Source organism: Tauraco erythrolophus, chromosome 6, assembly GCF_009769465.1.
Source record: "Tauraco erythrolophus isolate bTauEry1 chromosome 6, bTauEry1.pri, whole genome shotgun sequence".
NCBI classification, from domain to species: Eukaryota; Metazoa; Chordata; class Aves; order Musophagiformes; family Musophagidae; genus Tauraco; species Tauraco erythrolophus.
The window spans coordinates 53,457,275-53,745,632 of NC_141470.1; the positions used below are offsets into that span (position 1 = coordinate 53,457,275).

The window sequence follows — 288,358 nt, forward strand, 5'->3', positions numbered from 1 at the left end:
TCCTTTCAGAAAGAGCTGCCACCATGAGGCGATCTTCCTTTTCAGTGTGAGCTGAGGAGATAATTTCTAAGGGCAGCAGCAGACTAATAGTAACCTCCACTGCTGAATCTCAACAGCTTTGATGTTTCATAACCTACTGTACAATGTTCAGCATAAGGCAAGCTGCTGCTTTTTCTCTGCGGGGGAAAAAAAAAGTGAATAAACCAAGCCACAAAGCTAAAAGTGTGTGTATTTTTAAGGGGAAGGATTCTAATGCATTTACTTAGAGCGTTACATTATTTTAAGTGATCGTTGTGGTCTTGAGTATATTCTTATGTGAAATTTTACATTAAAAATGCACCAACTTTTTTACAGATGTTAAGTAATGCAGCTTTTCCATTACTTAATATAATATGCTGTATACCGCTAACTGAACTACAAAGCATAAACGAACCTTGGAATTACCAGATACTGCCTTTTTTTTTTAAAAAAAAAAAAAAAAAAGAAGAGGAGCTATTTTGCACCTAAAACCACAACACAATGGTAAGTAGTAGCAAGTAAAGGAAAAGTAGACTAGAACCGTGGAAAGTACTACCCAACAGCACCAACGTTTCACAAAAGTACAGAAAACCATTTTTTTCCATGCAATTTGTGCCTGTGTTCATGCTGGGAGTTTCTTTAGAAAATGTGTTTATTAAATTCCCAAGGAATACAGTATAGAGCATGTCCTGGGTGTGACTGGTGTTTGAAAAATTCATGGAGTTATGGAAGTACCATTTACAGCAGCTCCGTAGCTGAACATGACATACTCAGATTTTAAGTAATGTGCTGGAAAAAGCTATTTAACTGCTTTGCTTCTCAGGAAGAATAAATACCCTATTTTTTACCTGCTGGGCATGGAAGGATACCCCCCCCCCCTCCAATTTCAAGAATTTGCAACTAAGTTAACAGAAAATTCATTTTCAGCAGCATAACGCTTTGTTTTGGCTTTGTGTTGGATGTAAGTCACCGTAGTAACAGTAAAGCTGTGGCTGAAGTTGGGTGCCCTCTCACAGCCACTACTTTGGAAAAATACTTATTTGGGGGTTGGGAGGGGGGAAGGTGGGCTAAGGGCTCCTGTGGGAAGAAGATGAAAAGAGAAAAGAAGGGTAATGGTAAAAGCTACTGAATGAATAATTGGAAGAATTACACGAAAAACTTCCCCCCCTGCCCAAAAGGCTGATAATCCTACAGAGGACCCAATCTGAACTACCCCTGCTGCTCCCCTCCTTCGAGCCCACCAGTGCAGCGCTTGTTTCCATGATCTGTAGTTCTCGCCTTCCACCCTCCTCTCCTGCCTCAGCCCCCCGAGGCAGCCGCAGGCGGCAGCAGCTTTGTGACACCGGCAGTTACACGCCGTGACGGGAGCACAGCATTTGTCTCCTGCGGAAGAAGAATTCCTCTTACGAAAATCTGGTAAAGCACGAGATGGTGTCATCCTCCAGTTTAAACCACCTGATACGCTGGATGCACTAGTTCAGCGAGTACAACTGGCTTTCTTTTAAGAATGTAGAATAGTGTGAACCAGACACATCTTGACATCACTGGGACAAGCATGACAATAACTTGGGAGACAGCTTCAAAAAAGAAAGTTTGGGGTTTATTTTTTGTTTTGGTTTGTTTTTTGAAATAAGCTCTCACATGGCATCTGCGCTCAAACTGAGCAAGATCTGCACTAGTAAGGGCAAAACTACTTTGTACCGTGTTCAAGTTACCCCACAAGAAACAACAGAAGCTCAGGCAACTCGTATTTTGGCTTTTGGAAGAGAAATCCAAACACCCCAAGCGACAGGAACATACTGCCTCTCATGGCCCAAACTCCACTGTTCTCTCGTAGGAGGAGAAGCATCAGCCCAGCTATTTGTGCACAGATTCTATGTTTCTTACAAAGAGCTGCTACAGATGAAAGTATAGGTGCCACTTGGACAACTGAACTGGAATGAGTTTAGTTGGTTTTTTTACCTAAAGTTTACCTGAAGTCAATTATTTCCTTATTTTGTAATGGTTTATTATGGGACAGAATCAGGAACTTCACTATGGTATGTACTGATAGGCCTACATTACATTACATTACATTCGCCTTCCCTGGCTTACTCTATCTACGTTTGGAGGCCTAAAGCAAGGAGCCACTGAAGGAAAATTCAGCTCGTGCAAGACTTGACTCGCCCTCTGCCCATACCTGTCTCCATCGCACCTCGAGTCAAACAGAACAAATACCGGCCGTAGCTTTAATGTCTGTCATCTTAAATGCTGTGCGGTCTGGGAATGGAACCAAGAACTGGTGAGTAACATTTCAACAGGAAAGAAATGAAGGAGGCAGTAATTGATACCGATTGGTTATGAAGAGCTTTCTAAAGTACAGCATTTCTTTGGTCTAATATTTTCTGTTTAAAGAGCGCATTTAAGCCCAATTGTACAGGAAGCTACAATATGGATAAATCAGAAGAGGCCTGATAAAACAATCCGTTTGGTTTATGTGGAAATGATGAGTAGCATTTTAAAATGCATCCGTCAACCCTTTTACCTGAGCCCTCAGTATGCCATAACATTTTTATACTCCCAGTGTTTTCTTTGTTACCAACATGTGCACAGGGCAAGAGCTGTTCCCCCCGTTGGCTGCTGTACTTCAGCACTACGTAGCTGTCGCACAGGTACAGGAGTGGAAAGGGCAACAAACAGAAGCAGCTGCATCTTCCCAAAACAGAGCCAACAAAGTTGCCTGCAGCTTTTCCTTGAGCACTTTGCTGCTCTCCTGTCCTTAAACTCCACAACCAGCCACTGAATACTTCCCATTTGAAACCAAATGTTTGCCAGAAAGTGACAGGACTCCCCAGCCACCACCACCCATGTTGGTTCTTTGGTCCTGCCTTTGCCTATTTATGAGTGTTCCTTCCTCTGTTTTCCTTTGTTTTCCTTTCTTTCTCCTTTTCTCTGGCTTTATATTTACTGGTTTCCTGTTACTGCTTCCTCTGCCCTATGTTCCATAATTTAAAAAAGAAGTGGAAATTATGAGAATTGCCTATTGTCACCATGCTCAGACCTTACACTTTTCATCATTGTTTTTACACTAGGAAGAAAAAGAGAACACATGTTCCATGCCTATTTTTTTTACTTTTTTTTTTCCCCCAATGAAAAAGTGAATTGGTTGGATTGCTGGTTTAATAGTTAACAAAAAACCAGACCAAGGCTATGACTGATATGCTGTTGGTAATCTGAGAAAGGGATGGCGAGTGGTTACCCCTTCTAGCATCAAGTAGACAGGAGAAAAAGCCCTATCAAACCCACCTCCTAATTTTTAGTTACAAATTATTTTGGCAAGGAAACTTCTTGTGGCTTTTATGCATATTATACACCTAAAACAATTATTTTTTTTGGTCTGAAATAGACATGCAAGGTTTAAGGCTGAAGTCAAAGTTAACTGAAGAGCAGAAGCTGGAGACAACCAAAGAAACGGGCTCTATCTAACCACACCGCAGGGGTTGGTATAAAGAATGCATAGCAGGCTTTGGCAAGCTCACATATCTATATGCACATGAGCAAAAATCTAATGGAGCTACAAACTTTAGGAAAACAGCAGATTGCAAGGAAGCATAAGAAAATTGTGAGAACAAAAGCGTTTGCAGTGCAATACCGCGGGTGATGTTAAAATCACTGACGTGGCAGTTTATTTCGTGACTCGCAATCTTACCATCCTTTCTGCATTGTCTACGGGATGATTCATTTTGCCCAGAACTCTGACAAAATGACATTTGTCTGTAGCTTATGCTAACAGAATTTAAAGAAATAAGCTTTAAAGATTAAGGCTCGTCACATCCGTGACACCGATAACGAAACAGGGAAACATGTCACCTTGCCCATATAAGAACTATATTTGAAACCAAGACCCTTTAGCTTGTCACACTACTACACCAGGCACAGCAAGTCCAATAAGGGACCCCAGTGCACAGGCCTGGAGTGACATCCACGTGCAGCTGAAGACCTGAGCACTGCTGAATGCCAGCCAGAGAGCAGGCGAGGTGCTGCACAGGCAGACGCGCAGGGCTTGTCGAAAGAAGGGTGCTGTTGGCCTTGGCAAAGTGGCAAGTCAAGCAGCGGGGTTTAGGCAGCAGCTGAGAGAAGTGACCACAGTTTTAATCTAAGCCACCCCTGAACGCTATCAAAGCCCTGCTCTTGGTATTGAAGTCCTTTATTTTGATCTAGCTTCCAGATTCAGGAGATAACTTGGCCGTGATGTGTCTGCTTTCTGATGGTAGAATTCCAGGTCAGTGTTAACCTGACCTGTACGAAGTTCAGAGCTATTCTGAAATGAATCTTGCTACCCTGAAACCGACACTGAGCAAAGTCAGAAGCTACTCTGAATTTGGGCCTTCCTTCAGCTGTCAACAAGTGATACAAGTAGCCTTAATTTTCTGAGATGCTCTTTGGTTTTACACCACCTCTTGCCTTGTCCATCAAAATCAGAAAGTCCTATAACAATGACTGCCTCCTTAAGAATAAAAAAATTAAGATTCCAAATCTAAACAATTAAATACATTTGGCTAATTTGTTCTCCCTGACTTAATCTCAACCGTGTTCCTCAGTTCCTGCACTATAGCAATTTTCAGTTCTAAATGTGTTTATTTTGAATTTTTTTTTGTTCCTAGGAGCTGAATTCTCTTTCTCTCATTCTCTTTTTTTCTAAGCACATTTAAACAGCTTTCAAGGGCACATTTATTTTTTTAAGTGAAATGTTATTTTGCTTGTATTGAATCAGTTCTCTAGTTTATTTATTTTATCACAAAAAATACTGCTAACTTTAAAGATCCCAAAGATGTATGTTTGCTGCTAGCCAGAAAAGAGTTAGAAAGACAAGCTACAGAAAGAAATCATCCACTATGAGTGATTAAATTGTACAAAGAACTTTTGCCTCCTCTTCCTTGTTGCTTTCTCGAGCTTCGGACAGAGCCCTCCTGCCCACGTTTCTTCTCTCTGATGCTTCTGAACAAAAGGCTGCCACTAGTCCCACCACATTCCAGCTTCTTCCCTGACCTATCCCACGGGGTTATGTCACCCTCTGCCTTTTCTGCTGAGCAACCAGTCACGAGCTCCCACTGCCTACCAAAACAGACAGACTGTTCCCATAGACACGTGCTTCAAGCACGGGTGGCAACAATTAGCAAGTTACTACAGTAGCATTTAATGTAAACAGCAAACGAGGCACAGTAACAAGCACCGTCACAGACGAAATGACCAAGAAACCCACAAAGCTGCCATCTTTAACTGCGCTCAGAGTCAGCTGTTCTCTTCAGGAGAGAATCGCAGCTTGTCCTACAAAACGTGCTCCAAAGGAAGAAAACTCCAGCTGAGGCTCTACTCACTCTTCTCCTCAACATTCATGACCATTCCCAGCTGGCTGACCCCATTTTACCTGGCAAACCGCTGAGCAGTTTTCCAGGGAAAATACTATCTACCAATACTGGCTGCAACAGGAGGAACAAGGCTGGTAGCTTTGTTTTTAAAGAGCTCCTCAGCTTCCAGCTCCCATCTCAGCCCTTTACAGCAGCGGTGCGGTCTGGAAGAGAGCGAAGACGCAGGGAGGGCTGGAGGCTCAGGCTCTCGTGCTGCAGCCGCCAGCCTGGCACTGCCCAGGGCAGCCCCGCTGCCATTCGCCCCTCAGCTCCTCGCTGGCACTGCACCGCTGGCGTGGCATTTGAGATTCCTCAGGGCAAAAGCACCAACGGACAAACTATCCGTGGAGAGGCACAGCATTAATGAAGGGGGTGGGAGGAGGGAGGAGAAGAGGACATGACCAGTTACAGAGATCAGAAGAACAAACCTCTTGATGGTCCACATACCTCTTTCATTGGGTGCAGGCCTGCAGAAGATCATGAGTCTGGGAGACACCAAGCTAGGATTTTGAAGGGAAAACTCAGAGAGGCAGAAAAATTTGGACTTTGATCTGGTGTTCTGAGTAGGACAGACTACGAGGGAGCTCTTAACAGCCATCCAACCTGAACCGATAAAAGGCAACTTTAAAATAGAGGCAGGACAAATCTTACTTCAAGTCAAGAAGTCCTGCACAGACGTGTTTAATAAGGGAGAGAATCACAGCTATAGAATAGCATACTGCATCCGAGTTCTCTGGCCTAGAGAAGATTTAAATGCCGGATACTAATCTTCACATAAAACAGGCAGGCAGGCGACAAAGTTAAGAGACAGATCAGGTCTCATCTTGATTCTCATATGCAATTCCCCTGAAGTCAAAAACGTTACCGGCAAGATCTCCCTGTACACTCATGACCAAATCCACGGAGTCTTTTTGCTCCTGTAGAATAGCAGCTGCATGACTGGCAAGACTTTGCTAAGAACCATCACACTGAGAAACCTGATAATTGTTTAGTTTATCAACTTCTTTAAAATAAATACGTGTTATAGCTTGACATAAAATATATCATCTAAGACCATTGGGTAACTAGCTTTGTATAGCACACAACAAGCATTTTGGGGCCTAGGAGAGCACGGAAGTCTGGCTCATTAACTTTTCTCTCCCTTCTCTTCCATACGTAAACCCTCCCATTCCCTCTACAACCACCATGCACACAAGATGCTTACAAGAAGACATCAGGTTTTTTTTTCTCTTTTACTTTTACCTGGCATAAGAGAATGCAAGAGGTGAATAACATCAAAGCCTACCGACTGACCTACAGAAATGCCATTGTTAAAGCAACGCTGACTTACACAGAGAAAAAGAGCTTTATGTTCACAGCAGAATGTCATTATGAGAGTAGTGCTGATAATGAGTTCCCTTCCGTTCCCTTCTATGTTGCATGAAAATTAACTGCACTGATTAAAACCCAGGTTCAGTCTGTAATGAATCTCTATGACATGACTGAGACAAACAGCTACGAAATCTTCCTCACTTGTACCAAAAACACAGCTTTGTTCAGGTTTTCATTATCACTGAAATGTTTTTTCAACTTAAGAGTCTCAGTTATGTTGCAGGATAGAATAAACACACTCATGCTACAGGTGACAGCAGGTCTGTCCATTTAAAGAAGCATATGACTGGACATTTTTTACAATCGGGAGAGACATCTGATTGAGACCTCTCCCAGCTAGTCCTAACTCTGTTAAAAAGTTTGAATGTACAAAACATGACGTTTGGAAAGTTTCTATTCTCTCTGAATCCCCCCTATGACGCTGAGAAAATAAAATCAATTCATATTGCTATGAAATTCTATTTTTGCAACTGGTGACATCCCAAGCTTTATCAATTATTAAGCCTATAAAATCCTCACCCTCGTCCACATTTCCAGCACAGAGGCTAACAGCCCAGTCAAGTAACACAGCAATAATCCCTCTTCCACTGAGAATACTTTTATTCACAAGGCAAAACTTGGAGTTAGACTTTTAGGTTGTGGGCAAGGCACTCGCAAAGTGAGCAAATCTATTTTTGCTCACGGAACTAATTTAATGTTTAAGTGCAACAAAAACACTAAATTAGCCATGAAGATCATGCACATCCAACAGCTTTCACCAGACATGACTGTGACCCAGGCCTCTAAATACAGAATTTAAGTCTTAAGGAATCAGCTGTCTTATTTTCTGCTTCACCAGATGATGTTTCCTTTTGACTAGTCATAGAAATATAATTTCCATTATAATAATTAAACATTTATTAAAATACTATATATTTAAGAGTTAATATATGGTTTCTTTCAGTAATAAAATATGGAATACTCTTTTTTCCTATGATACTCGGATCCCAAAACTTAAAGGAGAAACATTCATGCTGAAAATAGATCAATGTACAGCACTAGGTCAGAAATAACATCTCTTGATTAAAACCCCAGGATCTTACTGTGAAACTGTACATTGATTAACAACTAATTTTTCCCTTTTATCCAAATATTTCACTTTCAACATCTGGCAGTGAGTGAAATACAAACCCGGATTACCCGACACTGAAGCAAACCTAATGGCCTCAGCGTATTTGTTGCAGTCCATCCTTCTGTCAGACTCTAGATGCTTGTCTTTCTGAGACAGATTGCTCAGTGTCTTGGGTCAGCACCGTTTCTTAGGCATGCAGGGCACAGTAGAATGTCACATTGCAATCCTGGGTATTTCATGCCTGGTACTTCATGCAGTGTCCTCTTTGCAAGTCTCCACGTCTCTCTCAATGAGGCATATGCACACATTTCCAAACAAATAAGCTGTGATTTCAAAAAGGTATTAAATATGAGATATAAGAGACTAAAATATTGTTGAAAGAAATGGTTAACACATTTCTCAAAAGAAAAATTTCAGTTAAAAGTATGATGCTCTGAATACAGATGTAAACATATTCTAATGTATTAAATCTTAACTGTTCATATTAACATCTAGGCTATTTATTTTGCTGCAAATATCCATTTCTTCGTGTACAAACAGAAAAGCAAGCATGCAGATAAAAAGACGAAGACTCTGAACTTGAGCTTTATACTGTTATGGACTGTCCATGTCCACTGTTGTGTAGTTTTTGACAACAGTGGAAAGGGTACATACCTGCAGTCATCCCCTCCAGCACTGACCACGTATCTGTCTCCACTTGTAAACCGAATATTTGTTAAGTGGGCAGAGTGACCTAAAAATCGTTTGTGTTTCGCCTGAAAAAAACCCAACAACAATAAAATAAGAGTCTAAATACTCTGTGTCCTCCAAAATCAACCAAGGCATGCATGTTATTGTCTATTTTTTTATTTCATCACATATTTCTATCATTCAGAATGTAATACAGGTTTTCAAAAGTGAAAGATCTCCTGAAGAAGAACTACTTTGAGCTGCAACGCAGATTAAACTGTCACCAAATGGGACAGCACCTGCAAATTGGGAACAATCCTCAAGCCAACATAATAAAATTAAGTATGTCTTGTCACAGGACTAACCTCTAAATTTTGTGTAAAATTCTTAACACTGAAAAAATTATTTTCATTATAAGTGTGTAAGCAGTTTACAATGTGCATTCTCAAACCCTGAAAATTAACAGTGCTAGTGTTAGCAAAAAAATCTGTAAACTCTCCATCCATGGAAATACACAGATGGCACTAAAATTACCAGCTGTCTTCCTCATCTGTCAAACGGAGACTGGAGATGAAGATAAATAAAACTAGAGGGATTTTCAGTACGAAGGCACTATGCTAATGCAGACTGGCAGACAATCTTACCACCCACAAGAGCTTATAGCCAGAGCTATTGCACAAAATGGCAGGAAAACTTTGAGGTAAAAAGCATGCTTATGAGACCATAGAGTTAAAGTTACATAGATGCATTAAAAAAGCTACAAATTCAGAGAAGGAAATATTTCCATCATACATCTTCTAGAGAAACAATACGAGACCATAACATCAACAGTACTTCTTGTTGTAATGATGCAAAAACAAGTCCTTACAAATTTTTCAGGACATGGAAAGTCAAACAGTTTGACCATGCCAAAATCATCGCCTGTTACAAGATTGATTCCCGAGTGAGAGACGCAGGCACAGTTTACATCAGCTTTTTCAGCGTGCCTGGACCAGATTCCAATTACTTCATCCCCTAGAACACTGAAAGAGAAGAGCAAGTGATTCTTTTGAAAACTACAGCCAAAACAACAGAATAAGGAAATAGTAAGCAGCTCTCATATTGCAACTGGTTTTATAAAAATGTGATTTTATTCTTACTCATACACACCTCATATAGATTTTACTCTGTAATTAATTTTTATATCATTCCATAATTGCTTCTGAAATGGATTCATTATATTCAAGGCTAGGTTGGATGAGGCTTTGAGCAACGTGATGTAGTGGAGGGTGTTCCTGCCCATTGCAAGGAGGTTGGAACTAGATGATCTTTGAGGTCCCTTCTAACCCAAACCATTCTATGATTCTATAATGTAATTCCCAAAACAACATGGCCCATGACAACACTAAGAAGCTGAGGTGAAATCAATTGTACTAATATTGTCCAGTGAAGTATATGACAAAAAAAAATTATAAAGGACAATTAAAAATAGAATGTCATAGAATCATAGAATGGTTAGGGTTGGAAGGGACCTCAGAGATCATTTAGTCCCAACCCCCCTGCCATGGGTAGGGAAACCCTCTACTACACCAGGTTGCCCAAAGCCTCATCCAACCTGGCCTTGAACACTTCCAGGGATGGGGCACCTACAACTTCTCTGGGCAACCTGTTCCAGTGCCTCACCACCCTCTGAGTGAAAAATTTCTTCCTTAGATCTAATCTAAATCTGCCCTCTTTCAATTTAAAGCCATTGCCCCTTGTCCTATCACTACACACCCTTGTAAAAAGTCCCTCTCCAGCTTTCCTGTAGGCCCCCTTTAAGTACTGGAAGGCTGCTATAAGATCACCCCGGAGCCTTCTCTTCTCCAGGCTGAACAACCCCAACTCTCTCAGCCTGTCTTCATAGCAGAGGTGCTCCAGCCCTCAGATCATCTTTGTGGCCCTCCTCTGCACTATAGCATAAGCATTAGATAAATAAGTTTCAGCTTTTGGAAGATAAAAATATGTATATTCTCATTATAACTATGTTTTGTTGATTCTGCAACATTTATATATCAATAAAATGAAAAGTTTCCTTGAGTCTAGTAAAGATTCTTCATTATAATCAGGGGGGGAAGAGAAATTGTCCTAAATAGAAAACATAATTATCTTAAGATCCCAAACCAGACATTTATAGAAAACTTCCTTTGTAAAGCCTTGTGAAAAGTTGATTTTTATTCAGCTGTGCTTATAATGTATACGCATATTTCCAAGAATGCACAGAAACAAACACCTCATCATTTGTTAATACCCCAATGATTTGGCATTTTTTCTGTGATTCTTTCCCCCCAAATTAGAGCACAGTACACAATATTCACAAAGGAATTATTTACTTCAGACATACTGAATTGGGTCAGAAAACACAGGTTTCTTTTTCTTGTACCAAAGAGGTGACAAAAACAGATTAACCAAACAGAAAACAAAAAGGTCACAACATTAGTTTTCAGAGCTCTCTGAAAAGCTCTTTGTTTTAGTTGTGTCTTGCAGCAAACAGTCAGGATTATTATGGTTTGAAGTGGTTCATATTTGGAAAATTTTCAAGTATTTATTCTCAGTTTTTGTCTGAGGGTGCTAATCAGAGGACAATAATTGAAAGTAGGCAAAGGAGCCTGAAATAAGGCACAGGAAATCAGATTTGCATAGAATATAAAATAAGTTCTTTAAATGTGAAATAAACATTAAATATGGTATCATTCTTTGTGCAATTTCTAAGTCTATTTTGAACGAAATATAACAACTTTAAGGTATTTAGAAGTACCTTTGTATACCTTTTAATACGCAAATGTTAATAGCAACTTTAATATATAGATACCATTAGTGTAATACTGTAAATAAAACTTGAATTATCACTTGTATTGTCTTTTCATGTTTTCATATGTTTTCATTTTCCCTGTACTCTTATCCTCAAATCACTATTTTTGAAGCACATAGTGCGGTATTCCAAGTAATTTGCACAGTGCAATGAAGAACTACTGAGGCTGATGGAGATACATCAAAGGAAGCTAGAGATGCACAGCAAATAGAAAGGCACACATTAGAGAGATCAGTTTTTATCAGATGCCCTCACTGGTCAAACAGCTCATGTTCTACAGAGGGAATCTGCTATGTACTGTCTTCTCCTGTACTTACCTGATCTGTTGCCAGAGCAGATGGGTGCATTAAAAGAAAGTATCTGACTGAATGAAGGGATGAAATATGCTTTTAAACAGTAAGTGCCTCTCCTGGAAGTAATAAGTGTTTTGACAGGTGTAAATATCAGAATCATTTACCTTGTCCAAGTAGCCCATGTTATTCTGTCAATCACAGCCTGGTCCACAAGCTGTTTTCCTGAAGGCACTTCATAGACTTGCCTTTTGTAAGACCCAGTAGAGACCTTTGAGATGACCACAGAGAATTCAGGATGTATGAACTCATTTGAAAATATGAAAATATAATTCTAAAGGGCTTTGAAAAGCATTTTCTTTTACTCTATAAGTAACCTAGCTATTAATGAAACTTGCTCAATGAGTTGAAAATTCTCGAAACCCTACACAAGCATAAAAAATCCACAGTGATAAATCATACAAAATCTTAAAATGTCTAATTAATAAAAAAATAATTGTAACATCTCACATTCTGCACATATTCATTCTCTACATATCTTGTGTGTGTTAGTATGTCTGTCTGTGTATAAATAAATAAGGCAAAATAAACCCATATCATTAAAACCGACATTTCAGCCTGTAGGTGTTGATTTGATAATGAGAGAAGCTTTTTCCTCCTCTCAGATGTGAACAAAACATAGAAAGCAAAGTATGCCTACTTTATTTTGATTTTAAGAAATGTCCTGAGCCCTGTGGCTGGGAGTTGTAACACCATGATTTTGGTGCTGCTCCACAACGGTGAGCACTGAAACAATGTGTAATGCTACCACTCTGGTCAGAGAGATGAAGAATTCACAGGTCCCTGGGGCTTACAGAATGATAGACTCTTTTAAGATAGACCATCAGCATCACAGAGGTAAAAAGGCAGGTAGACACATTACAGTGATTTTGAAATCTGTTTCTTGTTCCTGCGTATTTCTTGTATTTAATATCCAGGATAACTATTTTCATCGTTGTCATGGCTTGATGGGGGGGGGGGGGAGGTCCGGGTGGCAGAAGCTGCCCATCAGATGGGACTCCCATCCCCCACGGGTCTCTTTTCTTTTTCCTCTTTGATTCTCTCCCTCATCCCTGGGGGTTGGGGAGGGTGAGAGAGGGACTGTATAGGGTTTAGTTGCCGGAGTGGCCTAACCCACGACAATCATCCATTTATCACTACAAGAAAGTAACAGTCTAGTGACAGTAACCTACTACACTCCCACATTTCATCACAGAATTTAGCAGCTGTCAAAGGAGAATACTTGCAGAATATCTGTCACGAGTATGTTTTCCATTCAGTATCTTGAACAATCAATGACTGATACCTGGAGATAAGAGCTATCTGCAGAGAAGTCCATCTGGATCACAAAACTTGGGATATCTTTGCAATAGCTGACTCGATTTAGTGTTGGACCCAAAGTCAGATCATAAAAATCCACTGCATTCTCACTGGAACCGACTGCTAAGTAACGAGAATCTGGGCTAAACCTGAATAAATAACAGGGTTTTATGAACACAGGTTGGCACTTGCAACAGATTCTAAGATTTGAGCACAGATAAATTTGCATTTCAAGTATCCGCTATCCAGAACTAAAGAGGGAGGCAGAGTATTTTGTCTGCTAAGCAAAATAACTTTTGAAACAAAATTTTCATGGAACGTATATGCAGCAGAAGGTGGCAATAATTTTGGTACAGCTGTCACACATAAGTGAACTGGGACCATCTATGGAATAACTCTGTACATTATCTGATCTCATTACCATCTCACCGGTCTAACAACTTTGTGACATACCCCGATGACTTTGACTCTCCAATGCTAAAGTTACAAGGCTACAAACTAGAAAAATGAAATGCTGTAAACGAAGAAAAGCCAGACCTTCTAGATGAAATGTACTGAATAAAAAATGTGAAATCAAACCTTTAATCTGCCCAATGTGTCTTTGCACAGTAGTTTCTTTTATCCTGTTTTCTTTTCTAGTCTCGAAAGCCAGTAGTTTCCTGAGCTGAACAAATTCCTCACAGCCCCTTTTGCGTTACTAGGGAAGTTTCTTTATTTCTCTTATCTCTGTTTATTTCTGTTATTTCTGAGGCATGCCTTGGGACAGCTTTCTGATTCCAGCAACGCCCTAACTCCCAGCAGGGCTCTCCTGCTTTCCTGCAGCAAGGTCTCTGTTTGCTCATATTTCTCTCACTCATCCCACTTTGCTCTCCAGAAGCTTCCCTTAGCTGATCACGATCAATTATCTCACAGAAGGAAAAGTTTTGTCCCCGACTCGGGAACCAGAAAGCAAAATTTTACTTTTGCTAACTCCTTTCTAACAAAAGACAACAAAGAGCAAACTGACAGACAGGCATTTCCATTGTCTCTCACATCCAGTTTTCATAAACTTCTGATCTCATTTTACCTCCTACACATCATCTCATCCTGCTCCTTTTCACACCTTCTCACCTGCCCCCTGATTAGGATGGTCTCTTCCTATTGTCCATTTACTTCCCCATTCACACTTCATTTTAACTAATCCTTGGCATTATCATCTGACACTTGTCCTATGATATTGCCTGTTTTTTGACTGCTATCTCTTATCTTCATGTATCTCCTCCTTCCTTTTTGTTCCTGGTATCAGAGTAATCACACAAACTCCACAATCCACTCACTGATTCTAGCTCTCTGAAATATCATTGCAATGCTCCTCAGAACATAAAATTGTATTTTTAAAACTCAAAATAATACAGATTTCTAGAATACTACAATAGACAAAGGCATTATATTTTCTGACCTGATATCTTGAATTGCTGATCTTCTGTCTCTTTTTTTCCCCCAAATTTTTAGAGACGTCACAAGCAAGATAATAAATTCTCCATTTTTCATGCCAATAGCTACCATATCCCCTTCTGGGCTGTAACAAACAGTACGAGCTGCGTGTCCTAGGCTGACTTTGTTCAGCATCTTCTGTGAAGAAATAAAAACCCAGAAGAGTAAGTGTTTCTGTTTTCAGAAAGTATTTCTGAAAGTACCTTATGCTAACAGTTTGCCACTATCGGATGGATTATTCTCAGAATGCATTAAAAGACGAGTTTCAACACCACCACAAGTCTGGGTTTATTTTTTTTTCCCTGCACAACAACTAATCTCCAACACCTACCTTTTCAGCAATATCCCAGAGTCTTACAGTGCCATCTTCTGCAGCAGAAAGGAAAAAATCTCTGGAAGGATGCGTTGCTAGGCCCCAGATTGGTCCATCCATATGACCATTAATTAGAATGTTACATGCAGCATTTTTCTCTCCAACTTCAATTATTTCGGCATTTCTTGTCCCAACAAGAATTTTCCCCTTGAACAACAGTGAAAGAACGATCTCTGATATAATATATTAACTATTCATGATGAACAGTAATAAGGATATAATCCAAAGCTATAGTTCTGTCAAGGTTTGCTGAAATCAAGTAATCAAATATAATTTATTTTTTTAATTCCTCTATGATTTATTAAAGTACAAAGCTGTACATAAATCATGATGCTAGTTGTTGAGTTATTGCTTGTAAGTCAGATATTTAAAGTGTGAAAAAAAAATAGAAATCCTTAGTCTTTAACAAATATATACAGAATATTATCCTGAGTAAGATCATCTGAAGTAGATTTTTTTTCTGCTGTTAAGTTCTAGACACCTTCTCCCTCAACCTTTAATTTCAAATACTAATTAGAAGAGAAGGAGCAAGCAATTTATCATATATTTAATGCTATAGATCAATCCACAAATTCTAAGTTTTATTTTAAAGACATGATGCTTTCTTTACCTTGCCTCTACAAACAGAGCGAACACAGTCCGTCATTTGTCCTGTCTCTAGTCTGAAGGCACGACATCGTTTCAGCTCTTGATCCCATAGCTTAACTGCTCCTCCTTCCTTTGAACTATGAAGAAATCAGGGACAACTATGAGTATAATGTCTGGCACAAAAAATGACAATTAACTAATCATTCATTTATTTAATCACAATTGTACAAATTACTTGGATTAACAACCTCTGTTCAACTTCAGAAAAACAAGTAATCCACCAAAGACTAGGTAACTTTTTAATGTTTAAAGCTGTATTTCAAACTAAATGTTTTTGCCTTCTCTCAAAAATAATAATGTTGTGATAAATAACATTGCAGCATTTAGTAACATGATAAGGTTATTTGAAGATTACTTTTGATTATAATAGTTCAGACCTTTTCATCTTAAGGAGGGAGAACTAGATAATCTCTTTGGTAATTGTGTATTTGTACTTGGACAAACACTACCTGACTGATGTAATGAAGTACAATTGAAAATTCAATATAACTGATAACCCATTCAGGTAATTTATTTTACACTTGCCTATTATTTTTAACCAAAATAAAGTCATCATAAAATGGTGAAGAAGCTTGCATGTGTGCTTTAGAAAGATGACTTCTCTAGAAGTTAAAATTATGAAGAACTATTTGTACAGCATTTAGATTCTGATTCGTCTCTCTTAACTTCAAGTACTTAAGCAAGGCACCCAGATCAGATTCCTAGCAACTCGAGGCCTTCTCTTATAATCGACAGAAAAAAATAGGGACTTGAAGCTCATGTGGGCTTACCTGTACTTTGGAGGTAGTGGCTACTTCTTTTCCTACCACTGATTCAGGGATCTGAAAGAGACTACTCTTCTAGCTTCGATGTCTCAACTGCCCAGTATTAGATGGGATGAACCCAAACCTTTTTTAAAGATTACATGTGCATGCAGAAAAAAGAAAAAAGAAGACTCACGGCCTTTCTTTGCCTCCTGTAACAATCAAACCGTCTCTTAATGTGGTGTACATTGTGAAAACAGGTCCATTGTGAGCTTTGGCCACAATTCGTATCAATACATGATCTTTCCAAACACAAACATCTCCACTGATAGTACCTGTAAATGTCAAGTTATTCTGAAAAGGGGAAAAATAGACTCATCATCTGATTCTGAGTAAGGCAGGAAGAAAAACATTCAGAAATAAAGATCATCACCATTTGCATTTAGGCTAGATTGCTTTTATTTGATGATGTAGAAGATAAAATTTTGGAAGGGGTAATAAGAACCTATAGGGACAAAACAATGAGCTACTATATTCTTTCTCGAAGTCTGAAACATGCTTTCTTGTAGCTAATAGGCTCTGGGCTGCAAGAAGAAATGCAATGATTTGAGCTTCAGCCATAGGGTTATCTGTGTTTTCAGCCTATCAGGGCTGCAAACTGTGTTAAAAAAAACAGAAAACCAAGAACAGTTTTGACACTTCACACAAACAGGCAGTTTGCACTCTCTTGCTACGTACACTATGCTTGCAGTTATTTTTGTTGTTAGGTGAAGGTACTTGCTGGATTACAGTAACAATTAGTTTATGAAGAAAACAGTTTGACTTAACTCAGAACTAAAAGCTGCCTGTTTACTTCTGCTTCCGATTTTTGAAAGGTAATAAAAATAAATTTAATTACCTCTGAAATTTAAGGGAAATTTATTAGGATAGACTTAAAACCAACGGGAACTGGTTATTGAGAAAAACTATTTTAACTTATGTAAACAACTCTCAAATTCAGTATCGCGCGTAGTATTTCAGACTAACAGTATGCATGTATATATTTGGCAAGAACACTTGCCTTGACTGAGGTTGATTGATGTTCTATATCCTTTTTTTAAGGGGAGTGTCTTAATTAGTGCCCTAATAAATGAGTAAATAAAAGAGGACTAGAAATGAACTTGGGAGCAGATCCACTGTGAAGATGCAGCATAACTGTTGGGCTGCTTCCAAATCCTGTTTAGAAGCATCTCAACTCGCTCCTTCTGAGACAAAATCAAGGAGGAAACTAATCCCAGAACCGCTCCCTGCAGGAAGTATGGAGAACACACCAAATTTGGATTTGGCTTTATTCAGTTTGCCCAGCTTTTTACAAAACTTTTGCAAGCTTTGTATCCTCAACTAACCTCATACCATACTCCAGGACATTCAGCATACAGCCTGATTTTCACACTAAGAATCTGTCCCTCCATAAGAAAGTGCACAGACTAATGCCTGGGCTGTGTGTGTCTAACAGTTATCATTTGGAAAATATCTTTTTGCTTTTTAGGACTCTCTCAAATCGGGGGGTGGGGGAGAGAGAGAGACCACTCTGGAAAAGAGATGGTCTCATGAAAAATGAAACCACAGGCCAGTTACAGTTTGAAAAATCAAAATCAATAGTATAAATTCAGTCTGGACCCAATAGGCAGATCAGCAAGCAGGACAGTAACACACACAATAAAAGAGAAGCACCACATCACAAAAGCGGCTATCTGCCCAGCTGAAGACATGAGTGCTGCTCGTACAGACCAACTCCTGGAATGGCAAAGCTGTGAACTTAGCAACAAGGCCCGCATCTGTCAAAAAAACCCCAAAGCAAACCAAACCAAAACACTACTGCAGTCATTTAACAGTCATAGATATTAACGAATGCCCCAGGACAATGATGCTATTGGATCACGCATGAGTAGTAATGCATACAGATTATAATATAATCACTCCCAGGTGGGCATAAAATTAGCCTCATTTCTCCTGTTTGGTTCCTGCAGTCTAGAGTCAGCTTTGTTTTACCTGGATTAAACACCAAGCAGCATCTTATCAGTCCAAAGCACATACATTTGTCTCTTTTGAAAACACACAAATCCATATGCTTTCTTCTTTTCTGTTCTGTACTGTACTAGTTTTAACTAGCAGATAGGTATTAGAAACGCTAAACTGAGTTTAATAAAACATCTGACATATTCATTAGCAAGTTAGAAAAGTCTCATTGAACTGAATAAAGGCAGAAGAGTTCAAAAATTTTTGTTTGTATGCATTTTTTAATAGTTTGTTAAGGTACCTACCGCTCCAAAAGCTACAGATAGCATTGTTTGCATTCGGGCATCTTCTATGGAGCTCAGCAGCCCTTTTTTACTGAGAAGAGCTCTTCCAGCCAGTGTCCAGAACCTTACGTGTTTTACTCCCACAGAAACAAACTGGGTATCTGAATCTGGCCTGAATTCTGCTACAAATATACGCTGGTTATGACCAGCTCGGCTGGCAATTTTGGCACCTGGCAGAAAGAAAATGGACATTTTGAAGTCGTTGAGAAAAATATACATTTATAGTTTAAAAAAATATAAAAATTATGGAGAATGATGAGTCATCCAAGACCACACAGGCTGGGGAGAAAAGCACAAACTGCTCCTAAATTAAAACTAAATTAAGATGCAGCTAAAAAAAAATAATTTAATAAGACCCAGTAGCAAAGTGTAGCAACTAATGAAGGTGCAATCTACTCAGAATTTTCAATTTCCTCAGGAGTATAAAAGAATCAGGAGCTCAGATCCAAGTAAGTTTCCATCTTCTCTTAAATTCCCATGACTCCTCTGAAAATCCCAAACTCTGGACAAATTACAAAATGCTAATGAATGACTTCTCTGCAAATTTTGTCCCAAGCTAGAAAACCTTTTTTCTTTCTGCAGAAAATGCAGAAACTGACTTTGTTACATACAGTCTTAGATTCAAAGGTAATGCTTTTAAAGACGTGTTAAAGTAAGGTAAGACGTGTTAAAGACGTGTTAAAATCAGACGTTTTGACCCATATGAGGATTGCTTGATCTGGATCCTTAGCTGCTGTGTTGAATCTGTATCAACTCTTAAGCATGAGCACAGGCACTTTCTGACGATAGAGCAGCGAACTGCTGCACGGAATTTTACCACACATCCTTCATACTACCTAAGACTGTAAAAATACACGTTTGACATTGTGTCCAGCTCCACAGGATCTAACAGAGAAGCTGTGAAGGATCACTTTTTAACTCGATAGCTGATCTTTAAACTTCTGAGAGATACTAGCTAATCAACAGAAATCTCCAAAGAAAGAGGAATAAAAAAACCTAAGACTAGAGAATCAGTTTCATAATCTGAGCATGGCTTTGTCAGACAGAAAGGAGATGAGGAAAGGAGCTGACCAAATCACTTTAGCCTAAATCTTGAACTCAGATCAAAGCCAATCTGAAAACACCTAGGAGAGCTTAAGACATCAATTACATAGCTGCATAGAGGAGCTGTGCGGGCATCACATTTATGCAATTTGCAATTTTAGGGGGATAATTTTAGGAGTACAACAATCTAGTCATTAATCAGACTTTAGAGAAAAATAAGAGCAGAGAAGAATAAAAAGTTTTTACAAAGAGCTTTTACCAAGCAGCAAAGAAATGGTTTAAAAATACAAACGAATTAAGACTACAATTTTCTTTAATTATTCTAACTAGAAATCAGTGAACTATCTTCATCTTTACACAGCAGTTTCAGGAGATATATTTAGCAGTTACTAGAATGGGTAAGTATATTTATTTTACCTATTCTTGTGCAGTGCATAGTGCACAGCATTCATTGCAGTAATTTTCAATCTGCTGATATTTTTATGTTACAATCGCTATTGACTCAAGCCAACATACCTCTAACAACATAAACACATTCTACAAAAACAACCACTTTCTCACCTTCCTGCCACTTCCAAATGGTAATGGTATGTTCGGGATCCAGCCCTATGGAGAGCAGCAGTTTGCCAGTGGCACTGAAACTGACTGAGCAAACGCCCTTTGAATGGTAGCACCGCAGCACCGACAGTGTCTGCTTGTTCATTGCATCCCACACATGAATAGAAGGAGCTGTAGCTACACAAATACAAAAACATGTAATCAGTGTGTTTTGAAAATGTCTAATGATTTTTTTTATTGAAGCAGTTAATATTTTTTTAGTAAGACAAATAAAATTGTTCTGGTCAGACAGAAAATAAAAAGAAAGAAAAGAAAGGAGATTTTGGCCTCCCTTTGGAAACCAATTTACGGCAAACAGGATCATTAAGTAGGACTAAGAAGTTGGCCTCATTTCACTACAGGAGATGAAAACTTTGCTTAACCTGTTACTGGACTTCTGAAGCATAGCAGAAGCTCTGAAAGCAAGCTGTCTTCTGTTTTTCTCCTAGTAAAACTTAGCTCAGCGTGCTAACTCAAAAACCTTTATAAATATTGAGTAAATCATCAAGAACACAATTTCTACATGGGGCTTTTGGACAACTGATAGCTACAGAGAAATTAGTTTACAGTGCAAGGCCAAAATCTCCTTTTCCACAAAATGGCCATCTGTCTGAAATGCATGCTCTCATAGGAGAATTTCAGCTGAATAATCAGCTTGCTTACTGATGTGGAAGAAGTAGGCTATTTAATTTAGTTTGCATCGTTTGGACTGCAACCTCCTTGCAGTAAGAACCGTCTTCCCATGCTACTAATGTATGTGATCACTTCTATTATGATGACAGCTAGGTTTTTTTCAAATGCAATGCTTTCTCCAAAGATCCTGCAATCCATATATAGTTTGCAATTTCTGAATAGCATCTAGAGCGTTTCCAGGACAGTAAGATTCTCTCTCAAACATCTTTACTTCTGATCTCTAGTAAATCTGACTGCAGAGTCTGGAGGTTACTGGGTTTTGTCATAGACTCAGATTCACATAAACTAAATTCTATTTCAGCTCCATGCTTTGCATTTCTAATTAGCTAAATTTAGTCCCTCAAAGGCACACATATGATGGGAAACAGTACGCACAGGGACCTAGGTAAAATTTCAGCCACATAAAACTAAGTTTTTAAGCACAATACCACAGCTGTTCCAAAACAGTCTTTAGAACAATCCTCCTAATTTCTTCTGTTTCCCATAGGAATTTCCTCTCATAGCACCAACATGCTGTTATCCTCACCTTTTGAGAGGTACTACAGCATAGTATAGTCATGCCATTAAAACAGAAAGGGCAGGGGATGGCAACAACTAGCATGTCTCAAAATTTTCAGCAAATTCCTTGCTGTCCTTATGAAAAGTTGAGGGAAGGTAAAGCTTTATTATGGCTCTGAACTGTTTTTTCCTCTTCAGCGCTCCCCTTGGTAGTACTCTGTATTACCCTTGACCTGTGCACATCCACTATAACCTTGGCCAAAATTTTTCTTTCAGGTGGCAGACAGAAACTTTCACCTAGATTTCATGAGTAAAACCTGACAAAATCTTTTAGAGCAAGACTTGCAGGACAGAGAAGATAGACTCTTGATTCCTCCTACTTGATGGTGTTATTCTGAAAGTCTCTGTCCTGACATTGCATCCTGCTTGTCCACAAGCAGCTCTCCAGCTGCTCAACATCTGCTCTCATAAGAGAGATTTTCTAAGGTGTCATCTCCATCTCAGAGAAGTTAGATAAAGCTACCATGGACTGGCAGGACAAAAAATATCTTCAGTAAAATGAAGAAAATCTATACCAAGTCATTACGAAACTTAATTTCCAGCCTATTACAAACATTACTGCTTCAAGAACCCCTGCATCACTGTAGACAACAGAAAATCGGAACTAGAAAAGCGGAAGTTGTCAGTAAGAAAGGTGCCAAATAGCCATCGATAAGTTTTAAGTGCAACTATGCAACTTTCTAATGAAGGCAGACAGTAGCTTGGATTCCAGACTAATGGTTCCATAAAGAAGAAAAAGTAAGAGTGCTGGTTTCAAGCAGTGACAACAGAATTTAGTAATATACATAAGCTCAAACTAAAGTTGCAGTAGGAAGAAGGCAAGTGAGAGGGGGAAAGTCTCCAGGCATTATATGCAGGACTAGAGATGTTCTTTCAAATAACCAACCATATCATCACTGCTTCTTTTATACAGTTTAAAAGTGTGGGAAAAGGTACCTATATTCTTCCTCCCATCCTTAGAGCAAGCACAATTTGGCATATTTAAAAGAAGTCAACACACATTAAAAATGCCATTGTATATTTGTTCTTCACAGAACAGGCTTCAGATCCACACGAAGATTATTATACTTTCTAGGTACACATGAACATACATTTATGCATCTCTGAAGATGTGTCACAAGACAATTATGGCTGCTCAACAATGAACTCACTCACACATGATGGTGATGAATTTTTACGATTACAGTTGAAAAAACAACATCTTAATAAAAATTAGCTCAGTCAAGACTGTCAAACTGTCAAAGACCCAAAATGATACAGAAAAAATTAAACTGACATCATAACAGGCATTTTGGATCAGTGGTAATAACTGCATGACAATCATACATAAATGTGAAAGGTGATTGTTTTTTTCACTCAGTCACCTAGGCCTCCTCAATGAAATTTACTTTAGAAACGCATATTTAAAATTATACTCAATTGAGTGTCTGAAATAAATGTTAATTGTCAGCCCCAACATGTCTATAAAACCTGCAGGCGTTCACAGAAACGCTACAGTTGCAGTACGTATTAGAATTCGCTAATCACTGGGCAGCAAGAAGGGAGTATGTTACAGTAAAAGTAGATTTTAAGTGTGTTCTAACATTTTAATTGTTTCTATATTTACAATTTGCTGAGCTGTTTATATTCAATGCTGACAGTAATATGACTGATACAAGGTTTTAATAAACTAAAAATGAATTCACGTCACTTATTGCTCTATAAAGCTGTAGACGGCTACTAGGTAGGCTGACTACACCTGAAGATGTTAAAATTTTATTTCCCTTACCTGACATATCTGCTGAGTCTCCTGTAATGGAAAAGCAGCAGAAAAATAATTAGACCAGAAATAATATAAGTGCTAAAGAAAATATATGCCACATTTAGTGTAATTTCTTAACACACACCTTGATGTCATCTCTTTCCATTGCAGCAGCACCAATACTGCTTTTAGTGTTAAACAATTACTGATAAAAGGCGGTCACATCAGAAATAAAAATTCATAGAGTATCTTTTAATTTCCATTTTGAGTTACAACACAAAAAAACTAGTTTTAGTGTATGTTAGGTCTCTCTCTACCAAACTAAATAAAAACCATATTTTACATGTTGCTGATATTTTAACAAATTAAGTAGAAAAAACCCCCGCTGATTGCTATTCTGCTAAGAAGTAATGTTTCAGTCTGATCTTGACAAGTGGCAAATGCACGCGAAGTTCTTCTATAGAAGCATTAAGAAACCACAATTATAAAGGCTCAGGTACTGGGAAGTATTACAGAGACTCTGCATAACAGCATTGCCATTTAAAAATACCTGAAATAATGTTTCTGCAACTCTTTTGAAGATTTAAATCATGATGGTTTATGTTTGTGCCAGTTATATCAGTAGGAAAAGTAGAAGCAGTTAAGTATGTTCTTTACGGAGTATGTACTCCTTAACATCTGTTCAGAATCTAAAAATAAATGTTGTTTGAAGATGTTTTAATTTCAGATCATTTTTCAGATTTAATTTCCTCTTTAAAAATACGTTTTGTAGTTTAATTGTTAAGTGTCATCTGTTCCTGATCTGTATGCCTTAATCTATATTACAAAACAGTTAAAACTGTTCTACTGCTAGTTAATGTAGAAATTATTATGAAATAAAAAAGCATTAAAGGTCCTGTGTTTCTTCTCGGGTGAGACAAACACTGAAGAAAATCCATGCAAAGAACAAATTTTCACATTTTGCCTACATTCTTCTCCTATATTCTATCATATGGAAAAGCAAACAAGGTCAGAATAAGAAATATGTTGAAAAAGCAAATTCCTGAAGACAATAAAAGGTCTGTAATTCATGCAAATGTTCTTTGCAATCAAACCGTAAGAAAAAATCTGCTGATAATTATTTCCATTTAAATAATTTCCATTAATGATTTCTTTAAATTGATGTGAGGCAAGAAACTCACCAAGAAATGAAGCTATTTTAGCTAAGCAGTTACTACTATTAATGAGTCAATTTTAGTGAGACATGCACTTTAAAATCCAAAGGACAGAGGGAAGCAGGTAATAAATGCTGACAAACTGACCATAGCGAGATGAAACATCTAAAACAAATCTACAGAAGAAAAAAATAAAAGCTATTCTGGCTAAAATAAACTATGGTGTTTTTTTTGTATTCTATGCACTAAGGAAAACAATATGGTTTTGAATCTGCTGAGAAACAACTGAAGCTATGAAAACTGCAATTGGGTTGTAGGACTACAAAAATTTCACTATTCTGCAAAATTTTGAAACAGCAGTATTAGTTCGCCTATGCATATGTACAGTGGTATTTTTTCTTTTTAACCTGGTTCCTTCATAAAGCAATTTTAATGTTACTATGAAACATATATATTTTCACCCTAAATCTAGATTTATCTGTAGGGAAACATTCAGGTTTTGGTTCTGCCTAGAATATTACAGCTATGTATTATCAAAACACCAGTAGATATTATAAATCTGCCTGACGAGATAAAACCTATATAAAGTGACATCTATTTTAAGAATTCTGAGTTTAGGCCATATAGAAATGAAAGACAGATCAATTAAGCTTCTTTGGAAGGGCTGTGACTCTTTGGAAGGCCTAACACAAGCTGATAGTTAAATAAAACCAGTCTAATTTCATGGGGCTTAAGATTTCTAAAAAAATATTTTTGATAACACTCCAAACAAAAGATAAGCTTAATCTTCTTTCAAGCCTCAATGTTTTTTGTTCAACTTTATTAAATTACACTCAAAACATATAAAGAGGACAGGTAACTGAGTAACACTCATACAAACGGAGATAGCAAAATCAAATATTTTTGTGATTTATCATGAACTCACAAGGCCCTAATTGCATGCTCTTATGTTAATTTCTTTTTACAGAAATACAAACATACCTACTTGGCCAGTTGCCACTATGTTGGTAAACTTGGGGTGCTGGTTTACAGTGAGGCACAAAATATCGTCATTGTGTTCCTGGTAAAAAGACTGAGAGCCTAAAAAAAATACATATAAAATAGTTCGACTTTAATTAAAACATTTATACACATATAGACATGGTTAATATTTTAAAATTTTATAATATTTGTAAGAAAACAGCATTATGGTGATGGTGCAGTTCAGAGCTTAAAACCAGGAAACAGAAACTCCTAATTTTTTATCTCAATTTTAACATGTAGCACTCAGTAACTCTGAACCATTCCCTCAGGTTTTCCACATCAAGTTGCTTAAATATCACAGAAACAAACTGCATGTGTTACTCCTTAAGAGGTCTCTTTTATCGAAACTAAATTGGTTACTGAGAATGAACATACGTGATACGGAGGACTGAAATGTAAACCAAACAAGAAATAATTAACTTAGTCTTAGAAAAAACATTAAACAACTATAATTACCCCATTGTTCAGCTGTTTTTGTTTCTGTGATCATTTTAAAAAGCAAATTTCAGAAAGCTAATAGAAAAATAATCAAATCTTTGCTTTCTTCAAAATTCAGTCACCAGAAACATTTCAATATAGTTTGCTTATGCAGCTATTATGAATCATCTCTACAGACTGAATTTTCAGAAACAATTAATAATTTTCCCACATACTTTTATAAGATTTAAAGCATACCAGTTACTTCACAAACTGTAACTCCATGTGTGTGAAGAAACACTTTTCCTCAAGTGGGTTTTCTCCTACCTGTTGCCACATTATACAAGATCCCAATAGATGCAGTATGATATATTACATCAGCACCATCATTCAAATAGTGCACGTTGTTTCTGCAGTCCCTCCCTCGGTACCCAAATACCAGCTCCAAAATGAGGTCCTAAAAAAAGATATTTTCCTCTATTAGATACTCAAGACCTTAAAGCAGTTATGAACTTTACAATCTTTTCCAGGATTTTATTTTTCAAATGTGTCCTTATGTAGTAAAGGCAAAGGAGTTTAATGATGTCTCAAAACAACAGAAACTGAGATCGTGCCTTTCTTGTCAGCCCACATTGCTGCTCATTCTTGTCATACACCGTCACATCATCCTGTCATCTCTGGTGGATGCTGTAGTATATTTCTATGTGTACACACACACGTATAAATACACAGAATGAGATACTCATACACATGCATATAAATAAATAAATTACAGTGAGCAAAAGAGCACAGCTCTTTTGAAGAAACTAAGAAACAAAGAATGACAAACACTGGTCCACAATTTAATTCCAGCTGGCAATTAAGAAAGCTGAATTACAGCCTAAAACTTCTCAAACACTGAGGGCAAAAGGCCATTTATTATGCTACACCAAACATTGTTTCATATAATAGAAAATATTTCAGTTGATATGAAGAACTGTGTTTTTCAAGGTCAGATGAAATTTCCACTTCAGATTAATCAAAAGTGAGTGTATTTATTTGCATTGGCCAGGCAATGAAAAAACAAACAGGTGCCTGAGCTAAAGGCATCATTAATATATTTTTTTTAAATAATTTTGTTTTTTAAAACTGTTGACAATGATGAATTTTAAACAGTTTTAAAATAAATTTTTAAAAAATTGCAGTAAAAGATGTTTAATTTTATTAGCACTAATACACACATTAACAATCCAGTTATCTAAACAGGACATACTGCTTTCTACACACTGCATTTAAAAGGTTTTATTGTTACCAAGAATTAAGTTGTGCTCCATTTCATTGGCAAGAAAAAGTAATATCAGGCTTTTTTAGACTCTCAAAAAAAAATTTCTCTCCCACTTTTTTTGCTATTTACTCACTATTCAATATTTCCATCTTTCATACATTTAAAATGAAACAATCATTTAGTGTGTCCACAAATGTGTCAACTTCTGGAAAAAAAAATTCCTAAAAGGAGAGGAAGAGGAGATCAATGTTCTTCTTACCTCTATAGGTCTCTTTTTTTTCCCAACATTATTTGTCTGAAGCTTCTCCGGCTGTGGCAATGCCCTACTAACTGGTGGTCTGAAATAAAGAACTGTGAATAAGAGAAGGCTGTCCGTCACCCATTCCATACTAACACAGTACCTTCCAACCTGCTACTGCATATGGAAAACTTATAGCACTATCCTGCTTAACTAATATTTGCATTCAACTTTAAAAGAAAGACCTTTGTCAAAGGAAAAAAAAACAAATCATCACCTTTGTTTACATGCTAGGTTTTCCAACAATTCTTTGACAATCCATGAGGTTAATGCAAAAGCTTCTTCTATAATGAACAACCACTGATACAATATTCTTAGCATTTTCCATGCTATATTCTCAAGGTACTTCCATCTTCTCTGTAGCAATTTTTATTGGACAAACTTTAAAGGTTTACCTGATTAATCTAAATTCTTGAGATAGTCATTCCTATTCCCCCATGCTTTCAGAAGGCCCTAGCTTTTCCTGCTTTTCTAATAGTTTGTAAAGAACTCCAGGTACACCTGCCCATTCACTCTTACACCAACAGAATCAAGTTATTGATCAATGCTTAATTGGAAGTAAACTATCACCATGCGAATGCATGAATATGGGCCATAACTTATGTTCCACTGTTCTGAATAGCCTAGATTTAATTAAGAAATCTCAACAGATATGTTTGAGAAATATCTGTAACATATCTTTCAGATTATGCTCAACTGTTCATATAAAAAGAAACATACAAATAAGTTTTATTTATCAAACTTATGCAACTATTTCCAGTCACTCGCAGGAGCATTGGTTATTGATTCTGTACATACAGCATATGTTGTCATGAAAAGAGACCTGTACATTTGACCCTCACCTTATCATTGTGTGCTACTAAAATGGAATCAAATCCAATCAAGTAAAACCACTGAAAGGCATGATCAAAAATGAAAGGCACAGATTCTGTATGGGCAATGAGCTTTCTGAAAGCACTTCACAGTGATACAGAGAGTAAAAACTTGCCCTTATTCATTCAAGTAAAAGAAGAGACAGAGAAAGAGAGAAACTAATACAGGCCAAGTCCAATTAAAATTTGTAGGGGTCGGTGGGGGTAGGGAATTAGACAGCTTCATCAAACATCTGAGGTACATTTACATTAAGATTTTTCTCTTCTCTTGTAAAGAACAACTTTTTTTTTTTTCCAGTATCTTTTTTGAAATGTTCACGCTTACCTCTCAGAATATTAACAAATGAAGCTTTGTTTGGGTTTCAGAGTGTGGAGTGGGTTTTATGTTTGCATAAAAACATAAGTACTGCTTAAAACTGAACAAATTCTAGTGCTTACAATCTCTGAAGTTAAATGGCAAAATAATAACCAGTTCTCTGCCTGTGCAATCATAAGCCTTTGAAGAACGAACAGGGTTAACAAGTTAAATGAATTCCACACAACCATGATTGTATTTATCCTGTTATTTTATGGCTAAGAATTATAGTTATTGAAATACATCTAATGTCTGATTTATGTAACAGGTTAACGATATTAAGAGCTGCTAATCAGCTTTTTCCTATCTATAGTTTATTACTTTAAATTACAACTAAAATTCCTTAATTCTTTTGATACCTCCATAATTGCTGCTTATTTATTAGGTAACTAAGAGCACACTTAAAAATGCAAGTTCCTTAAAAAACACTTACACGAAAGTGGTTCCTTAAAAACCACTTACATAACATTGACTTTAAATCCGTTTTTAAATTAAGAAAACACAACATGTACCTTTCTCTTTTTAAACATCGAAATCAGGAACAACGCTCAAGTGCTGAAAATTGGAAGACTGTACACCAGTGATTCTGTTGGTCCTAACCATTAGTTTCCCCAAGAATCGGGGGGGGGGGGGGGGGGGGGGGGGGGAAGGAACCTACAATAAGTAGCAATGTTCATTAGTTTTCCACCTCTTCTCTCATCCCATGCAGCAGCTATAAAATCAAACAAGTACAGCAGGAAGAGTATTGCAGAAATGTGAGACTGGCATGCTGTTTGTTGTGCATGCTGCTTCTACTGGTATGTTAAGAACCTTAAGAAGTCTTCTGGAGAAAAAGAAATCCAGCTGTCAATGACATATTAAGGACTAAAAAGAAAATCACAGTGCCATCTCACTCAGCTGTGAAGCATCAACACCCGAGATATGATTACCAGCCTGCACCTACACCAGCAGAAAAAAATCCAAACCTTCTTGAGGAATGGAAAGTAGAAAAAGATACAGATACACACCTCTTACAGTTGCAGAGAGCCTTCCTAGCTGAGAGAGAAGCATAATTTCTGATGCTTTTCAGACAGCAAGGAAATCTTTAAATGTAGCTTCCTTTAGACTGCACTGCAGCCAGCACATGGAACAAGAAAGTCAGATTCTAGATCTAGTAATCTTGCATAAATTTCTCTATTACTTTGAAGAGCAGACTAAGAAGCATATCAGTAACTAATGCCACTCTAAAAAAAAAAAAAAGAAAAAAAATTTCTGAAAAGTAGCACAAGAGCGAATGAAGATTTCAGATCAAAGACAGGAGACTACTGTTCATTACCACCAAAAATCTCCACCTGATCTGAAGCAAGAAGTCCAAACTGTAGGAAATTGAGTCTAATTCTCTTAGGACAATTCCCAACAATCTATCCGTAAAAGTATTTTTATGCCCACCTCGATTTAGAGCTTCTAAGAAGAAAAAAGGCATTCCCAGAAATGCAATTATTTAGGAGCAACACAGCACATTTATCAGTTGTCAGAGGCTAGTGCTGTTCAACTGCTGTTGCAAAGAAAAATCAAGAGACTGAAAGAGGACTGCGTGGGTCAGGGGAGATTCAAGGAAATAAAAAGGATACATCTAAATCAGCAGAGGAAATCCCTGTAACTGCATATATGAGGTAAAGAAAATGAAAAGTAGGTTCCTAAGTTTTTACCCTGAAAAGAAAAAAACAAAACCAAACAAAAAACGAACCACCAAACCTAAGCTTTATAGCAGTAGCAACCTCGATGACCATAGGTCATCCAGACAGCTCTGGAGTAGAAGCGAGTGACAACGCTGGTGCTGAGCAGTCGGGCAACATGCAAGGGCTGTAGGGTCCATCACTGGAGGTCAGTCCTGCTTTATAGATGGGGTTAGGGGAAGATTGAGCAAAACTGCCCAATCCGCCTCCTGCTCACTCCAGAATGCTTCCAAATATATTATATTTTTAAATTCTGATTTGTCATGGACAATCCAGCAACAGTCTTATTACTAAAACACAGCATAAAGAGCCCTTCTTCTACTTGTCACCCTCACATTTGACACAGAGCACTCAAGCCTCATTTCTTTCCTTTCCCGCCGCCCTCCCTCTTCATTTATATCCCTGAAAGACAGAGATAAAAAAGCAGAAAAACTAAAGAGATCAGGAGAGCATATCTGAAGTCTCATGGAAACTGTAAAAACTGAAAGGACACGGTTCTAGCACAGGTTTATATTACTGAAACAGAACTGACTGGAAGTGAAGATTTCTCTGCTGCTCGGATCTAGAACATGGCATTTGTGTAACATTTGCTCTGTGCTAATCCCTTCTGATACCACGGGAGAAGAGGTAAAACAATCTCACATACAACTGCTTGGAAAGACCACCTGTACTTAAAGGCTGTACAGATAAACAGGTACAAATACAGGCTGACATCCATCCTTAGGCAATCATTAGAGTACATTTACATTTGTACGTTACCATACAAAACAGTAAAGTGAATGCACACTGGTCAGTAAAACTCGACAATTTATACTCAGCTATATTATCTCACAGGTCACCTAAATAACTTATACAAGCAACCATCTATGAAAGACTAATTCTATATAGATTCAGAGCAGTGGAACTGGAAAGCAAATTACAAGTACGTATGTATTTTTTTCCCAATGAAGTTTCAAGATGCCAACTTGTGATTTAAAAGCAGGAATGTTGAAAGACACTAGAATACATTTTCCAAGTGCTTTTTTTAAAAGTCTGAAAGCTGAAGACGTTTTTCATTTGCTATTTAATGTGCAGGAAAGTGACTAATGGCATATACAACACACAGTGGGCATATACTTGCACGTGTAACTGGCTGCATGCTCAAAAGCTGTGTGCAAAAGATGCGAAGGAGAGCATGAATAACATTTCGGGGTGAATGCACATATGGATGGGGTCAGTTCGAACATGTGGAAGGAGAGTTCCAGCCATCTATCATAGGGGAAATAAATACCTTAATATTGGCACTTTATTTTCAACATGAAAATACAACTGGTATTATGTATTTTAGTATATCTTGTTAAGAGACCATAACAATGGAATACAAGCATTTTGAAGTGCTTTATCAAACAAAGAAATTCCTTTTTCATGGTTTTAGACATAGATTCAGTATTATTGATACTGCTACCCATGTAGTCTTGTATGATGTTGTACTTCACTCTCTATTTTCATTACTGATTCTGAGTTTCTCAAGTTCTTAACAGAACAAGGGATAGTCTTCTGCGGTTAATATAAACTCTCACCAATTCTTTGAGTTCCATGGTAACTTACGACAAAGTCAATTACAAAAACTATTTTTGTTCTAAAAATCCAAGTGTTATTTTGAGCATGACTTCATAGAGCAAACTACAGCTGCTGGTATAAAAGAAAAAGTCCCTTCCTGTGAGGGTCACCATAGCTGCACCTCATAATTTGGGGGACTTGTAGAGAACTTAGGAATTGATTTTACACTAGCCTTCAGCATGAAGTGACTTTTACTGCCCTCTCCAAATTTTGGTGTTGGCAAGCACTAAGTATAGAATTAATTTTAAAAGTAAGGAGGAGTTCTTTCCATTTACTCTTGGTAAGATTTTCAAAGTCACTTGTGAAACTTTAGAGGTCTCGTTTCCATTAAAAGATAATAAAACCTAGTAGTTTTTAAGTAGTACCTCTGGATCACGATTATTTTCATGTGTCCCATGAGTAGTAAGTGACATTTTGTACACGTTAATGCAGATATAGGTAATCTAACACTTAAATAATTTAGCAACATATACATCTTAACATGTCAGGTGAGGTTGTCCCATCAAATGTAAATCAACCCACTTTTGAGCTGGATAGCTGTCCACTAGGGACTGGAGAGAGTGCTGGTCTCTACATTTTAATAAATATTATTGAAAAATACTATTTGTAAAACATAGGCAAGTTTAATGGTCTGCGTAGTTAATTTTATACCAGTAGATGAATACATATCTAGCTTATTGTATGGAACAGGACTACAATGGATACATATAAATTTAAAACTTGTAATACAGCAATATTCTGAAGAGAGATAGGTGCATGGTATAGCACCCAACATGACAGATGGCTTTTTAAGAAAAATGGGAGATGACAGTAAAATATGGACTAGGTAGCAAAATAAAAGCATTACCTGGAACCTCTTTTCAGCAGCAGATGGGAAAGAGAAAAGAATTACTTATACAAGTTTGGCTGAAAGCTAGGTGTCAGTGACTTATTCATAGAATAAATTATTATTGACTCTAGTTTGCTTACTTCCTTTTACAACAAGGGGATTATTCATAACATCATAGATAATATAAATCTATTATTTGTACAGAAAACTCCCATTCACTTAAATGGGAATTATGAACATGTGTTGGCATGAGAACATAATTCTTAGGAATTATTCCTACTGTAAACAGAGAAAGAAAGCAGAAGCAGGCCCAAAAATCTCTGTATATCAAGTGTTTGAAGAGTTGGCAAAAATACTAATAAAAATGCATTCAGTTATACTAAAATAGAACTATCTCAGCTATTCAAAATGTGTGAGGCACTGAGCACTGCTGATATTCAATGTTTTTTCATGATTACTTAATTCAGTTTGTTGACTGAAAGTATTTCAACATCCATTTCACAAATCTGTTGCACTGGATGGGTTTTCTCAGTCACGAATGATGCACACTCCTATACTCTGACTACAAAAAATCATTATTAACCATCAGAATATATGAGCATGTACAGATTATTTCCTAGTATTTGTTGTACTACGCATGGGCACTTTTCATTAGTCTGATTAGCAGGTACACTTCCTTTGTCTCCATTTGACTTCCTTTTAAGAACTACCCAGCAATTTCACTGTAGCAAGGAGGACACTAGTTATCAGTCTTTTTCACTTGTAGTTGAAGCAAAAATAATTTCTCTCTCATCTGTTAGGGAAAACTTCCCAGAAAATTAGGAAAACAGTGTTAACAACTTACAAATGGATTTTTCCCCCCTCTCCCAATGAAAATAATCTGTTTTACTGAATCTCTTATCATTAGTTCCAACTTTAATTTTGCAGCACAAGACTGATGCACTATTTCTTCGTACAGGAAACTGCAAAATCTTTTTTCCCAATAAAATTCAAATGTATCTTGAATAGGTTTTACAGTCAATAATATGCAATTCTTCAAGGAGTACAGAATTCAGATACCTTCAGATATTTTTCAGAGTAAGTGCTATGCATTGCAAATGCGAGTTTCTCAAAGAATGGAGCACAGTTTTCTCCTACAATTTTCCTGAGTCCACTGAACCAAATGTTCATATAGTCAGAGGAAAATTTCATTTGGCAGTTTCAATTCTTTAATCTCCAATTCTACTTTTTCCATCTCATGATGTAAGTATGGAACAAGATTTTCCACATGGATCACATGTTGCGTATCTAATTATTAGCTGGCAAATATTTACATACATGGAGGTACGATCGGATGCTTAATTGGTACAAGGCAGATTTCATAAAGGCTTTTGTGCTGCCTTCCTCACTGAAATATGCAAGACTTATGTGGAGCTGTATTCAATCTATCTAGCAATATGCCTGTGTTTCAGTTATCCTTTTCTTGAGAACTCTGATTTATGCATATTGTTCACATAACTTCTTACGTGGATAAAGTCAGCCTACACAGATCATAACCCAAATATACATCTTCCAACGCTCATCACTGGGCCATGCAATCGCTCCTCTAGACATTTCTTTCCTGGTCACATCTGATTATTTTATTTGCAAAACGAATAGTTTTTTTTCCTTGCATTCAAAACTAGAGATTATTTGGTAAACCTTGATAGATACTTTGGTAATTGGTTTTTTGATTTCCTCAAAGACATGAGTTTTAGCTTAGCTCAGGGAGGTAAAAATAACTATCTCAAACTGGTAAAAGGAGACCATCCCTTTCCATAATGTTGTTCCAGCCTACTGTGAGTGCTCAGAGACACAGTAATACAAATAACTAATGATAATGAAATTATTGCTTGTAAAGAATGAAATCTCCAGAAATTACAGAGTTTTCAATCTCGAGGTTAATGCCCTACACTAAGATACATACCAATGTGCAGAAACTCATTTACAGAAAGGTTAGCTTCAAAAAGCCCTGCTTTATGTCTAAAACTGTTAAAAAATAAGAAGTTCCCTTTAAACTTTTCTGTAACCTAATTTATTCTGCAAACAGAGTGAACAGAGAGAGAGAAGAAGCTGCTATCAGAAAGTCCCTTGCTATAATTTTTTGTTTTGATTTCTGGCTTCTCCCCTCTCCCAAATCACACAATTTTACAGAGCAAAAGGAGAAGATAAAGCTGAAATTTTTAAAAAATAAATTCGCAATTTATGTTATTTACATTCATATCACAAGTCACTAGACTGGCAAGCAGAAAAATCTAATTGCATTATGTTCCTTTATCCAAAACATATGGAAGATGTTTGTATAAAATCTCTGAATTTCTCTTTCAATAGCAATTACAAGGTGATAATTGTGAGGTTCAGATATAGGAAGCCTCATCTCAGTAGCTTCCTCACTCTCTCACCGCCTTGAAAGTATAATTTAGGTTTATTTACTGTCTGTATCAGGTTAAAAAAAAAAAAATCTTCACTTCTGGATCAGTAAAGGACTAGTTTGTAAATAGTTTGTTAGTTCCCTTCCTATTATGAATACACAAGGGACTAAAATATATATTTTTCCATATGTACTTACACACACACACACAATCCTCAAGACCAAAAAAATAAATTAAAAAAAAAAATTGGAAGCAACTTTGCCACAATGGCTAGTTTTGTATTGTATCTGGGAGTGGATGCAGAGCATCTAAAGAATTTTCAAAAGGCATAAAATAACTGGGATCTTCCCATACAAGAGATCTCAGCACACGGACTGAGTAATGGCATGTATCAAGAAAACAGGATAGTGCTGACTATGGAACAAACTCTGTTTCAGAGGGTTTAGTTGCTTGCACATCTTTAGTATGGTAAATTTATGGTGAAAAATTAAACCAGAATTCCTGGTTGTTTAGTTTTGAGATCTTTTGGTACAGCCATTCTCATCTAAGGTACATTAATCACAGCATCGTCCCTTTGACAGTGACAAATAGTGAGCACTTCAGGGCGTATAAGAACAGAATAAGAATAGAGTGGTATTCCCCAGATTCTTCTCACAGCCTCCAGTGATTTGCAGTTCAGGGAGTAGCTAAGCCAGAAATGTTTTCAAAATTGACCATCCATGATGGCTTTTTCTTCTGAGCAATTTACTTAGCACAAAAGTAAAGGATAGAAACAGTTTTCCAATTTATTTTGTGCTGCTGAATATCCATAAAGATATTACACAACCACATTAGACACACAATATACATCTTTTCACATAAAAATGTTATCTATTAATATTATTATTCATAAATTACAAAAAAATTCAAATTACAGACATAAGTGCTCCCTCATAGCCAATGCCATTTTGTGTTTTCAATAGACGTTAAAATAAGTATTCCATTGTCAATGACATATTATGGAAATTTTACTAGTAGAGAATGGCGCCTCATTAGTAGAGGTAGCCTTAAACTACACTGCAAGCAGACCTTCAACTGATTGAATCTGAATGAAATTTTGAGTTCTGGCATCTGTAAGTTTCTCAAAAAATGTTTCTGAACTTTAAGGCTTCAACATATTTCTGTTCAGCATATCAACTTTAACAGCATTAGCATCTCTTATTTTCAAAAAATACTTGTGTGTCTCTTATTTTCTTTCAAATACTGAATTGCTTAGATAATATTGTTTAAAAAAAAAAAAAGGCCCAGAAAAAGTGGGGAAAATATGTCTCTACTGAAGGGAAAAATAAAGACAGTGCTGCCTAGAAGTATGAATTGATGCCACTCACATCTCAAGTTAATGTGCTTGCCATAAAAATGATTTAAGATACAGAAATCCCCACTGCTTCTAGTAAAACTGTGCTGTTGTGAAAGGAAAAACAAATTTTTTTAACTTCTGCTATTGCAAGGATTAAAAAGTAATTTATGAGCAAAATCAGAAAATTGAGGACAGGACACTACCTCTTTTGGACAGCAAAAATAATCTTTTGTTCAGATTCATGTTCTGGGAGTTGCATTTACATTTTGAATTAAAGGTCAATGGAAGAAAATTATTATTGTACACCAAAAGCAGAATCTCATGTTTCATACTTCACAGAGAAGTTATCTACCCACCAAAATGCAGTGTTTTACAGCCTCTTTTGCTTATTCTCCCTTTCTGACCCTAAGGATTCTTTCATTCCTTTCTGTAGAGCTTCAGCAAAAAGAAGTGACACTGTTTTGACTTACTTGGTGATGCGTATTTGTATTTTTGATAGATTAAATGGCCTAAAACTTTGATTTCTTCTGTTATTCTACTACTTACAATATAAAAGGTGAGATCAACTTCACCTTTCTGGTAATATTAGAATCAAAATAGTTTTAGTGAATCAATTTTTGGTACCCAGTTGAGTAATTTCTGATTCTAAATCCAGACCACGATCTCGGACTACAAGTCTTGGCCTCACAGATGTGCTTTTGTGAGACAGGAAGAGGAAACAGATTTCAGGTATGCTTCTTCCTTTAGTGTTCTCCTATTGTTTATCTCATTTAGTACTCTGGATATTTAAAATCATATTCCTTCTATATAGAGAGAACTTCACTACTCAGCAAGAGTTTATGAACTCCACTTCAGCTGTCAGGTACAATAATCTTAAGTGGTAACTAGATTTTTGGTATGGTCTTTAAAGTCTTTATACATAGCCTTAGAGTTCAATTATCTGGTAGTATTTATCTCCATCTTGTCTCATAGAGAATTAAACTCTTTCTACACTCAATAGTAAGAGAGGTTCAGATACTTTCTGATAAGGAATCTCCTTTATACACAAAGTCAAAATTACTTGGAAGATATTCTCAGTAGTACATTCTACACTAGTGTGTGTCTATTGGAATCCTTTTATTCCCAGAATCACAAAGTGTTACTACAAGAAATGTATCTCTTCTAATGCTTGGCAGTCAATATAACAAGCCTACGCATAACACGGTATGCCACAGATGTACTACCCACGCTCTGAGCAGTACACCCAAATACCCTGTAAATGAACAAACACAGAAAAAAAGTCTGTATAAGTTATACACATACTCTGTGTAACTTACACAGAACACTGACTTTACAGATATACATTTTTTTAAAAGCTAAAAAACATAATTAATTGGATAGAGGTTGCTAGTGGTATGACCTAAAATTTAGATGAAGACGGTGGCTTTCTTGATTATGTCAAACTGTCTGCAGAAGGATACACAGAGATTAACACAATTCTATCATCTGTCACCACAGAGATGTGATTTCATTCTGGAAACCGGGCCCAGGTAGGCATGAGAGGGGTTCTCTTTCCTTAACCAGTGTAGGTCCAAGTGTCCTGGCAGTTCAGTCTGTAAGTCTGAAGGGTGGCCTACAGCCTAAGGATCTGCGGTGCTACAAATGTAAAAGTATGTTTTTGAATACGCATATATTCTAAATAGAGTATATGCAAAAACTCATTACCTAATTGTCATGGCTTGATGTGGAGGGGGTGGGGGTTCTGGTGGCAGGAGAGGGGCTTTGCTCCCTGTGACCTCCCTGGTTTCAGACCTGGTCCTAGCCACCAGATCAGACTGCCATCCCCCTCGGGGTTGAGCCAATCAGCGCCTCTGTGAATTGCCCTATTTAAGTCGCGACAAAGGAGCCGCAAAAGGTGCTTTGCCCAGGAGCCAGGAGAGAAGGGAGGAGGGCACTGCCCCTGCTCCCTGGTTCTCAGTCGGGCGGCTGCCTGCGTCGGGCTGGCGCCGCCCATGGAGAATGGCGGCGGCAGAGCCAGCTGGGGAACTCGGGGGCACCCCACTCCCGGGCTGCCCACTGGGCTGAGTTCACCTGGAGAGGACTGAGATCTGAGAGAAACAGCCGCATCGACAGCAGGTCAGTGAGGATGGAGCGGGAGGAGGTGTGCTGGAGCCGAGTTTCCCCTGCGGCTGATGGTGAGATAGCAGGCGGCCCCCCTGCAACCAGGACGGCCTCGGTGGAGCAGAGACCCACTCGCAGCCCATGGAGAGAAGATGCCTGAGCCTGAGGATGGTCGTGTTGGGACGCACGACAAGGCAGAGAGGCATCTGGAGTCTGCGTGACGACCCACGCCGGAGCGAGTGGCTACAGCTCCCTAAGTACCCGAGACTGTGGTAAAGCCCACACTGGGGCAATCTGTGGGGAAGGATTGCTTCCTGTGGGCTGAACTCATGCTGGAGAAGTCTGTGGATTTTTCCTCATGGGTAGGGGATCCACTGGAGCAGGGGAAAAGGGTGTAAGGACTCCTCCTCCTTTAAGAAAGAAGCAGCAGTAACAGCACGGAATGAACTGACCTGCACTCCCCCAGTCCCTGACCCCTGCACTGCTGGGGGGAGGAGGTAGAGCCGGGAGGAAAAGGAAAGGGGGGGGGGGGGGGGGCAGGGAAGGAAGGTGTCGGTTTTAAGATCTGGCTTTGTTTCTTTCTATGCTCTCAAGTAACTTGTTTTGTTCCCCTTTGTCCTTTTAAGTAACCATTAATAAACTGTTTTGCTTTAAGAAATCCCAGTCTGTTTTGCCCGGGACCATGGTTGGTGGGTGCTCCCTCTGTTCTTGTCTCAACCCTCAGTCTCTAAATTTTTTTTTTTTTTTTTTTTTTTTTTCCCCCCTCCTCTCTATTTTCCTGGAGAAGGAGAGACTGTGTGAGTTTTAGTTGCTGGATCAGCCTAAAACCACGACACTAATGCAGACACATAAGCGAGTGACTCTGCATGTCACATGAATGCTACGTGGACACAGCAGCTCAGATCCTTTAGTAGCACCGGTGCATTGGTAAAATGCTGCAGCCAAGTCAACAACGCTTCTCTGGTCCCTGAAGCTTTATTAGCTCCAGCACAGTGGTGCAGACACGGTTGATACTGCTCGTATAGCCACTTCAGGCATCTCTGCAATGTGCTCCTTGCACTTTTATTCCATGTTGGACCTCTACACCAACACTGTGATACGGTCTTACACAAGTCCACACGAAGTTAGGCGAGCTCTCTGATTATAGCTACTGAAGTCAAGCTGTTCCTTAGCCACTCCAAAGTATTGAGGAAAAGAGGATGAGGTTTGATCACCTTCTCTCAAGTACTCTATTTAGCACTACTACTTCTCCAAGCAGCTTAAGTGATTAAAATGTGTTTGATCCTGGAACTTGAGTAAAATGAACTTACCTCACTACCCCCTGCCTTCAGAGAAAGCAAAAGGAAAGGGAAATAAAAATAATGTAAAAGTTAGTATCTATGAGAGCAGACTTACTAAAACATTTACCAAACTTACACAATATTAACTTCAGCAGAACAGAAGTTAAAATGCCTACAGTAACCATAACCTGGTTTTATTTGTCACAAAAACTTTTCTTTGAAGTTTTAGGGCCTCAAACTTTTAAACAACGCAGGCAATGGAATTCTTTAATGAACTTTTGTGCATTCTGAATCAGAAACTAGTTACCATACTACAGAATTAATTTTCCTTAATATTTTATTTGAAACTGAAAAATAAGTAATTAAAAACCTTTAATCACAGCTTTAATTAACAAAAGTAAATATAAATTCAAAATGTTGATACAATGCACATTATTTCTTTTTTATTTCCACATCAAATACATCTATTTAATAAACAGAAAGACCATTGTCATGTAAATGCAAGACAGGGAGCCATGGCTTTACACGTAGGCATCCATTCTGTCATTTAACAACACAACTTCAAAACAAAAGACGACACCAAAACTCACACAAACAATAGTTTGCATTTCTCAACAAGGGCATCACAGATCTGTCAGCTTTGCCGTGGAAAGAGGCACGTGCATTGTAACAGAACTCCTCACATCCCTGCAGGAAGTTTCCAATCTGCTATTTCTCTATATCCTTACACCTAATCATACTGTGTTGTGTTTTCCTCACTTCCCTCTCTTTAATAGCAGCATTCTGAACTGCCACTGTATCGTGGCAGTTTTTTTTTCCCCTCACATACATTGCCCATGTCTATTTTGCTGACAACAAACAACTTTCGGGGTCCTGTGCTCAGCTGCAGATTCCACAACAGATTATGTTCTAGTAGTTATGAATAATTTTCTTATTTCACATCTGCTTTACCTGCTGGTCTTATTCTACTCTCCTCTCCTCCCCACCCTCTTCTCTTCTAAAGCATATGAGAGTGAACAGAGCAATACAACTAACATCGCGATCAACTCGTTTTCCAAGACTCATTAAGAGAAACTGCAGAACCACTGTGGACAGAATTTTTCAAAGAAAGGTGGAAGTTATCTGGAGACAGAAAAATGCAAGGAGCAATTACAGCTGAATTAAAGTAGTTTGTTGGCAAAAAAAACCCCAACAAAACCTGAGAGCTGTTTTCAATAAAACAATTGCACAGGTTCATCCTATAATGCCACCACTAGATAACACTCAGTATTTAAGTTTCAAAAAGAGTATGTTATCAAATACCAGCAAATAACTCAATTATCTCAAGAAACTCTCCAAACATAACAATATACATACATCACTCGTAGTCTTTTGTGCTCTGTGAAAAAGCGATATAGCCTAGTCCTTAGGCAAGACTGAAGTTGTCGGGTTTTTTCCTCCGAAGAAACATCTCCACTCTTTTTATGCATGCTCTTTTAAGTTGTATATATATTTCAGTGTAATTATGTTTTACTATTAATCCTCTTTTCAGATGGCTTGTCTAGAATTCTAATTTAGCAATTACCTTTCATCTAAGGTTGGCTCCTTTTGTTGCAGATGAGGCTTAATTCCAAACATTGGTCTAATGTTTGTTGATAAGGCTTTGATGGTGTAATTAATTTCATTTTCCCTTGTCACATCACTGTCATAACCTAACAAAAATCAGAGTGAACAATATCAAAACAAAAAAAGACACTAGAAAAAAAAAAATCATAATTTGTGTGGGTTTCAGCAATATACTGGACTACATGAACAATTATACCACATATTATTAGTAACATAAATATGCAACAGAAAGAAAGTGGCTGGGAATCATGAACATTGTTCATAAAAGACATTCTAAATAAATTTCTCTAGGATATCTTTGTGAGGAAACAATTAACAAAGATTCAAGAGATATTCAAAGCTGCCCCATTTCTGCTTGGTTGGTCTGAACTCAGGGTAACAGACAAAGGACCTCCCTGCATGACACCTGCTGTTAAGTTCTGGAAGACTTAGCGCCAGGTTGTTCTCAATTTCAGGATACATCCATTAGGATGGAATCTATAGGTCTGCACAGGGTTCCTACACAATGCTTGGCAATAGTCAGGCACATCGAGATGATGTTTTTGTAGTACATATGGCAAAAAAGCTAAATAGTGACAAGGTTGTTACTTAGCCTCCATTATTTTTTCCTAAGAAAAAGACTGCTAATGCTAACTTTATGCATAGTTCTTAACTCTAACTGAAATCAACAGGACTTGATGAATAGAAGTTTTTGTGGAAAAAGATGTCAAGGTCTTTTCTTGTAAAGCTTAAGAGACCTCTCTTTCAGAGTACATTGGAAATACAGAGCTTAAGAGGGCTCTTTGTAAAGCACTAGAGCCTAGGGAACGGTATTGGGCAAAAAACAGGTCACAGGCAGAAGTTGAACAAAAACTCTGAAGATTGTAATTTTTGATTCAGAAAGCTAAAGTTGACTGAGTCTCCCTGTAGGCAATTATATTACTTTGTGGATGTAGTCTTCAACTTTAAGCAGAAAGATAGTGCATAAAAATTCTTCTCCAATGAATATTTCATATGCCTCTAATATTTAAAGTGTCTCTTTGGTCATTCAGCAGATTTCAGTGAAAACGGAAGTTAATTTATTACACAGAGCTATTTGAAGAGTAGCAGCGATAATTTAAAAATGCTTGAACACTGAGGATTTGACAAGGACGAAAAATTGCACTGGGCAGCAGAGAGCACAAGTTTGGGGACTTATGAACACTTGGAATTATAACATGAATAGGAAACATTTAGTATGGCAAAACAACAGAATTTTATTCTACAAAATGTAATTAACACTTCATAACTATTGATAATATGACCTTGCCATAGACTGTTCCATATACGAACATCAGTCTACCTCTGCCTCCTATGCTTTCATGTTATGGAAACACATGCTATAACATCAAGGTATCTATGATCTCACATTAGACAGATTTCAAAATAATTAAATCAGAATCAGTGTGATGAATGCATTTTTCTATATAGATTTTTGGAAGTTACCTATAATTGGCACCTAATATTATTTCATTTAAAAGATGTCAAGAGTCTTTTTATATACTGTGACTCAAAGCAGTAAGTCAAACACTTCATTTACCATTTTCTTCACAACAGTTTATCAGTCCTTTTCCCAAAAAGAAATTATACCTAAAGTTTTTTAAGTGTCTTCACTATTTAAGATTAAAAAAACATATATAAAACTTGATTATTTCTAAATTAGCAGTTTTCCATTAATAAAGTCTTCTTGACATAACATAATCCAGCAAGTCTTATAAATTATTACTGACCTCCATCTTCTTCAGAATCCAGATCAGATTCTTCACTGTCACACTGCCTGCTATCCCGATGTCCTTCCATCTCGTAAGTCCACAGCATTAAAGAGGTGTCTGCTCCTCCAACAGTGACCAATAAACTGTCGTCATAGGTCCAACGGACATTTGTTACATGGGTACTGTGAGCAACGTACCTCTTAAATTTTCCAAACTTTCCCTAAGGGAAAAGAAAAGGCACTGATCAAATTTAACCAGTCTGACAGATAAAACAGAAATGAGTTGCCAGTGCACAACAACATGTTCTTAACTTCTTTACAGTTTATGCTTCAGTTGTTTTGCATTTATATGTATCACGTGATTTGCCAAGTTCCTCTCTATAGCAACTTCATGAAATAACCATATTTCCATATCAAGCATGCAAGAATTCGTTTATAAACAGATTCCAGCAATAAATACTGGATTATTTTTCCTAAAAGAGAAAACAATTTAACAGATTAAGAACAAAATGTACATAGCTTATTTTGAGTCAATACTTGCGCACTGTTACCATCCCTAGCATGTCAAAATGTTCAAAATTGAAGACATATTTACTGATAAATATACATGAAAACTAGAAAGGTTCTAGAAGAACAGTAAAAATATAATGTGCTTCTAGAATGGCTTTTCTATGATGCATGATTAAATAATATTAAAGCTCTTCATCTTAGAGAAAAATGACTGAGGTTGGACAGAATGAAGGTCTATAAAATCACGAGTGACATGAAGGTCAGGAAGAAATGTTCGCTGTCTTCCAAAACAAGAGCTTAAGGGCCTAAAAACGACACTGATAAAAACCACACTGAGAATATTAATGCCTAAGATATTAGACAGTGCCTGTCCCATTCCCATTCTTACAGCTTTTCACACGCATTTGCATGGGAAAATGACAGTGACAAGACACTGCCTGAGATGGCTCTTTACTCTGACCTGGAATGGTAATTCTTACTAACCGGAAATTTGAAACATTGCAAATTGCAGTGTAATATTGAATGCCTTCTTTGATCATAAAGACAAAAGTATAAAAGCACTACTTTGTTCGGAGCAATGAATTTTTCAAGTCTTGAAAAGGCAGTTTTATTAATCTTCTCCATGAACAGTTAAAAATTACTTACTTTAGCAGGGTATCGAAACAGTTTCACAAATCCAAAATCATCTCCTGTGGCTAATACTTTACTATCACTAGTGAGGCATGAAGCAGTTACATCTGTGACTTCACCAATTATTGGCCAGATTCCTTCACAGCAAGAGCCCAAAACACTTGTCCATGATGCCCAGCCAATCTTTTCTACCTACAAAAAGAACCTGTTTGAGACAGAGCATGCTTCCTCCCAGGCAGTTTTCTTCCATGCCTGATTTCAAGAAAAAGTCATTGCATCGAAAGATACATCACATCAAAAAGACAGTATTTTTACATATTAACTACTTATGTTCCGAATAGTCAAATTTCATTCAAGACCTTTAATTTTACCTCTATTAATTTCCAGTTCTAAAACCTCTAGAAGTATTTAAAAAATTTTTACCTTACCTGCCCTTCCAGGCTAGAGAAAACAAATCACATTTTTCAACACTGCCTTTAATCTCATAGAAAAGAAAATATTATTTGAAAATTATCCATTTTCACTCTCTGACCTATGACAATGCTCTGTGTCTGAGAAACCAAGTCAATATTATAGCTACAATATACTACACTTATCTATGTATGTTATGTATGCTATAATGCATTGCTATGTAAAGAAGACACGAGGTCTTCCACAGCAAGGTTAGGGTTAAGTAATCTGCAATAGGTTTTCAAAGGTGTCTAGGTACCAAAAGAGGCAAACAGAAGTCCAGTGAGATTTTCATGAGTGCATAAGTCAGACAAACGTCCATTTCTTAAAAGAAAAGACAAATGTGATAACCTCTATGTATTTTATAATTCTGATTACATTATCTAATTGAACATGCTGCAAAAAAAGGATAAGGGACAGCAAATGCCTAAACAAAAGTCTTTGCAATAGACCAGTTAAAAGTATAGTTTATACATCATCCCCTCTTATGCAGTACAGGCAGTTGTATCATAAGTCTGATGATACTTGTACTCACCAGTACAAGTTGGGGACTGAACTGTTGGGGAGCAGCACAGAGGAAAGGGACCTGGGGGTCCTGGTGGACAGCAGGATGACCATGAGCCAGCAATGTGCCCTTGTGGCCAAGAAGGCCAATGGCATCCTGGGGTGTATTAGAAGGGGTGTGGTTAGTAGGTCGAGAGAGGTTCTCCTCCCCCTCTACTCTGCCCTGGTGAGGCCTCATCTGGAATATTGTGTCCAGTTCTGGGCCCCTCAGTTCAAGAAAGACAAGGAACTGCTTGAGAGAGTCCAGCGCAGGGCCACAAAGACGATTAAGGGAGTGGAGCATCTCCCTTATAAGGAAAGGCTGAGGGAGTTGGGTCTCTTTAGCTTGGAGAAGAGGAGACTGAGAGGGGACCTCATTAATGTTTATAAATATGTAAAGGGTGACTGTCATGAGGATGGAGCCAGGCTCTTCTCAGTGGCATCCAATGATAGGACAAGGGGAAATGGATATAAGCTGGAACATAGGAGGTTCCACTTAAACATGAGGAAGAACTTCTTCCCAGTAAGGGCAACAGAACACTGGAACAGGCTGCCCAGAGAGGTTGTGGAGTCTCCTTCTATGGAGATGTTCAAAACCCGCCTGGATGCGTTCTTGTGCGATCTAATCTAGGTGGTCCTGCTCCGGCAGGGGGACTGGACTAGATGATCCTTTGAGGTCCTTTCCAATCCCTAACATTCTGTGATTCTATGATTCTGTGATTTGCATACAAGTTAAGAAGGCCTTCTATTTCCTCACCTCCAAACTGGGAATTGTCTGTTTCTTCCCACGAGGAGCTTCAAAAAACAACTGCTCTTTAGCACCAGTGTTGACCTGCAAAAGCTTCCCTATAAAACATATTACATATTGTATATTAGCATTAATAGAAGATTCCATTTTACACAAACAAACAAACAAAGTTACTTGAAATTTTTGTTTCTAACAGCATTACACAAATTATTTGTTTCCACTGGAAAAAATTGCATACATAAACAATGGATCTGGAAGTATGGGCTACTGAAGACCTGAGTCCTTTGACCTTTTAAATTCACAGTCCTTCCTCCTCTCTTTGAAAACTGTAATAATGCATCACTTTTCTCTCCTGTTTATGGTTGTCCCCCAGATGGTAGATAAAATTTACTGGGTCTAATTCAGGGCTTGTTTGTGACAACTAGTTGACTAGTATGCATGTACACTTGGGACTGAGAAGCACATAAGCTGTCTGGCCAATGGCTGCTTCCAAGCAGCTGACTTGTGCTTGCCTTTATATTACTTCTTTTCTGAGAGAAATATTTCTTTCCTCTTCCTGTTTTCAAAATTCTCAGAGAAAGTAATCTTACTACACTCTTTCAAATTAAATTGGACTGTTTCAAAAGTGATTATGTAGAGGAATAAGAGCAGGAACTAATAGATTGGACTATTACACTCCATTGGTTTCGTATGAAACAGGACTAAAGTTAATATTTAAATTAATCATTTATTAAGACCAAGGAAGTCAGGAAATCTAGTCCTTCTGCTCTTTTTGACAACAAGGATATATATTCCTGAGCTACATATGCAACTGCATCATGCAGTACATTATTCAAGAAGTAGAAGTCAAACGATAAACACAGAAGATGTAAACAAAACCCCATACAAATCAATATACAGAGACAATATATTTTACTTAAAATTGAACAACTTCTAAATATATAAATAGTAATAAAAATCATGGTTTTATATTTAGTCAGATGCTGTGAGCATATTCATAAACTGAAGAAACAAATCTGTCAACGGCACCATAAATGCATCCTGTAGATATACTGTATTTAGTCTATAATGTAATCAGTCTTCCAGCAGATTTTTAGAATGAATGCTACTTACCTCTCACGTCCCAGTCCATGTGTGTGATATAGCTGGAGGCTCCCTTGCAGATTCCTACTCGTTTACTGCTCATTACATTGTAAATATCTACAAAGTTTTCACAGGATGCCACAGCTAAATACTTCCCAGCTCCTAAAAAACATCAGTAGAAACATAAGTTTTTATCACTAGATAACACTTCAAAAATCGTAGTGCTGTGTCTATTAAACACAAGTACATTGTGGAACTTAGCTATATGCAACTCAGATTTCTTTGGAATGAACTTGCTTATTTCTTCAGAGTCCTCGATAGATTAACATTCATATCGCAACAATCAAAATCAGTATGAAATATACAACCATTACAACATTACATTTACAAATAATAAAAACTATTTGATAAAATTTTATTTTATTTTATTACACTCAGAGTGGTAAGGCTTAGGTAATCAGAAAGTAATGTTGCACAAGAATTGGTATCAGTAATTTGCATCAAATTTCTCCTACAAAATAGCATTTTCCCTGAAGTAGTATTATTAGTTTAGGCCATACAATTGAGTTCCTAAATAAGAGCTGTACTATTTGAAAGAAACTAGACTCACTGGGAATGCTAAACACTATAGGGGGAAAAAGAAGAAAAAAGGAGGACACCAGATCTTTCTGACACATCAGTTTCAAGCATTCTCATTAGCTAACAGTAACCTCAGCGAAGAGCCAAACTTACACACCTCATAAAGTGAAACTCTAGGAATCTAGGAAGGCTGCTGGATGTTCATGACTTAAAACTGTTGCATTCTGGAGGTTACTATGAGCAAACTCATTCCAATAATCTCATCATTAAATGAGAAACATAGGACTTCACACTCAGTATTTTCAAAATGTTAATATTAGTCTTGCTGATTTGTTACATGTAAATACTTCTTTTATCTTTTAAAGGTTATAAAGCTTGTTTGAACAACTTTGATATAAAAATCTTCTTTTTAAATCACTTACCAGGAGAAAATCGGATCTCTGAAATAACATCTTTCCTGTGCTGGAAAGAGACTAGATCCTCCAGGGTATCTGCATTAACTATCAAAAAACTTCCATCATTGAGACCAACGGCTAATGCTTTTCCATCAGGAGAAAAGCAACAACATCTGCCTCCTATGAGGAATACAGAAATGGCATTCAGGTACATTTACAGTGAGTAATCCTTCTTTTAGATTTATTTTTAGAGTAGTAAAGGAAAGTTATTCTTTTAGTGTATAGTCTAATGAAATGTTTTAGATGCTGTCAAGATAATTGCGAAGCTCTACATCTGCGATAGCACACAAATGCTATTGACAAATCAACAAGTACACAACTCCAGAATCTTAGATTACATTTATTTGCATATTGATATATGTTCTACACTAGTAATACAGATTAATCACTATTGTCTATACATATTTAATTTTCTCTCCTTCTTAGTATATAGTGCCAGTTGTTTGTTACCATTTGCTCTGGGAAGGAGAACGCAGCATTATGTGGTCACTACGTCATATAGTCCTTTTAATAAACACGTCAATTTTTGAAAAACAGTTTAATTTCCAATCTAAATTTATTTATAGTCAGCTTATATAGATTTGTTTCCATGCCAGAGTTTTCCATTGGTGTAAATATTTTTCCCTACTATTTGTTCCTCTGAGTAACTTGTAGACAGTAATCCTTTTTTTTGCTGTCTCCACCACAAAGCTTCTCGTTCATTATCCTGTAGCAACTCTTTCTGCATACTCAACTTTCAGCTTCATTTCATTCAGCTGAACACAGATGAGAAGTGTACACCAAAAATACTCTGATCAGTCTCTCGTAAAATACATGAATCCTTCAATATGTCCTGGGAGAAATAACCTCACTATCACATGTAATTGTTATCCTGTGATCAGCTACAACATCCTGAGCCTTCTGCTCCTCAGTTACTCATCAGCTACACAGACATTTTTTCTTACAGTCATTGAGTCTTGTCTTTTTTAATTACCACATTATTTTCTCATTTCCACTACCGCAGTCTGCAGAAGTATCCAGCTCTTTCTGCACAGTACACATGTACTTTTTAAGATCATCAAAGCATCTCAAAATGTGTCTCATCAGCAAATTAACTCATCACAGTCCTTTTCTGCCAAAACTACTCTTAAAAATATTAAGAAATATCAGCTTTAAGACTTGAGCAGACTTCACCAACTTGAAACTTTCTTGTTTGATTTCTGATTGTGCCAACTAATGACTCTTCTTACATTTACTTGATCAATCTAAGGTTTGGATGAAAGTGCTTTACTGAACGCCAAACAGATAAAGCCTATTGTACTCCTTTGTCTAACGAAGCATATAGATAATTAAAAGCCTGTAAGGCCAGTCTGGTCTAATCCTTAAAAAAGTCTCATTACAGGATGTATTTACAACAGATTTTCCATCTGTCAAAATAGAATTTATTTATGTAGTATACGACAAGTAAGAATTTTATGACTGTTCTCTTTCCTTGACATTCCAGATTCTTCTAACTTTTGCAAAGAAGATAAATTCGGCATTACTTCTAAGATTTCTTCCAAAAATTTCTAGATTCAAAGTCCTCCACTGTTCAAAAAAGCTTGTAATACTATAAGCAACATGGCAGATTTATGTAACTTTTATCACAAATTCACTGACTTAAATAGGTTACAGTTGCAAATAATCTTAAGAGAAGTATTACATAGAAATCTTTCATACAGATTCATTAGCTTAAGGGCTACATAACTCGTGAACATAGCATTGATAAAATAATTTGAGCAAAGAAAGGAATTTATTCAGTCTTGCTTTTGAAAGAATTATATTGCTAACAAAATATCAACTGAATTCCGTTAAATATTTTCATATTAAGCATCTTACCCTTCTTCAATTTGCGAACAGCTAACATACAATGGCTAGGAGATAAATCCCATATTCTTAAGGTTTTGTCATCACTTACAGTGGCACAAATAGGTAAATGAGGATGAGTAGCTAGACCCCAAACTTCACCCTCCATGTGACCCTGAAAAAACACAATGAATCAGATGACTTTGTATTTTAAACTGAAATATGAAATAATACATGTAAGGAAGTTTAAAAAAAAAACAGCACAAACAGGCATATCTTTTGAGGATAATAAAGACATATCTGAACAGAAACACAGAACACCTGAAAAAAACCTCGCCTGCTACTTACAGTAAAAGTGCAAATTACAGTAATTAGTACTAGAGAGACTTTTTCCTGAGAAATAACCCTCACACACATCTATGTCACTGGCATAGACAGTGGGGTCAAGTGCACCCTCAGCCAGTTTGCAAACGACAGCAAGCTGCCTGGTGCAGCTGACATGCCTGAGGGGCAGGATGCTATACAGAGGGACCGGGACAAGCTCGAACAGTGGGCCCATGTGAACCTCATGAGGTTCAACAAGGTCAAGTGCAAGGTCCTGCACCTGGGTCAGGGCAATCCCAGTATCAATGCAGGCTCGGGGGTGAAGGGATTGAGAGCAGCCCTGAGGAGAAGGACTTGTCCACCTTTTCATCCACCAGCACCCACATGAGCCGGCAATGTGTGCTTGCAGGTCAGAAAGCCAACCGTATCCTGGGCTGCATCAAAGGAAGCGTGGCCAGAAGGTCGAGGGAGGTGATTCTGCCCCTCTACTCTGCTCTCGTGAGATCTCACTTGGAGTATTGCGTTCAGCTCTGCTGACCTCAGCACAGGAAAGACGTAGACCTGTTGGAGCAGGTCCAAAGGAGGGTAACAAAAACGATCAGAGGGATGGAGCACCCCTGAGTGAGTTGGGGTGGTTCAGCCTGGAGAAGAGAAGGCTGCAGGGAGACCTTATTGTAGCCCTTCAGTATTTGAAGGGGGCCTATAAGAAAGATGGGGACACACTTTTTAGCAAGGCCTGCTGCAACAGGACAAGGGGTAATGGTTTTAAACTAAAAAAGGGTAGATTTAAACTAGATGTAAGGAAGAAATATTTTACAATGAGGGTGGTGAAAGATTGGAACAGGTTGCCAGAGACATGGTAGATGTCCTGTCCCTGGAGGCATTCAGGGTCAGGTTGGACAGGAGCAAACTGATCTAGTTGAAGGTTATCTCTGCTCGCTGCAGGGGAGTTGGGCTAGATGACCTTTAAATGTCCCTTCCCACCCAAACTATTCTATGATCTAGATTTTTTTCTTTACCTTAGGTTCTAATATATTCTTTAAAAAAATCTAGTTCTTTACTTATTGCATTGGCCACTCAGAAGTGTGAATTAAAGATCCACAGATTTTTATTTAAGTATGAAAGAAAATCATAGGATGATATGTTGTAAAAAAATCTGGTTTGTAGTCAGGCTTAAGAAATGCAGTCTTTTTGGTATGGCAAAGAAAACCGGAATGTTTTTTAAATAATTACAAAGAATATCTAAAAATAAACCTCAAGGAAACAATTTGCAAAAACAATAAGAGTAATCAGTATTCAGAAAAAATTAATAGGGAATTTGGTGGAGGATCCACTGTTTCATGTTTTTTTTATTTTTTATTTTTTAAATAGAAATATGATCTTGGCCTGTTTGAAAGGGTGAACTTGTTGAACAAATTAGTACATGAAATTCTGTGATCTGTTTTGCTCATTAAAGAGTCATAATGGTCTAGCCTAGCATTAAAAATCTATAAAGTAACTTGCTAACTTCACTAGTGATTAAAATCCTTGCTATTTCACAACAGTCTTTAGGTTAGAAAATAAAACAGCGTTTATGGTATGGAATATTTGACTGCTATTTAACATGTACCTGAACCAGCAGAGTTATTGGTCCACTTTTATCCACCTCCAATATTTCACCATTCTTTGTGCCCACTAAAATATGACCATGTCCTAAAGATATGGCACGTATAGAAGGATTATCTTCTAAGAGGAGACCTAGAAGGTTAAAGGACAGAAGATTCTCAAGTGTGCCTTATAGAGGATTTTTCACATATATGCACATTACATTCTCATCGTAGAAAAAGATACTTGGTAATAAACAAGTAAAAACACATTCCTCCATGGAAGATCTTATATGTTTGTATTCATTTGGGAATATTTAGTAATTACCCAATTACTAAATCTTTCTTCTCAACCCAGTATCTCTGAAGTTTAATCAGCTTGACTCATTGGAAATCTTAGTGAAAAAAACGTGCACGTGAAATATCAACTGTACTGCTATATCGCTAGCATTCATGGTACCTTCAAATCTAGCTTTTTATTAAACAGATATGAGAATGAGATACTCTGTAGTAGAATGTTTTAGTTAATGCGTGTTTCCATTTATTATTTTTGAAAATCAAAGCACATGCATTAGAACACAGCAAATGCAAATTTTTGAGGTGGGAGTGGGACGAGAAAAGGCTATCCAGAATGTCAAAGAGGTAAAACTGAGAAAAAAAATCAGCACTAAGATCAAGAATAAATGGAAGAAATAGGAATAATAGGAACTAAAATGTTCTTAAATAATTTCAGAAAATTAAGTCCTAAAATGAACTAATACCTTAGAAAACTAACCATAATTCTGAATTCCATTGCTCCTCCAAAACAAAAAAGATTGGACAAGATACATCATGATTAGAATATAATCGGGTTTTTAGTTGCCACTTTAAAAAAATAAATAAATCACCTGGGTGATTAATTCAGGCAGATAAGGAAAATATTATGATCTGCACCCATCAAATGTGCAGACACTACAACTTACCATTCACCTCCCAACAGAAAAATGACTTATTTAGAATCAATAAAGCTTTTAAAAAATAATTTTTAATATTCATTATGTCAAATGCGGATTTCCTTCTATTGGGGAAACCAGTTCCATGGAAAGAGTTTTCTAAAGAAAGTGTTTTAAATAGAATAAAAATAGGATAAAGTCTGTGTTACCTTTAGACCCAGGGGCCAAAGCAGCCCTTTTGATGGCATAGGTTTTGAGACAACGCTCAAAGGTATCGTCCCAGAGAGCTACAACCCCATCCTTTCCTCCAGTGACAAATCCCTGGGTGGGGGGAAAAAAATATTTTTTTAAAAATAAATCACAAGTTATAATCAATTATTATCTTTCCTTAATTTTTCAGTGATTTCTGCCAAACCTGAAAATTGATTATATACAACATTGTATTGCACAGAACTACAGATTGTAGAGATGAAAAGATCAGGAGCAACAAAATTCCTGATTGAATTCCCCTCCTGACCAAGGCAGCACAGCCCATGTACATAGGCTGGATTTAAAAGTTGTAACCAATAAGCTTCTACCACACTAGAAAAACAATCTAACTGAAATTTGAAATGTTTTTCTTGATTAATTTAGCCTCAATATCCCTTTGGCATTTCACCTCATTACTCCAAGTCAAACTTAGTACCACTCACAATTTTATCAGTGCTTAAATTGTTCAAATATATGCATATTTGTGCCATTCTGTCTCCAAATATTATTTACAGCTATTTAATGAAGCAACAGGTATACTTAATACTGAAATCACTAGTACTTTCCTTTGGGAAACTTAGTTCTTGCACTATGAATAACACATGCTTTGTCCAAAGCTACTATACTGAAACTCAAAGGTGGAGTAACTTATCTAACCCAGCAAAACACAAACATACATATAACTTCACACACACAAGTAATCTAACTGGAACACCCATTCAAATTTAACTACATGCCTAAAGGCTTTCTGGAGTCAAAAGAAGTTGAGAATCAGGACAGAGTACTTATTGATCTACAAATTGAATGCTTCTACGAGTAGATGGTAATTACAGCACAAAATAGTAAAAGTATGATCTTCCTCTCTCACAAGCTCACATACTCCATTAAACTTATGGATGCTTAAATCAAAAAGTACTTTTACTTATCGTAAGTTACTATTACTTCTTTAGTAAGAGGTCATGAAAATTACTGAATAAGATGTGTCTGGACCACAAACGTTTGAGAAACAGCATGCTACATAACAAGAATTAGAGACATGAATAAAACACTATTTTGAATCTGGACCTCACAAAGCTCTTCTGTAATGGAAACAAAACCATGGATTCCTGAGTTTGGGAAAGGCCTAACTTCATGGACTTTTTTGTCCAGACATCAAAAAACAATGAACAGTTCATTTACTTTTTCCAATGCGTGCATGCTGAACACAGGACCATCATGTGCTTTGACAGTTTTTATGAGAAACACATCTCTCCAAATACACACATCCCCCGTAGAAGTTCCAGAGAACGCCATCTCTTCAGTCCAGCCATATACTGCACACATCATTGTATCGGTTCTTCCCAATGCACCTATGCAGCCCTTTCTCCCAATTAGTCCTCCACCTGGTTCAAACCAAAAACAAGTCATCAGATCTTTGCTTAGAAATATTTTCCAAAAACTATATAACCTTACCCAGAGCAACAAGTCCTTTTCTTCTGGTTCACCCATGCTCCCCAAAAAATGGAGCCTGAGAAGAGTTTCAACAAAATAAATTTTTTATACCATGTGGCACCTTTCAAGAAAAAAAAACTTACTTTTAACTTACTACTTGAATCTGGATTTGAATATGTACATATACCCACATAAACATCTAAAGAGAAAGTGCAGTTGTAAACTTGCATCTAAACAAAAAATTTAACATCTACCACACAGTTCATAGAAACTCTTAATGAAATTAACTTGAAAGAAAAAAAAGAAAAGTTTAAATCTTGACATCCCATCCTTTTCACAATATGTTTTCAGTGAGAGGAATTCTAATTTTATTTGAGAGGTTTGCTATATTGGCCTCTGGATAATAGAAATGTTACAGCTACATAAATTTTTAAATTCTTTAAAATACTATACCTAAAATAACTTGACAGGCATAACACCTAGTAACCTCTGGCTAGAAACTCAGATTTATATTTTCACAATCCTTAGAGAAACTGCATGTGGTGTGACACAGAAGCCCCTCAGGATCTGACGCTTCATAGTGTTCTCATATTTACAGAGGCAAGGTCTCTGAACCTCTCCATCATCACGTGGCACTGAAGAAAATTTAGTCTGAAGCATAGATTTTGGTGTAATTTCTCACATCAAGTGCACCTGCTCTACTGCAGGTTTCAGAGACCTGGCATTTGCTAAGGAGCACTGATACTCTACTCACACCGCCGCCGCTAAGCTTGTTTCACGGTGACTGCCTTGCCAGTGAGCCACGGCAGTTTCACAAGGACGGGCTGTAGCATTAAAGAAATTTGATTCCTGCTGACTGAGCAATGCCAGAGAGAAAAGAGGCATTTTAAACAATTTAATGTCTTTCTTCAAAATCTCCATCTCCAGGCTTTTATCATAGTTAGGATTTCTTTCTAAAGAATTGAGAGCAATTCGTTCAGTAAATATTCTGACACACTTTGTTCTTTCTATAGATAACAAGCACAATTGTTAAAATAAATAATTTATATAGACTTCAACAGCTTGCTCTCAGGCAATCTTGATTAACTTCTGTTGGAGCCAAAACTGAGAAACCCAGTGTCGTTTTTTTCGTCACAGACTTGTCTCTCCACCATTAATCTTTATCAGGGACTCATGTGAGTCAATAGGCACAAATTCTGCATGAATAATTAGAACATTCTGAGCAGATAAACTAGTGTTCTGCAGCACATATGTCTTTACATACATTTTGATGTTTGAAACTATGAAGTTCACGCTAGTATCAGGGAATGGATTTTTCAGTCTTCAAAATTCTTCAAGCAGATAACACAAGCTGCTTTATCTTGGTTTTTAATTGTCAAGTTCAACAGAGGTATCTAAACAAACAGGTCTCAACTGACACAGGTGTCCTCTTCAAGTACTTTGTCTGAATTTTTGTATGTGGATTTTTGTAACCTTAAATTTATTTATATTTGTGCCTCCTTATTCCAAAAACTCTTCTATGATTTTAGAGCAGCTCTGTAACATTTTCAGATGTGCTACATTACTATTAGATATGAAAACAGACAGCAGGACATCTAGATCCTTTCTACTTGTGTAGCTCTAGCTCCATCACACATCGATCTTAAAAAGAATTCCCACTACTGCCATAATGCCAATTAACATTATTTCTACTAAGGCAAAGCTAACTTAGAGAGAGATATACAGAAAAAACATTTGCCTTTAATCCATTAAACATACTGTAAGAGATGCAACATTTATACTTTAAGGAACAGAAAATGCTGCAATTCTGAAGAGTTTCCTTACCTGCTCTACGCCAGAATTTCATGTGTTTAATTCCAACTGTAATCAATTTATCAGGCATATAAGGATTAATCTTAACAACGAAAATCTTATCTTTGCTTCCCCTGAAATGCAGAGCAAAATATTTAAATCAAAATACAACTATTCATATTTTAAAATAGGTCTTGGTTTGAGGTTCTTTTGCTAACATACGCCTTCTCTATCTTGTTAACATTTACTTCCAAATCATCAACAATAATTTCTTATGAGGTGGAAGAAAGCCAAAGAACTAACATACTGAGTCCAGTTCTATTTTCATTACCACTCAGTTTCCAAAGCAGGTGAGTAATTACGTTACTTCAGAAATCCACTAGGTGGCACACTCTTTACAAAAGAATATGCGTTTGCATTCGGTTTAGGTATACGGCATTTAGGCCTCTTGACAGCTCATAATGAAACTTAAAAGCGTCGAAGTTGTAAATCTTATTTAAAAGTCTTTCGTTTTGAAAATAGAGTGCCATTCTCAACCACTTTTAAATTTATTTTTCCATTTTTCTTGTTAGAATAAAACATATGCTGCTGTATCAATTCTAAAAGGAAATTTCAGTTGTTTCTAAAAACATTAAAACCTGTTGTGTGGTTTAGATTTCTTATCATGCTGCTTTAAAATTAACGCCGTGCTTCAGTCTTATAGTTTGAAAAACAGCTTTCAACTATGTTTGCTATCTACGCAAGGAAAAAGAAATGCTTACTAGTAGATTTTTTTTCTTGAAAATACAGAAGAGCCTCTAATCTGTAATTTTTGCTCCCTGTTCCAGAGCAGCAATAATCTTTTGCCTTCTGTCGTGTTCAGACTACTAAATGAACTAGTAGCAAAAAGCATGAACCAGTTTCCTTCCAAAGTCACACTGTAATCTTCAAAGTATAGACACTGCTCTCAAAATTCTATTCAATTCCTCTGAGTAGGTAGAAGGAAAAACTTTTAAAGTACAATTAAAAAAAAAAAGAATTATGTGAGACTGGTGGGTTCAGAGAGTAGGGGGATTTAAAAAAAAAAGAAAAAGAAAAAAAAAAAATCATGTGAAAGGCAGACAAACGAAAGGCCCAAACTACTATCTTCAGAGAAGCCATGGTAACTGGACTTCAGACAAATAACTGCAAAGGGGGTACTCTTCTTTATCTACATCATTTATTGAGGATTTTCATTCCTCAGTGTATAAGTAACTCAAAGAGTGTTTAAAAAAAAAAAAACAAAACCAAGAGAGTTAACGTCATTGAAGAGGAATAATGTATTTGATGGATAAAATGGAAGTTGATACTTTTTAGATTTTATCCGCAGAGAATAATAAATCCCTTTCAAACCTACCTAGAACAGTATGTAGAGTATACATACTGAATCCAGACAGAGTGGGGAAAAACCCACTCACATTACTGCTCTATTTAAAGTAATAGATCCTTAGAAACAATAAAGTCAAAGGTTTCAAAAACATTAGTCAACATCAGAAATAAGATTCTATCTTCTACATTAAAACTCTGTTTAATAAACGCATATGAGATAATCTTACTTAGTTCAACCTCTTGTTCAAAGCAGAGCTAACGTTAAAGTTAGATCAGGCTGCTCAGGACTCAGAAAGGAAAAGGAAAGAAAGCTGAAGAAAAGAGAACTGAGCAAAATGCCTGCAAACTACTATCTGAAGAAAGATATGACCTCTGATGAAAAAGATCTGAAAAAGCAGAGCATACATCATCATCTCTGGGAGGGCCAACAGAAGCACATGAAGTGAGTTTTAAAGAAATTCTTTCAGAACACATTAAATAAATATAAATAAACTTTGTCCTCTGTGTCTTCTGCATCAGTTGAGCTGTCACTGTAATAATTCTTGTTGACTCTATCAGAGCTTCAGTTTTTTCTTCTAAAGGACGTTTTAAGGCTCTGCTAAATGTTATTGCCAGCATCATTTAAGTGATAGAAACTGCCAATTTATGAGAACTATTATTCTTTAACGAATGTATTTTGCTTACTGTCATTCAAGAGTATGTCTAGGTACAAATTTTAAAACAAAGTTAAATACCTACCTTACTGCTGAAAGCTTTTCTCCTTTCTTCCAATCCCAGAGTACAATAGTGTGATTGTCATCTATTCCAACAGAAGCCAATCGTTTCCCATCCGCTAGAAAAATAAATTTATGATTAAGAGAGTAGATAGATAACATTATGTTGCAATAATAAGAAATCATATCAAAGAATATTATAACTTCACAAATATTATAAGAAAAATGTACAAACAGGTAAATAATCATATGACATATACTTAGAGGCGCATCTGTTGTCTGTTTGCTTTTAAACTTGAGTGGTCAATTGGATGGAGTTCAGGACTTTAAGTTATCCTGTCTAAAAACTGCACGTAGATCCTGACACGTATCCCACATTAACCTCCAAAAAAAGAAGTTATTCGTGCTCACTTGTGATCAATGACTTTCTGACATGTATTCACTTTTGAAATTGCTATGCATCTGTGCCAGAATTTGGGAATGGGATTCAAGTCTTGAAAAAGGAGAACCAAAGAAAGGTAAGAAGCATCAAAGACCCCAAACTACTTATCTTTGTGATCACACATTTTCACTGTGAGGCTAGAGATCCTATCTAGTAAATCCAAACCATTAAAGAATAAATAGAAGCCAGTGGAGAAGAGGAAATGCAACATGGGTACAGGAATTCAATGTATGGGGTGCAAAAATCTCAGAAGATTTAACTGTCAGTCTCTAATTAGTATAAGGTGGAGAGAGAGGCTGAGTTTCTGCCCAGAAGAACTCCATAGCTGGACTTGCTAATGTGATACCCAATTGGTCCGCAGGATTTAATTTAAAAAAAAAAAAAAAAAAGCACACCTGATCAATTTGCTGAAAAATTTGCTTACACAGTTGTAACGCAGACACAAGATCTGTGTGTCTGCCTCACACAATCAAAAGAAATCCCAAAGCGTTCAGCTCAGCTACTAAACAGCACAGAACCTGTTCTTGCATTTCCTGATGTGCCAGACTCCGCAGGAGCTCTTTTTAGTGAGTGATCACTGTAAGACAGCCTCTCGCAATTGACATTGATAACTGGATAGTATTTTGAATACAAAATCCTCAGTATAAAGGAATTCCCAATTGCTCATTAGAACCGATTAGCTTGTATTTCATACAGAAAAGAAAAATGGTAGATAAATAAATAAATAAATAAATACTTATTACCTGAAAAATCAACAGCACAAACACCGTACTGGTGATAGCCCTTTAATACTGAGAGTGGTTTTATTGTTTCTGTATCCCAAATGTGTATTGAGGAATCTCGACCAACCTGAAAGTATATATATTTATAACCTCTTTTCTTCATTTCTCAGTTACTTCATACAGTTGTTTAAAAGTATAATATTGATAATTAATTTTAAAAGTATTTGAAAAAATTTATAGTGATAAATTTTTCCTAGTATTATTTCTCTCTGGCTAGCAGTATACTATTCCTCCTCCTGCTTTACAAATACCCCTCCCCAGCTGGTTCTTTCTCCCCTCCAAAGAACTTAGGTACATGAATCACAATTAACTAGAGTCTTCTTGGGGGCAGAGGGGGAAGCCCTTCATTGATTGCACTGTGGCATATTTATTCCATCAATTCTCTATCAATCATTTCCTATCTAAAAATAAACAGTTATTTTTACTGCTAGTACATAAGATACTCTATGTTTGAGAAATCAAGGTGACTTCTATTTGTTTCTGGTGTTATTACAAGTGCCAACAAGTCAGATTCTAATGCACCGGTATCTGTGGAGTAATCTCCACTAGAATGGCACTAATGCAGGTAACTAGAACTTGACAAGAAATGAAATATAGCTTACTCTTTTCAACTATGTATAAGCATTATTAGTCAATATTTACAAGATTATTTGCTATTCCAAAGGTTTTGCACCTCAGTACACAAAAAAGAGCTGCAAAACCAGAGGAGCACTCTCCTGTGTTTAAGACCGGGGGCAGGACCCAAGAAAAACTAGAATCTGTTTCTGGTTTTGCCACAAACTTAATACGTGATGTTTGCAAAGCTTATTGTAATATCTACTAACAGAAAAATCTGAATCAGTGTTGTATGGGGAATTTGATTACTGCATTACCTAATTTCTGCAGATTATGTAGTATACAACAGTATATAATGTGTATATATAAAAGAGTATATAATTGAGTTTATCGTCAAGCTGATAGCATACGGTATTTTAAAATACAGTAAATCCAAGCATATCTTTATTCATAGTCTCTACTACTCCAAAATTAAATAGAATCAATTCTCATATTTAGGGCTTTAATCTCTAAACTGACCTGCAAATTTATGTTAATCTCAAAACATTTTTTCACAAATTAAGGGCATTATAAGTGTATTTCTAATAAAAATTTCAGTTCACATATTATTATAATATAATAAATTGGAGAAAAACAACAATTATAATAATTATAAAAATAATTTGAAAAACCTGAAACATCAAAACAAACCTTCAAGTCCTGGTGTATAAATGTCTATGGGAAGTGACATTTGTCAAAAAACACGAGTGAAAAAAATTTACCTAAAATTACTCTCTGGTGAAATATAAAATGAATTATTATAAATACTTTAGCAATATTCATAACTGTGTTGCATGTACAAATAGTAAATAGTTTGGCTATAGGTGATAAAAAATATACAATGCAAGAAACTAAAATGCCAGCTGCTAACTTCATGGTATGTATTAAAACATTAATATAGTAACAAAATGGCTAACTTCACAACTACGATACTAAAAAAATATTATTTGAATTGCACATTTCCTCCACTTCTTATCACGAAGAAGCAATATAATGCTGAATAAAAAAAAAAAATCTATTCTGAAATAAAAAAGAGGACCAAAAAAAATATCAACTAAAGACTCTTCCCAGAATGAATATAAAGAACTGGAAAACAGACTTCTGTTGCAGTTTTTTAACATGATCACATCTGCAACAGAAACGCAGTCCTTCACATGAATAAATGTAGACTGGACCTCCTTACTCCAAAACAGGCTTTTCTAAATTCAGTAGTAACAACTTCAGATTCTTATTGCAGATAAACATGCATCCTACCTGGCCTGTTGCCACATAGTCTTTTAAGGGATGAATAGCAAGGCAAAGAATGTCATCATCATGACCTAGATAAAAGCGCTGCGTGTTCTGCTGTCGATTGTACACCACTCCCACTGCTGCAACATGGTATACAATTTCACCCGTCTGAGTGTAAAATAAATTGCTTCGACAGTCGTAACCTCTGTAACTAATAAAAGAAAAAAAGTTTGTTCATCAAAGTCATAACCTTCATACTGAAACTTTGAGATAAAATTATGCAAGACGCATTTAGCACGTGTGAAAACTCAGAGTACTTACCAATTACTCTTTTGGTGTATTAAGATTATTAACATATTTTCCCAAAGGAACATCAATTTATCAATTGCTTTTAGTATTCAGACACCAGTTCTGCGAAGCATTAGTATGAAAGTGGCTGCTATTTAATAGTTACTCTCCACAACTAGTTTAGAAGAGGAAGTAATAGCTAGTAATTTTCCGAATCACATGGAAAGTTTGGACATGTAACACGTAATTAAATGAAATACCCAAAACTATGGACGTTTTCTGTCTCTTACTGCTCAAAAATCAGGCAGCAAAAGTTACCACAAGAATGCGGACAACACAGATATAATAAAACTGAAAGTTTCTGGAAACTTGCTAGCAGAAAACAAACACATAAATTTTCTCCCATCTCAGTTTCTTTTTTAAAGTAAAATCTGTCTCCTTTCTGTGCTGATACAGTAACTGGCATGAGTAGGCCAATTCCCAACTGAGGTCTGTACGCACTGCACACACATTTCCTCCTAGGTGTGATTAACATTCAGTACCCCATAAAAAACAAAAGTGGCGTTTTCAAAAGGGATAGGGTCCTACTTTCAGAAGTAATTTAAGAGGTTGAGAAACCTAAAAAAAACGTAAACAAACAAGCAATTTCAAATTAGTGTTTTTAATAATGCTATCCTTGGCAGTCAATGGAGCTAACATTTAAAAATGTGTAATTTAAATTCATTCCTTCCTTTCTTCTGATATAAACAATACTCCATATACTCCTGAGACATCCTTTTTCCATGCTATTAATTTCCCAGCTAACTTCTTTCTGTTCTTTCTTCTCTTCTTACGGATCTTCACTAAATCAACTTTTTAATTATTTTACAATGATGCAGGCAGAATCATATAGATAAATTTACAGGAAGGGAATGACACTTGAATGTGTTTGAATTGGCCATAAATTATCTTTATTTAGGGATCATAAGGCTCTACCTAAGTATTTCTGCATCCAACTTCCAACTGAACTAGCTGAAAAAAGCCCTAAAGATGATCAGCAAGTCATTCTTGGCAAACAAGATAACTAAACTTTCACCATCAGCACCTGCAGACCAACAAAAATCTCTAACATCTGTTATACTTTTTATGATACTAATTTATTTCCTTATACAAAAGCATGTACCATCAGAACAAATTACACTATTTTTCAGAAGAAAACAAATGCAGGAACTTTTTGCAACAGGGCAGGTCTTTACATTATCACATGAGACAAAGATGTATCCGTACACGTACGGAGAAGTGTCATACAGAAAATGAATGGGGTAGCATTAAGACAATTACTGCATATGAGACACTTAGAAGGTTTAAATGACACAGAAATTATGCAGTCCAGGTAGAAAAGTCTTTCATAAAATTATATATATTTATAGCCTTCCTTGTGTACGTGGTGCAACCATGCACTGGTCAAGTAACAAATCTTTAAGGCAGTTGACTAACTTTAACTTAATGAATACTATTCTGAAAACTCCAGACACGGATCCATGTTCACAAATACTAGACCTATGCATTACTGCAAAACACCACAGCACGTACCTGGAGCAGGTCTGAACATCCTGTATTTCTTTTGGCTAACTTACACTGCACTCAATGGTACTTATGTCAGATCATATGTGATTAGAGAAAAATTGCTAAAATCATCTCACAAAGTTTTTAAACAGAGCAGCAGATGGTCCACGTCCATTCCTCCCCAGAGGCAGAATGTTGCATTTCCCCTTTTTGAAGTTCATGAGGTTCCACCCTGCCCAGATCTCCAGCTTGTTCAGGACCCTCTCGATGGCAGCAGAGCCATCTGGTGCACCAGCCACTCCTCTGTTTTTATTGTCTGTGATACTGTGAAGGCCAAAGCTGGGTCTCGTTAGATCACCAACAAGCAAAGTGAATTTCTTAAACCAGCAAAAACTGTGACGGCACAGAAATAAAAGCTTTTACACACATCTCCCCACTGTTTAGATTGGTATTCACATGCAGGTTCTTAACTTCAGGTTTGGTCCCAGCCCAGCAACTTTTCAGTGTCTCTCTCCTGAGTTACTGTCCCTTCAAAGATCTCCCTTTCCACTAGATGAGGCTCAGCTATATGTCTGCTTCCTGCTCTTCTCAAAGCGACAAAAAATTTAGACTCACAATACAGGTGCAAACTCTTCAGTCATGCTTCTCTCTCCCTCCACCCACATCCTTCACTAACAACTTCCCCCAGCGGCAACATGTGCCATATTTTGAAGCTAATTTCTGCTGACCTAAAGTGCTGCCTGCTTGTCCTGCCTGGCTGCACCCTTCTTTGATGTTCAGTCACTAGTTTCTAAAGGGAAATAAGGAGGCCTGCATGGATGAAAAAGGAGCTCCTGGACCAATTCAGACACAAAAAGAAGGCCTACAGGGGGTGGAAGCAAGGACAGGTAGCCTGGCAAGAATACAGAGAAATTGTCCGAGCAACCAGAGATCAGGTTAGGAAAGCTAAAGCCCTCGATAGAGTTCAATATGCCCAGGGACATCAAGGGCAACAAGAAAAACTTCTATAGATATGTCAGTGATAAAAAGAGATCTAGGGAAAATGTAGGCCCTCTCCGGAAGGAAACAGGGGACCTGGCTACCTGGGATATGGAGAAGGCTGAGGTGCTCAATGACTTCTTTCCCTCAGTCTTCACTGGCAAGAGCTCCAGCTGCACAGCCCAAGTCACAGAAGGCAAAGGCAGGGACTGGAAGAAGGTAAAACCCCCCACTGTAGGAGAAGATCAGGTTCGAGACCATGTAAAGAACTTGAAGGTGCACAAGTCCATGGGACCTGATGAGGTGCATCCGCGGGTGCTGAGGGAACTGGCAGATGAAGTTGCTAAGCCACTATAATCCATCATATTTGAGAAGTTTTGGCAATCTGGTGAAGTTCCCACTGACTGGAAAAGGGGAAACATAGCCCACATCTTTAAAAAGGGGAAAAAAGAAGACCCAGGGAACTACAGGCCAGTCAGTCTCACCTCTGTGCCTGGCAAGATCATGGAGCAGATCCTCCTGGCAACTATGCTAAAGCACATGGAAAACAAGGAGGTGATTGGTGACAGCCAACATGGCTTCACTAAGGGCAAATCCTGCCTGACTAATTTGGTGGCCTTCTATGATGAGGTTACAGCATTGATGGATAGGGGAAGAGCAACTGACATCATCTACCTGGACTTGTCCAAAGCATTTGATACTGTCCCGCACAACATCCTTGTCTCTAAACTGGAAAGACATGGTTTTGATGGATGGACTACTCGGTGGATAAGGAATTGGCTGGATGGTCGCACTCAAAGAGTTGTGGTCAACGGTTCAATGTCCATGTGGAAGCCTGTGATGAGTGGTGTTCCTCAGGGGTCAGTACTGGGACCAGTGCTATTTAACATCTTTGTTGGAGACATGGACAGTGGGATCGAGTGCACCCTCAGCAAGTTTGCAGATGACACCGAGTTGTGTGGTGTTGTGGACACGCTGGAGGGAAGGGATGCCATCCAGAAGGACCTTGACAGGCTGGAGAGGTGGGCCTGTGAGAACCTCATGAAGTTCAACAAGGCTAAGTGCAAGGTCCTGAACACGGGTCGGGGCAATCCTAAGCCCAAGTACAGGCTGGGCAGAGAACGGATTAAGAGCAGCCCTGAGGAAAAAGACTTGGTGGTGTTGGTGGATGAGAAGCTCAACATGAGCCGGCAATGTGCACTGGCAGCCCAGAAAGCCAACCGTATCCTGGGCTGCATCCAAAGAAGTGTGGCCAGCAAGTCGAGGGAAGTGATTCTGCCCCTCTACTCTGCTCTCGTGAGACCTCACCTGGAATACTGTGTTCAGCTCTGGAGTCCCCAGCGTAAGAAGGACATGGAGCTGCTGGAGCGAGTCCAGAGGAGGGCCACAAAGATGATCAGAGGGCTGGAGCACCTCTGCTATGAAGACAGGCTGAGAGAGTTGGGGCTGTTCAGCCTGGAGAAGAGAAGGTTCCGGGGTGATCTTATTGCAGCTTTCCAGTACCTAAAGGGGGCCTACAGGAAAGCTGGAGAGGGACTTTTTACGAGGGCATGTAGTGACAGGACAAGGGGCAATGGCTTTAAACTGGAAGAGGGCAGATTTAGATTAGATATAAGGAAGAAATTTTTTACATTGAGAGTGGTGAGGCACTGGAACCGGTTGCCCAGAGAAGCTGTGGATGCCCCATCCCTGGAAGTGTTCAAGGCCAGGTTGGATGAGGCTTTGTGCAACTTGTTGTACTGGAGGATTTCTCTGCCCATGGCAGGGGGGTTGGAACTAGATGATCTTTAGGGTCCCTTCCAACCCTAACCATTCTATGATTCTATAATATACAATGACCTACAGTAACTAAGAAGAAAGAAAAGAAAAATAGCATATCACAGTATGCAACATCGACAGTTTAAGGACATGACAACATTCCGTGAGGGGCAGGGATTATAAAGGCAAGCACAGTGCCAGAGAAGATATCCGGACCTATCGTTGCTCAGACGTCATTTTCCTGTTCTTTCACTCTGCACTGCACTCTGTTAAAAATACTGGATTTCCTATGCAAGTGGAGGATAAAAAAGCAATTTAAAAAAAGCTCAATATGCACTCTAAATGAGAGTATTTTAAAAAGCATCCATGAAAATATGTATGCTGAAAGAAATAATGCTTTAGAAATACTGGACATTGAGCAATTTCTTACAAGCTTAGCAGCCACCTATAAAAGTAAAAAGCATTAAGACAGCAAAAGGATTTCAGATCCTTTTACTTGCAACCCAGAAATTCAAAATTTTCCCAGCTCCTGTCATAATGATAGCCTATATAGCCTAAATTAAGCATACTGAAACCGAGTATGTTAATGCCATAATGCCATATATCACAGGACTACGCAAAGCATCCAAAATCTATCTAGGATGCAGGAAAACAGTTCTTAGTACTCGTATCTGTAACTTTTTATGATCAGATGTTTGGATTTTAGTTCACTTCCTCCAGTTATAAAAACAAAATAGGTACACAATCAGTTGTTTACAATTAAAATAAAACCTATTATGCCAAAATATCGAGCAGTACAAACAAAGACGTTTTGTAACCCAGTTAAACACATCTGGTCTTTCCCACATGCCAGTTTACTAACTCTGGGACTGTATAGGTACATAGGTACTTTTCATCTGAAGGATAAAGCAATGGGCTTTGACAGTCCAAGCAGAGTTGAAAAGAGGCACGTTTCAGTGTAGAAGATCATTGCCTGAGAATATGCTACACACCTCCAAACTATTTACATTTCCGTATTACTAAACCAATTTTGAACTGACATTATTAGCTAATCTCAGAAAAAGCATGAAGAGAAACAATTTCTTCCCATGCAGAAAACAAGCTACATTAGTAATTTACGAGGCATCTTGATTAGCAACTAGAAACTAAGTAATAATGAAAGCAAGCTCTGGGTCATAGTTACTGGATAATACATAACAAGGCACAATAAATGTAACACCGCATTCTGCAGTAGTTGATATTTTCAGCAACAGGCAATCCAACCATCAATCCAGGACTGATCCAAGTTAACATGACAGTAACTTTCAGAACAAAAGATAGCTACCTCAGTACTACATAGGAAAAAAAATTTTGCCCTTACCAAGGTCATGAAGAGCAGGGAATGGATTCAGTTTGAGATTAAGACATGTAAATGTAGGTGTTCACACGTGTGTTATATATATTATCACCTATAATTTAATCAACAGTGTTGTAGTCAATACAGTCAACGGAACCTGCAGGGCTACTCATCTGATCAACTAGTCAGCATTTAATTTTACTTGAGCCAAATCACTCCTTATGCTCCACTGACTACTGACTGGATGTCTACTGGCTGTGAAGAAAGTTTAGATACACACATAGAACCAGGTACTTTTAGGCACACCTGAAGCTGGATCCTACCCACAGCTGCAAGTTACACACCTATAGCCAACGAAGGGGCAACTTCACAAGTGCTGTCCCCTCTGGGAAACGAGTCAATGTCCATAGTTTGATGCTGCAAGCATTTCAAAACTTGTATGTTTCTCTTCAAAGTACATATGGGAAATTTCTGTCTTTGCCACAAAATTAGAGATTATATTTTTGGTTTTAAAAATACTTCCGCAATGGCAATATTTCCTTAACAGGACCCACTCATAGCCTACTCCCTTCAGATGCTACTTGTAGGTGTTTGTAGCCCTCTGGTACGAATCCACGCAAAATGTCATAAGACTCATTTAAGAGTATGAGAAATCCAGTATCATCTTGAAACCATAACCAAATTTTATCTTACGATAAGGTCAGTTCAATGAATATCCTGAGACTCAAACTAGATCTTGCTTAAATCCTTTGAATATTAAAAAAAAAAAAATAATTCTTGTGAGATCAGCAGCATAGCTTTGAGAGAATACAGGACATAAGTGTTATGTTTGCATCCTGCCAGGAGAAATAAAGTATTATAAGCATTGAGTCTGAGAAAGAGGTTCCTCTGAATATCTCAGAAGATGTATCCTTTTTGTTTCTCCACTGTCAAAGACATGGCAGAAAGAAAATACAGGAATTGTCAAAAAGAGGCCAACCAGGTAATCAATGTAATAACATGTTTCTAATCATGATTGCATCAGATCTCTTAGAGAAAGATGCACTTAAAGATTAACCTGTTAATAGAAGTTGCTTTCTCATCTGTATGAGTCAGTGGCTGACTCACATACTCAGTATTATTGTTTTTATCCCCTTCCAAAACAGGAAGTAACCAGAAGTTTAAAAGATTTCTTACAGGATATGAAGAGATTTTTAAAAAGTTCATCTTTCAAGGCAGTTGACAAATTCAAAACACGAAACCAATGTGCTCAAAAGCAAAGAAAGGAAAAAGAGCTTCCTATTCCCCTGGTTCAAAAAAGCACCACTTTTTACACTTTCAAGGAACATCCAAGACATTTCCATTGCAGCTAAAGAAAGTTGAAGCAAAGCAGATCTCCTGAATCAGAGAATATGCCTATTACTCACTTGGATGTGGGTCACTTTAAAGTTAACAGCCTGGACATTGAGAAAAATCTGTTGTTCAGCATGGATTCTTCATTAGTTTCCTTGATGCCCACTGGGTAACCAGACAGAACACAACTGGACATTCTACTTCTGGTCATTCCTGGATATTCTGGTCAAGCTTCACTTCTGTTGTGAAGGAAATAACAATAATCCCAAAGATCCAGGGCCCTTGCTTGTGCTACATCTTCTTCAGGATCATTTGGTTCGATTCTTAGACCAAATTTTAAAGATTACATACAGCTACCCACCTTAATATATTTTCTACACAGAGAGAAAAATCTTCAACTGAGAATTCTAGAGTGTCAAGAACAGAAAGAAAAAAACAACTTCGTACCAAGCTTCCCAGTTGTCATTATTTCCAAAGCTATTCCACAGACTCCATGTCTCCTACAGACAAAATTGCTGAGTTGAATAATTAACTATTTGGGCCAATTAATTTATTAATCATTCCATGTGGAGCCCTTCTAAAACTGCTTAAGAGTCATTATAAAGACAGACAGTATCAGTAACTTATCTCTGCATTTAGTTATCTCTAAAAAGAAGTTGTATTCCTACGAAGAGGTACTTTTTGAAAGGAAAACACAATATTACCTGACTTTCAATGCCTTAATTTAATAAAGGCTTTGGTTTTGTTTTCTATCAAGGGAATTTATATTTCTGATCATTATTCTAATGTAGTAACATCTACTGCCAGTTGCTTTAAAACACCACATCTTTGTCCTGATGAAAAAGTCTTCACTTACGGAGAATGATGGGAGACTACCAATACTAAAGATGAAATCGTAAGATTTCAAGGATGCATCTGAAAGTCATTTTGTTACTCAAATCTGCACCAAAAAGAGAATGAAACTGAATTTTAACACACTTACAGGACATATTAAGCATTAACTTTAATTCCTAAACTAACAGAGGGAAGTGTAAATGGTCTCAGATTAGTTACAGTTCTCTTTTTTTTAAAAAAAAAACACTGATAGAAACACCACTTAGTACAGAACCAGCCATCTTCAACTACACCAAGTTTCTGTCATAGCTTCCAAAATAATACACCAGAGAACCATTACTTTTCAGACACTGAAAAATATGGGTGATAGCCAAATATCATAGTTAGTCACCTCTATTAAAATAAGAAGTATAAGCTAAAGTTTCAGTGCTAATTCACTTTAGAATTCATGTTCAGAATTAGTCTAGCTTGGCATCAAAGCTTTCTATTAATTTAGTGTAAAATTTTTACAGAAATAAATAAAAACAGTAAATCACAAAGCAACTGACCTAAAAGTCTCTCATCAGATTATAGAATTATAAACACCAATCTACAAAACACAGTCTGCTTGTATACTTTAAAGAATCCTAGTTTTCATACCCATGAACAAAATGTAATCTTATGCTGTTCCCTGGAGCTCGCTCTCGCCTCTTAGAAGCTGCACTTTTTCTTTTTTCTTTGCATTGCTCTTTAAGTTGAGGTAGATCTTCTTTGTAAACCTTTAAGAAAGAGCATACTTATAAATTAAGAGATTCATAAGAAAAGCATGTTTATGAGAATTCAGCTACAGTTATCACCCACAAAAACTTTATACTGACATCATTGGAAAAAATCTCCAATTTCTTCTCTGGGCAACCTGTTCCAGTGCCTCACCACCCTCTGAGTGAAAAACTTCTTCCTTAGATCTAATCTAAATCTGCCCTCTTCCAGTTTAAAGCCATTGCCCCTTGTCCTATCACTACATGCCCTCGTAAAAAGTCCCTCTCCAGCTTTCCTGTAGGTCCCCTTTAAGTACTGGAAGGCTGCAATAAGATCACCCCGGAACCTTCTCTTCTCCAGGCCGAACAGCCCCAACTCTCTCAGCCTGTCTTCATAGCAGAGGTGCTCCAGCCCTCTGATCATCTTTGTGGCCCTCCTCTGGACTCGCTCCAGCAGCTCCATGTCCTTCTTACGCTGGGGACTCCAGAGCTGAACACAGTATTCCAGGTGAGGTCTCATGAGAGCTGAGTAGAGGGGCAGAATCACCTCCCTCCACCTGCTGGCCACACTTCTTTGGATGCAGCCCAGGATACGGTTGGCTTTCTGGGCTGCCAGTGCACATTGCCAGCTCATGGTCTCATCCACCAACACCACCAAGTCCTTCTCCTCAGAGCTGCTCTCAATCCATTCTCTGCCCAGCCTGTACTTGGGCTTGGGATTGCCCCGATCCGTGTTCAGGACCTTGCACTTAGCCTTGTTGAACTTCATGAGGTTCTCAGAGGCCCACCTCTCCAGCCTGTCAAGGTCTCTCTGGATGGCATCTCTTCCCTCCAGTGTGTCCACGACACCACACAGCTTGGTGTCATCTGCAAACTTGCTGAGGATGCACTCAATCCCACTGTCCATGTCTCCAACAAAGATGTTAAATAGCACTGGTCCCAGTACTGACCCCTGAGGAACACCACTCGTCACTGGCCTTCGCTTGGACATTGAATCGTTGACCACAACTCTTTGAGTGCAACCATCCAGCCAATTCCTTATCCACCGAGTAGTCCATCCATCAAAACCATGTCTTTCCAGTTTAGAGACAAGGATGTCATGTGGGACAGTATCAAATGCTTTGGATAAGTCCAGGTAGACAATGTCAGTTGCTCTTCCCCTATCCATCAATGCTGTAACCTCATCATAGAAGGTCACCACATTAGTCAGGCAGGATTTGCCCTTAGTGAAGCCATGTTGGCTGTCACCAATCACCTCCTTATTTTCCATGTGCCTTAGCATAGTCGCCAGGAGGATCTATCTGCTCCATGATCTTGCCAGGCACAGAGGTGAGACTGACTGGCCTGTAGTTCCCTGGGTCTTCTTTTATCCCCTTTTTAAAGATGTGGGCTATGTTTCCCCTTTTCCAGTCAGTGGGAACTTCACCAGACTGCCACGACTTCTGAAATATGACGGATAGTGGCTTAGCAACTTCATCTGCCAGTTCCCTCAGCACCCGCGGATGCACCTCATCGGGTCACATGGCCATGTGCACCTTCAGGTTCTTAAGATGGTCTCAAACCTGATCTTCTCCTACAGTGGGGGGTTTCGTCATTCTCCCAGTCCCTGCCTTTGCCTTCTGTGACTTGGGCTGTGCAGCTGGAGCTCTTGCCAGTGAAGATTGAGGGAAAGAAGTCATTGAGCACCTCAGCCTTCTCCATATCCCAGGTAGCCAGGTCCCCTGTTTCCTTCCTGAGCGTAACTTGTTTTTAAATTACAACCAGAAACTCTAATAGAACATGCTAGGAACACATGTAATCACTTTTATTTCTCTATTGTATCTTAGAATTTTGAATACACCAGATAATAAGATAATAATTCTAAAGGTTTTGGTCAGTTCCTTCTCAGCAATCAGTTTGCTCAGAGATCAGTTGAGATCTCCCCAGTTTTCTGATTTCAACAGGTTTTCATAAAAGACCAATTTAAACCCTGGGAAGCATTTCAACTGCCATTAGAGCTAAAATCTTTACCTGTCGACGATAGGTGATCTGTGTCTCTTGCTCAATTTCAGAGTCCAGCTCTGGAACATCAGATTGATCTGAATCTGATTCATCACTATTAGAATCAACTAGACACTCTGACACCAAGAAAACAGAAACAGAAGATGAAGCAACCTAAATTACAAACCAGAAAGTGTTTAAAGTAACCGCTATATGTTTCTGATTTGATACTCAATGTGTGTATTAACTACAACATAAACTGCTAATAATTGACGGGCTGAGAGGATCAACTCTGCTAATAAAGTAGAAAGAAGCTGACTTGTAAGTATAATAACTTTTTTGTTTGGTTTTGGGAGTGAATTAGTTTTCATTCATTAAAATTATTTCATCAACATGAACATTAGGAGGAAAGGAAGAAAGAAGAGAATGAATACAAGTATAAAGCAGAAACTAAGACTTGCAGAAAAACTAACTTAAAGAGAAGTAAAGAGCTCCAAAGAAAAACTTATGGTTAGGTGAGCCGCTGATATGAGTAGCAATTCTTCAGGCAGATTAGGAAAAAGAAAAGTGATAAAATTTTCAGTGACTATGGACAAAAAGAGTAGTCATTTAACGTTTCTGGCTTACATCTGGGAAAAGCCAGATAATGTTGTAGCACAGAGTTTCATTCCAACAGAAACTGAAAAGAATGCTCTGGCTGATAAATGATAATATATTTGGATCTTTCTGCAACCTTTAATTGAATGTTGCACGGTTTTTGTTTAAGAAACTAGACACAAAATCAGTCTAGAACACAAATGGATTTTAAAAGATCTCAAATGTAATTGCAAAGAGAGAATCACCACTCAGTAAATGTTTCTAGAAACATGCATTAGAGAGCAATCCTTGGAGGTATGCTACTTAACATTTTTATCAGTGATCTAGAGAAAAACAATATTGCTATCAATAAAGGTAGCAGATTATAGAGTTAGAAAAGCCATTAACAGGACAATTATCAACAGTGTGACAAAACAGATGTATATTGCACATACTGTCAGATAGCCAGAAGTAAGGCTATATTTCCAGGAAAACAGAATCTAAACAATGTAAACAAGGAATCAAGTTGAAAATGAATTCATACCATGAAGGATCAAACCAGTTAAAGGCTTTTTGGAGGCTTCATCAAGGAGATGAAGAGAACTAATAGTCTTGTCTTTCTGCATTTGGCACTGACACAGCCAGCACTGAATCAGCATTCATTTACCTATTAGCTGAGTCCACACTGACATGTCTTCATCTGATTCTAGCATTTAAAGGGTGAAAGAGCCTATTTCATTGTAACTCTATATACTTCTTTACCCAAAGGACTCTCTAAATTCCTTCAGGAATTTCCAAGTGAGGCACTCAGTTAATCGTTTGATTTTGGGAAACTCGGTCATAAGAATAATTGCTGTATTAGTCACCAGTGGAAACCTGAGCTACATTTTTTTCTAAATATTAAAACACCTGTAGTCTGCTTTAAAAAATAAAATGAAAAAATAATAATTATAATGCTTAAATTATCATCTAAATACTTCAAAATTTTAATCAAATGAGTATATACATCTTTTTTGTCCAGTGACATCTGGGGATCCAGTTGTTGTCAATTTAGTAAAGGGTGATACGTACAAAATCCATAAATTCATATCTATGGTCTGAACTTTTAAATTTTCCCTTTGCACAGGGAATACAGTGGTGAATTTTTTTTCACAATCTTGCTAGACTGAGCATACAGGGTACAGGCAAGTATTAGGCAACGTTATCAGGTACTTCATGCAGCTGCAAAGTTTAAAGAACAACAAAGTTTTGCAGGCTGACAATTTTGAATATTTACTTCTATACTTGCACTAAAGAATTTTACTTCTCTTTTAGCCTCCCCTCCTCCCATTTCTTTTTTTTTTTTTTGAGAGTTTACTTACCTTGGGGTGCTATATGAAGAGAATCTTTCAACTTCCGGTCAGGGACAAATTTCCACTGAAAGACTGAATGATCAGCTCCTCCAATGGAAACAACCCACTGGTGATCGTGTGACCATCTGACATTTGTCACGTGAGCAGAATGACCAAGGTATTTTTTAAACTTTGCTCCTAGAACAAGAATAAAAATCTCTTTCAATAAAGGTGGAATAAATGTTTCAGAAGTATCTTAGGAAAACATATCAAAGAATCCTTATAAAAGTAACAGTTTAATTAAGACAGTCTAATTACTAGTGATATTTTAATTAATAGCAGCAACTTTTTGCAGTATTCCCAAATACCAATCTGTCTTTAAAACAAATTTTAAAATTTGGATTCCAGGATATAATACCTTTAACAAGGCAAACACAAAGAGAGAAGACATATGATAGTGGTTTATGAGGTATACTAAAGGAAGATTTTTTTAAAAAAAATTTGTTGTATTAATTTTATTTTTTACAAGCCAAGATTTTGCCAATTATTATTTCTGCATTGAAAAGATGCAGTTATTTAAATGTTAAATTACGTCTATTTAGCTCTCTGAAAACACTCCTATGTATGTGCTCATAGCACTGGTTCCCACTGTTTATGCAACTCAAGTGCTCAGCACTTCTAGCAAATCATATTCTCACACCTTTAGTAGTAGTGGTAGTAGCAGATACACATCAAGTTAATGTTTTCACTGACTACTACAGAATTACAACACAATCATTGGATTAGTTACTAAAACGGAGTTTCTAACAGAACTCCATTGTGCACATTCTTGTGCCTTTTCTTTGGTTTTGCAATTCTAGTGCAAAATAAGGGATAAAAAGGGAACAGATTCAGTCTTCTTCAAATGGACAGAAGACTGTTTTCAAGAACATCTTTTTGGATTACCTCAGGTACCAATAAAAGCCTTATCACTTTGAAAATAAAACTGTAAAGATTGAAATTTCTGTGAAATTAAATGTTTTTTAATATCGCCTTTTACAGAAAGAGTTGAAAAATCTACAGGGGAATATCAGAATAATAATAATAAAATAATAATTATTATTATTATTTCTTTAAGCACATATTACTTGAAGACATATACTGAGACCTATCATGAAGATCATGCAGTTGTAGCCAGCATTAAACACGGAATGCTGCAAACAGCAGTGATGTAACATGGGAACTTTTTGTTTCCCCTTTCAAAACCTGGAGACTTGATCTAGTCCCCAGACAAACTTTGTAGGTTAAGAGGACTCTTCTTAATAATAGCTAGGGAACATTTCACAGGCTTTCTCTGATCATCGACATGTTACCAGCTTGAAGACACAGATCTCTGCTGTTGATAACTTCTTACAATTCAACTTGAATGGTGTCTAGAATTGAGTTCTTCAAACAGCTCTGAAAAAATGAAGCCTGTCTCGTCTAAAAAGATATGCATCTCTCCTCTGATCACTCAGTCCTGAACAGTAAACTTGAAAATTATATACATTGCTTCAGGCTTAATTTTTAAAATTTTTCACATCAGATTTGTCCTTATTGCTAGTAAAATTTTGAGGGAAAATGTGCTGGAAAAGTTTTTAAACTTCAAATAACATACAGTGGCATACTCTGATTACAGGACCAACAATTTATTGCCTCTAATCATTTAGTAAAGTTACTTTTTCCAGTTCCTAGCCGAAGCCTCTATCACACAGATCCAGAGGAAGGAGGAAAATTACTTGAAGACCACAGTAAAATATTTAAGATATGTATCTCATAAAAGGGTAGATATTGAATCACCTCATGAAATTCTATAAAAAAAAAGAAGTATTTTACGAAATAAAATATATATAAAACTTTTCAGCTATCCTATTCAAAATGCAAAATAAAATACTCTTTCTATTACAGTTGGCAACACATCAGTCTATTATTGTGTGCCACCTCTGAGCGCAAACTAAACTTCAAAGAATAAATATTGGCCATTAATTTTCAAAACCCCAGTTTTCTAAAACCTTTTTCTTCAATAACCAAAATTTAAAATCATATGTTTATAATTAAAGTTACTACCTTTTCTTAGACATGGGTATCGAAAGAGCTTTACTATTCCATAATCATCAGCTGTAACCATAACTTGCCCAATAAAATTTGCATCCACAGAATTTATATCATTTATATCTGAATATTTGGGCCAGATTCCGTTAACTTCAACGCCAGAAACACAGGTCCATGATGCCCACTGAACACCTTTTAATTCTTCCTTGTTTGTTACTTCTTTTCCACCTAAGAACAAAAATAAAGTCTTTTTTCAATATTCACTTATGCAGTTTTAAAGAATGTAACTTTTTTTAAATTCTCCAGAAACCAAATCCAAGTGAGACAGAATTAAAAACTGACTTCTAAAACTGTCTTGATCTAATATTGTCTATTTTGACCAAGAGTATCAGTAGCAGGGCTTCTCAAGACTACTTAAGAGAAGATCATGGGTTTGGTACTTTACAGTTTTTATTATTTCTTGATATCTGCTTGAGGCTGTGTTATTTTTAAATGTTTATCAAAAATATACATGTAGTCATTAAAAGATAAAGTTTGGGAAAATTTTGTTGCTGAACTATTCTAGAAACCTGGATTGTTTAGAGCAATAACTGAAGAACTCATTTACCTCTGGCCACTGTAAATTACTGAAAACACCAATTTTATGATTAGATTCATGTTACACTATTTCACATTATCTTGATCCATAATAAGATTGTTCCAATCCGAAAAAGGTTCATGTAAGAGCTCAACAGGAGGAGGCAAGATGCACTTGCAGCCCAGAAAGTCAACCAAATCCTGGGCTGCATCCAAAGAAGTGTGGCCAGCAGGTTGAGGGAGGTGATTCTGCCCCTCTACTCTGCTCTCGTGAGACCCCACCTGCAGTACTACATTCAGCTCCGGGGTCCCCAACACAAGAAGGACATGGAGCTGTTGAATTGGGTCCAGAGGAGAGCCACAAAGATGATCTGAGGGCTGGAGCACCTCTGCTATGAAGACAGGCTGAGATGTGGTTGTTCAGCCTGGAAAAGAGAAGGTTCCAGGGTGATCTTATAGCAGCCTTCCAGCAACTAAAGGAGGTCTACAGGAAAGCTGGAGAGGGACTTTTTACAAGGATGTGTAGTGACAGGGCAAGGGGCAATGGCTTTAAACTGGAAGAGGGCAGATTTAGATTACCTCTAAGGAAGAACTTCTTCTCTCTGAGGATGGTGAAACACTGGAACAGGTTGCCCAGAGGAGCTGTGGATGCCCCATCCCTGGAGGTGTTCAAGGCCAGGTTGGATGAGGCTTTGAGCAATCTGATCTAGTGGAACGTGTCCCTGCCCATGGCAGGGGGGTTGGAACTAGATGATCGTTGAGGTCCCTTCCAACCCTAACCATGCTAAGATTCTATGAATTGTTTTGATGAAAACTGATTCAAGAGTATCGGACAGTTCAGTCAAGTTTTCAAGACAGTGCTGTCTTGAAAATATTTACAATAATGGGTTTGTCACAAACTTTGAATCTATAAACTATATTCTAATATTATGTAACATACTAATTTTCTTTAATAGTCCTCTGCCATAAAAGACACATTTGAACTTGCGTTATCATTAGACTGCCCAGCTAAATGTCATTTTGATATTTTTACTCATTTTGAAGGTTGCACGATTGAATCATATATGTATCACAGCTTCTGTATTTCTTTTGTTTCCAGCGAGTAATTCCTAACATTCTGGCATCCTTGTATCAGATACTCTTATTTTCTCTACAGTTACCTAATCTTGTTATACTTCCAAATTCATTTGCATTCTGATTGTTTCTATTACAAATTTCTCGCTGTAAAAGCTCTTTCAAGTTAAATTCCTCAGTTCTGCTGCAAACATAGTTCTAGAAAACCAGATGACTCTTCTGAGATGCAACACGCTGATTTTTCCACACATTTTAAAAAACATACAGTGCAAGCAAATGATAATCCATTTAATATCCAAGCTCAGTAGAGTACAAAGGTATTAAGCTATTGCAAAACTGAATTTGAATGCAATGTTTTTCTTTTCCAAAAATATGAGAGCATCTCTACTATGAAAAGATGCATAATAAAGAATAGTAAACATATAAGGATAATATAATATAATATATATATAAGGATAAGAATATTTAAGTAACTTTACCAGAAAATGCTATACTTAAAATATTTGCTATATTTGAACATGAACTTAGAAAAAAATTTCTCTATAACCCAGTGCTTTGAACCAGGATGTACATTTGGCTGTTTTTACAAAACTACTATACGTTCCTTCTGTAATAAGTAACAAATATCATAAAGGCAACTCAGAATCTTACTTGGCATCCTGTAAAAAAGTCTCTTCCCATTGCCATCATTGGTCTGTAAGTATTTACTGTCTGAAGACCAATCCATATGGGTGATGAAACTTAAAGATCCAATACATTCCCCAACTTTCTTGTATCGCTGAACAACACCATATACATCCACAGAGCTGTCATTGGAACCAACAGCCAGGAAATTCCCATCTGGTGAATATTTCAGTTCATGAATAGCTTCTTTCCTGTCTTTGATATGAACAACCTCAGTCATATCTCTGTAGTATGAAAGAAAGCATGTCATAAGTATAGAAGAGTCTTACCATACTGTCAAGTTCCCAGTTTTAAAAAATGGACAAAATTGTGAAATGATGAAGTGAACTTTACTATCATGTGTGCAAACACAACACTGCTATTTTTAGAGCTGAGTAGGGCTTCATGGTCAAAAAAAGGGAAGGGAACAGTGACACAAGAAGGCACTGCACTGGGCTGAGGGAAAACGAACAAAAAGAACTGTTTAAGCTGGGTCCACAGCAAAAATTAATCAGGTAGATTACCAGGTATTTATTCACTCATGGAAGAAAACTTCACTGACATGAGACACAGATCTCATTCTCCCTTTAAAACTGTGGGATCACAGCAACAAGGCAGCACTGTTTCTATATGCATGATGTGCTAACCGCAGTGTTCCAACACATGGAAACAATCTAGGAAGTCTTGAAAATTTACTTGTGAATAATTCAAGAATAATTAACAGCTAAAACCTAAAGTAAAACACTTCCTAGAACACTGCCATTCTGTGCAAATAGACCAATATGCTTTTTCAAATGTGTTGTTGGAACAACATGAACACATGTAGCACACATTTAAAAAACCTTCTATCAGTAATTTAAAGCAGAAATGTAAGTGATCTCCTCATGTATGGTCACTACAGTGTCAATATACATACAATTTATAAAAGCAATTAGATAACATGCTTGAAAGAGTCAGTAACATATTTAATTTTAACTTTTGTAACATACCTAACTCGGAGCACAGTGAAAGAGCCGTCCTTCATTCCAAGAGCAAGATGGATTCCGTCAGTACTAACTGCAGCACAGCGAATGGGTTCCTCCATATTGCACCGGGCAATCAGGGCATGGTCTATTAAACTCCAAATTCTAAAATAAAGTAATAATTACGAATGTAAGGAGTGGTTTGTGACTAGTCATAGATAGCATGAAGTCTGAAATTTCTGCAGAATGCTGGATGTGGTAGTGTCCTATATTAAAATAATTTTCCACAAGGAGAATCTAAGACAAAAGAGTGAATTTTGCATACAGCAAAGAATATTCTTATATTCAAAATAGTGAGAAAATATCTAAGGAGAAAATGTAAGGGCAAATTAATATTGTTTGATTTTCTGAATATAAGAAGAACAGCAATATATGCCAATAGATACTTTTAGACTACTCTGTGAAAATTCCACTATTATTTTAATCATGATAGCCAAGAAGAACATTAAAGAACAATTAAAGACTTTGCTCATTAAACATATTCTTTCCTATTAACAAGTCATTATTTGTAACTCCTTACATATAACTAGATAATTTTAAAACATATAAGTTTTTACTACATGATACATTACAACATCTATCATTTACAAGATGTATCTGGAATCCTAGGGCATTATTTCAATATTCATAAGTTACTACTGGTTTGCTCAACCATGTTACATTTAAGATATTTTTACAAAAATGTCCAATACATTCGATTTCTAAGAAGAGAAAAAGTGATTTTGACAAAAAAATCCCAACTTGTAAAAGGGAGTAATTTACTGGGTTTTCTCAGAACATAGAGTCTACTTACTATACATTCATTAAGTCTTATGAAACTCCCAAGCTACAAGTTAATTCACATAATGTGAAAAAGTGAACATAAGAGTAAAAACCCTAAGTTTTCATCACAATTTTCTTCATTGTAACCTGTGAATGCCTAACGTAACTCCTGAAAAGGCAACACTTACAGGATACTTGTGTATGAGTACCTAATGTTAGGCCAAACAAAATTTGTTCAAATTTTGTATATTTCATTTTATGAAATATGCATTTCCACTGTATTTTACTACTGAAGAGCACTCATGTCATGCATAAATTAACTGGTTGAGAAGCACTTTGATGCCATATTTTCATACCTTTAAAATGCACACATTTCAATTCGGTTATCTACAAAATGAGGAGTTTGTATAAAACTGTATGCGGTTAAACAAACAAACGAGATTTAACCTGACTGATCGATCATCGCTTCCAGTCATTGCTAGCGGTTTTGTAGGATGGACAGCCAAAGCCCACAGCTCTCCTTCACAGTGCCCCTGCATTATCAGGAAAGGCTTATTACGCTCATGCACCACAATCTCAAAAATTTCACTATCTTGTGTCCCAACGAGTATATGGTCTCCTCTCCAGCAAACACTTCTTACAGACAGACCTGTAGAAGAGATCGTTACTGAGATACATCCTGAGAATTTCTGAAACAAAGGTACCGTAGCACATGCCAAAACATAAAAGCCAGAAAATGTCAAGAAGGATCCATATACCTTCTCTTATTCCTCCATTTATTCCTTTTATCTATTCCATATAACACATATTGTCCTTGGAACATTAACTTTTTAAGCTTAGTATTACAAAAATTAAAAAAAAAACTGGTGAACCTTATTTTAACAAAGGACATGTAGCCAATTCTTTTATTACAAGATCTCTGACAGAGAAAGACAATACTGACATTTGAATACGAAATTATGCATTTTATGTCTTTAAATTTCAACAAAGGTAGCAGACAATATAAATTAAAATTTCTGATCAAGCCATGGACCTTAGTACTAACTAGATGAACCTAAATTATATGTGACAGAAGCATCAGTGGAACATGCGTTATGTGTAAGACAGTCAGAGTCCAATTCTCCCCAGCTTGTCTCCGAGACGCTTCCCCTAGAGCAAATCTTTGTAACATCTTATAGTATCTGGAATTATTTTTCCCACTAAACAGAAAATAAAAAATAAATCAAATTGAAACAACATATAAACAGATAAGAAGGGTTTATGATGGAATTTAACATGTGTTTCTAACAACTGAATTAGTTTCCAGGCTTAGAGTGGACGTGGGCACTCACAGGCTATACCTGTTCATACTTAAGGCTGGGAACAATAAAATGGAAGTTAGGACAGTTGTACACTGAGCATCCAGTCTTAGGTGCCCAATTTTAGGAATATGCACCGTTTAAAACAGGCTGTGTTTATTACATTCCGATAGTGCAACTCAATTTTGCCAATTTCAGGTGTAGATAACCAGATGGTAGCAATGTCTAACTTAATTCACTTTGCCTAAACACTGACTTTTGTGGAGAGTAGCTCAAGAATGATGTTTGAAAAACTACTCTGGATTAGTATGTGAGACAAAATTCTATCAAGCGAGAGAAAGGAATATTGTCATGGTATGAGTTGATGTGCTTTTGAAACATATTTTTAACTAGGTAGAGGGAAAAGAAGAGCCATATGTTATTCAATTTACATTGGAAAAAAATTGCAAGACTCGGAAGCGGTGACTGGGTGGGTTAGCAGGCCAGTCTGGTGTATCTGCACTGATCTTTTAATTCCAACAAACCTAGCTTTAAAAGCAAAGCTCCTGACGGTGCCTACTTACCATGCTTTGCATTACGAGACAGACTACAAATAAAGACTCCCTCCACATGAAACAGAACTGAAAGATGTGCTCCAGAAGTGCATTCAGTGCACTCCAACTGCAATACAAGGCTCAGTCTGCTGAACCAGAGGAGAGCTAACGCCCCTCAAAACGCAGATATATCATGCTGCTCTAACTCTCCACACCAACTGTTTTGTTTTACAGATTTGTTCTTATTTTGCAGCACTGGTGAATATGACCACCTTACCATTCAGCCCTATAATCTAGACATTATATGACTACGTTGTCTACAGTAACTAAAAATTAAAGAAAGAAACAACCAGAGTCTTTGATGAGGACGATCAAGACATCTGTTTTAGTAATTTGGAACTTCTTATGGCGGAGGGAGACTTTTTGAAAAACAATTTGGCTACTTGGAGATATATCTAGAGTCAATTAACTGCTCCGCAAGCCATTCACAGTGATACAGAACTGGAGTTCATGTTCAAAGATAAAATCACCAAGAGATGAGGTATAGGAGCAGCAGAAAATGCAATAATGAATAGAAGGACAAGTCATAAAGGCAATCCTCAAGAGGACACAATAAGAAAAAAAGACTGAAGGGAAAAGATTGAGGAAACTGAATTTGTTAAAGACAGGATTTTTAAGAAGCTATTAGCTCTGTCATGGGCATTTGACAAGCCAAAAAGATGAGGATGGAGTTCACATAAGCAATCAACAAGAATCAAAAGAGCTCATGGGAAGGGTCAGTTCTATGAAAAGTAAAGGAGACAATCTGGAGTGGAGAACAAGTTTGAAAGAATGAAACGAGGAATGAAACACAGCTTTCAACTACATGCAACAGAGCTGGGAAACAGCAGTCAAGTAAATGTAAATGTACAACTGAGTCACTGTACCCCAAGGCATTTAAAATGGAAAGTATTCCATCTTGTTGCAATATTTCACGATCTTGGTGGGAATGCCAAGTCAACTACAGAACACAAAGATTTACCTTTTAATCAGTTAGTTATTGACCCTGAATATCTGATTGCCATCAGACATTCTACTACATCGTCAAATTCTTGGCAAGATACTAGGAACTAACAAAGTGACTGGGGGCAAAGAAAACCAAATGCCAACAAAAGCAATATTGTGACATTAGTGCTTCAGTATATGTTTGTATTCTTTTCCTGAATCACTACAGCAACAATATCTTTAACACCAGCAGAACATGCTGAAGACTGCTAGATGTAAAATTTTAGCATGACACAAACTGTATACTGAAGTCACTGGTATATGTAAGCAGCTCTAAGCACTACAAAACTGTAGACTACATCCAAATAGCTTTTATGAAAATTTGGACAACTAGCAAATGCAATTTCGGTACTCTGCTGTTTTACGTTGCAGATCTCATTGTGTATTCTAGGTTCTCTTAAAGCATTACTGTTCCTTGTTAAAAACTGCTGTGCTGTAGAAAAAATGTGCAGTTTATTGGTTTAGAAGAAAAAAAATAAATCTCTGTCTACAACTTCATAGTATGTTTTACAATAACTTTGAAGGACTATGTGACCTTCATACTAGTGGGCATGATGAAATTTCTTTTCTAGTAAATAGTTCACAGTAACATACATGAAGTAACCTTTTTGGGTTTTTGAAGTCTTGTTCAAAACACTGGTAAATTTCCTACCTTATTGATATATCAAAAGCGACAAACTTCTTTTTACCTTTATATCCCTGGTCTGTTTCCCTGAGATCAATCACAGTAATTGGTTTAAAATTTAAGTCCCACAAGCGAACACAGCCATCCCTGCCACCAGTGGCAAACCCCTCTTCGCATGCATTCATGCTGAAAATTCCTGCCTAAAGAGAGAGAAAAACATATTTTTAACAATACACACAGATTAGAGATACCAATATGGAAAGCAGAACTCTTGTTCATGTCGGTACTGATTGTCTTCCTGTCTTCTTACCTGTTACTGTTGAAACTAGCATAAACATATGCAACTAACACCTGCTTTAACTATGAAAGAGTCTGAAATGCTAACAAACTCAAAATGAGCAGAACTTGCATTCAGTGACAGTAAGATATGAGAATTGTTGCACTACTGCTTTCATCCTGATGATGACGATTGCAGCGATGCTGCTTCTTATCCTTAGAAAGAGCTTAGTTTCATATCCTCTGGCCGTAGGGCTTGGTCTAACTCTCACAAATGTCAGCTTGAAGATTTCCACGGATGTCCATTAGGCTTGGTTAAGGGCCTTTGTTGCTATTATTCAGCTTCTATGCAACCAGACAAAAAACATCTGGGATTTTTTTATGTTTTAAGCCAAGGACTTAAATTTTTAAAATTTAAGTTTACAAGCAAAATAAAAGAAAACAGTGATCACGTTACACTATTTTAAAATACATAATATAAGCTCTTATTTTAAAGGTGGACAAAAGGAAAAATACCTAACGCATTTTCTTTAACTCACTTGATACATGTTTTCTTCAGAATAATGAAGAGGCAAGAATAATATATCTATTATTAAAATAAAGATACTGCATATACATAGCCAATACATTTGACGTAAACATGATACATTATCTAAATAGCATACACACCTTTTTTTTTTTAAGGTACTTACACAACTCGCTAGTCCTATTTTCAGAGGTACTTCATGCATTTCAGTAAGCAAAGCTACTGAAAGGGCAACTTTAGCTAGTAAACCTATGAGAAGCTAAAAAATTAAGTTCTATATTTATTGAAAATATTTAATATTCAGTTATGACAAAAGGAAACAGAAGAGCATTAAAAATGATGTAAGGGAAAATCTGTCTCTGTAATTCCTGTCAAAAAGAAGGTAGAGCAGTCAATAACAGACATATACCTTCTATAATACTGTTCTGAAATGTCAGTTTTATAAAGAAGTAAATGTAAAATTCCAATGGTTTCTTTGGTTGAGGGTCTGGATTTTACAGTAGTGAAGCACATTAAACCCAAAAGTGAATGCAATATGCAAAGGAGACATTGGCTTTTGGGGGAAACAGGACAAATGAGCAGTCAGTGTTGTAACTTGTGAGAATTCCCAGGTACTCGTGGCTATTCTCTCCTACCAAGTTGTTTTTCCTTCCTAAATTATAACAAAGGAAAATATCATAACGGACTGATCATAATGAAACATGGACTGTGTTTGCTTCTCTAACATCAGGTAACAAGGATATCACTTCTATAGTCGAGAAAAAAGAAATCTCTCAGCTTTCACAAAAATAGCATATTACTACTAGAATGTCAAATGACAATCAAAACTGAAACACCAGGGTGACAGAACTCAGATTTTTTGATGTGTCATGTTCATCCTCAGGATACAGACTTTTAAGACAAGCCATATTTTCAGGAGTAGTATGTGCCTAAACAGAAATGCAGTGGAATTTTTAAGTCGTAAGCAGATTAGAAGGCTAACTCCCATTATCTCCAACAACCTGAAAATCCTCTTTCTGTTTCTTTAGGAGCCTAGAGATTTTTGAAAATACAACCCAAGCTGTATTTCTTTCCCTGTGAGTGTCTTGTCTGTTTTACTGCATTAACCTTTTAGTGTCATTGAACAAATAAAAAGGCTAGAGGAATTTTGGCTCATTTTGTACCATATACTGAATTCTGCCCAAGTTCTGGCATATTTAAATCTTTTTAAGCTCTTTTTGGAATGTGACATTGATAATAGAATTATGACCTTTTTTCTTATTAAGTCTTTCTGAAATCCATGACTTAATCAGACAGTATTGATCAAGATAAGCTGAGAGCACCTGAAGAGCAGCAGAAAGGAATTCCAGCCATTCCCCCCAGTAAGTCAAATTCAGCGGGGGCCCAACTTAAACGCCTCTATACATATGCACGCAGCTTGGGGAATAAACAAAAGGAGTTAGAGATGTGTGTATGCCTGCAGGGTTATGATCTTACTGGCATCACAGAGACGTGGTAGGATGAATCCTATGACTGGAGTGTTGGAACGGAAGGATACAGGCTCTTTAGGAAGGACAGGCAGGCGAGACAAGGAAGAGGTGTCGTCACCCTCTATGTCAAAGACCAGCTGGAGTGCACAGAGCTCTGCCTGAGGATGGATGAGGTGCCAACTGAGAGCTTACAGGTCAGGGTTAAAAAGAGGGCAGCGACAGGGGATGTAGTAGTGGGGGTCTGCTACAGATCGCCTGACCAGGAAGATCCCAGTGGATGAGGCCCTCTATAGACAGATAGGAGCAGCCATATGTTCATGAGCCCTGGTCCTCATGGGGGACTTCAACCACCCCAATATCTGTTGGGGGGACAACACAGCAGGGCATAGGCAATCCAGGAGGTTCCTGGAATGCATTGATGATAACTTCCTTCTCTAAGTGATAAAGGAATCAATGGGGAGAGGTGCATTGCTGGACCTTGTTCTCACCAACAAGGAGAGGCTGGTGGGGAATGTGAAGCTCAAGGGCAGCCTTGGCTGTAGTGACCATGAAACGGTGGAATTTAAGATCCTTAGGGCAGCAAGGAGGGCACACAGCAAGCTCACTACCCTGGACTTCAGGAGAGCAGACTCTGGCCTCTTCAGGGATCTGCTTGGTAGAGTACCATAGGATAAAGCCCTGGAGGGAAGAGGGGCCCAAGAAAGCTGGTTAATATTCAAAGATCACCTCCTCTAAGCTCAGGAGCAGGGCATCCCAAAAAAGAGGAAGTCAGGCAAAAACACCAGGAGGCCTGCATGGATGAAAAAGTAGCTTCTGGACCAACTCAAACACAGAAAGGAAGCCTACAGAGGGTGGACGCAGGGATAGGTAGCCCAGGAGAAATATAGAGAAATTGTCCAAGCAACCAGGAATCAGATTAGGAAAGCTAAAGCCCTGATAGGAGTTAAATCTGCCAGAGACATCAAGAGTAACAAGCAAAGCTTCTATAGGTATGTCAGCGATAAAAGGAGGACTAAGGAAAACATGGACCCTCTCCAAAACAAAACAGGAGATCTCATTACCCATGATATGGAGAAGGCTGAGGTACTCAATGACTTCTTTCCCTCAGTCTTCACTGGCAAGAGCTCCAGCTGCACAGCCCAAGTCACAGAAGGCAAAGGCAGGGACTGGGAGAACGAAGAACCACCCACTGTAGGAGAAGATCAGGTTCGAGACCATGTAAAGAACCTGAAGGTGGACAAGTCCATGGGACCTGATGAGATGCATCCATGGGTTCTGAGGGAACTGGCGGATGAAGTTGCTATAGTTGCTATCCATCATATTTGAGAAGTCGTGGCAGTCTGGTGAAGTTCCCACTGAATGGAAAATGGGAAACGTGGCCCCCATTTTTAAAAAGGAAGGAAAAAAAGAAGACCCAGGGAACTACAGGCCAGTCAGTCTCACCTCTATGCCTGCCAAGATCATGGAGCAGATCCTACCGGTGACTACACTAAGGCACATGGAAAATAAGGTGATTGGTGACAGCCAACATGGCTTCTCTAGGGGCAAATCCTGCCTGACTAATTTGGTGACCTTCTATGATGAGGTTACAGCATTGATGGATAAGGGAAGAGCAACTAACATCATCTACCTGGACTTGTGTAAAGCATTTGACACTGTCCCGCACAACATCCTTATCTCTAGCTTGAAGAGACAAGGATTTGATGGATGGACCACTCGCTGGATAAGGAATTGGCTGGATGGTCACACTCCAAGAGCTGCGCTCAACAGCTCAATGTCCAAGTAGAGACCAGTGATCAGTGGTGTTCCTCAGGGGTCAGTATTGGGGTTGGTGCTGTTTAAGATCTTTGTCGGCGACATGGACAGTGAGACCGAGTGCACCCTCAGCAAGTTTGCAGATGACACCAAGCTGTGGTATGGATGACACACTGGAGGGAAGGGATGCCATCTAGAGGGACCTGCACATGGGTCGGTGCAGGACCTTGCACTTGGCCTTGTTGAACCTCATGAGGTTCACACAGGCCCAGCTCTCAAGCCCATCATGGGTCAAGCACTCCAGTGCCTCCTTTTTAATCCTAGATACAATTCAGGACATAAACGCTAACACCTAAAACAACATATACACTGGGGACTTATTCTAAGATATCATCTCTCCCAATATATACCGCATAGCAAGAAAATGGATTGCAAACATTTAAGGTTAACTTAGTAAGTTTAAAGTGGAGAGCCACTACTGTGAAATTTATTCTTCCTATCTAACAAATCACTCATAAAACAGTTATAAAACATTTAAAAAATGGGCATACTACTATAAAAAAATAAATTTAAATAGTTGTCTATACAGCTCTCCTTTGCTGAAATAAGTGGACAGTTATCTTTCAAATCTATGACTAGCCTAAGCAGTAGGAGAAAAACACTGCATGACAATGTGTTGGTACATGATACCAGCTTAAAACCATTCATTTAAGTTCATTATATTGTTTCCATCTATATTTAATTATTATTCAGCCAACAGACATAGGTGTGCAATAGTTTTAACAGAGTACCTGTTATTTAACCTCGAGTCTGTTATTTAACCTCAGTTTCTGACATCAATCCACACAACTTTAATGTGTACCTCTGAAAGACTATCTCAAAATAAATTATTCAGCTACTGAGAAAGCATCTTATGTACATTTACTATGCAAGGCAAAGCATAGCACTCAAGAATCTTTAAAATGCACAGTGTTTTTAAATAAGCGTACTATTTTGTTTTAATATTTGAGTAATATCTTGTAACTATATCTTAATAGTCATGGACTACCTTGAATTTAGAACATGTAAGATGATAAAATAAGTAGACAACTCTATAGTCTATTCTTCGCACTGCTACCAAAGTAAGAAATGTAACAAAAGGTATTTTATTTTTTTTTAGTCAAGGTATATATTAACTTTCCAGAATCAGATACACTGCCTACAAATAACCAGTGCCAATGAACTTACATATGTTTTAATGTTGCTTTGTTTTGTTTCTCCCTTTTAAAACTTTCATTATTAGTATTATTATTTAGGAGAGATGAGCAAAACTAGAATTTGAGTTTCCCACTGCCATCCAGTGTTCTCTACACATGAACTCCACGCCTTTACTCTTAATCCCTGCTCGTTTCATAGACTCATGGAATGGTTTGGGCTGGAATGGGCCTCAAAGATCATCTAGTTCCAAACCCCCTGCCATGCGCAGGGACACGTTCCACTAGATCAGATTGCTCAAAGCCTCATCCAACCTGGCCTTGAACACTTCCAGGGATGGGGCATCCACAACTTCTCTGGGCAACCTGTTCCAGTGCCTCACCACCCTCAGAGTGAAAAATTTCTTCCTTAGAGCTAATCTAAATCTCCCCTCTTTCAGTTTAAAGCCATTGCCCCTTGTCCTATCGCTCCAGCCCTGTGATCATCTTTGTTTCCATCTGCTCCTACTTTTCATTCCTACTTCTCTATATTAAGTCCTCTTCCAACTAATTCTCAAGTCATCCCAACCTATTTGCTTTCAACTTCTTTTTTTCCAACTCAAACTCAGACAGGAATCTGCCAGAAACTCTTCTTTTCTCTGTCTACAGCTCTCAGCATCGCTATGAAGAAAGACACATAATCTAGCTTAGCTGTGAGTTTTTATTTTGCTTGCTAGTGTTAAAGTTGCTATCCATTTGCTTGGTTGCTTATAATGGGACAGCATGGTTTATTTATATTATTGAACTACTCCTAAAATAAAAGATGTCTTTTCAGCTAGTGTAACTGTAACAAAGATAGACAACCTTTGAAAAATAACTTGTTTTCTATATGAATGCAGACCACTGCCAGCTGGATAGACTATATCCCCACATCACTAATGTGCTCGAGAAAATGTTTTCCTGCATCTCAGATACCTACTGCTTACGCTGCAAGAAAGGAACACATGGTACTTGATGCAAATAATAAGACACGTTTTCCTTGAATAAATTTTCAGTTTAATTCCAGCCTGTTGAGGAGTAATGATGTGGGATGATAAACAAGCATGCAGGGATGACAATTCCAACACTAACATACTGAACGGAAATTTATGTTGATTCTCTACTATGCACACACTGTGCTTTTAACAACGTATGCACATCACAAACATTATAATTTACACCTACATTTTCTTTTAGAAGAATGGATGAGAAGGACATGATTTTTAAAATTAAGTAAAAAATACCTGTAAAATTGAATGGTAATACATTAGTATGGCTGAAGAAGCACTCTTACTCCCAGCTGCTATATTTTGTGCTTACAATAGCCTGACAATATTATCCTTTAAGGTAATATTTTATTGAAAAACAAAGTTTCAATTTTGTTGGAAAGTAAGCTTCCAGGAGACAATTTATTGGGTTTTTCTTCCCCCTGAAATTGGTGAGATTTGTAGTGACTCTAATCTCTTGTGAAAATGAATTCCGAAGCCATGGACTAGTGCCTCTACTTAATTTTCAGTACTGCAAAGTACAATTCCATTCAGCCTAAAGGACAGAGCCCAAAATAGAAGGCCAGATGAGACCTACTTCCAAGGTCACCTGAGCTGTGTCCACTGACGCTACAGAAGATAAGGAGCAGAGCACTTCAAATGTTATCTTGTGGTCAAGAAAGAACTGACACAGCACACAAGCTCTCATCATCTTACATTTATCAGTTGGGTCATTTCACACCAAAACAGCTGAAAAGCACTGCATTATTCTGAGAAATAAACTGTTGCAATTCTAAATACTCCCAAGTAACAAATACGTGAATATACAGGACAGGTGTCTCCTACAGCACCAAACAGGTTGGGAAGGTACTTTCCTCCTAAGTATTGGATAAGAGACAAAGTGCGCTGTTTCCTCTGGGAATCCAGGTCCACATGTGCAATATAAGCATTTTTAAAATTTCATTTCACTAACTTTGACATCAAAAAGTAAATGTCCGCATCACCTTAGGAAAATATAGAATAGTACAAAACACTATTGAATACTAAATATGAACACTAAAACCAGATCTGTAAGTACAGAGTAAGAATTAGAGACTATCTGAAGGCTAAAATAGCCCCTCATGCTTCTTGGCTTATAATTTGAGCCCTCTTAAATACATTTAATATTCCTATAGATGGACATAGGAGAGCATACATGTGTGTATACATTTTTTTTATATATATATACACACATACACTTCTATGTATATAAAGAAATCTCAAATGCAAAATATAATCTAGCATATGTTTCCTACACTTATGTTCTTCAGAACTTTACTTTTTCATAATCAGATACACTGTCATTATACGGTCTGAATAAGTAGTCCAATCGCTTTTAAATTATTAGTTAATTCAACAAGCTGCAACCATCCTGAATGCACATTTCTAAATCATCAGTAAACCAAGAGTCTCCTTACTACAGACTGACTGCAACCTCTCCTACATACAGGACATTCATCGCTTTTTACCCTCTCCGCTCTACCTGATCTAATCATAAAGAGTAATTTTAATACTGCAGTTACACACATCATCCTACCCAGTCCAATACTGCCAGTTAAAACAAACGCATTCTTATAACAAAGAGTAATTAACTGTTAGTGATCGTTACCTAGAATTTCAAAGCTGCAATACAGCAACTCATATGCTTGCATTTTCACACTATTTTAAATTGTGAATAAGAGAACTTCAAATATTATCTTGAAAGTCAATTGCTTTCTGAAACGAAAATCAACCTTCAACCAGCAAATAATATAGCTTCATAAAGTTACCTTAACCTCATAGGTTAAAACAACCAGAAACTGGTGGGCTTTGTTTTTCAAGCTAGAGGTTGAATCTTGCATTATGTTACTGTATATAACTTACGATCATGAGAGGAAACGAGGACTCTTATAGTTTGGCATGCACAGATTAGACTGCAAACCACTAAGTCTTTTTTGGCTGCCTACTTTAATCACAAAACCATATGCTTTGAAAGAATATGGAAAATATAATGAAAACGTACATAGCAAAAATACAATCACTTCATAGTCGCATTAAACGTATTGATTAAAAGAATATCTTACCAAGAACTTCCAAAAAATTTTATTAAACTTTCACTGATATGTCTTCACTTTTTAAAGCTGTATACTGTTCTAAAAAGCTGAATGAATACAGTAAAGGGCAGCAACATAGGACAAGGAAGAATAATTGAGTCAAGTTAAAATGACTAAACATATATGTCTATAAACGAGCTAGGTGTTAGGGCTTACATTACAGTTCATAGAATCAAAGGACTCTAGAGAGCTATCAGACATCCAACCAGTAGGACCCAATTCACGGAATGACAAAATAGCTGATGTTGGGGGAAAACTCTGGAGAGCTGCTAGTTCAAAACTCTGCTCGAAGCAGGGTCAGATAACAGCAGGTTGCTCAGAGCTGCGTCCAGCCATGTTGTATTTTCAAATGGACAGTGATGTGGATGGAGACTCCACAGCCTCTTCAGGAATCTATTTCTTTGTTTCAACACCAATTGCCTAAATATAGCAGTTCAGGTCTTCTGAGATGCTTTTGGATTAATCAGACATCCACAAAAGAAAGTCAGATAAAGCAGATTCATATTCTTGGAGGAAGGCAGCTATATACTCAACTCCAGCACATAAAATATCACTAAACATACCCACATATGGATAATTAACAGAGTAATACACGTCTACTTCAGGGTAAACTTAAACGCATTCCAGACTCTATTGATTACTAAGTGCTCCATCAGTGATAATGGGAGACAATACATAAATACACACCTAAATGTATTTCTCAATCTAGCATTCACTTTCTATCACTTTCTACCATAACAGTGACCTTAAGTAACAGAGAGTAAAAAAAATTAAAATATTCAAATTAGATATACTGAGTCTCTATCATTGAAATTGTTTAGGAACACAACCAGGTGATCTTGCACCACCCTTTCTTTCCAGCTCTCCAGAAATCTATTTAACATTTTATATTAATTTAAAGAGATATACTTACAGCATGTGCTCCCTGTATTGTCCGCACAAGATTGATTCCTTTCCATACATATATATCTCCATTCAGTGCACCGGAATACGTCACTTCATCCCTTGCACAGGCTAGGCACAATATAGTTTGGAGATCACCAGTTTTGCCAAAAACACCACGTTTTGGTGTCAATGAATTGCCACACAAGCTCCAGAACTGCAACATAAAGTGATTTAGAAAGATGGACATTTTGCTAATATCCCATAATTTAATATGTACATCTGAAAGAGAAGTACCTTACCTGCAAAAGACATCATCATTCTTACCCTTTTCTCTGCTTTAGGTCTTCAGTTGGTTAACAACTTTTTATGTTACTAACCAACTTTATCTTTCCATAAAATCAGCATAGCAGACTAGCTGGGAAAGAGTTTTGGGGTATCAGTATCAAATCAAACCGAAATTCTTTCAAACTATAATTTGTGAGTCAGTTGTATTTTCAGTCATTTTTGAAAAGCATTTCATAGTAAAATTATCTGATCTTTCTTTGATGTAAGCACTTTGCAAATGCTGCATTTGTATTTTATGTTACTTTAGGCATTTAAAGATGCAATCTAAGCATGTAAATTTCTGATAAGGTTGCCATTTGCTCTGTTTGAAAGCAGCTGATTTTATTATAGACTTACCACTTCTCATCAGAACCACTGATCATGCAAAGCAGCTATCTAAGGCAGAAATTTTTAAGAACTTCCTAACAAACCATTATTACTGTGATTTACATATTATAACTTCCATTACAGCAATCACAGGAGCATGAATCTCCTCCTAGGTGATCCAACATGTACTAAAGACTCCTAAACTGAAGACATGCAAAGAGCACAATACTTGCCAACCAAATCTCCAGCTACACTCTAGTTTCTGAAATCTCTGCAGACAAGCAGCACTCGCATACTCCCTTCAAACCCTCCTGTTCAAACATGTAAATGTGCACTGGAAAGTCAACAAGCTGCTGGAGTAATCCAGTGCAAAATGTGAAAGCATTTATTTCACCACTGCTGACAGGTTATTCTCATACTGTCTCGGTGTGTTCCCTGCATATGTGTTTACAAAACTGTATTTTCACAGCAAGTCTCTCTGTTACCAAAATATATATTCAAAATTCTGGGCAGAGACTTCAATTAACACAGGATAATGTAAGCACGTTTTTTACTAGCAATACCATAATTAAGAAATAACCATATACTAATTAGACAAATCCCTGTATCTTAACTAGTATTTCTTTAACCAAAGCACACAGGTCATAGATTACGTTGTTGCTTGAGAAGTAACTGCACAATCACTGCGTATATCAAACACCTAACTCCAATATGGAAGTACATAACATATCTATGAAAATCAATTCCTCAATATCAGTTCATTTGGAATTATCTACATAACTTGATTAAGTAGTATTACAATTTGAATAAAATATAAAGTGATGAAAAAATACAGTAATATTACAAACATAAAAGTAATTATTATATCTGAAAGAATAATAAGAAGGGACAGTTTAAGAAAAGTACACATCACCAAAAAAACTCTTGCCTGATCCAAATGCCTATAAATCTCTAGGTTTCAGATTTTTAGTTAATATTTTCTCAAAGGAAATATGAATTATTTTTAAAATGCTATTGTTATTTAAAGAGGCTTAATAGAGCCTTAAAAGCTGCTGAAATTAACTTTTGCTTATCTAAATAGGTATGTTTTGACATTATAAAGCAACCTTTAATATACTAAATCACTGCTGGCAAATATTAGCTCACTACTGGCACAACAGCCTTTTTAGATCTTGAAGTAGAAAAAAAGATCATTATTAACCAAGCTCATGGAAATCTGTAAATGGCATGCTAAACACTATGCTAAATCAAAGACGTATGCAATCTAGCCAACACATTGAATACTTTTTCCAATAAACCATTAATAAATACATACTAATCTAGAGGTTTTTTGTATAAAAAGCAACACATTTTTCCCACCATAGGAATCTACACATAATAGTAATACAGAATTTTCAAGCTGCCATGTGTATGAATTAACATTTATTTCATTACCTTGATGTGTTTTACGCCACAGCTGACGAGCTTGTTTGGCTGGTACAAATCCCAAGAAATATCAAATATCTGCATAAAAAAAAAAACAAGGATGTCAGCAGGGATGGCCTTTCTAACATGGGACAGTTAAAACAGTAAAACCTTGTAGCAAATTAACAGACAGTGTGAAATGCTTTAAATGGAACTATTGGAATGACTTTTTTATCCCCTCATTCAATACTGAAATTGCAATGTATAGCTAATATTAGCTGTTTGGTATTTTTTTCTCCTAGAGTAATTACATGATAATACAACATAAAAGTTCATTTACAGACCAGAAAAATATAAGACATTATTTGCATTTTGATTTCCCATATGGGTATCAAGGTCTAGGAAGCGCATTAATTTTGCACTTCCCCTACATGTTTACAGTCTCAACAAACCATACACAAATAAAGTGTTACACATTTCATTTTAGAAATAAATGTAAATATCTTAAATATCTTCACATATCTTAATACATATACAAGCTTTATGTAAATTATTTAATAAACTAAAATTACATTGACACTTAAATTCTTTAGTTCTACTTACTCTATCTGTATGACCAGGAGCCATTGATAACAATTTTCCTTTTCTCCAGTCCCATACACAAACCGTATTTTTTGAATCCAAGCCAACTGAGACCAAACGCTAAAAATCCAAATAAAATAAATAAATAAAAATAACTCAATATATTGATGAAAGCTAAAGTCATACTTTTGAATGATAACAAATTCATAACACATATGAGTTAGAAGGAACAGCTACACTTTGATACAGAAGAAAACTAAACATACAACATCTTATGTCAAAGTTTCCGTAGATGCGCCTCTTCAGTTACGACATCGTATTCACAATGAAGTAAGACCTCGGATAACAAGATATTTCTGATTTATAATGTCTAATATATATATATAATTATATATAGCATAGATGGCAAGCAGCAGTCAGGCGACATTTGCAAAAAGGAATCATCTCACTGAAGTTAATGAAACTACATGCATTTACATATAACTCGCAGAATTTAAGTATTTGTTTTACAAGTCCAAGAGATATAAAGGAAAAATATTTTCTTCAATCTTCTTGGAAACAAACAAAAGACTGAAAACAGTTAAAGGCTTTAGGAGTCTTTTGCTTGAATCTTCAAAACATGTATGAGTAACTATTCCTTTCTGAATCCTTTCTCAAACCAGAATCCAGTAAGACCACGAATGCACAAATTTCATGAAGTCTTTAATATCCACAAAGAGTCTGAAACCAGTTAAACTGTAAAACCAGGAAGGACAAAAAGATGGTTCCAAGAAAAAACAGAAAAATAAAAATCTGAGATCTTCCTATGCTCTGCAGCTTGTTTTGTCTTCAACTGTGAAGATATTTTGCACAGATTTCTTGACATAAATCATTGACCATATTAGCCAACAGTCCACTTTTACTGTATCTGTTAACAAGACAAAAAGTTATTTTTCCTATAGAAATTCTCAACAGAAGGACTAACTATATTAAAGATTGGATAAAAAGAAACTGAGTAATTCCGAGTTTTGTTTTTAAAGAAAATTAAATTATTTTGTTCAGTTTATGCATGAATTGTTACATCTTAATTTTTTCAGTTTTTTTCACTGTTCAGCAGTTAATACCTACACACATTAAAGACAAATTTCATTTCAATTTCTACGTAGATTATCAAAGTGAGCTTGTATAAGCAAACCGCAAACTTAACTATTTTTTTTCCTGAAGACAGAAATCTATTTGCAATAACATCATTTCTTCACTGTCTGAAAGGCTCCAAGATTATGAGAAGAAAAAGAAACAAGTTAAATACGATTGGTATCCATGCTCCCTATTTATTAATGCCAGCCTCAATTTTTCAGATACTGCAAAGTCTAGCCTTTTATTTCATCTTTGAAAGCATTCTTGGAAGGAACACCAGCTTCAATTCATCTACACTTCCAAGCAGCTCAATTTCAGTCCTAGTGCGGAATGAGAGGCATAAACGCAGACTCATTTTACAATTACTGCACATTCATCACAAAAAATTTGGGTGATGCCTTTCCAGACATAAGCTGATACAGTGACTTCTCAAAAAGGGAGATTAAGTGATGTTCTCGGTTCTTCTAAGCACTAGAAAACCTTGTTACCAACCAGCACACCCCCAGAGCAGAGTAGGGATCAGAGAAGAGCAAAAAAATCAGTGAGCTCAGGGAATAATGTACCATAGCACAAGCTGAATTTCTCTTAACGCCAGGAAGACTGGAGGGTAATCTTGGTTTTACATAACACAGTTGCACCAGCGAATCTATCAGGTTCCCCAAGACAATTAACAAAGTATAATAAATAAAGGATAAATAATGTCGTCCTGAGCTAGCCAGACCAGCTGGGGGCAACAAAGAGAATGTGTATGTGGCACAGTCCGACATGAAGCTGAAAAACTGAACAATTAACCAAATGAACTTTGAAGAGGCTATGAGCCTGACCTCACTTCAATCCACATACTCCTTCCCAGTAACTGGAGATGACCAGCACTGTGACAGTGATCATATACAGACCAGTAATAGGAACCACATTTTTCTTGTGATTCATCTGTATATTGCAATTGCTTGTGTTGTGATTTCAGTATATTGCTCTATCACTCTACTAAATCAAAATCCCATACAATGCCAAATACATCAAATAAGTATGTTTAATATCAAACATTAAACCCTCTAAAAGAACTCGGCCAGGGACTCTGACAAATTTCGATTTAAAAGGATAGGCAAGATGTAAACAAACATATTTTGAAGATCTTTATGAACTGGATTTGTGTTTTACTGTATTTCCATATGGATACAATTCTGGAGATGCAGATCTTGAAAAACATGTATCCAGCTTTCCTTTGAGACAACAAGATTCTAAAAAATGTCATGAAAAAGGTGATCACGTGGAAATGCTGAGAAAAGCAGACAGCCTAAATTCTGACCGTTTATGGCTTTATACATAAGACTCAGTACTGGGTACACCTAGAACAAACCACAGATCTACATTCAAATCACTCCAGTACACACAGGGGATGCATGACTGCATTCTAAAAAAGAGTTAGGGGACTTCAACACCAATTGGATACATTTTGACCTTAAATTATTAAGGCTGCTTAAGTGAGGAAATGAAACGAGTTTACACAGACAAGAACAACAGAGAGAAAAGATATCGTTGTCAAGTAGAAATGATGTTCTAGAAAGAAGCTGACTCTAGAAGTTGATGCTCAAAACAATGAGAAACCTAAACAATAAAATCTGTAGATCATTGCTACAAACTCAAAACCTCCCTGCAACAATTACAGCATGTTTTAACAAAACAGTTATGCACAGTTCATCTGTGTTCGATAGGGCTCCAATTGATACTGTCTTAACAAGGACAGCAACCGGTCACTACAATACAACCTCACTTGAGAAAGCAGTAATAAATAACAGACACTGACCTTTTGAGTAAGCAAAAGGAACTGAGAGCGTAGCTAAATCTGAATATCCCATTGCAAGGCTAAGTGGGAGGGGAAGAAGTGCTGCCCAAGACCAGGAGAGCACAACTGCAGAAAGGACTTTCATGGCTAATGCCTCTTCAGCTGCCATCTAATGTGCATTTTACATTTCTAATACATCAATCAAGAAAGCCTCTTTACTCATAGAAGCAAGCATCTGATAAAAATGACCTCCCTCGTAAGTAGCAGTTTTGAGAACTGATTTACTACTCAGAGAATGTTTTAAAGTAACAAAATTATAATTCAATAAAATCTTTTTCTTGACTCTTAGGTCCAGGATACATGAGTCTCAACGACCAATCAAAACAGCCACCCTTGCATGCAAAATGCATGGCAGAGAAGGGGATACTGTCTGAAGTCCAAGATGAGGAACACGACAGGACTGCCATCACTTTGTGCACAAGACATGCCCCTGCACAGGGGAGGTCCACTACCTCCAACCATTTCGTGTAACCCTGAACTGTGGCCCAAAGACCACAAGAATCTCTGCACTCTACTTTCATCTTCATTCAAAACTCTTCTGAAGTTATACTTTTCTTGCCAAATCAGAATATTGGTCAGTCACGACTAATGCCAACTCTTTTCCTCGGCTTGACAACAAGCAGATAAAACTCGAGTCAATACACTTCCTTAAAACCAGAAAAAGCTACATAACCAGATTTCTGACAGATGAACAATTTATTTAAGTTTTTGAAAAAACAATATTAATTACATACCTGACCATCTAAATCAAAAGCCAAGCAAGCAATACCATGTGTGTGAACATCTTTCAGAACAGACACAGTTTGCACAGTGTAAGAGTCCCAGACGCAGATGTACGGCTCTTTTCCAACTTGACCTGTTGCCACCAACACACGTTCAGGATGCAAAGCAAGGCTGCCAAAGAAAAAGATATAAAATATTTTTGTATGAAACTTTAACATTTGCCTAGTTGGCTGCATTAATATTTCTCCTTAAAAATTATTTTGTAGTATTCTCTCATTGATAGCAGATATTGACAACTCATTTTGTATCAGAGATTCCACAATAGCTGTAAAATTCCCTTTATAGAGTACATGCCACCATCTTTCTTGAATTTGAACCTTCAAGACTTCTCCATTTAAACTAATTGCAGAATAGATATTAATCCTCTGTTCCAAAATACAGAGTTTATTAAATTAGGTCAGATTTTCATGCATTAAAAAAAAAAAAGTATCTATTTTCTCCTTCTTTCTATTTCTTAACATTTAAAAACACAAAGGATGGACAACAAAATTTAGTATTTAGCTATCCACACATCTTTCATCCATGGAGGGAGATGCATCTCCAGAAGGGCTTAATTCCACATACTATTTGACATCCTTTTTAATGAGCCGACTGACACCCTTCTGAAGCTACTACCTCTGTGCTCATCGTACAGCAAGCCAAAGCATGACTAACTTGGACTAAATGCTATTACCAGACTTCAGATGACTAAACTGAAGTGAAATAAAGATTATCTTAAATGTCTTAATTTTAATATAGAGCAATCAGGAATAGTTGATTTTGAATACTTATTAACTTCTCATATTTCAAACATTGCAGAAAATTTTCTTATAGTTTGTATTTCAGAGTCTGTCAGAGCCTACAGAGCACCGTCACAACTGTTTTGTCAAATGTGGGACCAAGCTAGAAAGCATGCTAGTCAGCAAGATAGTTTTTTGTTTTATTTATGCAAGCAAGCTGCAAGGGAGGACATAAGGTCTGAAGAATCATATTTCATAATACAGAAAAGTAAGAGTATATTCTAATAGAAAACCAAACAAGCTACTTGATGACATTCTACACAGACTAGGTATAGCAGTCCATGATGATGTGAGAAATACCACATGTAAGCCAGGAAGGTAAAATTTCAAAAGCTGGCTATTTCATCTGGCTGAAAAATTTCCTCCTCTAACTAATCATAGAGTAACGATCTTGAGAGACTGGTGGACATAATCACTAACAACATATACTAAATATATTTATCTTCTGAACATCACTTGGAAAGGAGGAAGGTTGAGCACTTTGCAACGGTAAAATGAGCTTATACCTGAACACAGATTTTGATATATGAATTTCAAAGGCTGGAGACAAGGGGAGTCTATAAACATAGAAGAAATAGTCAGGATAAAGTTCATCAGGAAATGATCAGAAAAAATCTCAGATGATGTACACATTTTCTATACACAAAAAGAGCACGACAAAAAAAAGCTAGAAGTTGCTTAATATTTCATGAAGTCATACTACACTATGCAATACACTTTTATATTTTTTTCTATTTTAATATAGCATTTCAGTCAGTTGATATTGCTTGACAGATTCCACATGCACAACTCAGAGAGGAACCTTTAACTTCAAAATTTCTACAAAAGGGAAAAAGCCTCTGGACATTTCAAGTTTTCTATAGGAATTCTTCTTTGCTACTCCACATTATCCTCAGCAGCGGGATCAAGCAACCAACATTTCCCCACTTTGCTTCTCTTTAATTCCAGAGTTATTTCTTTGGTTCTTCCCTTCCTTCTTTACTTGACATAATTAAAATTCATAATTAAAAAACGATGCAGAAAAGAGATGGCAGGCAAAACTTATCACATTTCACTTCAGTTCTGCCACCTAATCCTGACCAACACCTGCACATCTCCCAGAGCACACACAAGCAGATGGTGTGCATATAAGGAAAAAGGAAAAGCAACCGGAGGGGAAAAAATGCTTCATTCAAAATGAGCTAACTTTTATAATGACATCAGAGAGAGGGAGAGGTAAGACCACACGGACAATAAAGAAATTCAAGAAAGTAAAAGAATAAGCAAGGGGGGGGCGGGGGGGGGGGAAGACAGAGACTGGAACTAAGAGAAAAAGTAAAACCACAGCAGTCTTATGACTGATGCACAACCTCTTCCATCACACACTTAGCTCTGCTATTACTGCTCTGTGCAGTTTTAGGCAAGTGAAAACCATCCCGCAACTGCAACTTCGAAAAATGCTCCGGCACCACCGCAGACGCACACACATGCAAAATCACCCTGACGCCACACATTCCGGCAACCAAAAATTAGCTTACCATGTTTTTAACTAAAGACCAGAAGCAATAAATGCAACACATCAGAGGTGGAAGGGACAATGGTAAAGGCACTATCAACAGCCAGGAAAACATTGTCCTAGCCCAAATGTGTCAACTAATTCCACTGGAAGCGTATTAGGTGAATAAAATTATTCTCTAATTACTAAATGGCAAATAATGCCTAATAGCAATATCACAGTATAAGTTCTTTCTATATCATGATATAAAATACTGGCTTAAACAACTGAGCTCAAATTCTGCCTTCATATAGAATAATGCAGCCCAAATTAAGATCCAAAGCCTATATTTTAATCACAGCAGACAACACTATAGAATTACCAGTGTCCTTCCCCTATCACTTCAGTCTCTATAGTAAATTGCTAACAACCTTTCTAGACAGCCATCAAAAGCAGAAGAAAATAAATATATAATACATATTTTAAAACAGCAAGCTTTTTTAAAAAATGCCAATATGCAGGGATTTCAGGGAAACTGAACAGCAGAGCTGCTGTCAGCAGCTGAAGAAATACTTACCTGAAAAGACTTTACGTCACCATTTCTTCCAAACCAAAGAGTGAAGGACAGGTTAAAGTACTACTTGCGAGTATTTTATCTCACTATCAGGACAGATGGAAAAGGGAAGCATAGAAAGAGTCAAGGGACTGCTATTTCTATTACCAACAGGAAGAAAAGGAACTGCTACACTTATTTACAGGATTTTCCTATGAACTGTGAATGACATGATGCTCTTCCTTAAGTCTTGGCTATTATTACACCCATGGGGCACCATGGAGAATTCAGGGTCTGAAATTTTGAGTCCTGATCAAAACTCAAGCATTAGACTCCAGTTTTTAAGCATTATGGAGACCATTTTCAGTTCTTTCATTGGACTATGAGTGATCAAGCAATTCTTATAGGCACAGCAATTAATACAAAAACATAGTATCTCGGTCTAACCTCTAGAGTAAAAAGCATTGAGCGAAGTCACATATTTGGGAAGTTTTATTATTAAAACAGCCCTGAGCAATGCATTGTAAATAGCTTCTTAGTGCAGCAAGAAAAAACATAACTAGAATGGGTGCCCAGAAATGAATAACCATAAACGTTTGCTATACAGGGACTATGTTGACTTATGGGCATGATGCAGTTAACAGGACCAAACAACGAGTGCAATTCGTCTCTGGGTATCCCAGGTAAGATCCCCAAAACATCTCTACAGAGGTGTTAATAGTATATAATTATTGGGATGATATTTGAAGTAGTTGCTTACTATTCATCCAGTCAGTCCTTGCGGACAGTCAGAAAAGCATGAGTGGGGCTCAACTCTTAAGACAGCTTCCAAATCTGTTGGTGTGGGCTCTGTGAACTTAAGTACATTGACTCAATCAATATGGATTTTCTTACATTTCTTTCTCCTAGGGAGAAGGAGGAGATTCCTTAGTGGAATAAGAAGCTCTGCACTCAGAAGGAGAGAACTCGTGTTCCTTTTCCTGCCCTGGTAATGAAAGCTGGGACGACGCAGCCAGGTTAGACTGCTGAAACTGTGCTTGCATCTAGCCCACACAGCTAGACTGTAAACTTGTGCCTGATTTCTCTCCTCTTCCTTGAAGGATGACTAAGCTGATGAATGAAATGTCACTGTTTGTCCAAAAAAGGAAACAAATATTCCTAACAAGTTCTACAGGCCTTCTTGCTTGCCTCTGGCCTTTCTAATCTGGGCTTTTCAAGCACTGATGTTAGATTTAACATAGTGTTTCTGAAGAGGTAGATATGAAAGAAAATGTCCAAAAAGTAAATGTGACCATGAAACGAAGCAGGAACTGGGCTAAGAAACTGCTAAGTCAAATTAATTTTGAAATTGGCTATAAAATTTAATACTTGTCAGAAGAGTTCAGAAGTAGAAAATTTGAAAAATCTGCCCATCACTATTGCAACAAAACCAAATAGCTAGACATGTAGAGAACTGAGATTTCCACTGATACCTCTGATTGACAGGTCTTTTCCTAGATAGATGTTCAAAGCAGGCTGAAATAACAGTATTTCAATTTCAACAGTATACTGAAAAGGGTTATGTTTCTCAATTTAGTGCATTCAAGCTCCTCTTTTATACTTCATATAGAAAAGGTTCTCTCTCCCATTTAGAGCAGCGCACAAGCATTCCCACCATTTTGACCAGATCCATACACTGTACAATACCTATGTTAGATTAATGATTTTTAATATTAACAGCAGTCTATGAAAAAGAAAAGTATTAAAACTATCCATACTGCATCTGTTTGGGATGAGATCACAGACACGGACATGACCCTTCAATTTGTGTGAGGTTTGTTGTGGCAGGGGATCCTGAAGGAGAACAGTCTATAATAAACTACTGTTTTATAAAAGAAATTAACATTTTTCCATATTTACTCGGTTTGTGCTGAGCATTAATAGGCATTGATGAATACAGACAAGCTGCAGACAAGGATACAGTATTAAAGATGATGTTTCCTTAGCAACAATATTGATGAAAATCCAAGAATATATTCATGTGACTACTCCTGAGTTTCAGAAAACTAGGGCACCAGTAAAAATGCACAAAAGAATACTGCAGTAAAATAACAGCATCTCAGATATCTATTAATTAAGAGTTCATTTCAAGTGTGAAATTGTTTCTATGAATAAACACAGAAAAATATTTTCATTGTATGTTTACAGACATTTTACATATAGGTGTGGATATTTTCTTATTTGCTGTCAATTATCTATATTTCCCCAGAAAGAAAGACAGGAGAAACAATAAACCATTTCTGTCATACCATTTAAGTTGTGAAAGCAGAAAGAGCTGTAATCAGCAAACATCTCTCATCAAAGTTTAAATAGATCAAGTCAGAGCATACTTACCTCCCACAGACAAAATAAAGCAGTACTCATCATGGAGCATGACTACTGGGTCTTCCATATACTTACTGTCATAGCACCAACAACGTCAAATATAGCTTTCTGAAGATTCCTTAAATTGTACAAGCATTCAACTTCAAAGTAAGAGGGTCTGAACTCGAGACATGTAGTGTGGACTAAAACTGTACATTGATTATTCCCAGCTGCAGTTTATCTCATTACCATTCCATATTCTTCCCTCTTGGATCTGAATGTTTTTAGATTAACAAGAAACATTTATAAGCAACCTAGAGAATCCTAAAAATCGCTTTTGGCTCCTATCTCTTCCAAAATTCAGCAGAAGGGGAAAGAAAGAAAGAAAGAAAGAAAGAAAGAAAGAAAAAAAAAAAAAAAAAGACCAGATGAATTTCAAAGAAAAGGAAAGACAGAGTGAGTACAGTAACACTGATGCAAAGTTCCCAACACATCATAGATTTCATAGATTTCTAGGTTGGAAAAGACCTTAGAGATCATCGAGTCCAACCATCCCTAATCCCCATTAAACCATATCCCCAAGTAGATCATCCACCCTATTCTTAAACACAGCCAGGGATGGGGACTCAACCACCTCCCTGGGCAGCCTATTCCAGTGGCTGACAACCCTTTCAGAGAAGAAATACTTCCTAACATCCAACCTGAATCTCCCCTGACTAAGCTTATACCCATTTCCTCTTGTTCTATCACCCAACACTAATGTAAAGAGCCCTTCCCCTACCTCCCCACCATCCCTTCTCAAGTATTTGTAGGCTGTAATCAGGTCTCCCCTCAGCCTCCTCTTCTCCAGGCTAAACAGCCCCAACTCCCTCAGCCGCTCCTCATAAGTTTTATTTTCCAGACCCTTGACCAGTTTAGTCGCCCTTCTTTGGACTCGCTCCAGGAGCTCAATATCTCTCTTAAAGCGAGGGGCCCAAAACTGGACACAATATTCCAGGTGTGGCCTCACCAGTGCCGAGTACAGGGGCAGGATCACTTCCCTGTTCCTGCTGGTCACACTATTCTTGATACACGCCAGTATCCCACTGGCCTTTTTGGCCACCTGGGCACACTGCTGGCTCATATCAAGCCAGTAGTCAACCAACACCCCCAGGTCCTTCTCTGCCAGGCAGCTCTCCAGCCACTCTTCCCCGAGCCTATAGCGATGCTTGGGGTTTTTATACCCCAAGTGAAGGACTCTGCACTTGGCCTTATTAAAGCTCATGCCATTGGCCTCAGCCCAACGATCCAGTCTGTTCAAATATGAAAACTGAGGAAAAAGATTCTGGGAACTATATGCCACTTTACATAGATGCCCATTTTTGCCTTCAATAGTCATGTCCTCCACTGCTGAGGAAAAGATTGGCTTAAGCTTTCTAGTAGAAGAGATAACATCTCTGGAAAAGAGATCAAAAATAAAGATATTCCCTTTCTTTTCAAATATGAACTATTTTGCCAGCGCCAATAGGAGAACTCATGTTTTGACTGAGTGAGGTGCTGTTTTTTTTCCAAAATCTACATGATCTTGACACTTTCATTACCAGGTTCTCACTATCTGAGGAAAGCTTCTTGCCCCCAAGCAAAATTCCTTGCATTTTCCTAGCCAAATATCTTCTCACAGAAAGTCAGAAATATCATATACTCCAAAATGATTTGGAGACAAATTTGTTAAGACAATGTCCTATTATATTTTACTAGTTCTTAATTTGAAAGAAGCAATTCTGATTATAAGAACTGGTGGTACAATAATGTGACATAATAAAGCTTGAAGGTAATCAAGGAATGGAATCCCACCTAAAAAAACCCAACAACTTCCTTCTTTCCTTGTGAGACAATGCAAAGACTTAAGATTAGTTATTAGTTACAATTATTATTATTAGTTATAAACTGTCATACATAACTCCCCTAGTACCAGCAGCAACATCGAAAAAAAAAAACAGAAGGAAAAAAATGAAAAAAAAATACAGAAGAGCAAGATCTGCAGAAAGAAGAGGTACTGCAACCAGCTGTCAACAACTTAAGAGGGAGGCAGCCCAGCTATTCAGCTCCTTTGGGTCACTAGGTTTGATAATCCACAAGAGACCCCTTAACAAATCAGCAAGCACTGTTAAATGATTTGGTTAGGATCTTTCAGTCACAAAGGCAGAAAAAAGTTCTTCACTCCTGAATACAAGTGGCGAAAAGTACACAAATCTACAAAACGATCGAAGATTAAAAAATTGAGGGAGCCTAAAATTAAAATAATGGAAATACCGATTTCTCATTCTAACCAGTTTAAAAGCTAAGAAACTACTTAATTAGCTTAAGTAAAGATTATCATGCTGTAGCTACTTAATTATGTGGACACTGAGACAAGTATGGCTATAAAATCAGAACTGATTTAATGTCAAATAAAGTTTGCAATGAAATACAGGCTAGAAAGGGAAACCGAATGGCAAAAATTATCACAGTTGTAATCATTCTCATTTTTCAGTGCACAAAAACTCATTTCACTGTTTGCTGAATCAGAAAGATATAGAATAAATTATTTAAGGTCAAAGAAGCATTTACATCAAATCTTTTAGCCAGGAAAATTTCGAAAATTTCTTTCCAGAAAAGGTTATTTTCGATGCTTCTGACCTCACAAGTTAACTAAACAAACTTGTTTGAGGTACAAAGTTTTCTTCTTTCTAAATCCTTCACTATCATGGTAAAACCCTTAAAACAACCCTTCATCCAGTCATTACTGTTTGCTGCTTCTCCATAAGAAATTTACAACAGTTTTTAACTACTAATCTTCCTTCTACGATTTTTGAAATTTATACTAGATCTTCTAGTACTACATAGGGAAAAAAATAAATCACAGATGGTACAATTTTCTTTCATATTTCTAAATAAGTAGATTAAACAGCAATTCAGTCTTCTCTCCCATGGGATATGTTATGAAAAACTTATCCGAATATGTGAGAATTTACCATCTGAATATTCAAGAGTGGAGTCACAGAATAATTAGTGACAACTTTTGAAAGGTTTTTCTTTTCTACAGAAAGGTCACCTTGATAAAATTAGCAATGGGCTTAAAATAAGGAATGGTGGGAAGAAGGTAGTGGAAGAGCTGCTAGTGAAGTAAGCCAAGATAAACACAATATTCTGTGCTTCAATGGGCTGTATTTCATTACCAACCAAAGACGGTTTAGAGCAGAACAGAGTACTAAGATAAAGGTTATCTTGCCAACCCTGGTGACTACAGATACATGAGAGTTCTTAGAATCATAGAATCATAGAATCGTTAGGGCTGGAAGGGACCTTCAAAGGTCATCTAGTCCAACCCCCCTGCAAGGAACAGGGATATCTCCAACTAGATCAGGTTGCTCAGGGCCTCATCCAACCGGGCCTTGAACGTCTCCAGGGATGGAGCATCCACCACCTCTCTGGGCAACCTGTTCCAGTGTTCTACAACTCTCATGGTAAAAAATTTTTTCCTAATATCCAACCTGAATCTACCTCCCTCTATTTTAAAACCATTACCCCTTGTCCTATCACAACTGGCCCTCCTGAACAGCCTCTCCCCATCTTTCTTGTAGGCCCCCTTGAGGTACTGGAAGACCGCTATAAGGTCACCCCGGAGCCTCCTCTTCTCCAGGCTGAACAGCCCCAACTCTTTCAGCCTGTCCTCATAGGAAAGGTGCTCCAGCCCTCTTATCATCTTCGTGGCCCTCCTCTGGACCCTCTCCAACTGGTCCATGTCCTTCTTATGTTGGGGACTCCAGAACTGGACGCAGTACTCCAAGTGAGGTCTCACGAGGGCAGAGTAGAGGGGAAGAATCACCTCCCTCAACCTGCTGGCCATGCTCCTCTTGATGCAGCCCAGGATGCGGTTGGCCTTCTGGGCCGCAAGAGCACATTGCCGGCTCATATTGAGCTTCTCGTCCACCAGTACTCCCAAGTCCTTCTCCTCAGGGCTGCTCTCGATCCATTCTCCGCCCAGTCCGTATTTGTGCCTGGGATTGCCATGACCCAGATGTAGGACCTTGCACTTGGCCTGGTTAAACTTCATGAGGTTGGTACGGGCCCACCTCTCCAGCCTGTCGAGGTCCCTCTGGATGGCATCCCTCCCTTCCAGCGTGTCGACGGCACCACACAGCTTGGTGTCATCGGCGAACTTGCTGAGGGTGCACTCCATGCCACTGTCCACGTCACCGACAAAGATGTTGAAGAGGGCCGGGCCCAACACGGACCCCTGAGGGATGCCACTCGTGACCGGTCTCCACTTGGACATCGAGCCGTTGACCACTACTCTCTGAGTGCGGCCATTGAGCCAATTCCTTATCCACCGAGTGGTCCATCCATCAAACCCATGCCTCTCTAGTTTAGAGAGAAGAATGTCGTGCGGGACAGTGTCAAAAGCTTTGCACAAGTCCAGGTAGATGATATCCATTGGTCGACCCTTGTCCACCGATGCTGTTACCCCATCGTAAAAGGCCACCAAGTTGGTCAGGCACGATCTGCCTTTGGTGAAGCCATGTTGGCTGTCACCCACCACTTCCTTGCTCTCCATGTGCCTTAGCATGGTTCCCAGGAGAATCTGCTCCATGACCTTGCCAGGCACAGAGGTGAGGCTGACCGGCCTGTAGTTGCCCGGGTCCTCCTTGTTCCCCTTTTTAAAAATGGGGGTTATGTTCCCTCTCTTCCAGTCATTGGGGACCTCGCCAGACCGCCACGACTTCTCAAATACAATGGCCAGTGGCTTGGCAACTTCATCCGCCAGTTCCTTCAGGACCCGCGGATGGATCTCATCAGGTCCCATGGACTTGTGCACCTTCAAGCTCCTCAGATGTTCCCGAACCTGCTCTTCAAGTACAGTGGGCGGTGGTTCATCCTCACAGTCCCCGCTAGTTCTTTCCACAGCTTGGGTGGTAAGACAAGAGGCTTTATCAGTGAAGACTGAGGCAAAAAATTCATTGAGTAACTCAGCCTTCTCTATGTCCCGGGTAACCAGAGCACCAGTATCCTTCTGGAGGGGGCCTACATTCTCTTTGGACTTCCTTTTGTCCCCTACATACCTATAGAAGCATTTCTTATTGCTTTTTATATCCCTTGCCAAATTCAATTCCTTCAGGGCTTTAGCCTTCCTCACTTGATCCCTGGTCACTCGTACAGCTTCTCTGTATTCCTCTCAGGCTGTCTCCGCTTCCACCCTCTATAGGCTAACCTCTTCATTTTCAGTTGGTCCAGGAGCTCCTTGCTCATCCACGCGGGCTTCCTGGTCTTTTTGCCCGACTTGTTCTTCATCGGGATGCACCTCTGCTGAGCTTGGAGGAGGTGCTCCTTGAATGTGGACCAACTTTCCTGGGCCCCTCGTCCCTCCAGGGCCGCCTCCCACTGCACTTTGCCCATCAGGTCCTTGAAGAGGCCGAAGTCCGCCTTCTTGAAGTCTAGGGTACAGAGCTTGCTGAATGGTTTCCTTGCTGCCCCATGGATCTTGAACTCCACCGTGTTGTGGTCACTGCAGCCAAGGCTGTCCTTAAGTTTCACATCGCCCACCAGTCCCTCCCTGTTGGTGAGCACAAGGTCAAGCATGGCACCCCTCCTTGTCGGCTCCTCTATCACCTGCAGGAGGAAGTTGTCGTCCACGCATTCCAGGAACCTCCTGGACTGCCTGTGCCCTGCCGTATTGTCTCTCCAACAGATGTCAGGGTGGTTGAAGTCCCCCATGAGGACCAGGGCTTGTGACCGCGAGGCTGCTCCTATCTGGCTATAAAGCGCCTCATCTGCTCTGTCCTCCTGGCCAGGTGGCCTGTAACAGACCCCTACCGTAACATCCCCTATCCGTTCCCGTCCTCTAATCTTGACCCATAAGCTCTCTGTCAGCTCATCCTCCGACCCCAGGCGAAGCTCCACGCACTCCAGCCGGTGGAGCCAGCCGGTCTCTTCCCAAGCTCTTGAGAATACCAGGCCTGCAGGTGTTCTGTAGGTGTTAGTAAGAGGTGTTTTCCTACAGAAAAGGAATCATAGAATCATAGAAGGGTTTGGGTTGGAAGGGACCTCAAAGATCATCTAGTTCCAAGCCCCCTGCCATGGGCAGGGACACCCTCCACTACACCAGGTTGCCCAAAGCCTCATCCAACCTGATCTTGAACGCTTCCAGGGATGGGGCATCCACAGCTTCTCTGGAAAACCTGTTTCAGTGCCTCACCACCCTCTGAATGAAAAATTTCTTCCTTAGATCTAATCTAAATCTGCCCTCTTCCAGTTTAAAGCCATTGCCCCTTGTCCTATCACTACATGCCCTTGTAAAAAGTCCCTCTCCAGCTTTCCTGTAGGCCCCCTTTAAGTACTGGAAGGCTGCAATAAGATGACCCCGGAGCCTTCTCTTCTCCAGGCTGAACAGCCCCAACTCTCTCAGCCTGTCTTCACAGCAGAGGTGTTCCAGCCCTCGGATCATCTTCATGGCCCTCCTCTGAACCCGCTCCAGCAGCTCCATGTCCTTCTTGTGTTGGGGACTCCAGAGCTGAATGCAGTATGCCAGGTGGGGTCTCACGAGAGCTGAGTAGAGGGGCAGAATCACCTCCCTCCACCTGCTGGCCACACTCCTTTTGACACAGTCCAGGATACGGTTGGCTTTCTGGGCTGCCAGTGCACATTGCTGGCTCATGTTGAGCTTCTCATCCACCAGCACTCCCAAGTCTTTTTCCTCAGGGCTGCTCTCAATCCATTCTCCGCCCAGCCTGTACTTGTGCTTGGGATTGCCCCGATCCACGTGCAGGACCTTGCACTTGGCCTTGTTGAACTTCATGAGGTTCTCACAGGCCCACCTCTCCAGCCTGTCAAGGTTCCTCTGGATGGCATCCCTTCCCTCCAGTTATGTCTGCTAACATAAAAAAAAAGCCCCACCTGTACCAGAAGCATAAACAAAACAGGAAAGAAGCATGCGAAAATGCAAGAATACTAAAGGGACTCCAAGGTCAATGCGTATTTGGTAGGCAATGAAAGCTGTTGCACGTGCTCATGAACTTGTTTACTAAAACCCACTAAAACGGAGAAGATGGATAAAAAGCATTCATGAGAAATGCTTCTAAGAAAATACAGCTCTTCTTCTTTAAAATTATGTTTATCTCAACAACACTGATCCAGTTGACTATTCTCAATGAGGTAATGTAATGTATACTCATTATTGTAAACATATGCTGTAACCTGCAAAAGATAAAGTCACAATTATTTATAAATTAATTTATTACTGAATAATGCTCCAAAGGCTATTTATTTTGAGAGAAACTTGTTACTAAAAATGCAAATATCATGTAAAGGGCAACCTCCGTCTAAAAAAACACGAAACCAAATATTTACCAGTTCTTCAAATTTTCCTGTTATTTGCTTAAGTACTCTGGAAGACTTTAGCTTAAAATGTCACACTCACCACAATAAATCTTGAGGCAATTTCCAAATGCTGTGAGATGCCTTGTCTTGATCTAAGATAAAGCATCATTCACCTTGCTTGCTCTTGTAGAGGGATTATAAGCAGGGAACAAGGATTAACACAGTTCTGAAAGTCAGGAGAGGGTTTATACAGTTGTCAGCTAACCAAAACAGAATTAATCCACTCATTCTGCATGCATGCTGTCTTGATAAAACGGAGACATCTCACCACCACTCACCTTCAACGACTAAAATGTATAAATGTTTTTAAATGACTTCTACCCTCAAGTATGTTTTGCTTTTTTCCCTAATTGTGTGTACGTATGTTTGCATGCACTATATCACAATCTGACATTTTCAAGATCTTCATTATTAAAATAAGTTACCCTATAATTCAGAAAATTGAGGGGTTACTGTTATTTTTAACATTATATCCAACTAGATTTAGTCACAAGAACTGTACCACTTAAACAGAAAGTAGAAAAACAATTCTTTTCCATCTAATAAAACTATGCCATATCTATAAATTTCATTCTTCAATTCTGGTAAAGAAAAAAATAAAATATGTAATCAGGAGTGAAAATTGTGAGCTAGAGGTGAGAACACAATGACTTTACTATCACTATGAGCACTTTATAAACATGATTTTCAGTTTGGACACATTTGCTTTACTACTAGGTCTGGTCCTTTGCCTCAGTTTTGTTTCTCTTCTGTTCAGTTGAATTTGTCACCTGAATCAAGCATTTTATTTACATATAATTTTATGTCAAATATCTAATCAATATACTTGTATGAAGCCAAAGGAAGTTTAAATTCTATCACATCCTATAGTCAACACAATGTAAAAGGCAAATGAAAAATTTCCCCGCATGTCGTCTGTCACAGATCTGTTAAACCATCAGTGGAAGCACCACTTGTGGTACCTATAAAGCTGATCACTTTGTTCAAAATTACATTATTCTCTCCAAAGTTATGGCACTAACTCTTTGGACACATTTCTCTTGACTCTTGAGTTCAAACCCGCAAGAAGCATCCACTCCAAGTGACAGCAATCCTCATGAAGAGGAAAATTCAAATCTGAATAGAATGCCAGGGTCTGCTCAGGTGTTCTCCTGTGCCAGTCACAAATCCTACCCACTATCCATTGACTAGGCACAGGTTGTTCTAAAAGGATGCATAGATCCTTTTTTTTTTTCTGAAGACAGGGTCCTGGTTCTGAGACTGAACATGCATCTCAGCAGTTTGTTAGCTAAACTGAACACAAGGAAATCTCTTAGAACTAATCTGAAGCATATGTTTAAGATTCTTTTATTTCCACATACCTATCTCAAGACCTAGCAACTGTTTATATTTGGATGGTCTCAAGTAAAAAAAATTCCTATGAACAAAGTGGTTTACCTCAGCTCAGAAAAAGAGGCATTTCAATTCACAGCTCAAGAGGAGTTATTACTCCCATTGCAAGAATCCACTGCCTTTCAGCATAGGAACATCATTCTGATGCAAAACACTAATCCATAGATAAACAATACCAAGATCTCTCCCAAAAAGTGAGCCCCTAAAAATATTTGTCAAAGACAACGCCATGAATATTTAAGCCATAAGAAATTAGACATTGTTGTTAGGATGGGAGTTAAAATAAGGGAATTGGGGTGGGGGAGGTCTGTGCTAAAATGAGAGGAAGTAACACGCATTTTTAAAGAAAAAGAATTAGACTGATCTGGGCATACGGATATAGGTCTTGATTCATCCTGTCTGCAGGCCAAAACAACAGGCACTAGAAGGAAAATTCCCCTGAAAAAACCTGGAAGATCAAACAGTGACATGAAATTACAAAACTCTGAAAAATGGCTGAAGGATTGTCCATTGTATATTCTGAAATAATATCTAAATACCCAGGGCTTTCACAGAAGGATAAGCATCAGGCATCATCTTACAGATCCTATTCAAAAGAAAAGGGAGTCTACCAGAAAGCTTCTCAACAGTAATGAGGATTCCCAGTTAAAGGAAAGTCTTTTTCAACTACGCCAAGGAAAGTAATTCTGAAGAAGAGATACAGTATTTCTCTAGAGGCTTAATAATACAGGTATCCTCTAGCAGCTAGGTAAAATGACAAGAAAACTGCTTTTCTAACAGAAATGGTCACACAAAGACATCTTGCCTTAAGCGCAGCATAGAAGTGGAATATCTCAACTATCACCAAAATAACAGCTATGTCAGGATGGGGCCTTCAAAGGACAGAATTTCTTCATGTTCACAGGCTGATGAGGATGTCTCCAAGAGTGATTTCACTCAACTCAGACATCAGCTACTGATGAATTTCAAAGTTTGTGCTCTTAGTAAAGCTGACACCACTTTTGCCTTTTTCATGACCAAAATTGAAACAGAAAGACAATAACTTGGAATGAAAATATAGATGGTCAATACCAAAAACATTCCAGGGATTTGTTATCAGATGGTGCACACAATGGAATTCTTTGTGGTTTCTATCCTTTGCAATATATAACTGATAGGTATCATAAGCCCAGCTTAAAAAAAAAAAAATAAAAAAAATCAATCATACCTTTTGCTACCAAGAGTTAAGGCAATCTTGGCTGATTCTGACCTTTTTTGTGCAAATCAAGCACTGCATTTTGAAAGTCTATTACATCGTAATAGCTAGCACAGCAATGCAAATAATGATATTGGTTATTTCTTGAAGAAATGAAACTCTTTTGCAGCCACCGGAGTAATGAGAGCAATCTGTGCCCTAATGCGAGTAATTTATACGTATCTGTAACGTTCTGTAAGGTGCTTCACTGACGCACCAGGGGAAATTCGTACTAGACCAGATGGCACACACACCAGAATCTCACTGTGTACAGAATCTTGACTCTACGTATTTTGAAGAGAATATTCAATAGCATCTAGGTCAAATATTCAACTGAACTATTAAGACGGTCAGGGGAACTTTCACACTCTGCCACATAAGTTCAAGGAATATTATAACTTTATTTTTCAAGTTTTTTCAAGCGGTCAGTAACTTTATCTACTACGTGAAAATACCAAAAGCAACAGATTATTCTAAGTTAAATAAATGTGTTGTGAATAAACCAATTTCCTTGATAATACTGTAACAGCATTATAATTCTAAGTGTATCTTAAGAAATCTAAATTTTAAATTGAGCATATGACTGATCTTTACCAGTCCACATCAGACAGCTTTGCTACTTTTAAAAGAAAAATTATTTATTACTCTAAGTCCTTGATGCTAGACAAAAGTGCTGTCCTAAATCACAAACGTAACTCTATAAGTGATGCAACAATATTTTGAAAAACTGGGTAAACTACACTTTGAAGTAAAAAAAAAACCTTGAGATACCATAAAATGTAAAACTAAATTCTCTGACTCTTTTAGCTTTATGTCAATGTCAGCTTAAACTTTAAAAAGCCCAAAACTGTGGATGACATAAAACTAGAAATAACTTCTTACAATTTTTGTTCTTTTGGGGAGTCTTATTTCAGGTTTTGTTTGAAGAGATGCATGAGTTTTAAAAAGCCTACAGTGCTTGTGTTAATGCTTCCAGTAAAAATCTAAATGCTTTTTTTTGATATGTCAGACAGAACCAGTATACTGTGTTTTTCAATCTGAAACACTTAGAGAGGGGAAAAAATAAACTCTTAAACAATTAACTTTCAAAGTTGAAGTTTATTTTGTCTTAACTGAAACTTTAAATTTTGCATTAAAAAGCCCCAAACATTTGATTTTAGACAAACCCTGCAAAAGAATTATTTTATTCAAACATGCTAAGCTACTGTCTATCACTATCATAACAATATTATAAACAGAATAATAACTTAACTTCATAATGTTGTTAAAAATCAACCAGGAACATAATCTACTTTCCTACCAACATCAAGAGGATGACTAATAAATTAAAACATTGAAAACACAGGAAAGCAGAAATATAACTGCTTTAACTGAAATTTGGAAAAGCTAAAAGATTAGGGCAGACCTCTAAATTTCTGCAGAAAATCCTTTAAAATTTTTAATGATCAAACATTTTTAAGGCTTTGGTTATACTTCCTGCTCTTCTCTGCTGTTGTCCCAGAGCCTGATGTTATTCTGAGAAAAAGAGCCAACGACCAAATCAAGAAAAGTATTTTCTACAGCACCAAGATGTTTCCTCATTTAAGTATTGACCTGATCTGACCTTGCCTGCGAGTGCTGACAGAATCAGATCAGAAGGTGATGTGACCGACTGCTGGCTATGAAAAGCATGATGCATGAAGGCAAGCTCATAAGCCTGTAGCTCCTTGCTGTGATGATCTACTTTAATCAACTTCCAGTATGTTTTAGACCTTCAATTCTGGCTGGATATTTTTGGTATTTCCATTCATGTAGTTTTAATTAAGAAAAATTAAGTTTTCAATGGTATGCAGACATATTAAACAACAGGCATACTCTAGTCCCATTTTAAAACTGAATCCAGGAAATATTTTATTCTGTATCCCTGAAATATTTTCATTTAAAAAAAAAAAAAAACAAATCAAAGCAAAAGATATTCTAAAAAGACAAGACACAAAGCTCTTGTTCAAAAATCTTGTAAAGAAGATTCAACAATAAATCTCCTAAAGAACATCTTCCAGCCTGTACAACATGTTCCAGAACAGCTCTAGAACTACCCAGAAAACCTGGTTTTCCTCAAAGAAAACGCAGATTATTCTCTCTCCCTCTGATCTGTTTAAGATGCGAACACAAATCTTCCCTCTAGACTTCTACACATTTGACAATTTGAGATTACTTAACATGAAAAGCTGGCCAGAGCTTTGTCCTTCTGAACCATGGCATAAAACGAAGCCGTCAGCAGAGTAATTATCTCACTCCTTGTCCTTACAAGTACTTATGCTGTAAGAAATGCTATTTTGACTGACAGACAGTCAAGATACTCAAGTCAGAGGCTCATAGGGGGATTGATTAGTTCAATTATGACATAATAGGTCCCATTAAGTCATGAATTTTTTAATGGAGGGAAATAAACTGATTATGTCCTTAAAGAACATCTGGAGACAACAAAGTGAGAGTAGAGGGATTTATCTTTAGTATAAACAAAACAAACATGACACCATATAAGCCTAAGAACAAGCTAAGAAGACTTAATTTTTAAGTTGCAAATCTAAACTTTCTGGAATAAAAAAAAAAAATCAATCCCTCAAAATATTGGATTCAGAAAATGAAAATGCCTTATTCACAAAGAAGTACATTAGCTTCGTGAATTAATCTATTCAAGTGATCTGGGTTGCTGTAATAAACCTCTCAGAATGGTACAAATTCTATGATTTCTGCATTACATCGCTTTCATCCTTTGAAGCAAGAATGTGGTTTCCTCATCAAGTGCGAATGGAGGACAAACTCCAGATGTCATGTTTGAGCAGGGATACACCAGCACACACTCTGAAGTCTGCTCTTCTTCGCAGGAAACAGTTAAAGCTACTAGGTTTCACAGTAAACATTCCATTGCATATCAAAAAATCACCACCTATTCTCAATGTCTAATTATTATTTATTAAAGAAAAAATAATGTAAAAAAATATTTCCTTAACTATAAACTTACAGGACATGATTTTTATTTGAATTTGCATGTGAGAAGAAGATCATAAATAGGTATTTGTAGTCAAAATCCTAAAGCTTTGGAACAGAACTTCCAATTCTGGAATCCCCCAACTGTTCAGCTTGCGGATCCAATTTGATTTTTGATTCGAAAGTCACTTGACCTGTCACTGGGCACCATTGAAAAGAATCTGGCTACATCTTCTTCACATTTTCTCTTCAGGTATTTATCTACATTGATAAGATCCCCTCTGAGCCTTATCTTCTCCAGGCTAAATGGTCCCAGCTCTCTCAGCCTTTCCTCAGGAGAGATGATCCAGTTCCTTAATCATCTTCGTGGCCCTTCACCAGACTCTCTCCAGTAGCACTATCTCTCTCTTGTACTGGGAAGTCGAGAACTGGACACAGTACTCCAGGTGTGACCTCACCAGTGCTGAGTAGGGGAAGGATTCCTACCAAAGACTTTCTTTGAGACTTAAGAACAAAGACTGGTTTCCTAGGACTAGCCCTAATAATCCAGAACGTATGCACCTTGAAGGTTTCCTAAGTATTATACAAGCAACATTTTGAAGTGTTTCCATGCATGACCTATTTCACATTTGAGGCATAACCGTAAGATGGATTTTACTCTTGTTTTCCTCCAGTAAAGTTACTACAGGATCCAAAGAGGGATGACTGGTCTTCTTCAAAGGCTATGACTGTTGAAATAATCAGGGAGATTACAGAGTTTTCTTCTAGAAAGAAAGATCTGGACTGTATATAATTCAAGGGCATACAAAGAATTCCTCACCAGAACACATTGAGGCTTGTTCTTCCTCTATCACATTAGTAAGTCAAAAGATAGAAGAGTTTGCACATGTAATGGATAATTAAGCAAATCCTCCTTATGTGGCAACTGTGGTATTCATTCAGTTATATTCCTTGGAATCTGAAATACACAACTAATGATGAAATTCCTGGTGAAAGCTCATAGATCTGCTGCCAAACCAACTGATAGAATTCCATCTGATAAAATTCTGTAGCTCAAATAATATCTATTGCTTTACATTTCTGCTTGACTGTCATCTGGAGTTAGGTCAGAGACATACCCCATTTGTTCCAAACAAGAATAAGACAATAAACCTGACAGCAGATATCTTAACTTTCAATCACTTGAATTATTTGTTGAGGTTTTTGAGAGCTAGGATGAATCTTAGGATGTCAGTCTACGGGAAGAACAGAAAAGATGGAAATAAAAGAATTTTCCTCTACATTCTTCTGAAACCTTCTGTTTGGCTTTTTCTCAGAAAAGATATTCTCTTCTTTCGTAAGGTTTTCTCATGGCATGGATCTAATGAAAAGGAAACAAAAGAGGCAGAATGATACAATGAAGTGGTAGGAATACACACCATCTTTACAGAAAAAGTCCAACAGCTACTCATCCAAAGTCATAACAGTGCATAGTTAACAAAAAGAGAGGATGAGGAAAAGACAAGAGTTGTCATTCAAAACTAGGATGTGACTAATCACTGCACTGCCAGGTTTCCTGTTGGCAAACCACAGCTGACAGTCGCACAGAGGAAGCCTGGACCTGCCTGCTGGAGAGCATTATCTAGTAGCAGTCTTAGAAACCAGCTGACAAGAGTCCAACAATTTCTTATATGCTGACAGTTAGCTAACATTGAGGGTGTAAAAATAGGTAGTAAAATCTCCTTCAAACCAAGATGGTGGACAGCACTAACACCAGAGAGCAGACACAATTTTAGTGATTTTGATTTTCACTATAACCTCAGGAATGCTGACACTAGAAAGAAATGGTTTATTTTGCCTTGGAAGCCAGGAGCAAGATCACAGAATCTCAGGTAGGACAATCTCTTGTAGATTGAGCCATATTCTGAAATATAAAAAGATAACAGTCTTAAATAAAGTGACCAGAAAGACCACAGATCAGAGTGGGCAGTTTTGGCTGTTTCTTTTTGTTCCTTGGGAAACAAAGTCCAAGATGATTCCTACAGAGTTCACAGCAACAAATAAGAAAAACTGTCTAAATCATAGCTTTTGTCAAGACAAGGGAACTATTTTGCTGAAAAGAGTCAAACCCTGTCTCTGTCAGAATACAGAGAAATGCTCTATTATTCTTTCTAGCTGTCTTGCATATACCTCTGCTTTCTGTAAGCGCGCGATGTACCTCTCTACGCTCTTGGATACAAGGGGCATGAAAGGGGAAAGAACCAAGTGTTTTTAGCCAAATGGAAGGTAGTACCAATTTCTTTCTCCTGTCTTCGTAGCAGGAGATCTATTAGCTTCTGGTACTAGAACTCCTAAAAGTAAAAAATTTTAATGTTTTCTGAACAATTTTTTAAGTTATGTTTGCCCCAAAAACAGAACTCCACAACTCCTACGGCAGACGATGTATGATTTCTTTCCCTCAACTTAGTCCGAGACAAGGAAAAATACACAGATTTCTAGACAAGCAGGGAAATTAACTTATTAGACACAGCCTATAGTTGCACAGCAGAGCTAGAGATTGCATTACTGGCAGAAATTCAAGTGTTATTTCTAGCCTAAGATGCACCAGTTACTACCTTTAGCAACAAAACCTAAATGTATCACAGGCATCTTAACCAAGTAGTCACAGTTTACTGGTGATAAAATTCTAGGAAGAATATACAACAGCACTACTATTTGCCAGCTAACTCACATGATAGATATTAAAAAAGTATGAGAGGGATAGCAACTCTTCCTAATTTGTCTCCCTTTGGCAGAGAAACGTAGTTCCTCTTCTTTCTTTGACCTCCATGGTTGTGCAGTTGTTCCAAGCCAGCATAGAGATAATGGTGCACAAGGACAGAGTTATTCAAACGAGTGCTAAAGTTTGAACTGAAGAATAGACATCACGGGAAGCGAAGTACACCTTTTCGCCAAGTCTACTAAAGATCTCAAAGATGCACTGGTTTGATCTTAGGTTTTGCTTTTTGTTTTCCATTGCATCATCGACGCCAGGTGGAAAGTTAATTCCCAGTAAAATTCCAATACTCTAAAGTTCACAAAAAAAGACGGTCACAAGGCTAGCATTAAGGAGGGGGGAAAAAAAAGGGGGGGGGGGGGGTGTGGAATGCATCAAAAGGAAGACTTATTCTAAAAGTCTCCTTAGAGTATGTCAGCATAGAGAACAGTCCTGGCAACATCAAAGGCTTTTGCCAGCAGACAGCCATTTAAAAAGGCGGATGAGTTCAGGGTTTCCAATTTTCTCACCTTCCATCACAGAAAGTAAAGTACGTAAACACACTTTTGCTAGCCCCGACAAATAAGGAGCCTCAACATGAGCATCAGTTTCCGGTATGACAAGTTAATACTCAGAGGGCGCATCTTTGGAAATTTTTATACAGATCAGGATTAAATACGATCCCCTTAGGGATTCTCAGACAAGGGAAGAACAACCTACATTAAATAACCCATGCTTCTCTAAACCAGTAAAATTCCAAAGAGAGGACAAAGGAAGGATCTAACCTGAACACATCAAGACATGGTTTCTTCCTCCTCTACTGTAAAGCAAACCAATCTACACCTCACAAGCTAGTTTGGCGATTTATGAAATCCTACAAAACACACAGTTTAAATCAGTAACTGTGCTGGTTTCAGCTGGGATGAGTTAAGTTTTCTTCTTAGTAGCCAGAATATCACTGTGTTTTGGATTTAGTATGGGATTTGGTATGAGAAGAATGTTGATAATGCACTAATGTTTTGCTAAGAAATCAAGGACTTTTCAACTTCCCATGCTTTACTAGTGTGCAGGTGCACAAGAAGCTGGGAGGGAGCATCGCCAGAGCAATTGATCCAAGCTGGCGAACAGGATATTCCATATCATACAACACCACGCTCATCATACAAAGCTGGGGGAAGAAGACGGAAGAGGGGCACGTTTGGAGTTACAGTGTTTGTCTTCCCAAGTAACCACTACATGTGATGGAGCCCTGCTTTCTTGGAGATGGCCAAACACCTGCCTGCTGATGGGAAGTAGTGAGTGAATTCCTCGTTTTGCTTTGCTTGTGTGCATGGCTTTTGCTTTACCTCTTGAACTGTTTTTATCTCAACCCACGAGTTTTCTCACTTCTAGTCTTCCGATGCTCTCCTCCATCCCACCACGGGGTAATGAGCGAGCAAGCAGCTGTGGTGCTTAGTTGTCAGCTGGGGTTAAACCACAACAGTAACTTTGCAGGAATAATTCACCTGACCATTCAAAATTAGTATCTCCCACATATACACAGGCCAGGCCGGATAGATCTTACCTTCCACAAACACAGTGGTCGTCCAAGTTATGCTGCTGACAATGGATAGCACCATCAAAGCAAATCAGCTGAGATTTCATGCACAATATTTTCCTTCTTATTGCCCTCCCAAAAGACGCAAATTTCCAAAGCACTTCTGCATCTAAGTGACATGATCCACAAGTGTCTGCACACACCCAGAACCTCAACAATAAAAATGCGTAGATGCATAAGAAATGGGAGATAAATAATGATACTCTCTATCCTCCAGAACAGTGGGTTGATTTCTGGAAAGTAATTCTCAGAAGAGATAAAAAACAAAAGACAAAAAACAAAAGCTCACCAGAAAGCATGAGAAATCCTTTTAGAGACAGAATGGAGCTGAATGACTGAGATTGTTCGATTCAAAAACCAGTCTAATAAAAGAGGCCCCAAGTGATCCTAATCACTTCCTTCTATTCAAAAAAATTGTTCGATAGAACTGAGGAACCAAACACTGAAGGAGAGCTCTCACATTTTCAGTACAGAGTTAACTGAGGCTGGCGGGGGGCAGTGAGGACACTGTGATTAAAATTGAGAATAGACATTTATACTGGATTATGTTATGTTAAAACATCTAAGCATATCAAAAATCTCACCGCAAGTTTATAGTTTTTTTTTTTTAATAAAGGAGGTAAAACTTCACAGCAGAAGACAAATTAACTAGTAGTGCTAGAAAGAAGTTTTCCATAGGAAAACATCCTCTAGCTGTCCATTAATCTAGTACTGATTTCTATTATTAAAGAACTGGTCTCTGACTTAAGAATTGCCAATTCCTCTCTTCCTGACTGAGACTTAATATTAGAATGTCACGCAAAACATGCTAATGATATAAAAGTTCTCATAATGAAGGGTACTAATAATAGCACCGTGTAGCATGCAAAATATGCTGCTTAGTCTTTGTAGCTATGGAGCTGTGCTCACGGAAGTTTGATTAAATATGTAAGATTTTCAGGTACCAGACTTGCTTTCACAAATGAGATCTCATACTTGTAAAAAGACACTCAATCATCCCATCGCCTTCGTGACAACATCACAAATGCCTCGGCATTCGGACAGCTGAGCCTATTAAAACACAAAAGGTGAATATTTTTGCAATACGACAGATGAGTTTGCTATCTTCAGAGAGAAAATTTAATAATACTGATTACTGTATTATATAATGTCATTTTTGCACCTGTTTTCTGGTATGTTAAAAATCCCTTTTTTAAATACTCAATCTTCCTACTATGACTGCTTTAAATATTGAGAACTAACATGTCTAGGTACCCAAGTTTAGCCAGGAAAACGACATTTAAATGGTACTGTGTTGCTTTTAGAAAAGGCATCAAGTGAAACACTGATTACTGCAAGTCTAATCTTACCATTAGAAATAGCCATGCTGCTTTTAAATCGAGCATTCTTCTTTAAGCATACTAACATTTCTGTATAGCTTTGCATTTAAGAGGTATGCGAAACTCTAACTGCATAAAACTGTAATGCTTTAACATATTTAGAATTATATTCTCTCAACACCAGTACAATTCAAAGCAAGAGAAACTCCAGTATGCCAGGTCACGGCACCATACAAATCAAAGTACGTTCCCACACCAATCAGATAAAGTCACTATATTCTTTCCCTCTGCTTTGCTGACTTTTGACAGATTTTTTTGGTTTAGTACTATTCTGAATAATAAGTTCTGTCACATTTTTTCCAAATGTAGCACGTTGTACCAAAACCAAGACAGAGTGAGCAAAACACTGTTACCACAGGAAAACATAAACAACTTCCCCAGTTGTAGCTCAAACTACATAATTCTCATACTATAAGAAGTCCCACTGAAACAAACAGTATAATTCAGAAGCACTCATGAAAACATGGTATTAAATGTATAATACTATACTACAGTAACTTTGGTCCTTAGATTAGAACAAGTAATGAGCCACAGCTTCCTTAGCACAATAGAAGTTACAAGTCTGGATTTCCCACAACACCTGACATCAGAGATGGTTAGCAGTCCTTAAGAAACACTTCTTCCTGGATTTAAATGAGAATGTTCAAGCATTAAATGATGCAAATAACAGTAATTCAAACTTCTAATTCAACACCGCTCGTACAACACTCTACAATGGTACATTGTCTGCCTACGTTTTTCTTCACGTTTTTAGCACCAAGGAAAAATATACTATAGACATGACACCCTTCTAAGGGATAGTCGCAGCCATACTTCAAAACTACTTAAATTTCTTCAAAAAATATTTAAGGAAAAAAAAAAAAGGGGGCCATTATGACAAAGTTTTCTAATGTGTCCAAAAGCTTAAATGAAAGACACAGCATCTATTTTGCTCTCCGCAGGCAATACCTGTTACTCATATGAGTAACGCGTACCGAATTTATGCCTTGGAGCACTAAGCATCATAAAAACAAATTTTGTGCTGTAAATTACCTACAAAATTGTCTATTGCTAGCTCTTACCCCAACAGGAAGAGCAAAGGAAATCAGAATTTAAAATCCATCCGCAATGACACCTACTGGAAGGGAAAGGACTGATGACTCAGGCTCACATCTGCCCTTCATACTCCTCAAATTCTCTCATTGACCTCACAACACCACTAGGCTTACAAAGGCATCCTTAGAACGAAAATACATTTAAGAAATAACACCGGCATATTTCTTCTGCAACATCAGCTTGTAATTTTATTGCATTTTTTTATGAACTTCAGCACCTGGTAACATTCACTGCCGAATGAACTACTGAGCTACAGGAAAAGCCTCAATTTTTCAGGAAAGGCTGATCTTTTAAGATTACCCTAAAAGTTGCATGAGTTACAGACAGGCCACTAATTCCCCACATAATCGTCGCCTTTTAAACGTGAGCCAAAGGTCTACCTGCCGCAGATTAACCTCCTCCGCAGCCCAAGTCCTTCAGGGCACACACGAGATTACTCTTCCTCCTCCCGCCGGCCCTCTGACATTCAGAGGTGGCCGGGACCGAGCAGCACCCCGGGCTGCCGCGCCGGCCGCTCCGGCGCACCAGCGCCCGTACAAGTTTGGGCACCGCTGGCGGGGAGGGCGCGGGGGCACAACGGCACGACCCGACAGCCAAAAGCCATTTCCAGGCTGTTCCTACCCCAAGCCTACCGAAGCCCGGAGGGGAGGAGGCGGACTATCATCCTCGTATTTCGATCCTGTCCCCGCATCCCCACAGCGCTGACTGGACGCGGCAGGCGGATCGCCGGGGACGGCACCTGGGGCAGGCGGCGGCGCGGGGAAAACTCTCGCCCCGCTCTAGGGGAGGCAGGAGGGTCGGGCGGGGACGAGCCAGGCTCCAGGGCCGGGGCGAGCGGAGGGGGCTGGGGCCCGCGGCTGCACGCGGCCGGCGGCGGGATGCGGCCCGGCTGCCCGCGGCGGCGGTACCTGATGATGTCGTCCTGGTGCCCCAGGTAGAATTTCTGTCGGTGCTCCCGGGGGCTGTAGACCACGCCGACCCCCGCCACGAAGTAGACGATCTCCTTGGCCGCCGTGTAGTAGAGGTTGTTGCGGCACTGGTGACCCCGGTAACCGTAGACCCACTCCAGCCGCAGGTGGCAGCTCGGCGCGCTCCGGTCAGCCATGTCCCCCCGCCCCCGCCAGCCGGGTACGGCTCTCTCCCGCCGGCGACCCCGCGGGAAGGGGGGCGACGGCTCAGCCGCCCCCTCCGCTCGGCTCGGTGTCCGCCGCGCTAATCCCTGGCCGCCGACATGAATGCCCGCCGCCGCCGCTCGTCCGCCGCCGCCTCACAGAGGGCGCCGCCGACCGAGCTCGCCTCGCCGCCCCGCGCCGCCAGACATGGCTGCACTGAGACACCGCCCGGGACGCGGCGCGAGGGCGCGCCGCCGCGCGGCGCCGCTCCGACCACCCCCCGCGCCCCGGCCCGCGCGTGCGCCGAGGGCAGCGCCGGCAGGCGGCGCGGCGGGCCTGCGCGAGCCGCGGCGGGAGGAGCGCGCGCGGCCGCGGGCGCTGCCGCTGAGCGGCGGGAGGCGCGGGCCGAGGCGCCGCGGGGAGGAGATGGCGGCGCGGGGAGGGGGGGCAGAGCGACCGACCGACCGCCGGGGAGTCGCGGGTAAGGGGCAGGAGATAACGGGATTCACCATGGCGCCTGCTTGGGTTTCGAGGGAGCTTTTTTATTTACAACTTTCTTTTTTTCCTTTTTTTTTTTTTTTCCTTTTAAGCCAAACTGTGTCTTCTCCCCCTTCCCTAAGTTTAGTTTTATGTTTTTACTGTCCCTTACGGGGATATACCGGTTCCTTGCCTTTCCGTCGGCGCGCTGCCGCCCGGCTCTCGGCAGCCGCCGGGGCTGGACGAGCCCCTCCTCAGCCGGGCTGGGAATCGCACCGAGGGCGCAGCGGCAGCCGGCTCCTCCGAGCAGAAGGCGTCAACTGTGATTTTTAGTGACTGATCATTAACGCTTTAACCCCTCTGCCTGCCTCGTACACTGCACAAAAGTCACTTCCCCGTCCATGCCTTAATTTCCTCATGACACAACTTTTCATCCTTAGATCTCAAAGCGTTCTACTTGGGAAAGTCACCATTTTCCCATCTCGCAGATGGGGAAGCGACTTTTCTGTGCTGCGTGAGGCAGCAGAGCAGGGGAACCTGCCGCCTGCCACGTCCAAAATTTGGGTCAGGAGAACGTGCTTGTCCCCAGCTTTGTCACACTATAGCGTACCTAGCTGGCTAAATAAATGGGCATTGCATGGTCATGCAAAGTGTTCTGCACTATAAACTTGGATACTTGTTCTAAAAGCTCCTGCATAACTAGCCCAGCTTGACAATGAAATAAACCCAATCGGTTTCCTATTGCTTTCAGCACAGATTTGGCTTTCCAAGTGTATGTATTTTGTCAAGATTTATTTTTAAATCTCCATTTCTTTAATTTCTTTTCTGCTGTTCATTGGTCGTATGGACATTTCTTCCACAAAACATCTACTTCAAATTAGTTACTTCATGTTCGAGACATTTTTCTGTGGTACTCCATTTACGTTTTAATTAGCGGGAGTTTTTGCTGTTAAATCTTCCTTGAGTAAACTTAATATTATATTATTCCTTTCATTGGTTTAGAAAAAAAATTCTTTTCTAAAAACATGCAACTAAGCATTCTAGTCAACTAGCCATATATTAACATTTTTTTTCACAATCTAGAACACCAAGAGGCGATATTTTTCTCAAGCTTTGACAATAAGGATTTTCATGACACCGGGATCAGATGCTGCTTTCAGTCTCACACGTTGATCGAAAACAGCACAAGGCACATAACAGAAGTCTGCAGAGAAATTCATGCAGCCTGTAACTTGACTCAAATATACAGCCAAGGAAACTTCCCCTTCCGTGAAAAATTTTCTGAAAGAAAGAAAGAAAAGGGCTTTTATCCCTAATCAGGACAAAAAGTTGTATATATTCACCAACAGATAAAGCAAATGTTACTTCCACAAAAGTCATGAGCAATCTTTTTCCCTTCTATTGGCTTTCTAAACAGCCAGAGCACCTTGGAACTTGAGTAGCCATAGTTTCTCAGGAGTCTCCAGAATGGGAGAGACTAGCCAGGGAAGCAAAATGGAAAATTCCCAATTAGCTCATTTTAGAAGTACAGAATGTATTATTCTTTCTAATCTGATGTTAACTCTGCATGGCTATTCTGCGTTGCTATCTCAGCTCTTTTCATGGGAAAAGTGGTTACAGAAAAAGTCCATAGCAATGATGCTTGGTCTCATTCTGGAAATAATACGAGAATGAACACTGGCTTCCTTTTAGGGAAAAAAAAAAAAAGTCATTTTTGCATTGCTTTCCCGTAAATTCCAGAGAATGTTTTGAATATCAGTATACATTTAATCAAACTGCTAGTAAGATTTTGTGCAGTCCATAAAGTTACAAGTATATTGAGACTAGAAATAAGATATTACAACTGCAAGACTGTTCCCTTCATAAGCTAAAGCTTATGAGAGTGTAGGCTCAAAAAATGCTGAACATACATCATGACTGAAGTAACTTGTTTCAAGCTTTTAAATGTTAATTGGATTGATTATCATTCGACAGAGGCATTTGATACATATTTGACTTCTGCTGTTGTAAAAGCTCATTTGAAAGTGGGAGTATTTTCATGGTATAAGTTGAGAATATATTAATTTTCTCTTTACTGCACATTTATTGCGTATTTAAACATGAATGTACAAAAATACATAATTGCAGTCTCTCTGCTTTCTGCTACTCTATATAAATACATACTTTTGTTAGCTTATTACTTAAAGTGAAATCCTGGGCCTCTTGAGATCAATACTAACGTGTGGTATTAACTACAATGGAGCTAAAATTTTAATCTTGCGGTCTTATTCACAACTCAGGAATTAGAACAAGAGAGTGTTTGGTTAGTGAAAGCAAATTTTCAGCCACGCATTCCAAAACCACTATTACTAAAACCGAAAAGAGAAAAGAGCAATCAGGAAGAAACTTTCACATGTAATGACATTGGCTCTAATTGGAAGTTTCAGATCATATTTCCTGCAACAAACAGGAGAACACCAATCTGCAGTTGGAAAAACTACATGTATGCAATGCAAGGAGGATGGGAACAGCTGCATGTCACACACCACACAAACAGCCAATATTTCCTTTTGATTGTTCTGGAATTGACTACAATCTCTAAGACGAGGAAACGCCCGAGAGAAAATTCCAAGAGGAAAACTATTCGTTGTCATAGTTTGCTAACCTTACGCATACGCGTAAGGGGTGCAAGTGAAATTTTACACACTCGGCGTCTATTTTTGCCAGGAATAAGAAGCAGTGTAGTACCACAACACCTTTCTCTCTCCTAACTCTGTCTAGTGTTCCCACTCAGCTCTGACACACATAATTCTTTTCGCCTCTACCAGTCTGGACGTCCCCACCCCGTAGCACTGGTACCGGGGCAGCCATCGCTCCGGGAACCTCCAGGACCCACGACATGCTCCCGCCGATGTTGTGTTCTTGTATATGATGCACGGGTACGTTTAGCCTCTGACAGCAGTCCCTCTCCATTCTTTTTCTTGGTAGGTATCCAAACTGGGCTCTCCCCTCCCAGCCCTCCCGCCGCCGCCCGCGCTGTCGGTGCTGGCGCTGTCCGCGGTGCTGATCTCGGCAGGCTGCACGCACGAGGCCGGGCGGGATGTTTTGTTAGACCTACGGTTATAATGGGAAATAAACGAGATTTTATCTAAATAAGACGTTCTATGTGCTTCTGTTAAGGTATTTTACAAGTGAAACGTGGTGCTTAGGTGTTTTGCCTCAGCTGCCTGTAAGGGGTTTTATGCCTTTCGTGTGGTGTCAGACACATCACTGCAAATCATGTTTCGTTAGTATACAGTGACAGAGATACATCGCTTCTCCAAACAAAATCAAATAAGTGGCCTTTTAATGTCTCGCATCATGTACTTAGAAGACATGCTCCTTAGCGTATTGTAAATATATATACAATGTCTCTCATGTTCTGCTAAATGGAACAAGGCTTAAAGTGATTTCTTAAACAAATGCTCTTGGAACAGCTAATTCCAGAGCACACAAGATGAGGGATTATTCTCTGTTAAGTCCTAAGTAATACAGAGTAGCTGGTTCAAGTAGTAATTATGTAATATGAAACAGATGAGCAACAGTAACAACATTAATTTCAACATCCTCAGTCTATTATGGGAACACAATGTCTGAAAGTAATATTTTGCAAAACTAAGAAACCTGTTTAATAGAGAAAGTCATGAGAATTACCTGCTACCATTTAATAGAACTGAGGCAAACACTAAGGATCACAAAGGCCTGTTTACTACTGGATAGAAATAAGAAGTCAAGGAAAAAAGACAGCATCGCAAACTCAAATGCTATTTGAATTAACTCTCCTTCAGAAAATTGAAAATTTAATGAGATATTTTATACTATGTCAGCCAACACATAAGATGCCAGTTATTAAGAAATTTTAAAGGACTAAGATATATTATTAAATTAACAATAGAGAGATAATTTTTTTTAAAAAAATAACGTTAGAAGTAGGAAGCCTTGAAAATAATCAGTAGGTCTACTGCATCATCAAGAAGCAAAGGAACCAATTAAGTCAAGAAAATGGCCCAGAAAAATAGTTATTGATTTCTTCACATCTCTCCTCAACCCAAAGAGTCTGGGAAATACAAGATGGGAGCGCATACAGGGTATGGTCACAGAAGGAGATATCTTTATAACAAGGTGCTGGAAAATGACGAGCTAAAGAGCAACAAGCCACAAGTACATTATACTGTACCTCAAAAAATTCTGACAATTTCAAAATGCTGTAGCTGACACGCTCTGAAGACAAAAATGTAATTGCTCTTTCATGTACTATGTTGAAGCATCATCCAATACTGTCACCATTTAAAAAGCAAGTTCTATTATAAACTTGGTAACTACAAATCCATATATTTTCTTTTGGTACTGACTGATAAACTAGACACAATGGTCAAATGGAAATGAAATAATTATATGTGTATGAAATCAAACATTACAGACATTAATTTGTCCTGCTTGTGCAAGATAAATTACACCTTGATAATCATAGGAATTGCATTCATTTGGTAAACATTCATTCTGGGCACTGGAAGAAATAGGCACTCTGTCGGAGTGCAGATCCTTGAAGAGACTGCACGAAGAAAACCCTGTGTAAATAAGGACTGGAGCTCTAAAGTTAGGCCTCAAGTGCAGAATGCCCTTGAAGTTAAGGATAAGAAAACTATGTAGTATGATAAGGGAGTAGTGTTTGCTTAGAGCAGAGCTTCGCTAGGCGGGTACCTGTTTGAAATAAGCTGTTAAATATGACAAGCATATGTATCATCCAATAATGGTGTAGAAAAGGTGTGGTCTCAGGATTATTGGCAAATACTGTCTATATAAGCAATAAGAACTGCGCAATAAACGAGACTTCCTGCAGCTAACTCATATTGAGTCGTCTCAGTACTTCTCCAAATCCCTTCTCCGCATTATGGCGCCCGAACAGGGACGGGAAAAAATGAGCTGGACTCATCGTTTCACTCGGGACATTTATTACTTGTTTTGAACGAGTGTTATTTTAGCGGAGAAGGGACGGCGACCTCAGGCGGCCCATCGGGGAAAGCCGGGCGGATCTACCCAGGCGGCCTATACAGGAAAGCCGACGATCCGCAGGATCCATTAAGGCGGCCCATCGGGGAAAGCCGTGCAGATCTACATACAGGCGGCCTATAGGGGAAAGCCGGAAGATCTGTAGGATCCACTGTCGCGGTAAGACGATGGAACGGGACGTTGCATTGTCGTTGTTGGGAAGCTTCTTAGAGAAGCGTGGATTAAAACTTGGAAAAAGATATTGGCCCTCCCTGATTGCAGGGGGGTATGCAAAAGATATTATCGGGAAACATGAAGAATTAGGAACCAAAGGAAAGAAGAAGTAAGCGACTGAAGAAAAAAAAAAAAAAAGAAAAAAAAAAAAAATCGAAAACTGACTCAACAGGAGGAGGTAAGCGACTGGGAACAATGGGAAGCATGGCTTTAATAGAACATAAGTCTGTAGTTAAAGTGCTGACAAAGTGCTAGAGAAAGCAGCACTATTAGCAGTTCTGACTTGATAAAACTCCCGGTACTCCTGGTTTGGGTATCAGCCCATGTACCGGAGGCAAGCTCTTCAAATATATACATGACAAGGACTTGGGGCACTATAGACGTTAAACTTTGGCGTGCAGCCACCTGTGGGGATGCTGCTGGCCTGGAAAAGTCATCATCGAATCTTTTGATCCAGGGCCCCGAACGAAAGACAGACTTATTGCTTTCCCCCTCTTCCAACGAAGTCGGTACACCGGCACTCCCGCGCCGCACCGCCCACCGCGCCCGGCGGCGCCCCGGGAACGCCGCCGCTGCTGCTGCTGCCGGTCGGGGCCGCGGGCGGCGTTTGCCTCGGCGCTGCCGCCCGTGCGCGGAGCGAGTCGCGGCTGGACGGGACGGAGACGCGCGGCGGGCCCCGCTGCGCCGGTTCGTTCGCAGCTGATGGTCCCTCGGCGGGAGGGGTCGGCGCCGGTTACGGAGCGCGAGCGGCCGGAGCTGCGGCAACAACAACAGCAACAGCAACAACAAGGGGGGGGCCGCCACAGGGCCGCTGGGTCGTCATCGCCACCCTGCCCCCCCGCCCGGCTGAGGCGAGGGAGGGCTGACACCCCCCCCCCCCCCCCCCCCCCCCCCGCCGCTGCTGCCCCCCCACCCGCGCCTGGCGAGCGGCCGCTTAGCCCCGCCCCCCCGCCCGGCTGAGGCCCGGGGCCCAGGTTGTACCGAGAGACAGCGCATCGTAACTTGGATCGTCTCGATCGGCATCGCGGGAAATAACTAATTCTCTTCTGTTCCAGCAATTTCAACAGTTAATATCAGTGTTGCAAAACCGTAAACGTGCATATTCCATTGTACATCTGCGAGCGCACACCACGCTGCCAGGGCCTATAGCAGAAGGGAGCAGGTGAGCTGAGCCTCTCACGAGTGCAGCTCTGGTACCAAACTCGCTCATGCAGGCAAACATCTTGCATGACTTCTACCATCAGAATGCTAACGCCATTAGGTGACAATTTGGTATAACAACAGAGCAAGCCCGCTCAATCGTACAATTGTGTAGTACCTGTCAAAATACGATCGTGCCACCAGTGAATGGTGTTAATCCTCGTGGTTTACGCTCGCAGGAACTTTTGGCATACACTTCGTATCAGACATATGTATTTTTGTCATCATAAGATATTGAGCATGTTATTGGTATTCCTTACAATCCTACTGGGCAACCGATCATAGAATACACACATGGTACTTTGGAGAATACGCTTTTAAAACAAGAATGATGGGGAAATCTCCCAATGAAACAATAGCTAAAGTGTTATAGGTGTTAAATCTCTTAAATCAAGAGCTAAATATTTTGGGATGAATAAAATGTCACTCATGTCAAAATCAGGCACAGGCAGGGTTACAGCAAGTAGCTTTCCAACAACTGACTGAACTGACTAAGAGAGCATTAAGACGTGTCCCTGATTTTGGGGACAGGGGAGGCTTCCTCTGCTTCCATTCGGCAGGGAGCACAGGAACCTTATGAGCATTTCTTTGATCAGCTACAAATGGCAGTTCAGAGATAAACAGAAAATCCGGCTACTGCAGATGTGTTGGTATTCCAGTTAGCCATTCAAAATGCTAACACAGACTGCCAACAAGCTCTTGATCTTATCAGAAATCGGGCAAAAAACGATTGCAGATTTAGTAAAGGCGTGTCACAATGTGGGCTCGGAACACTATAAAGCAGAGATATTGGCAGCTAAATGTTTTGGTCAACAGTAATCACTGACACGTTGGTGCATTTAATTCCTACTGGTGTCTTTGGTCTTATATCACAAGGATTATGTGCACTATTGCTGGGACGATCATCCACCACAAAATTAGGATTGTTTGTACTCCCAAGGGTAATTGATTCTGAGGAAAAAATAGACAAACAAACAAACAAACAAAACACCAAAATGCTAGTAACTGCTTCTGCAGGGCTATAATAGAGCTTAGCAGGGTATTCCTTCGCATATAAGGGGATATCCATGTACTATAGGGACTTCAAGAATGTATTTCCCTAACACCACCATGAACTTAAGTCATAGACACACCCAGAATAGCTGCAGCACGCATGCTTATGATAGCTAGTGCGATTCCAGAGCAGAATTTTGGGAACCAGCTAAAATCATTGCAGCTTCAATATTTGCACCAGGAGTTGGAGTGGCACAGGTGTTAACTATACTGAATAAGTTGGGTTGTTGGCTTGCAAAACAAACTAATGCTACAGCTTCTGCTTTATCAATGCTCTTAATTGACAGGATGGTTAAAATCTTTAGTAAAGCAGGCATTATATTGCTAGTAGTTCTTCTATGCATAGTAATAATCACCCCCTGCCTATTGTCACGCTCCCAGCGAACGGTACAGAGTACGGTTCATCAAGTAATGGTCATAGAAAAACAAAAAAGGGGAATTGTGGCATCATACACACAGTTACAGTTGGGGTTTGACCTTGATGATTTAAGCCTGTGCTCTTTTCTGAAGTTGGGAAACACCGATAAAGAGGGTGAGAAAGAAAAGGGAGTGTGAACAGCTGGTGCAGGGAGTGTGAGAAGCTGACATGGGAGTTTGGGAAGTTGATATAGAGTGTATGAGAAAATGATGTTTAGTTTAGCAAGTAAAAAATAGCTCCTTTTTAGGCATAGCCAATAGAAAAATTAAAATAGGTGCGTGCACTATTGTTTGTACCCAATCACAGCTGGGTGAGGGCCGCGTGGACACATCGTGGCCAGAGTAATAATCTATAAAAGCTGCCTATATAACAATAAAGGTCACTCTGCTATCACAAAAGAATTTTGGACACAGACAGTCACAGCTGCACAGCCTCCTTTAACAGTAATCATTAATGGGAAGGCTTTTCTGGCCTAGTTTACACAGGGGCTGATGTATCTATAGTGAAAAATCCTGACTGGCCGCCCTCTCGGCCTCTGATACAAGCCCTGGCAGCTGTGATCAGAGTAGGTGGAACACAGATCCCACAGCAGAGTGCACAGACCTTGTTAGTAGTAGGCCCAGGTAACAAACAAGCTATTTTGAAACCACATGTTTTTGATGTCCCACGTACATTATGAGGTCGGGATTTGTTGAATCGCTGGAATGTGAGGCTAACCTCAAATTTTTAACACACATCACTGATGTCCAGCCCTGACTCAAGCTGGCAAGCCGGTCTGGGTCGATCAGTGGCCATTAAAAAGCGAGCGGCTGGAGTGAGCTCAAAAATTAGTCGACGAACAGCTCAAATTAGGACATATAATTCTCTCCACTAGCCCATAGAATACTCCAAAATTTGTTATCTCAAAGAAATCAGGAAAGTGGAGATTTATGTTAAAAGATTTAAGAGCTATTAATGCAATCATTTCACCAATGGGTGCTTTACAACCGGGTGTACCAAATCCTACTATGATTCTAGAATGTTAGCATTTGATGGTGATTGATTTAAAAGATTGGGTTATTTCACCTTTTTACTTTTTTTATTTATTTACACCCTAACAATTGTCCTAGATTTGCCTTTTCAGTTCCAGTGCTTAACAATGAACGACCCACGCAACAATATCATTGGATTGTACTGCTTCAAGGAATGATGAATAATCCTACAGTTTGTCAATTGGTGGTAGGTGATGCTCTCTGTCAGGTCAGACAGCAGATCAGGCTCAGCAGATTGCAGGTGCCTGCCCTGACCGTCAACATATTGTGCCTTCAAATACTCCAGCAGGAGTAAATCTAACAGGTTTATGTGCCAATGAATTATGGCAAACTGATATTACTTATATTCAATCATTTAATCGATCTAAATATGTGCATGTAACTGTTGATATGTTTTCTGCCGTTGTTGTTGCTACTGCTCACACTGAAGAAAACCATGGGAGTACCAAAGAAAATTGGGACAGACAGTGATCCAGTAGGGTGCCTTCTTACAGGATTGGGGAGTGACTCACACTACCAGTATCCCTCATTCACCTATGGGACAAGTGGTTATTGAATGAATTCATTTAACATCAAAACAAATACCTAAAAAAAAAAAAAAAAAAAAAAAAAAAAAAAAAAAAAAAAAAAAAAAAAAAGGGGCAGTCTTCCGTATATTTCCCCACAAGAGTTAAATTTATTAGGACAAAATTTGTAGGTAGGGCCAGCAACAACCACGTTACACAAACGTGTTGTTTTAATCTAAGTGACCATGGTGAGTCCATCCACGAACAATTGCAATGGTTTGGAGAGCATTCGGGGAGAATTGTGGTAGAGGATTGTATATTGATATGTAAACTGTTTTCATGTTTTCTTATTGTTTGGTATATTACGTGTGTGAAAGTTGCTTGTATATATGCTTTGTGTCTTTTCTCCGATCGGAAGGTGTATGGATTCACCCGTAGCTACTGGAAGGAAAAGCGTTAACTGGTACCGAATTAATGACAAAGAATTACAAACTAGACTTAGTTGTGAGCACGTAACTTTGAAAAAGGAAGCTAGGAGAAATATGTTACAACTTAAAAAATCCGCTGTTGGCCAGCAGAGCACATACCTGGCGGCCTTGTTGCACGCACTGGCCACGCGTGCAGCAACGCCGTGTCAGTACCTATTTCATAGACTCTGCTGAGGGTGTAAAAGGGATGGCTCAGAGCGGAGCGGAAGGAGGCTGCAGAGCACACTGTGTGGATAAACAGGGGACGCCCTGAAGGTGCCGTGCCTGCCTCTCTTCTCTGCGATGACCCTGCTGAGTGACACCCTCCTGCTCAGCGGAATCTTGGATATAGCGGAAATAGTAAAGCCCTCAGAAAGGGAAGTAGTATGCTAGAAACTGCTTTGCAAGGCTGTACCAAAACAATATGCTAGTAACTGGGGTGACAGTCTCATGCACGGGGTTTTCTTCGTGCAAGAAAAGAAAGGGGGATTTGTCGGAGTGCAGATCCTTGAAGAGACTGCACGAAGAAAACCCTGTGTAAATAAGGACTGGAGCTCTAAAGTTAGGCCTCAAGTGCAGAATGCCCTTGAAGTTAAGGATAAGAAAACTATGTAGTATGATAAGGGAGTAGTGTTTGCTTAGAGCAGAGCTTCGCTAGGCGGGTACCTGTTTGAAATAAGCTGTTAAATATGACAAGCATATGTATCATCCAATAATGGTGTAGAAAAGGTGTGGTCTCAGGATTATTGGCAAATACTGTCTATATAAGCAATAAGAACTGCGCAATAAACGAGACTTCCTGCAGCTAACTCATATTGAGTCGTCTCAGTACTTCTCCAAATCCCTTCTCCGCAGGCACTCCATTGAAAAGACAATGAACATGTAATTTTCACAATGCAGACAGCAACTAGGGCTGCAATGCGTTTATTGATGGAAATTTGAGTTAGGAATGTCCTCACATACTGGTTTCCTAACATAGGGCTGGTAAAGGGATGGAAAAGATAGAAATATTATTGAAATTAAATTCATCCATCATTAGTATAGGAAACAACAACTTCTGGACATTCTAAATCAGAAATAAATCTGGTTAGGACAGGAAATGATGCAAGTACATCAGTAAATGATACCAGCTGACACTGCAAAGGGAACACAATTACTGAAAACCATATAATGGCTTCCCTAGCCATGACATTTTTACCAAAAGCTCTTGTTTTAGGGTCTCTCCTGTAATCCAAAGTTCAAATCTTTCTTTTGAAACTGAGAGAAGGGTTTCTACCATAATTTCAATGGCAAAAATCTCAGTCTAAGAATTTCTGTCACAGCACATATTTTTTTCTACATAAATGTAAAAGAATTTCTGCATTCAGTTCTAGATTTGAAGTTTCTGTAGTAAAATGATGTTTAATATTAGTGTCAGAAGTTAGGCACTAACATTTGTATTCTTTCTTAAAATGTCTATCACAAACTTTAAAAATTGGCTCAAAGCTCTGTGTTAGCACATTGGAACAGTTCACTAAAAACAATTCTTTTTAGTCTATAAACAACGAAAAAACTACTGTTTCAGACTGCCAACAATCTGACACCAGAATGTATTTTGAAGCCACTCGATGGAGCACTCGGTTTCTTTCAGCAATGACATCATGTTTACACAACATGGCTCTAGTCACCACACACACACTTGGATCTAAACAGCTTTTTTCAGCTTGCGTTTTATGCACAATTGTATGTGTACTGAAGTCATTCATCTAGAACTTGTATCAAGCACCAGCACTTCATGGAACATATGACAACCCAAACAGGCTTAAATGAGGTGCCTAAAGAGAGGCTGATTAAATCCCAATGCATTTTCTATCAACAGACTTACAATGAAAATCTGATTCTGAACTCGCAAAATCAATTGATTTCAACTGTTGACTAAACTAAATATAGAATGCAATTTATTTTAAATTCTACTTATGTGGCAGCTATCTTTGGCTTCATCTTATGATATTATCAAAAACAATGTGAAGCAACACCTTGTTTGCAGGCAGTGGCAATTTTTCTACCTGTTTTCAATTTTTTCTTTACAACTAGGATCGTGTAGGATGATCAACCCCAAAGCATATTTTTTAGTATTTTTGAGGGGACGAATAAATATTTCAGCTGGTCGATGCTAATTACCAGACTAAAATTTGTCAGGTCAAGATGACATCTTTTTACGTAGTAGTTGACAAGGTTTTCAAAATATAATGCACAGTACTGACTTTGCAAAAGCTCTCAAAAAGCTTAGCTGTCAAATGGAATCATGAAAGAGCTTAGCGGTAAGTCACTACATAGAATCCACATGTGATAATGCAGGTTTATCAAATATGACATCATTTACCAGTGATAATATAAATATTCAGAAGAAGTAAAGGAAACAAAATATTTAAACATTAAAAAAGAAACACTATTAACTCTCATAATGCTGAGAAACTTAAAAAATAGCATAGTACTATTAATCCAGTAGCAGAATGCAAATCTTGAATTAATTCACTTCATTGTATGACTTCATACTATCAGATTTGCCTAAACAGTGCAACAGATTGGTTAAGGACTGGAATAGGTGGCCCAAAGAGGCCTGGGAAATTCTCTGATCTCAGCTGGACAAGGTCCTGAGCAACCTCATTCTACTTTGAAGTTAACCCTATTTGGAGTGGGAGGTTGAATCAGACAGCCTCCAAAGATCCCTTCCGTTTAAATCACACTCTGATTTAGATGCTCAGTTCTGTAGGCTGGTTCTCTACAGTCATGCTGCACTTAAGTCGGACTACAGACTGAAGTAAAGTAAGCCTACTTTAAGGACAGCAGATACTTTACTTTAAATTATTCCAATTGTAAAAGAAAATATGGGCAAGAGACTGCTACACAACATAACTTTTTAGCGTAACTTACTGTGCACAAACCTCTATAAAATAGCTACTCCTCACAGTAGGAAAACAGATGTTTTTCCCACATTTTCACTCTCAAAATTGTAAATTAATAACAAAATGGACTAACACTCCTAAAAGGAAAAAAGTAGATTTGTAAGGCACCTACATAATATTTTGTGGGAACTAACAGGTATATAAAAAATGATGATGCTGGAATGGCTTTGTAATTAATTCAGTAGACTGAGTAGCAGGAGATCTGTATTCTCTTTCCTCCACTTTCATTCATATATGTATGTATATATGTGTCAGCAAATCCATTTGCATCAAGCTTTTCAGATATGATTGTTAGTATTATTAGCAGGGTTTCTACTTCGACATTTAGGATCCGCTGCAAATAGCTGTGCTAGCCTAGGTGCTCAAAACTTGAAAAGAAAGAAAGAGAGTCAAGCCCAGTTTTTTTAAGCTGAGCATCCAGTCATCAGTGGATCTTCTGCAAATTTTTGCAACCTATCTTTAAATGGAAATTACATACCAGATTTTTTCATGGGCCACTGTTTTTTTATAGCTGCATTGATTCCTGCTAGTGTGATGAACACCAATCTATATTCAGCACAGCATTTAGAGCATCTGTATCAAGCAAATAGTGCCTCATATGAAACACTAAAGATAAAAAGGAAGGTAACAATCTCACTTGAAGAACATCTTGTTCATCCTGTATGCTGAAGGAGGTGTGGATCTGATAACAAAGATTATATTCAGCCCAGTCATAAACAGAACAGGGCAGACCTAAAGTCATGTGAAGGTTACTGGCTTGGGACCTGAACAGTATTGCCACCTAAGTTCTGTTATCAACTGCTGGATGATCTCTTTTCAGCTAGACCATGGTAACCATGGTTAGGATATCATGTAGTATCAGCAAGAAGCAGCAATATTCTTATTTATGATAGCAAGAGTTACTATTGATTAATATTGTTTTCTTGGCTGGTCACAGAATGAAATCTGCACCTACTACTACAAATTACTTTCCTTGATGCTGAATTTAAGCCTCAGCACAAAACTCTGCTCTTAACGCAATTTCATTTGCATGACCTCTCCTAATTTTCTACAGTCAGTAAGATATAGGTTCTACAAGCATTGTGTGAACTGAACTTCAGATGGCAGGGTCCTCACTGAAAATAGCACGTAAAGAGGGAACGTCCTCTTTGTGCTCTGCCACAAGTGCTTGCCTTCCCAAAAAGCAGGCATTTGTTGTGGCCTGATCTGTAGTCCTGTTCGGATTCATTCAAAGCACACAAACCAAAACTCGCTCTACACTCTGTTGCTCTCAATTGTCCCAACATCAAATGTATCCAAATCATTAGAATGAACCCTTTTTGCATGTTGCCTTTCATGATGCCTCTTGTTCAAAGGCAAGTCAGATGTCTCTGCAGGTATACATGTGGTAACAGTGATGTTCATTTTCAAGCCCTTGTTAGCTGTATTGAGCAGTGAATTACGTCTTTCTTCTGTATTTTTACATCTTGAGAGAGATGAGTAACTGACAGAAGCAGTAGCCTGCATCTGAATGACTTAGCTACTGAGGGATACAGGACGTTTCTACACAGAGTTGTATAAGAAATTTTAAGGTACCAACAGAATTTGAGGAACTATTTATAGGTTCTATTCCTGGTTTTATCATAAGAATGTTAGTTCACGATGAGAGATAAGGCCTGTGAATTAGCTAGTTCAAGAAACAAGTATGATTGCTTGATGCATAGAAAACCTCCATGGAGACTTACAGAGAAAGGCAAAGTCAGCCTATAGCATCATTGTTTTTAAAATGAAAGGGGTCTTAGATATCGGTGAGTCCTGTCCTACTCTCCTCTTCCATACACAGTTTGTAAGAAGCTAAAATTCATTTACCTCATACTCATGGTTTAAATGTTAAGAGACTGATGCAGAAGAGTCATACGAACATTTGGAAAATGTGAAGTATTTTAGGCATATCAATAGTTTATTCTGAAGGAGTATTAAAGGAGGAAAACATTAAATACAGCTATCCTTTCAGAGCCAGTATTCGGTATCAGTTTAAAGTGCCCTTGTTAATAGGAAGAAAAAAATTTTATTAAAATAAAAGGTGAAAATGGGAAGCAGATTTAAATCTCTAAGCAACATTTAATCTTGACAAGTAATTGAACAATTAATTGAAACTCAACTGAAATCCAGTACACAGATATAGATGTCAACAAAACCTATGTTTTATAAAAAGCAATTATACAAACCCATGTGTTTTATGAATAAAGATGAATAACAATGGATTCCTAATATTCAGTAGAGCTTCCTGATATTTTCATTTAGAAATAATTATATTAAGAGTTCTTATTGTAGCCTGTCTCAGGGACATCTAGTTTTCAAATTAAGAATAAATCACAGACAGAAGAGGAATTAAACTGTCCTTTACTCCCGATTCCTGAATTTTCTGTTCTTGGTTCAAATAAATGAAGGCAAGGTTCAAATTACCTGTGAGATAGTGGTATGATCACAATTCTCCAGCTGTAAATAAAGCAGCACCACTGAATTTCCTGTCCTTTAACAGAAGATGAGTCTCTCAAAACATACTAGCTAAGGTCAGGTCACACAATTAATGTGCATAGTTTTACAAGACAACCACGTGACTTTCCTTTAATTAATCCTGGTGATTTATATCACATAGCTATCCCAAGATAGCATTGATGCGATGAACATGGAGGGATTCGTTATAGTTGGAGGACATTTGAGTATTATGAGCAAATTAAGCACTTCTACTTAAATTAATGGAAGGGGTTAACTACTAGACTACAAAACTTTTGGAAAGAAGAACGCAGACTAGCCTGTATTGCACTCAAGCCAAGCAACTTCCACCTTTCATAATATCACACAGAAATACTACTTGTAATATTTCACATAGTGAAACCCATCTTTCACTGGGACAATCTCTCTCAGGATATCACTATTACTAAATTATGATCTTTTTTTCTATCAATGCTAAACAGGAAATTTATAATTTGTTCTTCTCCCACAAATTAAGTACATCTCAGGTATAATTCCCCAAATTTATTTTATTCAACTTTCCATGAAATGGATTTTCCTTACTTTGGGAGAGGGTGGGTGAAAGAAGCAGATAGCTTTAGCAAGCTACTCAAACAGTATCTTAGCCCTGAACTATGGGAAAGAAACTAAGCAGTTTCCATACACATTCAGAATTACTCTTTTTTTCTACACACCATACACAAGTATGCCAGAGGAGATATTTCTTGAATTATAATGGAGATTTAAGCACTACTAATTCTACTGAAACCAACCACTAATTTCCCATAAGCCCCTGAGTAGCTATCTTGTGATAGGTAACACTTCCAGCTCTCAAATGGGATGTCAGATACATATTTGAATAAACGACATCAGGAAGGAAATGCTCCAGAGCTGAAAACCACTCCTTAATACCTTGCAGACATTGATGCCGGAGTCTGAAAGATACCATGTTCTCACTTTTGTGGAGGAGGACCAGCACGTTCAGTCTCTCAAGCTGTGACTGTGCGCTCCCAACAACAACAAATGTCACCCATTTGAGTGCGACTGAGAGTTATTTCATGCACTGCAGCCTGTGTGAGAAAACTCCTGAGAAGCCAAACAGGCTCTCCTGGCTTCTGTCAGCCTAACGACGATCACAGTTCAATGGCAGAGTCATTTCATTTACAGGCCAGTTGTGTAGCGGGGCTGCCTGCAGAGGACACAGGACATTCATTTGCTGCCCAGTTGATTGGATTCTTTTTAGATCTAACATACACAGCTTAAATGACTATGATTAACTTGCAAGTCACCAGTGGGTCACTTCACGCATAGAAAGGCATATGTACAAAGGACTACATTAAGCCCTGAGAGCAAAAAGCTTAGATGCAGAGAACTTTTCAGAGTCAAACTTCACTGATCTTTGGCTCAGACTTACCCAGTCGAACCTCAAGATAGAGAATGGCTTTAGAAAATCGGGGTATGTGGTACACCGCCCAACTATGCACTAGATAGGAATTTGTCTTTGTGGGAAATGAGAGGTGCAAGCTCCTTTTTCATGTTTACACAAATTAGTAGTGGCAACTGCCCAGAGGTGGTGGCAGGAGCAGGAGATGATTGCATTCTAGGCCAGCATCTGATCAGCTTTGTTACTGGCCTTCTGTACTTGCTCTTTTATACATGCCTCAACTCTGCACAATTGCTGGGCTTTTTTGTTTCACTGTTGGCATCAGCCAAATGCATACAGTATACTTTTTTGGGATAAGCATCAGGATTTGCAATAGAGGTTGGTACCAGATACCTCAGCAGACAGGTTGGACTCATTAGCATCCAGGAAGGCCACATCACCAGAGCAAACACAGCAGCTCTGAACCAGATATATGTGTGTAAAAGGAATACTGCTCACCTGACTTCAAGGAAACTAAGAAGAATAGGGATCTTTGAAGGCCAGAAGGCTTGCAGCAGACCCTCGAGGAAATAAAGCAAGAAATAACCTACGTATTGTTTTCCTCTACTGTAGAGTCCTTACAGCAGGGCTCTAAAACACCCTAATTATGTAGCTCTACAGTAAATATTCTAAATTAATCTATGCTTCTCAGAAGGTGACACAGAAAACACTATTTACAAGCCTGTGCTTGAACTGGGAAAAATGACCTGAGGCTGAAGTGCATGGCTGCCCATGCTGATGGCCTATTGTACAATCATAGAATCATAGAATCATAGAATGGTTAGGGCTGGAAGGGACCTTCAAAGGTCATCTAGTCCAACCCCCCTGCAAGGAACAGGGATATCTCCAACTAGATCAGGTTGCTCAGGGCCTTGTCCAACCTGGCCTTGAACGTCTCCAGGGATGGAGCATCCACCACCTCTCTGGGCAACCTGTTCCAGTGTTCTACCACTCTCATAGTAAAAAATTTTTTCCTAATATCCAACCTGAACCTACCTCCCTCTATTTTAAAACCATTACCCCTTGTCCTATCATAACTGGCCCTCCTGAACAGCCTCTCCCCATCTTTCCTGTAGGCCCCCTTGAGGTACTGGAAGACCGCTATAAGGTCACCCCGGAGCCTCCTCTTCTCCAGGCTGAACAGCCCCAACTCTTTCAGCCTGTCCTCATAGGAAAGGTGCTCCAGCACAAGTTAATGTTGCTGTTAACTAGGAGAAACATAGAAAAAAAGATACAAGAATTCCTCTATAGTCTCTTCCTATTACTCATCTCAGTATTAGTCTGGCAACACAAGAAGGACATGGAGCTGCTGGAGCGAGTCCAGAGGAGGGCCATGAAGATGATCCAAGGGCTGGAGCACCTCTGCTATGAAGACAGGCTGAGAGAGTTGGGGCTGTTCAGCCTGGAGAAGAGAAGGCTCCAGGGAGATCTTATAGCAACTTTCCAGTACCTAAAGGGAGCCTACAGGAATGATGGAGAGGGACTTTTTACAAGGGCATGTAGTGATAGGACAAGAGGCAATGGATTTAAACTGAAAGAGGGGAGATTTATATTAGATCTAAGGAAGAAATTTTTCACTCTGAGGGTGGTGAGGCACTGGAAGAGGTTGCCCAGACAAGTTGTGGATGCCTCATCCCTGGAAGTGTTCAAGGCCAGGCTGGATGAGGCTTTGAGCAACCTGGTGTAGTGGAGGGTGTCCCTGCCCATGGCAGGGGGGTTGGAACTAGATGATCTTTGAGGTCCCTTCCAGTCCTAATGATTCTATGATTCTATGCAACTCAGAGTCCAGAAAAGAACAGCCAGAGATATGGCGGCTGTGTTACTCAGCTCCTGTTTTACTTCCTCTTTCAATCCAATTTCCCCTCTTTTTCTCATGTGCCATGGCATAATTAATCGGCACTACCAACCAGCCATACAGTTAGTCCTAAACCATGATCAAGATTTGTTTGTATCCCAAGTCAGCCAAGAAGTTTACACGTGCCTTCAAGGACTTCTGTATTCCTGCAAGTAAAGTTTTCTTATGTAGTCTTATTTGACATATTCCTCAATGTACTGGCTTCCGAAATCCTGTTATCGGTGTCCCAGAAAGTGGGCAGCAAGTATTTTAAATACTTGCTGGACTACTTATCTGGCTTCTATGCTGTGTTTGAGAATTCCACAAGTGTGCAAGAGTGCCTCTACATATGCCAGAAATCAGAAATCAGTATTCAGATCCAAATTTATTTGACAAATAAATATCTTAGGCAAATGGATAGAGTGAGTTGCTTAGTTGGACAGGCATGAAACTTCTCCCAGTTTTATGTGTCATCTAACTTCAGCTGCAATGGATTATGTCTTTTTCTTGCCCTGAAGGTAGTCTGGTCATAGGCCCTGAATCCAATTCTTGGCTGTTTAGCTTTAATGTAGTTACTCTGGAGGAGGACTGCCATACAGGGCTCTACAAAGCACACAGACACAGAGACTTTGTTGTCTTATTCCAGGATTTTAATAAGTTAGAGAAGTGGAATGTGGCGACCCACAGAGATTATTATTTGGAGGAAGTACTAGACTGGTTAAAAGGTTCAAATTTGGGCATTTTGATAATTAAGATAAATAAGAGTCCCCAAACTAAAAAGCTCAGAACACTCCTCCATGCAGGAAGTGAAAGCCAGCATTGTCAGTGGAAAAGACTTCAAAGATGATGTGCATAGGATGATCTCCGTGCCAGCACCAGAGACAGGCCAGGCTATAAGCGTGCCAAGAAAGCACACCAGCAGCACACCTCGGGATTTGGCTTCCCCTAGTAGCAGAAGCAGGCTGTGACAGACAGTGTGCAGTTTTATGCCTGCTACTGAGGTAGGACTGGATTCCAGGGATGCAAATACCATCTGCACCAGGGGACTGGCCTTACTTGAAAGGTAACACAAGTTGAATCATCTGTAATTTTATGTCTAAGTGCTCTGCTCATACAGAAATCTGTCAATATTGGATCGAGTCTTCTTCACAGTGTTCCTTCAGGATCTGGACATCCTTTTTAGATAGCTGTTTCCAAGAATAAAACAGTGCCACAGTTTAGAGGATTGATGTTCTCTTAAGATTTTATGGAGGACAAACATAGATATGCTCAAGTCTATATTCATCCTCTGAATAGTGCACATAGAGAGGCAACATATGAGGGGAGACTTACACGTACTGTAACTGCCAGCTGGGGTGGACATCTTCACTTTTTCCTACCCTTATACAAACTTGTCTCTCCAGAGCACTTACCAGTGAAATGTCAATTTACCGTGTGTAGCTTCTGGAACACAGACAAAACCGCGATGTGATTTTGTCTCCAGGAGGAGACTGACAGTGTGTTTCTATTGTACGTGCTGGCAGGTAGGCCATGAAAGTAAATGGTTTGATAAAAGCTCAAATTCCAGAATCACAGCTGATTTACATTCGGAGCTATATAAAGGAAATAAAGGCTCTTCCTCACCTAAGTATTGCTGATAAATTATTATATAGATTCATCTCTTTAAACTTTGATCTAAGGTAGTTTTTTGCATTATGATTTTAGTCTGAGTGTTCACATTTCCATGGGGGGATGAGTTAGGCTTGCCAGGGCAGCACTTTTTGGATTCATACATTTGAAATAGATGCATACCATCATGTAGAAACTGAAAAAAACCTCCTTATATCTGCAGCCAAACAGAGAGCAAAAACCCCTTGCACATTACAACTTGAGAAGAAGAAAAAGAATTTTCTTGTCATTCTCAACACTGTAAAATCTATCCATTGTAAAAAAGCTGAAGATCCATCTTGATCTAATTGCTACCATAGAACAACATTAATTAAGCTTAATCACTAAGTCCAATGAATACCTTTCGCAATAGTGTAACAAAATAAAAATTGCTCCAGGACCGTCTTCCCCTTTATTTTGCCGAGTAGCCCTATGGCAGTATCTAAAAGGCAAACTTTGGAAGACTGAGACCTTTCTCATTATAGATAAAATCTTGGTGCTGTAAAACTATGGCGGAAGTCCAGTAATATGTGTATTACTGATTAAATAGACAGTAATTCTTTTATATGAAAAGTATTCACTTTCCACCTCTCCTCCCAAGAGAGCTATTTGAAATGGTTACTGCTTATCTTGGCATCCTCCCATGATCAGGGACCAAACACTGGCAGCTCACATTTTAGTCCCATTGGTTTCTAGTCACACAGCCTCGTCTCTTTTTTTTTTTCTTCTGAAAAGCCATCCACTTTCATTAGAGGAAATCCAAGTTCATCCTCCATATAAAGCATACAGCTTCATGCCTCTTCCTGCATCTCCACTGCTTTCTGCTGAAAAGTCAAGTCACCTTGAAGAGTCATTCTTTTCTCTAGGAAACAGAAAACACTGTTTCCTTGTCAAGCCAAACACCCTCAGGTGAGCCACAGCATGGAGTAGTCAATGATATCTATGACTAATCCACTACTTGCTCACCTGAATGCACAGCTCCCATGCTGACAGGGTGGAAACCTTAATCTAATGTGTCTGCCTGCAATCCCTGCTTCATTGTGTTTCGTTTCGATTCGCTATCTTAAATGGAAATCATTAAAAAGACTGTTATTATCAAACATTCTCAACATCCTTAGACATTTAATTTACTTTGTAGTCTGGAAGTAGTCATTAAGATATTAAGGCTTAAAATAGGTGTTCATGACGAAAAACTTAACATAGTAGCACTTCAGTTATGAGGTTTTTAAGATGATAGTGTTGGAATCAATAAAATTTAGGAGCTACTGGGCTCCTCTGTTTTCCTGTGCAGATAAATGGTGTTTTTAACTGATGTGGTGGGCTGTTCACAAAAGAAAACTGCCTTTTAAAACCAGCAAGTATAAACATTCTGGCATTTGTCTCCAGTAAACCAACAAGCAGCAGTTTGGCATTTTAATCTAACAACTTTGTAACTAATGTACTGACCTCAAAATGTGTCTCTACAAAGTGCCATTCACATTACGTTCTATAAAAAAGTAGCAGCCCAGATGTGCTGAATTATCTAACATGGTAACAGCAAGCATTTAAAGTGTGTAAAAACAGATCATCTCATAAACGTACACAACATTGGAGTAACTTCAAGTTAGTATTTTTAATAAATCTGTAGTTTTTGACCAATGTTCACAATCTCTCTGAACAGCACATACTTTTCATCGTGCTAAGCCTGACCATAAAACACATGCTGATGGATTCGCCATTTAAAAAAATTTGTAAACAGAATGGGATAATTTCATACAACTCAATAGTTACTCAGCCACAGTAGTACAACTGCATGGCAGTATCACAGTCTGACAGAGCAACAAGAAACACTTTTCCCTCTTCTGACCAACCTGAGGTGTACAGTGAGTCTCCTTGTGCAAGTCTCCTACATGTTTTGCGGGAATGCAGCACATACAGGCTCCTACAAGTACTTAAAAACAGAGAAGGAACAGAAACTATTGTACTATTTCCTTCCCACCCTTCTTAACTGGGGATGGCATGGGTCACAGAAGAGACTGCTCAGATCATTGTTTCCCTGTTGTGGTGGGCTGGCTCTGGCTGGATGCCAGGTGCCCACCAAGCCATTTTATCACTCCTGCTCCTCAGCTGGACAGAGGAGAGAAAATATAGTGAAAAGCTTGTGGGTTGAGATAAGGACAGGAAGAGATTGTTCGCCAATTACTGTCACAGGCGAAACAGACTTGACTTGGGGAAATTAGGTTATTACCAATCAAATCAGAGTAGGGTAAGGAGAAATAAAAACTAAATCTTAAAACACCTTCTCCCTTCTTCCCAGGAGAAGCTTTACTCCCTAATTTCTCTGCCTCTTCCTCCTCCAGCAGCACAGGCAGATGGGAAATGGGTGTTGGTGGTCAGTTCATCATACATTGTTTCTGCCACTCCTTCCTCGTCAGGGAAGTCCTCCATAAACTTCTCCAACAGGTGTCTTTCCCACAGGCTACAGTTCTTCACGAACTGCTGCAGCATATCCCTTCGATGGGGTGCAGTCCTGGGTCCCCCACAGGATCACAAGTCCTGCCAGTAAACCTGCTCCAGCATGAACTCCTCTTCCTGCAGGGTCACAGGTCCTGCCAGGAGCCTGTTCTGGTGTAGGGTCCTCCACAGCTGCAGGTGGATCTCTGCTCCACCGTTGACTTCCATGGGCTGCAGAAGGACAGGCTGCCTCACCACAATCTTCACCGTGAGCTGCAGGGGAGTCTCTGCTCCGGCGCCTGAAGCACCTGCTCCCCCTCCTTCTTCACTGGCCTTGGTTTCTGCAGGGTTGTTTCTCTCACATGTTGTCACTCTTCTCCTCCTGCTGTTGTTCCACAGCAGGTTTTTTCCCCCTTCTTGAATACGTTTTCTCAGAGGCGCTACCACCGTCACTGATGGGCTCAGCCCTGGCCAGCGGTGGGTCTGTCTTGGATGCGGCTGGCATTGGCTTTACTGGACACAGGGGGAGCTTCTAGCAGCTTGCATAGAAGCCATCCTGTAACCCCTCCACTAGCAAAACCTTGCCATGCAAACCCAATACACCTGTGCACTCTCCACGGGTCAGCCAAAACCCGGCTGTCTATAGTTGGCACCTCAACCAAGCCACTTACTCCCAAATTAGAATAAGCCACAGTCCTGGGACTGGCACTTCTGTTTCTCCATCTTTCCACCTGGTATCGATGTTGCTAGCCTGGATATCCATTTCATGGATCTTGGACAAACTGATAGTTTAGGCAAGACAGAAGCAATAAAACCAGAATGATCTCTTAAAATGCCAATGACATGACTTTAGCTATCACGTAGTGCTCATCCATCAGAGATTTTCACATCACAAACTCACTTATTTCTCCAAGCATCCCTAGAGACTTTTGTCTTCTTTTTACTTGGGCTGATAGTTGCAATCACCATCTTAAAAAACAAAGTAAGAGTAGTTGTATTCCATCTGTTTTCATCTGTAAATATCTCAGTCTTACTGTTTCTCTGCAAGAACTAATGAACTAAAGGAACTAATGGAGTCTGACAGACTGAAAATAGTGCTGTTCACAGCAATCTGTGCTTTTTCTCAAGCAGGACACCCGTGAAGATATACAACTCAATAGTTACTCAGCCACAGTAGTACAACTGCATAGCAGCATCACAGTCTGACAGAGCTGTGATGACATTTTACCTGAATGAGGATTAAAGGACTGTGTTCTTATTGTTTAGGCATATATTCCAGCTCGAAATTGCTCTTGATAATAATAAGACACGGTTAACAATAGCGGGGTTATTTGGAATGTACTGCTCTCAGTATTCAGCTCAAACTGCTCTCAGTATTCAGCTCAAACTGCTCTCAGTTATCAATGTATCCGCCTACGAGAGGCCCTGGCAGGGCCGGGCCGGGCCGGCGCTGGAGCGGTGCCGCAGCCCCCGGCCCAGCAGCGCACGGCAGCTCCCTGGGACCCTCCGCAGGACCGCGCGGAGCCGCCGCCCGCTCTTCCCGACGCCGGCCAGCGCGGCGCGCCGCGCAGGCCCTGGCGGGCCGAGGCGGGGCCTGCCGTCTCCGCGCCAGCAGCCCAGCAGCCGCGCTCCGCCCCGGGCCCCGCTCGGCAGGCAGGGGGCGGGGAGGCGCCAGGGGCCCGGCTGGAGCGGTCCTGCTGGCGAGATGGGGCTGGAGCCGCTGTTCCAGGCCTGGAGCTACTTCAGGCGGAGGAAGTTCCGGCAGTGCTCGGATGTCTGCTCGCAGCTGCTGGAGAGCCCGCCCGGCGAGCAGGTAGCGGGCGCCGAGCCGGGCCGGGCCGGGAGGCTGGGGGCGCCGGCGGGCCGGGGCGGGAGGCGGCGGTGCCGGTGCCGGTCAGCAGCAGGCCGCGCTCCCGCCGCCTCAGCGGCCCGGCCGCCCGGCAGGGCTCCCCCCACAGCGCTCCCCCGGTGCCTGTTGCAGCCGCCGGAGAGCCCCGCCGTGACCGCCGGCGGCGGGCCGGGGGGCGCCGGGCCCTGCCGCGCTCCGCGAGCGGGAGGGGGGCCGGGCGGCGCCTTCTCGCCGCGCTCCCCGCGTGTCTCCCGGAACGGGAGGCGGTCAGTGCGGTGCTGCCGCAGCCCCGGCCGGGAACGGAGAGAGGAGCAGTGCAACAGGTTCGTTGTACTGCTGGGAGTGCAAGCGTGGCGGGTCGCAGGACTCCCCGCAACGAGAATTTTAACTCACTCAAGATTTTGTGGAGTTAGAGGAAGATGCCAAACCAGGACTAACAATCAGGTCTGCTTAAGGCTGTTACTGTTGATTTACGCAGATGTTCAGGTGTCACAGTTCTGTACGGACTAGACCTCATAAGGTTAAGAGGCACCCATTTTAGCTCAGATTACGTGTGAGCATCACCATGGGCCAGAAGGTGTTTCCGTTCCTCTCTCTTCGCTCTTTCTGCAGCTGCAAAGTCTCTGGAAATGTTGGGCATGTGTTGTTCAATACCTACGTATTTTCTTACTTTTCTGTAAGAAGGAAGGATTTGAGAATGTTGTTTTTGGGTTATTTTTACTGCCACATTTGGAAAACAGTAATTGAATGAACTTAATCATCATAAATACTTCACAGTAAATTAGTAAATTAGTAAGTCTCAAAGCATCCTATTGCTACACATTTTAAGAATCTTGAAGGCAGTTCTTTTCGTCAGGAAAGAAAAGTCTTTAAGCTGCATAGTCACACAATTGTGTAAATGTAAAGCACAGTAATTGTTTAAACTGGTTTAGGATTGATATTTAAAAGATGCTTTTGTTTATGTTACATACTGTAAGGCACCAACAGGGAGCCATCAGCAGCAGTCAAAATTTTTAGCAGAGAAGGCATTCCAAGAAAATCGGTTCGGAACAGTAAATAGAATTGAGTATTAGTTCCGTGGAAGTCCTGTATGATTTATGTGTGTTTAGATTATCGGGTCTTGTAATCTTTGCATATGGAAGTACAACAGTTTACTCATGATAGAAACTCTTGAGGCAGTACAGATCATAACAGTAAGTAAGAGTCTTAAAGATCTTAGAGTCTTAAAGATAGTGCTTCTATTGCTATTCATTTATAATTTTTAATTAGTAAAATGTTTTCCAGTCTGTGATCTCAACATGGAAACATAAAGACAACTGCATCTTTACTGTGTGCTGAAGCTTAAGTGTAAAGTTTTTTTCTTACACCTGGCAACTCTAAACTTTTGCTGGGCTGTTTCCAGTAGCACTGGGGACGTTGAAGGCATCTGCAACTGATGGGAGTGGAGTGAGGAATAGAAGGTGCACAAGGCCGGGAAAAATGTTTAGGAGGAAAATAACAAAATAGCAATGACATGATTTAGATCCCATTTGGTTTTCCTTCTTTCTTCCAAATATTGATCACACATGTCGCAAATGTTTAAGCATATCAATTAAATTGTTTTCTTACCTTAGAGAACCACGGCCTTACATACCAACAATATGAGAGTTTTTCCAAATACTATATAAAGTATATAGTAATTGAGAGAAACAGTTGATCACTTAATTTAGTCTTTGAAGTGATCACATCAGAATTCCATAAGAATGAAAGAGTGAAAACAAACTAATTATGCTTTGAGAAACAGTGGAGGATGGGGATACGAGTAGTGTCTATATTACATCAAATCACAAGCTCTTAGAAGAGGTCCTATATGAAGTCTCTGAATTTTAAGATCAAGTTTCACTTGTGTTTTGAAAAGGCTTCCAGGTCATGGTTGCCTGCAAAGAACTGAATTTTATAATTTCACTATGTTCATTTCAGAACTATATTCCTATTCAGTTTTGTGTGAAAAAAGTACTCTTCACCAGCAAACCTACCTGAAATTTTAGATCGAAGAGAAATGTCTTTGCTTTCTGTAGAGGCGAACTTGAAATACGGTTAATTTGACTCTTGCCCCATATAATCTTTTTGAGGAATCCTTATTGAGAGCTCTTTTGAGCAGGAATTAATGACTTCTAAAAATATTTAAAACTATATAGATACTAGATATAAGGAAGAATTTTTTCACTCTGAGGGTGATGAAGCACTAGAACAGGTTGCCCAGAGAAGTTGTAGATGCCCAAAGCCCCTGTATGAGGCTTTGGGCAACCTGGTGTAGTAGAGGGTTTCCCTGCCCATGGCAGGGGGATTGGAACTAGGTGATCTTTGAGGTCCCTTCCAACCCAAACCATTCTATGATTCTATATCTACTTTATCTTGGAAAATATCAGTTTTCCTCTTCAACATTTTAGAAGTTCATGGAACGCTGTTTCAGTCTTTGTTTCATAGAGCAGTGTTTGAGTAAAGCACATCGCAAGTTTGCAGACACCGGCAAGTGGATTTTACGGTATGCAAATACTTTATGTGAGTGGGGTAACAGTTTGAAGGCTTTTTGAAAAATAAATGGAAAGGTGGTTATTAGGTGGCAATTACGCGTGTTTCTTCAGAAGGATCACGGAGTGTACTGTACTTCGTAGTGTATGATGTGATGGCTACACAGCCTTCTTCTGTCGTTCCCTTCTGTTAGGCCAAAGAGCACAGCTCCTGGCAGGAGAAGGTGTAGCAGTATTTATACCACCTGTTTATTTTGGTACAGCAGGTTGGAGAAACCAGAATACCAGTGTACTCAAGAGTGCAACTTGAACCAAATTCAAACCAAGTCAACATACAAAATCTTACACTTGAAATCTTTTCAAGTAAAATGTTTTCTAATTATCTAGTTAAAATACAGCTTTAACATTCATTGCAGACTTGACATGGAATTGCATTTCTCTTCTTCAGTCCGCTGTGCTCATCATGTTTTAGAGTTTACTCTTTTTATTGTAATCAACACAAGATCTTAACGTTTACTGGCTAACTGTACAAGCCTGTATTTTGTTATTCTGCATCTCATTTGTAAAGCCTTGCAGGTCTTTTCTCTAGCTATGTTGTTGCACTTTTAGCTTGTTACTTTCTAACACTAGATGCCTTTGGAAACTAATCTGTCAGGTCTATATTCTGTTAAAAACTTCAGGCAGAGAGTAAAGGAAATAATAATGTGCCTCACGAACGTGTTTTATACGTAGTTGAAACCCTACAAACTATTTTGAACCTACTTAATACACAGAATGAAAAAGCAAATCATGTCTGTGTATTGCAACATGTATACTTTGCATTCCATAGAAGCTTTATTTTTATAAAACCTCTGAAAGATATTAAACTCCAAGGCCAAACACCAAGGTAATTAGAACTCATTGTAAGTGACATACATTACTTCATTCTCCTTACCTAGTCTAATACTATTTTATGTTACTCTGTGTTTATTCTAGTGGTAGTGTATCAGTTAAGTTACTGTAGTTGTGAATACTAGAAAAGTGATCTAAGATTACTACGTTATTTTTTTTAAGTTAATTAAGAATCTGAGACCATTCTCAGGCAGATTGACTGTTGATTCCTGAAGTTTGTGTTACTTTTGAAGGTGGCATGTTAATGAAATCAATACTTTATTTCTGTCTTCTTCAGCCACCTACCAGAAAATGATGCTGTCTTCCATCTGTGTGAATTACATTAGCAGCATTTTAGTATAACCTGGAGAAATATCTAAAATGAAGTAGGTGTCATTTTTGGTACCTAACCCAATATGTGTGGTTTATTATGCTTAAAAACCACATAGCGATTCTAAAACATTTAATGGTCAAACCCTTAATGGCAACACTTCTGCAAATCAGGCCCAAGATATGTCGTTTTGGGCACCAGGAAAGCAGACAAATGACAACACTTAGAAAAAGTTTGGATTAAGTGAGCTGCTGTGCAGCACGAGGGAATACTTGACTGCTGTCATAACCATGCCATCTGTTCTCGTCCTCTTGTCCCATATTCTGCTAAGCGTGTGCCTCCCAACCTCTGCAGCCAGGAAAAGGAGGGTCTTATAAGAACAGTAGCCTTGGTCACTGTTCAGGGATTCACTTCTTTGAACAGCCTGCATTAGGATAGGATATAAACCAAGCCACAGGAGATGGTGTCCTTTAAAGAGATGCACAGAAATGGTTGAGTTAAACTGTGACTGTTAAAGGTCAGAACTTTTTCATGCTCAGACGACTAGCCTTCTCCCTTCTAAGACACGTAATATAACAATAAATAAGTAAAGGAAGAGACCAACAGTGCATAGTCTGAGAGTGTTATCACGCCTGAAAGAGACAACCTTGCTTTCTGAAAGCCACTCTGTTTTTCCCAGCTTTCAGCTGGTCTGTGAAATCATAGCACCACTGCTGCTCCATGGCATCTGCAGCACTGTCACAAAACTATGGGCAGCTGAAATCAGCTTTCTACAGTGGCCTTAGAAGTAGGTATTTTTGCCAGTCGCATTTATAAATGTAATAAGAAATTTTCTCGACCAGTACATCTTGATATATCTCTTAATTTACCACTCCCTGTACATACAGCTTATGTTTTCATCAGAAAATGTTTTTGTCACAAGAATAATGATTTTTAAGAAGTTATCCTTTAAGAACATGATAAAAGATGATTTGAAGGTCTCAAAAGTAAGTTTACCAATGATCCAATCTATAGTTAGATGTATATACATTTAGAAGCTGTCTTAATTGGTGTTGAACTCTCTTTGAACTCTGTCACCAGATGCAGTAAGCCCTAGGAGGTTTTTACAGTATGGTGTTGACCTTTTAACCAACTGGGCATGAATCAGGAATTTTCTTATGCAGCAATGTCAAATGCTATGCCATTATAAACTTGAATTCTTAAAGAACACGTGAATGAAATCAAAACATTTTGAAATCAATTAAGTTTTCCTGAAGAGTTCTTAATGAATAAAATGTGCTGAATGTTTTGATAGAAGAATAATTAGCTGCTGCTGAGTTAGATTTTTATGGAAGACTGAAATATTTTTTCTATAAAATGTCCTGTGCATTTTTTCATTTAAGAATTAGGAATATAAATTTTACTGATGGAATTTACTTCTATGCTGACAATCTTGTCTCATGATGGATAAAAGCTATATTTTCTATGACTAGCATTCAGTCATACAAACACATAAAGCAAGCACTGATGTTCAGTTTGATTATTTCCTATTGTAAGCAAACAGACGTTGTCTTCTATGTTTATAGTAACAGCATGACCTAGAGGAAATACAATCCAGGGCTGTCTCTGTTGATCATCCTGATTAGTTACCTAATCTGATTACTCTTCTTTCTGTTCCATATGTCAGATTCAAGGCAATAACTAGCACCAATGTATGAGGCCTGCTGTAGTTGAACAATAAAAAAAAAATTGCCTAATGTAATTAATAGACATATAGTGGATGTCCTGCCTTTAGGTTGATTAATGGTCTACCACTATGAGGATTTGCTTTTGTTCATTTGTCCCTTCTTCTCCCACGGTGAACTTTCAGCTACTATTGCTTGCATGCTGGTTTGTGTAATGTCATAATAAAGTTATCACAAATATTTTTATGCACACAGAACTCGATTTGGAAAAACACCTTCAACTGAAATCAGTTATTGGTTGAAGAGACTGTAATTATTAAGTTTATGCATAAAAAATAGTGATACATACAGTGAAGTCGTTGTTGCTGGATAATGTTTTTTAGTGTGTTTCTGCTCTTTATCATTTGAAGAGCATTTTCAGAATATACTAAGTTTAATATTCTGCGTGTATTAAATCATACTTACCTGAAATTAATTGTAGAATGAGGCTTTATTAGAATTCATTCCCTCTTCTAGGCTATAAGCATCAGAAGACTTAATTTTTCAGAATATTTTTGGTCTTCAAATAAACTGACTTTACACATAAACTTTAATTTTAAAATGCCCTCAGTGGATTTAGTGATCTGGGTTAAATCCTTCCTTCATTGCTTTTACAATCTTATTAATTTCAAAGGAGCTTTATATGTGTAAATGAAGAATAAATTTGACCTTTTGTTTTGAGTTACCGGCTTACAGGGCAACGCTATTTGTTAATCCTCTCAAAGAAATCTTTATTTGGAATCTAGTTCCAGTGGATTACTTGCATGAGTAACAACTGCTGGATCCACCTATGTTAAAATATATTAAATTTTAATGTTAATTTTTGTTGTTCCAGACTTGTGTTTAATTGGAGGGTTCTATCCCCTGCTTGAGGGTTATTTAAAATCTTAAGTTACTTCACGTCAAAAACTGAAACAATGTTTTAGGATGTATGAACAATACGTACTGTAATCTGCCATTGTGAGAGAGCAGTGTTTTTAGTAAGTGTTATTGGTCAACTCCACTTTTTTCCAAAGTGACAAGGGATGTCATTTCTGAATTTTTTAGTAATATGAATGCTCCTACGTAAGCAAATTTGTTTTCTTTTTAAATTATTGTTTAAACTAATGAACAGTGCCTAAAGTAAGATACACATCTGCAACATCAAGGCATTTTTGAGTTAGTGTTGATGTAATATTCCTGACCTTGTCCTCATTAGTTATTGTAGCACATATGGTATGGAAGATCACCTACTGCTCTTAAACCATTTTCTAGTACACCATGTGCTGTAACACTCGGACATGATGGGGTGAATAAAATGCAAGCTGAAATATCTTTATGTCATTTTGTTATTACTTAGAAGGCTAGAACAGTTTATTTTTTAGAAGACAAATACTATAAATAAACCAACATATTAAGAGAACTTGGGAGTTCATTTAATCATACATCTAAAATATAAAGGTAGTTTCAGTGCCTTAGTCAAGCCCAGGCACATCACAGACAGCTGAGATTAATCCCTCAGTTGATGTTAGTTCCATAGAATACTGAATTTATAAGCTGTGTTATGCATTCTAACACCGGTGAACAAGTCTATGATTCCAAACATGGTCCTTAAAAGGCCACAGAAATTCCAGTACACTACACAAGTAAGATGCAAGAGCATCACCAGTCTTCCAGGTCCCTGCTGTCATGGAATTTACTGAGTAAAAATGCTCAAATTGAAAGAAGTAGACTGTGTCTCATACTACAGAGGAAAAGAGTGAGCCTGACCTTGCCATTTTCTTGGTGAAACATGAGCCAGCAGTGTGCCCTGGCTGCAAAGGAAGCCAACAGCATGCTGGGCAGTGCTTCAGCTTGGAGAAGACATTGGTGTGATGTAATTTCCAGCCTTCTAATATGTTCAAGGAGGTTATCAAAAAGACAGAGCTAGACCCCTCGTGGTGGTGCATGGAATTAGGGACAGCAAACATAAATTGAAATGAAGGAGGCATTGGCTTGATATAAGGAAAAACATTTCTCTGTAAGGACAGTCAGGCACTGGAACAGGTTGCATAGGGGCGTTGAGCAGTCTCCATCCTTGGGAAGTTTTCGAGACCCAACCAGATAAAGCTCTGAGCAACCTCAGGGGCATTGAGCAGTCTCCATCCTTGGAAGTTTTCGAGATCCAACTGGATAAAGCTCTGAGCAACCTCAACTGACCTTGTAGCTGACCTTGCTTTGAGCAGGCCTTTGGACTAGAGACCTCCTGAAGTCCATTTCTAGTCTGAATTACTCTAAGTTTCTATATTCAGTCTATTACAGCTGGCTTAATTGTGATACGTTTACACAAGGCTAGATATGTAAGAAATTTCCCACTGCTTCTAGGAGCAGAAATGATCTGACTCTATAACAGACTAATAGTGGTTTAGAGAAAGTAACATTTATCTCCCACCTTCCTCGTCTCTCCCCCTAAAGCTAAGTAATACTTTAAAGAGGAAAGGTTCCTCCCTGGTCCCTGGAAATGAGCAGAAGCCCTGAAGGATAGTTTAAATATTATATAAATGTGTTAATTACACAATAAATTATCATAAACCTACATTTCCTGTTTTTAGTATTTGCTTATTTTTACCTCAAGTTTTCAAGGAGGTGCAAGTTCCTGCTTTTTGGTTTGTAATAAACTTCATCTGGTAGTTTTCCTTTTGCTTATTGGATGGTGCAATAAACAGCATTACTATCTAGAATACTATAAATACATCATTTCCATCATAAAAGTACAAAAAAAATTTGATATGTACAGAAATTTTCTTTTATGTACTTCAGTGATATCAGCATGATCATGATCACCCTCAGCAGCTAACAGAGATGCACAAAGTAGGATTTTATTGCATAGACATTCTGAAGCCCATGGCCTGGATTTGCTTACATCTTCCAAGTTTTTCTTTTTTTTTTTTTTTTAAATGCACCATTTTTCAGTTAATTAATTCTGTGATATTAATCTAAGATTTGGCCAACATGATCCAGCAGAAGCAAGAAAGCAAAAGGTACCTCAAAAATGTACTTACTGCAAATCTACTTTCATTATGTAAAACATTGATTAACTCCACAATGTGTGTAATTTGAGATAATGTAATAAAATGAAAATTTGGATATATGTCAGAGAGAAAATATTTATGCAAAATGTGGTGGTCACAGAGTATAATTCCATTTTTTTTTTCTGTTCTTTTTATTGTTTGGCATTTCCATTCCTCAGTTTCTATTTCCTCTCTTTTCAGGAGCCTGATTCAGAATACACTGTGTTTCAGGTAAAATTCTTTTCATAAATACAATTATTAAATACAATCATTAGGAAGATTTTCTAATACACTGAATAATATTTGTTTTGTTGTTGAATCCTTAATGGCATAAATTTGTTTTTCATCGTTGGTAAGGCAGTACTTTTGATAAGGGTATTTTAAATAGGCAGCTTTTATATTTGATAGAAGTTTATTTCTCTCATATATTTCCTGTAGGTTTGTTCAGCAGTTCAGTACCTTCGTGCCTTCTAAAAGCTAAATTGAATCTCTCTTGAACTGAACGACCTTCATCTGCTGATGAAATTAGCAAAAAGCCAATGTGTGTCAGTGCACATTTCTAATTCCTTTTTGCACACCTTGATTTTTCAGATATTTAGCATATCTGTGTGTGTGTGTAGAAATGATACTTTTGTTTCATATGAGTCTTGTAACTAGTTAGGAATTTTGAATTGTCTTCTTGTCTCCCAAGGTGAAGGTCATCTTTCTATAGTTTGAGTAACAAATTTGACGTTTTTCTCTCTTGCTGTTTTGATCAGAAGTCCTATAACAAACTTTGGTGCTGGCAATACTCTGATCTACAGACTGATGCTTAATTAAGGAATAAGATGAGATATTTGAATTTTTTATTGCCTGTGAAGTCTCAGACTAAGAGCTTCATTAAAATAAACTTGTTAATCTGCTCTTCCAGTTTTATGACAGATATTTGTCCAATAATGACAGAAACACATGTTGCTTTTAAAAATACCTTATCTCATGTTTGTTATTGGAAAAATCACAATGATATGTTTATGTTAAGAACTGGCCCTAGTTTAGCAATTAGTGCAGAGAAGTTGCTACTTTCAGTTCCCAGGAAAAGATCATTACTATGGGCAGCTTTTCTTATCTCTGCTGGGAAATTAGCCTGTGTTTGGTTATACCGAAAGCTCTAATTTCAGCATATTCCTGATATATTCTGTTCACTTCAGATATATATCTCTGAAAAAAAGCTGAGTACCATCAAGGCGTTAAAAATTCAACACACTAAATACTCATATAGAATAATGAAAAACAGCTAAAGGTGTTGCACATCTAACTGCAAATCTCAGTGCTAATTAAAGGTTGTCACCCTACTACATAAGAAGAAACTAAAGATAATAAAGCAGATCTGGATTATGTCTGTCTGGCCTAGATTCACATCATCCTGCCCTGTTCTTTTCTCTTCACACTTGAACAAAGGTTTCTAATTGTGGTTGAACTGGCTGACTAAATCCCTCCTTTACTTCTGCTTGGAAGAAAGCACTTTTAAAAAGAAAAGTTAAATATTTCAACATTTCTAGCTATACTTTAAATTTGGTAGATAGTTATAAAGTTGCATAGAAATATGAAGGAAGTATAGGGGAAGATGTGGTCTGAGACATGATGAATGAGAAGTGTCCCATTAAATGATTACTTACATTACTAAATAAGCCTGACGTCCAGATCTTCTCCTACCTCTTATTTAAAGAACAACAGTTTTCATGTGTTTGACCTTTAGTTCTATTAAGGTAGCGTCAGTCTGTTTCTATTTTGAAATGTCTCCTTAGAAAATCTTAAACATGCTTTTCCATCAGACTGCTGTATACTGTGTCAGAAAAGAAATGAATCTAATTATTTTGGCAGTGATTTTTACTCTGGAAAATTTATGATGATCTGTTCAGTATCTGAAGGAAGATCAGGGCTTGGTCTTGTGGCTCCCTTTATCATGCCAGCCTTATGAGTACATTACAGGCATATTAAGTTATCAAAGTGGTTGGATCTGCGCTTATTTTGTTGTTACTTTTGTATGGCTGCCACTGGTCTTTCTTTTCACCAGTGATTTGTTGTCTCTACAGTAAGCTTGTGACCAGGCTAGAATTATGCTTGCCTTTCCAGACTGCTCATGTAATCCTCCAAGACATTTAATGTGGTAATTTGTCAGTTCAGTTCACTAAGAAGTGCTCCAATAATCTCACAATCTGACGTGCTTAATCTATACATTTATACATCTGATTCTTTAGATTATCTTTCTAAGAACTGTTGCTTGCGGGTAGTAATGTACTGTATCTTTAACTGCTGGTTAAAAGATTTTCCTTTTTTCTCTATGGATGCCTGAGTAGGTCATTACTTTTCATTACAGTACCTTCCTTTCCCATCCCAGTTCAAATAAGGTGTCTGTCAGCAGGGTGGGAGGGTGGGGTTTTGAATGGTGCTGGTGGCTGGGGATTTCTTCAGAAACACAAGATCTCAGAGAGTTGCCTGTGACCTAAATTAGTCATAACTTTTCATGAGGCATGAAATTCTGTCCTCCAAACTCAGTGACTGTAGTTGTTCCACTCCAAAATAGTTGTCTAAAGTCTTGGTCCCCTTTCCATCTCCATCAGGCAACTGATAGATATACCCCACCGTTTAAGTCAATACTTTGTTCAAGGCTATTTAAACTGTTAAGAGAATAATAATAAAAAAATGGCAAAATTAGTGATTAGGTATTTACTTGGTGTCTTGAAGATATTTTACTATTTACTTTATCCTTATTCAGGCTGCCTGGAGCCTGAAAACACGAGCTTTGACAGAAATGGTGTATGTGGATGAAATTGATATGGATCAAGAAGGAATTGCAGAGATGATGCTAGATGAAAACGCCATTGCTCAAGTCGCACGTAAGAACGACTTTCACTTAAATACATTGAAGCAACAAGAACTTTTTTGGTCAGGATTATTGTCTAGCATGAAATAATACATACCGAGGTGACCTGATATGGGTTTTAGCTATTGCTACAAGAAGCGTTTTAGATTGTTTTATGGTTGCAATGTTGAGATACACCATATGATCTTGATGCAGTGCTTAGGTCAAAGTGTCAGCTTTTGTTTTCATAGATTCATAGATTCATAGATTCATAGATTTCTAGGTTGGAAAAGACCTTAGAGATCATCGAGTCCAACCATCCCTAATCCCCATTAAACCATATCCTCAAGTAGCTCATCCACCCTATTCTTAAACACATCCAGGGATGGGGACTCAACCACTTCCCTGGGCAGCTTATTCCAGTGGCTGACAACCCTTTCAGAGAAGAAATACTTCCTAACATCCAACCTGAATCTCCCCTGACTAAGCTTATGCCCATTTCCTCTTGTTCTATCTCCCATCACTAATGTAAAGAGCCCTTCCCCTACCTCCCCACCATCTTTTCTCAAGTATTTATAGGCCGTAATCAGGTCTCCCCTCAGCCTCCTCTTCTCCAGGCTAAACAGCCCCAACTCCCTCAGCCGCTCCTCATAAGTTTTATTTTCCAGCCCCTTGACCAGTTTAGTTGCCCTTCTTTGGACTCGCTCCAGGAGCTCAATATCTCTCTTAAAGCGAGGGGCCCAAAACTGGACACAATATTCCAGGTGCGGCCTCACCAGTGCCGAGTACAGGGGCAGGATCACTTCCCTGCTCCTGCTGGTCACACTATTCTTGATACATGCCAGTATCCCATTGGCCTTTTTGGCCACCTGGGCACACTGCTGGCTCATATCAAGCCGGTAGTCAACCAACACCCCCAGGTCCTTTTCCGCCAGGCAGCTCTCCAGCCACTCCTCCCCGAGCCTATAGCGATGCTTGGGGTTTTTATACCCCAAGTGAAGGACTCTGCACTTGGCCTTATTATAGCTCATGCCATTGGCCTCAGCCCAACGATCCAGTCTGTTCAAATCCCTCTGAAGGGCCTCCCTACCCTCGAGCAGATCGACACAGCCTCCCAGCTTGGTGTCATCCGCAAATTTACTGAGGGTACATTCAATCCCCTCATCCAGGTCATTGATAAAGATGTTAAACAGAACTGGACCCAGCACTGAGCCCTGGGGAACCCCACTGGTGACCGGCCTCCAGCCGGATTTAGCCCCATTTACCACCACTCTTTGGGCCCGGCCGTCCAGCCAGTTTTTAACCCAAAGGAGGGTGTGCCTATCCAGGCCAGCAGTTACCAGTTTCTCCACCAGAACACTATGAGAAACTGTATCAAAGGCTTTACTGAGGTCCAGGAAAACTACATCCACAGCCCTTCCCTCGTCAACCAGGCGGGTCACCCTGTCATAGAAGGTGATCAGGTTTGATTGGCAAGACCTGCCTTTCATAAACCCATGTTGACTGGGCCTGATCACCCGGTTAACCTGTATGTGCTCATTAATAGCACTCAAGATAACCTGTTCCATGACTTTGCCCGTCACCGAGGTCAGACTGACAGGCCTGTAGTTCCCCGGATCCTCCTTCCGCCCTTTTTTGTAAATGGGGGTAACATCCGCCAGCCTCCAGTCCAGCGGAACTTCCCCAGTGAGCCAAGACTGCCCAAAGATAATGGACAGGGGTTTGGCAATGACATCCGCCAGCTCTCTCAGGACTCTCGGGTGGATACCATCAGGCCCCATAGACTTGTGGGCATCCAGCCGAAGGAGCAGATCCTTGACCCGTTCCTCTTGGATCACAGGAGCTTCGATCTGCTCTCCCTCCCTGCACTCAGACACCGAAGGCCAGCTCACCTGGGAACTGCTGACCTTATTATTAAAGACTGAGGCAAAGAAGGCATTAAGGACCTCAGCCTTGTCTTCATCCCTAGTGACTAACGTACCCCCTGAGTCCAGTAGGGGCTGGAGGTGATCTTTAGCCCTCCTTTTGTTATTAATATATTTATAGAAAGACTTTTTGTTGTCCCTTACGGAGCAGGCTAGTCTAAGTTCCAATTGGGCTTTTGCCTCCCTGATTATCTCCCTACATGCCCTAACTTCCTCCCTGTATTGATTCCTGGATGCCTGCCCATTCTTCCAAGACTTGTAGACATCCCTTTTTCTTTTGAGATGTTCCCAAATCTCCTTTGTTATCCAAGCTGGTTTTCTACCCCGGCGGCTCGACTTCCGGCACACAGGGACAGCTCGCTCCTGTGCCTCCAGAATTTCCTTTTTGAATAGTAACCATCCCTCCTGCGCCCCCTTACCCTTGAGAGCTGTCTCCCATTGGACTTTGTTAACCAGACTTCTAAACAGCCCAAAGTCAGCTCGCCCAAAGTCCAGCTTGGCCGTTTTAGTGTTCCCCCTCCTAACTTCCCCTAGAATTGAGAATTCTATTATCTCGTGGTCACTAAGCCCCAGGCGTCCTCCAACCTTCACATCTCCCACAAGACCTTCTCTGTTCACAAACAGCAGGTCTAGGGGAGCTCCTTCTCTAGTCGGTTCACTAACCAGTTGTGAGAGGAAGTTGTCCTCCACACTCTGCAGGAACCGCCTAGACTGTTTCCTGACTGCCATGTTATACTTCCAACAGACATCAGGCAGGTTAAAGTCACCCATAAGGACAAGGGCTAGTGAGCGCGAGACTTCCCCCAGTTGTTTAAAGAATAGCTCATCAGTCTCACTGTCCTGATAGGGTGGCCTGTAGCAGATACCCACTACAATATCCGCCTTCATAGGCCCCTCTTTGATTTTCACCCATAGACATTCTACTAGGTCATCCCCAACATTTAACTCTAAACAGTTTAGATCTTCCCTTACATACAGGGCAACCCCACCACCCCTTCTACCTCTCCTATCCCTCCTGAAGAGTTTGTAGCCATCCATGGTAGCACTCCAGTTATACGAGTCATCCCACCATGTTTCAGTGATGGCAACTATGTCGTAGTTTCCCCGGATAGCAAGAGCTTCCAGTTCCTCTTGTTTATTGCCCATACTGCGTGCGTTCGTATAGAAGTTTTGTCAGCTCTTCTTCTACATCTCTGTACTCACTAGCTCTTTTCCATCAGTGCATTGATTTCTTTCACTCCTTTTGACTTCTTTAGGCACTTGGGAAACTAGAGAAAAATATATGCCCTTGATGTGCTGTGAATCTCATCCATATGCCTGTACTGTAGGCAACAGTCTGGCCAGATCTAACATCACCTTTTTGCATTGTTTCCCGCAAACATTTTCTGAACCGATATTCTCTCTTCTACTTTTCTCTATTTTTTCCTCTCTTCCTTCCCAGGGTAGTTCTTCAGCCCTGTTATTGTTTCTTGTATGCAGCTCTTTTCAGCTTCGTCAGTTCCCTACTAAATGGGCAGTAATTAGTCTTTCACTACTTTCTGACATTATTTCTATTTTTCCCTGTTTCTTTAGTGTACAAGGCCATGTAGGAATTTTTATGCGTCTCATTACATGAGACTCTTAAAAACCTACCGTGTCAAGGAGTTCAAGGGAAGAACTGGACCTAGGCCAAAAGTAATATTTGAAGCATTAAAAGCTTTTCTCATCTGGATAGAAGTAGGCAATTGCATATCTATCTGATCACATTTTTAAAAATTGTCATTTCATGCTTGATCACGTGTCAAGCAGTACTCAAGTTGTGTTTATACATTACAATAATCTAATTATATGTATCGGTCTTAAAACAGCATAATAATATAATTTAGACTTTTATTTGATTTTATGCCAAGAAAAATAATTTGATGAATAGCATTGAGAAATAAGGCATTCTGGAAATACACATTCCCACTATACTTAAACTGAAGAACGGTGACTTTCTATATAGTGTGCCACAGATTTCAAAGCCAAAGAAAATCAATGTGATAGTGTAGCCTGCACTTCTGAATCATTGAGATAAAACTTCACTATTTGTGCTTCAAATCCATGAGATGTGCCTGACTAGTATGTCCTTTTTCAGAAAGTGCAAGAACTTTCCAGAGAGAAAGAACTCCCTGCATTCTTTAGTAAATTATTAAATTTGTTAGCTTTTATCAGTGTATGTCATATCTTTAGTGGGAATATCAACGATAGCTCCAGCTGTTGCTTCTTTGTGTACGTTTTATCCCTAATATGAAGTCTTTATTTTCAAAAGTATATTTCCAAAGTAAATAGTTAAAAGTGTCATTAAGTCATCCAGTGATCTTTTCTTTGATAAACTAAACAATCTTCTCATTCTGAGATGTATCTTTTAGTTTTTGAGTTGAGTCTTGAAGCTCTGTTCTTAACCCTTTCCAATTAATTTGCATGCTATTTCAGTTGTAGTCACCCAACCAGACAACAATCCACTGACACATAGTAAATACATTTTTCTTCTACAGCTTGATTTTACTTTCTTTATACATCTGAAGTGTTTTCCTGTCACACTGTTGTATAAAATGTAAGTACAGATATCACTAGGGAGAGTGCAAAGAGGACAGAGCCAAGCTCTTTTCTGTGGTGACCAGAGGCAGTGGGCACAAACTGAAACACAGGAGGTTCCCTCTGAACATCAGGAAACACTTTTTTCACTGAGAGTGACTGAGCACTGGCACAGGTTGCCCAGGGAGGTTGTAGAGTCTCCCTCCTTGGAGATATTCAGAAACCATCCAGACAGGGTCCTGGGCAACTGGCTTTAGGTGGGCCTGCTTGAGCATGGTTGGACCAGATGACCTCCAGAGGTCCCTTCTAACCTCAACCATTCTGTGATCAGCTCCACTTTTACACGAGTTAGTAAAAATGAGTGCTTGCTGACTGTGGGCTTTTTCTTTTGCTGTTAAAGCATGTTAGCCATAGTTGGTCTTGACTCAGGGTCTTTTACTGTGACAAATATTCCAGGATATCCTACCCCACTATAATTATAGCTTACAAACTTAAAAATGTGTAGTCATACCTCCCATATTACAACTGGTATTGTCTGTACTTTGCTTACTAAGCAGTTCAAATTCTTTTCCATCAGCTACATGTCCATTTCTATTTTGCATCTGTCCTTATCTTCGTTTCCAGATTAAACTATCTTAATAATGATTTTGCTCTCAGTCTTGCATTACTAAATAATTGCTACAATTGTATAGGGTCCACTGGAAACAACTACTCTTCTGTGGTTCCTCTTCCTACGTATATAATGAAATTTGTCTTCCACCAGTTTTAAAATTTTTATAATTTTGCTGTGTCGATTTTCTGTCGGTCTTGTTTATTAATAAAAACATCCTGTAGTATCATTTTACAGAAAATTCCCAGTATGTTACCTTTGCACTCTTAACATCATCGATTTTATCAGCTAAGGTTGTAATCATGTTTAAAAGAGTTACCTTGACAATGTATTTTTCAGAAAGTCATACTAATTGACATTATGGATAATCACAGCTATTTCATTAACGAGGGAGTTAAAGGAGTCGGCCGCAGTCCTCACTAACTGCTGAAATTACGCTCTTAGATTCTGTCACTGTTAGTGGCCACGTGCACTGCTGTGGCCTCTTGATGCCTGTTTGTAGCTAGTTCAGTTGGGATTCTCAAAGTAAGGGCTGAGGTGCCTGGGGTGAGACCACGGAACTAAATCCTGTAAGCATTTTCTCAGTACACCAAAAGTACAAAACAATCGTAGTTATTAAAAAACATGTCTGGAAAAGGGATTTTAATGCCGTACCTTTTTTATATTATTGCAATAGTTAAAAAAAAGGCTCAGAAAGTAGAAGACTAGTTAGTTCATTGTCTGCTAGCCTGAAAAGTTGAAAGCCACTTTCTCCATTTCTCAGAAGAGTGCCCTAGTTGTCATGTTAGAAACTCTGGTGGACGGACTGTCCACCCTTTCTGTTGTGGAGTAAAAAATGCAAGATTCACAGTACTATAAAGAGCAAGTAATCAACAGAGATCCTAAACGTGGCCAGCCAGAAGAGAGAATCCTGAGTTTTGGTACTTATTTTAATATCACTTACATATTTAGTTGATTTTACCAAGAAGATCATCGTTTAATACCTTTTTTGTTTTATTTAACTTTAAACACAGCTGTAGCCAGGTGGCTACTATAATATTGGAGCAGAGATGCTTGGTATCAGCATGAATTAAAAAAGCTAGAAGATATTTAGATTGAGTTAGAAGTTACCGATTTGGACAAGTCTACTAAACTTGCTTAAACAATGGGCTGGTAGTATCTCAGAGGTAATTACAGCCTGAGGGCAGGAGAGAGAGAAGATTGAAAAAGGGCAAACTTGGGGTTTATCTTAGGGAAGAAAAGAAGGAAGGAAACCATCTACCTATCAGTTTTTCAGTTCTTGGAAACATCTGGAATAAAAGCTGTTCATAAGTATCTAGAAAGTAAGTAGATGAGTAACAGTGATTTGTCGAGAACTGGCTGTGTCAAGTTAAATTTCATTCCTGTACATGGTAACAAGCAGTGAACAGATCAGAAGGTATAGATGTCATATCTTGCTTTTAACAAAATTTTCAAAACCATCTCTTAGACATTCACTTAGGAGGCTAGAAAAACTGACTATAATCAAATGTCTGTGAAGGTAGTAGAAAATCTGCATGCAGGAACTAGTAATTCTTAATGCTTCACTGTCAAACAGAAGTATGTGAAAAGGGAGACCATTCATCTGTTCACCTGGGCTCAAGCCAATTCAGTATTTTCATTGATGACCTTTGGATATGGATGAGTTTGAACTTTACTGTGCCCTAAATTGTGGTTGAGGGTCCTACATGAGTCTAATGACAGGAGATAATTCTACATCTGCCCTGTAGCTGAAGGTTTTGGTTTACTTACTCAAGTTGGGGTGCTATTTTAGTCCCAGATAGAAAAGACACCATTTCAAATTAGCATGATCTCATTGTTCCAGTAACCTTTCTTACTCCAGTGCTATCTGTTGCTCCTAAGATATTATTGAGAATTGTTGTGGGTTAAGCCCAGTAGGCAGCTAAGCCCCACACAGCCACTCACTCACTCCCCGCAAGTGATAAGGCAGAGGATGGGAAGGGTGGAAGTGAAAAAAACATGTTTATTGTGGAAGGTTTCTTTCAACAGTCTGACAATCTATCAGTAGTACAGTGCAATATTTGCATTTTGTCTTCTTTGTCTAATGCTGTGTTCCCTCAGTTTGAACAAAAAAATCTCCAGTTCATTGTAAGATACAATCATTTTTGAAGTCCCCTGGACAAGGCTGTGGTATCTCAGTGTGAAGTGAGAAGTGCTCTTGTTTTATAGGACCAGGAACATCTTTGAAAATCCCTGGAACTAGCCAAGGTGGAGGCCCCAGCCCAGCTGTTAGGTATGTGGTTGTTTATTTTTTAAAAATGTGACTAGCTACAAATGAGCAAATCCTAAATTTAACTTCAGATATAATTTATGATATAAATAACTTCAGATATAATTTAATGCTTCAGATATAAGTGTTTAAATTCTCTATCAATAAATACCGCTCAACATAAGGATAATTGCTTGACATCTTCAGGCCAGTGACTCAATCAGGAAGACCTATTACAGGTTTTGTGAGACCCAGCACGCAAAGTGGACGGCCAGGTACTATGGAACAGGCTATAAGAACACCTCGAACAGCTCTCACAGCTCGTCCAATTACTAGTGCTTCTGGGAGATGTGTCAGGCTAGGAACGGTAAGTTGACTCTGTTCTCAGAACAGTGGCTTTCTTGGTCATATTATCTGGTACATTTGTCATTGTAGCGGACTTAAAAACTGCATCTAAACTCAAGTTTGAAGGAGGTGAACATTTTCAAAGTAGAGTTTGAAAATGTTATTTCTTGTTAGTCTCCTAGTCTGTTTATTTTAAAAATGTACATAAATTCACAAATTCACAAAAACTCCAAATTCCCGTGTTCTATGGGACTCCTTTTTATTCACTGAAGGCCACGAAAAGATTATGACATGATTTCACCATAAGTATGTTGAAACCTTCTCCAAGTTTTTCAGTTTACTACAAAACAATTACTAATCTCTCAGTGTCTGTCACTTCAGAAGATAAGGAAAATTAACTATACTAGTTTTATCCTGTTCTATTGGCAAAATTAATAAACTGCAACTGGCACAAATACAGATTAACATCCCATTAATGGCAAAATGTGGTATCTTCTCACTATTGCAGGTGTGAACTGATCATCTGAAATCTTACTTAGAAGATTTTTTTGTTATGTATCCCAACTGCAGAGCAATGCGTCTATAAATGCTTTGTTTATTTGGGTTTGGTTTTTTCTGATATACTACTAATATTTTGAAAATTTTCAGGAAAAGCGTAGGGAATCTTCCCACTTAAAAACTTCTTTCTCCCCTTCAGGCTTCAATGCTAACAAATCCAGATGGCCCTTTCATAAATCTGTCTCGACTGAATTTAGCAAAATATGCTCAAAAACCCAAACTGGCAAAGGTATGTAACTACTTTGGTTAATGTTGTGATATCTTTTTCTTATTTTCTGGCATCATTCTAATGTACATGGGATTGAGGATACAAACAGTGATGAACTGTTTTGTAGATGTAAAGTTCAGAAAAATAATGTGTTACTTATCTTTTGACAGTGGTCACCAGACTTGAAAATGTCTGAAGAGGTTACGTTGAAAGTATAACCTAGGAAAAATATTTGTATAACATAAAATATTCTGTGTACAAATAGATGGCAATCCTGGCCAAAAAGTGTTCAAATGGTTTGGATTTTCCCTTTGATTTTGTGGTATGGGTTAACATTTTTTATGTAAAAATATTTCATCTTTTTGTTCAGAATTCTTCTTCATTTTCAGTTAAGATCTTATGATTGACAGCAATTGAAACTGATACTATCCGCCGATGGAACAGGTTTATCCAGGTTATCTGCCAAACTTACGGTTTCAGCTCTGAGTGGAAGGGACCTAAAAGTTGTGTATTGATTTATCACTCTCAGGCCTTTCAGTTGAATCTTTCCCCAACACAACCAGCTGTATAGATGAAGGTGTTTACTGTGTATGCTTTGCTCACAAAAATCAACTGCTGGGCTGAGACCAACAACTAATTTTGCACAAGATATGAAACGACTCTCAGACGCACTCTCAGGAGCTATATGTGGCTAGCAACCTAGAGCTGAAAGAACCTGTATGTATTCCATCTGTTTTGTGAAACGTAGTGGTGAACACTGCTAGAAGACTAGCGGTACATAATAGTCTGCTGGTGGAAATTAGCTCCTCCAGTCCAAAACTTTAGTTAATAATTTTTCATAAACAATTAGCAAATTCCTTTGCTTTTTAAAACTTGATCTAGACTGATGTAGGGCATTGCTTTTCAATCTGGTTTTCAAAGGAAATAAATTTTGTGTGTTTGCACTATTCTTCACCTACTCCTTACGTCTCTGTCCCTTGGTGTCTTAACCAAACTAGGCAGAAGAATAGATAACAAATATGGTAAGTTCTAGTCTGGTGAGATAGTGAAAGACTCACAAACTGTTGTCTGAGAGCAGTTACGAGCTAGTTCTTTATCAGTTCTGAAAAGAACCGCAGGCCTTTTTTCCAATTACGTCCTTGCCAGGAGTCAGGCAGCACACACATTATTCTTAATCTATCACAGCCTATAAATTGAGAGAATGTAAGAAACGTAGGAAGGATTAAGAAACACAGACACATCCATGAGAAACTAGGCTTACTTCTTCAGCTTGAAGACAACTAGCTTTTAGGTGTGTTTGGTAACTCTATACTATTTAAGTAGGTAGGTTAGCTTTCTGATGAAGTATTTATTCTCAGCAACAGCTGTAAGGAATGAGGAACGTATATATTTTTAACAATTTTGGGTTTTAATTAGCATTTTCTAGGACAGTAGGGTAGCTCTGTTTTCCTTCAATTTCATATGAAAAGAGGCTTAAGCCAAAAACGATAAAACAACAGTCATAGAAACATCCGTAGGCAGCAAGTGTACTTGTCAATATTATGAAGCTAATACATTATGACATTAACATTTCAGACGGAATGTAAGACCTAAGTTTAAATTTGGAGCTGCATGGATTTATAACTTCTTTTTTAAACAAGACACCGTTAAGGCTAAAGCCAAAGCAGGAGGTGAGACTGCAGACTGCGCTCTGTGTTAAGAATCATTGATTAAAGTTTTAAAACTCTTCGAGCTGTCACCTCTCCCAAAAAGATGGGACAAATCTTGCAAGTATTAAATCCGCATTAATTGCCTCAGTCTTCACTGGCAAGAGCTCTAGCCGCACCACCCAAGTCACAGAAGGCAAAGGCAGGGACTGGGAGAATGAAGAACCATCCACTGTAGGAGAAGATCAGGTGCAAGACCATCTTAAGAACCTGAAGGTGCACAAGTCCATGGGACCTGATGAGATGCATCCGTGGGTCCTGAGAGAACTGGCAGATGAAGTTGCTAAGCCGCTATCCATCATATTTCAGAAGTCGTGGCAATCTGGTGTAGTTCCCACTGACTGGAAAAGGGGAAACATAGCCCCAGTTTTTAAAAAGGAAAAAAAAGTAGACCCAGGGAACTACAGGCCAGTCAGTCTCACCTCTGTGCCTAGCAAGATCGTGGAGCAGATCCTCCTGGAAGCTATGCTAAGGCACATGGAAAATAGGGAGGTGATTGGTGACAGCCAACATGGCTTCACTAAGGGCAAATCCTGCCTGACTAATTTGGTGGCCTTGTACGATGGGGTTAGAGCATTGGTGGATAGGGGAAGAGCAACTGACATCATCTACCTGGACTTGCACAAAGTATTTGACACTGTATCACACAACATCCTTGTCTCTAAATTGCAGAGACATGGATTTGATGAATGAAGCACTCGGTGAATAAGGAATTGGCTGGATGGTCACACTCAAAAGAGTAGTGGTCAACGGCTCAAAATGTCCACGTGGAGGCCAGTGACGCGTGGTGTTCCTCGGGTTGATTTTTGGGACTGGTGCTGTTTAACATCTTTGTAAAGTGACATGGACAGTAGGAGTGAGTGCACCCTCAGCAAGTTTGGTGATGACACCAAGCTGTGTGCTGTGATTGACATGCTGGAGGGAAGGGATGGCATCCAGAGACCTTGGTTTTACAAGTGGGCCTATGTGAACGTAATGAAGTTCAACAAGTCCGAGTGCAAGATCCTGCACATGGATTGGGGCAATCCTGAGCACGAATGCAGGCTGGGCAGAGAACAGATTGAGAGCAGCCCTGAGGAGACGGACTTGGGAGTGTTGATTAAAGAGAAGCTCAACATGACCCCACCTGGAGTACTGTGTTCTGTTCTGGGGTCCCCAACACAAGAAGGACATGAAGCTGTTGAAGCAGGTCCAGAGGAGGGCCACGAAGATGATCCAAGGGCTGGAGCACCTCTCCTATGAAGACAGGCTGAGACAATTGGGTTTGTTCAGCCTGGAGAAGAGAAGGCTCCAGGGTGATCTTATTGCAACCTTCCCGTACTTAAAGGGGGCCTACAGGAAAGCTGGAGAGGGACTTTTTACAAGGGCGTGTAGTGATAGGACAAGGGGCAATGGATTTAAACTGAAAGAGGGCAGATTTCAATTAGATATAAGGAAGACATTTTTTACAATGAGGGTGGTGAGGCACTGGAACAGGTTGCCCAGAGAAGTTGTGGATGCCCCATCCCTGCAGGTTTTCAAGGCCAGGCTGGACGAGGCTTTGAGCAGCCTGGTGTAGTAGAGGGTGTCCCTGCCCATGGCAGGGGGGTTGGAACTAGATGTTCTTAAGAGATCCATTCCAATCCAAACCATTCTATGATTCTGTAATTAACCTGTGTATTCACGTTTGTATATACTCATTCTACGTGCTTCTTCCTTATATATTTGCAAAGTATACTCTTGCATCTTATTTTAAGTTAAATTAGCTATCTTTTCTTTGCATGACTATGTCTTCCGATATTTTGAAGTATACAGGAATGTGGCTTCTCTTTGACTAGCATCAACCATGTTAAGGACTATGGCAGGAAACCCCATAGTAGACATATTAGATATCACCTGTCACCAGACAGAGCGTCTGGTGGATCGCAGTTAGCAATTGGTTTATGGCATGAAACAGGCAGTTTTATCTTTTTTAGCTTGAGGACTTTTTATAGAGTTATTTAGATATCTTTATCCAAGTGAATGTTCAGTCATTTAAATCCTTTTGAAGGTCAGGGCCTGTAGATAACAGCAGTAAATTCCTCATGCCAGCCATGCAAGAAAACATCTTTTTTATCACTTTAGATTTACTGACTTTTACTGAATGCTTCCCTGTTAGTGAACTAGAGGAGGAAATGTTCTGCTACGTCTTTATTTTCTATTCCTTGTTATCCACCTACTCTAATCTCTCTATAAATCTGTTTTTATTTATAAATCTTTAATGTCTTCTAATCATCCATTCAGAGCCTTTTCCGACCAAAGGTAGAAGAAAAGTAGCTTGTGGTTTACTTTCCTCACCAGACATGACAGTTCATTAGTAATTCTTTAGTTTCCTTATGGTAAATCTTTTAAGAATTTTGTCTAAAAAAAGCTGGTAAAAGAGTCACGGAAGCCCTTAGAAGACTACTGTCTCGTTCTTTATTTCTTTCCTCATGGGATAATATTTTATTTTGATTCTTTATGATGAATAATAAGAATTTAGAAGAATGATCTGTTCTTTTGAAGGAGATGAGACCTGGGTTTTAGATGCAGAAAAATATCAAGGTTCAACTCGATTGAACCTTGTGTTACTGGCACCCATACTACATTTCTGAGGATAGAGGCTTCCAGTCTTCAATTAGTTATCTAGTATATTTTAACATCATTTTATTCACTTAAAATGCCACCTCATTACCTGGTATGTACTCTTCTATGTTCTAGTGCAAAACAACTACAGAGTAGTCTGACTTGCTTATTTTTATACAGGACTGACCAAAGATGCAGTTATATTGCTGTGCAATTGTTGTGGGCTTGTGAGCAGTTACCACAGCACAGCTGATGCACGTCACTTCTTTAAGCTTTGGTGTTATTATAATGGTGCGTTTGAGTTTCAGAAGCGCAATATTGTTAGCGTTTATCATTTAGAAATAAAAAAGTTTTTCCTTTACATATCCAAAATTCTAAACCCTACAGGATTTAGAATTTTTTTTCCCCAAGGCAAAATTTGCTCATCTTACATTCTTAATAAACCTATTTTAATTTAAGTAGATTTGGCGCTGCATAAGCACCCAACTATACATTGCAAAAAGTCATTGTTAGATCACTTGTTGATTTTACAGTTAAAAAGTCATGAAAATGGTATCATTTTTTCAAATCTAGATTCACTTTCAAATCATAGCTGCATTTTTTTTTAAAAGTGACTTTAAGGACCAAAGATAATAGACAATTCCACTAATCTCTTATAACAAATTAAGAATTAAAATGCTTTCCTGTAATGACAATGTAGCACATCTATAGTTTTTGTCTATTCAAGTCTTAATTAAATGTAAATGTCAGCAATTGTGGTGTGTGAATGTGATTGCTTTCACAAAGAATTGATTTCTGCCTAACATAATCAAGACTCTGTATTCCTCTAAAATAATATTATCAATTTTTATCTCAAAATATGACAATGTTTTAAATATTATTCTGACAGGCGTTGTTCGAATATATTTTTCACCATGAGAATGACGTAAAAAATGTGAGTAGTTCATATGTTCCTCTTTCAGTTTTTATTAAGTATCATTCAGTTATTTCTATCAGTATTCTGCTAAACGAAGGATGAAGGTAGTACATCACATCTGAGTACAGAAGTGAAGCATTAAAAGTTGTTTGAAAGAGAGAAATGTTTTCCTAGGTGGTTAATGATCAGGGATGGTAATTTGCAAATAACAAGATACAGATTGCTTTCTTTTTTTGAGATGCAAAACATTCTAATACTTAAAACCAGGCCTCTCATCTGTCAATATAAGATCCCTGTGCCTAATGATTTCATGTTAACAGAATTTACTGGAGCCTGAGCAGTGGCTGAAACTACAGGTCAGGTAAGCTGAGCTGCCTAGAAAGTTCAGAGTGCCTGAGGCTTGAGAGTGGGCAACAAATTGTGAAAGACTGTCTGTTAACAGAAGAAGGTGAAAATACCTGACAAAATAGTTAAGTGATTGAATCGAACATCATTTGACATTTTAACCTACTGAGATGTTTGTTTATGCATTTGGGTGAACAGAAAGGAAAAGTATTTTGTGAAACTCTGAAAAAGTAAAATATCATTAGGACTTTGAACACATTTTCTAGAAAGTTAATTCCACAGTGCTGAGGTGTTTTGTGGCCTCAAGAGAAAGATTATATTGTCCATATTATTGTCTATAACATTTATTCTCCAAAATTTTTCCTAATTATACAGTCAGTTTCCCTCTTACTCTATCCAAAATTTTTCTTCTGTGGTTCTTCATATGTTACTGCACTTGAATGGGTAAGATCAAGTTTGAGTACATACTGTTTAAACTTTCAGAAATAGATAAAGGTGGCAAAACTTTTTTGGCAGTTCACCCAGGGAAATGAATAAAGTGTCAAAATATTTCATCGTTATGTTAGATATATGCACCCAGTTGAAGTGGAATCAAAATTTCTGCTTGAAGTTTGTTTGAACGAACCATTTATGTCAATAATGCATAGCTGACTAGGCAGTTATTGAATTTTCTGCAATGCTACTAACTGGTGTGTGACTAGATCTGAAGTTAAACTCTCCAGTTAATCAATAACACACAGAAAATATTTTGTTGTTCTTGACGTAGATCAGAACCGTTTCCAGATGTACTGCTATGTGAAGCTTTTTAATCTAGTATCAAATGATTATAGTTGTACACTGTCAATTTATTGCATAGCATTCTTTTAAGAGGATTGAATTGCAATGCACTATTAATCCAAAATACGATTGAAACAGTAAGTGCAAGTGTCAGAAATGTCAGAGAGAAATAGCAATTAACATGTGCATGTTCTAATACTAAATATGAAGAAAATGTCTAGGTTTTATGCCACTAATAATTAAAATTTATGTTTGTTACTGAGAACTCAGTTCACTAAGAATAAAAGGGTCACTTGATAAGGTGCCACACGTGCCTGTGACCTACACTTTAATGACATGCAGGATTCTCTGGGCTAGACAGTTAATTTCATGAAATGCAAGGAATTTTCCAAGCACGCCAGAAAAAAATTTGTAGGCTTTTTTTATACTGTGCTGCATGTATTTTGAAATCCTTGCTGATAATCCTGAATCACTGTCTTACAGGAAAAGTTTTCCCTATGTTTTTTTTTATGCACCCTAGCCATTTGAACAAATATCTTCAAGCAAAGAAGTGTCAGCTTAGTCACTGCTGTTTATTGTGTAATGAGAGGGAGATCAACATGTTTGATTAATGATAGCATCCTGTAGGAAAAAAAAATGTGTCACACTTCACAGTACAAGGTACCTTTATAATGTAATGTGTATCTCTACAGAGATTTTTTTTAAACTGTTCAGTCTGCTTTCTTTCATTTGCTATCACTCTTTTCTTCTGCACTTTCTACACCATTTTCAATATAATTCTATAGGCCAAACTGTCCTCTCTTCCTTTTGAGCCTCATCTGCCTTAATTTTTCTTAAACAAAAGAGAAATACTTTAACTTCTGCTTTAACTTGGCTGCATCACTGTTTATTCACCTCTCCTACCAATGGCCTAACCAACTAAATTCATTTTCTTGCTTCTCCCTGAAAAAAATTTAGTTGGTTAGGATTCAACAGAGAAACAATATGTATGTTAACTGTTTAAAAGTTAATTTGGATCTTACTTGATCACCCATTAGAACATTCACTGATATCTCTTGCACCTTTGTATTACCTACTACTGCGTGATGTTGCACATTCTTAAAAAAAACACACAAAACACTTTTCTGCATGAGATGAGATGAAAGAGCTTGGAAGACTTGGAAGCTTGGAAAATTGGCTTGAGTTTGTGACTGTATAGGCTGAAAAGCCTCTAATTGTGGACTTTCTGCATAGGTATAACTGGAAGACCAGTTCCTGCAGTTTTGCAAATAAAACACAAAAGTAGTAGTGACAATATCCTTTCTTTGTCACTGTGCTGATCTGGAACACTCTGTACTGTTCTCAACTGCATTATTATTTAAGAAGCGAAGGCAGTTTTATTATTTATCTTCTGTTTAGTATTCAGCCAGTACATAGAAAAAAAATCCTCAGCAATTTCAGTTGAGAAATATCATTAATCAATGTGCATTCAACTGGACAAACAATGGTAGAAACGCAGTTCAAATTAAAAGTAAATACATCTGTAATCTATCAATTATCAGAAACATGGGGATGCAAGAAGAGAGAAGCACTGAGCTTTTTCAGCACTTGAAAATGTATTCAAAGGTCTTTGATGTTATTTAATGAAAAATTAAACACTTCTCTGAAGGAATTACTATTACCCTATCTGTTATTGTTCTTAACTCGTTTCCTTTTGAACATGTATACTTAGTAACTGGCTTTCTGTATCCCTTGGGCTATTTCTAAAAGCCATTTTATGGGCTAAATGCTGTAAGAGCAGGGCAGTTTGAGACTTACCCAGAAATAGTTCAGCGGCTACTTTTTTCAGCAGTAGACTGACATCATATTCTACCATTATCCACAGGTGGGTAATGATGACAAGACACTTCGTCCTGAGGAAGAACAATGAGTGTGCAATATATACTTGGGGCCAGAAGTCATGACCTCTGATATTTCCCTAGTTCTTCCTAATATTCTGAAGTTTAGACTCTCTGATAGAAATCTATTTCTAATGGAATTATATTAGGTTTACAAACTATAGAAATCCAGAAGACACTCATCAAAAGAAATTGTGTTAAATTGACTATGGCTAATGTCATTTACTCAGCTACCTTATAGACTATCCTGTGTTGATTTGTCTACAAGTAAGACTTTAGTCGATAACTGTTGCTGGGAGAATTCCTGCCATTCAGCAGCACGTGAAAGAAGCAACAGACATTTGCTATCTTTTCCATCTATCTAATTTCTTGGTGCATACAATGCTATGTATGAAGTTACTAAGTTTCAAACAAATGTGCATTTATCAATTTAATTTTGCAATACAACAGTAAATTACCACAACTCTACAAGCTGTTTTATACTGAGTTCCAGCTAGTTGACAATTTGGAAGTCTTAGTTATAATACAATTTAGCTAAGGAAAGTAATGGTAAAAAAATGAATCTCAGAATCATTCTAAATAAAGTTACAATTAAAGAATCAACATTCTTTTTCATTTAAAAACAGCTTTGATAACAGCTCTGATTCAGTCTTTTCCCTTCTTTTTATTAATATGACTGCACCTACATTCAGCAATGCACAGGAGAGTGCAGAAGAGGCATAACACTTGCTACTGCTATTATAGATTAGTTTTAAATTAACATGCTGTGCAGATTGAACATCGATTTGTACCTAAACCGTGCAATTAAAAAAAAAGTTTGCAGCAAACTGAAATAGAGATATGCTAGCAGTTGGTATTGACATGGCAAGGTGAAGGCTTTGACTTTTTAAAGTCTATTTTAATCAATTTACTAACATTTCAAAGGCCACATTGTCAAAAGATCTTGCTATAATACCAGCAGAAAGTCTAACTACTAGTGTGTGAAAATCTGATTCTCATATGCACAAAGCCTTTTCAGGCAAACACTTTTTAGAAATGTTGGTAACATTTATAGTATTTTTGGATTAAAAATTTTTGATCACTTGTAAAGTATCAGAAACAAGGTTTTCCTAGTCCTTTCTACTTCCTTAATAGTATACAAAGAGACCTTAATATCAGAAACTAACTTCAAAACAAAGTTGTGCTTTGTTTCTTGATGTTAGTAATGAGATCCCAATAAGAGTTCAGGATCTGCACCAACAGGTAAACTGCTGATGTGTCTACTAAGCCTGAAGCAGTCTTAGTTCCCACTTTCCAATAACAGCCAGAATTGTTAGCCTTGCATAAAATAGTTATCAGAAATAATTAGGGTACCAGAAAGAAAGCTGAATGTGTAGCTACAGAAGGGATCATTTTTTGAAATTCAATCCTTCTCCTTCAATACTTGTCATCAGAGCACTCTAAGGAAAGCTCTTTGAAGCGTACTATTTGCAGTATGATCCTTACTCATTTTAAGTGGCTGCTCATGCTGCATTAGAAGCAGGTATGGTATTTGACCAACACACACATTGTTTATACATCTATAAGTGCAACAAAAGTAACTGATATTTTAAAATCAACTGTTTCCCAAATTTTCCCAGTACTGGGACGAAACTCCTTATGTACCTTCAGGTGAAAGAAAATTATTTGTCTGGAAGGGGAACAGGTAATTTCTATCTTGAAGCAAGCTTCTTCCCCTTTATAGCTGTAGCATCCAGAGGCCCTGTTGTGCAGTTTGCAAAGCCATTAAGAAACAAAAGGTCAACCGAGGTAAGAGCTGCCAACTGGGGTCTTTGAGGATTCCACCTAACTGGAAGAAATAGTGATGTCAGAATTGTAAGCCTTCCTCAGTTTTCTCTCTCCTGTCTCAGAGGCAGCGAATGACAACTGTCCGTTTCTCTTTGAGGACAGCATCAATGCAACTCCTTAGACTGAATTGCTGCAGAAAACAAAGTATTTATCTCACAGAGCCAAAAGAGAGCAACTTGTCCAAGTTGTCAGCTCTGCTGAGTTTGCTGTGCTATGTCAAATCAACACCTGTTGATTACCTGCAGCCTTGTTTTGTTAGCAGAAAGAACAGGAATCAAACTCAGAGGTAGATGTCACTAAACTAGGCTCTGTCTAGTATTTCAAGTATTCTTTTTTTTTCCTGGAAATTATTGATTTCTCTGCTTCTGAGTGGCCAATGCACAGAACTTTTCCATATTGTTCCTAACATATATAGCTAGTTTCTGATTTCTGTGGTCTGCAAAATGTTTATAAAAACAATAAAAAAGGTCAGTTCTTTGCTACAAAAATATTGTGTTTAAAGCTTTTGGGACGAATTCTGATGATATCCCTAAAATATAAGTAACAAACTTAGCATGGCTTTGATATGTTCTGAGACAAAATGGAATTGAAAAAAGATGGAACTCCAGCATTTGCTGCTTTGGTAGGTTTTGGTACAGAACACACACCTATTTGTTTTAACAGAAATGTTGATATTATAGCTAAAACATGAAATGCCATAGATTCTGTCTGTGGTGGCTGATGGTAGCACATTGATTAGCATACCTAGCATACCTTTTCCAATATACCAGATAAAAGAGATTTTAGATCTCCACGCTCTTCAATAGCTATCTATTTCTTAGAATATTTGTCTATTTTTCCTATCAGTCATAAAATAATTACTTAAGTCATAGACTTTTTAAAGGAAGTATTACTTACTTTATATATCTGACAGTTGCCAGAAGTGGAGGTAGACTGATATTAGCAATGAGATGACAATTTCTACAGTATTTCAAATGGGCTGAACTGATTTCTTTATTTTAGTACAGTTTTACTTGTTTGTAACAACTTTTAGCGAACAAGGATTGGAAGCTTGGAAAAAGTGTTTCAGCTTACACAAATGTTCTTTAAATTCTGAAACAGCACTTCAGGAGTCCAATAAAATTAGTTTTATATTTTCTCTTTGAATTAGTAGAAGCTGTTTGGATTACATGTTCTTATAGGGACAAATTATCCTTTCAGCTACTTTATGCACTGAGCTATAAAAATAGTAAACATAAAGCAGTGCCCCACCTCATGATTACCAGAACTTTTTGTTCAAAATTTTCTCTTTACAAAAATCTTTACATTGTTCACTTCATGCTCTTTCGCTTTGTGTAAACATTGAAGGTATTAATGTTAAGATGATGGGTTTGTTTTGGAAGGCTCTAGATTTGGCAGCCCTTGCCACTGAGCACGCACAATTCAAGGACTGGTGGTGGAAAGTCCAAATCGGGAAGTGCTACTATAGGTAAGCCATTGTTCGTTTCTTCTGCGATCAGTGAGTATGAGTTCAGGGCCCGAACTGCTGGGTCTGTTGCACAATACTGGACACTGAGAAATAGTTCAGTAAGTATTTAGTTGGGGAGCGCTGTGCTTACAGTTAAATCTCCTTTAATATACAAGGAGATTATGTTCATCTGCTTGAGGTGAAGGTATCAACATTGAGTACCTTTAAGTAACTGAATTAGTTGCATCTTCACCTTTTTTAATATGTTTCAAAGTCATTGTTTGAAAAGTCAGTAAATAAGTACAAAGAACTATTGTTAAAACATGACAAAATGAATATGACAATATTAACGTGAGAAATTAACTGTCAATGAGGGCTTCAGATTGATGAGATAATAAAAAATGAAATATTCACATTAGACACTTACTGCAAGAGGTGCATTGCCCAAGGAGTACCAGTTCCAAAGATGCCAAGGCCTCAGGGCTGACATCCCGCACCCGAGCATCTGATACAAATGACTTAGGAGTACTCCAGCATTGTGCAGCAGTGTGCCTCTCTGAGGAAAGGGTGGCAGCAGCGAGGAGGAGAGCTTGTTGCAAGCAGTTTAGAGTGGTTGCTGAGGATCTAGCTATGATTGTAACAACCAGCTCTACCAAATCAGGTGAAATTCCTCCTGATACAACGCTGCTTCTTGTAATTCAAACAAACACTGAGGCAGCTCCCTCTTTCAATCTTTATAATGTGTTTGTCCCATGAATGTAAAACATACAGATACTGTATTGGTTGTTAAAAAACTGAAGCATCATCTGCAGTCTTTACAATTCTGTAAGCAATTCTTTTATGAACAGGCTGATAACACAAAGCAGTTAGCCCTTTAAAATTCCATGTTGTACCTTGGCTTGAAGCTATTGCTTCTTTTTAGATGCTCAAACTAATGAATTTCTTCACTATCCTTAACCTTTTTTTGATGTTCTTTAGAAGATAAGACTGATTTATTTTTTTTTTTAAGCTTTGAGGTCATTTATCGCTTTCAGGATTTTCATGAATAGTGTTACAGAGACTAAAGCATCCAAGCAGGCACATGTATTTCCAGGATCCAAAATTACCTTATGTCCCCATTGACTGTGTTTTTTTGTTTTGGCTGGCCTGTTCTGACTGTGTTTTGTCTTTCTTCACCAAGTGTATGTGCTCTTTGGCTGAAGGAAAGAAAAGGTAATTTGCATATGAGAAAGTGTACCTTTTTGCTGTTGTTGGAATGGTACAATTCTCTTAATTTTGTAGCTTATATAGCATTTATAGATTACTGCAACAGACTTCTGTGAGGTTCATGTGCCATATATTGCCCCCTCCCAAGTGATCTGCTTGGATGGTCCTAAGTGGTGCCATTTACAGTACAGCATGTTTTCAACACACAGTTAAATATTTACTACAGCTACAAAAGTTTCACCATTCCCTATATGAGGCTAAGAGAAAGTGTTTTATAGATGATTAAGCATTCCCTAAACTTTGCAGTGAAGAGTATCTATATGATCTCTGCCATGAGTGAGGAAATCCTGCTCCAAAACCTTATGGAGTAGAGGTTGAGGCATGACTTTTAATTGCTCATTTTCTGCTGTCCACTCTGCACAAAGAGCAGGAGGGAGTCCTGTGAAAACAAAGACATCATTATTCAATTAGCACCAGAATGCTGCATTTAAAAAAGAGGACCAAATTTCATGAATTTGCCTTTTTCATAGTTTTGAATGGTTGTCTTTGTAACCTTGATATATGTAACAGCATGGGTTTTGTTAACATGCACACAAATATAGGACCTTAAAGCATGCTTTTAGGCAGTTCATGTTTGGTTTAGTGTGCACTGCTTCATTATTTAGTAAGCTTTTTTTTTTTAAAAAAAAAAAAACCACAAAAAACACACAAACATATACTTTCTATGTCTGTCTGTTGTCCCTTTAGGTTAGGATTATATCGTGAAGCCGAAAAACAGTTTAAGTCAGCTCTCAAGCAACAGGACATGGTTGATACAATCTTGTATTTGGCAAAAGTAAGTCATAAATTTACTTGTTTATGAAAGAAGTGAAATTCCAGACTATCCCTGAGAAATCCGTAGACCAGAATAGCTGAGTACTGAGCTTGATACACCATTAAGTTTAATAGTGTGTGATCTCCATACAGACCTGAGGCAATACATGCTAACAGTTGAAATTAAAGTCTATAGTTTACAAAAAGATTGTGGAGCTTCCAGATTTCTCACACACACACACACACACACACACACACACAAATCTCCTTCATTACTATATTCTTTGCTCTGAACTCCAATGAGGATTATATAGAGGGAATTATTGAAGTTCCAGTATGAAGAACTATGTAGTTATATATGGTCTCCTAGGAAACTAGTGCAATAGTAAGTGAAGAGTGAAGCTCAAAATCCTGATTCCACACGCAAAATCAAAACAAAGTGAGCTTAAAGGAAGCAACCAGAGACCTTGAAACAGAGACTGTTCTGTCTAAATAAAGGCATTAAAATCTTTAGAAGGACAAGTGGTGCAGCTAAGCCTCAGAATTACTTATTTATGGGGGTTCACATCAGATTCTAAACATTTTCCAAGACATTCAAGAAATCGTGGCCTGTAAGAAACTAAAACTACATTTTTCTTTCTCTTGTCCTGCAAAGAGATGAAGTCAGTCACTCTTTATCACCTCCCTGTAAGCCAGCTGTCACACACCTATCCAAAAGTCATCACTACTATTGGATAATGCAGACATTCATATTGTGTTACTTGCTTTACCTTTACATTTCTTGAGCAATTTATGTTTTGTATTTAAATGATCATCATTGCTATCTGGAGACTTGCCTTCAGCAGTTTGAGTTAGTTTACTCAATTGAGCTTAGTAATTTTAGATTTCTGTCACTACCAGAAATCATTCTGCAAAACACACGAGCTATGCAGAGTGATTAAATTGGCAGAGTAATTGGATTAACAAGCAGCGATTTGTTATGGGAGATATGCATCCCCCCACATCATTACTAGCTCAAGTAGAAGCTGCATTTGAACTTCCACCTCCCACTCCATAGACCAGCTTGCTCAAGTATAAAGCATCGCACAACATGATTTAGTGACTGTGGGTGGACAGGCAATAGAGTAGGGCACTGAGATGTAGTTTAATCTGACATTACTGAAAAAATAAGACTTGAGTTAAGCAGCTGTTAAAAAAATAATAGGATTGCCTCAAGTTCTGTGCAAACAGGCCAATACTACAGTACCAATTAAGTTTCTGTTTATATTCATTATTACAATAGCTATCTGTTTTGTTTTTTTAAATATTTTCCTTGAAAGCTCACTCTCCCTTGAAATGTAATCTATGAAAAGATAAGACTGAAAGAAAACTAAAAATTAAAGAGTCTTTAAAGAAGTCAGGGCTGCCGAGAAGTTACAAAGTATATTATGACCCAGAAGAGCTGGAAATGAGATATTTTTACCAGAGATAAGAGAGATACCAAAAAGAAGATGGAGCCGTTCTGCGTTTAGCATCCAAAACTTAATGACTACAGCTGTAGTGCTCTTAAAGAGCAAGTCTCCCTAAAGCAGCTGCAAGTAGGTGGAACGTGTCCTGTCTATCTTTTGATTTCTTTTGTGACTCATCTGGACAGCAGCTCTACAGTCTGCAGAGATATTGGGCAATGTGATATGCCACTGGATATGGAAATTACATAGTAGAGTACTGTGGCTGTGTTGCCTTAGCACGCAGTATTTGCACAGTGAGTGCATCTTTGGAGCGAACCTCAAGATGAAGCAATAGAGCAGACTTGAGTCATAATGCTCAGAAAACATACTTCATAAACAAACATAAAGATAAAAATGGAACAGATCTAGTTTCCGGTCCTCCTTTTTTTATATTTTTTGCCCTAAGAATATGAAGATAACTGTGCTTCATACTTAGATCAGGTCAAAAAAAAGCCAGCAAACAAAACAAAAAACCAGCTAATTAAAATTTTCTCACAGTTCAAACAAAGAAAATATGAATTTATTTGCAGATATGAGAATATGAATTGGTTTACTACACACATTTAGGATAAATTGTAGAAGTCACTCACATAGGTGATGCTTAGGAGTAGAACAAACAGCCAAGTTGGTTGTTCTTAATTAAGAAGTCAAACCCAGCTATTATGTATTCTCTTTCATGTGTGTACTTTCCACTGAAACTTTTCACAAAGTAATTTGGTTGTAGAAGACTGCCGCTGGAAGAAAATGAGGAGCATGACAGTCACAATGGAGACAATTATTTAAAGTTTAATATGTAATGCAGACATAAGGTTCATCAGAAATTACTGCATGGTTTATAAATGAAAAACTACAGCAAATGTCTTGAAGTCTGTTTTAGATACAGCAACATGCCCAGGTAGAGTGCATTAGGAATAAATTATTGATTTAAAGCAATCAATTTAAAGCAAGCAATGAGGTGAATTGATGGCCTCATTAGTGCAGTCCTAGTGTATGAAGTACCATGCCCCCCAAAAAACCCAAGCCCCTCGCTCTTTCATTGGTTTTCACAAGAAGGAATTAGTTTTCTAGCTTAATACAGGAAGTGCAAGTGACATTAGCAAAGCGACTGGAAAACATTGCCTTTATTTTTTTACTTTTTGCCGGTCATCAACCTGAAATGGCAGTCCCTTTACTAGGAAGGCACTCTCAGTTGACAGCTCTTTGACAATTGGGAATGTCGCTTCAGGCATTGTGAGAAAGAATTCTTTGCAAATGTTTACAGCAGTATATGTCTATCGGGATGCAGCTGCAAATAAAGAACGTATGACTTTAACTAGTATTTTGATTGTTGACACTCTAAAGTCCATGAAGCACAAGGGCAGAGGCAGAAAATGGGTTTGGAGGTTTCTCAGGTGTTCAGTTAACGTTGATATTTTTCTTACATTGCATCACAAAATGTTTGTATCGGATACCAGTCACAGATTCTTTTACTTTTTTAGTCATATCAAGTATTAACACTATTTAATGTAATATTTCTCCAACAGGAGCGCTTAAAACACTTTTCCACTCAGTGGGAGACAGATTAATCACTCTAGCCATCTAGTTTCCCAAAGTAGATGTGCGGGGTTTTTCCTTTGCTGTGGCTATATTTACTGTACCCACAACAGGAGGGCTTTACAGTTGTACTCTGAGACAGCTGCAGAGGTGGTCTCTATCAACGCATTGATGTCTTCTATCCAATTCTCACACAACATTACCCGCATCACACGTGGTCGTAATCAACACAGAAGCTAAAATTACGGAGGCCAAACTGCCCTCTTTCTGTTACGGGATTTTATTGTTTGTGACAGGGAAGGTTCGCAGAGCAGTAAGGAGATTTGAGTGTGTCAGTGCTCTGTGCAGTGCAGTCTTACTTGACTAAGTGAAATATTTTGGTATTCCAGCACTATCAACCTGAAGATTCAGTTCTTTCAAGCCTAAACATAAGTTTTTAAAAATATATTAAACAGGAAAATATTCAAGGTGATGCTTTCATCTAAGTGTCAAAGTGTATTGTTTTACTATTATAAAAAATAACGAGATACTCTTTTGGTTTATTAGTAATGTCCAGATGAATTAATAATGTCTAGATGATATGCATGCAAATTTAGTTATCTTAATTAGCCTATTTTATCTTCATTACAGATATTTATTCAGCATTCACTCCAATATTTTCCCAGTATTATTTACCATCTCAGCTAATCGTTTACTGCATAAAGGAAGGTGTAATTGCTTTTATTTATCTCCCTTGTTAAACAGCAGTACAAGTATAAAAGTCAGACATTTGACATTTATATACACTTTTTATTTGCTTAGGTGTATTTGCGCTTGGATCAGCCTGTAACAGCTTTGAACCTTTTCAAGCAAGGGTTAGATCGATTTCCTGGAGAAGTGACTCTTATTTGTGGAATTGCCAGAATCTACGAGGTATGCACCTACTATGCAGTCCTTATTGTGGCCAAGGTTTGCCTCAGCAAGAAAAAAGTGCCAATAGTTGACTATAACTATAAGGTCATCAAAAATTAACTACATTGATTTTCAGTATCACTAATGCAAAACAGGTAACTTTGCACAAATATACCAAAGTAATGTCAGGGGAGCCTTGCAAGCTTATTTGTTTAAATGGTTAATCACACTAGTGAGATCCTGCTTGCTTTTGACACTCAGAAGCAAGTCCACTTTAAGTCAAGTGATCCGAATGTTGTCCATGTAGCTAGGTCTAGTTTGTATACCTTTCATCATACTAATACTGCTCAAGTCATGAACAGCCTGCTAGCAGGATTAAACAGCAAAATAGTCTACTTGTCGATGTTGTCTTTATTAGCACTACATGTTGTTACTAGTTTCTTAAACTAGTGAGAACAGTTGGAATGTGGATGTTTCTTAGATTAGGAGGTGGATGTTACTTTCAGTAGGATTACTTTTAAAGTAGTTTCATTTTAGCTTGGTAACCATGCATTTTGTATTTTAAAAGTGTGTATTTTCGTGTCAAACAGTGGACTTAATGTTGTTTTTCAGTCAAGGCTGGTAATGATGCTATTCCAGAACAAACGTTTTAAACAAAGTCATGAGTTGGGTTTTTTTTTGTCTACATTCGTGCTTGGCATTCTTTCCTGTTCTCATCATTCTCATCTAACCCCTAAGCATTAATCCATTTTCATATTAAATCCTCTTTGTCCTTCAGCAAGGAAAAAACAGCTGCATAATTTTTGGAGACTTTTCTTTCTGAATTGTTAAACAGTTTTTAATATGGATATTATTTTGCAGAACCATACATAACATTGCATAACCCTTTAAGGAATTATTAAAGAGCAGCATATAGTTGACAGGATCGAGTTTTGTACTGACACCCGAGTGCAGGATTATAGCGTCATTAGCAAAGATTTGTATTGCAGCACAGAGCTGTTCTCATTATGTAGACTCACAAGTGGAATATATGTATCAGGCGTCTTAATCAGAGCTTTTCTTCTCTGTCACTGCCTTTGACAGTAGGAAGAGTTGTAGACCTTTTTCAGGTTTAAAAAAACCATTGTTTTCAAAGAGACTGCTTTAGCACTATTTCCTTTAAACATAGGAAGTATATTGTTTCATAGCTTGTCCCAGTTTTAGCTGGGACAGAGTTGGGTTTTTTTTAACAGCCAGAAGAGCTCCGTGTTTTGGTTTTACTCAGAGGCTCACTCTGAGAAGAATGTTGATAGCAAGTTGATGTTTGTGGTTGGAAGTGAAACTCCAAGGACTTTTCAGTGTGCGGAGTACAGAAACACGGCGGGATAAGGGGGGAGCATAGCTGGGACAAGGGGGACACGATTCCCCTTGTCATTTGTGGTGGAACTTAAGACTGAGGGCCAAACTGGCCAATCAGTATTCCATATCATGCAGCGTCATGCCCAGTATAAAAGTGAGGGGCAGCCGGGAAGAAGGGCTTTTGCGCTTTGGCTCTTTTGCGCTTTGGCTTTTGCGCTTGCTGCGCTTTCGCTCTGTTGCTTTTCCTTCCTTCTCTCTCTCTCTCTCTCTCTCTCTGCCCCTCTCTATTTCGGGGCCTCGCGTTCGTCCGGGATTGCAGCTTCAGGACGAGACGGGCTTCGCATACGAGGGGGTGGTGAGCACATACACTGTATTAAATCATCTGTATTAAATCATTGTTATCTCAACCCACGGGTTTCCCGTTTCTTCTTTAATTCTCTCCCTCATTCCTGGGGGTGGGGGAGGGGGATTGACCAGCTGTGTGTGTGGGGTGGTTTACAACCTAACCCACGACATGGCTAAAGACACTGCTGAGGTTAAATAAAAGCTTATTCTTCAGTAATGTTGAGACTACAGTGTATCTACAGCACACAGGTAGAAATTATTCCTCTCTAAACACATAAGTGTGTTTTGATATTTTAATTTATTTTCTTCTCATATGGGGTAGAGTCCTCTGGTGACTTGCACTCCTCAGAAACAGTGTGACATTGTTAAGAGCAATGAGTTAGCCCTGATTCATCTTCCAAGTATCACACATCCAAGTATATGTTTTTATGCAATATAGTTCTCTTAACTGGCATATCCTAGCTAGTAAAAGTTTTGGTAATAAATCTCCGATTCCTGCTTTCACAGGCATGTAATAATTCTTCATATGCAATTATATCCTCATTTGTGTTCAGAGCAATTCATGAGTTGACTTACAAAACGTTGAAAACGATTGAGACATTTGCCGGGGAACTAAGTCTGCTGTATGTTACCATGCTGAGAAATTGACTGCACGGTACTGTGTATCGCAAGGCATTGTGCAAAAAGTAGCAAATGCCTGTTGCACATGCTAAGCTTCTGACCAATCTCTTTTTCTAAAAAATAAAAAAAACAAATCTCTTTTTGTAGCTATGGCATAGAGTTAATGACAGGTACAGCTAGCACTCATAAATTAATATGCATTCTTCTCGTGGATGTGCGTGTCGCTTGTGAAGATGCCAGTCGGTGATGTTCCATTGTACAATCAGAGAACTGTAAGAGCATACATAGTTCATCTCAGCTAAATACTGTACAGGACATAGATAGAGAACTCAGTGGATTGACATTTTAATAAGTTTTATGATAAAAATCGGTGATAAAAAGTAGAATTAATCTGATTTTTTTTTTAATTGTTTAGGAAATGAACAATATCTCCTCAGCTGCAGAGTACTATAAAGACGTCTTAAAACAAGACAATACTCACGTGGAAGCCATTGCTTGCATTGGCAGTAACCATTTTTATTCAGACCAGCCCGAGATAGCTCTGCGGTTTTATAGGTATCTACACTTCTGGGGAGGGAGGAGGAACTGAACGTGTGGGAGGGTAATATGAAGAGTTGATTTTTGTAATGCTGATAGCAAAAAAAGAATGTTAGGAGATTGGCATGGTGGGATGATTTAACATTTGGGCGAATACTGCCATAAAATCAGCATACGAATTTACGTATTGTCTCAGCCGGCAATAATTACAGAATCACAGAATGTTAGGGATTGGAAGGGACCTCAAAGGATCATCTAGTCCAATCCCCCTGCCAGAGCAGGACCACCTAGATCAGATCATTCAAGAACGCATCCAGGCGGGATTTGAACATCTCTAGAGAAGGAGACTCCACAACCTCTCTGGGCAGCCTGTTCCAGTGTTCTGTTACCCTTACTGGGAAGAAGTTCTTCCTCATGTTTAAGTGGAACCTCCTATGTTCCAGCTTATATCCATTTTCCCTTGTCCTATGATTGGATGCCACTGAGAAGAGCCTGGCTCCATCCTCATGACAGTCACCCTTTACGTATTTATAAACATTAATGAGGTCCCCCCTCAGTCTCCTCTTCTCCAAGCTGAAGAGACCCAGCTCCCTCAGCCTTTCCTCATAAGGGAGATGCTTCACTCCCTTAATCGTCTCTGTGGCCCTGCGCTGGACTCTGTCAAGCAGTTCCTTGTCCTTCTTGAACTGAGGGGCCCAGCTCTTTCTTTCACAGCATGTGGCAGTTTGAGAGCACTGGATCTTAATTCCTATTTAGGCCTTTGAATAAGTGTAGTCTTTGCAGAACTCCACCTGAGTCGCAAACAGTTGCGACCACAAAATCCCTTACTTGAACGTGGGCTGGGGTGCCCCCATGTTTTACTGAAAGCAATAAAAAGATAGCGTTAAATGATGCTGCTTGCTTTTTATTTCAATTCAATCAGAGTGAAAAGGAGCCTGAGTCATGTTCTGAAGTCTAAGAGCAGATTAAGTCAATATAAGCCCTACAGTCTCATTTCTGTTGGACCTGAGCTCTTTTATGCTTCAGGTTCAGAAACTCACAGTCATGCTGCATACAGCAGCCCTCTTTTTCCCTGGCTCTCTTAGCGTATCTGTTTTTCCTGTAAACGTTAATAAACAGAATGTTTGTAAATCATCTCCATTCTAAAAGACACATTAAACAACATCAATTTGAATAAAAATCTGAGGTATGCTTCAAGTATAAGATTAACATAGAGTCACATGTGAAAGTTACTAGTACTAATTAGAGCAGTGCTGAAGGACAGGAATCAAGCAAAACAATTGAAGCCTGAAGAGTTATAAAAAGTAACTGACAAATTACAGCTTCTTTGAGGTTGAGGGATTGGAAAGAGGAAATGGAGAAAGTCTGCATATAGCTCTGTCTTACAGTAAAGTCAGATCGTGTGGCAGTCAGAAGGACAGAAGTTACCTTATTTACACAAAGACTGTTTTGCACAGCTTTGATTCTACTAATCAAAAATGCCCTGCACTGCCCTTCATGAGAGCTGTACCAAGTGTAAGATTTGGTTATTACACCTTCTCAGAATACAGAGAAAGGAGGAGAGAACTTTGTCATTTAGAATAGAATTTTTACTTGAAGTTAATTAAAAAAAAAAACACCTAAATATTTTCTTTCATTCTAGACGGCTCCTGCAGATGGGTGTTTATAACTGTCAACTTTTTAACAATCTGGGCCTCTGTTGCTTCTATGCCCAGCAATATGATATGACTCTGTCTTCATTTGAACGTGCACTGTTTTTGGCTGAAAATGAGGAGGAGACAGCAGATGTGTGGTACAACTTGGGACATGTGGCTGTGGTATGAAAAATATTAACAACCTTTCTGAATAAATATAATTTTAGAAAAACCGGAAAAAGAATAACTAGGAAGGAATCATTGCCCTACTTTGAAATATGAGAAAAGTGTACAGGATAAAGTGCGGTACAGATTAAAAGGTTTATTTGCACTTAGTAGAGAGAAAGAGGCAAAAGAAAAAAGTTCTGCACATGTTCACAGAATGTGGCTTACTCCTGCTAAAAGATGCTTCCTCCCCACTGTCTTCAGTCTTCCCTTCTTTCTAAAAAAATTGCAACACGGACCAGCTCTTTCATGAAGGTCTTTACTGCAATACAAGCTAATGTGACAAAAAAATTGAATTCAAGATGTTTTTCTCTGGGCTGTTATTTGTGTTACATGGAACGTTAGACTGATTCAGTTGTCACAAAAATACGTATTCAACAGCATGTAGCAGACACTGAAGCACTGTGTGCGTTGTCATGGTTGAGAAGGCATGTTCTTCTGTCTTACAGGCAGCTACAGAAGTATTGTGTAATTGTGTGATAAAGTTTGTTAAATTTCTACGCTAATTTGCATTCATTGCCCATTTTTACAGATGTTCTTCTATAAGTTGTGTGTGTTAGATTTCTGTTTAGCTGCATGCCTAGAATAAGGTTACTGAATAAAGTTCTTGACAGCTTTCTAATATGAGTTGTCTTCAAACGCTGGTTGTGATTTAACTTAAGTCATAGAGAAACTCAACTGTTCATCTTGATTTTACTGCAACTACGATAAACACATTAATTTATGCTGCGTAAAACATTGAGATTTGAACTGATGTGTGTATTTTTCCGCATTTGTCACTTTTAATGTTTAATCTAACGCTGTATCAGTGTTGGTCATAACACTAGACCATTAAAGAGTTGTCAGCTGCTCCATACAAAGAGAATCATCTCCCTTAATTTTTATCTTCTAAAAAGTAGGCTTATGTGTGATTTTTTTTTTAAATCTATTTAGAGTCAGAGAGACAAGATGACTTCCTCTCTGGAGACATCTCTGTTTTTCTTACCCTATTGTAGATGGTATCAGATAGTGTAGTGTTTAGATGAGACTTCAGTCATCTGAAACTTAAATTAGATGAAGTGAATGTCACTTGGAGCATGGAAGTTTGTGCTGGAGAGAAGGAATTCTGTCTTGAGGAAGAATAAGAAGCAAATTAGAGGGTCTGGGAAGAGAGCACATATGGTTCTGATCAGCATGTTTTTATTGTAATTTGTATTCCACGGTAGTACATATGGATGAAAAGACAGTCCAGACAACAACACAGATGCACGTTGTTTCCAATCTTTTCACAAATTAAAATACAATCTTACTTTTAGGGAATAGGAGACCTGAATCTGGCTTACCAGTGTTTCAAGCTAACATTAGTCAACAATAACGACTATGCGGAAGCTTACAACAACTTGGCTGTGCTGGAAATGCGAAAAGGTCACATTGAACAGGTTGGTGTTGAATCTCAGCCTGAGTGCTTCCTTTGGCCCTTTTATACTTAAGAAACGTGTCATTTCCCTGAGGTGGAGGCATCATATGAACATCTAGCTTACTATTACAGGCAGAAAACATGGATAACTTTTATGCATGTTTCAGTGTAACCTCCACGTTGTCATGCCATCTCCCATTGAACTGCTCATTCTTAGGCATATCTAAATGGTGCGTCAAAGACAAACAAGGTTTATAGTGGCTTTGCAGTTGTTGAGATCTTTTTTCTAAATTGATACCCAAAACAAAGCCCAGCACTTAATTTACCACTCTGACTATATATTCAGTTTATAAATGTAGATAATATACTTTTGTTGGGTGGCAGAAAACAGCAATCAGATCAGCTCTTAAAAGGTTTCTTTCAACAAGGAGATTGCTTTAGAGTTCTGTGTAAATGCAGCAGGTTCTTGATAAATACTTTTGCATCAGTAAGCTTGGTGATTCATCTTACCTAATATGAGTATACTAAGTTGTATTGCACTTAGATGTATAATTGACATGCACAGTGGATTAAAAACATTCATTGTTTATACACATGCAGGGGAAATTAATATGCATTTGTTGGACAGTTTGAACTACTGTGGGCTTGTTTTAATCCTTATGGGAGCTAGCCTATTTTGATGGATTCATATATACGTTAGAGAACTACAATGATATTTATAAAGACTTGTAAATACCTTTTTTAAGAGCAAATTCTCAAAGTTAATTTTATTCAGATAACCTATCAATTACCATGGAAAGACTGAAATGAACCCAGCACTGGATGTTTCCAGTGACAAATAAACTTTGGGTTTCATTTCAGTTTTCTAATTAGTAAATTTACAGGCATTTAATTCCCGGGTGAAACTTAGTCCCGTTATAGAGGCTGTGATTGCTAATAATTAGCACTGCAGAGCCTTTCTATTATAATTGTTTCCTGTCTATTTTAGTTTTTAGCTTAAAATCTTGTATTTTCTTCTTCTATCACATATATAATTAAAAATCATGATCATCATGGCAATAAAATTGTGCACAGAAGAATAAAATTGTAAGAATGTTTTACTTATCTTGGATTTTATTTTATTTCACAACATTGTTTCATAAGTACTGTTGCATGTACTCAGAGTTGTCAGATTTAGGGACTTTAAATAAGTTCTTAACTCTGCCTTCCCAAAGAGTTTACACATACTTCTGTTTTTAAAATGTCTGTTTCTTCCTCCAAAGTTCTCCTTTTTTCAGTAAAAGCATTCAAAAGTTTAGCATAATTTTGTATTGGATTTACAGCCTGAAAATGCATGCTCTGATACTTAATTTTTCATTAGTTTTTAATGCTACTATTTTGCTAATCAGAAAAAATTCAGATTAAAAATCAGAGTTAATTTTATTACAATTTTTGAGTGTGAAAACTGACATTTTTATGATAAAATTTAGATCTTCAGGGATACTTAAGACAGTGCTGTCAGAGACAACAGATAAATACAGTGGGGTGGGACTTTAAATACTTTTTTTTTTTAATTAATATGTTTTGTTCAGTCTTTAGAACTGAATTGTTTAATTAAATAAGTCCCAACTTTTTTTTTTTTTTCTGACTCAACCAGGAGTCTTGCTCATTTCAATGCTATTAAACTGTATTATGCCTAAATGTACTATTGGTGTAACTCATACATAGTTGAAGATGGCTTTTTTAGTAAAGGCCTAGTAAAGAAAACACAGGCTGATTTCTTTTAAAAATTAAGAAAATTGCTTTAGATTCTTGTTACTCTCCCTGCATCACAGATTTCACTTTTTTTTTTCCTTTCTCTACATAGGCAAGAGCTTTACTGCAGACTGCTTCATCCTTAGCACCGCATCTGTATGAGCCCCATTTCAATTTTGCAGTACTCTCAGAGAAGGTAATGCACTATCCTATTCTTGTAATCTAGAAATTGCACCGTGGTGGGGCGGTTGGGTTTTTGTTGTTACTACTGAGAATTCCAAATAGGTAAGGCAAAAGAATACAGAGTGCATAAACTCAATGAATAACCTGAAGTTACATTTTCATTTCATTCCCAGAAGCTATTCCCGTTTCAATACCCAGAAGCTTTGTGTGTAAGGGGGACATAACCCTGAGTTCAAGAGCCTCTATACTGACTCTGTTTTATTTTTTCACTCTCGGGACCAGCTGTGTTTAAACATTTGTGAGCATCAGAAATGTACTGCCGTCGTTCAAATGCTTGCTTTTGAGTGTGAGGCCAACTAGCTGTAAAGTAACTTTGTAATTTTCCAAATGCTCAGAAGACAATCCGTTAACAATTCCATCTACAATTTTTACAGTCGTTGGCTTTTTCAGAATGTGAAGTGAAATAGTATCATATGATTTATCAGTAATTATAGAAAGAATATCATTTGTTCATCTCGTGTTCTTATTGATCTCAAAAGGAAAGTCTATTCTTCAGCTTTACAACCTTTGAATTTTGTGTGTTAATAATTTATTTCATACAGTGTCTCGGACACTGAATTAACAGCGTGTCCAACATTCCTGTTAATAAGGGGAAACTTGTACGAATCCTTACATTTTTCACAAGAAAAAATTGTTCCTTTGCTTGTGCCTACACCTTCAGGATTCCGTTATGAGTCTATGTTGTGTGGGCAGCCCTACTCCTACAGATACTAAAGTACATGCGTCAAGGAGAGAACAACCCGTTAATTTGTAAGCGTATCCTCTCCATTATGAAGCATAAGATAGTTTTGAATAATTGCATTCTGAATTGAGGAGTAAATCCTAGTCTGTGAGTCTTGTTACATAGGTTTTGCATAAATAACCTGCGTAAGTTGTGGGAGAGGATGGATGGCCAGATCAGCTAGCTGTTGATGCAGTGTGGTGATGCAATCCTTAGATTCAGTGTAAGGCCATGGTTTACAAAACATGATTTCTCCGTGTAGGACCTTGATTTATTCTCCTTCAGAGAATACTTGCTGCAGTGAAGCCCTACGTTGACTGATGCACACGTAGGCAACAGAGGCGTCTTACTGACACTTTCCATAGCTTCTTCCTTTCTACTCAGGAGCAATCCCTTTTACTGGATGTGTTCCCAAACATTTAGGTTCTCTTTTGCTGAACCCACTTTCTGAGATGCTCTCCTTACGTACGCTTCTTCCTTCCAAAAAGTGATGTCTATTGAGGGAAAAATAAAGTTCCATAAGTAGGGAACAATGTGGAAACATACTTCTAAAAGCAGCAGAGGAACAACATTAGCTCTCCAACACTTGTGCCTCTCTGTGAGGAAGCGAGAAGTCACATGGAGTTGTGGCTTTTACAGAGGCCTGATTGCTTGTGTTTTGCCTGTGTATTCAACAGAACTTCTACGGAGTTTAAAAACAAATCTTCCATTTTTTATTCCTCTTCACTTCAAGCACTGGTCATGGCGTACCGTGTCAATTCTCCAGGAAGTCAGGTGAAATGGGATATAAAGTTATTGTCTTGAAGCATCCCTCCCATTAAAATAATATGTGTCTTTTTCTTCTCATCCCTTGATGTAAGGGGGACATAACCCTGAGTTCAAGAGCCTCTATACTGACTGTTTTATTTTTTCACTCTTGGGACCAGCTATGTTTAAACATTTGTGAGCATCAGAAATGTACTGCACAGAATATATGATGCAAATAGTTCAGTGCCTGGATTTACAAAATTAGTTTGTATGTTTCTTATAGGTTGGAGATCTTCAGAGGAGTTACACAGCTGCTCAGAAGTCAGAAGAAGCTTTTCCAGGCCATGTTGATACACAACAGCTCCTCAAACAGTTAAAGCAGCACTTTGCTATGCTCTGATGAGCATATTTTTGATTATGTAAAAACAGCCAGAGCGAATGTCCCATACATGTTTTTGAAAATACTAGCTCAAAGTAGATAAACTACACTTAATGCACTACTGTGGCAAAGCCTATGTTACTCTGAGTAGCAGGAAAGGTTTAAAAGTCCTAATTAGTTTCTGTCATCTTAAAACGTATCACTTATTAAAATGCAGCTAGAACATGTTGCAACTACATACACAAGAGATTATAGGAATGGCAGGATACTGCCAGTATGACAACTTTGAAATAGTTTCCTGGTATATGAACAATTAAGTCTCCCTTTAATATTAATGAACAATTTAAAGGATTTTTTTCTGACTTTTCTGCAGAAAAAAAAGTGTTTTTAAATATTCCTGTGTGACAGTCTGTCAAGTAACACAGACTAAGAGTACTTCCTAACTGGTCTTCAAATTTGGCTTTTGATAGTATACTTTCTTACTGAATGTGAAGTTTTAAGACTAAAATACCTTAAAAGAATTTGAAATACATACGTAAAGCAGAAATTCTTATATTCCTTGTTGTACTGTATGAATTAAATAAATTCCAGTTTGTATGGTTCGTCTCGTTTCTTTATGGAAGTTAAAATTACATCCTTAATGCCATGAAAATTAGAGTCAGCGATCTTAACATATTTTGAAAGATTCTGCAGAACTGGTACAAAATAGCATAAATATGTGTGTTCCTCTCTACCCCGGAGACATTTTATTCTCGATCTCAGTGAGGAAAAAGGATGTTTAGAAGGTTACAGAGTTAAGTACTAATAATTGAGAACAAGGCATTGATTGGGTGGTTACCGGTGCTACCGCATAAGCACTGTTGCTGAATAAATATTTGGATCAACCTAACTACAAGAATGCTACTAATAGTAACAAGCAAAGACTTTCTCTGTGTTGTATATCTTTGTGTTCTACCTAAAAGACATAAATTTGCATGATTTCCCAACTTGACCTTTTTAAAAGAGGGATGTTAAGGCATTCTGAAATGACACATCCTGAAACAGGCCTTTAAAACCTTTCCATGTCTCTCTGACATATTAAGGGATTATCTTGGCTTAGGGAGCAACCCTAAACATGCTTATGAATACTTTGTCTTCCTTTTTGCTATTCGTTACTTCCCTGCATTCATCTTTGTGTGACTGTTGTAGCTGGTGAAGGCAGATGCTGGGCAGCTTAGAGAAGTGTACCCACAGGCTTCCCCGCCAGAGCAGTCTGTAGGTGACAGAAACACTGTCATTAACTGGTGTCACGTCGTGTTGTGAAATGCAGAAGCATTATTGGCTGAATAATCGCAGCATCTTTAATGGAAATTTTTTTTTCCCACATTGATCTTTATATAGTCGGAAATTTGGCACAAACTGATTAACAGAGAATCTTATTTATCAGTAATTTTCCTTACCTAAATAAGATTTTACTTTCTGCTAAAAAGAATTTACAGGGAAGCTCCACCCTTTGATCTACTGTACTTAATGTCTTTCCAGTTGACAGTGCTAAACTTAGGAAGCTACCGGGAAAGAAAATGTTTATCGTAACAGTTTAAACACAACTGTTGAGAATTTTTGAATGTCATATTGTTAACTCAAGGTATTTTTGAAATTGCTTAGTAAATAAGATTGTTTCTACATGAACTGAAACAGAAGCTAGTAATACCACTTCAGTTTTTAATTCAGTGTGGCAGCTCGATAGTTCCTCCTAGGTGCTTATAAGATCCCACTTACTGTGATCACTGCTCAAGTTAATGATCTGAATAACTCTTCTTTTTAGCAAACAGTGCTCCTTAGGACATAGACCTGACATGATTCTTCTTTTAGTATTGGGGGATGTGTGGGAGATTGAAAGGGAAAAGGCACGTGTATGGTGAGGAATCCTTTACACAAGATGCTTGCGCAAATTAATTATTAAAAAAAACCCACCCCATGCACAAACACACAGAGTTCTAAATAAGGATTAAAGCCTTTTTAGCTCCCTTATGTGCAGCATCTGCGAGCCATTCTAAATTTATCTTACGTGATGTATTTTGATTGCTCCAAAAGGCAGCAGGTATTTGCTTTGTTGACCTTTCATGCCCCAAAGCAAGGGTATGACAGTATTTTTTTCGCAACTAGCACATGTACAAATTAAATCAGATGTGGTAATGAGAACAGCACCGAAATGGAACAACAGATGAATGAGCAGGCTGTTTGTCGTGGAAGAACTTTCGATTTTGTTGTATGTTAGTTCAGTGCGAGCTCCAACGAGCAGATGAATCGGCAGACCCTGGGGCAAACCGCCTTCAGTTAATCGAGGACGACACAGCACAACACAAGGTATCAGAATCTGCATTCGTCTCTGCAGTAGGATCATGTTAGGACGGTGTGACCTTAATATTGCAAGCAGCGTTTCTGTAACATAGAAAAAATTTTTCCTGTAACCTGTAGCACAGCTCCAGCTATATCCAGCCGGTGTTTATAAAGCCCCTTGGGAGTAGAAAATAAAATACAATGAAAAAAAAACAATTTTTTAATCTGCAGGGGAGATGATGTCCATAACAACGCTGCCTAGGGGAAGCTCAAACCATTTTGCTGGGAGGTCTTGAAGCTTCTATGTCCCTGCAGGAAAGGTCTGTACACTTTATATGTTACCACCAATTCCAGTCAGTCTTTTGACCAGCCCTCTGGCTGGGGTTTTTCTGGTGGATGAATCCATTTAAAAGTTGATAATGAAGGGTTGTTTTGCGAGATGTTATAGCCACAGCACCAGCCACAAAACTGTGGCTGAAATTAATCTGAATTCACAGTTCAGGGCTGTGGACTATTTTGGCTGCAAAAAGCATCCTCAGAGTTCGTTGGGCAGGACAGGAGCACTTTGCCATTAGGTGCCACTTGGTTCGCTGCAAGACTTCGGATAATGATCCCATTTTGTTGTTGCTGCTGCTGGTGTTTTTTTTCTTTGATTGCTTCCTATCTTTGCAGGCTAGAGGGAGAGATTTTTGGATCGTTCAGTCTGATCTCTGATATGACATAGGCCAAACATTTTAAGCCAGGAGCTCTTTTTAATGAACCCAGTTTGTGCTTGACTAGCGATTACCTGCCAGAGCAGCAGCAAGTTTTGATACAAAAAAGCTATAGCATCTTCCCTGAAAGATGTTTAGTGTTTTTAGTATTTAGTCACTCACTAGCATATGTTTGTCTCCCTTCTGAAGGATCATTTCAAGTTCATGTTCTCCCCCTTCACCCACCCCTGCAAACACTAGGTACTTGTTGTAGCCCACCACCAGCAGCTGAGCCATCATTACGATGTGCTACAGCTGAGCAGGACCATGGCCATTTTGCCTCGTTTAGGCAATACCTACTTTGCCTCTGTCACCAGAGCTGTCACTGGCATCTCTGATGGTTAGACTGTTTCCCTACTATAGAGAGCGGGAAATAGAGAGCTTAGAAGAAACCTTTGCACCAACCCGCTTGTCTAAACTGGGACATGCCGTTTTACTGCAAACAGCAAGAAGCAGTTGCTGTGAAAACTTACTGGCAGGTATCAGCTATGGCCCTTCAGCAAGGACAGAACGGGACAGTCTGAAACACAGGTCAAAAATCAGTTCAAGATGACTGCAGAGGAAAAGCAGCTAACTACTAAGAAATGAAATCAGCTGAGTAAAAAAAGGCTTTGTGAGATCCCACCCTGCTCCTCACCTACTCCAGAGGAAGTCCCAGAATTGCCATTTTAGCGTGTTTCCGGATGAGAAACATTTTATATTGCACATAGCAATATAAAACTGGGGCACGAAGCCACAATCAGACTCAAAGAGAGGGTAAGCTTTCTTCCGAGGGTAAGAACGAGAGACAGTTTGCTCAATTTTCTCTGCTTGTTGGAATTTATTTAGGGTCTAGGGCTGCTGCAGACTTCCAGTTCCTGGCAGATGCCTGTGTGTACACACATTGTAATTTTGCACCGCCAAGCTCTGCGGGCCACAGAGTAGTATTTTACTGATATCCCAGCCATCACTGGGAGCAAGCGAGCAGATGGCACATGTAGAATGCAAAATGCCCCTTTCTCTGTAAATAAAAGCAAAACTAAGTTTCTCTTTGTGCCTTAGAAGATGAACGAAGCAAAGCCTGAGAAACCCTGATATTGAAGTCATAGAGACTTGTATCTCCAGTCGCTCTCCAATAGCATTTGAATTCCTGTGCTGGTGAGATAATCATCTAACTAATTTCCCTATTCACATTTTCAGAGTTTAGGAGTGCTCAGGAACTGCAAGGGCTCAGAAGCATCTGTAAGCAGGTTAAATCTGGGAGATGTGCCACCAGAGAAAGCAGTTTTTATTGCAAAACTATCAAGTAAACATACCCTGAATTACGCTGAAGAACTGAATGATCTGTACAAGTACTATATTTACCTTCTCTTTTCTGTTGGTTAGTTACAGCAATTGCTTAGTGCACAGCCTTCTCCTTGCTTTGGTTTAGTTTACAGAAGGGTCATAAAGGTTTAGCTGAAAAAGACTTCCTTGTTAGATACTAGATCTGCATATAATATGTCAAAAAAAAAAAAGACAGACATCAATCAATGAGTTTATAGTAAAAAGCGCTTGTGCCAACACATAATGCATTACATTTAATTGTGTACGTGACTATATCAGCACATAAAATGTGGGGTTTTTCCCCATTTCCTGTTTGCTTTTTGACAGGTATTGCTTGTGAAACCAATTATATTGCTTCAAAGATAAGTCTTGAAGCCGTTAGAAATGAGATGCAAGAAGAAGCAGCAGGATGCAGACCTTGCTCAGCACTATGGAAAGGGCAAACTCATTAGGAGCCAGGAAACTTGGTTCCAGCAAGTAGACCATCCCTGCAATTTCATCTCATTTTCAGCTTATGCAGTTTACATATAGCCATAAAGTAGTTGCCAAGATTTTACATTTTAGCTTTGGTATTATTTATACTACTATCAGTTCCTTATTTTGCCAAGTCTATATCCTATTATAATGCCAAGCATCTTTGAAGTTATTATACGTGTTAACTAATTATCCTTACATACAATAAATTTAGATCATCCTAACCACGGTCATGAAACCTTCGATCAAGAGACTCTGGTCTCTTTTTTATATGAGATACCACACAAAAGCTAATTTAGGAACATAACCCTAGACTGTTTTTATTCCTGTGAATTACCATAAGTCAACCGTCCAGGGTTCAGACAAAACAACGCTCTTCTGAAATATAAGGTCACTGATTTTGTTTTTAATTGGTAGAAAAAAAACAGATGCATGTATCTGTCCTGTGGGAGGCCCAGTAGAAAAAAAGCTTCTGACTTCTGCCTGAAATCCTGCAATGTCTAAGGGATAGGCTTAAAATGCTGTGTCTTTACCAAGCATTTATTTACTATGGTATTAATTAGTAGCTACTTGGATGAATGCAAGATTTGAAATTCAGCATAAATCCTGGGAAGGCAGAGTAATAAGCAGAGGACGACAAACCATGCCAAGGATACCAAAAATCTCTGCAGTATAATACAGGGATATCATTACTGTATGTGCTAGACATCCACAAATAGCCTATATCTTCAAATCAGGCAGTAGCTGTAGACAGTGAAGTAAATAACTCTCCAAGAGGTCCTTAGACCCCTGTCTGACTGAACATGGTGGAATGAGAGATCCTGTTTTGCAGGGGTATACGTGTATTTGCAAACTATAGAAAATTAATGGTAAATAAACATAATGTGGCTACTTATAAATGACTGAGGTCATTAATATTTTGCAGCCACACCTATGATAATCTTTATTATCTTTATTAAGTTGTGTATATATGTATCAAAAAGATTCATTTTTAAACAATTGCAAGCAAAGCTCAGAAACTTTCAAACCCTTGGCATTCTGTGATGAGTCTCATACTGTCTAACTGAATGCAACATCGTTTTTAAAGAAAAAGTTAAATATACTCAGCAATCTCGGAAAGTGGTTGTAACTCAGATGAAGCTTCAGATGCTCCAATGCCTTTAAATAAAATAAAACCCACCACCACCAGAACAGATGCCTTTCCTGTTAGATCAACAATTTAAAAAACTTGAAACAAAGCCTGAGTAATGACACACATTTGATTTTGAAGGGGAGGAAGGGTTGTTTCTTGGGGTAGGCCGTGACTACCCCAAGATATGAAGTAATCATAGAATCATAGAATCATAGAATCGTTAGGGCTGGAAGGGACCTTCAAAGGCCATCTAGTCCAACCCCGCTGCAAGGAACAGGGATATCTCCAACTAGATCAGGTTGCTCAGGGCCTCATCCAACCGGGCCTTGAACGTCTCCAGGGATGGAGCATCCACCACCTCTCTGGGCAACCTGTTCCAGTGTTCTACAACTCTCATGGTAAAAAATTTTTTCCTAATATCCAACCTGAATCTACCTCCCTCTATTTTAAAACCATTACCCCTTGTCTTATCACAACTGGCCCTCCTGAACAGCCTCTCCCCATCTTTCCTGTAGGCCCCCTTGAGGTACTGGAAGACCGCTATAAGGTCACCCCGGAGCCTCCTCTTCTCCAGGCTGAACAGCCCAACTCTTTCAGCCTGTCCTCATAGGAAAGGTGCTCCAGCCCTCTTATCATCTTCGTGGCCCTCCTCTGGACCCTCTCCAACTGGTCCATGTCCTTCTTATGTTGGGGACTCCAGAACTGGACGCAATACTCCAAGTGAGGTCTCACGAGGGCAGAGTAGAGGGGGAGAATCACCTCCCTCGACCTGCTGGCCATGCTCCTCTTGATGCAGCCCAGGACGCGGTTGGCCTTCTGGGCCGCAAGAGCACATTGCCGGCTCATATTGAGCTTCTCGTCACCAGTACTCCCAAGTCCTTCTCCTCAGGGCTGCTCTCGATCCATTCTCCGCCCAGTCTGTATTTGTGCCTGGGATTGCCACGACCCAGATGTAGGACCTTGCATTTGGCCTGGTTAAACTTCATGAGGTTGGTACGGGCCCACCTCTCCAGCCTGTCAAGGTCCTGTTACTTCATATCATGTTACCTCGGTGGACGCTACTGTGCTGCAGCGTAAGCCAAGGACACAATGTGAAGTAACGTATATTGTGAGTAAATCCCTTTCTGGCTAAATACCTGTCATTTCTGGGCAAGCAAAGTAAATCAGGCACAAATCTCTTGAAGGAGGAAGAGTAGGAGAAAACCGGCAAAGTGTTATTTGGATTGGAAACAATATTCTCATGTTATACCAAGAGGCACCTCTGGGTCTCTTGGAGATTTTCTCCTAGCAACATAGCCGATTTTCCCAAGATTAATTTCTGCTTCAGCACAATAACATTTATAACCATGTGCAAACAGACGAACTTTACCTGTACAAGCCTATTCAAGCATCCTGAGGGAAAAATAAATGCTCTCGTTCCATGGGACTCTGAGATGTACATACATAATTCTCCTTCCCCTCTGGAATTCCCACTTTAGCTCTGGTTTAAAACAGCACAGCAGGTAGTTTAACAGGCCTCAAATAGTTTATGGTTTGCCATAAATCTACTGGTCTTTAAGGGGTCCACAGAGCGCAGGGGAACGTCATGCTGCCGCGCTCCTGGGAGCAGTGCTCTCCTTGTCTTTGTGACCATGCACATTTGACAGTCAGTGCTAGGCACCGTCACAACATTTTTCTACCCCTTCAGGAGTTCATATCACCAGACATGCTGAGTATAACAATTTTATTTTAGCGACAGTAAAGGAGCTAGATAGAAGAAAGATGAGTGCTTCTTTTGTGCTCTTTTTTCCACACATATATCCAGCAGGCAGGCAGTGGTGGGCTTCCCATCAGTTGATTATACCTGTAGCAGAACAACTGTTTCATCAATCCTCATTTCAGCGGTTTGTACCAATGTTTTCATCTCTACTTCAGTGATGAAACTGCTTACAGCAAAGAAACTGTAGATATGTTAGGCCCTCGTAGCTGCTGAGAAACGAGAGCATTCTCAGGCTGAGTACATCTCACTGGGCAAGCAGAAGCCAACCACCCTGCGGTGCTCCCAACCACAGTCAGAGCTGCTCTCGTACATGGATAAGCTTCAGTATCAATGTAGCATCTCCAGTCAGGTTTTGATTAAGCTTCAAGCAGCTAAAGATACACTTGATAAAAACCTCAACAGACAGCCCAGGACATTGTTTTAAGGCTTGTCTTACCTTTAAAAGAAAGTTGTTGAGAAGATGTGGTAGCCCCAGGGCTCTGTACAGCTCCGAAAGGCTCAGGAGGCTGCTTGCTGCTTCCCTTGGCTGGCACGCTGCTACCAGTGAGACAAGGAAAGGAAGCAGTCACCCTTTCCTGGGAGTTACAGCCCGGTGGTGTGGCTGGAGTGGATTGGCACATGACAGCTGATGTAAGAAATACCTTCAGATTCTGGAATAAGACTTGCAAAATTTAAGTTTTTTTCTTAAAATTGAGCCGAAAACAGGAATCATTCTGATCACCATGAAATCCATCTCTGGATCAGACGCTTGATCTGAGCTACCAAGCAACGTAGGAATCACTAATGAACCATTAAGTGTGGTTTCTCCTCTTTTCTCAGTTTTTATGACCTAGTTTCATCTTTTCTCTCAGGATGTGTTCATCCTGCCATGCTGCACTTGCGCTCTCCGTGACTTCATGTTCTGTTTCCAGGCAGTTTGGTCTATATGACCCCAAAAGCCTTCCTTTCCTCCTCCAGCTGCTGACTGCATAAGCCTGGCTTTTCCCTAAGAAATGCCTTCCTCGGACAAGCTTCAGCTCCATCTGCTCAAGCTGTCACCATGTCAGGCGAGCTTTGCCGCACAGCTACCAGTAACTCTAGAAGTGGTTCAGGTTTGCTATTTGCTTGAAGAGAAATGCAAAACAGTCCATTCTGGTTGGGCTCATCAGCTGGATGCTTTGGGTTTGTCCTGTGTGCATATCTGGAAAGCAAATTTAATTTTATTTAATTGATCATGCTGACTAACAAGAATTTTCTCCTTTTCCTGCCTGATAACCTGTATGTAATCTGATATCCTTTTCCTATGTTCTGGAGGTTTAGGAGAAGATTGCAAGAGTAGATGTGAGCAGTATTTACTTTCATCTATCTCCACTGCCTCCTGCTATAACACACTGGAATCTCCAGAACACTTTTAATCTCTGCAGTTTCTAAGAGGTATGGTGATAACAGAGATTGCTTAGAATAATCTTCCCTGAGATGTTCAGCAGCCCTGTCAAATTGCCTCGGCTAAGCATGAGACATGCTCTTTGGACACCTGCCAGACCCATCTCCTCTGCAGTGCATGTTCAGTGGGCATTTACAGCGCTATACTGTAGCTTTCTACTTTGTCACCCTACATGTCACAAACAGAAAGCTGGACCTGTCAGTGGCCGTCTCACCAGCTTCAAATGGCACAGGAGGTCCCTGGACAAGCACAAGATTGTGTATCTGTACTCTACAGGGGACCTTATGTTGCCCAGGGATATCCTGTGCTCCTGTTGCATGAGCTTACACCACCATCGTGGACCCTGCTGTGCTGGACCTGGCACGAAGGCACCCAGATAAGGCCGAAGGTCTGCACCAGTAGCAAGAACTTGCTTATGTAGCCCTGTGTGACAGCAGACAGTAAACGTGAGCCAGGTGGCAGCCAGGGAGTGCGATCACACCAACAAGCAGCTAAGAACCATGGAGGAAGCGATGCTGGGAAGAGGAATCTTAAGGTGGCACCATGCTACAGAGGTGCTGGGGGACAAAGATCATAAACAGAAAGGACTGAGAGAATAAAGGAAGAAAAGGATTCTACTGAAAATAGGACATAGGACTGCCAAGTTCACAGATAGTATCTTGATAACCATGTTGGGTGTCATCCCCATGAGTCACTTCCGTATTCTCTCAAATATTCATTTGAGTGAGGGAAGTTGCAGACACACAGACAGGTACTTTGGGCTCCTGCTGGAGTGATGAGACTTGCTGGAGGCCACGTGGTAACAAGTTCCCTCTGGCGCAAGGGAACAGGACGGAGCGTGAAAGGGATGGAGAGTGCTTTGAGCAGTTACACTTGGGCTGTGTTCTCAGTATAGGGTCAGTGCAGGGCAGGGGAGAAGAAACTGGGATGACTAAACTCCTGGATAATGTGGAGGAAGGTGAAATAGCAGGCAGATCTGAGCAGAAGTCAGCTGATGACAATATTACTCCACCGAATATTGCCTTGATCAGAGAGACAACCTGAATGTTTATTTTTTATTTCAAATATTGAAGAATATGTGCTAAATAGCACGGAAGTGGGGCTTATTTAAGTATTTTGGTCTGCCAGAAGTGCATTAATAAGGACACAGTAAACACAAGAGTCCTTCCAGATGTACCTAAAAATCAGCACCCTAACCCCCCATCATCTGCACATCCCCCTTAGCTGACAAAAAGCAAAGGGAAATAGGAAGCCCTGAAGAGATTATTGAAAACAAATTGTTAGGGTGAAGATTCATTCCCAATTTATCCACGTGCTCTCCTCTCGCTCACACGCTCCGTCTGGCTGCTGCAGTCACAGCCCTTTCCCCAGCAGCAGCAGCTTCCGTGCTGGCCATCCCGCTGCGTGGGGCAGCGAGGAGGACCGATGGAGCAGTCACCCGGCCAGGGAACTCCACAAACCCTCCACGAGCCCTGGAGACTGGAGCTTCAGTGTGTTGTTCAGCTTTTACAGACATGGTATGGGGTTTTTCACAGAGCATGGTTGTATGTATGATTTAAATACATAAAGCCTGGTTCCCTGCCTTCTTCCGTGGCTGGTGAAGCCACAGTGTCCATTCCACTTTCTGTTCAACAGCTCTCATGTCTCCTTACGTTGTGCCAGCCAAGAAGCACGGATTTGTCTGAGCTCACTATCAGGGTGGTCTTGGTCAGGGCTCAGTGTCAGCTGAGAGAAGTTGAGTGACTCTGCTCCAGCTGAGGTCAAGAGACCCTGAAGATGCTCAGCACTTTTGCTGATACTCTTAGCACCTTTAACCTTAAATAACTATCATCTTTCAGTATCCAACATTTCCTATCATCGCACAGCAGTGTGGCATATTAGTTTATGATTTTGTCCTTTTCCCCTCCTTCCTCCCTGGGCTTGGACTGTCTGAAAGGAAAGAGAGCTAAAACATTGGTACAGAGTGCAGTTAGCATGGTAGCCTTCAAACATGTTAATGAGATGTAAAAAGGGCTTGAGGGAGCTAGATCGTACAAACAGCCTCTGAGCTGCCAGTTGAGGAACGTTCATCCAAAATGCATGGTGCTCCTCAAGAGGCAGTGCGAATATGACTGAGGGTCAATGAAGATACCTGAACCTCAAAGAGCTGTGTGAGGCTCTCCTGAAAAGTTAGAGTCACGCTTAACAAAGAATATCAGGTAGCAATCACATGTTGGGATCACGTAATTTGATCTAGTCATTAAAAGTGAGACTTGGAAATGGTAGCACCTGTGTCCCAGCCCCAGCTGGTGCTCCCACCTTTGGCACATTGTGCTTTTCCATGGCTCCATTTCCATGTATGTAAAATAAGGCTAATGGAATTGTTGCTGCTATTATTATTATTATAAATTAATGCATTTTCTGCCAGCTGAGACCCTTTTTCAATGCTTGCACCTGGTGAGCGCTGGGTTTTTTGCGTGAACAGTCCTCCTTAAGCGATGATGAGAGGCAGCGTGCAGGGGGGGTGACAGGACTGAACTCTTAAAGGATTTTGTCTTTGATTTCCCTCAGTAATGCTCACAAGCACAGGGAGAATAGAAGCTGTGCAGGGATTCGGAGCGCTGCGGGCGCGCTGGGCTCACAGCGCTTCTTCTCCTCTCGGATAAAGGCAGCGTCTTCCCTCTCCCCGCCGTCACCTCCCATTAATGTCAGGAAAGTTCACTTGCTGCAGCTTTTGGAAGCGAAAAAGCTAATATGCTCGTGAGGAGGGACAAGAGGCCGTTTGTTTGTCTAAATAAGATAATGCTAACACCACAAATGGCGATCCGGGATTCAGAAAATAGCATTTCTTTTTAAATCATGCAAGAGGTCCTCTTCATTTTATTTATTCACAGAGCCTGAATCAACAGCTGTCCAGACAAAGATGTTTAGAGAGAGCAAACAAAAAGGAGCCTGTTCACCCAGGGCTCCAAATACAAATAGAGAAGAAAGAAGAAAATGTCAAATCTGCATAAACCCTGGATGGCTCCCTGACGGGTATAAAATACCTCTTTTGAATATCACCTTGTAACTACAAAACGTTGCGATAACCTTTTCTTGTTTTCAGCAATTATTTCCCTTCTGATCCTAATGTTATTTTTTACTTGGTAAAAATGCAATCAGATCCCAAACCTGTACATCGTTCTGCCATTCAGATCTTACATCCATTCTGGTTATTCACAATAACATGAATGTTTTCTTGCCGTATCTTTATTAGAAAACATGCAATATGCAGTCTGTTGTTCAGTCTGGAAATGTGTAATGCAGAATGGCAAAATAATTCCTGGTAGAGTCAGAAAACTCCTGACAGGTGATTATTAATGATGAATTCTGATAAAGTAAATAAGATTGTTACGAGAAAAAGAGCAAAGAAGGTAAGTGAAAAACATATTGCCCTAGAGGCAAACTGCACTGCCTCCGAAACTTCTGCTTTCATAGGGATACAAGATTTCTGTCAAGATACAAAATAGTTTTGTGTCAAATAAATTATTCATATGGCCATTACTTGTGAGAGATTTCTTCTCTTCATGCTCTTCCACATACAGACAGACATAAGAGTCAACTAGTCACCAGATTATTAAGAATATCACAATATTAATTAAATCTTCACATAGTCCAGTTCATGGGCAGTTTTTTTTAGCATATTTAACCCCGAAGTCAGTAGAAGGCTGTAGGACAAAAACTAACAAAATATTTCCTATGAACGGATGGTGCATTGAGGAAGGAAACCATATATTTTGCACAGCTAAAACTCGCAGTCACAACTCTGGAGGCACTTTCCACGCATCTCTTGCCTGATACAGGCACAACAAGCCTCTGGAACAGGTTAAATAAAAGCAAAACAAGAAGAAAGCAACAATAATTTGCCAGGATCTCTATTTTCAGAGTTTTGGAATGGAACGGGTTCTTCCTACCTGTCTCTTTATCAAGAAAGCCCACCACTTTCCGGGGAAGAGTTTTAATGCAGAAATTCATTGCCTCTTTGAAACACGACTAGATAATCAACATACTTTTAGGAGGAGGGAAAAAAGATTCACATTTAAAGTGCAGAATCAAAAATAGCATTTTCTGCCTCCAGGACCTCACTGCTGCTCCCTGCGCAACGCAGTGAGCCGGTGCGGAGGTACCGACCGCAGCGCACCTTCATCTGGACAAGGATGATCATGTAAGAAAATATTTAGATCTGCTGTTTCACAAAAGATTGCCATTGCCTGCTAAGGAACAGCAGCCTTATATCCTATAGGATACCGCGTGTGCAGCCCAATTTGACTCAATCGCCAATGAGAAATCAAATAAGGCCAAAAGCTGGGGAAAAATAAAAACATCTGCCATTTGCAAACCCAAGCAGTGCAGGGGAAAGGAGGGCAAGTCACGCTCTCCTGGGTTCACGGGGCTCAGATTCTCTAAGCATGCCGTTTCCCGAAATATTGCTTCCCACAGCACTCTGCAATGCAGTCTACGAAAGTGGAAGTAATCTGGGCTGCACAGTTGACTTCAGCTCTGATGAAACACTTGGTTTTGTTATGTGTAACGTTCATGTTACTGTCAGTATGCCAGTAAATGTCATTGCTTTTTTGGGTTTTTTTTTGGAATATACCATGTTAGAAAATTGTCTGGGGTAGGACATTAATTTTGTCATTGAGTTCCGCAGCAGATGAATGCTTTCCTCACTGCACATCAGCAGATCGGACGCGTACTGCCCTGCTGCCTCCTGTCAGCATGTGGCACGACAGCCTCTGGTCTCGGCAGTTGCAACTCCCCCATCCATGAGTTAAATTAACATTTGTGCATTGTGGCCTTTTTTTCCCCTCTTTGTGTAGCATTGCAATTTTTCGGGCTTCAACAATAGTGACAGGAGCCCTCAGCGCCCTGTCACAACGTTGCACTGCGATATGTCTTTTTGGCACCTCCGGATTTCGGAATGATGAGTTGAACAGCCTGTATCCCACAGAGTTAAGGATGCTGGGTCAGTGCCTCAGTGGGCAAATCTGAAGACTCCTTTGGGCCAGACTCCAGCCAAATCCAGGACAGACAGATGGTCCCAGCTCCAGGAGCTTAAACCTGAAAAAACCTACCGGGATGCCTGCCCACCTTCCTTACCTGGAGAAGTGCCCTTTGGGAAAAACTCCCCGGTGGTATTTAAGGGAGGTCTACATGACTTTAAACACTCACTTCTCCATGTCTCAGCTCTTTGCTCGTAAAAAACGACGTGGCATAGTTCCTTCACCTACATGGAGTTGTGAAATTAATTATAAATGGCTTTGAGTTCATTATCTGAGAGGAGCTATAGAAGTGTGACTGTTATTTTTAATAATGTATAAGGAATAATTTATTTAACATTTCTCTGTATTTCTCATCTGGTTCCTGAACCTGACTGCACTTTCCTGCTGTGTCTGCAAGTTTGCTCATGAAAGTTGACAATAAGCTGCAAACTTTTTTTAGGATACTGAGATACTGTGCCTCAGTCATTAAAGTTGTGACACCTGTTTTGTTAAAAAATAGGATATCAAGTTTAAATGGAATAGGATATGACATGAAATGAAAAGAATCAAACGATTACTTTGTAAACATAATCTGTTAAATGCAGTAACTAGAATTAGTTTTATTTCTCTTCAGCGAGTTTATGCTGTGGTGTAACGTGTATTTCAATGCCATGGTGTCTGCTATAAGCTAAATAGACAGTTTAAACATTGAATGCTGCGTGCAGAATCAGCTTGTGTTTCAAAGTGACACAAAAAACCAGTAACTGTTTATTTAGATGACACTGAACTATATAAAAGGAAAGTATTTTTCCAGGTAGAAAAGAAAAAAATAACAATGTGTCCTACCTATAATCTGCATTGCAGCGTTACATGTCTGGAGAGAAGCAGACAAAAAACTCAGAGGCTGAGGCATGGGTCGCAGCCTGGCTGGTAAAAGCTGGTGGACTTTGCCAAGCCAAGTACAGAAAGTCCTGATTTTGGAGCCTCACCTCCAAAATCAAACAACTGTAAATATAAAGCAGTTTGGATCTATGTTATTCTAGATATTCTTTCTGTCTTTTCTGTAACAGCAAGAAACATCCTGTGGATTTGGTTTCAAATGAAATCTGAGCTTGTTCTCCTGTTCAGGGCAACGGGCAGCCCCAGAGGGAAACCAAGATACCATCGGGCTTGTGGGCACTGTGGCTTGCTGTGCGTGGCACGAGAATAGGAGGGGCTGATGGCCACTCGGGCTTTAAACCTGGGTGTGGAGAAGCATGTGTGTCCTTCCTTGGGTTTAACCTTCCTCACAAAGATGCCCTCACTAAGGGCATTTCTGGACCAAATGTCACAGTGTGTTTGTTGCTACTACCCTTTTTCCATCCAGGCCACTCGGATAGAGGCAACTTAGACAACCTCAAGAGTTGCTGAGTCCTTTCACTTCTATTTCCACTTCTATTTCTAGCTCTTCTTCCTCAGCAATGCTGTAGGTACAGATAGAAAGAAGGGGTGTCAAGGCATCCACCCTCGGCACCACCTGAAGGGGATGGCACGCGCGTCCCAGCGCTCCAGCCCGGTGCAGCACCAGGGGTGCCGGGTGACTGCGAGGGTGGTGGGAGGGAGGTCATGTGCCAGGGGCCTGGTTGTCTCTCCGTGGCTTTTGCCTGACAGCATCTACAACAGCTAGAAGGAATGGGTTTAAGGGAAGCAGTGCCAGAGTCCGAGAAAGAAGCACCTAACAAGGGTTCTGTTATTGGAAGGCATGTATTCAAACTGATACTTGAGGAAGCAATATGTTGGAGAGGAAGAAGCTCCATCTCACTATCAGTTTGGTCTACGTCAAGGACTTTGACGCAGTGAGGCACCTTACCTGGCCTTTAATCCCCCCATGAATGCACCAGTTAAACAGGGAGAAGGAACAGGAATAGGAAGGCAAAGGGGCACAGCAAAACTTCAGGAGTTTGCTCAAGATGGTGTGAGGAGCAGTTCAAACAAACCACTTACAATTAAACTCGAAACAACATAAAACAACTAGAGAAATAGCTGCCCAGATTTTATGAGACAGGTGTAGATAAGGAAAGTAGTGGTTAAGGGGTGGGTAAAGAAGCCACGTGAGCATGCACAGGCTACCAGTCTCAAAGAACTGAAAAACATTATTGTAAGTGATGATAATATATACAGTACACACACACATGCACATACTACATGTACATATATAATTTGCATATATACGCACATATGCCACATGAACCATATGCCCTCCCCAGGATCCTACGACTCCTAGGATACGTGGCCAGTGCATGGGTGAGCACTTGTTAACAGAGACCACATAATTGAGCACAGTGGTACAAGTAACCAGCAAAATACTTTCTGTTAGAGAGCAGACTGCCCCCTTATTTGCTGAATGTTCATTTGTTATCTGCTCAGATTAATCACTCGGACATCAGTGACAGAAAGAGATCTCCCATCTTTTCCAGATCCTAGCATTAGCTCACACTGAGATCAGGGCTCTCCAATGCCACAGCTCGTCTCCCGCTCCCACCAGTTGCCCACTGGTGCAGCTGGTCTGACCAGGGAGGAGGTGAATCAGGCTTGTGAGCTCATACGGTGATAGAAACCTCACTGCAACATGTGTGAGGACAGCCGCACCGACAGTTGAGACTGGGGCTAAAGGAGCAATGCTCATGTCAAAGACGTGAGACATGACATTTCTCTACAGAACGAACCTCTCAAACTGAGGGATTTATCTCCTTCTAAAGAATCATCCAGTGAAACTCAGCGTCTGAATGCTCTCAGAGAAGTCCTGCCGATTACTAATTATCTTGTGCATGTGAACGTATCTTCACTATGTAATTCCCCTTGGAAGAATGATGCTATTGCCTTTTTGTCATTTAATCGACCCATTTGCAGTATGACTGTGCCTGATGCAACGTCTTTTAGAGCACACCATCCACACCTTAACTAGTTTTCACTTAATAACATGGACCTTGTAAAAGGGGGGAAGAAATGGTGGAACATACAGTTTAGAGCTGGAATTGAGAAGGAAGGTTGAGGCTGATATAATAAGGTGGCAGGAGCTGAAAAGAAAACTATTGTATTACAAATAAATGATATGGAAGGATAATGCTTTTGAAAATGTTTTTTAAGCAAGGCTTTGAAGTTTTTAAATTGTTTAGAGCACTACTGCAGTGGGAGAATGATGCACTGAAAATAAGAAAAGCAAAGTGCTGATAGAGCACTGAAGGTTGCACCAGAGTTCACTGGAAAGTTACTTTTATTTATTTACTAGTGGCAAAAAGCACGGGACAGTATCCTGTGCAGCTTTTGACTGGGGAGGGATTTTTCTTCTATTGCCTGGAATCAGGGAAAGCGTCATCTCTTTCATTAAGTCTCTGGTTTAGACACATGGACTTGCTGCTTCTGCCTCCTCCCCACTCTCCCAAAAGGACTGCAGCCACCTCTCTGTTTCTATGCTCTTCCTTGCCTTCACCCATGACGGGGACTTCCTACGCAGCTCAGGGAGCACTACGCTGTATTACTGCAGCCTCTCACAGCTGGCTCCTGAGCAGCAGCCTAAAACAAATAGTAGGAAAAAAAAAAAAAAGAAGAAAACACACATCAACGAAGAGGAAAAAGAGCCTAGAAAACAAGTGCAAACAAGAAGAAAATGGCAGCTGCTGCCTTAAGAGTACTTTTTTCCCATGTAAGTGTAATCAGAGCTGTGAGACTGTGTTCCTTGGCAGTCTCCAGCCCCTGGTAACTAAACGCGGGCGTATAACCCTGCCATTGTTTCTGCCAGGGGATGGCAGAGGGCTAAGCCAGGGTCAAAAGTTTATGAGAGGCCGTGACTGTGCCGACACGTGGAGGGGAGCATGTTTTCACGGCACACACGGCACTACATGCACTTGAAAGGTCCTGGCAGCTGGCAGGCTGAGCACCAGTCTGGGTGGGAAAGGGCTGAGTGGGAGCTGTGCCGGGAAGGCACAAGTACAGGCTGGGCGGAGAATGGATTGAGAGCAGCCCTGAGGAAAAGGACTTGGGAGTGCTGGTGGATGAGAAGCTCAACATGAGCCGGCAATGTGCGCTGGCAGCCCAGAAAGCAAATTGTATCCTGGGCTGCATCAAACGAGCGTGGCCAGCAGGTCGAGGGAAGTGATTCTGCCCCTCTACTCAGCTCTCGTGAGACCCCACCTAGAATACTGCGCTCAGCTCTGGAGTCTCCAACACAAGAAGGACATGGAGCTACTGGAACAAGTCCAGAGGAGGGTCACGAAGATGATCAGGGGGCTGGAGCACCTCTGCTATGAAGACAGGCTGAGAGAGTTGGGGCTGTTCAGCCTGGGGAAGAGAAGGCTCCAGGGTGATCTTATTGCAGCCTTCCAGTACCTAAAGGAGGCCTACAGGAAAGCTAGTGAGGGACTTTTTACAAGGGTGTGTAGTGATAGGACAAGGGGCAATGGATTTAAACTGAAGAGGGCAGATTTAGGTTAGATATAAGAAAGAAATTCTTTACATTGAGGGTGGTGAGGTACTGGAACAGGTTGCCCAGAGAAGTTGTAGATGCCCCATCCCTGGAAGTGTTCAAGGCCAGGTTGGATGAGGTTTTGGGCAACCTGGTGTAGTGGAGGATTTCTCTGCCCATGGCAGGGGGGTTGGAACTAGATGATCTTTGAGGTCCCTTCCAACCCTAACCATTCTATGATTCTATGATTCTAAGGGGAGAGCCGGAGAGTGGCAAGTGGAGAGACCAGGGCTTGTGCGGGGAAAGGAGCTGGTGAGAGAGGGGTGGATGTGGAGGAGGGAAAGGGAGGGAAAGGGAGGTGACACTGGTGGAGGAGGATCATGGGCTGGGGTGATGAGGGACTGGTCTCGCACCGGCAGATGTTGTGTTTGGCAGCGCTTAGCAGGAGACAAAGGCCCGTTGGGTCTCCCAGGACTGGAAAAAGGTCAGTAGCAGAGACATCATCCTACCAACAATATTGCTTAAGTAATTTCTTTTTGTTTGCAATTATTTTGGAAAGGAAGGAAGCGAGCGTGAGGCAAGGATGTAAGCTGCACAGAGGGAAGCGCTGCTCTCTGCTGTACTCATGTCCAGGGAGAAACACCCCGCACCAAACTGAATGTCTATTTAAAAGCTAAGAAAAATCCCAGCAGCTGGGCCCAAGCTGTCTGCAGCAACCCGCAGGCTGTGACCTTCAGGAGACATCCCCAGCTGTGCTGCCTGCCACGGTGGTGCCACAACGGCTGCTGGTGATGCTCCAGCAGCCAGACTCTCTTTGCACGTAAAAACTTGGCAATAAAAGCTTTTGACACCAATGACCACAATGGTGGATGAAGACAAGATGCGTTTGGGAATGCATGCCCCTCTCCTGTGTAGAGCGAACAGGAGAGATGCTCTGTTTTCTTCCACCATTGGTTTTTATACTCCGTTACCTCCAAGCAAATGTGCTGCAAACTAGACCTGGCCAGCCCACGACGCTGACTTCACCCCTTCTTTGTGCATGTCCTTCGGTATGAGAGATTTAAAGAAGAATCAAAGTCTCTGCTATGTTGGAATGAACTTCAGTCTCATCTTTGGCTTTTTCATTCCTGTGGTAATAATAATTCTTCTTACTAATAGCAGAGGAGTAATGGAAGGAGGAATCTCCATTATCTGTATCTAAGAGAAGAAAAGGGAGATTGATCTGAGTATTGCTGTTCATAGCCAGCAGGCTCCATCAGTGCATAATTGCCTTTGCTGTGGAAGAGCCCTTGACTCAACTGAGACTGGTACTCACTGTGCTAGGTACGGATGTCTATTAGGAGACAGTCCTTGTCCCCATGAGTCATCTAAGTGAATAAAACACTTCAAAAAGGCAGGGAACAAGCAGATCCCTGGGAAGATCTGATTTCCCAAGGACATATTTTCTGGACTGTTTTTGTATAGAATAATGTATAAATTCTTGAGTTTTATCTATGATTGGCATATATAAAAAGACTTTATCACTTGAATCCTCTGCTGTCTAATAGCGCATGACATTCCTACCCCGGCTCCTTCGCAGTCAATGCACTTAGAGTCAGCCTCCTGCACAGAACCACCTGTGTTTATGAGAATTGTGAAAACATTGTCTCCTTCAGACCATTACCTCTCCACCAAATGTCACTGAAATTGAAAGGCATACAGAGAAACATACAGACAGTCAGCACAATTATGCCAGACCTTATTCCTACAGGAAAACAGCCACAAATTTCAGGTAAAGCAGAAAAAAGATGGCAGGAAATATCACAAGGTTTTCTTAATCTTTTTTGCTTGTCTGTTTATTTTCTTATTTACATCTTTCTGTGACTAGATGTTGCATCGGTTGTGTTTCTCTTAGTAGAAGCTGCCAGTCAAACATCTGAGAAGCAGGACATCCAATCTGTAGAAAGTCATTACGTAACTAGCCTTTAAAAATCCTTACATCTCATTGCATTGTTATCAAAGTAGTCTTTGTAGATCAGGGCTCCAGAAGAGAACACAGGATACTAACCTCTTTCAGGTATAAATCACTAAATTTGAAGAAAAAAAAAAAAAAACTAAACCAAATCCCTCTTCAGCTCTGAAGGAAACTATCATCTACTGGAAAGTGATCTTTTAATCTTTACTTTGTCCAAGTGTTGAAGAATAATTGTGGAGTTGCTGGAGGTGCACAAAATATAATATCAGCCTAAGCCTGAAACACTGGAGGTTGGCTGGTGATACTAATCACATTTCTATGGGCTTCCTTTGCAGGAAGAATGAAGGCTGCACCTGGAAAACCGAACCACTACCATGATATATTTTGTAATTTGTTATAAATACTCCATACTAGGCTGTCTAGCACTTAGTAGCAAACACTAATCGCTTATGTACCACGTAGTCTAATGCTTGAAAACAGATTTCATGCTTGTGTTATCACTAGATATCACTTTTAGGTGCTACACATTTCAATTTTGAGACCAAGTTTGGTATTTAAAAGATTCTTCAGTATCACAGTGAGGACAACTGTACAAGTGCTTAAAATAAATTCAGGGATCTAAATGAAAGAAGAGAGAAAGAAAGGTCTTTGGCTTAGTTAAAGTGGCACTTAGCAGATCTGCAGCATTGGGGCTGGAGTGTAAGGACAGGCTTTAGTACCTGCTGGGAATGCTGTGCGGTGTCTCCAATGCCAAACTCAGCTGAGAGGAGAGATGAGAAAAACTTTTTAAGAATCTTTGAGAAATTAACAGTGGAACGCCCAGAGACAGGAACGTGTATCCTGCACAGCAGAGAAGGTCATCTAGAGTCTTCCACACTTGTAGCTTTCGTGGTGAGGCTTAGGGTAGAATATAAGATATACCACAATGGGTGCATGGTAAATTTTCTTGGCCAATATTAAATACCTAAATCCAAGGAGCATCTGCTTTCTGTCACCTTTACACCAGGAAAGTGCCTTTCTTACCATGAGACCAGTTTGAGCTTTTTGCATTATGTCTAAATATCTTCCTGTATCTTTGTAAAGGCCAAGGATGCAGCCTTTAGTTCACAGATCCCATGACGTTAAAGTCTCAGTGATTTTTTTGCATACCTCAATTTCTCTAGCTGTGAAAGAGAGCTAAAATATTTGTCTCTGTTGGGAGATTTAATTTCTTAAAACTGAAAGCAGTTGGAGATTTTTCAAGCAAGCCTTACCAGTATGAAATTTTAATAAAATAGAATGAAATGTAATAAAATAAAATAAACCAAATCCTCAGCTTCCTTTTGTCAACATGTTGAGTTTAAGTATGAAGCATCAGAAGCATTTTTCCATACTTAACATAACAATGTGTTTATTAATTTATCCAGTGGGCTAGCTCATGTTCCCACTGAGGAATACATGATCCTTAGCTATTATCTAGAACCTTTCATCCGCAGATGTCAAAATACATTACGAATGCTGCAGTATCTTTTGTCAATGCAAAACTTTTATTTACATCAGTGGAAGAAGGATTAAGCTCAATATGTTTCTTTGAAATAAATATTTATTAAGAAATTACCTTGTTTGTTCCACCTCACTGTCTTTCAGTGGTGATTGTCATCATAGCACTCAGTGTCTACCCAGGGGCAGTGACTCATCCTTGCTCTGAAGGAGACAGCTCGCAGAGGCCAGCAGTCATCTTTGTCAGAGGACAGCGAGCACCGTGGGAGTGACTGACCGCACTGCGCTGCCTGTCTCCGCCGAACGCAGCTTTCAAAGCAAACAAAGCACAGACGTGAATTAATCACACAATTGCATTAGTGCCCTCTGACCAGCACACTCAGCTAGTCCTCCACTGAACTCTGCTGTACCGAAAAGACCTTCAGATGGATTATGCTTAACCAAAAGCATTAGCACCGAGCACAGAGCGGCACCCCGTTCCCTCCTGTGCGGACTCTCCTTAATGTAATGTTGCCACAGAGCCTTGCTGTGATGGCAGCGTCTGCGAGTGCTTGGCCGTGAAATAGTCGGGGTTACGTATGTCGTCTTTTAGATCAGTGTTTGATAGCCAAAAGGCATCCCAGTGTCCCAGCTGTGAGGACAGGTCAATGTTGAGCAGCTAACTCCACGGCACGAACCCTCTCCTCCAGAGCATCGCTGCTCTGCAATCACTTGGTGCTGGTGCTTCTGCCCAGCAGGTAAAAACATGTCTCGTACCCTCATATAGCCCAGAGGATTATCCTCCTTCCCTCCCTTGGTGTCAGGACGAGAGCAGCTGGCCCTTAGGCACTCTGTTTGGAATTCCCACAGTATTTTTGCTGCCACCTTTCTCATCCTCTGGATGCAGGACTTATGCAGATGGGCTCTGTGGAGGTGCGCTGGGGCTGTGAACCAGCTCCAAAACAGATTCTTGCTACACATCAGGCTGAGGAGAGAGTCCTCCAAGGCAGAAATGTCGAGAAGAGGTGTCAGAAATCCTGTTCTTACCCCTGAATTCAGGCATTTCTCTGCAACCTGAGATTGGTGCCTGTGTAAGCCTGGTGCTCAAAGCTCAGTCCCCACTTTGGACTTAAACATCTGAGCCATCTTTTTTTAGAACAGGCAGTGGACTTGCTCTTTTAAAGCACAGACAACAGTACACTCATCTTTACCATCTCTAGAAAAGTGGATGATCTCTCCCCATTCTTCCCTCAGCAGCACTGTTACTGGTTTGAAATGAAATCACATTTAAATTTATCCTGAACTCCGGACAGCAGTTATCCATGCTAGCTGTGCCGGACTGTGCTTGCACGGTGCGTGGAGGATTAAGCAGAAGAGATTCTGATTTCTAATCAAAGTGCAGATACGAGATAAGCGTGGAGATGTCTAGCCATGCAAGAAGGAAGCCATTTCAGGCATGGGCGGTAGCAGAACACCAAGAACTTTAATAACAAAATCTCAGGGTTTTGTGACTTTTGAGTGTGTAGGGCACAGGTAATGGTTCTGGGGCTGTGCTGCCCTTGGACTTGAATGCTGCAAACTCGAGAAGTTCAGCTCAGGTGTGAAGCACTCGGTTGCCTCTCTGAGTCAAACTGACAGTGCTCTGTAGACTTATTTGATGGAGCAAGAATTCTATTTAATGATAGATTTTTTTGCAACACGTGTAGTGTGAAAGGAAGACTAGTCTCTTCAGTCCTCGTGTCACAGGGGTGTCTGGTGTCAGCCGCAGAAGAATGAGATTTGACTAAATTCTAAAATTTTCTTTGCACTGCAGATGTTGAAGGTGCAATATAGAAATTGCAACGCAAGTAGACATTACATCTGTCTGTTTATTCAAACGCTTTCAAACTCTGTTTCAATGCATTTTCAGCTTAAATCAATATTGACCTAAGAAAGATAGTTTATTTCAGCAGCAGGTTCATCTATTTAATAGATAAACTGACAACTGGGGCAAGAAAACATAACTCCAGTGAGACTAGCACAGCTGATTCTACTCATGATAGTCAATGTGGCCTTTGAAAGATGTTAAAGCAATCAGTGTAACGGGGCCTCTGGAGCTTGCCAGCTCTTATTAACCTTGATCAGCAGGCAGGCAGGCAGAACTAAGAGGCCCTCATGATTCCACGTGGCAGAGTATGACCTCTGTGTTTGCCTCCTGTGCGAATTCATGCAGAACAAATAATGCTTAAACACTGCATCTCCACAAGAGACATGGAAAACCTAATACAGCCAATTCTCTCTGAGCTGTTCCTGGAGTCCAAAGCCTGGTCTAGGACCATGCATGCCAAAAATGCAAAGCCCACTTAGCCAGAAGCCCTGGATCTGTAGGAAACTCAAGGTCAATAAGCATTGATTGATTTCACCAGGAAAGCCTGTATGGATCTGGAAACAAGAGGAATTTCTTATGCTGCCCACAGTGCTGCAGGTGAGAGGCTGCTGCCCAGCCCTGGGCCAGCATGGGTACTTGGCTGTAGCTGCAAGAGAGCAGAGACGAGCACACATGGAGTGTCAGAGGTTTTGCAGAGGGCAGAAGGGTCATTGTGGGAGGGGGGGATGAGAAGAGATGGAGAGCGTTGGAGTCAGCTCTGCTTTGGGGAGAGGGCAGAGGGCTGTGTGCAGGGCTGCAGCCCACGTCGGCACCGCACGGTGCCCAGAGCTGTCCCTTGAAACGGCTGATGTCTGGAAATGAGGACTCGTGGCATTTAAGCACCATGAATTATTTAGGAGGTCCGATGGCACAGGCTGCTCTCCACTGACTGCTGCAGCGGCTGGGACCAGGTTATGCAAGCAGGGGGAACAAGCGGAGAGCAGCATCGGCCACAAAACGGGAGTCCTGCGGGTCCTGGCACCTGTCCAGAGAGAAGTGAAGTGAAACAAAACAAAAAGTGACTCTCCAGGATTCAGTCCTTGACTTGTTCTAAAATAAACGGTTCTCTGAGGCTCCCAAACCATACATTAAGCAAGCACCCCCCCCGCCCTGCCGATAAAACACCCACATATTTGTCTCTCTTGAATTCTCCACAGTGCTTTTAACAGCTAAAAGCCTGAATATATTTTCTCAGGTTTTCTTTTGCAAACAATAAATCCCTCTCTAACACATGTATAAACATGGAACAGGCAGCACTTTTTAGAAAAGGATTTTTTTAAAATTATTATTAATGTTTTTCTGCACTGTATTTCATGTTATTATCATATTAAATTCAGTCCTGTATGAAACTGTGGCATTTCATATTTACCTCTAGGGTGTGACTGCTTATTTTAAATCAATGTACTGGTTTTTTAGATTTTAATGTTAATCTGGGAGCTAAGGTTTGCTTTGATCAACTGGATTTTCTGACTGAGCATATTAGTGCTCCAGATTGACCTGAAGATTAAGAAAGAATACGTAATTGTAAGTATTTCTGGAACTGTGAAACATCTTTGCTCTTTGCACATTTTTTCATGTTTTATACAGAAATTAATAAAAATGTAATTTTTTCCTAATCATTATTTATGCTGTATGTATTTTAATTATCAAAAATATCAGGGATATGATTTTAGGATATAAACAGAGAAATACTGTTGTTTCTCCTAAATTAAGAACATTTTTAAAAGTGTTTATACTATGGCAATGCCAAGAATTCCACACTTGTATTTGATAATACCAGATGCTGCACAAATAACAAGGTAGAATCAGCCCCTGGAGAGAAAGATTTTTAAAAAGAGGGCTTATAAGAAGCAGGAAAGACAGTTTTTGAAACTGTGACCTTACAATTTTCTAACGTGCCTCACTGTCTCCGTCACTAAGCGTGTGACTGTAACTCCTGATCAACTTAGATATTGTGGAGAATAACACCTGCCCTGGGAGCCTCTGCAAGACGTGTAGAAAACATACGCAGCCACGGCTAAAAAATGGGACAAGCTGGGTAATGTATTCACCATCTGCGGTACAAACAGAAAAGGCTGGAGACCACACCTAAATTTTCTGCCTGAAAATGCCTGTGGGCGAGTGTTTGGCTGGCGTTTAAATGCAATAGCATGAGCTGCTTCCTGCTCCTCCTCAGACAGAAGCTATCAGCCAGCGCTGCCGGTTACCGTTGGTGCTGCCCACACGTCTCAATCGGTGACCTGCATGTTATCCGGCTGTCCTTTGCTCTTCTTCATGGGCTAGCATTGCAGCCCTCCTGCCTCCTTGCCTGGTCCTGGGGAGGTGCTGCCAGTGGGCTGGAGATGGGAAAACTCCGGGCTCTGCATCACAGCAGGGACCGGCACGGGGTGACGGTGGGAGTGCTGCTCTACTGGCAGCCTGGTTGCTCCAGCGGAAGGAGAGAGACAAATACACAGAAAAATCTTGACCTCGAGGAGACCTTCCCAAGACAAATCCAATCCTTGAAAGGAAAGGGACCTTGTGTTTATAAATCAGACACAGGCAGATGGGTGACGGTGGCAGCTGCAAAGGGTACGTGATGTGGCTACAGATGACAGGCAGGCCAGGCATCGGCACTGGGTTCCTGACTTTGGGCAATGAGTCCCACATTGTCTTCAAACTGTTGTGTAATTTCCCACTCTTTCTTATTGGGATGGGGATGCCATGTTTTAGTCAGAGATGGCTGCAGCCTCACACTGATGGACTGAGTCTGAACATCTCATACAGACAAGCATTTGCCAAACCATTCTTCCTTATTTAATTGCAAGCATGACAATGCATCACTCCTCAAACTGGCCTGATCCTATAAGCACCAACCGCATTGAGAAGGAGCGGTGAGTACTCAGCAGATCTTTGGCTGAGGCCCATCACCTGAGTCACTGAGTTGGTATCTCTGATAATCAGACTCTCCGGTTTCTGCAGAAATAGTTGTTAGAAATGTTTGTTTATTGATTATTCTCTTATTTATCTGCCATTCTGAGCACCTCGTAATTATCTCATGCTCTATTTCTTTATTTCCTTTCACTTCGGTTGTAAGTGTAATTAGCAGCAAAGCTGCTAGCAACACCTGAATGTTTCTGTGGATATTGGAAAGAATAAAATACTCTCATTTTCTAAAGAAATGCTGGCTGTGATGTATCTGCTGCTACAGATGGCAATATATAATTTGCCAAGAGCACAAGTAGCTTATTTTTTTAAAAATTAGTAATTCTAGCATGGGTCAGTGCTGTCATGCCTGACTGACACACTGTTGCCCATTGCTTTCTGTCAGAGGATAAGACTGAGCTTCTGGTGTTTATGGGGGACACCTCTTTATGTATGTCCAAAACTTTCTCCTCTGGGCTTCAAAGCATCCAATCTGCAAGAGCAGTCCAGGGTTCGGATATCCAAGTGGCCTGCAAGCAGGGTCAAATATGGGAGTGAGGTTAGAAAATCTGGTCTACCATGATTATGCAAATATTTCAGACCTAATAGCATCTGTATATACAGTTACATCACAAATGCAAATAACTTCAAAATGAGTTACACTTTTGCATAATAATTACATTTGCTAATTGAGGAATAAGAACATGTTTTCCACTTACAACTTTTCAGCAGCTCCTAAAAGATTATTGTGAATTTCCCTGACAGAGGATAAAGTCAGGTGGAGACACAGATCACAACTGATATCCATTAGAACACCTTTTGTCAATTAAGCTGTAATTCTGAAAGGAATCTGGCTGTTATTACGGAGACCAGGCAACCATCACAGAGCACATTCAATTACTCCCTCGAGTGTGCATACTTGGTCCGTTACCCGCTTGAGGAAACTGCCGGGGGGCCAACCCCAGCTGGTTTCTCTAGACATGGAGGCTTGTAGAATCAATGGTTAGGGTTGGAAGGGACCTCAAAGATCATCTAGTTCCAACCCCCCTGCCATGGGCAGGGAAATCAGTACCAGTGCACTAGTGGGTTCAGCAGAGCCCTCGACGTCTCTTGTTTCACCAGGTGTGTATTTAAGCCTGTAATTGTTGTCTGCATATAGCAGCAGCCACCACCTTCTCAGATGTGGTCTGATTTGTACACCACGGTGGATGCTGATGGGTGCTGGTGGCCTTGGGTACAGCAGCCTTTTTATGTCCTTTATCAGTTCTTGTGGATTCAACAGTACCATGAATCTCCAGAACGTATCAGCTCTTGGGAGGCTTTAACGTGTTGCCTCTCAGTGTGAACTTACCTCTTTTCAGCCTCCTGTTTCCTGGTAACTATTTCTCCATCCATATGCATGGCACCCACAGAGACCATTCCCACAAACTCATGCAGGAGTGGTTTCTAGGACATGGTAAGGAAATCAAGGACCAGAAAATGCCAGTTTCACCCTCTTGTATGTACACTGAAGTTTAGAGCCAGACATCCTCAGCTGCAAGAGGAAACTTGGCTAATCCAGCCTGGGTGAGTACCTATCTCAGAAAGTCAGGCTGCTGCAGTTAACGAAGCTTGGAGGCCAGAGCCGACCAACTCGGAGGCTACATGGGGTCTGTCTGTGCTTCTCCATCTGTCAGATAGCAAAATAGAGACAGCAGGACAGGATGAAACTCATGGGGGTCTGCAAGCTCATTACAGTGCATAGGTGCACTGATCTCACAAGATGCTTATATGGTGTCTTGTTTGGTTTTGACAAATAAGCGAATTGAATTTTGTCAGTGGCTGCAAAGGGCAGTGCTCAGAGCCCCTGAGTGAAAGTTTATTAAAGGAAATCAACGCTTCACTCTAACCTAGGCTGTTGTATATATTCTTGCCTTTCCTCCATAGTTATATGTGATCTATATTGCAGATAGTCATGGTGAGAACTGTGTCTGTGTACATGTCTCCATAGCCCTAGAGTTGTCATATGCTGGGCAAATGAAGGCTGCCATAATCCAGACATATGAGGGAGTATAGATCACGTTCGTCCCATAACCTTTATATTTCCTTGGTTTTGCCTGCCTAAAATCAAAATCCTTCTGTTCTCCTAATTAAAGGAGTGTGTTTTGGCAGAGAATATAAATTGCATTTTTAGGTCTTCGGTTGGTTAGTCTTAAAATAACTGTCAGCCTTAGTTCTTTCAGAGGCTGCATAGTGTGGATATTTATAGTAAAACTGATTTGATGGGTTAAGACTGAAAAATTAGAATTTATATTACATTTCAAAATATTACTGTACAGTTTTGAGATGCTGCCATGGTGACTGCAGTATTACCCTGCTCACATGCGCGTTCAGTCACTAGGTCTCCCCAGGCTTTCAGAGCAATTCAGTATCTTGAGTTTTTTTCCTTCTTATTCCAACTTGTCTGTCTGATGGCTCAAATATTTGCACATCCCTGTCAGGGGAGCAGAGACCTAGGTACTTACTTAGCTGTGGCACCACCAGTTTGATCCCAAGTGGTCCTATTGTAGCTGCTTCTAAATGTGGCAAGAAAGGGGTCTGGACTCACACATCCCCTCTGACTCCAATACAGATCATGGGCACTCAGTTACTTCAACAACACAGATAAGAAGAGCCAGTTTACACATTTAATAGAGGAAATATTGCACCAGAGGCTTCACCTTAATCTTCCTTTTAAACCCTCTGACTTGGTTATCAGTGACCCACAGAAGGCTGTGCATACCCAGCTGTCAGCCCATAACCTCCAGTCCAGACATCTCAGTTCACATCTGTCTGTCTCCGGCCACAATCACTTTCCAGCTTCCAACTGAGATGCTCCAATCCACTCTCCAATGCAAAATAGTTGTCATAGCCATTACACTAGCCTAATGAGTTCTCTGGTGGCTTCCTGGCTTGGTCCTTGCTCTGCTCCTGGTGCTTGTGATTAGGAAAATACCGACATCCTCTCATCACCCTCAGAGCACAAAACCCGGGCTGTCAGCAGGGCGCTGCACCACAAGTCATGCATGCTGCCTGGAGAGGAACATGCACGGCGCCTGAGAACAGCAGGAGCAACTCTTTTCATATTTCCAATCTAGCCCACTTTTACCCTAGGCACAACTCCATCCCCTAGCCTGTGCTCATCTAGCAAGATGTTTGGCCTTTCTCAGGGGATATGACGGCTTCAGGATACCGAAATGGACCCTTCCTAACAAAGGGTCAAATACAACAAGGAAATAGGCAATCCTATGGTCCAGTATAAGATGTGTTTGTGTTTTCTACCTTGAATTTTTCTTGACTCCTATAATGCACAGTGTGCTTCCTCTTCTTCTTTGATTGCCTGAGCCTTCACTATAGGAGAATATTATTGATGCGGTTATTCATAAAGTGGCCTCGAAAATATCTGTCTGTTATCATGCTGGTCCCAGTGGGCAGCAGCCATACAATCTCCTCTCCAATATTCTTCCAAGCAGCTCAAAGCATATAAAGCAAGATGCAATTGAAGCTGTCAGGCAATTACACTGAGCAGACACTGTTTCAGTTGAGATGACAACATCAAGGCTTTTGAAAAAAATTAAAGAATGAAATGCCTGAACCAAATAACTAGGTGTCCTAATTCAGTGGACAGGTTTGGGGAGGCCACTAGCCTCACCGCATAAGGCCCATATCAATACCCGACATTTCTTACTCCTCACATACTTTCTTCCTCTGTACCTAAAAGACATCCATAAAAAAAAGTGAAGCACATTCTTAAATAAAATAATTCATTAGCAGCATTTGCAATCTAGTATCTTCACGTAAAGTTCACTAATATCAATACAGTGAAAAAGGATTTGGATCAGGCCATGATATTTTTTTCAATTCAACACCATATTATCATTAGAGAATAACAAATTTTACAGAGTCTGGAAGTAACTTTATAATGATCAGGTGTAGTGGTTTAACCAGGACACCAGGGCAGGTACAATCTTCTCTGTTACCTATTTGAAAAACATTCACCGAGGTCTTACACACTATCAAACAAGAATAAGACATAACAAAAAATGTACAACCTAAAAGTTATTGCATTACAAAACTAGACAATAATCTAAATCAATGGGAGTATGGCTGTAACACTTGATAGGGTTACTCACCTAGAGTTCGTTATCTCAAAGAGTTTCCCAAACTTTTTATTTTTGAAAGGTGCCCTCCTAGCACAGTTTTCACAAAATTTATTTCCTGCAATGGTTTCATATTACGGTTTAAGAAGTTAGTGCAGAACTCTCGATACCTGTGGATAGCCATGAGGCTTCTGTTTTTATACTTGCCATTTGAATATCGCTGTGGAGGAACAGAACGGTTTAATTCAGTGGGAATGGCCTGGCACACACTGTAGTACACTCGGGCTTCTCACATTCACTGCTGTGTTGCCTCTGAAGCCCTCCACTGAGTGTCAGCCCTCAACAGACAGCGCAACAGGAGTTTCTAATGCAATGGTCGTGGAGGTGTCCTGTAAGAAAACCCATTGCCCACGCTGGAACAGAGAGAACAATTTGTTATTAAATGCAAATGCTTCAGAGCATGGGTCACTTGCCTAACTGCAGATAAGAGAGGATTTCATAACTGCATCAGTTGCTGCCCAAGATCTAATGTACTCCTCTGTGGTGGGGAGAAGCGATGCTGTGTTTGTTGCTCGCAAGCTACGTCACATCGTGTCATGCAGCACACGCTGATGTGACCTAGTGCAGTAGGTAATAGGATCTGTGCCAAGTTACTGAATAGAAGGAAAATATTTTTTTTCATGCAGACTATTTTAACACATTGAATACTGCTGTCATGTTGGGCATGATTCTGAATGCTTTTGTGGCAAAAGCAAGCATTCATGCCTTGTCTATATGTGTGCCTTATTTCCAAAAAAGATGGCAATGATGGCCATCTCACTGGAGATTATCACCTGCATTCATAGGGTCAGTTGTCCAAAGGCCAGTATTCACAGTTTTGTCAGGAACCCCTAGATTAGAACTGTGCCACCAGGAGAGACCTCATGAATCACCATAAGTGAAGCACAAGGCAGTCAGAGCTGCAATTAGCAATCACGTAATAATCTCTTCTTTCCTCATCCCTAGCCTGAGGATCTGTCAGGGACATGAGATAGGAATCACAGCATATTCAATTGCATTTTGGGGATGAAAATCCCAAAGGAACCACCTGCTACAGCACAGCCAGGAGACGGAAGCTCTCGCTGTCTGGGTGTCCCATGCTTATATGTTGCTTTTGAACTAGGACTGCAGAACAGGTACCTATAACATCCTTGAAAAACGAAATTGAAAATGTGGAATTATGTCCTAGTTGTACGCTAATACGTTCTTCAGTATAGTAATCTGGACTACAGTTAAATTCTGGAGAGCACAGAGTACCTAGGCTTCCAGCTTTTGGGGATGGTGTTCCACTGCTGAACCACGGCAGCACTGTGTACACATTCTCTCACTGACACGAAACAACTTAAATTGTCCCACTCCAACGAGATTTAATAAACCATTTTCAGTAACTATCCACATAACTTCAGTATCATAAACAAACCCAATACCTGAGGAAAAAAATTACTTCTAGCTCGTTCTAGGCAGAAGGAGGAGGACATTTGGGAATATTCAGAGTATAAATGCAATGTGGTCACGTTCCAAATGCAACCACATACACCCTAACATGCTCAACACGCAGTGCAGTTTCCAGTCTTTTGACTTTGACCCACTTTTAACACAGACAGAAGAAAACTCAGCAGCTCCCATCCCCAAACATGCACAAGAAAAAGAACAACTTCTGCTTAGATGAAGACCATTGAAGTGATGAACTCATTGCTTCCAGCACAGTAACTCCAGAGTGGAGGGTGTCCCTCAACTGCTAAGACATTCTTAGCACTTTGAACAGTTCAGAGACTCAGCAAATTTCACAAGAAATCAGGTCCAGAGCAGCTGGGAGGAAATCCTCCCAGAAGACTCTTGCCCAACATCTCTCCTAGCTGACTAGATGAATTAATTTGTTCTGAAACCCCAGAGGCCAGAGTGGGAGGCCATCAAAGTGGACAGTGCTGCTTCAGTACTGACCCAACGGCACAAGCACTGTGCCTCACCCTGATGCAAATCCCATTAAATTAACTCACACAAAATGCAAATCTTTTCAGAGAAGGTACAAGGCTCGTCCTTGACATTCTGAAGATCAGTCACTGTCTGCAGATACTTCCAGAAATTATGCCTATTTACTTAGTCAGAAGAATGTGGAATCAGCAGGATACAGCATTACTACTGATAAGAATCAGAATAATTTGCATCCCAGATACGTCATCGGTAAAAAATTATCCCTACTATTTCCTTAAATGTCATCTTGCAGATGGACGCCGCTGATATTTCTTCCCTTGGACTGTGTTGCAAGGTCAGGGAAATCACCAAATGCAGAGAGCTCAGGACATGACACCTTTCTTGAATTCCTGCTCAAAAGAAAGCTCTGGGGCATCTAGAGCTCATCCTCCTGCTGAGTTTTTGCTACTGTTCTCAGAGAGCCTAAAAAAACTCTTTGTAGCTTTGGATTATTATCATCAGGAATAAAACACTGCCTAAAGCTGCAGCTTTATGATGAGTACTGGTGATGTACAGAAATGTTTTCCACATGCTTCACCTTCTCTTTTGAGCAAGGTATAAAGAACATTCAATATTTATTGCTGGAACTTCCATCTACATCAGTGCTTTTTTCTGCCATCACCAAAGAGATACAAAGAGGCTGTCAAAACATGCAGAAAGCCTTAATCTTTTAGGTGGCAGAGTCAATAATAAATACTGTTACTTCCTTTCACTGTGCCAGAGACACATTAAGGAATCTGACAACAGCTTCAGCTACTGACTTAAAATTGAGACTCTCAAAAATCATATCATGTCTAGAAAATTCCGATAATACAACTACTGCCTGGCATATATCCGAGATCATATTCACCACCAGAACTGAATTCAAACTACATCTTTTTTCAGCTGCAGCTGTCTGTAATACACAACAGAAAGACAAATGCGATTACTCAGTGTATTTTTGGTAGCAACTTTTGTAGACAACTCTACATACTGGTGGAAGCAGGTACAGCCACGCTTCAGCATTGACCTGTGGGGAGGAGACAAATAATTTTCAGATGATCATTTTCTGATTCTTTTATCCATGCTAAACAGCATCATAATTCATCTGGGTTACAAAGGGAAGGGGAAGTTTTTGTGTAGCACCCATAGAACTGTCCAACATATGCACATTATTGTGCATGTTTCATATATTCAGGATGAGCAAGATATTTTCTCCATGACTTCTAGACATCAGGCAACATGGTCAAAATTTCCCAGCAAAAAAGAAGACCTCTTCGAAGTATACATACAAGCTGGTATGGCTTCTCCAGTTTAGCACATCATGCTCACTGTCCCTGCAGAGCAGAGCAAAGCCACAGACCCCACCACCAATTGCTTCACTTTCTAGAGAGCAACAGGGCTGAAAGATGAGCGCAGCCAGCTCCTAGTGCAGCTGACTCTTTGCTTCTTCCTTCTTTCAGGGATAGTTTCCTTTAAAACAGCATAGGCAGGATTCTACAATTGATCATCCTCATGAGACAGTGTTTGAAACAGGAACAATATTTTTCTTAATGTGATTATATAACATTGTCAGTGAATTAATCTTAGCTATTAAAGTAGGTGCTGTGTTGACTCTTCTTTCCTCTTTTCCCCAAAGGCAAGTGTGTGCACAGTACAGAGAGAAGGTGGTATTTGGTGGTCTTCGGAAACACAGCGCTCAGAGAGACCTATCCACTCATGCAGTCTCATTTTTCTCCTCCCACAGACAACCACGACATACCAGCTTATTTGGTCTTGCAAGTGTTGCAGGCACGGCAAGATCAAAGAAATGAATTCAGCACTTGCAGTTTTCAGGGTGAGGTCTGATACCTGGCACAGTTATCCCTTACCACCGGGACTCACATTTAGAAATGTGTGCATGAAATAGAGGCTTATTGGGTCATTAGGATTCTTAGGCAGTGTCCATAGCCATCAAAATACTGCCAAAAAGCACTAGCCACCAAGTCTCCATGTGGTTTAGCTCTCTATCCTGGAACAAGGGTGTAGTCATAAAGACCTAAGTTAATGCCAGTTTTTCCCTACTTTCTTTTCTTAACCTTTTTGACAAGTCATTTAGATGTCATCTACTCAAATAGCAGTAATAACTGACTTTGGAGAACCTAGACACATGGCCTAGCTTTCATAATCCTACCATAGGTTCTGATTTGCTAAAGGAAGTGTCCTTATACACTTATGCACCCCTTATGCAGGGGTGGTTTCAGGCATACTTTTAAATACTTTAAACATTTTTATCTATGATTCATCCTTCTTGCCTTGGAAAGTTGTTTTTTTTTTTTTTGTCACAGGACATGGTTTTAAGTTTGTTGCATTATTCATCCATAACATCAGTTGACACTGCTTCAAGACAGCTAAGTAAGGTATAAGACCTAAGTGGCCTATGAACTGTAATGCTTCAGCAGGGTCATTTGGATATGGGGAAGAGCCAGAGGTGACATAAGCAGTAAATAGTATATCTGAGTGTCCCTCACTTCCAAGTACCTGAATGACAGCCTCAGCGTGTTCTGTGTTTAAGGAAAAAAAGAGTATTTTATATGTTTGCCTATTACTCATTTCCTGGCCTATCATTCAGTAACTGTTCATGGTTCCGTAGTTCCCTTCCATGACACCTCACCATGACAAACACACAAGGAAATATGATTTTTGAGGTGTGCAGTTCTGGTTGTGACGACAAGCATTGAATAAGCATTTTCTGAGAGACGAAGCTTTGGCCCAGGCACCAGAGAGCACATACTTGTTCATGAAACACAAAATTAGCAGTTTGGATTTCCCAGCCAGTCTGTTACAAAGCAGAGTTTGTATTTCTCCTAAATCAAATATCAGCTACATCCAGAGCAGGGATTAAGTTGATTCAGATCTTGTTTACTGCCTATAATTTCAAAGAATGAAAATTAGACAGGGTGACATCAAATTTCCCTTCTCCTCTCTGGTACCTTAGAAAAAGGTGCTCCCTGTAGGAAACAAGGAAAAACCTATCAGTCCTGTTTGACTGAGAGGTCAACATTCTTGCTGTTGCTGGATAACCACATAGCAGGAAGGTAAGTTGTTATAATCAGAGGCAGGAACAGCACACGGGATGATTTTGATAACTAGAACAGTTTCATCCAGAGTTACCTGACCTCCTAATTTCTTAATTTGAACCACCCCTACAGTTTCAGGTGGAGGGTAGGTTCCAGTAGGACTGCTTTCTTTGTCCTTGATATTTCAGAATAATTTCATAAGATGCCCCTGCAAAACCTTTTTTTTTTTTTTTTTTTCTTTTTTTCACCATACCTTCATCAGGGACCGTCCCTCATGGTCTCCAGCATGAATAGCACTTCTCCATGTACTGTATCTGAAGCATTGGATTCAATTGCCTGAACATCTACAGACCCTGGGAAACAACGCACTATGTCTGCAGTGCCAAATGGAGGCCAGGGAGCACGTCCTAGGAAATGTAAAATGGTGTTAGGAATCCAAGTCTAGAGACCTGAATCCTGCCCACAGATACGTAGATGCCAACAACATGTTTGCTGTAAAACTTTATTTATCTGTGGCAGTTAGACTGTGCTATCTCTTTGGCAGCAGTTAAAGTTTGAAAAGACAAGAACCCAATGGGAAAGAGTCTTTGAATAGCTTAGAAATTTACAGATTAAATGGATGTCCTGACAGTTCTACCTAATTTATTTCCATTTATGCATATGTCATATCCATATTATGGCAGTTATAGGAACACATACTTGAGTAATGAGACTGAAATCACCACAGGAACATTCTTCATTATAAAATGCTGACATTTCCTTTTTACCTGTTTTTAAACAAGCAAGATATTTCCTAAATCCAAATGATGGGGTTTGTGTTGGTGTGGGGTTTTATTTTGTTTTGATTTGTTTTGTTTTGTTTTTTTTTCCTATTAGGAGTTGGCTTCTCATTCCTAAAAACAAACAAACAAACAAAATGGAAAAAAATATTTTGTTATACGCAGGAGAATCATCAGAGAGGATGGAATAAAACTGAAGGTGGGATCAAGTGAACACAGTGTGAGCTTGTGTGTGAGAAAAGCCTGTATTTGGTGTGATGCTGTTCAAAAATGAGCAATGATACATAGATCCCATGAAATTATTTTTTTTAAATAACAGGATAACTTAATATACTTCAGTTTAAGTGATAATAGAGATGAACAGCCATTGAAAGGACTAATCTCAAAGTTAACGTTGCATAAATCAGCTGAGAATTTGGCCCTTGATCTAGATCTATTTGAATGAAATCTCAAGTTTTAATTTTATCTTCAATCCTATGAATGTAACTGTCATTAATTTCCAGTTATCTGTAGAAAAAGAAATCTTGGCCCAAGCATACTCAGCAATGCAACACTTGGCAACAACATTTTTGTATTGCCAGTCTTACAGTGAGTAGGAAAATCACCTGCCTGAATGTTGATTTTCTGTTCATGGAAGTTTTCTATATTTTATAAGCATTGGATCAGCAAGTGTCCTCTTAATTACAGTATAGACATACCAGGTCTCCACAGGTGAGAAAACCACTTCAATGGAATCATCTCTGCAGGAATCCTTCTGGAGCAGTGATGACCTTATCAGCATCATTTGAGCTGCAGTTTTTATTTGCTTGGAGAGAAACCCAAATGCCAAGCACGTGATTCTTAACATAGGCTCCAGCTCTAGGGCTTGAAGTGCAGGTGGCTTGATCCTTCACATCTTCCACTTACTATAGTAGGAAGTGTGGATAATTAAGAGGAAAGCATCAAAAAGAGCAGTAGGTGCAATCAGGGGAATCTGTGCTTGGCCTCTAGCCCAGGGTGGTGAGGCATGTTTGAAGCCAATGCTGCCCAGAAAACCAGAGGAAGGCTGCTGGCAGATGACCAGGAAGGGTCACCCTGAGATGGTGCTAAGACACAGTCAGGGTGCACACCCAGACGTGGCGGCTTGGAAACACTTAGGAGTCCATCAACAGAGAAAGAGCAGCAGAATTTCAGCCTCATCTTGAGTTATTATTTACTCAGAAAATTTCTGGTGAGTATTTGATGATGTACAGATTGGGTTACACATAAGATCACATGATCTGACCTGTTTAGCAGGCTCGCCTTCTTCCCATACATACTGGTCTGGAGTCTTCAGTTGAGTATGGTTGCTCTCGTGGCTCCATCTTGCTGGAAAACTACTACGTAGAAAGTCTGGTCAGGATAAAGATGATCCTTTGATAATACAGAGCTATGCACTTACATGATTCTTCGTTTCTTTCACTTCCTTGCCCATCAACACTGCAAGGGGAAAATGGTACGGCCACTTCAGAGGGCTAAGACTGTGAGTTATCAGCACAAGGCAGAGGAGGTTTCAGCTGCTCTAGAATGAGGATCACAAGAGGTCTAGGAGCTGACCCACAATCGCTTCACAAGTTTTCAGTCACAAGTAAACCTGGGAGGTGAATTTCCATGCCGTGACTTATACCTCCTGGATCTGTGAGACAGGTCAAGGCTTTAATGCTAGAGGGCCATATCTCAAACAGTAATTCTATAAAGTTGCTGGAATTGCATGTGATCAAAGCGTAAGACTGGTAAGCAGAAGCGCTGGCTTTCTCTTCAGAATTTAGCAAATGAGCAAGTGGCATGGCCTGCTTGCTTCTCAGTTTCTCTCCTTTCAGAGTAGCTGACAATATCAGCCTACCTTGCAGATCTTTTATGAAAATTCAACATTTCCTTTTCATAAAGCAATTTGAAACTCTGTGCTGACAGATACTAAAAAGCCCTCGTATATGATAATACACTTAATTTTAAATCAGAAGACATTTTATGCTTTTCCAGAACTCTCATAGCAACATGATTCATTAGAATAGCTAATTAATGGCATGCATTTTTTATTATTCTAAGTTTCTGAAGTACATTTCTTTTCAGTTACGTTAGTTACACAGTGAAATAGTCAATAGCTGCTACTGCATCCTCATTTTCAAATTATGATAGGTTCATAGAGGGACACAGGGAATAGAAATTCCTCATCATTAAAGACTTTGAGACTAATAAGTCTTAACTACTTTACTCAGTATTCTCCCAGCTGCTAGGATGGGAATTCTCAAGTGCCTTCCCAAGAACATGCCTTGCCTCTTAGATGATTCCTATTAGAGGAGAGTACAGATGTTTCCACATCAGGAAACTTTCAGTTTGTTGGGTGGGAAACAACTGGTGAACCTGAGTTGGCATCATGGTATACATTTCAAATGGTGTTTAAAATGAAAATGATTAGTCAGGGTCAAATTGCCCTAAACTCAGAGAATGAGTCATAAGGTATTGCTTCCCTTCTCCTCCAAAGTTATTTAGATATGGGTGCAGGCATCCAACATCAGAAGGAATCACACCTATAGCTTTTCAAAATTAAGAGACTTTTAAAACTCAGTCCTCAAAGTACAGAGGGACAAATACCAGTTTGCATCCTCACAACTAAAACTCTGCCCTTGCAGGCTTGGATTTCTGATGACTTATTTCAACCTCTAGCAATTTTTCACCACTGAGGTATAAAGTCCAGGAAGAGCTGGCAGAACCTTCTCTGTGCAGCAGCACAAGCATTGCCAACCACAATCCATTTATAAGGGCTCTCCTTCCTCTGCCCTTCTATTACCTCCCAAATGGAAATGGTCTGATAAACAGAGCTGCTAAGCCCATTTGCCCTCTTTGCTCTTTTCCAGGTTTGGGGTGAGGAGCAGCCGGGAAGAGGGTTGACAAGCAGAAGTGTGGGCCTGAGCTGCTATGTCCGCGGGCTGGAAAGCTGGGGAGAGCTGCAAGAGGAACATGATCATCTCCTTACTTGAAGGCATTTTTAGAGAGAAGTATATCATTTAGTGAATTGTATAATTTTTGAGAATTCCTCTGAGACCTGGTTGATTATGGTCATAGGCAATGTGTTTTCACTTTTCCTTTCGCTGTCCTGAGGAGGTTTAAACATTAGTATATCACAGAAAATACCTAGTAGCAGAAGTTTTCACCCCCGAGAAGCATAGCACAGGCAGACCACAAGCTCTTGGTTTGTGTCTGTCACTACTGTGACCCTGGGACATGGGGCTCTCAAGATAGTATAGCCCATGTCAGGTAAACTGCAGAAGAGCTGGCTACTGCAGTGTGGAGAGGGCAATGTCAGCAAGGTGGGGTGGATGGCAGGTGATTTGAAGACTCTTCCTTATCACTGCAAATGTCCTGGCAGTCTCACCTTTCTCACCACCTCCCCATGCTCCAAGGATGCTGGCTGTCATTCAGAGGATTGTTCAAGGTGGCAATTTATCTTATGAGGAGGATTTTGTTGGTGAGAAAAGTTATACTCCAATCCTTTTATAGCTGTTTTACAGAGATTTGAAGGAGGCTGAGGGATAAAGGGGATGTCATGCAACTAAGATTAATAGAATAAGCCAGAAATTAAAAAAAAAAAAAAAATAGGAAAAAAAAGCCTAGATTTTTGACTCTTTGTGTGTCCCTACAACCAGAAGTCCATTGACACAGTGGGTTCCTTAATTTCTGTTTAGCAGAAAAGACAAATAATGGCTCATTATTCTTTTCTATTGTCTTAGAACAGAGGAGACATTTTGGTTTTTCTTACATATACACCAGACACCTTCCATACCTAGACAGTACTTGAAACTGAATTATACAAAGTGAATTATTCCTGTAACCACAGGACAATTACTGTGTGCAGTTATGACAGCAAGACAGAAAGAGAGCTCTCCTTAGAAACCAGTGCTTTATTGTCAGCCACCTTCCTGTTGAGGAGCCTTAGGGGCTTGCTGAGGCTTGAAAGACAGTCTGCTGAGACAAGCATGTGACAATATCTCCGCCAAAGAAAGCTCGCCCTGTTCAGAAGTACATCAGGGTTATCCAGAAAGAGCAGTCTCCTCTAGCCTCTAGCCTACACCTCTGTATTGTTAATATGGCCAAGAGCAATACATGCACCACTTGACAAGTTGGAGAGATTATTTCATTATTTATGCACAGCTACATCCTATAGACGTCAGTATTTCATTTAAATACAGCCTTCTTATGGAATAGCACCTTGAAGATGTACTTATTGCCTTTGATTCATGATAGAGATACTTAATTTGCAATAAAAAAAAAGAAGAAAAAACTCAACCTTTTGCATATTCAGTCTGTCTCACTGCCTATTACTCTGCATTACCCTGTCCTACTTGGCTGGATCAGTCTGAAGTTTGATCTCAGAGAAATATTTTTACCAAGCTAGTAAAAAAAAAGCTCTGGATCTCTAAAGTCCCCACTGGCTTCTGTGTAGTGAAACAGCATGCAGCGGACATTCAACAGCTTATTGCCTGTAGTCATTTTTCTCACCTTTCATCTTCTGACACAAGAACTTCACCAGAAAAGATGTCCCATAGCAAATATGAATGTTTCCCTTGTTCTTGCTGCAGACTCAAGAGTGTGATAATTCTCAGGGAAAATAATTTCAGGCAAAACCACCTAAAGCAGATATAGCAATAGAAACACTTAAGAAATGGCATCTTTGCAATGAAAATAAACTCTGTCAAATCAGACAAATAAAGCAGAAGGTACAGAGCTACTAGTAATCTTGGATTTTGTGCAAATTTCTAGCTAATCCCAAGACATTTTGCTTGTTACAGGTGTAGCTCTGCTTACTAGGGAAGGGTCAGACTTCGTATTCCAAGATCAATACTCTTGGTTATTTATCACTCTGAGAATTGATGAGTTTTGAATAGAAATACTAGATATTAGTCTACAGGCAGGTACTTTTGATTACTGAAGTCAAAGGTCTTTTGGGGAAACTGTATAAACACTGAACATACGTGGACATGATTGATAATTCTATAGCATACACCTTCTGTGTGAATATCACACTTTTCTCCGCACCGTTTTAAGGCTCCATGTGGTGGAATACATGGCTCAAATGCTCCATAGTGGTCTGAGGTCTCTTATTCGTCAAAACATTTCTATATGTTGTTCACTGTTAACTCTAACTATAGACAAGAGGCAGAAATATTTCAGTTCAAGTTTTGTATTACTATTTTTCTAAGCCAAAATTAGGCTGTCGCTCATTCAAATCCATCTGGCAATTTGAATATTTGCACTCATTACAGGAAGGAGTGATTACGATTTGTTCCAAATAACTGCTGTTTGAATTAACTGAGATCACAGATAAATGCAGATTTCCTCTACTTCATAGGCCCTAGGGGAGGTTTAAACTACAGAGGCTGTTTTTGGAGATACTTCCTCCTCACTTAGCAGAGAAGGCACAGTCCTCTAAAGGGTATGCGCCACAAATACTTGCTGCTAATTCAGCATCAACCAAAGGGTTTTTTGACAATAGTGTTTAAGTTCAGCTTAGGAGGGAGCTCTGGAAGTGAACTCCTAGTAATGCTCACTTTACTGTGCTTTAGGTTGCACCAGAAAGCTGTCTTGTTACACACAACCTGGATTCTTTGCAAATCAAACTAAACTAGAAGGTCATTAGATGAACCACTAATGGGAACGCAGTTCTCAAGACCAATCTAGCAATAGTCTGGAGTGAAATCCCCTGAAAGATGTATAGTGTGGACAACTGATGCACAGGATCAGCAGTTCTGTTCTAGGCAGCCGTTCTCATCATGCTGCACTATTTGTAAGGCAATCTTTTTCTAAAATGCTAGGTTACTGTCATTTGAAAAAGTTTTCACAGAAAAAGCATTAGATAAATCTGGTAGCTGATGTGCTTACCTCCTCCTGTTTCTCCCTGCCATGAGCTCAAAGATAAATTCTAGCTATGGAAGTTATAGATAGAAGTTATTATGCTATCATCAAATACATTAGAGGGAAAAGATCCGCTCAGTTACAGGATTTCAAAATATTTTCCCTTACGTTTTCCCTTAAAGAACAGCTAGAACATTATACAGAATATGAAGACTATTTTAAAACAAAAAGTTCATATAGATTACTTCATTAGTAATGTTGTTTGAGTAAAGAACTAGTTCTTGTTTTGAGTAAAGCCTGTTCTTAATGATTTCCAAGAAGCTATACCATATTCTGCCCTGATTCATAGGATGGTAATTATTATGAATAATCTGAAGTATTCAGTGGGTATGTTGTTCCCTATCACATATGAAGCCAGTAGCTAAGCCAGCAGCAGAACAGAGGAATTTTGACCACAGTGGTTCTTGGTTGCTTTAACCATAAATATTACTTTATAAAGCCACTGGCTAATGACAAAAAAAACACAATCACATCCTTTAAAACCTTTACTCAAATTATTCAGCAATTAGTGGAGGAAAGCAGACGACTGATCACATTCAGTCCCAAATCACTCTCTGCCCCATGAATTTTCTTCCCATACCCTACAGAGTCATATGAGTATTTAGCAGGATTAACTTTTGTCTCTGCCAGCACTACATCTTAATTAGACAGATGGTTGCTCTGGCTCCAGTCTTGCAGCGTACATTGCTTGACAGAGTTCCCTTCCTCCACAGCACAAGCAGCATGGCCTTGGGTGTTAAGCAAGATAAGTGGAGCAGGAGAGTTCCTCCATTCTCCCAAAGGGGAAAAAAATGCATTCTTGCACCACAAAGTACTACTTGCAGGGCTGGTGGGTTTTATCAAAGGACTCCTTCTCTGGAAAGTGCCTGTAACCTGAACAAGCAGCTCCCTGTTCAAAGACACTGCTATGTCACTATCAATTACCTGTGAAGCACCACCAGGACAAGCAAAAGTACTTGAGGTGCTAAAAGTGGCTAGGTTTTATATGATCTCCCATTATCTCATTACAATGAATTAATAAAAGCATAACTTGAACCAAGCAGGGTGCTGTATCAGTAATTGGTCTTGATTCGCTCTTCTTTTTAAATAGAAATATGACAGCCTGGGTTACAGGCAGGCTTCAGAAAAGGGATTGCAACGTGATGAGAAATGTTGCCCCCAAATTAGAATCACATGTGCAATGAGCTTTACATTCTCTTAGAACCCAGAACCCAGACTTGGCCCCATTAAACTCAAGAGGCAATTTACCACAGAGTCCAAGAAAAGTATTACAGGTTTGCCAATTACTTTCTCTGTCTTTGCTTTGTTGTTTCTCTCAGTTTGCCTTCTTGCCCTGCAAAGTGTTTTGATTTAGCTGCAGAAAGACAAGTGGTTACCTTGGAAAGTGTGCACATGGGGGAGGCTTTAGTCATGCAATACTAAGTATTGCTGCAGGAGCCGGTGCTGACATCAAGCTACCGCAACCTCTGAGCACTGGGCTTGAAAAACTCAACCTCACCCTCTGATGGAAAGATAATTTGTGTCACCTAAACAACCTCATCTTTCACTGCTTCCACTGCAGGGACTGAGACGAGTGTTTCCATGGTGCAGAACGGCATTGCATTTGCCTCAGTGAAATCAGAAACAAACCCCTCTTCTCTCTGCTGGGTAAGTCCCACTATGCAGCTGTAGCTGCTGATCCATTAGAATATTGCCTCAGATCTTCAGAGATTACTCTTATAATGCATCTTCTTTTTTTTTTTTTTTTTCCCTGCAGAATGTTTGGTAATATACATGGGTTTAACATGTAACTTAGTATAACTAATTATATTGTAATTATAACTAATTATACTGATGGAGAAAGTGACAATGATGAAGAGATAAAGCGAATAAAAAATGTTTATATCCATGGAAAACCTTCCTATTAACAAACATGACAGGTCCCCACAACTGAAACTAAGAAAATATGAGCTTCCTGAATGGTAGCAGAGAATCCGCTGTCACCTCTGTTTCCACAAGCTCTTAGCAACAGCTTCTACCCTACTTCCATAGGGACTAAATAGGAAAAGAAAACCACCCCAAAGAGCTACTGAATCAATGCATCTCATTCTTGATGTTCCAGAAAAAGGAAATTGAAAACTGAAAAATAATAGTTTGTTCAAGTGAACATTTTTTCTTCACCATAGTGAATGAGCAGTTGCTACCTTAAAAGATGAAAGCTTAGCATATTTTTACTCTACTTCTCATAAAAGATGTAAAAAAATGTTGCTTTGAGTAGTTTTAAGCCTTATAAAAGGATTTATTTACTCTCATACCCTGTCAAGATTATATATTGTACAGAATAAAGACTTTTTATTACTTTCAGATGCTCTATGTATTAACATAATCTGTTATGTTCTATTATGTCCGATCAAGATTTTATTAGTTACAATTAGTTTAAATGGGTAGATATTTTCCTTCTAGTTTTAGCCAAAATCAGCACAAAATAAATTTAAATTAGCAGCTTCCTAAGTTTTAATGGTATTCTGGACCAGCAAACCCAGAAAAAGTAGATCCTAAAATAGGCTCAGATTTTACAAAATAACCTCCGTGTTCATAATAGATAAAGAGAAGTTTTGGAATCTTAGTAGCTAATGAGCATTTGAAACACCAAATTTGACTTTTGTAGTTGGACTCAATCTCCTATTTTAATATAAATCGTGCAGGCCTATTTACTCACGATGCTGAACCCAGGGAGCGGGGCCTCGCCTGGAGTTGTGAACACAATAGAATTGTGAATGCATGTAGATCTACCCACGCACCTACTCAGATGCAACACTAGAGAAAGGGCTAGTGACAGTCATCCTTAATGACATGCAAGCTGGGAAGAAAATCCTGGAAAGACAGGAACTGAAAAAAAAGGCACATAAAGAATAGCAGAAAGAGCACAGCTAGCACGTTTGACCAAATTCAGTCCTAACAAACTTGCCCTCTGTCATTTAGTTTTATAAACATATCCTATGAGCTAAAGAATGTGAAAAAAGGGCAAAGCCATAAGAAAGTATCTACAGATTTTCAAAGTCCTACTACCAAGACTTGGCAACCTCTTTTCCAAAACACCCTACACTGCTGTGACACACTCAGAAGTGACAGGAAAATTGTACTACAAAAGGACATTCCTATAAGGGGCTTCTCTATTGTCTTGATACACTTAACACGGCATATCCGTATTGTAACATAATATTTTCCCATAGCCAAATACCAACAGTGAATGTTTCCTGCTCAAACATACCTAGAGTTGGACACAGTTCAGACACACATTCATTATTATTGCATGAGCTCCTCGAAAAGTCTAAACCACGGTTGGAGATACCTGCACAACTCAGTGATGACTGAGCAACTGGCAGGATGATACTTCACAAAATCAACTAGCATTTCATTCTGTAAGCACATCTGTTGCTTAGACTCTGCCCAAGACTACTTCGACAGCTCTATGTAGAAGCCCAAGTATTGCAGAACGTCATTTCCATAGGTTTATAGAGACAAGCCATGGAGATAAAAAGGAAATCCTTTAGCAAGTAAACCTTAAGAGGACAAGGTTGCTGTGCTCCGTAAGCATCAGTTTGTTTAAAAAATTAACTCAAGGGATAGAATTATGTGTCAGGCTGACTATGCCTCAAAGAGCCAGGCTGTAGATGGATGTGATTTTTCTAGACCTGCTCTGTGTAATATTAGCTTACTAAGTGGTAAATTAGAGTTTTGCCTACATAACACCCATACCATCATCATTGATTGTGAATTTGTCTCTCTGGAAATTTTTTTTTTTTTTTTGAGAACTGCAGGCAAAGACTCGGTTTTAAGACATTTGAGTCCATCAGTGTGAGGAGAGAAATCATTGCACATGAGGACATTTTACTGCGAGTCATGGTCTTTGGGTGGGAGAGTCAAGTAAAGATTAAATAAAGGTTTGAGGCATTTTTCTCCACAGTATTGCACCTGGCAAATTTCCAGAAATAAATAATCCCTGAGATCTAGGAGGCAGACTGAAAGCTTCTCAAAGACAAAATGAAAAGCTACATTTGGCTCCATTAAAAAAATTACACCATTTTAGAAGAAACCCAGAACATAAATCTAGCTGGAATGAAGTTCGGGCCGACGAAGCTCAATTTCTCTTGTAGATTTTGTGGCTTTGTATTTCCATCACCATATTTCATTGACAGCAGAAACATAGAAAATATAGCCTTTAATGCCAGGTCTAAAAAAGATTTAAAGTTATTCCCTTTTCGTGCAATGCATTTCCAGCACTCTAGATATACAGTATTTGCAGAAGATTTTAAACACCGTCCGTTAGACATTCAGTTCCCCAAAGCGGTCATTTTTTCAGACAGACTAATACGTCAGCTGCATAGCACAACCTTCTCTTTTAGGATTTCTAGTTGAAAGATTTCCTTTTTTATCACAATGATGTCACAGATTAGTGAGGGCGGCTACTTCCTCGCCACCCCCGTTATCCAAGATTTTGTTGTATGTGGTTAGTTTCATTTTTCATCCTCTGCTTTCAAAACTATCTCAGCTGTGGATGAAGATATATATCCTATTAGCGCTATCCCTCTGGGGAATGCCTACAACAGCTGCAGCTGCCATTTCATTTCTCCTTAATACCTTGGTGTCCTAGAATACAAATAAAACAAATGTTGGTATCTTGTCCACTGCACACCCCACATGGTATTATTTTAAACATACTGTACAGCTACATAAAACGCCCCTGATAAGACATTGTTAGTCAGTTGCAAAGAAGCCATTAGAACAACAGTTTGTGTCTCCGTAATCCACCCCGGAATAATGAAACTCCACGCTGAATACCGATAAACGATCCAAGATCTCATAAGCCTTCTTAACTCTGAACAGTGAAATATTAAAATACTGCAGAAATCATGACAGCTGACAGGTGGAGTCATTAGAAAAATGTATGCAAATCCAGCAGCAAATGACGCTGCATAAAGGAAAGGGGCTTACAGCTAATGACTTGTACTGAAGCGCAGTCCCATATTCTGAAAAGAAAATGTCTAGCATTTATACTGATGACAAGTAAAACAGTAATATATTTAAATTCAGATATCTTTTGTCCTCCACTGAACTCAAACTTCGGAGACGGACTTTAAAACCTAATAACAGAGATCTCGGATCTTGCTTATACTGACATTTAGACACGTTGGATTATGTTTTTAAAATTCAGCTAAGGATAAGAACCCAACATATCAACAGCACTGAATTTCCATCTGCAAGTAAAGATGCTGTTACTGACTAAAACAAGACTGTGTCTTGTTCCTGTGCAGTCAAGTACCAAATAAAAAGAATTTTAGAGTCTTTGGCTGATATTGTCTCATATATTTGCTACTTCCTCTCCCAGTAACGGTACAATATGCCAAAAGAGGAGCTGATGATAACCAGTATATTAGCAAGGAATGTAAGGGCACACTCAACGAAGTAGTTTAGACACACGACTGCAGGATGTAGTTCATGATGCTACATTTCCCCTGCTGCAAATGGGGGTACAGACTGAGATCAAAGACTGGGATTCACAACCAAGCACTCTTGAAGGGAAAAGATGAGGAGGAATAACAGCCATGGCCTGCCTGAGGCTTCACAAACCCCATCATGTACAGTTGTCCTGGTTTTGCTGGGATAGAATCATAGAATCAATCTTCTGTTCAGAAAAGCCACATTTATAAAGCAAGCTGCATTTTTAAGAAGACTACAGCACTCGATTTGGTGAGAACAAAGTTGGTAAGACACTTTGCTTTAGTTTGTAGCCAGCCGTGGTATGCAGGTATCCATACTGACCAAGGACTTTTCAACTTGTTTTCGCTAATGACCCAGATGTCCAAGAACCTGGCAGGAGTGTGGCCAGGGTGACTGACACCTAAATTGGCAAATAGGCATTCCATATCATGTAATGTCATGCTCACTATAAATTGGAAAGTTTGTTGAGGACGGTCTCTCTTGTTCAGTGGTCGCCGTCCCTGGAGTGTCTCACCTATAATTCTGCTCATGAGGCCTACCCTTGCTCTTCAGGGATTGTGGTTTTGGGATTTTCCTGCTCTGGGATTGCTAGCCAGGAACGAGCTGGATGTTGGTCAAGGGGTGGTGAGCAGTTGCACTGTACATTACTTGTCTGTATATATTATTATTGTTATCATTATTATTTTTGATTTTATTTTATATTATATTACTTCAAGTATTAAATCATTCTTATCTCAATCCACAGGTCTTCCTTTTCCCAATTACCCTCCTTGAGTGGGGAGGGGTCTTTGGGTAATAGAACATCTGGCTGTTGTTTAGCCTTGGATACAGGATAAACATAGAAAACAGTACCAAGCACCATCCAACCCTTAGCCCTTAGCATGATTATGGCAAAGGTTGCATTTCTATAGCACCTTCAGCTCAAGTGCAATGAATGTTAATGAATTTATATGGAATATATACTGAAGTAAAGAATGCTACCATCCTCAAACTACAACTAAGGACACCCTGACAAGGAAAAGTGTTGTTCTAAAGTGTCTCCTAAAGTACACATATTTAGCCTCTGACAAAACCAGGAGTGGGGAGCTGTTGCTTGAATTCGCAGTTTTAAAGCTTCAGAAAATATATTGTGCCTATTCCAAAGTACAGCACAGTGGCTTAAAAATAAGAGAGAAGCACAGATTCAATTATCATCCTACTAAAAGTTGTGCTCAGACTGTATGGGATTTCAGGATCAAAGTAAACCTGATGAGGAAAGTAAAGCCTAGCTACTTTCAATTGCTTTGAGACTGTATTTTTAATTATAATACTCTTTCTTCAAGTGTATCTGAGTTTTCCTTGAGTCTGATTTTAAAAACATGCAGGATAGTTTCAGTAGACAGGGATTATAAAGTCAATGTTTTTATTAATATAAAGTCCATTCAGAGCTGCAAAGACTCTATTAACATTTCTTTCATCCATTCACTGACTTGTACCGTGCAAACTGGCAGCATCTGCAGCACCATTAATTTCAAACACAGGTACCTCCCTGCACTCACCAAATCTCTACAAATTACTTAATAAGGAGAGTTCATTTTAAGTTAAGGTACTCAAATGCTTAGGAATGAAAAAATCCAGGGAAATTTTCTTCCTGAAATTCTATTAACAGTCTTCTCAAAAAAAAAGATAATATAATAAAGTTAACTGTAATAATCACTTTTCTTCAGGGTTGTATGGCTTGGAAACTTTTACTAGTCATCTCCATCTAAACTGCAAACAGTGGTATAAGAAGTGATACTGGTTTCTGCAAGGACTACACTTGCTCATCAGGGAATAAATAGTGTCTATTTCCATGGGTCACCATCAGTCCTGGACAACTACATTTGCCTACAGCTGACCAGGGACCTGAAGCTGTAACCAAGGACGGAATGCCGGTGGCTGAGAGGGGAACCCAGGGGCAGGATGCCGTGCTCATGGCAGGGCCCTACAGAATATGGGAGAAGAGTCAAACTGGATTCTTTTTGCCACTCTTGCCACTGTGCCTCTGCTATTCTCAAGGAGTGAAGCAGCTATGTAATCTCTTGATAATTGGCATATCTAACTACTCCTCGTTCATGTCCTTCTTCAGAGCTCTTCCTCCACTATATCTGTTAGCAATTATTCACAAATTTCAGATGACCAACTCCTTCACATAGAAAAAGTAGTAAAGATATAAAATGCCACACAGGAGGCGTGCAACCATATTAATGATAGTTTGGGGTCTTCCAGCTGTCTTAGTTTTATGTGTGTCTTTTAGAGTGCAAGTTGTTCATGACAAAGATTATTGTGAGAGAAAAACATAGTTTCAGTCATTCCCCAGGCTATCTGTACATAGGCAGTGAATGTGCCAGTTTTGGCCAGATACCTATGGTTACGTCTGCAGCACTGCGGGGAGGGTGATGCTGGTGATGATACAAGATTTTCTAGCCGTGGAGCTAGACTCTGAGAATCGTGTTCTAGCCCAGAGAAAGCACCTTGACTCTCGTTTCCAGGAACCCGTTAATTGTTTATGCAAAGTGAAACAGGTCAGCCAGAAACACTGATGACAGCTCTCCCCAGAAAGTTTGCCAGCACGGAGGAAAACCTGAAAACATTGGCTTAATCCTGCTGAGAATAACAGAACTGAATCTGTGTGTGCTGAGCATGTACTGGGAGAAAATCGTTGCCAGACAGTTAGTGGCTAAAGGGCTTCTGCCTCCAAGATTGCAACTCGAACTCACCTCCTCTTTCACTCTCACATACCCACAAAGTGTATGTTATTGTAGATCCAATGGAAGAGCCCGTGCAGAAATACAGCTCTGATTTCAATGTGAAACTGTTCTATTTTAAAATGTCTTTGTCCTCATCATTATTCAGGTAGTGTTATTTGTTTGGTCCAATTTCAAGGATTTATTTGGTGATTGAGAAGTAAATAATCACTTGGTCATTCATAATGTGACAAACCTGCAATTAAACCAAAAAGGTTTCTTAAAGAGGAATTTTGCAAGAGGAATAAATAGGCAGATAAAACAGAACTGTTATCTCCTTATAGCTTAGAGAAGATACCAGACACCTGCAAGTAGAGTCCAGAGAAAAATTCTATCCTTTTCAATAACTGCTTTGAGTTTTCTCCTTTTTAATGCTAATGAAGGAGCTGTATTGTTCCTCGGTTTTGCAGGGTTCCTCTGGGCATCATAACGACAGACCAATCCCAGAAATAGAACCTTCAGTTCTACATGAAATAAGGATATGGCATCATTTTGGCTCTTGGTTGTGCTGATAGTATCCATAATCCGCAAAGTGATTTCCAAAGAGAACAGAAGGCAGAGAGCTTGCAATGCGAAACATGCAGAATCCACAGACACAAACAAGAAACGGATGGGCAATGTGTGTGGTAAAATATGCTTGGGTCTCAAGCAAGGATGTATCGTGTACTTGAGAAATGACATATGGCACTTGCCTACAACCCTGGCTGGCTAAACGCCCAGTGCAGTGTGGATTGTACGTAATTGCTTCACACCCGTGAAAAGCCCCTTCTGCATATTATAAACATATTCATATTGACTCCCTAGTTATGAGACAGGAGACAGCAGCAAGGAAAATAATTGTAGAGAGGAGTACAATTGGTTTCAGTATAATGGGTGCAACACTTTATGCAATATATTACGTTCCCTATCTACACAGTGTATCTTGAGACATGTCCAAATATTAACAGTTTCTAATCTTATGCTCTCCGTATAAATAGGTATTGCCATATAAACAAAATTCCCTTCAATATATTGTGCAGGAGTGAGCGACTGTTAAAATATTTCTATTTGGATTCAAGATGAGACCCCATAGCACCTACCACCTGGGCAGGCTCACAGACCGTCCTCAAATTTTCTGCAGTGTGAAAAGACAAGATAATGTGTAGCTATCTTATTAGTTTAAACCAGAGCTGCTGCAGCAAAAAGGAAAAACACTGGTGCTCTCTGCTTTTTACTGATTTTTATTTCATTTTCAGAAGTAATCTATTCAGAGCTGCTTACATGGCTGCAGCTATCTGCCAGCGCCTTGAGCTCAGATCAGAGGACTCCTGTACATACCTCCTCAGCTAATTACGGGCCAGGCACACTTGAACTCCATTTTATGCTACATGCTTTAGTTTAGGGTACGCTCATTGTATCTTCTTACATTTAGAAGACTTCCTCCTGTGACTTGTGGGGACATTGTGGTGCTTCAGCAGCAGCAGGATACAAGCTCCCAGCTCTGCTTGTTTGCTGAAAAACCCTTCCATTATCTCCTCCCAACACCACCACTTCCTTACCTATAATTACGCTATTCGGTTCTTATTACCATGTGCTAGAATTATAGAAACGGCTCATTTGAAATGCGCAGACTGCTTGCTTGTACAACATTTGGCTCTGCCCTTGCAGGAATAAAGCTGCTTTATACTGTAAACAAGGAGTAGGTTGCAATGCCACATGGCTGCTCATTATCACTACATGAAACTAGCTATAAAATAAGCACGTGCCCCATGAGTTCACTCCTAAATGAATTGGGCTCAATTTCGCCGAGTCTTCCATTTCCACAACTCAACATGTGTGATCGTGAGACACGCAGCAAGATGGCAGGAAGCGTAGGACAGATGTCTGCCACTTGTTTACAGGAACAAATAGCAGGAAGATCACTGGATTTACATCCAAATTTCTTCAATTGCTTTCATGAGCTATATTCTCCGATTTTCATTATATATTCACTTTAAGCCTTTGCTGCGTGTCTGCTGCTCCTGCTATACATCTGGGTGCTGTCAGGGTCCATAAATCTGTCTGAGTACTGCCAACTGTTACCCACATGAATTCCAAAGCACAGTATCATTAGATACATTTAGATGCGTCCCAAAAAGAATCTGATCCTGTTTCCAGAAAAGTCTACCTGATTTCTGCCGTGGATATCAATGGGAACAGGTCACCTGGAGAAGCCAATAATCCAATAATCTTTTTGTAAACATGCATTTGAAGCCACCTTTTTTTTTTTTTTTTTTAAGAAAGTCTCCGTTTCTTAGTTCTACCTTATTGGGTCTTTAAGAAAAACAAAGCAGTGATTACCAATTTACAACTTTGACACACTGGGTAGCTATGACTGAATTGAGTTCTAATGGCTTTGTTGAGAAGCTGTTAACTTCCTTAATCCCATTCTGCAGACAAACTGAGGCACAAAACTAGCCAACTTTATCATGTCTTTTTAATTTGTTAAATTTGTCACGATTTGTTCATTCATTACACTTTTGAGACAACTTTTGAACTTTTTTCTTTCAATATCTTCAGAAATATTTTGAGGTTTTGTAATTAGTTCTTGAGTTGAAATAATCTCACAAATGCACCAATGCATCTGCATCTGATGAATCCATTTCCAAAACATCCGTGAGCAGCAGGCATTGAACAAGAGATGATAAATAAAACTTCCCATTGATAGACCAAATTTAGTTGATGTCTTAAAACATTTTACAAATATGGACACATTAAATGTTCCTCTTTTTAGAGATGGGGAAACCGAGGCAAAAACAGATTTAAAAATTAGACAATAAAGCAGCAAAATGTGGAAGAAAGCCCAGATTTCCTGATTTTCATCCCATTAGTCATACAATGAACTAAATCAGAACAGCCAGACTGAATTCTGATCTGGCTCTTAATTGCTTATGCATATGCAGAAGTATTTGAGATTTTCAGGCCTTTTTAATAAATTTGAATAAACAAGTAGCATGTAAAAAGCCATCTTTTATAGTGATATGGCTAATACTGCTCTGTTACAGATCACATTTGAGAATTTCTATCAGCATAACGTCAAATGAATAAACAGTAAGAGGACTATTTTAAGCAGTGCATGCTATGCTGTGAAGCTTTCAAACCATGATTTACCTCTTTCTTCTTCATGGTCTCAAATTAATAATCTCAGTATCGAGAAATGTTGGCAAATGTTTAATCATCTGCATGTATAGCATATTGCAGATTCAATGCACACACACACACACTCACACAAAAACAAGAACCATGCCAGTTTCCAGATGAAGAACTATCAGTTCAATGAAGACTCATGCTAATACAAAAGCTGCAAGTACTTTGGATGCTTCCAGAGACCTGAGTTCAATAAATATATTAACCAGGTCTTTTAAAATGTCATTTTATTTTTCCTTTCCCACTGAATGGAGAACAGAACAGATGGTTCAGGCGAGTGACTACTGCTGATTCTAGCTTCACTTGTCATTGAACGACCCAGCTATATGAACTTTATGCAAGGACTGAGAGAAATGTAGATGGCTGCTTCCTTGTGTGATGGGCTTATTGGTCCCAGTTTGTAACTGGGATGTTTGCTGTTTGATTGCTTTCTTTTTATTAATTTTGTAAACCTCTGCCATTTTGAGAAATGGCAGAGGTTCACAAAATAATACGTAAGACAGTATTGAAAGATTTTAATCACAGACACTGCAAATGTCCAGCTTTCAAATGGATTAATGATAAACACAAAAAAACCCACTTACTGTATCTTGCATATAGGCACTGCATATTTTAAAAATCTTGGCCAAATGGTAATAAGTAGAGGAAATCTAAGAAGCCTCTTTTCAAGCCTGTCAGTTGTTTCAAGTATATATAAAATTTAATTTCTTTATGGCCAATTAATATTTATTATGCAAACAGCAGATGAATGTAGGTCCTATTCGACCTTTCTAACATTAGATTTGAGGGTTTTTTCTGTATGAACAGAATTTTTAAAATACAGCAGTTAAATGCTTTTAACACAACTCTGGAACATTGTGACACATTCTAGGAAGAAGACAAATTGCAACTAATAATAATATGTGACAAAATGTAATAAAAAATTTCATCCAAAAAATGCCAGTTTTGGGAGAAGGAGTCTTCCGAAATCAAATCACAAAAGCTGAAGCCATAACAGAAATATCTGGAAATTCATGACTTTCCGTCCAAAGAAGCAAATTAGAAGCAAATTTTTTTTTTTTGAACTTGAATATTACTGACTTCTTTTATACACAATTATCATGATATAATAGTCATGCTCATCAAGATGTGACAGGAAACCCCCATGGAGAGAGATCCTGGGCCATTAGATTTATGTCAACAACGTTTAGCTTGATTTGGGATAGAGGAGGGAGTGCACAGAAGTAGTCGCCTAGAGTACCAAACTAGCTGTGTGAACCGTCCAGGCCATCCTGGGAAGAGTGAAAGGACTTACGAAATCCACACAACAGTTTCATCTCCACCTCTGCACGGACCAGAAATACAATCTAAAATTTTAAGTGCATGTCAGTCAATTCCAGTCTTTTCTTTGCTGTTCCTTATGAAAAAATGACTTTCCTGCTAGCTCTCAGTAACTCTTGACATTGCCCAAGCTCTCGGTTGAACCTGTTGCGCCTTGCAGAAAGGCAGAAAGAAGAAAAGCTGTAGCTGGTCCACAAACAGCATCAGCTGTCCTGTGTTCAAGCTATTTGCTCCTTACCTTAATTTAGTGCCATTTCTAGCTCTGTGTGTGCATGAAATTGTGCTAGATTTATACAAATGAAAAAAACACATACCTTCACTATTTTAACAGAGGTGGTCGGTTGTTAAATTATGCATGTATGTATATAAAAATACCCACCACTGTTTGTGTCTAAGCATTGCTGAAAATTAGTAGAGAAAATTCAGCCAAATCAGGTGACGCTTCTTCCTCTGTGTCCTCGTGATTACAGGAATATGACTATTTGAGTAGGAGGTGTTTTCTGACTACTGATTTTTTTTGCACTTAGAGCAGAATACCATGAAAATACAAAATCCAAACTGAAATATCACTGCTGTACTTTAGCCCACAAGACTTTGGGGTGTTCAAGACCAAGACTCAGATACTGGGAATGCAGATTCACCTCTGTAAGAGGCTCAAACCTGCCTAGCAGCAGAGCTCCGTTCATAGGTGCTAGCTTTCTGACTTCAGAGACACAGAAAAATCTCATAAGAAATTTTCTATGCAGCAAAAATAAGCTCCCTTCTGTCAACTTGACAGCTATCTAGCAAGCATGGGTGGCCTCCCAAATGACCAGCCAAAGATCAAGACAGTCAATAACTGCAGCTGTTTCCTCGCTGTCAGCAACAGCCCGTTGTGTCTCACTCCGGATGCCCCTTGGGCATTAAAAGCTCAAACTTTTGTGGATGGCATAAATTAAAGAAAACCTCAGCATATATTAAAGAGCACTGAAGTGAAATGTATGCGGAGGAACCAGCTGGGCTGAGGTGTCAGCATGTGGATGAACTGCGAGTGCATTCTGAAACGAGCCACTGATCCGTTTTATGCAGATATACAAGTTAAGACTGGGTGGGGGAGATCCCGAATTGGGCGAGTTGGGTCCTGTAAGGCCTATTAGTGCCCCGCCAAAGAGCTCCTCATCCATGTCTGCTCGTTGTTGAATCCAGCGGTTGGGGAGCAGGAAACGTGGGGCAGCGGGTGTTTAGCTGAGGAGTTCAGACATCGGGGCCCTGAGTCTGGGTCGTTCAGAGCTTCGTCCAACCAACTCCTGTATCAGGCAGACATGCGATTCGAGTTCAAATCACGCAATGATGAAAGCAACCAAGCTGGAATGTCAAAAAGGCCACTGCAATATCCAAACCAAGATTTAAGGAGTGGATACTAAATATGTCATTATTATGTAATGTCTATCATATACATTGCTTCCTTCCTCACGGCAAGGAGACTTCCACCTCACCATTACCCGTGTCCGAGGCCAGGAGAAACCTCCTGTGCTGTAGCTAGTGGATAATTTCAAATTCCTTGACTTTAAAATTTAATGAACCACCTACTCTTTCACCATAATTGTTTTCCACATATTGCTTATTCATAAAATATGTATCTAATCCTGACTCTTCACTTCCTATTTACTCCAGTAAATAGATCCTCTGTTCTGCACAGGCAGCCCTGTCACCACGCTTTAAGTCCGGGGACATGTGCAGAAACCTTTGTACAATAATTATGGAAAGTTAGTGGGGTAGAAGGAAATGTTATCAGCCGTTATCTCTTGCTCCAGAGGATGTGAGGAGAATATAAATAAATCCAGACACTGCAAATGCTTTGCTGCTAGCTAGGCGATTAAAGTATTTCAGAGTCCTACAAGTCTATTTAAAGCAACTTAAACCTTTCTGATGGCCAGTAGTTCACTGCAGCCTGGCTGCTTGCACAGGCTGAGCTCCCCTAACACGCCGCACAAAGTCCACAGGAAAACGGCTGCAGCTCCTGACGAATATTAACACAGACGAGACATTAGGTTACAGATATGTCTTCAGAAAATGTTTTAGGCTACTTTTGTTTACTTTACAGACACACAAATTCCCTTACAAGGCTCAGCGCTGTTTTTTAGGCTCATATGTTTTAACCTTCGTTTGTATTGGTAAGACTTTCACAGTCAGAGCAGTGTTAGGTCAGAAGTTCATTTTGCAACAGCTTGTAGAGCTGGGGAACAATTTAACTCTCTATCTCCTGGTCAAGAATTACAGCCCAGCGTTTGCTGACAATATTGAAAATACCAGCTCTACCACAGCTTGATTGGCCAGTATATATGCAGGCTATTTGGAAGGCTATGCTGTGCTTTCACTGAGCGCCTGAACCTGCTCACAGCCACTGAGAAGCGAACTCAGCTTACACGCTGGAGAGGAAGAAGCCATGTTAGTAAGGGAGGGGAGAGGAAAGAGTATGGAAATCGATGGAAGGGAAGAATATTGCTGGCTTGCACCAGTTTAGCCATATCTAAGAAACCAGTAAAGAAAAAAAAAGATATCTCACATTTTACAGCACATTTCTCTCCCCCTCACCCCCCCTCATCCTGCTCTCTAGGATACAGTAGAGACACTATAACCAGCCTCAAGAAAAATGAGAAACAGAAGAGTCATCCATCATTTAGAATAAATCTAAGGAAAAAATTATTATCTTCAAACCAGAAAAACAGACATATCATTGCCTAAAGAAGTCTGGTCAGTAACTGGACTTATGCAGGAGAACAGCTTCTGCATACTGCTTAGCAGAGGCTGGAGAAGTAGTGGAATTCAAGAGAAGGAACAACAACAGTGTTCGAGAATGCAGCAGGGGAACAAACAGATGAGACATCAGCCTGGAAGACACCTAGTAAGTCTAGAAATAAAGTTTTGGGGCAAAGTGCTATTTGAATAATTTGGAACTAAGAGCAAAGACTAATTCAGAGAAACACAGTTTTGAAGATAACTTTTGTAAAGAAATACAGTTGTATCAATGATGTCAGGCTCCAGTAAGTTGCAAAAATACTGATAATGCTTGAGAGCTTTACACTCTCAAATGATTCCAGTGCACTTTATAAATGCAGAAGTAACTTCATCTAACCAGTGCATTGCTCCCACAGAACTGGAAGGCAACAGTCTGTTTAAGAGCTCACAGCGCCATTCCACAAGGCGTTAGATGGTAGGGCAAAGGCACTGTGATCCATTGAAATAGCAGGGAAGTAGAGATAAGCAGGGCAATTGATACTACACTGATTAGAGAAAAACCTTGCAATGTTAGTAAAGTTTTAGCAGTATCCCACATTTTCTTTAAGTACATCTTAACCAAATACTAAACATACCTGACCCTGTTTACCTACAGATATCTAACAAGAATTCAAGCACAGCAAGCATACTTCAGTCCACTTAATGCATGTTGAAAGAGAGTAGGAAAAGCCAGGTAAAGAGTTGCAATTTTGATACAGAAAGTGCAGGCATTTTATACTGATTTCCAAAGAGAAAAAAAGTTATTTGATTCCTTTTTAAAATATCCAAGTAAAGCGTGAAAGACAGAATACTGGGGAGTAAAATTTTCCCATAACAAATAAAAATAAGGTATTGGATATTATTACCATCTTGAACATACCAAGATGTCAGGTACTATCTGTCCCCATTGGGGTAGATTTTTCAGCATTTCCTTAACAGGGAGGAATGTTGGGCCTTTAACAGTGAAAACAATGATTAGACCTTTTTTCCACAACTATCTGTTTATGCATTTGAGAGGGTATGTTGCAACAACAGGCAACACAAAAAACCCAAGTGTTTTGAAACAGGACAAGCAAATCCTTCCCTTTCAGTTGCTCAGCATTGTTTCCCTGATATTTCTGATTAAAAACCAGAAAAGCATAGTAGAAAAAAAACCTGAATTTCTAACCTATGAACAAGTTTTCTTCCTTGTTTTTGCATTTGTGTCAAAAAGAACTTGAGGACAAAATATTTTCACCTTCTTATTTCATCTCTCTTTAAATGCTCTCTCAAAATTATTTCAGTGTGTGCTGCTGCAAAGAGAATCTAAAGAACAAACTTTTATTCTACACTCATCATTTTCCTTCCTTTCAACTGCAGTCCTTATCAGCTTGTGTTATACATAAAAAGAACTAAAAACTTGAAGACATGCTCTGTGGTGAAAAATCTCAAACTGCTTTACAACATGATCAAGGCTAATCAGCTAATAACAGCTACAAAATAAAAGATCAGCTCCAGAAGTTCTAAATTAAGGGAAAAACAACCAAGTCAGATAATCCTAAGAGGTTTGGTTCTTTTCAAGTAAAAACGTCCATTTGAAGCCTTTTTTTTTTTTTTTCTTTTCGTTTCCTGGAAAATTTAATGATAACTAAGCGGACACAGGGTAGATATACAAATCACGAAGGATATTTTGGAGATCAGTCGCTATTTCTTGTTCCCTTCTCTTAGCATATAAGGGCAATGAATCCAGCACCAAGTTGAGTGGCAGCAATGGCAGCAGATTTAAAACTCGTTATATGTACTTTATTAAGTGCAAGCAGATTCTCAAATTTGTAAGCAAGAAAGTAGCATGTTTCACTCACAAAATTAAATATCCATATACCTAACAGAACTGTTATGGTTTCATTACATACCACTTGCACAGCCTAGGGAACTTTATTTAGAGGCAATATCCATGATGAACAATACAGATCTACGGAAAACTGATGGGCTCCAGTCAGGAAGATTGGAGAACCCACATTTTTCATGTTTCCTGCGGCTAATTTTCAACAGCGAGTGGAGACCCATACTCCAATGTTTTTATTAGAAATATTATCATGTGGCATATTCTGTGCATTGTGTTTAATCTAACCACATCCAAACCCCTTGTCTTCATTTTGCTGACCTCCAGTCACAGCCCAGGGACATAAGAGTACCACAATTAGCTGAAAGTGCCCAGCTACCAGAGAGCAGAGACTTTCTGGAGCCTGGAAAGAGCATTTCAGTGTCAGCACAAGGCAGTTTTTGACAGAGGCACACATTTCACTAAACAGTATTAGTAGCTATAGCTAAACTCTCCTAGAAAATAAGCAAGCAAGTCAACAATCTACAAATGCAGAAATTCATTAAGAGCAGTGAGACCTTATATTACTTAAATCAAAACTGAGCATTACTCACAGAACCAGATGACTCTGACCAGCTTCAACATGAGCTCTGGATATTGAGTGCAAAACAAAATTCAGGCACAATAAATGTTTCCATTAATGTACTATTTTCAAAGTGAATATAAACATCCTTTACCTTTCCCTCAATACCTTAGTCTTTATGCCCACATTTCTCGCATGTTAACCCCCAACTTAGCTTTCCTTCCACAATGTGTAACCCTGGCAATCAGACAGAATCTTCCAGCATGCAGCCTTAGTATTTATCTTCAGCCCTTACAGTGTTTTATGTCTTCTGCATTAGCTAAATATGTTAACACGTAGTAGGGTTGGGGTGCTGTGTAATAAAGAAAGGCCAGACAATCTGAGATATCTCAGAAAAGCAAATACACTTCAGTCAGAAAAATGCAAAAGGCTTCAGATTTCTTCCTGTATTTATGTTTTAATCTGATCTTTCAAGCTTTTTCTGATTAGCTGCAAGAATTATTTCAATTGAGATGCCAGCTGTTCTAAGAAACTAGCTGAGTCCCATCTGGCCTAAACTATAAGGCAGTTTGATATTATCAGCTGCTTTGAGCAGAGAGCTAAGACACAGCTGGTTTGAGATTCAGAGCTAAGACACACCAGACCATGAGCAGTGTTGAATGTCAGTCTGCCTCAAGTGCATTTGCAAAACACGAGGCAAAGCTGAGTGTCTGAATAATAAAAAAGTGTCCTTAGAAGTGACAGTATCTATGGCGAGTCCTGGAATGCCTTATTGTAATTGCAAGAAGTCATGTACCACTCACCACATTGATGTAATCTGGTACGTATTGGTCGCCACATCAGGCTAGCTGAGAACATACTTTCTCTACTACTTCTGTATTTCAGAGATACAAGCCACAACACGTAAACTCATCTGAGAATTAGCAGAGTTGGACATCATTAACACTTACTGCTCACACCTCAGTCTTTCTCAGTTTTTCAGAAAGGTTCACTCTAACCAGTGCTAGCAACATAGTATTTTCCTTGTGAGGTATATTGCGCAGTTTGGAAGTATTTATTTTTTATCAAGCAACTGACTCTCCACAAAAAAAAAAATAATCTTTTGCTTTGTGTCAGTCGTCCAGTGTTCTCCGGACAGTCTGAGCTATCTGTATAGACCAATATATTCAGTCTGACTTTATCAACTCTCCATATGGCTATAACCTTACTTATGTTTGTTGTTCTGTACTTCTGATTACATCAGAAGAGCTCAGCCTTTGGCTCATGGACTGTGTACAGCCTGTAAGGAGAACCAACACAACTAAGCCTGCTCAGGGTGGTCTGCTCTCAACTCCCATAGCTTTCCAAAGTGCCCTGCCTTGGGCCCTTGACACCATCCTGTCCTGTCAAGCTGCACATATATATTCCGTTTTCTTCTGTCACCTCCAGGACCGAAATAGTGTCAGCAGAGTGAGTCAGTGGCATTCACCTCTCCCCAGCCACCAGAAAGAGCCATAAGGTCTGCTTTTCCAAGGAGACTCGATCCAGCTGGATCACATAATTCATTTAAAAGAGCTGAATGCTGTGCCTCAGTGTCTGTTGTGAAATCAGAGAAGATTGATGGACTATTGACGACAGCATAACTCTACCCTAGCAGGAGAATGAAGACAGCCTGCCAAACGCTACTCATTTGCTAATGATGCTTATCTGCTGTAACCATCATGGAGAATTGGACGTGGCAGAGTGGAAAGAAGAAAAAAACCTCAGGGAAATTAGTGTGAACCAAACTTCTGGAATTGGCTAAAGGAGTAGGAAGGCTCTAAATTGTGGAAGACTCTTATTTGAGGTAATTTTCCAGGTTTTGGCTATGGGCTTTCTTTGGAGCTGTACGTCTCATGCACTATATCTACTAGCAAAATGGCTTGAATTTAAAAGAGCTTTTACAAAGATGTGCAAAACTTCATGAAGCTTTTCTAGTCTTTGAAAGACGCAATTATTAAACAGAGTATCTATGAAGGTGGGGATGAAAGTGGTGGGGAGTCAGCACAGCTCTTGGGGCTGAGGACAGGTGGACTGAGGCAGCTCTACATACTCAGAGGAAAGCAAATGAGTGAATGCTCTGCCATGACAAACTAAGACACAGTGTTCATTGTGGATCAGATCCTGTGACTGCTTCATCATCACTGTGGTTTAGTTCAGCAGTAGAGTGAACCTCCACAATAGGGATCTAAGATAGGTTATAACAAGTTATAGTTACAGTCTGTTCAAGTTTAGAAATAAAGAATAGTAGGACAGATACCAAAGATAATTCATATTTAAAAATCAGATATACATCTATTGGGCCCAAGCTGTACCATTTCCAACAAAGCATTTTCCAGTGTTTTGACGTTTCTCACTGACTGGTTTGTTCTTAGTTGGACTTTCTTCACCAGAGAAAATTAATCACTTAGCTAGAAACAAAAAAAAAAACACGAGTTGTCCAGGAAAAGGGTACACAATTCACCTATAAACCAGGCCTGGCAGATTACCAGGGATAACTAGGGCATATAGAAAACATTTTACAGTTATGCCATCTGGTACCACAGTCCTAATGACCTGCACTCCCCATGGAAATGGCCTTAGGGCAGCATACTTGTTCCTTGATATGAGTCTTCCACATGTACTTTTATCCTGCAGAGGGCAAGAAGGGCTTTCCTTGCCAGATCTCTATTGCCAGTAAGTCTTCAATAGCATCACTGTAATGGAGCATTATCTGATGTTCTTGCCATGTTAGATAGACCATTTTTATTTCCTCTTTCTTTTCTCCTGTTCCCGCTGATGTTATCCATTTTTGAAACACTATTATTAAAATAGCAGTTGGCTGCAAAAAGTTTGATGAAATCTTAGTTTATTCTTAAATGCAGTCTGTCAAAATCCACATTCTTCTGAAATGGGATTGACTTGCTATAATTTCTTTATTATAGAATAAAACTGGAAAAAAAGTTAAACCAGTGTTGAAATATCCTTTTGACATTTTTAGAATAGAATACAGCAGTGTTCTTTATTGAAACAATAGCAGGTAATCCTTCTGCAGAGGAGAGATAAGAAGTATTGTAAATGCTCAATATCAAGAACATCAAAGCTTGCTAATGACCTAAAAATCAAAAATTATTTTTTTAAAAATGGAAACATGGAACTCTCACTAAGCATAACTTAAAGTAATTTGCAGATAACATCAGAAAATCAGAGGCATAAAATGAGCTGCAACCAGTGAAGGACATAAAAGGCAGTGAGGAAAGCTTTTAGAAATTCATTCAGGATAAAAGATGGAGAGCATTGTTCTGGTCTTAAGCAGGAATGGTGAAAAATGTATGAAGGATATCTTCCTTCATACATTTTTCACCATTCCTGTTTAAGGAACAAAAGGACAAAGTGTTCAGTGTCTGAACCTTCACAAAAAGGGTAGATGTGACCAGATTCTTAACAGATTTCAGTGCTCTGGAACATCAGCTAGGATTAGGAGAAAACAGATAGCAGATATTTAGCTGAGACACGTGTGCATGATAACAGAGCCTGCTGAAATTCACCTTAGAAGATTAAGAAATAATTGAAACAATCTGAACTACTTTGAGGACACACAGAGGACTGAGGAGAACAATGATAGTGCTCTTCTGCAGAAAGAGAAAAGGAGAAGCTGGAAAATCGTAGTCTAGTCAGCTTAAGTTTAATACCTGGAAAGATACCACAACAAAATGTGAAACAATCTGTGTATAAGCATCTAGAGACACAAACACGATAAGAAAGAGCCAGCTTGTATTTATCAAAATAAAATGTTTCAAACCAAGCTAACTTCTTTCTCAGTGAATAACTTGGCTTTTCAGAATAACTTGCCTTTTTGGGTGCAGGAAGATACGGGAGGAAACAGATGTTCAGTTTAATGAAGCCGTTGCAGTTTCAGACAACCTTCTCCACAAGAAAAATCAGGGAATGAGGACTCTATTATATCGCCATAAAATAAGCCTGTCAGCTGTGGAAAAGGCCTGCTCAAAGAACAGTCAATAGTATTGTCATTCCAGTCTGAAATGGCACCAGCTTTTAAAATACTGAAATCCTTCACAGCGTGGAGCTCCTGTTCTCGGCATAGCTGTAATGGGAAGGGGCGATTTCTAGCCCTGCACAGAGGAAGTGTGCCAGACCAGACCTGCACTCATCACAGGACAAACTGATGGAGCTCGAGGCAGATGGTTAGTCTGGAAGCAGTGAAACATCTCTGCGGGAGAGCCGCTGCTGAGCCCGTTCTCTGCCTACACAGGGTGACTGGTGCTGTCAGGGCAGAGGGAACCAGCCACAGGATCTGTCACGACTGAGTTTCAGCGACCCTGATTGCCAGCGACTGTCAATGCAAACCGCAGTTTTATATATACACTTATATTTATAAACCAAAATATTCCTAGGAAATCATGGTTAGTACTGTGCTACATCACTGTGGCATCTGGTCATGCCTGAGTTTCTCTTCCCTGGCACCCTTTGGCCTGAATATCCTATGACTTCAGCAGGCGGAAAAAATGCCTCTCTCAGAGGGCACCTCAAAAAGCACCTTGTTCAGCATGCCAATAGACAGGAATGAGACAAATACTTATCTCAGATCCTTGAGGTACAGCAAACAAATTCAATCTGGTTGTACCAGCCCTGTGATGAATGTCTGGTAACATTTAGTCCCAGATGGGAAAGGCACGTGCTCATATAAATTCATCCAGCTGGGCTTTACTGTTTATAATGTAAAGAATCTACAACTTTATCAAAATACTCACTGATTCACAGATTGTACAATAATATATTTATACCAATTTGCAATGACTGAATTGATACTTTCAGGTCATTAGCTACAAGTCCTAAATTTTGATGTATACAAAATTCCCTTAAAACAGATAATTTGGGAAGAATGAAGGTATTTTTTTATTACACAACATGCATTATTTTGCACATGTACATTTGTTTACAAAGAGATGTACATTTGTTCACAAGGAGTATCAATAAGTTACTTATTATTATATTCCTAAGTTACTGATCTTCATCAACTGAGGTACACGAACTGAGCAATTAACTGAGCAATTGAGGCATATACAGTCCCCTGCAGTAACTTTAGCTGACAGGATGCCATAGTTAATTGGATCACATGTGCCTAAGCCCTGTATTATATTTGGATGTAGTGCACTATATTTTTATACATCTTTCCTGAACTTTTCTAGACTTCTTAATTAATGTATAACAATAGTCCTTTACTAATAAAAGCAGTTAAGACTGTTCCTTCTCTTGTCTTTAAAAACAGCAGACCAAGTAATAGGTTCTATCCTTACCATGAAGTAAAAATACATCTTTAATAATAAATATTCTGTGACTAAACTGCTTCTTTTTCTATCAGCTTTCCCATGGGTCATTTTCTTTCAATAAGCAAGGTCAGGGACAGCTACTAGACCATGCAAGACTAATATCTCCCTCAGGAGGGTTTTAAATTATAACTTACCTTATCTGATCTAAGCTCAAGCAGAAACTGATCTATAGGTTCTGCTTGCGGCCTTTACGATGTCACAGAAATGAGATTATTAGCAAGAGTCACCTAAGGGCCTGTCTACAGAGGACACTCAAAGAAAGAGGTAAGATTTTCATCCAAAGGCAAACAGTACAAAGGCAGAATGCCTGTAATTAGCAACCAGTTAAGAGAAAGGTGTCATGGCAGATGATTGCCTCATGTCAAACAGCAAGTGTTAAGACATCTTTGGCTTCTTAGATTCCTACTCTCAGCTTGATGAGGGTGGAGAGCAGGGAAGGGAGGAATCTTCATCACAAGTCCAAACTTTGAGTCAACAGCAAGGTGTTTTACCAAATTTGCTTCTGCATCCCCGATCAAAGTAGTATCACCTAAATTAGCAAAACAACTTTACATAAAATATTATTTGTTCTGTGGGTGTTGAAGGGGAAGAAGAGTAATGACAGGAGTCTAAAATTGCCATGCCATCATTCAGCTATATCATTAGCTAGAAAGGAACTGCAGCAGAAGAGGCAGTAGCTCAGCAGAAAGATATTAGAAAGCAGTCATGAGGAAAGGGAAAAAGAAGCCTCTGGTTTTGCCCGCTTCCAGCATTCTGAAGAAATCTTCTCCGGTGTCTCCTCCCTCATTCATTGGCAGCAATGACAGAAATGCTAATGTAAAAAGAGTTCGTGAGTGTTTGTACTACAGGTTAAGTTGATAAAGGGTATGAGTAGCTTTTTTCCACCATGCTAAGTACTGACAATGTCAAGGTAATAGAGAGATGCAGCCCCTGAGGCACTACAGAGTGCACTACTCTTGATACCACTGCTGAGACCTCATTAGGGATGACTTGCAGCTCAGAAATTTTCTAGTGCGAATGCATGCCTAATCTCTGCATTCAACAGACTCATCTGTCGTTCTTCTGCAGCACTTAGTTATCTTTGCCCACCCAGCCTCAGTGGCCTCTTGTGACTGACTACAATTTCAATGAATGCTTTCATCAACTTTATGACAAGAGGACCTCTGGTCTTCTCTTTACAATATTGCAAGGTCCTGGTATTTGCCAATTTGGGTGGAGCAAGCTACACTAGAATTTAAGTTGTAAATATAGGCTGTGTATATCAGGAATTCAATTATAATTACCTCAAGGACAGTGTTTTGAATAGTTCTCCCGAACTAATTAGTTGACTGGCTTTTTAAAGCCTAACTGTTAATAATTTTATTGTTACAGATAATAATTCGGAATGCAACCAACAATCAGTGTAATTATATCCTTCACCAATTTTTCAGTAGCTAAGCCTTGTCAAGATACGAGTGAACAGTGTGCTGCTGCGGCAATGAAAGCCAACAGGATGCTGGGTTGCATCAACAAGGGCATCACCAGCAGAGATAAAGAAGTCATTATGTCACTCCAGTCAGTGCTTGTCAGGCCACACCTGGAATCCTGTGTTTAGTCCCCGCTATACAAAAAAGATGTGGACAGGCTGGAGAACGTCCAGAGAAGGGCCACAAAGATGATCAAAGGACTGGGAAGCCTGTCGTATAAGGAAAGGCTGAGACAACTGGGTTTGTTCAGCATTAAGAAAAGGAGGCTTAGGGGAGACCTTATCACCATGTTACAGTATTTAAAGGGTGGCTGCAAAGAAGATGAAGACTCCCTTTTTACAAGGAGTCACATGGAAAAGACAAAGGGTACTGGGTACAAGTTACTCCTGGGGAGATTCCGACTGGACACAAGAGGAAAATTTTTCACAATGAGAACCCTCAGCCATTAGAATAATCTCCCAGGGAAGTGGTGGATTCCTCAACATTGGATGCTTTTAAGATCCAGCTGGAGAGGGTGCTGGGCCATCTTGTCTAGGCTGTGCTTTTGCCAAGAAAGGTTGGATCAAATGATCCTTCAGTTCTCTTCCAACTTGGTATTCTACGATTCTATGAAGAAAATAGGTCTGATCATCCTTTACATTAGCTGGCATGTTGCATTGTTATTGTGCTTTGCGCTTTGGGATTGTGAGGAAAAAACAAAACCTGGTCTGGGCAAACATGTCACAGTGCCTGCAAGATTTCCTTTTCCCTGTTTTCTCACCATCACTCTGCTATCACAAAACTCTTTGGTGCTAACTCAAATATAGAAAAAAACTTCTCATGCTTCTTTCAGGACAAAAACTACTGGCTAGCACTAGAAAACACAATTTCACCATGTAGGATCGGAAGAGGGAGGCAAAGAAATGTTCTGAGGGATTTGGGTTTTTTTTTTGCACACATCTAAAAATTAGAGAAAGCTGAGAGGCAATAGCGAGTGAAGCAGGAATTATTGTGCACGGGAAGGTAATGAAGTAATTAAGAATCACACAATAACCTTGATTTACCCAGAAAACAACAGTTTAACTGATTAAATGACTTTTATTTGAGATCTTTAGGAATCCAAACAATTTCAGAATTTGTCTGCAGCTTTGACAAAACCACATCTCAGAAATTCAGGGCATGTGATAACCAAAGATGAGCACTCAGTCTAAAACAGAACTGAGTAACTTTCCACTCTGATGTTGCAGGTTAAAAAGTAGTGACTTTTAATTTACCTTTAAAAAACAAGCTTGTGCAGAACTTACAGTGTCATTCCTACTCTTAGTCTTGCACTTCACTGACATTCTGAAGTTCCTTCTATCCATATACTTTTTACATATGGACTGATGGACTTGTCATCATGGAGAGCCAAATGCTGAAGTCCTTACTTAGCATTTAGCCAACATTTCCTCAGGATGAAGTCAGTAGAAGTTCTGAGGTAGGTAAATGAGTAAAATGCTGACCAAGGATGCTGCCACAGAGCACGAAGTATAAGTGAATTGTCATTGCTTTCATTTTAATGAAACACACTGAACCAAGAGGCACCGCTGAATGAAGTAGGTCTCAAATTCTAGTAACTCAGTCCCACTGGCCTTTAATTTTACCTGCTCAGTTACATGACTTTAATTCAGTCCCCACTAAATAACTGATGCTAATGTCCTTTTGGCTTAAGTAAATATGGCATAAATTTCATGAGACAAAACAATATAGATGTCACCATAACTTTATTTTAGGACTTTATTTCTAACTTAAACTCTGTAGGCCAAGGATGGCCAACTGTATTTACAAATTTGGGGACTGTTGATAGCAGGAGAATATATTTGGTTCAGGAAGGTTTATTAAACAGCAGCCTTGGTAAATCGCTTAGCAGAGCATTGAGGATTAAGCAAACTACTCAGCCTGAATCCACATCGTCTGCAAATCTGATGCTTAAAGAGATCTCTGTATCACCCAGACCTTCAGCAAACTATTTTAGTGGCTAATTGTCCAGCTGCATTACATCTTCACCTAGATTCTTTCTTAGCCAAAAGGAAATTGAACCCCTGAGGAGGCAGAAAAACAAGCTGAATATTAAATGGAATTGGGAATGCTGGAGTAGTGGGATATGAATGTCTTGCAAAAAAACGAAACTGAAAAATCACCACAGGAAAATAGATCTATTTTTAGGGGGGGCATTTTTTTTTTAAAAAAAAAAGATCGAACTTGTCTGTGAGAGTGTGTTTAAAAAACGTATCTAAGAGCTTTTGTGGTGGGATAAAGGAACAAAGAGATATAAATTAAAGACCGGCTTTTAAAAAGCAGATTAGAACAGTAAGAGATAAATGCAAATGAAGGGTCAAAGCAGCATGAAGCCAAGAGTGCAAGGATGTGTGGAAAGCCCAGGGGAGGATGGAAGAACGGATAAAAGACATGCTGGATCAGAGGCTTGAGCTGTTACAGCAGCATCACTGAGGGCTGGATGAGATACGGGCTCCTGTCAGTGGTGGTTTAGGAGTATTAGGTTTGCCTGAACCAGTCTGACATTTCCTCAGATGTGTTTATCAACCCTGTTTGAGGGCAGCTGGCCCCTGGCACTTTGCAGCTCTGAGGGGAGGAGCAAGAATTGATTCTTCATGATTGATGTTGCTGTGCTTGAATGCAGCCACTAATTCCTCTGCACAGCTGCACAGCAAGTTCCCTCTCATCCCTGAAGCACAGCTGGAAACCAGCCTGTCTGCGCTTCTGTGGGGCTGTATACTCTAACAGCCCCAGTTTATGGGGAACATCTGTAATACTTCAGCAGTCCGCTTTTTCATCAGCTGGCTGGAGGGCACTTCAGCAGACACGCTGTCGTGCTAAGCAAGCTATGCAAAATGGGGCAGAGAGATGAAAATCGCAGTGGAGACCAGGCATTAAAAAATCCCTGATTCTAATGTCAAGGGTTTACCTGGACATTTTCTATCAGGTCCGGGCTCGTCCCTGTGTTGAGATTTCTCCTCTGCTGCTCAGAACTTGGAATGTGGGCTATTCGTGTTAGCACTTTATAATAACCTCACAGGCAATGTTTTGAAAAGCTTCACTGAGCTAATTGGCTGACTGACATTTTTAAGCTAAACAAGCAGCAGTGGTGTTGCAGCATATCACAGCAAAGCAAACCCTCTCTGGTTACATCTCTGTTTCTGTGCTAACTTAGCACTCAAGCTCTCTGTCAAACACTAACTCCTTCATTGTCCACAAAGCCCACATTTTGGGTCTCTCCCTGGCTCAAATCTGGAACAAGCAAACTGCTTCACCAAGTGGGAAGCACGAGCCCAGAAGGACCAGCTCAGGCTCACATGCTGCACGTTTGACTTGGTGAGCTCAAGCCTCCAAAATCCAGCCATAAGGTACAGTTAGAGCAAAGCTCTAATTGAAATGTTCTCAAGGGGCAACAAGGTGATTTTAGAACAGTCATGACAGTGCTTTCCACTTCTGTTCCCACTGTTGTGGTGGTAAGGAGCCTGCAGAACTATAGTTATTGAGTTGTTAGTTATAACATCTGAACAAGCTTTTTTTTCCCAATAAAGCCAGCCTGACTAGTTCAAAAAATCTAGTAGAGTCAAATAGCCCTTCGTTGCAAGGTGAAGCGAACACTCTGCTGGCACACACACATCTGATTGCCCTGGAGATGTCCTGCACATGCACTGTGATTGTCATTTTGAAAGTTTTACATTGAATAATGGCTGCTATTATTGACTGAAAGAGAACCCAAATATCCCAGCATTTCCATCAGCCTCGTGGGAGAATAGATCTGCAGAGCCCAGGACACTTATTAAATACAAAGAAAAATATGAAAATCATAAGGAAAAAACCCTTCTGTTCAAAACACAAAAGAAGCAGGGAGAGCTTTCTCATACCCCTTCTTAGTAGCCTGCTGACTGGAAGTGTGTTACCAAAGGCAGGGCACTCTGCACCAGAAAGCAAAACTCTTTCTGATTCACTGAAAACATTTACAGTTCAACTGAGTAATGGTCAAAAAGCACTGAACAATCTATAATACAAATAACACCCAGAATGATAGCTGGATGCAAATACTATTGTTTCTTTGCAAATCCAAGATTAAAAAAAAAGCTTGCATATTGAAGATCATCTGGTTTTACTCTTCCAACTATCAGTAGTCTTCACAGAAGTCTACTTCTGCAAGTATGGCAGATACTTCTAATGTAGTCAGTTCCTGGGGATTTTTTTCATCTAGCTGCTGGAATAAAACAAGTTACAAGAAGTAACTGCAAGTACCTCACTGCAAATTAAACATGCACATCTCAAATTCTTACACAGGTAATTCTAAAATGACAAGACCAAACAAAATGAAATACACACATTACTCAAGCTTAAAAAGTTATAAATAGCTGAGGAGTTTCTAATCTACAAGGAAGGTCTCTCACAGATTACATTTCAGTGTCTTAAATTCCAGCTTTCTCATGTTATTTACTTTGTTTTAAAAAACACACAGTGCTTTCAATGTAAATTAAGCACAGAAACTCTACATCCTTGTCTTGAGGAAGCCCCTAGAGAAGGACGCAGTCGTGTTTAAAGTGTAGTCTCTTTATTGCATAGGTCAACTGTATGGCCTTTCAATGCTGCGTTTTATCAATCTAAAAAAAAAAAATTAGCATGTTTTCAGAGACAGCTGTCTCTATACAACTGCTACATGCAGTGAGAAATACTTCTCTTTGTGGGCTTGCTCTTTATTACACATGGCTTTTGGTATGGACTAAAGCTCTTGCTGTGGCAACGCGATCAACAGTACCAGTCCTCTGGAGGGAACGAGCAGACATTGTAGCCTCTTTTCAGGTGGGAACGTATCGTGCTTGAGCCTGTTTACATGTACAGGCACCACGGTCATTAGCAAGTCTCACAAGTACAGCAAGGGGATTTTAAGCAATCGCATTTGTGTCCAAAAATAGTCTGTAACTTGGTGACCGAAAGGAACAACTCCTCTATTTATCTTCAGAAGAAATGAATGTGCTTTACTTGCCAGAAACCTATGCACAGGGTCCGGCTGAGAGGTAATCAGATATATGCGGATGGGCAGTCCGGTGCACGCAACATTAGCGAGCGTTCTGCCTGCTCTGTTGCCAGCAGAGCAGCCTCTCAGCTGTGGATAGTGGTTGACACACTTGATATCAGCCTTATTTTATTGTAAAAGTTCTCCATTTACAGCCTCCTCATTAATTTATGTTCATATTAAGGTAAGCTGGAACGGGACAAACCTAGAGAACTAGTCCTAGAGAAGCAGGCAAGAAAGTCGAATTATCTTTCTATTTTTTGTAATACTTCAAGGTCACATTTCTAAACGTTATTTAAGCTTCGCCTTGTCCCTAAGACTAGTTCTATTTGCATACTAATTTTTGGTCACCTGAAAGTCAGAAATATTGCAATAATCTGAAGGGTCCATTTAGTTTAGTGATGTCAGCAGGGATTTTTTTGTCTATGCATAGGATACATAGGTTCTAACTGAACAGTACTTCATCCTCTAAACTCAACCTCTCTTGCTCTTTTTCATCCATTCTCAAGTCATAATAAATTACATACACAAAAGATTTTTAAAGGACCTTTCCCTCTACTGCTCTATGCACTTCGTTATATTCAAACCTACTGTATTGTGCCTAGATTCTGTACTGTCAAGACCTGGTGTTCCCATCATTAGATTATAAACAGCATGGAAAAAAGCCCATGCTTTATCTTAAGCAACATTTCTCTACTGAAGTGCACCAGCAAAACCTACAGACAGACATCAATATTAAAATAAAAGCGAGGTTAGTTTCTCATATGGCACAGTTAGTTAGCTAAATATCTTGGGGAGCTGCAATAAGACATTCCTGTTTGCTTTTCTTCTATTCTTCAAGTGTTAGAAAAGATTACCTCAAAATATAGAAAACATTATTTTTCTTTAAAACACAATTGCATTTAATTCTGAATTCTAATTAAATTTAGAATTTAATTCTAAAACACTGAAGGGTTTAATTCATCTGTACTTTCTCATTACCAAAGAGGCCTCTGTTCTTTTTAAGCATCCTTATTCATACGCTAACATCACAGTAAATAACATCCACACTGGAAGCCAAATGGTTTCATTAGTTGTCCCTCCATCCATAGCTAACTGGCTCAGCAATATGGTCTTTTGCCAAGAATACCAGTAAGCGCAGATTTATCTACTGTTACTCCCCTATGAAGATTGCCTTGCATCATCATGCAAAGCCCTAATGCATCAAGCTCTTACTTCATCTGGGGATGCATTTGGCCTGCATCTGATCTTGAACAGCACTACTTTAGTTACTTTCTTTTAAAAGGGTGACATTTCTTGACAGAGAAGGAAAAGGGGCAAGGAGACAGCTCAGTCTGGAGGTCAGGATATACCAGACTGGATCAATGTTATAGTTGGTGATTGTGGTGTTCAGACTTCTTTCTACTGTCCTTGCAAGTTTGTTAATGACAACCTACGAAAAGAACTCTACACAAAGTAACAGGACCATTAAACTTGTGAAAATAAGTGGTCAGGCATCAAGGTGTGGAATAGCCTGGAAAAGCCTGACTAGGAGCATGATAGCTTGTCATGCACAAGGAATTTTGTGCTGTTTTAGCAACCAGAAGGACAGAATTAAAAGAGCAATGTCTGACTAAAAACAGTATCTTTAGAAGACAAACACACTTTTCTTTTTGGTGTTACTGTTAACACCTTATGTTATTACAAATAAATGTTTTCACTGTTCATTGAAGACTTTTTTGATGGCTGTATTTGCATCAAGTGAGGAAAATAATGTCTCGACTTTCACTTTTCAGCTTTACCTCATCGGCACAAATCCAAAGCCATCAAACCTAAAGTGCTTCCAGAAAGTCCGGACATACAAGTCAGATTTTCTTTAGTTCTTTTCTGACTAAACAAATTGCAATATTCTTTATTAATCTTAGATTTTGAAAGTGCTTGGAGTTTGGTGGGAGACAGGTAGTTTGGGTTTTTTAGAAATGTATCATGTTTTGGCAGCATCTGTACAATATCAAAGCATGTGGAATACTGAAAGAGTTTATATTTCATTTTTCCTCTGAGAGCTAAACCAGTTTCACAGTCATTGACTTTGATTCCCAATGTCAAAAATGATACCACATTGCAGTAAGCTATGCTTAGATATGTCAATTTTTGTTACATATCTGGAAAGAGAAATAGTAGACTCATGAAGAGAACAGCCTCTTCTTGTGTAAGGCCTCCTGCTGTTGAACCGAGCAAGATGGGTATAAATTTCCTGGAAAAAAACATTAACAGGGAGAAATATCTCCAAGATGAGCTCAGAATGCCTTTCAGTGATGGCAAAGTATCTGTCTTTCCAGACACTGTGGTAATTCTCAGGGGCTCTGCTAGCGATCCAAAATGAAAACACAATTAGTACGGTCCAGGCCCCTCACCACAGGTTGAAGAAACAAATCGTAAAGACATTTTCTAATGATAGATATAATCAATGACTGTATCACTGGACCTAGAGAAGTTCACCTCAGCTTTTTTGAGCAAAGCTTTGACGTGTTTCTCAGCTTCAGTAACAACAGCTACTAATAAAGCCTCCTTTATAGCAAGAAATGGAGTGTGGATGACCTAACTTGTAGAGGATGGAGGAAATTTTGGGGTCACTCCTTGGCTGGGATCTGGAAATTATATATAGGTGTCCCATGGGGGATGGAGAAGGCAGGGAAAATCAGCTCAGACACAGCCTGGGCGCATCTCCAGCTTTCCGCTCATGCACGGGCATGAAGGACCCGGGAGCAGCAGAGGTGGCACCGATCGCTCTTGCCACCGGGCAGTGCTAACAGACCCGCCCCACAGAAAGGCACCGGTGGAGCGGTGCCACCAGGAGTGACGACCTCGAGCCCTGGGTGCAAAGCAGCCACGTTCACCGAGGGCGCGGCACGCCCCGCCGGTCCCGGTCCCTGCGCCAGCCGCAGGAGCCGGCAGGTTTCTGCGGGGTCAGCTGTAACTGCAAGCCGCCCAGTCTGCTGCGTGGAACAGGAGAGCAGGGCAATGGTAGAAGACTCTTCAATCCGCTGTTTTCAAAAACCGCAGCCGAGGGCATCTCGGACACAGATTTTCGGAAGCGAAAGAGGGACGGTGGCCCCTTGTCCCTGCACTCGCCACACCTCCTCTCCTCTCTGCTTGTTACGATCGACGCCACCCGCTCCGGGGCCAATGCTCAGGTGCTCCAGCGGCCCGGGCGAAGCAGCGTGCCCAGCGCCCCGCTGCCCCGGGCGGTGAGGCGCGGGAGCGGGCCCGGCGCTGCCCGGGCGGTGAGGCGCGGGAGCGGGCCCGGCGCTGCCCGGGCGGCGGGCGGCTCGGCGGAGCCGGCTCTCCCTCTGGAGGCCCGCGGCGGCATCGGCCGAGCCCCGCGCCTTATGCAACCACCGCGCCGCGGGCGCCGAGGGAGGGGTCGTGCGGGGCGGCCCTGCAATGGAAGCGCGATTTAACCGGTGACGCTGGGGGGCTTAGATCCCACTCACGCTTCCAAACTGCTATCACGGCACAGGTATCAACCCGTCAGCGCTTTAGAAAAGCCTCCGTGGCAGCTCATGTATACGTAGCTGTGACAAACGGGACTAGCTGAACCCTGTTCCTATGATACTTCGTGGTCACGGGGAATGCAGCAGCCAGGCATCGCGTGCGTGATCTTCCCTTCCACGGCTAAAGCGTCATCGCCCCATCCCCTGAACACAAGCTCCGATTATGCTGGGCTGTGCCAGGCCCAGCTGCAGCAGCAGCTTCTGCACGTTCGTTCCGGATTATCCTGCGAGAGACTGAACAAACTACGCAGCCCTGATAAGCACAGGCGTGACTGCTGCTGAACCACCCTCTGTGGCATCCCGGGGATCTGATGATACTCTGGCTGGTCATGGCAAAACCCAGCTTCCCGTCCACAGCGAAACAACAGCCATTCTGTACCCAGTCCCCGGCAGAGAGAACAGGTCCTCCCCAGGGATGGCTTTTATCACTGCCTCCGTGATTGCGCCTCAAGGACTCTGAGGGGACTAGTGAACCGAGGAACTGGTTAGGACATTAGTCAACTGGTAAGACTGAGATTAGGACAAAGCACTGTTGTCCTGGATGGAACAGGGAAGCAATGCTGCAAACAAGAGGTCATTCCAAGCAAACTGTTATGTGCAAGAATCCCAAACCTCAGCAAAGTCAAATGCTTTTTGGACCTCGTGGTGTAGCATGGTTCCTGCCATGAGGGGGAAATAGCCTGTCAGTCCCTGGCTCCTCTCACCACAGCAACAGCAACTTGTACAGCCCTGTGCATCACCACAGCTTTGATCTACTCCCAGCAGAGAAAGGAGACCGGAGAAAAGCTGTGATAGCAGCCGGGAGGGTATAACACAAGCTGCAGTGCCACGCCACAGCCTACGCATCCTTCTTGACACATCAAGCTGCAGCCTCTGGCACACAGAGTCGCAGCCTCCGGCAGCTGCCTGCCTGTTTGACAGCTCTGCCACGGTTTGAGCCCCTTGCAGCGTGTGACCTGCACGTGTTGTCCTCTCGCCTCACCAAAGCATAGGTATTAATTTCCCTGCTTGATGTCAGTAATGATTGCTGTGGTGTTTGCAGGGCTAGAAACTAAATTCCCTGCTCACAGGATTTCTGGAAAAACGAATGCATATTTTTAAAGTGTGGTGCTCAAGAGGATTTGTGTAGTTTCTAGCTCTTTCTATAACGTAAAAGAAAAAAAAAAAGGCAAAAAAAAAAGCAAAAAAAAATTTAAAGAATTATTACACCTCCTCTGTCTAGCCTCCAGCACAGAAATAAAACCAACAGCTCGGCTGCATGACAAGCTGTGAAGAGTCAGATAATCCTGTCCAGCTTATTCTCTGCTCAGGGGCAATTTGTTCCTTTTAAACCCCTTAACAGCATTTTGCCAAAGCTCCCATCAGGGAAATTGTGATGTGAGCTGTACCAATGTTTACTCAGCCATCCCCACGCCGCTTCCCAAAGAGTTTACTGTTCTCCGCACTACCCTGGTAGTTCCAGGCACAGCGACGAGTTAAGTCGGTGACCAACATTCCAGTCAGCACGCGAATTTTACTGAAAGCGTTTGTTTCCCACGCGTCGCCCTTAACGACGAGCTTGCGGAGCCCGCTCGCTCTAGTCCGCCACCACCAAAACACCCTAAAACGAGGCTTATTTCCATGGATGCAGTCAGGGCCGGTGACACGTAAAAATAGAAGGAGGCCCCAGCGAGGATCGAACTCGCGACCCCTGGTTTACAAGACCAGTGCTCTAACCACTGAGCTATGGAGCCACCGCTTAATAGTGTTCCCGGCTCTCTCTAACGGCCCGGCACAGGCGTTCCCCTCCGCGCCGCCCCCCGCCGGGCGCCCCGCCCCGCCGGGCCCACCGCCCCCCGCGGCCCGCGGCGCGGGGCTGTCTCTGCAGAGCGGCGGCGGCGCGGCCGCCACCGGGCGGAGCCCGCGGCCCGCCGGCGGCCGCTCCTCGGCCGGCGGGAAGGCGGCGGCTGCCCGGCCTCGCCCGCAGCACCGGCCGGTGGCTCACGGCGCTTCTGGCCGGTCAGCGCCGCGGCTGCGTGGGGAGGGTCCGCGAGGCAGAAGGGTCCCCGTGACGTTCGCAAACCGAGAAATAAAGCAGATGGGAAATGCGCACATCCAGTCAAGCCAAGAAAAAACCCGCAAAACACAAGAGGAGAAATCAGAAGTAGGCGAATGTTTGAAATACTCTCTGATTTTTGCAGGTTAGGAGTAAAAATTGTCGTGACAAAGCTGTATAACATGGTGCAGGGTGGTTGGTTGGTTCGTTTGGGGGTTTTTTAGAAGGTTGGGTAGTCTCGGAAGTTTGAGAAACGCTGCTGAAAGACAGAGGTATTGCCCCGGGGCCCTGAGAGCGTCACTTGCATCACGAAGCATTAACCTTAGAGATGTCTAGCTCGTTCTCTCCCCTGGTGCCTGCAAGCCACCTTCGCAGAGGTCATGGAGTTCAGAGCTAGAGAGTGGAAGCTTCAGCTCATAGCTGAAAGGTGGAAGGTGGCACTGCTGCAGGACCCTTTTAGTGACCGCATCCAGTGCTGGTGCCGGCTGTCATCACTCCCAATAGCACACACTAAAGCAGGTGCCTTGCAAAGAGCTTCCATCGCTTATGGCTGGACTGATTTTATTTTTTTTTCTAACTGCATGCACATAAAATTATTTAAATTCTGGCTGTATGCCTTTCTGAAAGCAATATTCAGTGCCCTGTCTTGATTCTGTAGTAATATCTATTTCTGCAGAATTCAGACTTGGATCAGCGGGTGGGAAAGGGATAGCTCATAAACCTGCCTTGGCTTAGAGAAGTCTTATAAAGAATGTCATACAATGGAAATAACCCCCAAAGTCCACAGCAGGATCAGGTCTGCAGTACTCTGGGCGCTAGATGTACAAATGTGATTTCTGCCCAAACACTTTTCCTATAAAATTATTTTCTCACATTAACCCCCTGATAGTTTGTAATAAATGACAGCAGTAAAATTCGAAATTAAACTCTGAACAATTAGTGCTGACTCTTGGAAAACAAGGCTCCATGGGTCAGCTCGATAGTAGATACAGTCAACAAAGCAACAGGGGGCAGGTCCATTTCCTCCACTGAATGACATTCATTACATGGATATGAATTCAAATTATTGTGAAAATATTCAGTGAAGATAAGTGTTTAAATGCATTCAGAGTTTCCTCGTAGTTCTGTATTAACTCTGGAAATATCAAGAAAGTCTAAATTGTATTTCTAGTCATCATGACAAAGATATTCTTTTTAAAATTACAGATCTATCTATTAGTCAGACATTATTTGCTGTGTTTTTTCTTGCTGGGACATATCTCCTCTGAGATATTATACTTGATAATAAGCCAGGTTGCAGGCATTTCAATCTTTGAGACTATGATGGCTGCCAGTGGCAGTTTTAATGCTTTTCTAGATGGCTTTGTTGGGTCTCAGCAGAAAAAATTATAATAGACTTGTGTGTGCATGTGTGTGTCTGTGTGCACGTGTGTAATGCAATAGAAGTTTAACAGAACAACACTGTAGAAAACAGAAGGCATACAGGTCATTCATTATCAAGGTAATATTGATATCCTTAGTTGCTGCACCTTGGAAAACAGAAAAGATCCTGTTACCTTGTAAAAGACCTTGCAATCTGTGATCATGGGAAAGTCAGTGAAATCCCCAGTGAAGGCTGTCATGCAAGTGCATCAATGAACAAGAAGTCCAGAACATATTATTTAAGCATTATTTAAAAAAAAACCAACAAACACTCAAACCCTCCCCCCCCCCCAAAAAAAAAGAAAATCACCTTTATGAAAACTCGTTACATGTTAACATATTATTCTCTTAAACCTCTGTTGTGTTGCAATACCGCACATCAGTGCTAAGGCAGAATAACCAGAAAAGATTTCAGCAAGGTATTTTAAGTCCTGATGGGGATGGCCCTGTCACCCCTAGGGCAAAGCTCCCCAAATTCCAGCTACAGGACAAAGGAACCCTCTTTGAACATGAATAATTTTACTGAGTTTAGTATTTCGAACCCTTACACCCTTAAGAAAGACAGTCCTTGAGAACTAATGGGCACTTCTACTGATTAAATTAACCTGGGAAAAGCAGACAATTGTGCACTGAAAAAAAGGGATACAGAATGCAGCTGATACTTTCTTTAGGAGCTGAGACTCACAAAGACAGGGTTGTACAAAACCTGTGTGAGAGCTGGCAGCACCGCTGAGGCGGTTGGCACTTGCCCTCTCGCTTCAACAGGGACTGACTACGGGAGTGAAAGATGTTCACCTTCCCTCACACACCAAAAGAAGCACATCAGCTGCCATACTTGAGTAGAACAAAACTGACAGTGGTAGCATGTATCAATGGGAGGAGTAAAGTATTTTCTGCATTCTTCAAAGGAAGCATTATTAAAAAAAAAACAACACAATGATAATTATAAATAAATTCTTATCTCTCTTATCATCATCTTAAGTAAGTAAGGATTTGAAAGCTTGGCTTTTTCTCTCCTTGCCGTCTCTTTATTCTAGGTTCATTTATTGCAATAAAACAAGACTGGCGGTTTTTCATTTGGTCCTGGAAGACATGTGCCAAAACCGCATAGTAGGAATACTGAATCTTGATTGAGCAGTTATTTAGTCAAAAAAAGAGTGGCAAGGTCAGAAGTATCTGGATTCAAGATAAGAGACCTGTTTCTCAAAGTGGAGCTAATTGTGCTTTAAAATTTTCATACGTTGGCACTTTGTTGCTATGTTCACATCACTTTAGGGAATGTACAGATCATCTCTAAAACCCTCTGATTACTATGGAAATTGGAATCAACAAATAAACCAGTAAATCGTTTGTATTCCTACCAGTACAGTACTCTTCTATTCCTCTACACTGCTCTATTTTAGCCCTTGCCTCATCTTTCAAATACATTTTCAGAGCTGAACCAGTATCTACTTGGCAATATTCCTTTAAACATGGAGTCTTATTTCACCTCAATATTACTGAGTATCCCATCTTTTTACAACAGAAGGTGATTCTTTGCATATGAAGTCTAAAAATGCTTGTCTAACTTACGCTACCAAAATCTCTTATTGCAGTAATCCCTCCCTCACTAAGTCTATACGTCAGTGCCTGAGCTGGGAAACCCTCCGTTTCTTCAGTGCATTAGTATTGACAAAGCTAGTCCTTCAAATACATTTTTAATAACCTTTTTATAGGTGCAATATCACTGAAAGTTCACTGCATTTATTTTTGTCAGTTCAGAATAGTGGGATTTCATATGAAAGAATTGAAAAGATTTTTCTGTGAGTGCTCTTCATTTTAAGGGCCCCAAAACATTTATGCTGTGAACGTTAATATTCTGGCCTGGTAAGTAATCTGGCTCTGCACATACTGCAGTTGGGCTAATGGGAGAAACCAGAAAAGTAGCTCTATGGATGGGGAGCACTGCCAAATTGCAGAGATCTCCTCTATGGTCGATGATTTCTCTCTCTTTTTTGATTTTTTTTTAATGTCACCATACCAGAACAGTGGCATCGGCTGCCTTTCATGTTACCTGAGACATCAAAGAGAGGTACTGAGGACCTACTTCTTTACTGTTTTCCACCTTTTTCAGGCACTGACACTCACGTCTAATGGAGGAAACATACTGCAAAAATAGCATCCCTGTGCATGAGAGGCATGCCAGCCTTTATTATGTTGCAGGCTCCAGCTTAACAGCTTTCAAGGTCTTAGAAGCTTTGAGCCCGAGTCTAGTCACATCTAGCCACGTGACAGACATGCTCATGCCTTCGGCCACAGACTGGTCCTGCTCCTGAGCTCACCAAGCCATGGCATGGGTTAGGACCTATGACACTAGGCTGTGGCTGGGGGCACCGAGTGCCTAATAGCTTATTTCTCCATTATGTTTCACTCAGTTGCCTCTTTCTCCCAGCAAAACCTGTGCTGGGCAAGCGAGATGCAAAAACAGAAGGTTCCTGCTGAAGCCACTTTGCAAACATATGACCAATAAGTCTCTTGGTAATGAAAGGAGACAAAATCCAATGGGATGAGTTTGTAGAGTCAGCATGTGAGGATCCAAAGATCTATCCAGGCAATTGCCTAAATTCTCACCAAAGTAAGGGAAGAACCTAAGTGGTAATCCAGGTGGTCACATCTCTGAAGCTATGAGCACTTCAGGAGCCATCAGCAGTGCTGGCACTGGCTGTGAATCTTCCTGACAGTCTGAGCAGACAAGCCAAGGAATAAATTGATTTGTCCTGCACATTTATAACATTGCTTACAGATTTGGCTCCTTGGTCAGGGGTGAGGTCCTTGGAAGAGGACAGGCCTCTTCTGTGAATCAACAGAGGATTTTGACATCATCCAGTGTCTTTCAAGAACATGAAATTCATTTTCCAGCTGTCACTCACAATTAATCTATTTATCCATGCGGAGGGGTGAAATTTAGTTCTCTCACATTACACAGCTCTAAACACCAGCTGTGTGTTCACCATGCCAGTCTGTTTCCCGAGCAGAGAAGGAATTTCCCGTGAGTGGATCAAGGCTGCTTCCTGCAAAGGGTGCACCAGTCTCTTTGTTTCCAATCACCATAAAAAAGTCCTTTTGCATTTCCCTCTCTTTACTTCTTTCTGTATTCATTTTCATTATTGGTTTATCTTTTCATTAGGAGGGTAGGCTGAGAGGGAGGTTTTCTGGGCAGCTGTGTGTATGAAACAGTACTGTGGCAAATGAAGACACCAAAGCCAGTTTCTTTTTTCAGCAGGCAAGCTGATAGGGAAACGGGTGCCCTGCAGGACAGAGCTGGGGAGTGGAGTGGAGTTCATATCAGATTTTCCGCATCATTTCGTAGCTATCCAGTTAAGAACAGGCATCAAGCTACAGCAAGGGCCAACAGGTAATCTTCTCTGACACAGAGTGCATGCTGCTCCTGCCATTAAACCACATGAAGGTAATACAGTGAATATTACACTGACTTGCCAAACTGCATTAACTGTAATGCTCTCTCTCCAAGACTTTAAGGTGATACCTCTTGGAATAATAGCTGCGTGAGGCTGCTGGGAAATCTGAGCGAGCATTAGCATCTTTGTGAAGGCTCAAACCCTTCAGCCTTCTTGAAGCAGGAAAAAAAATCTAAAAATCTCACCACGAACAAGCACCCTAATATTCATATGAAATACCATATTAGACATTCAAAAGGGACAAGAATGGGTTATTAAATGAAATGCAGCACCTCAGCGACAACAGAGTGGGACTAATTTTCCTTAAAGAGGAAAGAAACAATCAAAACCTTGAATATGATTTCAGACTATCCTGGCTGTAAAATCAATACAGGGACCTGTCTCATCTGTAATTTTTATTTTGCACAGTGCAAATTATAAAGAGTAGAAGCAGCTCACCCTGCCTTTCCTGTGGAAATATCATTGGGCATTATTGGAAGACCAGGGATGTACAACAATCTTTTTGAGAATCCTGAGAGCAAAGGCCCATTTCAGTTTACATGGAATTTCAATGTAGCCAGTATATTTAATTGCAAGCCATATCATATGGCCATAAATAGAATGGCAACAGCTGCAAAGAAGTTTAAGAGGAACTTCTACATGATACTGATTTGAATTTTTAAGGAGATTTAATGTAGCCTTTCGATTCATCTCCAAATTCTTGAGTTATTTTCACTATTTAGTGAGGGGGCATTATCACATCTTCCACTCCTTCGCTTGCTTTCAGCTGGATCCCCTGGAAAGCAGTATATCACTTTTCCTTACCGACATTTTATGTTGACATCCTCCTGTGAAAAATGACAAGTGTGATGGGCAGATTTTGCTTGCTTGCACAAGACTTATTTTTGTAGTGTAATAAAAAGTTGTTTCCTCTCCACACTGCTTTTAGGTGGCTAATTTAGAGTCCTGGGTCTATTCTAGTTGAAACCTAGGAGCTCTATGTCCCTGTAACAGGCTCTGTACTAATAGCACCATATTCTCCTGCTAAACATCTCAATTTTGGTCAGGAAAAGAATTCAAGCTTTCACTTGAGCCATTTGTTGAAACTTCAAGCAGTCTCCTGCTCCTGCTTGCTTACTGTCAATAGCAATATCTACTGTAAATTAAAACTCCACCAACTCACTTCAAACAGGCTGCAAGAGTGATGACTTCATCATAACCAGGTCAAGCTGCACCTGAATCTCAACGTGAGAGTCAATATTTCTACACCCTGTGACCAGGAACCCCAGTTCTACATTCACGAGCCACTGAGAGATTTAGAGGCCAGGGGTGGGCAGTACAGTCACAGCCCAGCCTCTGTGGTCGGGGGTTAATGCCAACATGAAATCTGCAGAAGGAAACAGGTAGCATTTTTCTGTTTATTCCTAGAAGTGAGACACATGGTCCTAGCACTTTCTTAATTACAATGAAGAGTTTATAAACTTCGACAGTTTTCCAGCTGAAGTTTTGTCTAACAGAAATCAGTCTTCGGTGTCTAGTTGTGATAGTGAAAAAGGAAGGCCCTAAACCAGAAATTAATTGATATGGAAAGATCTGGCTTTTCAATTAAAAAAGGAGTTTGCAAATAATTAGCCCAGCTCTAAAGCAGGTGGATTTAATATTCCACATATGGGTGGAGAATTGCTTTAAAATTTGGTACCTGCACATGCCAGTATAATCTTCTTATTGTTAACGTACTTTTAAAAAACATGTTGTTGTTTTACTGTTCGTCTGGTTTATATCACAGTGGTACTACTGAGCCTCGAAATGTAACTCTTTGGGGACACTTAGCAATGATATGCTGGTGCTTTTCATGTATTTCATTGTTATTATTATTTATTTACACATAAGGCAAAAAGAACTCTGCGTTAATATCACAATGACTTTGTTCAAAGAATACCTGACCAAAGTCATCATCACAGCTCCTGGCAGTATATTCAGTGTGAGTTATTAAGGGCTATTATGTCAAAAAGCCAAGTTTCTTATTTTGAAAAAAGCCCAAAGAAGTAATTTAAAATTAGAGAATAAAGTGGCTTGGAGGAGCTATTAAGCATTGTACAGTAAATAAAATCAGTCTGTTTTTAATATAGTAAATACCATTGGCTGAAAGTCGTATTTTAGAATGCATTTATTATAAGAAACTACTTAGATAATGAAAGTAGAGAAAATCCAATTTAATTTTCATCATTTATATAGTTTGCCTGCTTTTTTCATTTAATTCTGCTTGGATAATGAAAACAGACCACTTTTTTCCCTTGGCAATATCATTTTTCTGGTTGTCAGGCACTTGCCAAGGCTGCAGTGATTGGGTTGCAGACACCACAGGGGGAATGGTTAAATCCAGTTTTCAGTGGAGGCGTGAGCAGGGGAATTCTTGAAAACACATATATGCAATTTGGTCGGATGAGACTCTGCCCATGACAGCTCTGCTGACAATCAGCCAAACAGCACATACCAGATCACGCCACGAAGGCCTCGGTCACACATTCCAACCCTCAAAAGCCAGTGCAAGACTCACCAGAACGTGCACCCATAAGCTATTCTCTTCCCACGCTCACAGCCAGGAGCCAGCACTTGGGTTTGGTTTGGTCCCAGGAGCACCTGGGCTCAGTCAGGTTCTGGACTTAGACTGGATGCAGGGAGCTGAACTGCCCCTTAGGATCCCAACAAGGCAAGCACAATTGATCCATCTCAGTGACTGGTTCTGCCTTGTTTAACATGATGAGCAGAACTTGGCATGAGTGAAATCACTTCTGAAGAACAAGAAAGTGATTGATTCACAGCTGTAAGGCAAAGGTTTTAAGGTATATTAAGACCTAATGCCAAATAGCAAGATTCAGGCCACTGTCAGAAGTTAGAAGTCCAATTATCTTTGGTGATCTGGGCAGTAGTTCTTGGAGGACAGTTAAGCACGCATCTCTCATTTTTACAGTTCCTGTCAACTGGAGTAAAATCCTACATCCAAAGATTCCTGTCCTTCAGTGAAATACAGCTACAGACTTTGTCTCACTAACAAGTTGAAGCTGGATCCAACATCCCTGAGTTTCAGGATGGTCTGGATTTGAATTGTCTGTTTTCAGTCTCATTTTTTACTGTAAATCCCTGATATTTTCCAGTGGGATGAAAATCCAACCTGGTAGTACCAGGTTTCAGATCCTACAATTGTTGAGTACAGGGACATGAGGGATTACACCTAGGATCATCTTTGAGTTTATAATCCTTTCTCTTGAGGTTTTCAAGATTGCAACAGAGAGATTTTATAATGGTTTAATATTAAACGTCCTCATTCAGCTAAGGCTGTTATAAGAACCTGATTTCTTGCAAATTCTTATACACTAGAGGGTGCAAACATCCTTTTAGTGAGTCCAGAAAGACATGATCTTACCAGTACGAGCAAGGAAAGTGCCTTGTCCTGTGCTAAAGCTTCTGTGGAAACTATCTAATTTTTTAAGTCACATTTGGCTTGTACAAGTGAATAAATAATAGTACTCCTTTCAGTAACAGCTTCTTGATGTTTTCTGGGTTTATATATGGAGCAGAGAAGATGCTAACGGAGGAGTTACATAAGAGGAGAAGTCAGACCCAGCCTACTTTGCATGCCATTGCCTGCAGCTTTCGCATGTCCTGTGATGACTCAGACATTGCTGTAAGATTCCCGGAGGGATGATCTCAAATTTTTATCCCCACATTTTCATATCATTGTGTGACAAGCTAGTCTTCTGACTCAGGCACTGACTGAAGTCCTTATTGCAAAGCACTTATTCTTCTGTTGTTACATTAAGACACGGCTCTTGCGGGCCATGATGTGAGGCACAGTGGGCTAAGCAAGCCAATGTTGTTTCACCTGCACAGGCTCCATCTGACAAAGTGTTGATTTTCTCAGCTTGTGCCAACAGAGCATTTAAGCATTTACTCAACAGGGAATGGTAATGGTTCTGCTGAACGTGATGGGATTGCTCACATGCGTAAGTGTTAATCATATGTTTACGCACCCAGAAAAGCAATGGAGTGATGTTGGGTACAAGCACAGAATTCCAGCTCCAGCAGCAGAAAGCCTTCAGTCGCTCTGCTTAAGCATCATTACTTACTCATGCGACTTTACTTGCTCACAGGTTAAGGCACAGAGCATCTGAAGAGAGATCATCCTCTCATGGTAATGCATTCTGCTTTTAGGTCACAGAAATCATTCTGCAGCTACAAAGAAATGGTTATGAATGCAGGATCCTCTTGTGCAACGTTTCTTCCTTTGCATTTATTCATTTGCCCATTCCTTATCTCAGCAAGTCATGATCGGAGCGAGAAAGTCCCTTCTCCTAAATTGTATACACAAATGACTAAAATCTGAACTCATAAATTAAGACTGGAAAAAAATCCCATGGTCTAATGCACTTAGGCTTTTACATCTGTCTTGCCTAGATTCCATTTTTCCAAATGTATAGAGGTTTTGCAGATGTGCACATCTCAGACAAAAATGACATCTCGGTGATTTATGGAACCCTATCTAAATACCTCAAACTCTCTGCCTGCAACTTGGTACCGTTCATGCCATTAGCTTTTATTTCTGCAGAGGGTTTCATATTACCTTCTTTTTCCTGTGTTACCTTCTATGCCGCTTCATCACTACATCAAAACAAGTGGATTAAAGCAGTTTAATGCATTATGGTTAAATGTTTCTTTCTAAGGGAGAGCAGACTATTCAGAACACCATTAAGACAGAATCCCTATTGAATTTGGTGCAGCCATAAACTATCTTAAATGAATGTTAATAGAGAAGGACAATTATGGTTGACTTCAGAATGCAAACAAGAACTTCAGACACTGATTCCTATCAGCCCATTAGAGCTGGCTGAATTCTGCACTGTTTTAACAGTTGCTTAGCAATGGAAAATAAGCTGTTCTGTCTCTTATCACTAGAGGTATAGTTAGAACAATACCTATTATTGAACTGAATAGATATTAAATTAGTTTATATCGTTCCTCTTTTTGAGATGGCACTTGGCAGCAAAGAAGTGAGTTACTGAGGCTGAAGGCAGAAGCAGTGATTTTTTTCCTGAAGCTATCTATGGAGATAAAATGAAACTGAGGCTTTGCTGTGGTTGTTTATCTGAAAGCATCATCAAAAAACCTTTGCTTGTGTGTGTTTGTGTGGGCAGGAAGAAAGAGGTTCTCCTTCAAATGTCTTCTTCGAGTGAATTTCCAGGCATGTGACAACACTAATCATAGAATCATAGAATCATAGAATGGTTAGGGTTGGAAGGGACCTCAAAGATCATCTAGTTCCAACCCCCCTGCCATAGGCAGAGAAATCCTCCACTACACCAGGTTGCCCAAAGCCTCATCCAACCTGGCCTTGAACATTTCCAGGGATGGGGCATCCACAACTTCTCTGGGCAACCTGTTCCAGTGCCTCACCATCCTCAATGTAAAAAATTTCTTCCTTCTATCTAATTGAAATCTGCCCTCTTTCAGTTTAAAGCCATTGGCCCTTATCCTATCACTACATGCCCTTGTAAAAAGTCCCTCTCCAGCTTTCCTGTAGGCCCCCTTTAAGTACTGGAAGACTGCTATAAGATCACCCCGGAGCCTTCTCTTCTCCAGGCTGAACAGCCCCAACTCTCTCAGCCTGTCTTCATAGCAGAGGTGCTCCAGCCCTCGGATCATCTTCGTGGCCCTCCTCTGGACTCGTTCCAGTAGCTCCATGTCCTTCTTGTGTTGGGGACTCCAGAGCTGAATGCAATATTCCAGGTGGGGTGTCACAAGAGCTGAGTAGAGGGGCAGAATCACTTTCCTCCACCTGCTGGCCACGCTCCTTTTGATACAGCCCAGGATACGATTTGCTTTCTGGGCTGCCAGTGCACATTGCCGGCTCATGTTGAGCTTCTCATCCACCAGCACTCCCAAGTCCTTTTCCTCAGGGCTGCTCTCAATTCATTCTCCGCCCAGCCTGTACTTGTGCATGGGATTGCCCCGACCCGTGTGCAGGACCTTGTGCTTTTCCTTATTGAACTTCATGAGGTTTCCACAGGCCCACCTCTCCAGCCTGTCAAGGTCCCTCTGGATGGCATCCCTTCCCTCCAGCGTGTCCACAACACCACACAACTTGGTGTCATCTGCAAACTTGCTGAGGGTGCGCTCGATCCCACTGTCCATGTCTCCAACAAAGATGCTAAATAGCACTGGTCCCAGTACTGACCCCTGAGGAACACCACTCATCACAGGCCTCCACGTGGACATTGAACCATTGACCACAACTCTTTGAGTGTGACCATCCATCCAGTTCCTTATCCACCGAGTGGTCCATCCATCAAAACCATGTCTTTCCAGTTCAGAGACAAGGATGTCGTGTGGGACAGTATCAAATGCTTTGGATAAGTCTAGGTAGATGATGTCAGTTGCTTTTCCCCTATCCATCAATGCTGTAACCCCATCATAGCAGGCCACCAAATCAGTCAGGCAGGATTTGCCCTTAGTGAAGCCATGTTGGCTGTCACCAATCACCTCCTTATTTTCCATGTGCCTTAGCATAGTCGCCAGGAGGATCTGCTCCGTGATCTTGCCGGGCACAGAGGTGAGACTGACTGGCCTGTAGTTCCCTGGGTCTTCTTTTTTTCCCTTTTTAAAGATGGGGGCTATGTTTCCCCTCTTCCAGTCAGTGGGAACTTCACCAGATTGCCACGACTTCTGAAATATGATGGATAGTGGCTTAGCAACTTCATCTGCCAGTTCCCTCAGGACTCGCGGATACACCTCATCTGGTCCCATGGACTTGTCCACCTTCAGGTTCTTTGGATGGTCTCGAACCTGATCTTCTCCTACAGGGGGCTGTTCTTCATTCTCACAGTCCCTGCCTTTGCCTTCTGTGACTTGGGTTGTGACGCTGGAGCTCTTGCCAGTGAAGACTGAGGCAAAGAAGTAATTGAGAACCTCAGCCTTCTCCATATCCCGACTAGCCAGGTCCCCCGTTTCCTTCTGGAGAGGGCCTACATCTTCCCTAGATCTCTTTTTATCACTGACATATCTATAGAAGTTTTTCTTGTTGCCCTCAACGTCCCTGGCCAGATTTAACTCTATCAGGGCTTGAGCTTTCCTAACCTGATCTCTGGTTACTCGGACAATCGCTCTGTATTCTTCCCAGGCTACCTGTCTTTGCTCCCACCATCTGTAGGCTTCCTTCTATTTGTGTCTGAGTTGGTCCAGGAGCAGCTTGTTTATCCATGCAGGCCTCCTGGTGTTCCTACCTGACTTTCCCTTTGTTGGGATGCACCGCTCCTGAGCTTGGAGGAGGTGATCCTTGAATATTAACCAGCTTTCTTGTGCCCCTCTTCCCTCCAGGGCCTCATCCCATTGTACTCTAGCAAGGAGATCCCTGAAGAGGCCAAAGTCTGCTCTCCTGAAATCTGAGGTAGTGAGCCTGCTATGCACCCTCCTTGCTTCTCTAAGTATCTTGAATTCTACCATTTCATGATCGCTGCAGCCAAGGCTGTCCTTGAGCATCACGTTCCCCACCAGCTCTTCATTGTTGGTGAGAACAAGGTCCAGCAAAGCACCTCTCCTCATTGGTTCCTCTACCACTTGGAGAAGAAAGTTATCATCCATGCATTCCAGGAACCTCCTGGATTGCCTATGCCTAGAACCTATTCAAAAAACAAATACAGCAATACTGCACTATGATGCCACCTCCTCCTTCCTTCCCCCATAGGCACCTCTAATGAAGTATCTCAGCTCTGATCTGGGGAAACGTACTGGAGATTAAAAGCCAAGATCCAGGACACTTAGGGAGCTGTCATTTACTGTTGCAGCTCCTATCTTTTAAGTGTATACCTTCCAAAATTGAGTCCACACAGTTGCAGAGTTCTGTATCTGCAGTAAAATTCACACCTAGCATGCAGGG

The 288,358-nt window shown here is 39.6% G+C and overlaps 2 protein-coding genes and 1 non-coding gene across 9 annotated transcripts; 1 reads left to right on the forward strand and 2 right to left on the reverse strand.

The window, feature by feature from the left end:
* Positions 1-8,173: 8,173 nt before the first annotated feature.
* On the reverse strand, positions 8,174-125,484 carry EML5 (EMAP like 5). Of its 3 annotated transcripts, XM_086612637.1 has the most exons (44): positions 125,288-125,484; positions 99,386-99,545; positions 95,714-95,812; positions 95,141-95,209; positions 93,084-93,269; positions 83,880-84,015; positions 80,763-80,964; positions 79,521-79,658; positions 78,520-78,776; positions 76,234-76,446; positions 74,179-74,346; positions 72,272-72,378; positions 70,164-70,282; positions 61,478-61,664; positions 59,591-59,696; positions 58,431-58,524; positions 56,379-56,479; positions 54,303-54,505; positions 53,084-53,195; positions 51,969-52,096; positions 50,069-50,210; positions 48,179-48,331; positions 47,208-47,339; positions 46,104-46,192; positions 44,369-44,545; positions 43,233-43,434; positions 41,444-41,570; positions 39,910-39,924; positions 32,792-32,800; positions 27,365-27,443; positions 26,169-26,298; positions 25,383-25,481; positions 23,275-23,295; positions 20,220-20,393; positions 18,576-18,784; positions 16,469-16,626; positions 15,492-15,606; positions 14,840-15,028; positions 14,474-14,646; positions 13,022-13,184; positions 11,844-11,947; positions 9,425-9,578; positions 8,542-8,642; positions 8,174-8,210 (listed from the first exon to the last, which is right to left on the reverse strand). In XM_086612637.1, the coding sequence occupies exons 1-44, from the start codon at positions 125,482-125,484 to the stop codon at positions 8,174-8,176; spliced, it is 5,934 nt and encodes a 1,977-aa protein (XP_086468763.1). The 3 variants fall into 3 exon arrangements, with proteins under 3 accessions (XP_086468763.1, XP_086468764.1, XP_086468765.1); XM_086612638.1 differs by lacking the exon at positions 32,792-32,800; XM_086612639.1 differs by lacking the exons at positions 32,792-32,800; positions 39,910-39,924.
* A 24,880-nt stretch (positions 125,485-150,364) lies between these two features.
* TTC8 (tetratricopeptide repeat domain 8) lies at positions 150,365-197,592 on the forward strand. 5 transcript variants are annotated; one of them, XM_086613186.1, is made up of 15 exons: positions 150,365-150,472; positions 159,153-159,182; positions 161,707-161,827; positions 169,093-169,156; positions 169,340-169,499; positions 170,175-170,264; positions 175,422-175,466; positions 181,657-181,742; positions 183,675-183,762; positions 187,562-187,672; positions 190,371-190,510; positions 192,135-192,309; positions 193,647-193,769; positions 195,594-195,677; positions 197,476-197,592. In XM_086613186.1, exons 1-15 carry the CDS (start codon positions 150,365-150,367, stop codon positions 197,590-197,592), a joined length of 1,542 nt encoding a protein of 513 aa, XP_086469312.1. The 5 variants fall into 5 exon arrangements, with proteins under 5 accessions (XP_086469312.1, XP_086469313.1, XP_086469314.1 ...); XM_086613187.1 differs by lacking the exon at positions 159,153-159,182; XM_086613188.1 differs by lacking the exons at positions 159,153-159,182; positions 195,594-195,677.
* Positions 197,593-275,194: 77,602 nt separating this feature from the next.
* Positions 275,195-275,267, reverse strand: TRNAT-UGU (transfer RNA threonine (anticodon UGU)). The gene has a single exon. It is a non-coding gene; the product is annotated as a tRNA-Thr (tRNA).
* Positions 275,268-288,358: the final 13,091 nt, after the last annotated feature.

What these genes read in the sequence shown, in the direction of transcription:
- EML5 (XM_086612637.1), bottom strand. Translation starts at nt 125,484, where the DNA reads ATGGCTGACCGGAGCGCGCCGAGCTGCCACCTGCGGCTGGAGTGGGTC. An exon ending in TGTTCGCAAATTGAAGAAGG is followed by an intron (nt 48,332 to 50,068) that starts GTAAGATGCTTA and finishes TATTCCTCATAG; the next exon opens with GAGGCAGATGTTGTTGCTTT. An exon ending in TTCCATGTCCTGAAAAATTT is followed by an intron (nt 8,643 to 9,424) that starts GTAAGGACTTGT and finishes GGTTTTTTTCAG; the next exon opens with GCGAAACACAAACGATTTTT.
- TTC8 (XM_086613186.1), top strand. Translation starts at nt 150,365, where the DNA reads ATGGGGCTGGAGCCGCTGTTCCAGGCCTGGAGCTACTTCAGGCGGAGG. An exon ending in AAAAACCCAAACTGGCAAAG is followed by an intron (nt 170,265 to 175,421) that starts GTATGTAACTAC and finishes TTATTCTGACAG; the next exon opens with GCGTTGTTCGAATATATTTT. An exon ending in TTGCAGTACTCTCAGAGAAG is followed by an intron (nt 195,678 to 197,475) that starts GTAATGCACTAT and finishes TGTTTCTTATAG; the next exon opens with GTTGGAGATCTTCAGAGGAG.